Consider the following 254186-nt stretch of genomic DNA (forward strand, 5'->3'; position numbering starts at 1 on the left):
TTCCCAGGAGGCACCAGGCACCTCCCCAGGCAAAGCAATTCTGGCTCCATGTGCACTCATGATTCAGGGCGTTCTTTGCCAGCTGACAACTTGATGCAGATTAAAATTGAAATGCTATTTGACAATCACGTCTTTCTTCACCATTGCTTACTACTGTGTAGAGAATTATTTTAAAGATTTTAAGCTTTTTCCCTTTTAAAGAAGAAAAAGTACAGGTAGTTCGATCAGTGCATGGGGAGATGAAGTTTCCTCAGATTTCCCAAACTTCAAGTTACTGCCTTCTGAGATTACAGCAGGCTGTTTCCTACATAGCTAGAGCAAGGGAAAAACAGAACTTAAAATGGGCCCTTGGGTGCTTAATGTTCCCATATTTGCAAACGAAGAACATGAAGCATGTTAAGAACTCATTTTAGGGAGCAACTTGGTGGATCTGCCTGGGCAAATGCCAACATTGCTCCTACAGGGCCAGGCCATGACAAAGGACCACAGAATCTGTAGGGCGAAGAAGGTTTAAGGGAGGAAAACAAAACCAAAACCCATTTCCAGCTGTACTACATGGAAGACAAAAGTGCCAACCGTTTCTCCAAACACTGTAATCTGACCTGAAGGCTTTCTTTAGAAATGGCATTTGTTCTTTGTTAATTGAGTGGATTGCTTTCCTCCTTAGACTGGGGCTGAGCCTTTTAACTGCTGCAGAGCAGAGATGCTGCTAATAAATATTTAAAGACTCAGAGTTTTAAGTGAAAGGAAGGATTTGTTGGATAATACTTCACTTTTCTTAAACTGTTTGTTCGTGATTATAATTGAAAATTTTAGTTTTATGGTGATTGCTCAGATAGCTGATGTTCAGACACTTCCCCAAGAAACCCAAGAGCCAGGAAGGTAGTCTATAAATAGAAACACTGCCTTGGAAATAAACTCCTGTGAATTGGACATAACCCAGATCAGATTTTCAAGCATGTCGCAGATTACCCACAGCCAGAGCATAGGTCAGAAATATTTACTAGTATTGAGCTTCGTTCCTCAGACTTACCTCCCAGGAGTATTTTAAATCTGGAGCAGGCACTACAGAGCCTGAGGTCCGGGTTTGCTTGCCTTCAGCCCCGGGTGGGTGTTTGGTCCTGTGCAGACACAGCAGTATTTCTCCTGTCCTTGCACTAGTGGAAATGTCCATAACAACCAGAAACATCATCTGAATTTTCTATTATATTCATACCGAAAAGACTGCTTGTGATCCAGCTGACTTGAAAACAACTATGATAGCCTTACAGAGATGCAAGAGAGCAGAATTACGTGGGAGAAGGGAGAAAGGGAAAGGGATTGCACCATCATGCTCCCAAAGAGGAAACAGAGAGATCTCCTCCTTAAAATGAGCAGAGTAGTGGCTATGTGGGATAACACATGTTTTGGGTGCCATTTTGCACCGTGGTCATTTAGGTCCAACACAGGCTGTCCCGGTTGGTGGAGGGTGATGAGGCAGCACTGCCAGTGCCTCCTGGGGACGTTGGTTCCAGTCACTTGTGCAAAGCACAAATAGACTCATTGGCTTTGATGAGTTAGTGCCCGAGCTCCCTGTGAAGTTTTGGCTCTACGAGTACATCTCTCCATTTTTTTCAGGCTGCAAGTAATTAAGGTTGTTTATTTATAAAGTCCCACACCTCCCTGATCCGTATCTGCTGTGCCAGTGGTGGACCTCTCTCCTTGGGCACACACAATCCCTTCTCGCATGCCTGGGAAGCTCCCAGTATGCTTCAGACACCACAGAAAACTAACCAGAGAAATTATTAGGAAAAAAAACCCATGTGGAGACCATTCAGAGGTGGTGACCAGGCTAAGCTGCTGAGGGGAGGATAGGTCCTCACAGGTTTGCTGTGCAAACTACCAACGGGTTTGACATGATGATTGTGGGGTCCTGCCAGCTGTTTCCTTACTAGCCTGGTTTTATTCAAGGGCTGAGACAGCCAGTGTTGTCACGGCTCCCGTCACAGAGTTTTGCAGCAAGGTGGCCCATTAAGAGACAGCCAAACCCACAGCCCCCTTACAGTCAATCAAACTGTGCTGGCATGAAGGAGCGACAGAATGTGGCCCTAAATTTACAAGAATATCACAAGAAGGTCAGTACTTGGACAGCTTGAGAGAGATTAATTGTGTTCCTGTCCTGCATTTCTTGCATGGTGCAACCTCAACTGGAAAGCTCAAAACCTTGAAGAGAAACACTCAGGCCCATATTCCCTTGTAGGAAGAGCATATGTAACATTCACCTGTCAAACCAGGATTCATAGCTGGAAACTGGGATGCTTTTTAGAAGGAGCATACATCAGAAACTCTTCATGTTTCCATGAGTTTGACACAGCTTTCAAGAAAAAAAGCTGATGTGAAGAAGCACCTATCAAAAACCCTTGGGAGATGCTTTTTATGATTTCTGAGATAATCCTCTGCAGTTTCAAATTATGATCTAAGCCTGAGCTGTGTGCATTTTTCCAAAGAGAGGAGCCTAATTTAGAAAGAGCGTGTCATATGTTAGACATCGCATCTTTTAACTGCTTGTATTTCCATGCATGTGGGATGTTTCACTTGATTTAAGAAGTTTACAATATGCTTCAGCTCAAACAGTATGTTCATAATTGGTCATGCTACCTTAACTGCAAAGAGTGCTAGCTAGAACGAGGCAGAGAATTTTCCTAAGGTAGGATAGGGATGCTGCTTTTTTAAGATTACTTTGCACTAGTTTAGATGCAAAACTTTCAGGACATTCACAGTGGCATTTAAATTAGCAACTTCAACTAAAAGTTCAACCACTGCAAATCTGATGGAACAACACTGGACCCTGTACAATCACTTCAGGTTCCAGCCCTCATCCACCCCTTTGCATCGTACTTTCCAGGCTCTCAACATCTGAACAAAGCACAGGCCTGGCACAGCAGCTCTACAGGCTCCAAACACGTATGGACACTGAGGTGTCATTTTCTCCTTGTGCTTGGAGTGTGTGTACACTCCCTGTGTGGTGAACACAAGGAGGAAGGTATGTCAAAGCTCAGCCATATCCCCAGTGTTTAATCTTTTGGGTCTCTGACCCTCTAGAAGTGTGTCTTTCCTGCAGCTATAAAGCCTGTGGTCCTGGATTTGGCAATTCAAGTTAGGAAATTAAATTCAGAAAGATGAACCTAAGCTTCTCTGCCTGCTTTGCACCAGAGACTGGAAAAGCCACCTGTAGTCACGGCAGATCTTTATGTCAACAGGTTCCTTCCTCCATCAGGGAGGTGACTCCACTGTACACCAGTGAAAATCGCCGCTCTGAAGCAAACACTGGGTACCCAACTACCAACCTTCCTGAATTTTCAGAACAATGCCCAGGTAGTGCAGACGAGCTTGCCTAGCTCTTGGTGAATCTGGCTACAAATGGACCTTCACAGCAGAGCACTGTTGGCTTTGTTAGAACTGGTAAGTCAGAGCATCCAGCCATCCTGTAGTGAAGACTTTTAGTGAGAAAAGTACTCCAGGACACCAGGGCAGGGAGACAGAAGAGAAAACCCACGTAGGTCAGACTCACCAGAAAGGCCAATTCAGTCTTAACTGTTCATCACACCATACACCTTCTGATGGGCCTGGGACTTCAGGAGAAAAATTGTGGTGTCTCCCACTGGAACCAGAGTAGTGGTTTCTTCCATCGTATGTGTTGGCGCGAGCAGAGAATGAAGACCATGAGGTCCCTTTCTCCAAATGTCGACTAGTGACTGCCTCTTGCAGCAGGTCTGAGCGTTACAGAGGGCTCTCAGCTCTTCCAGTTCCTCCCAAGTCAGCCAGCTAGAACGTGTGTTCTAAGACCACATTTATTTAGCAGAGGACAAGCTTCAGGTGCCACCGCTTCAAGTACCTATGACTCACAGAGCTGGCTGGTGGTATCAATTAGGGATACACAGATTAGAGTTACCCTTATCTCTTCTCTGCATATCCTCCCCTTAGACTGTAATGTTAATACCACAGACAGTTTTGTCCCTAAAGGGCAATAAGGCAAATTATTAAGACAGTAGAAAGAAAGGGAGATGGAAAAGATGAATAGGGCACAAAGATGCCCTGGTACAATGAGAAAATAGAAACTCCAGGTAGAATATGGTTAAGGCAAAGAAAACGAACAAGGTCATAGTCAAACATTGGTGTAGAAAATGGGCAGAGTGGGAACACTGAATGTTATTGCTTTAAGCTCAGTGTGGAGTTAAGTGCAAGGGTTTTGACTATGGTGGGTTTGGATGTGCTGGTTGAGACTCATTTCACCTTGGTTTTAACTATCCAAAAATAAAGTTTGACATATAGCGTAAACTGTCAGTCAAGGCTCCTTTTCTAGTCAACAGAAAGGGAGAGAAAGAGAGAGACTCTCCATCAACAGGCATCACAGCAAGGCAAGGTGAATCCTTTCCCAAGAGCAAAGAAGGGAACAAGCTCCCTCTGCTCAGCTGGATGCTGCTGGCTGGAGTTAACTCATCTCTGTTCGAGCCCTGGTCCAGGAGCACTTCTCTAGGTCACCATGCTACTGATACCACCAGCAGATGGGAGCAATGGGTTTTCTGGAGGAGAGAGAAACATCTTTCAGAGATCTGTTTCAAAGCAACCTCCAGAACTCACATTCACGTCAGCAAGCCTGGGGCAGGACACACGTGCCTGGCCTGCAAGAGGGGTTGTGTCATCTTGTGCCAAACACAGCGGCAAGCCAACTTTGGAGCTTATATTTAATTTAGTTCTTGTTCTGTATGATGATGTTTGAGCTTGCTGATCTACCTGACCCATCAAAACCTGCTGGAGCTGCTGTGTCCTCTGAGCTTTGTTTCATTGCTTTATCCAGAGTCTGAAGTTGAGATGGCGAAGCCTAAATTTAGACTAACTTCAGCCACGTGTTGCATCTGTGTTTGCACTCCACTTTCTGAAAAGATGATGACCAAACCAAATCCAGATTTCCTTTTAATCTGGCCTATTTAAAATCAAACTGCAAAAAAAGATATTAAAGCTGCTTCTGTGAAACATGCTGCTCCATGAATTAGTAATTGTGTTTACCTTCTACATAGGGAATTTTTTGCCTGTGTTGCTGTTTCTTACTGCCACTCAACGTGAGGAACTTCTATTCAAATGAGACTATTTCAAAGTGCTTTTACACTCACGTAAAGTCAGGGTCTGATTTACTTTCTGACAGTTATTTACTTCCCTTAAATATTTCACAGCCACAGGATCTCCCAGATGAAAGCAGAGTTTGCTCTGTGCTCCTGTTCAGGAGTCTAATTAAAAACTGAATAAAATGGGAGGGACGGAGCTTAAGTGCTAACCGCAATGGATGTGTCTGGAGGGAATTCAGCAGGAGAAGCCCGTTTCTTGGCACAAGTATTGAAGCCTCTGCACAAAAGCAGAAGAAAAATGCCCAACACATGAACCGAAAGCCCTGAGAGGGATGCGGGGAGTAGGGGAGAGGCTTTTAGGGATGGGAGAGCTATGAGCCAGCACTGCTCCTGCACAAACTGTATGCTGCTGTCACTGAGGAGTTGGTCCTGGTCACTATTCCACATTACCAAAGCCTGAATACCCCTCCCACAGCACAGGACCAAAGTCACCAGCAGCATCTCCTGCCCCTGCCATCCCACCAGCCCAGAACCACCACCCCGGGGACAAGGCTTCCACATCCACCTGTGAAAGCTGAGGGCATATCCTCACCTGGGGTAGGTCACTAATGCCACTGATGTCCAAATACACCCTAGTATCTCTAGAGGCTATGGGTCTTTTAACAGAATTGGTACTTTCTCCAGTATGTTAATCATTACAACAGAATGATAGGCACTGCAAAGGACTCCATAGCTGTGCTGTCTCTATATTTGGATAACTTCCCACAATCACTGCTCTAGAAAAAGCCAGGGACTTCAAAGTAATCAAATAAAGAAGAAAAGAAAAAAAAGGGAAAAAAACCCCAACCAAAACATCAAGCATTACTTTCCCTGGATTTGAGGTTTTGCTTTGGGTTTGTTTTTTTTTTTATGGCTTCCCTCAACCCCCCTCCCCCAAACAGCTTGTTTGCTCTTGGTTAAGGAAAGATTACTTGCCGTAACTGTCTAGAGGGCAAGGGCAAATTGCAATTTGGTTAAGGTTTTGAGTGAGGATTTTTTGCTTAAAAGAGTGCATTTGGAGACAAGGGAGATTATGAACAATCCTTTAAAAAGATCCGCAAGCCATCAGGCTCTTTAACATTATTGATCTGTGCAGCCAGAGCACATTTAAAAAAAATCTATCAGATTAAAATGGAAATAGCTTTCTTGTTCTGACTTCTCATAAACTTTATTTCATTTTGCAGCAGAAAGCTTCTCCGAAAGACGGGCAGTTGCCAAGCCTGAGGTGGTGGCCCTGCCGGGAACATGCTGTCCTGCACCCCTGCCAGCACCTTCTGCCTTTGACACAAACACATGTCCAGCAGCCACATGTGTGTGACAGTTCCATTCCAACAAAAAAAGGGATATTTCAACAAAAAAAACCCCTCCAAACCTAACACCTCAAACTGAAAGAAGCATCTTCTAGCAGCTTGTTGCTGCAAAAAACCTGTTTAATAGGAAGGAACATGGCTTGGGTATGTATTTTAAATAGCCTTCTTTTGAGAATGTAGTCAAAGTATATCAAGATCTGATTTATGTCATCCACCTGAACAGCAAAGCTTTCATCCTCAAAGTGTCCATGGTAGGGGTTGCAATTCTGGGTATTTTGTTTGCAAAATAAATAAAAAGAAACACTTGGCTTCCAATTTAGTGCTCCCGAAGTTGACAGCACTAGTAGTAAACAATAGAAATTATTTGTATTAATAGCCTTGTTTATTCTAATGATGTTGGCATTTTGTGACGATTAATTAGCAATAATGTTGCAAATACTATTACAAGTGAAATATGCACCATAAACCAAAAATAATTTGACTGACCTATGTTCTAAAGAAAAATATTTACAGTAATGAGATTCTAATTATCCTTTGTTATGTCAGGCCATTCTCTGTACTCCTCTATTGATAGGAGACGTATTGTTTCAGCATTTTAGCTCAATTTATTTTCTCACATTTGCATTTTCTTATGCACAGAAAATGAAGGATGATCACTACCTTCTTTACTTTGCATTCAATTTACATCAACAGCACATTACCTCATCCTAACTCATTTATCTGCCACAGAAATTTGATAACAAAAGCTACTGTCAGTCATGAATAAAGATAATTTCAAGTGGAGCAAGAAGAAACAAGATGAATTATAGGTTTCAGGACCTTTTGTTTGCTCAAGAAAAGGAAGATAAAGGAATTTTTCCACCTAGGCAACACAGATCTCGCAAGGCTGTAACTCACATTCAGCATCTTGTGTTTACCTGCAGCTGATCGGTTCTTTCTGCATACAAAAGTAACTCTAAACACCAATACAACCATCAACGTCTCTCCCATTTGCTGCGCGAAGGAACATTTTTAATTTTTCAGATGGAGTGCACAGAATTTATGGTTCATAAGCTCAAGCAAACACTTGAACAACTACCCGAGGGTTACTGTAGCCTCATAGCACCTAATAGCTCTCCAGCCTGGGAGACGCAGGCACATCCAGCACCAAACGTACCCTGCGTCTCACCCGGCAGCCTTAGCCTGCTTGTGAGCCTCATGGTGCTGTGAAAAACACTATGGGATTCCCTTGCATTGACAATAGCAGAATATCCATCTCACTTTGCTGGAAACTTGTGAAACCTGCCAGCTTTCCTCTTCTAGCTCTTCTGCTTTAACAAGCCATCAGAGCCTGCCAGCCTCTTGCCGCTCTTCTGAAGTACAGTAGTAGAACTAAGCCAGTACCAAACAGCACCAGCAGCACACTCAGAAATGGAGTTCTACTTTAAAATGCCTCTGACGGGACCTTTTTGTAGTCAGGCAGAGCACTGCAAGCCCCAGTTTGCACGGTGCAATGGTGGGTTTCAGTTCTGCCCTGTGCCCGGGGAGTGGGGACAGAAGCAGGTGTTGAGGAACGGGTCATCGGCAGAAAGCCCACAAGCCCCCCGCAGGGTGGGATAAATGATTTTGGCCCACTTTCCCTACAGCTCCTCAAGGAAGGAGGTAGGGGGGAGATTTTTGACATTTCCAGAAGTGAATGTTTCATTTATATTTTCACAATATTCAGTATTTTCCCAAAAGCAATTACTCACCTTGAAATGGCTCTTCGTATTAAGGGGAAGTCAGAAGAAGTGAAGAAATGGGTTTTAAAAGTTGTAAGTACCCTATGGTTTCACATGAAAACTTACTCTTTCCTGTGTGAAAACCTGCTTTTTTCCCCTATTTCCCCCATCTTCCCTCTCCTTCAATCCACTCTGTGTCCAGTGTGGATGAGGAGCAGCCAGTGACCCTGCCTGGGCAGAGGCTGCCCTGCTCCACGGGTGCCTGCTCCCCTAAAGGAACCATCAGCCCCAGGGCCACCTTCAAGGGAATTGTGCTGGCTCTTTTGGATTAAATGTGGACTGTGCTGAAGCCTGTGCAAATGCTGCTGTGTACTTTCATACGGCCAACAATATCACCTGGGTAGGTATGGTAAATGCAGTGCTTCAAAGAAGTTCATGACGCTGAATTCATTTATTCTTGTGCCATGCTCAGCCCCCAAAAGTGGCAGTAATATCCTACAGGGGAGGAGATGAGCCCAAGGACTGCAGCTACCTAGCAGGTTTCTTGTACGTGGCCGTGCCCCCTCCAATAAGACCCGCGTTGCCATTTCAAGCTTCAGCAATGGCACATCTGGGGAGCTTAAATTAAAGGGTTACCCAGAGTAAATAAACAAGCACTTGCACTTTGGAACTATTGACTGAGCTCCGCCACCCGAACAATTTGTTAGCAAGAGGTTTGGGCAGTGGGAGGAAGATGGCAAACATCCTCCTTGTACTCTCCATTTGTCTTCTGGGAGCTTGTCTGGGTGCCGAAAGAACAGGTGGGTTCATTTAAAACCTGGCAAGAAGTTCACTTTTGGGTGCAGGGGGTTACTGACACAGGTGAAGTGACACGGTCTGTCACTTGACGGTGGACAGCTTGTGCAGTCTCATAGAGGTGAGAGCTCAGAGGGATTGCTGCGTTTCGTAGCTCCTCTTTTTGAAGCTCCGGTTCTTTTCTCGGGAATGAAATAATAGTTTTTATGCTGATTTTACACAGAATGTGTCACAGGGATTAATTTTTAGAATGGATTTAAAAAAAATATTTTTTGCAGCTTTTAAGCCTTCAGCGCTTGATTCAGCCATTTTAGAATGCAGGCACCCACACACAGAAGGAAAAAAAGGGGAGAGCATTGCTGGTGGAATAACATCCACACCGCTGCATGTGCCATCACTTTGTCCTGGAGTACAAACAAGTACTCACATCCATAAATCAGTCATTGGATTCAGTACTGCAAGAACAATTCAAAGCCAAAACCAGCATGAATTTAAGACTAAGATGCAGCCAAAATTGTAGACAAGATAGAACAGCTGATGGATGTGGGCAATCACACATAGTAATGCAGGCTGTTGCTTGATTTATTTGTAGCAGCAACAGTTCCAGCAGAGGTTGGTTCATGTCCAGTGCGAGTACTTGTTTGGTGCAAGGCTGGACTTTCTTCTTTCATTAAAACATTGCAAGTAACATGTTCAAAAAAAAAAAAAAAAAAAAAGCCTCTCTCCAAAATGTTTGCTTAGCAAGGAAAAGTGAGCAGAACTTTGTGTTGGGATCACCGCCCACCCAGGGGTACCTCCTAGAAAATACTATACTCAGCTGGCAAGCCAGGTCTGTCCCACAGCCCCTTGGCCCAGAGACCCACCTCACTCCCTCCGATACTGGTTCAGAAGTTGGCAAGTCGCATGTGAGCACATTCGTGGTGTGAGGATGGTTTCCAGCCAGGGTGAGTACCATGCCTGTGACCCCACGGAGCCTGCAACCTTCAGTTCAAACCAAGTATCGCTTGTAAAGCAGCATGTGGGATCAGTAAGCAACGGAGAAAGCCTAGAGGGATCTGAGGGAGGCAAAGCTGCATTCATTAAACTGAGTTCTCTCCCATTACACGGGTTAATTACAGCAGGTGCCTGGCACATCCCACTGGGAAGAGATGGAGGAGTGGGTCTAATGCGGCTGCTTTGCTTCATGCAGGGCAATGTGTGGCTGCCCCACATCGGGTTCCCCGGGCACGAAGCACATGGAGACCCCAACAGCCTTACAAAACCAAGGAAGGCTGCTCCACCGTTCCCACCTGAAACTCTTCTGCCCAGCCTGGGGACAAGCTGGAGGCTGCAGCCCGTGCCATGGGGAGAAGGGGACAGGTCTCCAGCGAGGCTGTGCACCCCCGCAGTGCCACCATGCTCTCAGCACCTGGCTCAGCAGAGCAGGCTCGCTGGGGGATGTACATTCGTGTCCCACACATAAACCACCCTGAGCTGGGAGGGGACCAGCCACCCCACAGGGGCTGCAGCATTTGAAACAAGCCTGGCTTCTTCAGAGGCCAGTGCTTTACCCATCAACATCTACTGCCAAACAGACTAAGGTCAGGATTTTAATGCACTCCTCCTTTTTAACCAAAAACACACCAGCATGAGGAAGGCGGAGGTGCAAGCTTGCTGTACATTGCAAAAACTGTTAGTTCAGTCTGCTGCAGAGAGATCTTTAGGTGCAGGGGCTGGTTACACCATCAGCGGCATGGTGTAAATCAGAACAATCTACCTGGGGCTCATGAGAGTTCAACAAACCTGATACTCTGCGGCTTGGGAGGGGCTGGGATCTGCTCTGGATCAAGAGCAGCAGGTAGCCATGAGAAGGAGCGAGTGGCTGGTACTTGCACCTCACTCTCCTCTGCCCACCTGGCTGAGCCTGTGCTCTCCTTAACCAGCAGAGGGGCCAGAGCCACGGGTGCTGGAACCCCTTCCAGCACAGAGACCCTAGATAAGGGTCCATGTCCAGGATGGCCACCAGCAGCTCCGAGAGCTGCTCTACCGTGCCATCTGGTGACAACAGGGAATGTGGCTGCAAGTGCCAGGAGGTGGCTGGGGCTTGAGGCTGGGGAGGCAAAAAAGCAGGAAGTTCCTCTGGAGGAACAATTTCTTTTTTAGAGTGGTGGGATGGGGGAAGAGTGCTCAGCAGAGGCGGGGGTCTCCGAGGGGTGGGTCAGGAGCAAACACTGGTAGGTGGCTGCCGCAGGAGGGCTGCTGCTGCTGCCCCTGCCGATGGGACACGTGGCCCTGCTGGGAGAGCATTCACGGTACCACCATGATGGGACTGCACGTCCTTCTGTCCCTCACCAGGCAGCCACCATGGGAAGGCTGGTGGCCACTGCAGACATCCCAGCTAGACTGGGGGTCCCTGCAGCACCAGCAGCTCTCTGCTGGTGGTGCCTGCCCAGGCACTTGGTCAGCAAGGTGAAGGAGGATGCACACCACCTCGTTGACATGATGTGGTCCAGGAGGTGAGGAGGGCTCATGTCACCCCTCCTGCCAGCAGGAACTGGTGGTACCCCCGGCACATCGGCAAGGCTGAGGAGCAGGGAGAGAAGCAAATGGCCTGTGGCTTCCAAGGGCCTTGGCTGCTTGCAGAGGCAAATGGCTTTTCACAGCCAGAACAGGCAGAGGCAGCTAAAACACGATAATTTCTGTGTCCAGCAAGACCTCACCAAGCAGCAGCATGAAAAAAACGTATTATTTCCTCCTCTCAAATAGCTTATTCTGGTCTGTGCATCTATGACAGGAGACAGTCATACCATCCACTTTAGGGTATTTTAAGCATCAAACTTCAGTGCTCCTAATCACCCCCTCACCATCAGCCATGTCTGTCTATTGACTGCTTTGACCCTTGGCTCTCCAGATTTGATCCTCTGAATTGCATGTAAGTTAGACACCAAAGAAACCTCAAGTAGACGATAACACTCCTGAAATGTCCCTGGCCATGGGGCAATGGGGGCGGGGGGGATAAGGGGGTGAATGCAAGAATGGGGATTGCTTTCTAGAACAGAGCCGGGACAGCCCATCCCAGCTGCACCACATGATGGCACATGCTCCTCTCTAGCTCCTATTTCTTTTCAAATTGCAGTCTTCCTCGAGAGCAAAGAGGCGAGCTCGGTTCTGCACAGGCAAAGGCGAGCCAATTCAAACAGGCTGGAAGAGGTTATTCCTGGGAACCTCGAGAGAGAATGCATAGAAGAAAAATGCAGCTTTGAAGAAGCCCGAGAAGTGTTTGAAAACACAGAGAAAACAGTGAGTATCACTGCTGCAAAACGGCAACACCTCGTTCCCCCCAGTCTGCACCTCCAGGAGCCTTTCAGGCCAGGCAGAGGGGGAAGGAGAAGCGAACAGCAAGGGCAAACCTGCAGGGGCCAAAGGCAGCAGCTACCGTGCTTTATGATATCGTTATTTTGTGATCCATCAGATGGGCTGGGGAACTGCTTTAAAGGTTTGTTCGTGACCATTGGGATGACGGAGGTGGTTGTTTCCCTGCAAGTTTTTTGCTTTAGCTTTTGAGTCATCCCTTTACTGCTTCAGTCAGGCAGTGCCCAGAAATTAGAAATCGAAAGAAAATATATTTTTTTTTTCCTTTGCAGATGGAGTTCTGGAAAACATATATTGGTAAGAGCTGCTTTTTTCATGTTCAAATGTATAATATTCACCTCTCAGTGCATAAGTAGCATGATGTTTATTGAAGCAAATTTATTCCAGCATTCAGAAACTGTGTTATGACAGAGCTAGTCAGAGTCACGCACCCTAAATCCTGCAGCCACCCAGCCTGGGCCTCTCCCATTTGTAAACAAATTGCAACCAACAACAACAACATTTCCTTTGTTCAAGCAGGTTTTTTGAATAAACTTCAAAAACCTCACAGAACAAAACCAGTTCACGCAGACCACTGGATCCATTCAGCCCAGGTCCAGCTCTGGGCTTCTAGTTTCACCCATGGTACAGAGTAAAACCAGACAGCAAGAATTAACACCCCTCCAGCAAACAGCAAATGTTCTGTTCTCAAGCAGAGATCTCCAGCTAAGGCACAGCCTCGTGCAAGCACAGCGTGGATCCCTAGAAATGCCATATTAAAGTGGAGCTTCAACGTGCTCATAGCAAATGGCTGTTTCCAATTCACACCAGTGGCCCCAAACCCTTGCTTCTCCACCATCTGCTTTCCACCATCCATTTTCTCCTTTTCAGCCTCCACCCCCAGCGACTCCTCAGCCCCTTACCGAAAAGATTTCAATGCCCACCAAAACAATCTGAAACTAATTTTAAGGGCCTTTCAATAAATGAACTGCTTTGTAGATTGGCAAAGCACCCAGAGCATCTCACTAAAAAGCCTTAAATAATTCAGATTATTCAGTCCAGACTATAAAATAAAAAAAAGTTACATTTTCACTGTAGGACTGTCCTCCGAAAACCCAGCTGCTGAAACTCAGCACTGCATTTGTTTCCCTGCCACTCTTCAAAAATAACGAGCACCATATATTTCCCTATCACCCAAAGTGCCTGCTCTACTGTTCCGCTTACAAGCTGCCATTCCCAACGTGTGCAGCCTGCAGGAGATCACCCCTCGCACAGCACCCAAGTGGTACCAAGCCCCGATTGCCCTCACCGGGCAGCAATAACCCCGCAGCCCCCCCCTTACATGCAAACCCCAGCACCACCCCTTAGGCAAGACACCACCGTTTTGTCCCTGTTTGCAATCTGCCTGTTGTATTCCAGCCCGTTCCTGAAAGCACCGTTAGCAGCCACACTTACTGGTGGGACACAAACAACATTCCCCTTCCTCCGTGCCTTTGCAGAACCATTTCAAAGCGCATTTCCCTGTAATTTAACGTCACTGAGTCACTCCTCCAAGGTGTTAGATCACCAGTTTTGCAATGCTGGGTATTTTTATTAAAGCCTTAACTTCTGAGCTGTAGGCAACTGTGAAAATAAAAGCCCTGACATATGAAGAAAAATCTAGGCCAATTCATAGTAGCACAAGATGTAGAAAGAACGAGCGACTGAGGCTCTCAATCTAATACACGGAGAGGTCTCCGAACCCTAGTGGACAAGCCCAAACCTTCAGAGGACAAAGACAGTAGCGCTAGAATGATTCAGATTAGGAAATCCTAACTGTTCTTGAGGAAGCAAACTTTCTATCTTTGTCTAACTTTTCTAACGAGGGAGACTGAAGAGGAGTTCTGCTGAAACGGGTGGAATTAACACACAGGGGACAGGGCACCTAATCAGGACTCGGTACGAAGCACCGCTGCTGACGCTACCCCGGTGCTGAGGTCGGCTGTTGTGCACTTGGGAGCCAGGATCTGACTCTATTTTCCATCACAAAGAAGGAAGGTGTGCAGTCTCTTGCTCGTCTTTGACAGGAGGCTTGCACAAAACAAGGCTCCAGTGCTTAGTCGGCACCAGCCGTGGTGGATGCTCATGTTTGTTCGTTCTCCTGTCTTCTCTCCAAGATGGAGACCAGTGTGACCCCAATCCATGCAAAAATGGAGCCGTTTGCAAGGACGCAGTAAGTTCCTATGTGTGCTGGTGCCCAGCTGGGTACGAAGGCAGAAACTGTGAGATAGGTACGTACCGGGGGCTCATCCTGTGGGTGTTCTGCCCTACTTGAAACCACATCAGATCCAAGTGGGTGCAGAGTTCCACCCCACTAGGGGACAGTTTCAGACATGTTTTGCCTTGCTGTTAGGCACTACCTAAACGTGCAAATTCAGCCTGTTGGCAACAGGATTACAGGGGGACATGCCTGGGGATACAGGAGCGGATGTCTCTGTCCTCTCCTGTCCTTGGTGGAGCCCCAGCTCCACCTCTGCTGAGCACCGAGGTGCCCGCTCTTACGCAGGGTTCAAGAGAGACACAGGCTCAAGGTCTTTTGTTTGGGCACGCTGGGGCTGCCAGTGCAAATGTTGACACAGAGACCTTCCTTTATCTCCCCAGCACAAGCCTTTCCGGGGCTGCTTGTCAATCAGGGGTGACATGCTCACCTGCTGAAAACGACAGTTTTCCACCGACCCCGATGGGGCCCCTGTGCTCTCAACCCCTCCCGTCCTTTCCCCACTCCAGGCTGGGCAGCAGGTGCTGAGCAGGGCAGGATTATCACAACCTCCTCTCAATGGCACTCTGCTAAATTCATAATTATAATTATCACTAGCAACCTTGATTCAGAAGGCAAACAAAAGGCAAATATTTTCCTGATGGGTTGAGGAGTTTATGAAAACCAAACAGCTGATAATTTAAGCAAGTGGGATATTCAGCTCTTATATTTATGATATAATCAGGGGCTGTGCGGCTCACATAATGTGCTAGACTCACTGCACTAATAAAAGATTCTCTTTCTAGTTGTGCTTCTGCTCTGGCAAGAGAGGAGTGTACGTTAAAAAGAGCATTTCAAAGCTGCATCAAATTTAAATAGTCTCATTGCAGATTTCTCGTGGAAGTGAGACAGGAACAAAAATAGAGCTAGAAGTGAGGCGTGAAAAAGAGCTCTGTAAAAATAGTAAATGATGGTATTAAAATGGCTACAGGAAGGGAGGTGTCCTTGAGGAAGTAGGAGTGGAGTTAATCTGCTGTGAAGTTATTTGAAAACTCACTGAGAATTAAAAGGGCGTCTGCGGATTAGCGGTTTCCCACCTCCAAGAGACGGGGTTCCCACCGCAGATGAGTGTGAGGTGGCGTGGGAGAAGACACACACAAGTCACGTGAATCTTGCTGTGCCTCAGGTTGGGACGCGTTTCATCAAACATCCTGCTGAAACGGGTCTTCCACGTCAGGCTGCAATGATTTATTGGTATGTCAGGAAGAGCATATGGCTTTGCTTGAGGTTTTAAATCCAGAGCCCGGCAACAATCCCGGGACAAAGCCCTTCTGGAGTTCAGAGTTTGTTCCCACTTGACACAAGATGTTCTCTGCCAGCATCCACAGCAGGGCTGGATTGCTGTAAGCGCAGGGCAGGAGGAGAGCAGCACGACGGCGGGGAAATCACGTGGCTTGTAACCAAATATTTGCAGGAGTCCTTTACGGTCAGGCTGCCAGATTTCAGGCAACATGCAGCTGTTGGAGGCAGGACGCTGTGCCAGGGCCAGGCAGGACCTCTCACAGGGCCATTCTTCAACCTGCCTTCTCAAAGAGGTGCCCCGTGCTCCTTCGTTATGAGCGGAGACGTGATGCGGAAGGAGAACACTCCTTGCAAACAATCATCCATTTTCCATAGTCTGGGACAACCAGAGTGGGTTATAGGCTGAGCCCAAAGGCCCGAGTCCCAACAAATCTCTGACCAGTTGTATTTCAAAAGAGTTTTCACAGTTTCATTTTCATTTCTTTCAGACTTCACCTGTGCTATTAAAAACGGAGGCTGCAAGCACTTCTGCAGGCATGACCCACCGCAGAAAGTTGTGTGTTCCTGCGCTGCTGGCTATAGGCTTCATGAAGATGGAAAATCCTGTGAACCTACAGGTTGACTTTAACGTGTTTTTAAGAGATTTGGGTGAAAGTTTCCAAGGTCTTGTCCTGGATTTAGCTACATGAACCTCACAGAAATGCAATCTCCTGTTGGAAACCAGCCCTGTTTTCCTGGTTAGCAAACGTAAAGAGCCTGACCCTGCACTTTCCCAAGGGCAGGTGTGGGGTCAGGCTTGAAGGATGCATTTTGAACACACTTTTTTTAGCCTAGTTGGGTGGAGAAGGAGGGGAGTCGTCCAGGAATTTGTTCACAAGGCAAATGCTCATTTCAGATGGCTGCTCGCACAGGCACCTCTCCCACCTGCAGCTGCCTTATATTTCTAGATACGGATCAGTAGTTTTCTGGAGGCAGAAACGTGATATTCACCTACACCAGCATACACACTGGTGTCCAGCCAGCCAGAGCTCACTCCTGTGTTCTTCCAATAGGAGCCACTATTTAGTTACTGATCCTACATAGAGGATGCTCAGGGCTTTTTCAGAAAAAGACAATCTTTCTTATTGTAGATACTCCTGATTGTCGGTTTGATGGCTGGCCCTTACTCACTGTCTTATAATTACCTGAGCTGGATGGCAACAAGTGAAGCTTTGTGGTGATGCAGTCCTCCCAACAGTGTGCATCTGCACACAAAGACCCTCAGCAGGAACTAGGCTGTGTGGTTTAGCTGTGGTATTGAGTGGGGTGGAAGGGAAATGTATTGCTTGAGGCTGCAACTTCATAAAGGGCTAAAAAATAGATGGTTCCTGTTACATTCCCCAACTTCACCTCACTCCTGGGCTATTACAACACCTCTAACTACACCAACACGTGCAATCCCAACCCACTGCAGCACGGCAAGTTAATTGGGCATCAACATCTCAGAAGCACATCTGGCAGAGGAAAGAGGAGATCGAGTCGAGAAATATTTTGCCATCTAAGGTCAATTTAACATTTGATGCTATCACAGTTCGAACACCTGAGAGTAACAGATTTGCACACCTAAGCTAGCATGCAGGCACCTGCACAGGTGAGTTAGTTTCTGAAGGTCTGATAACTACAGCCAAGGATAATTCCAGCTCCTGAAAGTGCTGACTTCCAGCAATCAGTGTAGGAAGTATCTTAGGCTGGGAGTCCTGTTAATGGAGATCATTAAGAGCTCAAGCCTGTGTTGCCCAACATGCTGTATCACTTTCACTGGACCAGAAAGTTTTACTGTTAGAAATAAGATCATCTTTCAGGTTGGGTAATTGTCCTTCCTGCAAAAGCTTAGCTTTTGTTGGCTCTGAAACATTCATTTCCTAGCCTAACCTCACACCTCAAGGATAGCACTTTCCATCGCTCAACACTTATTTAAGCCCTATTCCTAAAGTGGACTGTATTAAAAAGGAAAAAAATATCTCAGCAGGCCACACTTACATCTGATTTTACACTGATGTTTGTTTGCACAGTGCTGTCAAAAGCTTTTCAGATGAAAGACAATGCCTGATGCTATTTACTATTTCAACTACCACTATCAGCAGGCATTCAGCGCACACTGCGTAGGAGACAAATGGGAAGAGCTCATCTGAAATGAGCCTACAGATGAGATCTTCATTAACAGAGAAAATCTACAACTCTAGAGTTTATTAATGTTTTCCTCACCTTGGTGCCAAGCAGGATTATCTGTACAATTGGCAGATATTACTTCCTGCCCTCTCCCAGCTGGACTTTTATTGTTCTGGAGTTCCTTGCTGTAGAAATGTCAGCCAAAGGCCCGGCTGTCCTCCACAGCAAGCCTCCCAGGTATGCAGCTCCGCATCCCGTGAGATAAAGGCACAGCTGCACTGTCCTGTCGGACGTGCACTCTCGCACAAGCTTTATTCTTTTTAAAAGCTGTTCAGATGTCATTTCTAAAGCCCAGAAACAATTCCTGCTTTTGCTGCTCTTACACATTACCTGCACTGCAGCTCAAAGGCACAGACATCTGCTTGCATCAGACACACAGTCGGCGCATGGCCCTGCGTGTTCCGTACCGGTCCCAAAATAGGCAGCTGAGACGAGGCAACGTTTGCCTCCTCACTGCTCCTTTGATTGCTGTAACCCTCAGCATGATACGCAGCCAGTCGTAACCGTGACTGTTTCTCCCCCAGTGCCGTATCCCTGTGGAAAGATCACAGCTCCTGAAGCGAAGAGCAAGCTCACCCGAGCCATAAACACCTTTGAGCACTGGAACATCACCACCGATAATGACGACGATGCTCATGACGAGGTGCTCGATAACGTCACAGAAACCAGCACCGCCGCCACCACGAAAATCACACCGATAATTAAGACGGGCACCAGAGTTGTTGGTGGCTCAGACAGCATGAGAGGCGAGGTGCCTTGGCAGGTACTGGCCATTTCTGCAGCTCCCCTGTCACCCCAGCAATCGCGCTCTCTATTCATTTCCTTCTGAGTGCAAGACCATGTTACTTCTACACACCCACAGCCCATCTCTAAGGTTAGTTTAGCAATTGTTCTCAAGTCTAACAGCAGCACCGCTTCATCCAGTTCACAGTTTTATGCCACAGCAACAAAACCTGCCTCGCTGGGGGTCTATGTGGCAAAAAAGCCAGCAGTCAGACCACAGCAGCTTTAGCTGGTGGGGCACAAAGGACCCAGTTTTGAGCTATAGCAACAGATCACCCAGTAGTCCATGAATTTACCATGATTAAGCTGAAGGCTGAAGGGGTCGAGCTTTGCAAGGAGCAATGCAGATCATTTTTTAGCTCCATCAGTTGCAACAGATCCATGATAATTTATACCAACAAAGGATCTGTCCTTGTATGACTTCTACCGAATCCAGCCGCTCTTTCTTTATCCAACTTGCAACATCCTAGTCATCTCTGCCTCACCAAGAATGACATCAGAGGCGAGGGGGGGCTGCAAAGAAACCTCCTCCAGCCCACCACGCTGCAAGTACTTTAAAATTATTGTCAAAAGAAAAGTTAGCTCCTAGCTTGGATCTTTTTCAAAGTCATCTACTGCCCTTAAATTCTACTCTGACTTCAGCAGGCACAGAAATCTCAGTGGCTGAGAGTGTGAAGTAATAAATCCAGATGAGGTTTTAGAAATGGCAAATATCTTTCAGTTGCAAGCTCTGGCACAGACCGGCACTGGTGATGTCAACGAAAAGCTGCCCGCACAGGGACGTAAATGCCCATTCACGCAGATCAGCCAATCCTTCTGCATCTGCTGAGGGAGAGAAACAGTGAGCAGGGTGTATGTAGAAAGGTCAGGAGCAGGCATCTGCCCTCCATTTCGGAGCTAAAAAAGCCAGCAATGTGCTGGGGACATACACGGCCACCAGAAGCAGCAGCAGGAGGTTTGTTGGAAGGCTGTGTTTTGTGTCTGAAAGGAAGAGGCCGTACCACTGCCCTAGCCGCGCAGAGCTTTCTGGCACAGCCTTTTGTGGGACAAACCATAAGCGATGCTGGCACCCACCATGCATTCACAGAGAGTCAAGAGGAGAACCAGAAAATTAAATAAGAGAAATTGGTATCCATAAAAAAAAGTAAATTCACACGTTACAAGTTCGGCTAGTTGGCTGTGCTCACAGAGACCTTTACCTCCCTAGGCACCCTCCAAAAAAGATGTGGTTGCCCTTTTGCCAGCTGGCAAATGAAGATGCTCAACATGCTGGGATCCAGGCAACAGCCAGGAGGGGTGCTCCCTTCCCCACGGGGTTCAAGGTGGTTGTGGAGCTCAGATCCCAGTGATGGGTCTTATGAACCATGTCTCTGGTGGCTCCGCAGGCAGCCTCGCACCTGCAGGCACGTGTGGCCACTGGGCTCTGTGGCGCAGCAGCCCCTGGCAGCCTGCGCTGCCCTCCCGGGGATGGTGGCATGGGCTGGGGCAGAGCCCATGTGGGACTCCATGGAGGGGGGTGGCTGCAGGCACAGAGGCACTTTGGTTTATTGCCATGGGGGAGCTTCATCCTCTGCGTTATGGATGCTGACCTCCTTAAAGTGCAGCCGGCTCTGCCCAACGAGGCATCAAACGAGTAAATACGTGAGAAGTATAAGGCAGATAGACGGTGATGAGCCACATCACGTGAAAGGAACAAAATGGGTGAATTATAAAGAAAACCTTCTTTGAAACACAATCCTCCGAGCCAGCTGATCAATTTAATTAGAAGTTTTAGCATAAGGGATGTCCTGGGTTGTGCTCTGTAAGTGCTGAGGCAGTTAGATGGCCAAATGAAATGGGTAGTTGAGATTTTGTCCCTAGCTAACTAGTTAAGATTAGTCACCAGCAAAACAGTTTTAGGATGCATGGGCAGAAGTGGTTATATTTCAGACGCTTTGAGTTTTATGTGGAGGTTTATGCCTTCCCAGCCTGGCAGCAAAGGGAGAAGCTCAGCGGGGCAATAATACACGTGCGGGGCAGTGCTGGCCACCCTCTGTGGCAGGTGGAGAGGCAGGCACTCCCTGAGGAGCAGCATCTCAGGCAGCACTGGGTCTGTACGGCCTAAAAGTAGCCTTGTCCTACAGCCAAACAAAACCCCTGCATCTCACTTCTCTTCCCTGCCTATTTAACAAACCCACAGGTATGATTTCCTTCTGCTCCCACAGGTTTATCTGGTGGACAGCCAGGGCGTGGGCTTCTGCGGCGCATCCATCATCAACGAGAAATGGGTACTGACGGCGGCGCACTGCCTGCAGCCAGGCGACGACGTCACCGCTGTGGCAGGTGAGACCCTCGGGCAGCGCGGGTGAGGGATGCGGGCAGGGCTAGCACTGGCCAGGCACAGGGCACTGCACAGAGCCCTGGAACCCATGCCACCATGATGGGCAGCAACGTGGCATGAGTTGCTTTGAGGCACCGAGGCCCCAGTTGCAGATGGCAGCATTTCAGCAGCCTGGTCCCCTGCAGGTACCACCACCTCTGGTGGGAGCGGTGAGCTGGGTCTGTCCTTGCTCCCAAAACCACGGAGCTGCCGGACCACGTTGCAGACAGAGCTCAACCTGACCACAGGCAAGCACACCTGAGCCAGAGAAGACCCCAGGCTGCTTAAAAAATCTGTTGAGTTCAGCTGAGATGCTGCTTCATGAGCTTGTGTGATGGATTTTTATCTCTGCTGGCCATGCAGGATTTCTGCTCTTCTTGGGGGTCACGCTAAGTTTTCACACAACTCTCTGAGAATGAATTTGTGTGGCTGGCGCAAGAGGGGCACCAGTAACCTGACTAGCTCCTTGCAAGGAGAAGATGACTACTTTTGGTTCTAACTTCTTTAGAAGTAAAAAGAATTTATGGACTGAAGTAGACAAATGGGGCTGGCATGCAGGAAAGCATGCTTTTACAGTAGGGTCTCTGGGGACTTAGGCAGGGGCAGTGTGGCCAGACTGCACAGCAAGTGTTACTGCTACTTTACAATACAAATGTTAACTCTGCTTGAAAAACGGGTTTTCCCCCCTGACTCGTGGAACCCAGCTGTTCCAGACTGCCCACTAGGCAGCCTGCTGATAACAGCATGGCACCTTGGCAAGCATCGTGGTGCCACATTTCACAGCTGTGGCAGAATCAGCTTCTCCAAGTTATTTGTTTCCCCTTGTATGAGTATCGAGTGTAGGAGGGTTACACCGGTGGCTACAGGAGGGGAACACTGACATGGTTAGTAATTGCCACAAGCAGCGCCGAGAGGAGGCATGGAGGAATCATGCTTTCTGTTTAAATGCTATGAAATGTATTAGTGGCAAAAATGACATTCTACCTGAACCTCCAAGCGCTGAGTTCATGTCTACAGAAACAAGCTCATCAGGAGGGCTCCAGCTGCGTCTTCATCTTCCACGTTACTGCAGCTGAGCTCCTGGGTGTGCCTGGCCAGACCCTGGGGACCCAGTGCCATGGGGCTGGGCACCACCTGCCCCATGCTGGCAGGACAACGCTCACAGCTTGCACACAGCATTTTTTGCTATCTACTTTCAGGTGGTTTTGCTGGAAAGCCCAGCACAAAGCCCAGCCTTGCACCTGCTAACATGAGAAAGTACATGCCCAGCGCAAAAAGAATCTCCCTCCAGGAAACCACATTTCCACCTGGCAGAGGTTTTGCATTTGCTGCACCTGCATGCAAACTGTCCCTCCTTTCAGGCTCTCTCCTGCTTGTCACCCACCCTCTCCATTTAGGATGCGTTACCAGCCAAGTCCCCTTGCACTACCTTCCCACTGCTCTGCAGCACTGCTGGGCTTCCAGGGCAGGACTTTGGACAGGCAGCAAGTCAAGAAAGCAAAACACATTTTTTCAGGGCTTCAGGGACTATTGAATTTGTGCCTGTGCTATGTACAACATCCAAGTCCTTTACGTCCATTCACGCTCAATGTTCAGCTTTGTACATAGAACCCTGGGAGGCCCAGAAACTGATAGCAGGGGGTGGAAGAAGCATTCCCCTTCCCTGTCCTTCTTTGCCTCTCCACTTCAACCCCTGAAGCATATTTTCAGATCCCCAGCAATAGTAAGCAGCCGTAGCATAAGAAAAACCTTCTGAAAGTCTCCCCCACATCTGTCTCGCACTTACACTGGAGAAGCACAGCCTGCGAGGCAGCTGACGTTCACACTCCGCTGCAAAGAAACCCTCACAGAGCACATCAGCCACCAAAGCTGCCTCCGCCAGGCACCAGCATTAACGTGAACACAGAAAGCTGCCTCACCTCTCTCGCTGGGCTCCGTGCTGCTCCTCGCAGGCAGACGCAGCAGACACAGGACACTGCCAGGGCCAGGAACGCTGCAGATATTGTTTAGAGGAGATCGTATATTCTGGAGATTACAGCAAAGCATGTAGAAATACCGCAGCAGGGGTTAAACGCGCCCTGTGTCTCTTGGGCTGCAAGAAAGCGAGGAGGGAAAGTCATCCTGCTCTTGAGCCTTCAGCACAACCAGTTCACAGGCAGGAGAGGGAATTCGGCTACAGGCAGAGCCAGGCGCTGCCCATTTGCCAACCCAAGAGCAGAGAACATTTTCCCTTCCCTCTACCTGTTACACAAGCTGGAGGGGAGGTAATAGGCTGCCAGCAACTCAATCACAGGAGCCTGAGGCTGCCGGCAGCACCCTGCATCATGAGCAGCTGAGCCTCCCGCGTGCGACAGGCACCCAGGGGCACCTGGGAGCACTGGGGGGGGGGGGGGCATTTGTAGCCCTCTGCACTGCATTCTGCATTCTGCCCCATGGTTGTGTGGTTTTATAATAGAGAAGTTGGGTTTCTTTCCACCAATAAAGGACTTATTTTAAACAAAGATTTTCAGTTTGAGAGGCTTTCCCTCCTTTGATGCAAGGGCAACATCCCCTTACATCTCTTTGAGGGTGCTCAATCCCAAAACAGCCACGCTGTTCCTAAGCTTGGCTAAACCATCTGGACCTTTGGCACTTGACTGGCCGGTGTGTGCCTGGTGTCACACTTTGGGGTTCAGGTTCTGCCAGCTGCAGGGACCCAGCAGATGCTGCTGTGGGGGAACCTCTGACACCTCTTGACAAGGAGCAAGCAGCCTTGCCAGCACCAGGCTCAGAGCAGCCTGCAGGCTGGGGCACACAGTGCTCATCCCTTTGCAATCACCTGGTGCGGCTGGTATCGCATCAGGGTGGCATCCTCAGGGCACGGCCGCTGGTCTGGCCACAGAGGGGTCCAGCCCAAGCCACGTGTGTCTCCGCAGGTGAATACAACACCAACGAGGAAGACAACACGGAGCAGCGGCGTAAAGTGGTGAAAATCCTTCCCCACCCCACGTACAACGCCACCATCAACAAGCACCACAACGACATTGCCCTCCTGGAGCTGGACCAGCCACTCAGCTTCAACAGCTATGTCACCCCCATCTGCCTCGGCAGCCGGGAGTTCACCAACACCCTGCTGAAGCATGGGATGGGGACGGTGAGCGGCTGGGGCAGCACGCTCTTCCGTGGCCGGCCGGCCACCATCCTCCAGATCCTCAAGGTGCCCTTTGTTGACCGGCCAACCTGCCTCAAGAGCACCTCCACCACCATCCTGCAGAACATGTTCTGTGCAGGCTTCCCAGCCGGCGGCAGTGACACCTGCGGGGGTGACAGTGGAGGTCCCTACACCACCGAGATTGAGGGCACCTGGTTTCTCACGGGGATCACCAGCTGGGGCGAGGAATGTGCCAAGCCAGGTAAATACGGCATCTACACCAGGGTCTCCAAGTACCTGAAGTGGATAAAGGAAATCACGAGGCTTACCTAACCCGCGGGAGGTTACGCCACGCTGGGGTTCGGACTGATTCATTGAAGAGAGACCACAGCAATCTATGTGGTTTTTCTCAGAAATCATTGCAATTTAATAAACATTTCTAAACGAACCAATTTCTGCTCTTGGGAGGCAAAAGTTGAGAGAATACCGTGGAAATGTAGTAATAAGGAAATAAAAAGCCCTTTTAATTACCCGTGACTACATTCCTGAACACACCGGCACTGCGGAGATGGTGTGAGTCCCCAAATCCCAAAGGCAGGGGCTGCTGCGGATGAGCTGGGGCATGGTTCACACATGGCCTGGGCCAGCGTGCCACCAGCATTGCCCACGGCTGCTGCACAGCACCACAGGCGAGGGGAGCCCAGCAGGCGCTGGGTGCCTTGGGCACCGGCATCCAGCTGCAGCCTCTGCAGCAGAAGCGCAGGAGGGAGGTGAGCACGCCGAGCATTGCACCCCCAGTGCTCTCATCCAGGCGTCTTCACGTGAGCCGGGCTGGGATGGATCATGGGCAGCAGGAAATGCTCCTCTGCTTAAGGATGGCACAAAATTGGCTGTATAAATGACCTAAAATCTGTATAAAACTCACCTAAAGGTAGTAGCAGGCTTTACACTAATGATTTCTGCTGATCCCTGTTTGGATTATAAAGAGAACTGCTTAGTGCTCATTACCTGCCCTGGTCTCTGTATTAACCGTGTTATATTAGAGGCTGCAGCCACAGACGTGGCTGGTGGTGATGGAGGCAGCGCATCGCCCTTCCCAGACGACCTTGTGGGCTGTCCCCGGACTACAGACAGCATGGGACACCCCAGTCCGAGCAGGTGGCACAAATCTTGTTGGGGGTGCCTGCCCCGTGCCCAGGGTGGGCACTGGCACCAAAGCACAGGGACAGGGGGGTGGCATCTTGGGGATCTTGGGCATCTTGGGGCAGAGGTCCTCTGTCGGGCTGATTCAAGTGGGCTTAATTTAGTTCCCAATTTCAAAGGAAGGGAAAAATTCCAAAGGACAGGAGGTTTACCTCTGATCAGTGCTGGTTCGCCTCGTATCTCCTTCCACAGAAAACTCCAGGGGTGCATGGGGAAACAGCGTGTCCTTTGGGAACCACGCCGTGGTGCCTGGCACAGGCAGCTTGGGCACAGGCTGCAGGCACCACGCACAGGACCACAGCACACCCCCAGAGGCAGAACCCCACTGACAGGGGTTCTCCTCCTCCCGCCTGGTGGGATATGCCCCCAAGACCACCTCTCCCCCCACGCCACCTGCACAAGGGCTGTTGTTCCCAGCACAGACCCCGTGCACCCACCCATGAGTACGGCCCCATGGCCCCCAGCCCAGAGGTGCCTCCGGCCCCATGCTGGGATGCAGGGGAGGCTGGTGATGGAGACACCCCCAGCCGGGGCAGGGTTTCAATAGCTGCTATTTCAGACATTGGTATGAGTGCTACGGTGCCTCTCCCAATTTCATTGCCGCTGTGATTAGCAAGAAGCTAACTGGATCATCTGCCGCTGCTTATTTTAAAATCAAAATGCATGTAAGAAGGTTATATTTGTTCTAAAGAAATAAAATAAAACGAACACTGTGAGAATTATATTTTTCTCTAGTTAAAGCAGAGGTGTCTTTGGACAGAATTGCGTATTCCCATATGAATTTATTTAACAAGTTTTTAATCTTTAAATATAGATTTAACACTTTTTTTACAGGTACATATACAATATAATTCATTTAAACTTGCAGTCAGAGAAAATTCTCTACCGTAATTTATACATATACATTAAGAGCCTAGTTCAACAGCATACTTAAGGTAACATACCATGTCGTGTGCAAAGTTTCAAATGTTAAAAATCTCAGACTGTACATTCAGATTTGCAGAACTTATCAACCTCATAAATTAATAAAAGCTTAGATTTAAAACTATGGAAGACAAAAAAGATTAAAACCATTTAATATGCAATGTGTGCTATGTTTGAGACAAATATTTACAGTTGTACCTCAAAACGTGTACTGTTACCACAATAATTGTTACCACTATAAACAGCCCCGACAGTAACTTAAGACACTCCTATTCTTCCACCTGGCAAATGCACTGTGGCCAATTTTGAATTAGACTGAAATAATCTTCAGTGACTTAAAACCCCTCTGCTGTGATTGCTGGTGGCTGAAGAATACTGGGATCCTTCTAGGTCTTGCAGTGTTGCTCAGTTCAGACGCAGCTGGTCACGCTTTTGAGGATGTACGGAGGGGGGTTACCCACAATACCGGCCACCTGAACTGGAGAAGTGCCCATCACTGCGTGCCAGCATGCTGGGGAACCCCCCCAGGCAACCACAGCCACCAAGCAGGTTCGACAACCCCTCCATACAAAAATGGCCACCAAAAAACATCCCCCAAACCCCGGTATGTTTTAACTGAACAACTTGGGACTGTGTCTAAGAATCCACGGTTCACAAATCGAAGTCAGATCATCAAGGTCCCCCTTTAGTCCACAGTATAAAACATTTCATTTTGACGGGACAGAGCAAATTCATTACCGCATGCATAACACTAGTAACCCTGCTCTCAACACAGTCAGATGCTCTTTGCACACATCTTCTTAAAAGTCAAACCACCTGTACCTATGCTCTACAAAAGCAAAACTAGACAAAGAAACACAAAATTAAATTATGAGTGTTCAGTGTTCTCTTTTCTTTCTCAAAAATTCAATAGATACATTATTGTTAAAGATGCTGAAAAGTACAGTCTTATCACAAGAACATCCTTAGTGCAAACATGGACATTTAACTTTGATTTATGGCACATGTTCCAAAAGTACATACATTTAATGTAAACTTCAACACTTGCTAGATACAGGTTTCAGCCTCGGGACGCTTTGGGACCCTAAGTGATGAGCGACAACCCTGAGTTGTCAGTTTGACCTGATCCAAACCTCACTGAAATCAACGGGACTGACCGCCACGGGCTGCAGTCAGACCCTAAGTGCAAAAAGAGGATCTTTAACGTTATTGCATCTCCGCATGTGAGTCAGCCAGGTAATGCTCTTACAGAACATTACATTCACATAGCTGAAGTAGGTATTTAAGACAAATCCATCCATAAAATCAATTAAGCAGGACATACAGCTTCTTTGTTTTTTTGTTTGATTTTTTTTTTTTTGGTTGGATTGTGGTTTTGGTTTGGGTTTTTTTGGTTTACCAAAACTCAACTCTTTTATTTGCAACTTCAACAGTTGTCAGCTAATAAGTAGGTAAAGCCTTCAACCTGGAGAGGAATTTTCAAGCATCTAAACAAAGTGTCAGGAAACTGCAGTGTACTTCTCTGATGAAACGTGATGGATGTCATGGAAAAACAGCAGGTGAAATTAATAAAATACTGTACTTTCCATAGGAGAAACAAAAGAAAGAGCAGAGAATGGCTTCCTTTATGACTATGAGAAGCTGCTTAGGACCCCAGTCCTGTTCAGCGCAGATGAAGCTGTGGAGGTCTGTGAATGTGATGAATAGTACAGGACAACTCCAACTATTGTGCTATTTCTCTGTAACACTTAGTTGAAAGCTTCCAAAGAGCATCGAAAATAGGATGCTACCAGTTCACCCTTAATTCAAGGGGAACTAAACTTTCTCGTGTTACACAGGCCAGCATCTATAAAGTAATGAAGAATGATGTTAATATTAAAGCATCTTATACCAAGAAATACATTGTTCCCTGTAATCATGTAACATTTTGTATAACATAAAAAAGTAAGTGCGCTCCTGCAGTTCTCCCTAAAAGTTGAACTCCCACTAGCTCCAGTGAGAGCCTTGCCTAAGGCAGGACCACAGGGTTTGACTCATTTCCATCACCTACCACTTGATTATCACAGCGTGGCCAGCTGATACCTTCTCTAGACTCCTTATTTTGTCAGGTTCAAAATGGTTTTCTACAGCACTACAAAATAGCTGTTCCGTGAAGCTGGCTGGCATCACAGGTTGTGCAAGGAGACCCTGCTTTACGTTTCAAAGGCCAAAAAGAGATCAGCGTTACCTTTAATGGACCCTGCGTAAATACAAAAGCCTGTGGCTGCAATCATTAAAGTGCATAAGTAATAGTGCAAACAGCTGTGCTGCATCTGCAAAACTACAAGTGGCATTTTAAACAGAATTTAAGACAAAACTTGCACATTTCAGCTAACATGCTTATGCCAGCCTGCAAGAGCTCAAGAGTTTGGCCACATATGTTACTCTCATCGGGCAGGTTCAAACCACGTGGCCTGGGGAGCCAGGTAAGGGGTTGCCTCAAGCTCAGCACAGTCGAGAGGACGATCCCCACCGCCCTGGCCAGCAGGAGCAGAGGGCATGCAAGCTCGGTCCTTCAGGCACTACCAGCAGGGGAAACCTTTACTCAGCTTTATTGCATGAAGAGCACACATAGGGGATCCCCTTAAGGCTTAGAAGAGATAATTTGGCAAGTGGGGTGTTAAAACAAACTAGGAGAGGGTCTGGGTGTAGAACAGGAGCCTGCATCCTCCTTAAACCAAGCCGGTATGCGTGCCTGCCCTGGCACAGAGCATCCTTCCATGCCTGCTCTGAACGCTCCTTGCCTTTGGGCTCCAGGCAAATTCTGCCGTACAACTGTTCTGCTGTTTAAGAGAATTCGGAAGTTGTAGCAACGTTTCTTAAATATATATATTTATATAAAGGCATTTATCACCGCTTCCGTTTTTCATTTTAATCCCTCTTTTTATTCAGGCTACTCGCTCTAAAAGCAGTCTCATGCAGCCTTCACACAGCGAGTGAGAAATGGACACTCGCCCTTCTCTCTGCCCAGCCTGTAAAGGTCGGGTGAAAAACACTGTGGCCCCATTTTGCTCTGATGTGAAAACTTGGGAGCCAACAACATGTTTCCTTTTGCCTGCATCTGTTTACCACTGCTGAGAGAAAAGCAGAGCAGGGACAGAGCTCAGCCTCGGCGAGAGGGGCGGCTGCAAGTGCTGCTGGACACCAACACTGTCACCGAAGCGAAAACGAGTTACGCAGCAGCTCTGGGGGATGGCAAGGGCCTCATTTCTGCTCTCCCCGCTCTCCCTTTGCCATGCAGTGGGTGCTGCAGCGCAGCCAAGAAGCAAGATGCCTTTTCCTTCACTGACACAGATGCTGTCAGTGCTGTAAATCATGATCTTTGGCACGTTAGCAACCAGGGGACTTGCAGAAATGTTTTGTCTCCTGCCCCACCGTGGAATAAGAGTTGGGATTGTAACGCTGCAGCCCTCACCTTCCCCAAATGTGTGTCTTGCACAAGGGAAATGAAGAGATAATCTTGACTTTTATATGAATTAGCAAGGAGATGCAAGTCAGTTGACCAGGCAATACCTGGCTGCTTTAGCAAGGCAGCTTAAACTAGCAACACATGGGTAAACCTCAGCAGTAGCTTTTTCCTGAATATTGCTTTTTTCTGAGCAGAGCCCTCCCCTATTTGAGATTTGCACGTTATCACCTGTGACACAAAACTATTCCTACAGCACACATAAAAGCATCCACCATGGATTTACGCAGGAGACAAAATAAATCTATTCAGAAAAAAGCAGCAAGGACTAAACTCAGAAGTTATAGCTAGAGGCATAGCAGAAGGAAAACTGGTTTTCAAAGTGACCTCCAAAAGCCAGCTGTCTTCCTCCCCAAAAGCCTCCTGGCTTGTACCCAGGCCAAGATTTACAAAAAGTTTAATAAGGTTTCCCGCACGCACACATTTGCAAAAGAAGAGCTGGACCAAAATACTTGCTCTATCAACAGTTACATGGCATCGCCAATAGTAACCACTCATCTCTAAGGAAAATCACCTATGCAACCATGCAAGGAAAGGATGCAAAACCATCTGTGGTTTTGTTTGGGTGCTGCGAGTTCAGCTTTGCAGGCAGGCTGTGCCTGCGCAGGCGGGGTGCTGGAGGATGGTGGATTTGCAAAGCCAGCAATGGTAGGGAAGGGGGGCATGGACCACACACATCTGATGACTTAAACTGGGCAGCAGAAAGTTCCCTGTAACTTCATTATACAACTTCATTGTACTGGCTCAACACTGGAATAATTAGCAGGAGGGGAGAGGAACAGCTTGTAAGCGTGCAGGCATCAGCCACCCTGTGATGGGAGGTTCTTGTTAGGGCCACATATAAATCTAATAAAAAAAAAGATGTTAAGGTAAGGGAACCATTTAACCTATTCAGCTAAAGGCTTTGCTGAAAAAAACCCCAAATCCCAGATCCGTATGACTTCTGGTTATGAAATTCAGTGACAGGAAATACGTTTTTATTTATTGCGGGGACCTGGAGCTGAGCAGTATCAGAAGCACTACCCCCGCGAGGGGCAGGACTGCCTCCCCCATCCGAGTGGCTGACTCCACCACGCTCCACGCTCCTGGCGACCCCACAACATGTTCATCAAGTTTACCCTGCTTACATGCAAAACAGCATTTCAGCACAAGCAGCTCATCACATGTGAGGGTTACGGTGCTCCCTCCTGCCCCTACTTTGCTCTGCAAGCTTGGCCGCCCAATTCTCCCTCTGCTATACTGGAGCAAGAGCTCCATCTTCTGAAGAAGCAGAAAAGAGCCCAGCCCTGAGCAGTCTGGTACAGTCACCTGCGGTACAAAATGACCGGTCCACAGAGGAAAGGGAATTGCTAAATGTAAAGGTACTGTTTGAAAATCAGGTTTCAGAGTGAAAGTACATTATACACATCACTGAAAAGCTCTAGGAATAGCTCTAGGAAATAGCAAAAAAACATCCCACATCATCCTACAATATTGCCTGGAGTGCACGTACAATTGGAATCATGCCCAGTGACTGCATACATGAACAGCAACAGCAGGAGAGAACAAAGTTAATCGTAACAGGGAGAACAGAGCCTCAGGGCCACCACTAGACCCTGGCAGCAGGACTGCAAAGCACCTGGGCAGCGGCATGAGGCTCACCAGAGGAGCTTTCTGTGGTTTTGCCTTGTGAAATTCCCTTTAGTTTGTGCTCGGCGACTTTGCAAACCAGATGGTTTTGCATCTGGAGATGCGAGTCTGTTAGCTTTGGGGGATATGACCACTTGCAAAGCAAACCAGTGTTCAAAGTTTGCCGGCACTGTATTTTCAAGATGCATTTGTGGTTGGAGAAACCTCCTGCACAGGCTGCGGTGGAGGACCCGGCGACATGCACTAACCAGACTTGCTGAGAAGACAACACATGGTGCTCCAGGGTAGGAGCATGCCAAGGGCAGTCCTCTCGGCTGCACTGCTAGCCCACTGCCAGCGGCCCCTTCGGTAAAGCCACAAAACCTCCAACCTATGAAATTCGCCTGCCCTGCAACAAACGGGATAAAAAAGTATCTTCCTGCATAGGAAGGATTTTACTGAAATACACTGGAAATCCATCAGGAGCTGACTGTTACTATAAGCCTTTCAGAAGGCTTCCTTCATGGTCACCAAAACAATAGATTTTGACAAAAAAAAGGAAGTATTTATAAAGAAATCTACTTGCCAAATTTGTTTCATATGGTTATAACTAGTGTATTTATTTTTTTTCGGATGGACTGCATCTATGTGGGTTTCCTGAGCTGCTCCCATTGCAAACCCTGGTCTCCCATTCCCAGTGACATGGTGATGAGGCAAACACATGGAGTGGTGGATGCTGCGTACATGGCAAGGGCGACAGGCTGCTCTTAAGGCATTTTCTTGTGTTGTCTGTTACGCTTCCCTATCTATTTCTACGTACATTTATGGCTAGAAGACGAGAAATATGTTTTCTGAGACTAGAAGCCTCCTGCCAAAACCTGGTAACCTGTTTATTATAAACTTGGTTCTAACAACGGATTAACAAGGAGGCAGCAATGAGGGCAAGAGGTTGCAGAAATGAAGTATTGCCTTAGAGTGCTGGGGGTCAGGCCACGACGCCTTTTGCAGCAGGAGGAATTTCTGCCTAGGTACCTCCTGTTCACACGGGGTTTGAGCTATAGCAGCGAGGAGGCAACACAGTCCCGGGAATCCCTCTGTCAGACTCAGACTCTTCTCCCCGATCTTCTACCCAGTGCTCTTGCAAAGAAATCTATGTTTTTAAATGCTTGGGTTTAACTTACTAGTGCCTAAAGTCACAGAAATGTCTTAAGGTGTTGACAAACAAAAAAAGCTTAATTTACTACTTTTGCGGGTTTTTGGAGTAGCTGCTTGCTTTTTTTTTTTTCCTGCAGAGGCATATGCAGCCAGATTTAGTACATCAAGTGTAATGCAAATGGCTTAAAAGACCTGATTGGAGTTATGAAATATTTCTGCTAGGCGTGCTATATGATACCTGCGACTTTGGCATTCCGAAATCTGCAGTCACCAACTACTATCTGCAGACTGTGGACAGGAATCCAGCCTTCTTTTCTTCTGTTTAGGTTTTTCACCAACCTTGGAATGACAACGGCATTAGTAAAAGAAACAAACCAACCCAGCAGCAGTTCCATACGGGCAAACTCTACACAACTGTCAGTGCAACCAACAATTTGTTCAAACCAGGGAAGCATTTGAACTGGAGCAGGGCATGCATTGAAAATATTCTTCCCACCTAAATTTAGGTACCTAATTAAAAACCTACATCAGGAGCGCAGCTACCTTGGGCACCCCTCTAGGCAGTGGAAAGGAACAGAATGCTCCAGAGCATGAGTTATCCCACCTGAGACTTCCAGAGATGCCAGTTTTCCTCCATTGACTACCGATGGAGCCAAGGGCAACTACTTTCCTCACTTCTTTGCTATTAAGCTAGACTGGTAAGGTGAATTTAGTCAGGGTACTGTAAGTAAATTCAAGCCAAGACTTAGGCAGCTGGAAATACTCATGCTCATAAACAACATCCCTCTGTCTCACCCATGCAGTGAAGTTTGTGCTAACACAAAAGTTTGGTGTGCAAAATCTTTGCCTGGCACTGACTGAAATCACTGTAAGAGGTGGTAAGCATTCAGCAAAACTGAGATGTTTTACACCTTCCTTTTGCTAACAACAAACCAGATTTTGAAAAAGGCAGTTGGACTAGATGATCATTGTAGGTCCCTTCTTCCAACTGAAATATTCTGTTCTATTCTATTCCAATTGCCCTTGAAGTGCAAGGGCTGTAGGTGCTGGCCAGGAATCCTCCACGGGGCATTTGTGTCTGTGCATTTATGGGCTAGCGCCTGCACAAATCTGATCCAGGTTCCTTGTAACACCACCCTTCCCACATCCCGAACAAGGCATTAGCACGCTACACTCTCTCCTACCGAGACTCTGGGCTGGCTGATGAGAGCTAGTCAGAAATCAGCCTGGAAAGGAAAGGCAGCCAGAAATCTCAGCAAATTGCTGCAAAAATCAGAAAAGAGCGTGCTGCTCTCCGAGGCAAGGGAACTAACGGTTCAGAAGGCAGAGGGCTGGGTATGGTGACTTCCCAGGCAACACTCCCAGCCAGGAGAGAGCCGGCTGCAAAGCATTATCTCGGAGCCACAGTTTTAAACACAACAGAAAGATGGTTTACAGCCATTAACCATTAACACTCAGACAGCTGTCTGAGGGAGGGAAATGTCTTACAGTTACTCAACAGTGCTATTAATAAGCCCAGAGGAACTGAGTCAACAGCTGAGCTGAGGTGGGCAAGGAGCTCTCGCTTGAAGCGCCACCTGAAGCAGGCAGAGCATGGCAAGCAGGGTGGTGAAGATGCTGGCAAAGCACGGCTCACCCAGGCACCCATGGCAAGGCAAGTCCTGCCACGTTGTCCCAGGCCGAGCCAGCACGTATGGCCTCTAGTCATAGCAAGGGAATGAATTCTCCAGCTTTCCGGAATAGTCTAAAACTTAACTGGCACCTGCAATGAGTGTATCACCAGGCAAGCGAGGTCGCACAGGACTGCCTTGCAGGCTCGTAGAGAGAAGGCAAAGAAATCCTAAAATACCTACCACTGTCCCTCACCATCTTCATGCAAAAGCTGAATTTCATCCCCGTTTTTCACCAGCAGGTCCTCTGATCCTCTCCTCTTGCAGTCTGCAAGGGCTTTGTATCTTCCTGGAGACTGTGGTAGTAAGAAAAAAATTATCTTATTCAGCTGCACTTCATATCATGCAGCTGCTACGTCTGACTGCCGCAGGGAACGTGACGGAGCCCTGTCAGCTACCCTAATTCAAATTATTTCAAGAAACTGTGGCTGAGACATATCCTCATTTCCCAAAGTGAGATATGGAAAATTTGAGAGACATAGACAAGATACATCTGTTATCCAGCGAAGCAAAACAAAGCAAGATGACCAAAACCAGCAACACCCAAAGCTTTGGGACTAACCAGCTGGTTCCCGTCCTCCTCTTCAGTGTCCGAGCAGTTGGAGAGGTACTGGTTACCCGACCACTCCTCCAGCCCCTCGCAGATTTCCAGGGACTGTGACATTCCCGGCCAGCCTGCAAGACAGCGTGCAGCTCAGGCTGGGGGTACCCCAGCACCCGCAGAGCATGCCCCGAGGGAAGGGGAAGGGTCCATACTTCTGTGGGGCTTGTTCTGGGGGGACGGGAGCCCACTGTCCAGCATCACTGGGCTGGTGCGCTCCGAGTCATTCTCTTCTGAGCTTACGGAGGCTCTCTGCTGCTTTCTGATTGATTGAAAAAAAAAAAACAACAAACAGACAGACATCAGTCTTAGTTTTACTTTATGAATGAACACAACTTCACAAGGTTTTGTAAAAGAGGGTGAGAAATAACAGTGGTACTTCCTAACGTATGTTTCTATAAAGGTTAAGGACTTCAGTGCCTAGTTTTAGTTTTTTGGGAGGGGAAATACAGTGGCTATGGTCTGTCTCCTGAATTTGAGCACAGTCTTTGATCTTTGTCTCCATGTGCAGAGGATGAGCAGCTCAGGCTGCGCTGCCAGGCGAGTTCTCCAGGGTGCCCCTCACAGACCCTGTCCCCAGACCACCACCACCAAAGGATGAACGGCACCACATCCCTCCTGACCCCGATGCCAGAGGTCTCAGACAGAAACAGGGAGGGGGGAACAGCACAGAGCCAGGATACAGACAGAGGACAGCGGGTGCCCAGTGATGGGGGGGTACTGGAGGGAGCCCCCGATCTGGCTCCTGGGACTCACCCATCACTCAGCTGGGAGGAGAGCGGGAGCTGGTCTGTGCATGAGCCAGGCTGCTGCTTCTCCACTGTGGGGAGGTCAAACACCATCTTAAAATCCATATTTTTATTAGTAACCGTCACACTTGAAGCATCATTTTTAAAAATTAGACCTTTTGTACAGCTCTAATGATTTCCATCTAGAGAAAAACAGGCTCGGACTCTTGCAAAGCACAGACTTAGTTATGATTAAGATGGTATATGTTAGCACAAATCCAATAGTCAGCATGCCACTGAAGACTATAATAAGCTTAAAACTAGGCATCTGCTACGTATCTTGTTGAATTAAGCCTATGATAACAAATGTGAAATAATCCCCAAGGTAAGAAAAAAAAAAAAAAAAGTACTTCTGTAATTCATTTTCACGTAAGCATCTGGCCTTTATTGCTGTAAGTTATGTTCTTTCCCTGTAAGACCTTGCTCCAGTATTTTGCTACTAGGCTTCTAAAAATCAATTCTGTGGTGAGAATTAGTGGATTTGAAGATTAGCAATGTGAAAATAGGAAAGGTTCTGCTGCAGAGTGAACGCCACAGAGAAATTGGTCAAATGTACCTTTTATAAGCTCCTGCTGCTTGAACAAAATTTTTCTTATTTCATTCAACCATGCCATCTTCAGATCGACCGTTTGGGCCTACAAGTAGAGAAAATTGTCCTAATTTTGCATTGAGAAACATCCCTTATAATGTGTGAATGAAATTTCATACTTTTCTATGCTGAAATTATCCAAAATCCCCTTTTATCCAGAGCCACCACTAAATTTTAAACATACATGATCTTCTAAAATTGACGATCCTCACTACGCCCAGGCAAAACACTGGAAATTCTTGAGCCATCTCTTACGACACAAGAAGTGCAGGCAAAAGGACACGTGTGCGTGCATCTCATCTCTTTTACAAAATACCTGAAGGGCCAAGTCTGCCTTTTGCATATATGTATACTTGGATACATACATCTGCTTTAGGAATTTAAGTCAGCTACTCTGTTGCAACATGGAGAAAAAAAAGCTAGGCAGAAGACTAATTAAAAAAAGCATCAATCGACAGTATTTTCACAACAGGGTTGTGAACACCCCATTAGGCAAACAGTTCATCATCATCAATTTCTATTCAAAACGCTACAAAGCAGCGGGGGGGGGGGGGCGCGGGGAACCAGGAAGAACTGAAGAACTCGGGTCAGTTGGGCATTTTGTAGATGAATCCAAAGACTCCTGGGAACAGCCCCACGGGGGCTAAGCCTTTGCTCTGGGAGCAGTTCTGACATCTCACTGCACAGCAGCACGTGCCTGTGTCCATTGAAGCGCGAGGCTCGTTTCCCACCTCAATTCACACAAGCTATTAAGCACAGTAAAATCTTTTTTCCCAACTATCGGTCTATTTGAGATATTTATCTGGAATAAAAAGGGTCTATTTCCAAGGGGCAATTCAGTCTTCACTTTAAGATGACTTTTACAGTTCTAGACTGGACACCAAGGAGCAGCCACTGGGACAGCTCTGTGAACACTGATGTGGGCAAACAGGAGGACAAAACACAAGTTAAATGTCTAATAATCCTATAAAGACCAACGGGAGACATCGCCTCAACACTGTTATGAGTATGTACAAATATCAGCATTTTTGAAGATACAAACCTGCACGACATAGACCTCTTCTCGCCCACTATACCAGATTTCAAATTTCCGATGATCTCCTTTCACATTCTCAGTTATTCCAACTGCATTCATCTGCAAATCCAAAAGAACCAGAAAGTGAAACATATTACAAATTTCTCCCTTTTCCCTATGTAACCAGACTTTCTGCAGCATGTTAAATAAACCTATTTTCACCCAATTTAACACAATTCATCAATATTAATTTCAGTAGCAATGACTTATCCCCCCTGACCTTCTGCCAGCTTGCTGTATTTACAAAAGCTTTCTGAAACCAATCAACGGACCTTAGGGGACTTTTCATTTGGGCATCAGTGGAACTAACTGAAAAGTCATCTCATACCTCTTTCACCATGAAATTTCTCAGATGAGGCATATGAAGCTTTATAAATGCATGGTACGTTATTTTTCTACATACATTATTTCTGCTGTATTATTCTTTATTTACTCACTTAATTTGGTGTTTCATTCTTTCAGCGATCTTTAAAACCCTTTTGTGAAGCCCTTAGCTCCTTTAGAAATTTCAGTTCAACATCTTCTGGTCCCTAACCACCCCTGTAGTTGAGACGCCATCCCAAGGTTTCCAAAAGAAGGCTGAACTTCTGGATATAGAGCCTGAGCTGCCGTCAGCCTGGCTTTCACGAAGCACGCAGACTTAAGGCTGGATGTGGCTGAACGCGGCTCTACCTGTTGTCACAGACCACTTTTGATCATTTGGATGGAAATGTCAAAAGCCCAAATAATTCAGGACCTGCACAACGTGACCCACCTGAACAAGTAGCTCAAACTATGGTTAGAGACCGAGACGTTCCTCAGCAACAGGAGACCTCTGACCCACCTGCTGAACACGCCACGAAGCTTAAACGTGCTTTAACACCTGACCTCGCATAAACCATCTCCTCACTCAAAGCAGAATTTGTTAGCAATTTATTGCTGATTAACAGATGGTCAAAAATAGCTAAAGTATCCCACTCACGTGTTTTGAAATGGATCTAATAATAATGGTATCATCCATCAGAAATTATTCACGCAGACTGGATTAGATAAACCCAATATAACTGCAAATAAAGCCTTAGAAAGAAGATCTGTTTAACACTGCTGCTCCTCTTCGTTAGTACGTGCGTCCTCAGAGCTTTCGGTCTGAAAGGCTATGACGATGTACAGATCGGGTCATCTGGGCAAACCTTCTGTTCCCAGTTACTTTTCCAAACGGTGGCACCCATTTTCAACGACTATGAACAACCTCAGGAAATAGGAAGCAAGTTGCTCATTAGCTTTTCTCCTTTCTTCACTGGCACAAACAGCAGAGCTCTTCTGAACTGACAAAGCGCTTGCCTCCAGATGCAGAAAGGCCACTGCCGAGCAGCCGTCAGCACTGTCCAGTCTCTCTTTGCTCGCATCCCTCTCTCCACCTGGTCCTCTACAGTCACATTTGACAAAAGACTGGAGATCTGCACTGAACAGGACTGAGCTTGCAAGAAGGTGATCAAAGCCAGTGACCATTTGCACATGCACAGTTTCACACACGTCCATTGGTATTTAAAAACGCACAGGTTAAAATGTGCAGCATAGTCCTGAACATTTGGAAAAACTTTATCCTGTGCAGCATAGTGCCACGATGCCTTAGAAAGCTGGATCAGGCTCCATTCTGATTTTGTGAAAACATAAAAAACTAAAAAAAAAAACCAACCAAAAAAACCCCCCAAACTAAAAAAAAAATAAAAATTAAAGATGTCTAAAGGACAGCCTAGAGAGCACATCATCCAGCCGCTGCAATTTCCAGTTCTGGGCATCTTGTTTAGCATGACAGTTTATTATACAGGGGCTCCTACAAAACTGCTCAGGCATCAAGATATTAGTAATTTTAGATGATCCACTATGAGGATGTGAAGAAAAGTGCCAGGAATAGAGATCTTTAAGGTCTGTTCATTCATGTTAGTGGATTTAGAAATTCTATGTCCTTCCCCTGACCAGGATTTACTGTCCTCCACTGTCACTGCAATGCAGACCAAGGTGGGTTTGCACAAAGCTCTGGGATGGCGTTCGCCTGCACTGCCTTCCACAGCAGCATGAGGCAGACTGATTCACTCAGCATCGCAGGGAGTTACGAGCCTGCACCCTCCAAGTTACTGAATCTCAGCTGAGGACGCATTTGCCACTAGATGTTCTACACAGCATGTAAAATATGATCCCGAGGGGCTCTCGTTTGTTTTACAGACGTCCAGTTACACAGCTTCTACCCAACAGCTTGCTTGAATTCTGCATCCCCAGAAAACATTATGGCAAAGAAAAATGATTTCCTCATACTATCATGAATCAAACAAATGTCAAGCTCCAGAAACATGATTTTGCCCTCAGCACAGCAATTCTGAAGATGGATGTGTGCGGATGTAATCCTGCAGCATCCATGGATTTTCTAACCTCAACCTCCCAGTGTGGCAACAAAAACAACTGGAAAACAAGCCCGCACAAGGCAAAGAAAAACCCTGGCCACACTGCCTGGGCTCCTGAGCGCAGGATTTTCTCCTCCGAGCAGGCTTTCCCCACGCCACCCTCTTCAGTTGTTTCAAAAGCACGTATGGTGAAACAAGTACTACAGGGAAAACAAGCTCTCCAGAAAGAAAATGATGCTGCTCAGGGAAAACATTTAAAGTGCCTAGACATATGGCCTGGGATTTGCTTTTAATACACAATTTGTAACACACACTGGAGCTGAACAGGCTTATCTACTATTACACAGCTTTCTGACTACTTGTGGCTTCTCCCTCCCCAGACCCTGCTGAGATCAGGGACCTGCAGCATCTGGACCTGAAGGCTCTGCCCCCAAGTGCCCATTTTTTTCCATTCTAAGATATACTCACATCGAGGTTTTACTTATCAAGAAGCACAAGGCAGAGTACTGAGACAAAATGCGATGTTAGAAGTGCTCATCACACGCAGTACGGCAGAAGGTCTCCTTTAGGAGAGCACTTTTGGATTTTTATTGATAATAGTTAGCATTTATGGGCTTGGGACAGTTGTTTATGTCCCTCATATTTTGCCATAGGCCACTCTTTTCATCTGATAATTGTACTTTTAGCTGCCGTTAAAGCATGCCAAAGGAGAAGGGCAATGAGAGAGGAAGAGGAATTATCTCTGCATCCTCCGGGCTGGGAAATGGGGCTCAGCAGCAGCCAGGCAGACCCCAGCCCAAGGGAACTCCCTGAGGACCAGGGGTGTGAGGAGCCCCTTGCTCTCCCAGGTCAGCTGGGGAAGATGCAAAGGGACACCCCAGCTTCATGCCCTCACCCCCACTCCTGGAAAGTGGACTAGTGGAGGGGGGAAGACACATTCCCATCCCTGGGACTCGCCTGTAGCTCCATTTCCCTGGCAGGTGCCACCCTATATGTGACTCCGAGTCCATGGGCTCTCCCAGCTGCTGCTCCAGCTGTGGCGGTCCTCACAGCTTATTGCAACCAACCACCTTTCACTGGCATGGCACTTCCATAGGGAGCATCACAGCCCTTAACGGCAGCAAACAAGCCACTGTGTCAGGGCAAAAACACTCTCTGGGTCTGCAGAGTTACTGGTTTACAATGTACATGGCAATGGCCCCAACTAAAAAATCCTTACTTTCAAAAAATGCTTAAAACTGTAGGATGAGGTTTTGTCATATCCGTCTCCGTGCTCCTCTCGTTTCTTGCAGAAGACCAAGGCTTTCTCGTACAGGAACAGATGCCTCTGCATTGGCTTGAACCTGGCAAGATCCTTCATTTTTGTCGGACCTTTTCGGTGTCCTGTCCAAACACTGAAAGATCCTTGCATCAATACCTTCCCCAGTTCGCTCAGGTCACCCTGGTGAGAATATGACAAACAAAAAAAAGAAAGAAAAAGATGTCAATTAAAATGTAAGAGGGCTGTCCAAACAATGACAGGCGCCGAAGCCAGCTCTGTTCCAAGGCACGGCACTCTAAGAATAGGTCTTCCTGGAAGGATCAGATGATCCTTTGGGAGTGACGGCATGGTGCCAGGAGGGAAGCAGAGGTCTCTGGCGCAGGCCTGCAGCTAGTCTGTGTGAAGGGGTACAAGTCAGTAACTGGAAGAACTAGGAAGATAGGAAAACTCGCCAGCTCCTATGGAAGACCAGGTCAAGGGCTCCGGCTACTTCAGTGGGAGAGAGAGCAGATGAGATCTGAGCCTGAACGGAGGTCTTGGAGGATGGACTTCTCAAGGACTGGGACCAGCAGCTTAGGAAGCCAGCCTCTCACCCTTCCACAAAGCCCTAGGAAAGACAACCACTTCCTTGGGCAAGGATCAAAACCAGACTCAACAGAGTATTTAGTTAAATGTTGAATGAGAAATGCTATGAAGACACCCCGGGCGCATCCTAAGGTCAGCCAGCAGAGAACTAAGGTGTATGCTGGAAAAATACTCTCAAAAACCACAAGGTGGCAAGTGTGGGCACTATGCAACTTCTGATATGTCCTTTGCATGCAGATATTTTCCAAAATCCTGAAAACAGATGGAACACTATCACCTGTAAGAGCTTCCTGATCCCATTAACTTTGCAGCTGCCCTAGTGTAGTTTGTAGCTCATACGTTCTGGGACACTATCCATTCCCAATGCCCCACCTGGCCTTGCGCAAGGTCTCTCATTACCCAAAACTACTCACATCATATCCTGTTATTGAAATCTGATGCATAGAGTCATTGACTGACTTTAGCAAATCCAACATCGCAACCAGAGCTTCCTGAAGTTCCTGAACTCCATCACAGCTCGTGCTGTACTTTAGCAGCTCCTGAAAATAGAAATGGAAGAGCATGTGTTTGCACTTGAACAAAGCAGATCTTTCCATCTCGCCCAGAGTTTCCAATACCCAAAAGCAACCTACACCTCCTGAGTTTCTTTTTTCATATGTCACTGGAAAAAAACATTGACTCTAAACCACAGACAGTATGAGGTGGAGAACAGATCACTGAAGCATGGCCCATTTTTTTCTGGGTTTCCTTAAGAACATTGTCAGGTTATAGAGCAGCATCACGCTCATCTAAGTTCTGTGTGTTGTGTTTCCTGCTGGGTAAGAAATAAGGAACTAAGGCTCAGGTTTCCCATTAGCTGCCAATACGCCATATTTGCCTTCAGATGAGGTGGGCAGCAGATGATTGTCTTCAGCCTGGCAGACAGAAGGAACAGAATTTACAAAATCTAGAGCCTTCAAGTCAATAAATGGAAGGCAGATTAGGGAATTATACCATTGTTATAAAATTACTTTCATTTCAGATCTCCTGTGCCCACCTACACACTTCACGTGTACTCATCTCTCATTCCAGAGGCTAGGAGGTAGGGTACAGAAGCCACCACCCCAGTGTTATTCCACTTTACAGAGTGGCAGTAACAGCACTGCCCTGCCTCAGACAGGGGACACAAAAATAAATGCATTCAAGATTACAGGCACTATAACAGCCTGAGGAGAAGAAGAGGTGCATCAACATATTTCATTCATCGTACTGGTCGTGACCATCACGATCATCTCTCGTTCAGTTTTCTTAGAAGTGCTTCTGTCATTTTGCATCTCTGAACAGATTCAAACAGTCTTTCTCCCCTCAAAAAACGGCTCATTAAAAGCCCCTGTTCCTTTTTCAGGTACGCAAATCATCTTCACCGAAAGACACTATGGAGGGCCAAGATAAGCAATATGTAATCTAAAGCTCTGTGCTGATTTACAGGTAACCCTTAATTGAAAAATAAAACAAACTGGAAAAACAAATCCATCTCCTGATGTCCTTTCAAAGCAGAATATGAAATACCTTCAGAAGTAACTGGTATTTTGTCAGGCGCTGCACTGGTTTGAGCAAATAGGAATCCAGCCCGAGTTTGTGCTCTAATTTTCTTTGGCATTCCTGGAACAAAGAATTCAGATTAAATAAGTTCTGCACCAACTATAGGTCGTTATTCCAACAGCATGACTAGTATGGTTTAATGACTTCAAAGGTTTCATGTAAAAACATCATATGGCGCCTATAACTAAAGAAATTTCATAAAAACACATAAAATAATATCATGAATTTTTTCATGATGCTGAAACTCCTTGTGTACAAGAAACTCCAGCTGCTATTTTTGTGAAGCTTCCATGCGATGGTGAACAGAATATGCTGCAAAATTGTGGGGTACTGAGGAAGGTGTTTAGGACAAGTGAGTGTCCCAGGACGACGCCAGCCTTGGCAGGAACAAACAGCTCACCTGGAAGAAGGTGCTTTCAGAGCACTGCCTCCACAGGGACTCCGACCGGGGCTTGTTCTGGCAGTATTTCTCATACATCTGGAAATCCTCTCGCTGCAAGGGAAGCCGAAAGGCAAGTCACATGCATGCAGCCAAATCAGGTGAACACCCAAATTATAAATTTGCTTTTATCTCTGTTGCCAGCTTTAATATCTAAAAGTCACAGAGTGTGGGTAAAAAAAGCACTGCTGGGAATCACAGCAGCCTGCAGTGTAGTCACGACTGTTGCTCTCCCCCATCTGCTGCTGGCCACGCACCTACGCTCCTGCCTGGCTGTTGGTGTTGCGTGTCAGAAGCGTCTTACTCAACTGACATAACTGAGATGTTGCACAGTGCGACAAATCAGAAGAAACATTGGCCTTCAAGTCTGCTTTATATGTGAAAATGAGTCACCCACCCTGTCTAGGAAACAAAATCCCACTCTCTCGGGTGCTCCCAGGCAGCTTTCCAAACTGTGCAGGAAAATTCTGCAAGAGATGGGAGAAGAGACAAAACGCAGTGGCACACAAGGTATGGTTTGGGTATTTAATCATTATAGGAAATCAATCTGATAAAAAGGGGAACAGAGCCAGCATCGTACTTGTTGTGGAAGTCGTATATCTCGGGCATGTTTCCGAAGAGGACGTCCTTCCTGTTCCTCAGCACGGGAGGCATGAGGATGAGCATGGCAGGGTTATCCATCTCAGCTCTGTAGCCCTGCAGGATGCAAAAGGGGCTCATCACTCAGTTGGTAAGGCCTTGGCTTGGCATCTCCTCGAAGGCAGATGAAAAGGGGACATGAACAGATTTTCAACACAATCTGCTTTGCTTCAAAGCGCAACATCCCCTTTAACTCCTTATCTGCATCTCTAAACCCCTGTCCTTCAGCCCCTGGGGCACGTGGGGTTGTGGTCCAGCAGGGGATGGCTTGGGATGGCCCCTGTAGGGCTGGCCGGCGCCACAAGATGCTCCCTATTCACCAAAGGCAAACAGCAGCCACTTGCTCCTCACTATGGCCTGACTGCACGAGAGGTCCCTGAGGAATATTTGTCTGGGTTGACCATATCTGCTGCTATGACTGTGGGACACAGGAGTGACAATGTGTTTGTACGGGGTACGCAGTTACACACAACCTCACGGGACCCAGCGCAGCGAGGTGACTTGTTACAAAGCAGAGACAGCTTGAGGTCAGAATCAATGGGCTTTCTGCTCTTGTACAACGCCTGCTGAGCACTGGGGTCTCGCTCTCCTCCATACTTCAGGATTTCTGTCCTCTGTGGCTCCACCTGCCTCTTGAAATCACAGCCTCCCAAACCAGGGAGGAGCTGGAAGGGACAGCACTGCACTACAAACTGCGTGGTGGAACTAAGAAATAACGCACAGCTCCCCTCAGTAACACCACATCACCGCACCAAGGCAAAAACATTCACCGGGTATGGTGAATACCCTAACTGCAGAAGGCACGGGCAGAGCTCAGGACCGCCGCGGCAAAGAGGACATCAAGGTGGCTGCTAGCCACAGCTCAAGCTGACCATGTTAGTCACCGAGATGGCACAGCACTGAGGCCCTTCCAACCTGAGTAGCAAAAATCTTTGCAAAAATGTCTGCAGTATGCACAGCATGTCTTCTTTGGCTTGCCAAATTAATCTCTCACACTCATTATGGTAGGAATCAGTATTCCTCATACGAAGCAGGCATTTTGCAGTTGAGTAAAGATGCAGTAGAAGATAAGTACCTGTAAAATTAGTCATTTGTATTTAACCACTGCAAGCAGGCTTCCCTCTTCAAAGGAAATACTATTTTCAGAAAATCTGAGTCTATCTGTCCATTTTTCTCTATCTAGACTTGATATGCATGGTAATAAATCTATGTACCTGCCAACTGCTTTATCATACAGAGTATGGTTTAACAACAAAAAACAATCAGTGCAGGGCAATTACATGTAACTACCTGCAGTCCAACAGATTTATATCCTGCTTGCTCCTGGGTGAGAGAAATGCAAGGGGGGAGAGCTATTTAACAGCCAACTTGTTTTGGCCATCAGCAAGAGTTATTTTGGAATAAAGCAGAAATGTCTAAAATGGCAGTATGAGAAATTATTACCTGGTTTCTAAAGAAACGTGCTTTACACAATCACAAATTTCACAGCATTGAAACAGAATCCTCCCAAGGATAAAACACAAGCTTCTTTCTTTTGTTTCCAAAAGGTAAAAGAAATGGAGGAACAGTTAAAAATAACAGCTTTTTGTACACTTCTCCAGGCACTGATAAAACTAATTACCAGTGCTTTTGCGTACAAACAGAAGGCTTCTCCCTCATTCTAGATGAAAAGCTCATCCTGACACCAACTGTTCCTGCAGATGCCCCCAACAAAGGAAAACTGGGGAGATGACTTGAGCATTTACGACTAGCTTGGGATCTGACAGTCTGGTGGAAACCTGCCCCATCACATTTTTGCTCAGTTTGACAGAGCGGCAGGTGCCCTTTTGTACAAGTTGCTGGGGAACAGCAATGAACAACCTGAAAAAGTCACTCACCGTCAAAACAGTGAAGAGTTCCTCTACGTACACTCTCTCAGTTTCTATAAGCTCATTGATGACATGGCTAAAATAAAGAAAAAAATAGAAGTATATTATTTTTATGCCTGTAAAAACCCCACAGGCAACCAGTGCAGTTCAACAAGCCCAAAACACAGTGCGACCTCATTAACAGCCCACATAGGGACGATAAAACGGGTAAAAGCACAAGAGATGAAACCCAGGTCAGGTTGGAGGAACACATGCGCTGGGCAAGGACCAGCTAGAAATAAACTCACTTATTTTGAGTGATGTAAACAGGGTGAAAACTTACCCTTTTAGTATATCTAAGTTGTCATCACTGTCTGAAATAAAATACTGCAAGGAATTCCGTTTTTCCTGATAGTCATGCATTACTTCAATCTGGAAAAGAAATGGGAGGCACTGGGAAGAAGAGCTGCAGGGAGGTTACTGCAGAGGCAGGACAAGCCCAGCCCCTGATACCGGCACAGGAACTCTGTGGGGAAGGATAAATTACGTTTCCTTTTAAGAAATCTTTTGTGACACAAAATTTTGAAAGGGAATAGTGTATAATAGGTAGCCAAATATTCCCAGAAATTACTCTGCTACATAAAATCTGAAAATACTGGTAACGTAATTCATTAATGCAGAGACCAGAGAACAGTTTCCACTGGGGAAATATCTGCAGATGGGCATTTTCTTAATAGACATCACTGTTATGCAAAGAACAAGCTCAGGGAATTAACACGCAGGAAATCGATATCTGTGACTCAGGAAAACAATCCGAGATAGATCTCAGGTGCTGGACTAATCCAGCTAAGTCATATGGATATGAAAGGTTTGTTGTTTCAGGTTTTTTTAAAGGAGGGGAAAAGAAACCACCAAAGAACATCTTCAAATCAAAAGCACAAATACAATCAATATTTAGAAGGGTTTCTGTTTTTCAGTCTATAAAACTCATTCTGATTTCATGACTAATTTTTACCTTGCGAGAACTTGGAGTTTTTCTTGACGTTTTCTTCCCAGGAAGAGAGAGATCAAATGAAAATTTCAAACTGGAATTAAAATCCACACCTTGGGTAGAAAAAACCCCATAATTACATTATGCACATCTGTAGTGAAGGACAGGGTTCAGACAGAAATAATAAGTCATGAAGAAAAATGGGATATGTCTTAAGAATAAATAATTAGTTATCTAATACCACAAACAAACTGACAAAATAAAGGCTCTCTCAAACAACAGTACTAATAGCAAGTAGCACAAGTCACATGGACAGTCGCGAAGGCCATAAAGTAAAAAGTAATCAGAAAAAAAAAAAATGTCCATTAAGTGAATACTGTAATCAAAACCTAACAGTCTGTGAAGCCTGTGCAAATGACGGAAAACAATAGAATCAAATAACCTACCAAAAGGAGTATCACCTACTGGGATATTGTTTTAAAGTCCTTTTATGAACGTAGGGCAAGACGCTCAGCTGGTATAATTTGTTTCTCCACCTTGGAAGAATTTATTGATATTGTCAGTAAATAATTACAAGTTGTAATACTGTGGAATACAGAAGTAAACTGGAAGCTTAAAAATAAAACATCAATCTCCCTATTGAGTTGTACAGCATCTCCCAAATACTTCCTAGTCCTGAATAGCCAACAAGGTAATTCCTCAGCAAAACACGCCTTCTCCCCCAACATGAATGGCAATCATGAATTTCTCAAGAATCTCACTGGCCTCAGTGACAGCTCCACGTGCCAGACTGCAGCCACAGCAGCTACACCAAATTCTTAGATGGACCAAAAATTAACACATTCTGATATGTAATATCCACCTTATTCACAAATAGAAGAAAGAGGCTGGCGATGTTTAAAAAAATAATTTAAAAATAACCTGGACTAATAGGCTATCTTTCCATTGGGTCAAAAAAGGTATCACAGCACACATGAATGCAAGAGCAGCTGTGCCTAGGTTTGAGGTTTGAGCAGTGCTGACACCAAAGAGCCACCTTTGTGAAGCAGAAGATGTAGCGAGAAAAATGGATGCAGAGGGATATGCAGAGAGCCGGCAGCCCACCTTCACCTGGGGCTGCTGCCAGAGAGCTACCACCGGCAGGGGCCCACGCCTCCACCTGCACATGCACCAAGCAATCAAGGAGAGCGCTCTGGATGCTGCAGAGCACATCAAAGGCACATGTGGGGTGCACCCCGTCACGGACAGGAGGACCCAGAAGAAGGGAGGACTCGCCAGTGGTCCCCTGGGGAGCACACGGACCGGAGTTCAGCGGGGGGTGGTCACCGGCTGTGGTTCTGCTGCAAGGGTGGCTTTGCTCCAGCACGCGGGCTCGCGCCGCGCCGCTGCTGTGCATCTCGCTACGCTTTACAGCTCAAGACAGGACAGGTTTACTCTTTTTTTTCTCCCCAAAAAGTGGTTTCAAAATTAGAACCGCATTTATCAGACGGGCTTCAAACCCAGGGCAAAGATGAAAGAGGAAGCGTCTGTCCTCAGACAGAAGAGGAAGGGGGAGGAAAACAAAAGAAAGAAAGAGAGGACAAAAGTAATGTGCTCAGGGGTGGCTTGGTTTCAATCCACACCATAAAACCCATCCGTCTCAAAGCACTCCCGGCGGAGCCCAGCATGCGTCTTTGACACTGCACGTCACGCCAGCAGGCCTGCAGCATTTTGATGTTTTGTATCAAACACAGGCCTTATTAAAAAGCTCTCTTGGCGTGATCTATCCAAAGAGGAGCCTTTTGTCTTTCCCTGCTTGCTGGCTCCGCTCATTTCAACACACTTGATCATCTCTTTCAAGGAGAGGATTAATGGAGGATACCTGCGCTTGGCAGGCGACCGAGTGCCTTTGCTGGAAAAACGTGCACCCCACAAAGGCATGAAATAAGTCCAGCAATTGATGATGGTCTCACGACATCCCACGGAGGTGGCCACCCATTCACCCCTACTCTTCCAGTCAATAAATCCTCCTTAACACTTTCCTGTTTCTAGGAAGCTGGAAAAGTTACATTAGGCAAAATGGGCAATGCTCTACTTTGCAGATTCAGAGTTTTTCTCCTGATCGAGGAAAGGGGTTCACAGAGCAGTGTGGTGTAGTGAAGGTGGCAGCAGCCTGGAAAGAGGAAATCTGGGATTTACTGGCTGCACTGGCCTGCATCTTGAGTAGCTTAATTCCCCTCACTGCATCTAGCTTCATTCCCCTCCCTCCACTAGCCTGACTATTTACACTGCTGCTGCTGTATGACACCTGCTGCAATTCACCATTACCAATATTCATCAATTCACGATAAAGATTTTGTACTAAAACACAGATGTTTAATTGCTTTATGCAGTCAGATCACTGAATTTAATATTCCCACACAACTTAGCATGTCCCTGGTTTAAAATACAAGGATGTTACCTTGGAATACTTTTTAAGTCTGATACATACAGGACTGCCAAGGATGAAAGTTTTAATGTTATCATTTAAAGCTAATATTGAGCCACATCCCATTACCAAAATCAGGGCAGAACATTCAGTGACCTCAGTTCAACCAGAATTTGTACCTTTATGGACAGTAATTATTGTCCAGCAGGATTTAAGGAAGACATCCTCAAGGAATCAAAGGGAGTTAAGCATCCACCTCATTTCTGTTCATAAGATGAGCCCCTCATTTCTCCAAGCTCCTTTGCAAACATCAGTCCGACTTGATGCCAGCTCCAGCTCAAGACAGTCGCAGACAATAGGTATGCTAATAAATTTAAAAACATTGCCCTTTTTCCCTGTAGCACTAATTTACCAGGTTTCAGCCCAGTAGGATGCTAGTAAAGCAGAACTGGAAGCATGTGCTTTTTACGGCTCTCTTTTTTCATTGAGTAGGAAGTGAAAACAAATACCAAGCAACCAGCCCCATTCTTCACACAGGTTTGAGAAGCTAGACACAAAAATTGGAAAGGTAATAAATCATCTCATATACATTTAGCATTATACAACAACTCTGTACCAGCCAGCAAGCTTTAGCTGGTTTCTCAAAGCTGCCCTTAGTCTTACTCATCCTGCCTCAAAGGAAAATTATCATCTGAAAATAGCATAAACTTAAAAGATTTTACCATGTTTAGGAGAGAACAATGGCGATTTTGATCTCGGTGGATTTTCTGGCCGAGGGGCTACTAACTGGACAGGTCGCACGTGTTTATCCAACAGCTTCTTGAAGCAAGATTGCCGATTCTCAAACATGCTTCGAACGTTTTCAAGCTTGACCTGCACTGACTGTATCTGGCACTGTAGAGAGTGAAAAGGACTCCTGTGATCAAATAACCACCATAATTTTCCACTTTGACCCAAACCAGAGGACTACAAGGGTGATGACACTGCAACACAGTCCGACCCTGCCCTTCACCTGTGCAGCAAGGAACTGGAAGGGCTGCTTACCTTCAGGTCAGGTGTTAAGACTGACTCAAAATCATAGCGTAGGGCTTGGGGATCATAGTTTAAGTAGGCTGAAGAGCTTTCAAGAAATCTTTCTATGTCCTGGAGAGCTTTCTGAGCGCCTTCTTTAGACTGGCACTTATCCATCTGCTGGTTGGCGAGCAGGTAGGCACCTTCGTCACAGCACTGCAGAGCCTGGTAACAGCACAGGGCAAACACAGGGAGCAAGACTGTCAGCAGCACCCCTATGAAATCAAGGTTCCCATGAGGAATACCTTTTACTGGATCTGTATTTTCAACTTGGAGCTAATTAGTACTCCTAAAGACCTCAGCAGCTATTGCATTTTGATTAGAAAGTAGAAAGGCCACATTTTTTCTGGAGGGCGACTGCAGTCCTCAACATACCCAGCCAAGTTGCGCTCCCACTTGTACCTGGCTAAAACCAACGGTAAAACTGACACCGAAGCACTATTCAGTGCATAGTTGAACCAAATGATAAGCAGATCTTTATTTATCCAATTTAGAAAGCTGAAGGGGGCAGTACAGAGTTTACAGTGAGACACGCAGGTTTCTTGAAATAAATGCCTGCCTCTGAGCAGACCTGAATCACAAGGAATGACCACAGTAACTGCATTCCTGTTCCGAAAAAAATAAGGATTTTAAATTGCAGTTGAAAGGTCAGCATTTAACATGCACAGGTAACAGGTGAACGCCAGGCTGGGGTTTGGCTGGCACTCACACGCTGTGGTGTGCACAGGCGTAAGAAGATGCTGCAGCCAAGAACGACAGAGGACCTCCAGTGCTGCGAGCGGAAAGCGGGGTGGTGGAGAGCAGGACCACGGTGTGCGGCAGCACAGCCCATGGGCTACACCACCGCACCGGCCAGGAACGTGGGAGGCCTGAGAGAGGACACTGCCCTGCAGCTGAGGGGCTGCTGAGGGACCATGTGCCCCCACAGATTAGTGCAACATTGCAGACACAGAGAGAAAGAACAAGCTCCCAAGTCCCCCCAAACAGTGAAATGGAACAGGGTCAAACTTCGCTGCTTCTCTTAATGGCCTCAAGCATGTTACAGCAGTGTGCCTTCTGGCCTAATTAGCGTGAATTTCCCTAAATGAATATCTGACTCTGATTAAGATATCAAAGAGCATTGGAGCCACACGACTCCACTTCCATGCTAGCACACAGCAGCTGTGCCTATCTACCAATCTGTCACCGTATTTTACAGTCAGCTATGTTCATTCTTAATAAATTGCTAAGGAAAAAGGGCTGGCGTTTATCTGCAAGCATTACCTCTTTTGCACTGGGTATGAAAACCTCAAAACTCAATTAAAATGTGGATGCAACATGAAAGCATGACCAACAGCAGCAGCTGAACTTGGGCATTCTGAACTGCCCTCTGGAGATGCCCACCTCTTTCTGCTGACTATTCACAGCACCAGTAGAGAACGCTTTGCTAACTTAACCAGCTAACCAAGGGGTGAATCACTCCTCCAGCCGCTGGTGAACACTTCCCTACCATGACCTGCTGAAGCAAAGCTGCACATTTCGCACACTTCCAGCTAAGATGTGGAGAGGCTAACCCCATGGGGAAGCAAAGGGTCTACTTCTCAGGTCACTGCATCTCTGAACTGTACCTGCTGAAGGCGGGTATGAAGATCCAAGGTCTTCTGCAGTCGCAACTGCTTCCTTTTGATCTCGTCAGACAAGACATCAGAATGGTGCCGCAGCTCGTTGCATTGCTGGCAGATTAAGTTGAGTGCATAGTGATGGTTTGCTGCTAGCTGGTGTCCGTGTAGTATCACCACCTGAGCCTTCCCTATCAGATCCTTCAGTGAAAGGAAGAGAATGGATTGGACACTTACTGAAATAATGCCAAAATATCTACATGTGACAACATGCATTTTCACGTCTTACCAGATTTCAGGTACACATGGCGATGACTGCCATTAGGAGTAGGCAGATGGGTGGCTTACGCAGGATAAAATAGCACCCATCGTCTGGGAAAAAAAAACCTTTTGCTATCCAAAAAGAGGATGAAGTAAACTGTATTTCACCAAACTAGCAATGCCGTGAATGGCTGTTGGCAATGTGCTGCTGCTGTCTCCAGGAACTAGACTGGAAAAACAAACGCAGCTGATACCCGATTTAGGCACACTACGCTCCTAAGCATGAAAGGGAACTTGGGCAGTGAAGGTTTGTGGCGAAAAAAAAACAGGCACTTTGCAGCAAAGCTTGATGCAAAGACCAAGCTATCTCATCTGCACGTCTTGGCCAGTGTAACATCTTCTCCAGGGCTGGCTTTCTGCTGGGACTGCTTCCCTGTTGCACCCTCTCTGCCTGGCCTTGCATTCCTCCTCCCTCCCCCCACAAACATTTCTTCCAAAGGACCAAAAAGCCTCAGGCCTTTCCCCTAGGACTCCAATTTTCAAAGAACCCTCTGAGGGTTGTGTCCAGATCCCTCAGGACTTCTCCGCTGACCCTGTCCCGCTTGCCAAGCGCACCCTTTTACAGAAGTCCCATCTTCAGTCGGGCTCCTGTGAATCACCTCTCTTCACTCTTCTTTCCCCTACATCTCTTCGTCTTCATGCATATGTTATGTTCAATTCACAGGCACATCAAGATAACAACTTTTTTGCCTCTCCATGTGCCTCGCAACAAGTCTGCCTATTAACACTGCTAAAGCACTTAACATATAAATAATTCTTCTATCTCATTAAATCCCACGCCTCCCCTATGTTCAGACATTTATCTGTTCTGGATTTTCACGGTGGCTCAGCGATTTATTTTAACTATGATAAGTAAAAACCCTGTTCCTGGCTTTCGAAGTGATCACAGCGTTGCTGTGCAGAGGAGAGACATGAAATCAATCCTTTCATGGAGCCACTTACCAACGAATTAATCCAGAACCAGGTAATTTCAGAAAACGCTTCCTACCACAAATAGAGAATGTACCTCTTGTGTTTCACTTGTGCTTCTTTCCGTGAAAGAGTATCTCACCTGAGCCATACCATCGAAATGACCCAGGTCCTTGAGCCTCTGTTTTACTTGGGGGACACTGTCGCCAGTGTCGGGCAGCTCCGCTTGCTGACCCTTTAAAAATTCAATGGCATTCTTGACCTAGACACAAAGAAGAAGACTGCTGCAAAAGGATACAAAGCACAGGCAGAAAATCATTCTCAGACCAGAATTAATCGCACTTCAGCTAATCCAATAATAAAACTAGCGTCCAAGGACTAATATCTATGTTCAGAGATGCTTCCAACAGCAAAACCTATGCAACGGCACGGAAGCAACACCTAAATTAGCTCGGAGTAAGGAAGCAGAGTGGTCTCCCCCAGCTAGCTAGCCCTGCCAGAGTCAAGAACTGCAGCATAAATCAAATGCTCTCATAATAAAATCCACTAAAAACTTATCTCCTCTCCCCTCCTTTCCATCTCCAACTCTTCCTTCTGCCAACGGAAGTGCATCTGATCATACCTCTTGAAAACTTTGCTCAAACTTCCACAGCTGTAAATATTGCTCCATTTTTAACTGATGTTTCTCCCAGAAGCCATCAAAAGCAGTCTCCATCTCATGCAGCTGGCCAAGTAACCTTGAGCAGAGAAAAAGGACAGGATTGGAACAGTTTGCATCTAGAGGACAAGCAGAGATGGACAAGCCCTACATTCAGCTCTTCAGGTCTTCTGCACTCAAGCTCTCAGAAGTCAATGGAGTCAATGTATGACTTGTGAAGATTTCAGAGAGAATTTTAATGAAATAATCACTAGAGGTGACAGCGCCTGCGTGACGCAGTTGTTGCTACCTCCATTTATCTGAACAATACCTGGGAGCCTGGCATGGGAGCACCCTGCATCTGCTCCACAGCCTCATCGAAGCAGCGGGGGGGGAAAAAATCACAGCAGGTCAAAGTCGTTTGACAGAAGTCACCCAGCAATGTGATGGCTCTGGAGCAAAATTCCAGTATCTTTGTCTCTGTTTGATAGGTGGCCTAAACAACACATCTACGCTTAAATAACTTGAGTATTTTCACTCAAAAATCAGGCAAATTAGGAACACGGTGCACTCACCGGTGGACAGTCTCCCAGTCCCCAGGCCTCTCGTGGTGCTGGTCCTGACTGCATTCCCCAGGGTCAGGCTCTTCAAAACTGCTCAGAAGCAAGTTTCCCTCTTTTGTGACTGCTGTAATATCTTCCTGCGTAATGCAAAACATTTCTGATTCAGGATACTTCTTTTGAGGTAAGGATAAGTCATTTCATGTTTCTCCCATTTCGTTTCCCTGTGCAAAACAAAGCACCAGCATCCCTTGGACCAAAGGGCTCCCAGCAGATGTTTTAGCCCCTTTCCACGGGGCTCACCCCTGGAGCTGGAGAAGGCTGAGCTACGGACTCCTGCCAGGCTGGGTGGAAACGGGCACACAGGAAAACATCAGGCCATAAAATGATTCAAGGGCAGGAAGACAGCACCACCACAGGCCTCCTGGTGAGCAGGTGGGTTTGTATTAGGCATCTATCCACAAGCTCATGTCTTCAAGCAGGCATTCCTGCAGCTTGAAGGCTGTGCTTCTCCATCAAGGTCATCACAGGAGGTTGTAGGAAGAGCATCCCATAGCGGGACAAAGCTGGGACTGAGACCACGCAGCACCACTTACTACAGCCTCTACATAGAGAGGCAAGTCAGTGCTTTAGTGTTATCTCCACTTAGGGAAAATTTAAACCCTTGGTGTGTTCATTAGCATCAGCTGAGGTGCTTTGTGCTGTGCTGGGCTCAGCCCCGAAGCAGACAGGTGCATTTGGTCAATTATTTTCAAGGAAAAAAAGAGACCAAACACAGAGGTGAGAAGGAAGGAGAAAACAGATGTGGCTGATTAACCGATTTGGAAGAAGCTCTGAAGGAGAGACCTATGCATGGCTCCATGAGAGAGCCAACCCCTGGAGTCGTTAAGACCCCGTCCTAGGAGGTGGCCAGACTCCTACTGCAAGAGAAACAATAGCAAAACCGCTTTAGGGAGAAGATTCAGAAAGCACAGACTTGCTTAAGCATCTGCCTGCCCCAGATAGCTCACAGCAACCTAAACATAACAGCATCTTCAGGGCAGGAGCCCGGGAGCCGAAGGATACGGCCACAGGAGCTTCACCTCCTCCATATGCAGTGTATGCTGCAGGTTTGCAACCCTATCACTAAAACGTCATGGAAGATGACCACAAGGCAAAAACCCCATCTCCTTTTGACATTACCACGTCCAGGAGACTTGAAAGGGAACAGGAATCACGCAGCACGCTTTAGACCACAGGTGGCTGGTACTTCATCCTCTTACATCTCACCCTCCAGAGCCCAGCGTTCCCCTCTTGATTCAAAGCTTTTCATTATACATACAGCAAAGTAGCGTGGCTGTCAAACAGGTGTTAACTTGATTTCTTCCCCATTCAGTATATCAAAAAGGTTAATTTCTTAGTTACTCTGTTTAATTAATTTCTGTCCTTTTTTTCATTGTGTTTGCAACTAGCTTCCGTTCAGTATCACAGCTACATAAATTATTCTGATCAATTCATTATTTGAATTCAGGAATCAGCTGTACCAAGCTTGGGGTTGTCATGAGAGAGACAAGCATCCCATGTCTCGCTGTCACCACAATCTGTGCACAGTTTCTCATCGGCTTTCATCTTTCATGGTCTTAGAAGGAACAAAAGATAAAGGCAATGGACTTCATTTCAGTCAAAAGCCAACGAGCGCTTTTGATATTTGAAATTAATAGATGAGGTACTGAAAGCAACAGATGCCTAGCACTGAGGCTGCTGTGCTTTATATGCAAATGAAAACACAACATGTTTTATTTCTCCACAGAAGAAAGTGTGTATTACAGGCTGGTTTATATTCAGGGCTACGTTGTATAGCTTCTATTTTCCCCCTACACTCTGGCCACAGTCCTAAGCATGAGGTTTAAGTCAGTAAGTCATATTGTAGTGTATGTAGCTGCTGCTTTATACTAGAGCTCTCTTCACTTTCAAGGAAGAAAAAGACTATTGGCAGTATCTATAATGATGCTTTCTATACATAAGCACGCACATTTATGCCTACACATAGCACACTTTGGATGTCATTTTGCATATTTCTTACAGGCAGCCTTCTGGGAACTCACTGTCACGTGAACGGCAAATGGTAATAAATGATAGTTACGCTTCTTGGACTTATGTAAGCGAATCCGGTCAATAAAGCAAAGGAGCTCATTCTTCAGCCACACAGCACGGCTGTTAACACAGGAATTGTTCCTGAAGTGAGGGTTTGGGGACAGGCTTGTGCTGTCCCCAGAAAGATGCAGGAGCAGCAAAGACAACAGCCGGCTGCACTGATTCTTCTAATAATAGGAACGCCTCTAATATATTCCTATTCCTATAATAATAATTCCTACCATAACATTAATCATAATCACAATCAGCTGGGAAAATCTTAAAATCTTAAAGAAAAAGAAGTTGTTTAAGGTGAAACATGCAGCCTCACATGAAGACAGGGATCACATTGTAAGTCCTCTGTACCATGCGCTCATACAAATCCTGCACCTTGGATGCTCTCCAGCACAGTTCCCTTAAGTTCCCCCGGGGAAGCTGCATCAGGCGGAGGGACCTGGGGACAAACCATCCCTGCAGACCTGCCGATGATCTTTGCAGGCAGCTCCCCCCAGCCGTGGGGGGCGCGGCGGCAGCGTGCTTCCCCCCCCCCATCCTGACCTAACAACAACGGGCTGCATTCGGCTCACAGCTGAGTCGAGAGTTGGACTGGCTGTCCCACAGAACAGGTAACAGATGTGGTCTAACAAGCAAACCGAGCGACGCCCGGGGTGAGGCAGGGGCCTCGCAGCCTGGTGTTGCTTCGGTGAAGGCCAGGACGACCCCCACACATCTGTAACCACAAACCCGTACCCATGCCAAGCCCTCCCCGCTCCACGCTGAACCACAGAGCCCAAGCGACAACTTGTTAAGGGCCAGTCGGCCACAGTAATTGACTTAGTCCCGCCACACCATGAGCATAAAATCTGGCATTTTAAAATATTTTTTTTCAGAGGACGGGTCAATGTGTCTTTCTCCTCCCCAAGCAGGGACACCTCCGTGGCCAGATTTGTGCCTCCGGATACATCAGACGTTACCCAGGACAATATTACTAACAAAAGCGCTGTACTCTTGACTTGAGCTCAATTTTTGCAGTAAGTATATTTATCAACAGCAATTCCAAACTTGTTATACCTGTCGCCTTAATGAATAATCTTTTTTTTTTTTTTTAATTTTGCAAATCTGTTTCAGTGAAAGTCCTTAGCTGGGCTCTGACAGCCAAACGGTGACGCTGATGGGTGGCTGTCCATACAGTCCCTTAGATTTAAAAGTGCTGACCAGGTCCGAGACTAGGACTGGATCTAGCCATGCCGGGACTCCTCTCTGAGAAGGAGTTCAGACAGCGAGGGGATCCTCTCTGAACCTCGTGACTCAACGGGAGGGCTCCCTCCCACCACTCATCAGACCCAACATGACAGGCTGAAGGGACTCCTGCTGGAGACACAAACGCAGGGATGGCAAAGCCACCCACCCACCCACCCTCCAGCCAGCCAGACGGGCAAAGCCCACGGGGGGAACACACTGTGGACACCAACGTCTGCAGCCAGCAAGGAGGCGGCAGCTGAGACAGTTTGCTGGATGCTGGCAGGGTAATTTGCTGGAGCGGATGGCAAACATTAGGGTATAACATAGATATAGCCGTGCTGTGTTTTTTGTCTGACAACATGCACAGGAGGGAAGGAGGAGCGGGCACCAAACAAACAGGCAGTCAAACCCCAGAAATCCCATCTTGCTGTGTAAACAGGGGTTGGAAACAGGCCGTGGAGCTGCTGCTGAAACATACCTTGAGCTGGTAGTACTTTTCCGTGCGCAGGGCCAGGATGCGCTCAATTGAATACATGTCGTCCGGTAGCTCGGTCTCTGCCAGCTCCGTGCCAAAGGACTGTAACATCTGTGCAATTTCCTTCACGGTTAGTGCAAAACTCTCTATCGCCTGGTGGGAGATGATAATTGCAATCAGCTTGGGATCCAGGACATTCCTACAGCTCATTAAGAGCGCACAAAGAGCCGAGGCTGAGACCTGCAGGGGAGCCCAACCGCTTGCTCTGAGAGAGGCGGGTGGGATGTCCGCTGCCGACGGAGCCGATGTGTGCTGCGGTGCATTAGCTGGTGGCCACCCACACGTGGCGAGGTGGCTTTTAGTGTGGACTGAATCCACAACAGGACCATACGAGGCAGAGCCACCTCACGCTTTGTTTTCTGCTGCCTGTTCTTGTGCACTCCGAGACTTTTCCTACCACATACTGGAGGCTTACAGCAGAAGCCACCATAGGATCCATCTCACATATTCCTGTAATTCCTCTTCTATTATTCTTCTCCTCTGGTTAACTCACACTGGGAACCACCTCCAGGCAGTAGGGCTTTGGAGATGTATTTGGCTTCTTGGCAAGGGATGTTTCCAGCTTTGCCAGCCTGAATGGCAGGTTTCAAGGCAGCCTGGCACCAGGCCACCTCATCCGCATCTTCACCAAGACAACAAGGAAGGGAACTAAGCAGCATGCCAGAGACAAACTGGAGACAGTGGGATGGAGATGAGTGCTGTGGTACCTCCCCAGCACATCCCAGCCAGCCAGCAGGAGCTCTGGACACCAGGCAGCTCTCACACCAGGGGATGAGGTGGGGCTCTCCCACCCCACTCACAGCTCCACCTCTGCTTTTGAGAACAGGGTAAGAAATTCAAATTTAGCTGATTATATTTATATTTTCTTCAAAGAACGTGTATTTTCCATGGCAATTTCAGGAAACTTTTATGAGCACACTACAAGGGAATTTTGAGAGAGGTTTTTCATATGGACACTTAGCTACTGTATGCAGCTACGGTCTAGAAACTATCCTTTTCTTAGATTCACATTTTCTGTCATTTTTATCTCCAAGTGTGAGAGCTATGCCATTACCACTTTAACATGTCATGCAAAAGAACAAAACTAAGAGCCAAAAATTTAAACAGTTCATTAATTTGGGAGTGCATCAGTGTAAACTGTCACAAAGTTAATAGCACCAGCAATAGCTTGAGTTACTCCAGCTGCAACGTGTTGTGCTTTGACTTTATACTGAGCGCCACATCTGCGGGTGTGGATGATGTTGCAGGACAAGGGGCACTAGGATGTCAGGTACATTTTTCAATAGTGCTTTGATTTGTTGGGAAGGTAACTGAGAATCCAGCCTGCCATTAATCTGGGAGACAAAGTCCCAGTGAAAACTAAGAGTGTACAGGAAGCATAGAAACACACAGCAAGGCACAAGGTCAGGGAGTGAAATTCCTGATTCCTGGCAATACTAAAGGAAAAGTCTTGCAAAAGGAAAAAATAAAATTCTAAAGTCTCTGCATTTGGTCAGTATGCAGAAGGCACTCTGATTGCCATGGTTCCCGAACAAATTTGTAATTCACACATGAAGTAACCATTATGGAAAAAAAAAAAAAAAAAAAAGAGTCTAACTTGTATCTACCATTAAAAGAATTTTAAAAAAGACTTAAGACGACAGATCTTTTGGGAGCAATTTCAAAAGGAGCCTGAGGGAGTTAATCATCCAGTTCCCTTCTAACCCATCAAGTGCCTAATGCCACTTGACTCCTTTGCAAATCTGATCACAGAAACGTGGTTGGCTTCAGGGGTAACTTCCAGCTACCCATTGCTCACTGCCTTACGTAAACCTTCCTCAATCGATCCCAAACACCCAAGAGCCCAGTGCTCAGCCCCAGTACGTACAGTCCTGAAGATGACCCACTCGCTGTGGCAGTACTCCAGGGTGCCTCCAAACTCCGGGGTTAATTGTTGTTCATCAATGTATGTCAGCAGGTCGCTAACCGAGCTCAGCATAACAACCTGCGAACAAGGCAGCACCGTTAGTCGGTTGATCGTCGCTTCTACCCAAGGCAGACGTGGATCAAGCCTACAAATCCTTCTGGATCTAAAAACTGGGTTTTCTCTAAATAATGTTCTACAGCATGGCCTTCTTCTTATGCTTATGGCTTAACAGGGCTTTTATTTGATGTATTTGACCATTTCTGTAAGCCAGCCCTGATCTCCCAGATGCTTTCTTCCTTAAATGCAAAGCACAGTGAGATGCTGCAGTATCTGACTGCAGAACAGAGCTGGAAGCAAAAGTAATGCAGGTTTTTGCAAGGGATGACCAGTAATCTGGAAAAAATATAAACATTTTAATAAGTTATGAAGCCTTGGCCAATTCCACATAAATACATACTCATGAGGTTTTGTGTGTCTTGATTTGCCCTTGGGATAAGTAATGAGTTTTCAAAATTCTGCAAAAGGTAATCATTTTAGAGTGAAAAATGTGAAGTTCGTGGAAAATCATATTATTTCCTAAAGGAAAACGTTGGCTTGTTTTGTCTATTTGTAATTGCATCAACCTTAGATTCCATAAATGTACTTTTCTTCCCTTAATTACTCTCATTCTGTACCATAATCAAGGTGACTTTAGAAATCTTGGAAACTTTGACTTGAGAATATAAAACCATTTCAGCTGATATTTTAGAAACAAATACCAACATGATGCTGGTAAGGAGTTTACACTCAGATGAAAATGTCAATTATGGGTGGAATTCATAGCAAAAGCTTCACTAGATATGTCTTTTGACTTTTCAGACATTAGAAAAATTCCTGAGCATGTTTTCATCCTTCACAGAAGCATGCAGCCTGCATGGGGATGAGGAAAGGCCAAGAAGCCCATCACCTACTGCCATGCAGATGCTCTGTGGGCAGCAAAATGTGCACAAGGGGCCCAAAAAATGATACGGGAGAGATGTGGTGGGGAGAGATTTCGTGGAAATGGGGCATTTCTGGCAGAGACACTCCTGTTACTCTTCACATAGGTGCCACAGTGTGGGACGCTGTCACCCCTCACACCCCTCAGCCTCCGGTCACACGCAGGCACAACTCTGCATGCTCGTACCGGTAACTTGAGCAGAAAATCCTCCTGACTGAACCGAAATCCAATGTCAGTGAAGGTGCGCTGGAAAAACCCCGTGGGACGAAGAACCATCACTAAGTGCAGGTTCCCTGGGAAAGACGCCTGCAAGGAAACAGAGACAACGTTTAAGCTGGGGACATGGCAAGTCCAACCAAATGCCTTGAAAAGAGGGGAAGTCATTTAGATCTTAGCATTTTTTTTTTGATTGCCCCTGATAGCCTTTTCTTATTTTCAAAGCAGGAGGGAGATGCTGTAAGTGGTTTAGCGATACGGGACGTAACTGCAGGAGGATTGACCAGTCCCGCTTCCCTTTGGAGCAGACAGGAGTTCAGCCATGCACCTTGGAAGGCCACTTATTATAAACTTTAATATTCTGTCTTGTGTTCAGCATTATAAATCGCAGAGCGAAATTACCGTTTACCAGGGAACAGAGGGCTGGAACATCGAGAGGAATGACAGACATATTGAGGAAGCAAAATTTATTGCCAAACTCACTAATCACCCCATAACTGCACCGAGCATGCTCTTCTTGTCCCTGGTAATTACCAGGCACCATTTAATTTGTGGCAAGAATTTGAAATTTCCTGTCTATGCTGCTGGAGCCTTTTTTCAAGCATATGGTTGGCAGGTGCATTTAAATAGATCTGTGAAAAGGGTGCTTGAGAATGAAAAAGAATTTTTAAGAAAGCAGGAGTCATATCATTAAATTATGGATAAATGCATGATGCAAAGCATTGAGTTAATTAAACATATGATTTACTCCGAGATCCTGCCAGGCCAGGTTATGTTTCTCCATATATTCCTCCTTATATTATAATCCTTCATGAAACACAGTAGTAGTATCTATACCAAGGGTGAGAGTAATGAACGTGTTTAGGTATTTTGCACTGCAGGGCACTTAATCTATGCCTTCGAAACTAAGATTGCTCCCATAAACCTGCATCAAAAAAGCCACGATTTACAGTTGAGATCCGACATCCATGAACTGCATTGCAACTTATTTGCTGTGCGCTTTTTCTTTTTGTGTGTGTAGGAAAGGTCAGGTTGTGGCTTCCGTTGCCCACAGTCCCACTTAAAAATGGACAGTGAGTTTTATGATCGAATAAGCCATGTAAATTCAATATATTGATCCACTGTTATTTTTAGTAGGAGCAGATTAAAAAAAAATTAACGTGAATAAAGTGCCAAACTCATACCCTTTGGAAGTCAACAAGAATGGTGCCAGGGACAAGGATTTGGTGTTAGGAACAAGAGCAAACCATCAAATAATGGAGACGTCTGTGCTGGCTGCAGTCCCTGGGCGCTACACCGCTGCCACACAGCACCCGGTGAGCACCCAGCGCCCCCGGAGCGGCTGCCAGCCCCCGGCACACAGCGATGGCTACAGCCACGGGAGACCCCAGGAGCCAACACCCAAGCCCATCAAACTTGCAGATGGGCCAAAGATCTGAACCTGGCCATGGAGTCACCAGACCTTTGCAGCTCTAAACAGGTCTTGACCAAGAAAGCATGGGCAAGAGGCTGGAGGAGATCCAGATTCAGCTCCCTGCTTCCATGCCTGTTTAATTAGTTCTACAAGGAAGATCTGCTCTCCTGCAAGACAACCCCAGGCAGGCCCTCCAACGCCCAGCTACTAGACACAGCTCTAAAGAGGAAATCTGTCTTGGAGACCCTGCTCAGATCAGGATTCTTAACGGGAATTTCTCATATTACTAGAGAGAAAACCATCCACAGGCTACTGGATATCTCCGAGGAGTTGGAGTGGTTCCTCGCTTTGAGGAGAATCTCTGCCTGGGATGCAGAAAACCTTCGCTGAGGAAAGCACCACCAGAACTGGCACAGGTTTGTAGACATCTTGAATGAACTGAAAATTTATGGCATTAATATTTCACTGGAAAGTCTCTGGCAAGCTCAACACTCATCCTCCAGCGTGTCCCTGAGAAGCTGGCTGCCTCTTCCACCACACCGGCTCTCCGCTGGACCCAGCAAATGCTGCTATTGCTCTGTCCAGGCCTGTTGGCTGACCTGGCTAGTCCTTGACACTCTTCATGCTCCAGCACGTCCCACGGCACTAGGACGTCCCAGGAAGAGACAAGGCAGCCTGCATTCACGGCAATGTCCTGCCTGCCCCTGCAGAGCTGAGTCCATCATCTGTCACTCCCTCACGCTCTCCTTTATGTCCATGTTTGCCTCATTCAACATCCTGGTCATTTCCCAAGGGACATTTCTGTGCAGACAGGACAACAACAGCATCCCCCAACAAAGTTTCAAAGATATCACCAAAGAGCCACCATGAGCTGCAAATCTCAAAGGACAGGATGCTTTTGCTCCGAACAGGCCCTGCATCCCTGGCATTAATGGCTCACGTTGACTCGAACCAAAGCCTTGCGAGGCCAGTGGTCTTACAAGGCTTTAAAGGAGCTCAGAAGATGCAATTTTAGGTCCTTCTGCATGCTTATGAGTCCACTGGACATGAATCCAATATCCAATGGTGAAGTCCCACAGACTCTGGGGAAAGTCACTGTTTCCAGCTCAGAAGCACAACAGTATGTTCAGGCCGCTGAACTTTAGGCTCCTACCTTGACCTCCTCTGAAAAATGCATCAGGAATATCTTTGAGAAGATGCATCCTCCCTTGGTCCTACCTCATCATCCCCCTCCATCCCCTGTCCCTTTAATCCTGTTCGGCACTTCCAGCAGAGATGAGCTTGCTTTATCCCCTCCTACTCCTTCCAGTCCTTTTGACGTGCACTTTTCGTGCGCAGAGCAGGCTCCCTGGAGGAGAGGCCTGGGTCTCCAAACCACCCCACCCCATGGGATCCTGCAGGCTTTGACCATCTTGTTCTATGAGCCCTTGGCAGGAAACCCATAGCTCTAGCAACATGGACCAGTAATCAGGAGGCAAGCGGAGCCGCCTGCCCAAACTCCATGCAACAGCAATAAGGTGTGCGACACCTCTCTGAGGGCAAAGGTGCCTTTGACCACCTTGGGTTTTGTGGATGCAGGGTACCAACATGTTCCACACAACATACAAGAAGAGACCATAAGCTGGCATTCATGTCCTTCTGCCACAACCACAACAGAGGCAAACTCTTCTTTGATACAACTTTATGCCCCCCACACAGACAACTGTACCCCTTTTGCTCCTTGATACGTTTCACCTCAGAAGTAGCTGGGTTTCCAGGACAGGTTTCCATTCAGTTTAGAAAGCATTTGAGGATTTTTCAGCTGATCTTAGACACATAGGATCAAGGTCAGCACTTATAAGCAGCTACAGAACAAGAACTACAGCTTTGCAAATGATACCTAATGCATTTCAAGCATGGAAAAAACCAAACAAGCCCAAAAGTAAGTTTGCAGAAAGACAGCCACCAACCAAACCATGTCCCGTGCCCTTTTACAGACTTAAGAGAAAAGATGAAATATTAAATATATATATATATATAAACAAAGACAGACCAGTAATTCCTCAGAAATAGCATCCCTGAAGGAACTGTATCTTTCGTAGTCACTGTTAGAATTCTAATTTTTCTAAGGGCTGAAGGGTAGATAAGTTACCTGCAAACTGAACTCTAACAATACTGAAGGTACTGCTGGGAAAAAACCCTTCCTCGCAATATATTCAAGAAAGCAAGGACAACAGGGTCCTCAATCTTGCCTTATGTTTTATCTTATTATTTATAACGCTACAAAGAGCCTCGTGTGTTTGACAGACTCGGGTTTATGTAACAGAAGACCTGAAAGAACCCTCTGCTATTCCCCTGCAGCACACCAGGGAAGGCAGGAAACTATGGGCGCAATTCCACTAAATCAGGCAGTTGGCAACATTTCCCTACGAGTAACTACCTCGCCGGCCAAAGCCCATGCTCAGAGCATCCTTCCCCTTCAGAGGACATGAAGGCACCTGCCCTAAGGCCTCGGTTCAGCAACTTGTTTAACCGCACGCTCAGCTGTAACTGCGCACAGAGCCCCCACAAAACCAGCACAGACAACCCGGGCTAATAAAGCACAAGGAAGGGCACGCGTGGAGAGCATCCCCGTCATTACCTCCTTAGCGAGCATCTCACCCCGAGACATTTAATGTCGGTTTTTTCCTAATTTTGGGAATTCCGTTTTCAGGGAGCGTTCTTCCCTGCTGGTCGCTGGGGCATTCGTGAAGCTGGATATCAATAAGCATAATGGAAACGCAGGATCTGCCCCAAGTTTGTTGGTGAGCCCGAGGCCAGCGGTCCCCGTGGAGTTACCGCCTCCCTGCCGTCCCCCGCAGGGAGAGCCGGGGACCCCCACCTCGGCATCCCTGCCCCAGACCCCGCCCGCACCGCCGCGGCGCCGCGACCCTTCCCCGGCGGCTGCACCGCTCCCGGCCCCCGGCAGCGCGCCCGGCCCCGCACCGCGCCCGCCACCCCCGCGCCCCGCCGCCCCCCCGCCCGCGGCCGCCGCAGCGCGCCGGGCCCGGCCTTACCGCAGCGCCGCCGGCCCGCCGCCCGCCCCGCCGCGGGCTCGCCTCCGCCATCGCCCGCCCCCCGCTCCCCGCTCCGGCGGGCGGCACGGCGCGCAGCCCCGGCGGCCGGCTCCCGGCGGGCAGCCCCGCTCGCCGCCCCGGCGCCGGGCCGCTGTTTAAGGTGGAACGCCCCGCTCAGCCCGCAGCCGGGCCGGCGCCTTCCCGCGGGGAGCGGATCTCCCGCGCCCCCCCCGCCGCCAGCTCGAGGGTGCGGGGCGGCGCCGTGCGGGGCCGGGGCGGGGGCGGCGGGCGGGGAGGATGCTCCTGCCAAAACCGAGCCCGGGCCCCGGCTGCAGGGCTCGGCCCCCCCAGGGCAGCGCTGCCCGGCTCAGCCCTGCTCGGCCCTGCCGGCGGAGGCCGCACAAAGGGTTAAACAAAAACCCGTGCGGCCCGGTACCGAACTGCTCCGGATCAGACGCACAACCGCAGAGCTGCGATGGCATCTACATGGGCCGAAAAAAATAGGACGCTCTGTTTTTCACATTCAGCTTTATTTGCGCTTCCTTATGCCAGAATTACACACAGATAGAAGAAAAAAGATTATTTTTTTTTAATTGCAGCACGGGTGTATGATTGGAAGGAAATCAAGGTTTAACCTTTAGTGTCAGCTGCGCAAAGGCAAGTCCTGTCAAACGCCTCCTGAACACAGGCAGCCCTCCAGGGCCAGACCCTTTCTGAAGGCAATGCCCGAGCCTCCAGCTGCAATGGACACAGGTCTCCTGCTGCTCACCCCTCTGCACACAGAGCACCCCCACCGCATCTGCACACACAGCCCTGGCACCGCAGGCAAAGCCACTTCTCTACAGGGACACGCAGCGCATACAGGGACACAAACATAATACATGCTCAAAGGTCACACAATAATTGCATTTTTCTTATTAAACACAAAATGAGTGACACTTCAGTAGAAGCTACAAATTAGGGCGGGATTTTTTCACAGCTGCCACTTCCAAACTACGCAAAGAAACTACATCATCCTTAAAGGATGCTCTTCGTACTAGCACCTGTTCAAAAAGTGGCAGCAGAATGGAATTTTGATGAACACTTTAAAGAACTACTTCTTAAATGCTGCTTTGCCTCTAATGGTATGGTAACCATACTTGGAAATTCAGGTTATCACATTTCAGAAAGTCAGAACCCAAAATATCGACAGCAGTATGTGGTGCACACTGCAAAAAGGTAACCCTCTCTTCCCAGGGCACCTGTTAGCAAAACACCATCAAAGTCAGACATTCTTAACACCAAGTTCAGCTGTACTAGTATTAACTACTTAAAACAGTGTTAAGATCTAACTTTATCAAATCTAACCAGAATCAGGTGAGAGCTTTCCTTCTCAGTACATACCTCATCAAGTTTACTTCATCCTCTATCAGACGGATCAGTGTCCTTAACCGTTCAGTAATTGTAAGCAGAAACAAAGGCAATAATAATACACCCAGAATATCTTCATTGACTTACCCACATGGCATGGTCTGGTTTGGAAAGCATTTACCAATTAGCTCCTACCTATCCATGCATCTATAAACATGACTTTTCTGCACCTGCATGCACTACCATAATGCCATGCTCTCATAAGACACGATGCATTGCTGAGTTGCAGAAAGATTACTTTTGAGGTATGTTCAGATGGGTTATATGCTAATGGTGCGTAGCACATAAACATGTATAATAGATATTTAAAATACATGAAGGCATACATACACATTTAAAATAGATTTTCCACCCATGCCCACATACAAACGCTTGTGAAGTTTGCTTTAAGAACCTAACACTTTCAGTCACTGACAATTAGGTAAAATACAGTCTCACTAATAACAAGTGTCTAGAAAGAACATGAAGCCAAATTTCCACCCGTCAAAAGCACAGAACATGGCACAAAACACATCTGAACCACTATGAAAAAGCACAGAAAACAAGCAAATGAATGAGCTAATACTCAAACAGTTCATTTACGCACTCAAATGGGGCATGGAGCTATGTCTGAATTAATTATAGGGCCATAAAACAAAATACTACCTAGAGAGAAAGCACTAGCATCTGGTTCCCAGCGCTTTCTGAAAGTGGTAATAATGGGCACGATGACTTATGACATTAGAAGAAATGAACATTAAAGAGGACTTACTGCTATTTTTTGGAGAGTCAGTTTGACCGACGCCCATGTGTCCAATCTTCTATCCAGGATTAGGATAAATTTGGTGTCGGACTCATGTCGACTACGAAATAAGAAAATACCAATAACCAGACAACTTTTGAGGGAATGTGACTCCGCTCTCCCCCAAAAAAAACCAAACCCAAGAACACGGAATGCAAACCACATTTTGACATTTCCACAATTGCTGAAATGCCCTATGAAAAAAATTCCCTGAGCAGACTCCAGCAAGAAATTTGGGAAGCCCACCTGACAGTAAGCTGAGGGTGAAGCATCACCTTTGAACTGCATGGGAGGTGGAGACAACAGGTTGCCCTTGAAACCCTCACTGGTCTTCAGAAGGACTTTGTGGAGGTCAGAGGCAGCTGTGCTCCTGCTGAGCAGCTCGGGGGTGGCCAGCAACCAAGCGATGACTGGTTTTGGCGCAAGGCAAGTGAGGTGACACTGAGCCAGGGAAGGGTTATGCCAGCTTGGCAGGGGGAGAGGGGGAGCTGGTGCTGAAATAGGCTGTCGGGGCTTCCCCAGCACCTCCCGGGCCTGCTGGAAAGGAAGCAATTGCTAGGAGGCACTTTCCAACACACTCGGGTTTGCTTGGCAAGCACAGGCTTCCTGACATCCCTTTTGACACCCAGACCCTTCAAGTTTCTTTGAAATCCCCAGTCTCACCCGGCGAGCCAGCAGTACCAGGGATGCCCAGTCTGGCAGGTGACCTAACGTGCAGATGAGCTCCTGTCTGTAATTCACACGCTGCCTGCCCAGGCTAGCTGGGCAGAGCTCCGCCAGGCACAAGGCGTGACAGCACACACTCCAGGGCAGTCTGCATTACAAACTGGAATCACGTTTGCACATAAGTAAGGGTATGCCAGCTTGGAACCAAGTCCTCTGATGTGAGTGTATTTACAGGATACTCAGGTCATATTTACAATATTTATTTTGCAGATGCTGAAACAGGATAGCCGTGTCCCACACCACCCTACCCAGGCGTCTCAGTGCCGTGGAGAGGCTCCCAGTACACGTGCTGGCTCTTGAGAGCTGGGTCAGGTATCTGCGCTGGGCATGGCCCCATGCAAGCAGCGTCTTCAGTAATTCTTGTGTTTGGCAAGCAAAACCACATGGTGGATTACTCAGAACTATTACATGGCAGACAATACTTGGCAACTTCGCTACAGAAAAAAAAAAAAAAAAAAAAAAAAAGGCACCCAAAGCCAGTGCAGGAGCTTTCATACAATGCACATCTTGCTGCTTTGGTCTGTTATAACCACACTTTTGACCAATACGTTTAAAAGCAATTATCAGCTAGCCTGAGGGGAAAAAAAACCAAACCAACCACTAAAATTCCTTTTGGCTCATAAAAACAATTGACTGAAGATAGGTAGAGGTGCCCAACTCCTAAACTATCCTACAAATACATCTTATGGATCTCCAGTGCCACACCCAAAGAGCAAAGGTTCCATGCAAAGGTATACATGGCCATTGAGGTGCAGCAAAAAAGAGCAGAGCAAACAAATGTCCTGTCGCGCCCAGGGGTCGAACACAGAACTTCTGCAGGTAATAAAGCCTGAGGTTACACATTATGAGCTGGATCAGGCATGGCTTTTCTGCCAAAACCTTTTCTAGCTAAAATAGTTTTAGCAACATGAGATGGTTCTGCAGGTTACTGCCAGCTCTGCTCAGCCCCACCAAGAGTTAAATGACCCAGGCAGTGGGAGCGTGGGGCAAAAGGATTCTTTTCTTCAAGGTAAAAATAAAACCCTTTGGTTTTTCAGCACACCCCAAAACTCTAAAAGGTAGGTCTCTGTCCTTTGAGAAACAATTCCCCAACTGCCCATGGTATTTCCCCAACAGGCTGCAACTGGGGAAAAGAAAAATAATAAAAAAATTAATAGCATTTACACAGCACTGCTCTCATCATAATAAAACCTGAAGAAAAAAACCCAGAATCCAAGTAATTTAGAAAAGGCAGCCAGACTGTAGTGCATTGTCAGTTAATAGAAGTATGCCAAAGTATGCCATTTACTCAGGACAAGGTTATATTCAGACAGTAGCCTCCAAGCATGCTAATTTACTTTTATCAGCTCCCTTACAGACACAAAGAAGAAAGTTCCCAGCTGTCCAAAAGCCTTGAAACCTACTGTGGGAAATTTTTAACTTATTCTGGGGCTAGTGGAGCAAGTCTGTGCCTATTTGCAACCCAGGCCTTGCAGGTTTATCAGATTTCCAGTCCTGCAACGTACCTTGCAGGCCGACAATAAAAATAAATCAATGCTTTCTCACCGAGGCTGCAAGGGGTGTTCATTTGCATCCAGCAGCAGAAGGATGAAGACAGTTAGCCAGATTGAGGATTCTTTCTCTCTGGGTGCTTGTTGTCACTTTGGCGGGTTTTTTTCTTAACCTTAATTTTGTATGTGTTGCAGAACGCACCAGACTAAAAATAAAGACTTGGGATGTTTTGCAGGAGGACCTGAAATCAGATCCCAGAGTCTGAAGTTGTGAGATTTATCACAGGAGTGAGACACTCCTTGTGGGATCAGGGCATGCTGTCAGGACCTGCTGCCTGATACTTAAATTCAGAGATACTTCTAGTCCACAGCACCCTTCGCTGCGTTACTACTGCATGTTATCAGCCATGGCTCTAAACTTGGTACTTCATGTCCCCATCTAAGTGAAACATGGCAGAGCTTGTCTGAATACCGAAAAGCTGGAGGGTTAAAGAAGACTACACCAGACTGGACTGTTTGAGTCAGGAGGGACCTACAACAATCACTTGGTCCAACTGCTGGACCAGTTCAGGGCTGACCAAATGTTAAAGCATGTCGGTAAGGGCATGGTCCGAATGCCTCTTAAACACCGGTGGGCTTGGGGCATCAACCGCCTCTCTAGGAAGCCTGATCCAGTGACTGACCACCCCCTCGGTGAAAAAACACTTCCTCATGTCCAGTGCAAACCTCCTCTGGAGCAGCTTTGAACTGTTCCCACTTGTCCTATCGCTGGATCCCCGCGAGAGGAGCTCAACACCTCCCCCTCCACGTCCCCTCCCCAGGAAGCCGTGGGGAGCACTGCGGTTGCCCCTCAGCCTCCTTTCCTCCAAACCAGCCCAGCGCGAAGCCCTTGGCTGCTCTTCCCAGGACATCCCCTCCAGCCCTTTCACCACCTTAGCTGTCCCCCTCTGGACACGCTCAAGGACCCTCACACCCTTCTTACAGTGGTGGGGCCCAGAGCTGCACACAGTGCTCAAGGTGAGGCTGCACCAATGCTGTGCACAGCAGGAATTTTTCATTTTTCAAAGACAGCATTATTTTTCTTTTACTTTAATTGGGACAGTTTTTTTCTAATAACAATCTTACATGGACCATAACTGACCTCAATTGTTTGGTTTGGTGTGTTTTTTTCTTAAAGCTTCTACTGAAGTTCTGACTTGCATGGAAGAAATTAATTATTCTAGGGTACACAAAAGATCAGTATTTGCTGCAAAGTCTACACTGTCTTTAATGCAAGCCTGGCTCAAGTGCTGCTTTATCACTCTTACGGCCTCCTTTCTGCAAGTCACCAGGATCTGTCACACTTACCTGTGCCCTCCTTCAAGCACACCATCACACAGGGCTGTTGCAGGCAGGTAGCCCACCATGCACATTTTCAGTTGGATATGCAGACCATGGAAGGTGGAGACCTGCTCCTTATTTTCCTGTACAGCTCTTCCACAGGCACTTCCCACAGCTGCCTCCTGCCTGCAGCATGGTTCCCAGGAATCCTAAAGTAAAATGAACTTGCCTACAAGACTCACCTTCCTCCTAGGTCTGTTATTAACGCACTCACCCTGCAAAGCCAAGAGTAGCTTACAGCATCCATCTCCTTTATCTAACAATTATTTCCAGGAGAAAAATGCTTCATGAAATTCAGCTTCCCAAAATACTACAAACCTGACGCCCCATGAGGTTTCCTCAGACCAGCGTCAGTAGGACAGCACGCAGTCCTTGCTACCGACTGCGTAGGAAAGGCACTGCATGTGGGGTCTGACCTGCCCGTACCCATCCACAGGTACGTGGGAGGGAAGTGTCGGTGCACCCACAGCTAACTCTGACACGCAGGTCAAATACTGACCTCTTTTAGGGACTTTCTGGCTGATCCTGAGCTCTGATCCTGTGATGTGATGCCACTGAGGGACATGTACCCAGGGGTACCAGAGCTGACACACGTCTTCTGCCCTCACCTATATGATGCTTTTTCTTGCTCCCCAACACCACAGCCTTTTCCACTCCAAAATGTTAAAAAGCACATGTTTTTAAGATGGTCAGGTGTTGAGGCAGGCTGTTACGGTGGCAGGAGGAGCAAAGAAGCATGATTAAAGTGGTTTTACTAAAAACATGCTGAACATGTTTGAATCACCAGCAAGCTCGCAGCTCTCATTAGCTTCTTGATTGAGTTTGACCTATTACAGGGACAGCAAGACTGCTCATCACGCTAATGCTAGGGTGTTCACAGCCATATGAAATAAGAAGCCCTGGAGAAACTGGGCAGAGCTGGGAAGTGCAGATGCACTGAAGAGGCTGCCTGCACAGCGTGGAGGAGAAACCCCTCTGGCCAGCACACACCATGGCGCGCTCCTGTCCATGCTGGGACAGTGCTCTGCGGGCCAGGAGCCCACACACCTTCAGAGTCCATCCAAAAAGAGGACAGCGGAATTAAAGGCGCTTTTTTTTTTCCTGCAGAGGTGGCTAAGCACACGGTATTTCTTCCCAGGCAGCTGTCGATGGAAAGCTCCCATGTAGCTGCTGTCAACCTGCTCTCCCTGCAGGAAGAAATTTGCCAAAATGGGCATTATTCAAGGAAATTAAGCATTCCAGGTAACTGAGTCACCAGGCTCAGCAGCAAGAAATATGAGGGCCATTAATCTAAGCATACAGCCCTGTATGTGGCACGGGCAGGCTGTCAGCTGCTTAACCCCGAGCCAGAGGTGGGTAATGGGAGCTGTGGCACGCTGCTGAGCCATCGCGGGTAATGGGGACCCCAAACGGTTTGTGCCTGTAATTAGTCTCTTCCTCCTGTTACATTTCTCTCTTTCCACAGTAATGACGCTCTATTTGTACGTGTCACAATATTATTCTGCAGTGGCATGGCATATTTCAGTGGTGACGCATGTCAAAGCTTCAGGAAAGCTTGCTGTTAATTAGAAACTTAATAAACTAAATTTATGATACATGCAGGTCGACAAGTCATAAGGGGTGATGTCCACTTTTTACTCTGCAGTTAGTGGCACATAAACACCACGCCTGGACACCGTAAGGGCTTGCATCATTCATCTTCTCCCTCCTACTTGGTCTGAGGGCTGAAGATGCCCCTCACCTCCATGCGTGGCACCGTCCTGAAGATCCCCTGCTTGACCCAGGCAGGACCAACACCTCTGCCCATCACAGGCAAGAGCTAGAAGGGAGCCACATACCTCGGGACTGATGTTAGGTATGTTAAGACTTTAGATACGATCTCCTCGGGCACCTCGTTGAAGCGAGCGTTATCAGGAAGGGTGATAATCCAAGCCTTGTCTTTCCCTCGGCCACCTGGAACAAAGACAAGGATGCTTCCCTGGGCGTGCTTTCGAGGAGAGCAGCAGCCAAGTCCAGGTCCACCAGTCAGGTCAGAAAACATGCTGCCATCATCACAGAGGCTTTTTTACATTACCAGAGAGCAAAATCAGGCCAAATCCTGCCTCTGATTTCAAGTCCAACACACACACATAGGTGGTAGAAACAAACATATTGGGTACCAGATATTTCCTTTTATTTACTGAGCATACTTTACATGGGACAGCAAATGAAGTCAGAAATACAAGGATAAATCATCACACTGGTCTGGAGCCTACAGAAATACATTTCAAAGCAAAACGCTTGTTAATGTGTTGAGCGTTTGAAGGTAAGAATATTTTACAGTATGGCTTGAGACAGAAACCTAATATGCTCTTTCAAACTGCCTCAATGTTTTATTAACAACATTTCTAGTGGCACTGGAGACTACCTGATGGATAATATCCCGTGCGGAGTATCATTTAGCCAAATAGCATGGAAGTTCATCTGGAGTATTTAATTACCACATGGACAGACCCTGGAGAAGTTCACTGTACTCACCAGAAAGAAAAGCAAACTCTTTCATCAGGTCATCACTGATGTCCTTTGCACAGATGGGTATTGCGGTTTCTGGAAAAAAGCAAAAGCAGCCGTCAAAAAGGAAGGAAAAATCCACAGCAAACACGTTTATCAATGTTTTAACCCATAGGTGGGACTTGAACCAAACGCAGCTTCCCTAAATCATACATGAAATTTCCAAACAAAAGATATATGGATCTTCTAGAAACCAATGGTTTTAATGACTCTTAACAGGGCAAATGCCCTAAGTCAGCAGCAAGTTATTCTAGCAAACGTACTAAGGGATGCCTGGGAGTTTGAGTGCTCTCCCTTCAACAGGGTGTATCCAATGTTAATTTTTATATTTTGGAGTTACTGATGTCACCCCCCTATTCTACAAACTCCCCCAGTGCTTCCCAGCCTTGGCAACATAATGGTCTGAGGTTTCTGCTGAGAACAGCAGTGTCCAAGGCTGCCACGCTGGGAACAAGGTTGGGTTTTCAGACTGTAACAGTCTTTAATTTTGAGCAAATAAGCTTCTGAAATCATGTTTTCATCAGGCGTGGGGACATATGCATTGGAAACGTTGTTCTTGCGTTCGGTTATTGGCTTTCTTTTTAATTAAATAATGGGATAGGCTGTCTTAATACCATATGTAGCACGCTGACCATTTCAGTGGCAATGAAGCACATCGGAACAATATACATAATTTTACCTTTCCCCGGGAGAAGGAAACAAAAAACAGATTGACACAGGAGGAGCTTATAGCTGGCAGACATATTTCTGGATTATCTATAAATGAAATGATAGCTAAATATTAAGCATCCTTGTTCCTGCAAATAAATGCTTTAAAGCACATCCATACAGATTAAAGTCCTTGTGCTTGCTGATAATCAAATTTTAAACACTGATTATTTTACAGAGTTGGTCCTAGGGAGTAATCTTTTAGCTGTTTTAAATCACACAGGCTGCATACTTCAGCACACTCCAGCGTCATCGATATTTATTCTATTTCCCTTTTTCCAAAAGCTTTCTGGTGACTCCTACTTTACCTAGGGATTTTGCAGGCTGTGCAGCCCCGAGGTGTGGAGCTGGGGGTGCCCTGCCTCCTACAGCCCCTGCCGGCTCCCTGCTTTTCTGTGCACCCGCTGCTGCTTTCCCCTCTTGTAGATAAAAATGTTATTTTTGTTTGTTAAGGGTCGAGCCTCAGCCCCACTGGCATCTACAGAAACATTCTTGATTTTAACAGGCCCCAGAATTGGTCTTGGTAAGAAAGAAGTTTGTCTTGCAATGGTATTTCAAATATTTCTCTCTCATTCAACTGCTTCACCTCACTTGAGGACAAGCAGTGGCCACAGATTTCTTTTCTATTAGTTGATTATTATTTTTTCCCCAGGTCAACCGTTTCATACTGATAAAATTCACATTTAAGAACTCCACGAGCTCCCACACATGAAGTAGACGACATTAAATGTGCGGGTCTTTGAAAGTACAAAAGCTCACGGCTGTGCATGGGTATTTCCCACAGAACGGTGTGGGACCGTTCAACAGCTCACCTGCATTTGCAGCAGGGTGAAACGTGTCCCCAAAGCCAGCACACCTTGCCCACCCCGGCTGTCCCCAGGGATGCAGCCTCGCACAAGCTGGGCAGAGTTCTGCCCTGTGCCACAACAGCCACGCGTGACTCCAGTGGCCAGCAGCAAAAGCAAACACAGCTGCAGGTTTACAGTAAATGCAGCTTTTGTTTCTGGTTCTGCAGTGATACGGGAGGGACATGCTGGTTTATTGACAGCTGTCCAGGAAACAGGCTGGGGAAAGGGGGTTAACTTCTACATGGTTAAAAAAAAAAAAAACCCACACACACCACATTTTAAAATCACTTAATTAAAAAACTTCGCAAGGCATATTCTTCCTGAGAACACCCTCACAAACTGCAGCCTTAAACTAAGCTGGAGACAACTATGGTGGGGGAAAAAGTAGCATTTTCCCACTGATATTTTCAAACTTTGCTTTCTAGAAAAGAAATATAATCTCAAAAATGCATGCTTAACCTCTGAGCATGGCATTTATTCTCTCACGTCTCCATTACCTGCAATTTCCCAATTATCATTATGGAAACTGCAAAAACCAACTGCTGTTTCACTCCTCCCTGTGCTGGGGGGCTGCGGCAGGACCCCTGTGCCGTGCCCTCTGCAAACATGGGCACAGGCGACCCCCACCCCACACAGCCTGCCAGCCAAGCACGTACCGCCAGGCCACGCCGGCAAGCAGACCGGGCATTTGGGGGTTTGAGGTGCAAAGCACCATAGGACAGGGGGTCCCACCGTGCTTGGGAGTCATGGTTTCCAGCAAGGACCATGCTCCCCAACTTTTTATTCTACTGAAAATTTCATCCTTGACTTTGGCACAGAGGTGGAGACCCAGATTCCTACAGCACCCTTACCACTTTTTGCTTCTCGCTTCCCAAGGGATGACATTTTTGGAAGAGGGTACTCAGCACCTCCAGAAAATCAGGCCCTTCACAGCAGTCCCTAGTTGAGCACCCAAAATAACTCATTCAAGGGAAAACTAGGCAGGCGTACTTTACTTCAGGCAAGGAAGGCTCAGGGAGCAATTCCCTTACAAACCCTCCCCATCTCCTGTGGGGTAGGAGAATCCAAGAAGTGACGGAGGAGCAGGATGGATGCCCTTTGGTAAGGTCAAGGCACAACAACAGGCTGATTGTGGTCCCACTACAGCCGCTCCTTGGCCAGCTCACCCCTGGCACTGGCTCTGCACTGGCCATCAAACTCCAGCTCCTGGGCAAATGTTAGGGAAAATCAAGCACTGGCATCAAACTCGCAAGCGTGTGGCTGCGCCGGAGGCACATCGGTTGGATGTTGCTATAAATCTTGTACAGAAGCGCGACCTTTGTCCTCAAATATTAATCTGTGGAAAAAAAGAGCAGTAAAAGGCAGTGCGGCACCAAAGATATCCGCCTCTCAAACAAGGCTTCAGTTGATGTTCACCAGCAAACTGGGGATTTCTTATTTGAAGGACACTTGGGACAGTACGGAAAAGACCCTGGGGTCTTTAAAGACCCAGGCTGCACCTCACTTGGCACAAGGCAGTGGAAGTTGAAGGTTTCAAGCAAGTCCACTCTCTTCTCTTAAAAAGAGGCTTTGTGATCATCAGCTGCCACAGAATAGAGCTGTGCTGTACAAAACCAAGCCTGGACCCTCCACGTTGCAGCATTCCAGAGCACTTCACAGACTCCGCTGCTATCCCCACGCTGTTGGTATGAGCTCAGGCTTTAGGGTCTTACTGAAAACAAGCAGCATCTGGAAGATGAATTCTCATAAGTGTAGTTATATTTTTTTATATAGGTTCTAAACTGGGTATTTATAAAACGCTGCTGCAGTTACTGCATTCAGAGCCTCCTCTATGGAGGAGATCGTTGCCATGACACAGGTTTGGAGGATGCATGAAGCCAAGCAGGCAAAAGACAAAGGGGAAATACAGAGCACTCTACCCTGCTGAGAAAAAGTAATGTGGCCCAGCAGGGAACCCTGCTGAATCTGTCCTGTCCCCATCATTTGGTTTACACAGTCCAGAACCTTTGCTCCCCACAGGACCGTATCTCCAGGCAGTTGTGCAGACAGCAGTTGTGAGAATGATGCTTATTGTCAGCGATCTTCCCTTCCGAGGAGACTCGAGCACGGAGGGACTTGCACATACAGCAGAGGTCTGCAGTGACATTCAGAGAGGGGACAGCTACAGCTTGAGTCCAAATGCCTCTCAATTAAACTCCAAAGTGCTTTACTTTTTGGTAACTATTGTTTTCTTTTCCAAATTTTGCAGGCACACATCTGCAGGCAGCAGCTGTGTAACGCATCTGCCAAGCTGATGTAGTAGCACCTTACACTTCACAACACTGACCAAATATTGTTTGCAGCTATAAATCCATCTGGAAGATGCTTTTGTTATGAATGAAGAACAGCGGCTTTTCATGTGAAGGTTGCTGCTGTAGTCTAGGAAACAAAACTGAAGTAAATCAAATGAAAAGGGTAAAGGAGCACGCTGAGCTTCTCCGTGATCTGCTTATTCTCAACTGCTTGTCCATTTGGACATCTACACCCAACAAAGCAGCATTTATTTGGTGTCAAGGGAGCCTACAAATCACCACATTTGTAGCCTATTTGCACTTCCCTCCGTGACTTTCTGAGCTAACTGGGATCATCAGCCAGTGTCTGCCTCAAGTTGTCCCGCTGCAAGAAAGCTCACCTGCCTCCAGAAGTTTCTTTGAGGCTGGCAATGCCCATAAAACTAGCTACGTAACCCAAGAGCATTTGGGTTGCTTGGTGCTCGGAGAGTTTCAGTGAGCAGGGTTTCTTCCAGCTCCCCCAGGCACTCCTGTCTGAGGCCAGCATCCGTGCGAGCCTGCTGGGACAGCCCATGAAGCTTCAGCAAGGCTGGGCGTGGGGACTAGAGCATCCCTGCGCCACCCACTCTGCGCAGAAGTGGGAACAGAAATCCCTTAGAGCACAGTGCCCCAACCACGAACCCCGTGCAACGCAGAGAGCAGCCCTTTCAGCTTCTTCTGCTGAAGTTGTTCCACTTTGCAAAATGAAATATTCACTGGGGCAAAGAACAGAAACACAGCCCTGTACCTGAGGAGTGCACTGCCCGGCAATCTGTCCCTCGAACTCAGCCCGGATTGCTATACCTACTCAGAAAACTCAAGCGGAGTGACCCCACAGCCCATCGCTCCAGGAACTCACTGTGGGTAAGGGGAACAGTTTCACTTGAAATTTAATTATCTGAAAAAGCCAAAGAGCTCCTCCAGGAGAAATGGCAGAAATCCATCCTACGGCAGCAGTCGGGGCCCCAGCTCACTGCAGGGAGCCCAAGTCTCCGTCATCCCAGTGCGCGTCTGTGCTGGTTTTGGCTGGGGTAGAGTTAATTTTCTTCACAGTAGTTAATACAAGGCTTGGGTTTGGATTTTGCTGGAACCAGTGTTGATAATGCAGAGATGTTTTAGCCACTGCTGGGCAGCGCTTACACTGAGCCAAGGGCTGCTCTGCCCCTCACCCCACCCCACCAGTGAGCAGGGGGGCACAGGGAGCTGGGAGGGGACACAGCCCGGACAGCTGACCCCACCTGACCCAAGGGATGTCCCACACCATAATGACATCATGCTCAGCATACAAAGCCGGGGGAAAGAGGAAAGGGGGGGCGTTCAGAGTGATGGCGTTTGTCTTCCCAAGTCACTGTTACTTGTGATGGGGCCCTGCTCTCCTGGGGATGGCTGAACTCCTGCCTGCCCATGGGATGTGGTGAATGAATCCCTTGTTCTGCTTTGCTTGCATGCACAGCTTTTGCTTTACCTATTAAACTGTCTTTGTGTCAACCCACGAGTCTTCTCACTTTTACTCTTCCAATTCTCTCCCCATCCCTCCACGGGGGGAGTGAGCGGGTGGCTGCGTGGGGCTGAGCAGCCGGCTGGGGTTGAACCACAGCAGCATCCCAGCCAGCGAGCAGCTGAGCCTCACCCTGCCTTCTCACTGAGCAATTCCAAAAGACTTTGGATTCTACCCAATACACAACCAGAAACATTGCCATTCTCCTTATCAGCACACCACATCCAGAAAGCAAGGCAGAGGGAGTTATTAGAGAAAAACTGATACTATTTCATACCATCTGCAGGCTGCCCTGCCGGGAACAGCACGCTTGCAGATCTGCACCAAGCCTGTCCAACAGCACGGTGCTGAGCGAGAAGGTGCCTGCCTGTCCCTGGCTGCAGAGAAGGAGCGGGGCAGAGCACGGTGACACAGGGGCAGCTGCCATTACTGCCCGCGCCCCACTGCAGCGCTACCTTCCCGGGGATCCTGCCCCACCTGCCCAGTCTCCAAGCGGTGGCTTCCACGAGGAGCTTACAGCTGGAGCAGGATCCTAATTCCCACATCACCAGATCTACCCTCCCATCTCTCCCTCCTGCTCCCTGCCTGCCCAGGAACAGGATCCGAAGCTGTGTACAGGCAAAGCAGGTGTTTACACAGCATCTGTGGGAAGCGGAGCCAGGAGGGGCTGGCGGCCGGCCAGGCAGCACGAAGCTAATGGAGACACCATGCTGAACTGCACGTTCATCAGAGAACACGTAGCAGAGAATAGGACATTGTCAGCCAGACCTGCTGTGTTCACCAAAAGCTTATTTACAGGACCTGGTCTGAGCAGAACACTGACGGCCAAGGTCCTGACGCTGCTTCCCAGCTTTGGGACCAAACTCTTTGCTAGCCAGGAGCAAATCGTGTCTCCTGTTCCTTCAGTCCCTCATTTGCAAACAGGAACAGGCACAAGTGCCAGCAGGACATGGCACTAGCAAAGGGCCACGAGCATGCCTAATGGTAAGAGCCGAAAAGAAACCTGTAGCCCCCATCCATCAGGCCAATGTAGGTGTCCACATCACTACAGGTTGTGCAAGAGCTGGCCTCAAGGCGCAGGTGTTAGAAACCCTGATGAACTAACCATCGGATGGTGTTGGTCTAACCTGGACAGCTGGGCAACAAAAAGTCTCCACAACCCACAGGACTGGTTTCCAGATGCACCAAAGAACCGAAGATCCCACGATCAGCCGTGAAGCCCACCAGCCAGGACTTGGTGGCTTCCTCCCTGGGGACCTGGGTCCAAAGGATTTTTCCCTACAAGTGAGTATGCGGCACGCTGGCTCTCAGGTCCCACACCAAGGGCTTCCAAAGATTCACAGGGCAGAAAAGCAGAGGAGTCTGCTAATAAGAGACATTTCCACTTGGTTCCACCAAAGTCATCCAGAGGTGCAGAGCACATGGGCCTTAACAGCCTTATGTTGCAATTGCAGCTTAATAGCTGAGGGAACAGCCTGGCCACAGATTTAGAGCTGTGGGGAAACTCTCCCCATGTGAGGAACACCCCACAGTAAAGCACACCCTGCATCAAACAAATTTCCTTCTCTCCACACCCAAGAAGTTCAGCTGCAAAGTGCAAAGAGTGCTGTGGTCCTCTTCTGCATTTGCAAGTGATCTAAGGTATGTTGCAGAAGCCATACGTGAAATCATTAGTCATTTCCAACAGCAGCTCTGAGCTGCATTCACCCTTGTATGCACCAAACCCATGTTCAGCTGCTCAGTCACCCTGCCCTGACACAGCAGTCACCAGCGGTACCTGTTGCAAAGATGAGGTACCGTTGCTGTCCAGGGGAGCCACACACAGCAAATTCACCTTTAACTATCTCAGCGTAAAAACGGTTTCTGGTGCTGCAATAAAACCTGGCACGTGCAATAGTTTGTAATTCCAGGTGGCACAGCTGTTCCCCATGCCAAGCAAGTGAAACAGAAGACCCATTAAAATATTTATGGCAGAAAGGTTCAATACCCTCGGCTGCTGCAAGCCCCTTTGTGCCCCCCTGCCCGCAGGGTCAGCACGCACCTCGCTGCAGCTGGGGGCTGCACGGAGCATCTGCATCCCCCCAAGCCCTGGGCTCAGCCTACAGGCACCTGCTCCGTAACCACTGCCAGCTGAAACCAGGGTTTTCATTTGAAGGGAAAGATTAGTGATTAGATTAGGTTTATTAATGTCTATTTTTCCGGAAGATGTGATGTATTGATCCTGAGGAAGATAATGGGGTTCCTTGCCCAGTTTTGCCCACAGCCCGATGGCAAACCTCCCCCTGCCCCATGTGAATCTCTTGGTAAATCCTTGACTTGGCAAAGGCACTTGCAAACCCCGCTTCTAAAGGTGGCTGAGCTGCCATCTCAATCATTTCCTGGGAAGAGCATCAGCACAACACAGGGAACAAGGGATGGCAGAGCCGCGGGAAGAGCTGCACCCCAGGGATGTGGTGGGAGCCGTGGGGACAGGCTGTCTTGAGGAGGAGCTGGTGGTTCAGGTGCTGGCAGCCAGGCATGGGTGGCCTTCAGAGAGCTCGTTATGGAGGCAGGTCAGCAGCAAAACACCTCCTTCAGAACCAGATGGGACAGACACACAGCAGCAGCCGCCACGCCACCATTTCAAAGGGACCTGGCCCCTGCAAAGCCTTGCCCTGGGCAGGACAGCCACCAGGACCGGCTCCAGCTCCCCAGTACAGCTACCACCCCCCATGGCCACATGAGCATGAACGTAGACCCCTCTTCCCAACCTGCCGCAGGAACTGTCTGCATGTGAGCACACCTCAGCAAAAATCATGATTTAAACTTCACCGGGAGCATCGTCTCGTGTCACAGACAGGACACCAAGGCAGCCACATCAGGCAGAAACACATCAAAAACACCCAGGGATTCAAAAAGGTCATGGAAAGCCCCAGGAGGGTTAGTCCATCACTAGGCGTGATGGGTTGGTCACCGCAACAGGTTCAAAGACTCCTTACATTATCCTTCATCAGACTGGGGAGGATATTTTAAGGAAAGGCTCACTCTGTTTGCAAGCTCTTCCTTTTACTTCTCCCCAAGCACCTGCTCCGGCACAGCGTAGGAGGCAGGATACGGCACCAGATGGTCCTCGCTTCTGACCTAGCGGCTGTGCTTCCCTGTGGATGCCTTCCGGGGCTTCTCTGCAGCCCATGCTTCAGCGCAGGCGCATCCCCATCACCCCAACCTGGGAGTGTGCTCAGCTAAGAAACCATACAGCAAAAAAATAAGCGAAGCGTCTGAAAAACTAGAATGACCTTTTCAAAAGGTTTAAATTAATATACACTGAGGGTAAGAGCAAAAACGCAAAAGAAAATGCTGTGAAAGAAAAGAAAAAAAAAAAGAGAAGAAACGGGGGGAAATGTTAATTCAGCACAGTCCAGGCTTGTGGAACACCATCCGGGCAGCATGGCTGTCCCAGAGAGGAACGCCCTCACGGGACCAGCTGAATCATCACCTTACAATAGGAGCTGACTGGCATGGCCAAAGGGGGACAGGATGGCACTGCGTCCAGGCGTGCGCAGAGCAACCCTGGATCATGCCCCACGGCCAAGCCTGTGAGCCCCAGGGCAGGAGCCTCTCACTCCCGGGCATCCCTCCAGCAGCTGCCAGCAGGAAAATGCCTCTGCAAAAGAGTAGCAGTGCCCGGGGCACCAGCACAGCACAGCTGCGGTCACTCACTGACACACAAAACCCACAAAACTTCATTCCTGCTGACCACGGGCCATCGCTGGCAGCAGCACAAGGTGCAGCCAGCTAAGGATCCCAGACAAGGTGCAGCCAGCTAAGAACCCACATTCATGGGAACATCATCCTCCAGTACAATTCTGGGAAGCTGGAGTGAGCCAAAGGGTCCCCAGGAGCCGGGGCTGAGCCGTGCTGCCAGCGAGGAGGATACTCAGGGGAGGTTAAAAGGTCCAGGCTGTCCCTGTGTGCTGGGGACCATGGAATTTTGTGTGGAGGAATCTCTTCCAATTTAGATTTAACAGCTGACAAACTGTGGAAGCTTTGCTCAGAAAAGGCAAAGCAACAGTAAACTAAATGGGAACAAGGCTTACATCTCCTGTATTGCTCTGGCTAATCTGCTAATGTGAGGGAACAAAATCCGGGATGCTCTGATGTTTTCTGGTCCAATCAGAAAAACTATCTTCTCATATCACTCCAAACTAAGTAAAAATTGTGAAAGATAAAAGCCAGTTCGACTATACATGAATTTACATCAATTGCAAGAAACGTAATAAAAGTTTCTCAACACCCACACTGGTGGATTAAAACACAGTGTGGGAGTTGAGAAAAATCCAGTTTCTTGCATTTCTAATACTTAGGAGCTTCAAACTACTTTTAATTTTCTCCCATTCCCAATTTCAGTCACTCCTCCCCTACGAGAGACTCAGGAAAGCATCCGCAGGTGTCTGCACATCAGCACCGGAGCATGTTTGCCAGCTGCCAGGGGAAGGTGTGTTCAGCATCTGCCACCAGTACACACCTTCCCAGTCAACATCATCAGCCTTCAAACCAGAGCCCATTCAGTACAAAAGGCTTTCAAAGCCAAATAAAAACATACACACATCAATAACTTTCTCATCCTCATTCAATACCATGCAAGCGTGGTTTTTTCCAAGCTGAATTCCGGCTTTGTGCACAAAGTCACTCCTGGGAGATGGAACCCTTGGGCCCCATTACCTTCCTAGGAACCTGGAATTAAGTTCCTTGAAGTCACTGGAACAATTTATTTGCTTTCATAGCCCATACAGCCAGGAAACTAAATGATACAGCCAGGTTCCCACAACGGCATCACCTGGAAACTGCTGCAAAGTGAAGGAAACTAAGAACGCTTTTTCCTGAATTAAATGGAAATACTCAGTTCTGGCGCTCCCCTGTTGAGCAAAAGCACGTCTCCAAATCCAGCTCACCGTTTTCCTGCGGGAGAAGGTCAGTGGCACAGAAAGCAGGGGGCGGGGGGGGCAGGGCACGCTGACACTCGCTGCCTGTCTCACACTGGGCAGCCCCTGGACAGACACCCACGGAGCAGCAGACGGACAACTGCACCGTGCAGCCGCTTCCCGGGAACAGCTCTGCCCCGGCAACTCCTGGCTCAGCCCCCATCTAAAACCAAGTCCAGCATCCCCTGGGAGGAAAAGGGATTTGGAAGACAAGGCAGCTCCACCCAGCCACTTCCACAACAGCTCCTCACACTCTTGCTCCTCTGCCCCCAGTTTTGCAATGGCCTTCTGGTTTACTGCATTAGGGAAGCTGGCAGAAGGGAGAGCTTGCTTCTTGCTTCAGCAGCGGAGCAAGTTGAGGAGCTCAGGACCCGAGCTGTGCTCATCACATGTACCGAAATGACCACCGTCACAGTGACATGCATCAGTCAGCATGAAGTTACCCATCTGCAGGACAAGGCCGAGGGCACTCGCCTGGTCTGCATCTCTGGGATTTCCTCGCAAGCCCTACCTGCTAAAACCGGCTTTAACAAAAGGCTCCTACCACAAACGCGACCAGCAGCGATACCCGAGATCTGAACTCCCCGTCTCCAGGCACACGGGGGGAGCTCTGTGTCTCTGAGCATCCTCCGGCGTGGTGGCATAGACGGTGCTTTGGAAGACTCCTTTCCCCTGCCCTATCTTACACTTCAGTTGCTTCCCTCCCACACGGCCCTGCTGTCACTTCACTTTTGTCCTGGTAAATGAATGATAAACCATTAAACTGCAGTTGTAGCATATGTGATGCAGGGAGAGGAAGCACATCCCACGTACTACTGACTGCTCCCAGACTACTACTCCTCCGTGGTCCACCCAAAGGGGCCTGGACGGACAGCAGCACAGAGCTTTCAGAGGCTGCTGGCCCCATACTCCTGCAGCTCTCTGAGCGAGCCCAAGCCATTTTAGAGATGAGGATGGCTGCAAGAGGCTCGGGATCATATGGGCTTATATCCCACTGTAAGGCAGATCCGGGGGAAGCATCAACTTCTACTAGAAACAACTAAAAAAAGTTTCCTGTACTGACGCCTGAAGGGAAATGGTTAAAACACGGTCCCAGATCGGGCTGAATGTTCAGAAATCAGCAAAAAGGGAAAAACCTGCCTATTTATTTTTAATCTCATGATTTGGGGAACTTTACTCAACTTCGTATCTTTTTCAATATTTGATTTTAAGAACGCATATAGATGCCAAATCACATGTCCAGATCCTGCAGCTATAACCACACAAGTGTGCCTTTGTAGAGATATTTGATTTCATACGAGCATTATATAAAGGTCATCTGCCAAGAGCTGGTTAGACGACAGGGCTCATGCTCACGAGAAACCCGCAGCCTGCTTTCACCCGGTTTCCATTACATCGCTCATAGAAAACGTTCTCCATCTGCATCGCCATCCCTGTCTCACCCAGCTCCTGTGCAAGCAGCGTGGGTGTTTCGTTGCCAACACCAGCACAAGGAGGATCAGACTTTTTTTTGATCACACCCGTTCAAGCAGCATCCTTTGATAACTGACCGCAGCCACCCCCACCTACACTTTCCTACCCCAGTCGCAGGGTGCAGGCAAACGACCGTGTCAGCACGGGTCCGGCGGGCAGGACAGCCCACAGCAGAGTGGAAGGCACTGTCTGGGCATCATCCCAGGAGAGCACGGACACAAGGCGCTCCTGAGAAGCAGGTGAGACATTGGTAGTCTTCACCTGTGACTTTGCCCCAATAAATCCCTCCTGCACCCCAAACTGTGCTTTGCCAAGAGGTCAAGGAAACTGGAATTAAAGACTAGCAGCTTTTTTTTTGGGTCACTGTGTCTTTTTTGTGCCTCGCACAGCTCCAGGTGCTCTGCCAGCTGTGAGAAAATAAGGAACGAAGAGAGTGCCTGCACCTCCTGACAAGGTACGTACGCATCCTCTGGCAAGGCTGGAGCCACCCAAGGTGCAGCTACCCTTCCTGGATTATGGAAGACCCTGCTGCTAAAAAAAACTGTTCTCCCCACCAGAAATCAAAATAACAAAAAAGTCAGGGCTCGGCAGGGCTTCTGAGCGGATCACTGTCCATCAAAGGGACATCGCCGGGGCAGCCCGAGGGTAAGGGAGCAGACACCACCCGCTTCTCACACGAGGGGTCTGCGGCCACAGAACCACAGCAACACGCCCACCCCCCACCCGCCGTGCGCTCCGGCCCGGCCCGGAGCGGTGCTCCGAGACCCGGGAGCAGGGGGGGCAGCCGGGTGTCCCCCAGAGGCACACGCGTTACGCGCGTCTGCTGCTCCTCTGCTCCACGAACCGGGAACGGGCACGTCCCAGGCACCGGGGGCAGATGCGACTTCCCCGGGAAGGCTTCCTTAGCTTGGGCCGGGGGAAGCCGGGGCGAGGCCGGGCACCGGCCAGCACCTCTGCCCGCCCGCCGCCCCCCTCCTCCCCAGCGCACCGGGGGCAGCGCGCCCGGGCCCGACGCCCGCCAGCAGCACACGGGGCGCCGCCGCCCCCGCCCGAGCCACCGGCCCCGCCGAGCCGGCACCTGCGGGCTCCCCGCGCCCCGGGACACCCGCACCCCGGCACTCACCGGCGGCGGCGGCCTCCAGCAGCGCGGCGGCCCGCAGCAGGCAGTAGTAGCGCTCCATCTCCCCCGCCGAGGTGCCCCCAGGCGGGGGGCCGCCCGGGGCCGGGGCCAGGGCCATGCCCCGCGGCACCGCTCCGCCGCCGGCAGCGCTCCGCCGCCGCCGCCGCCCCGGGCCCGCGCGGCCGCCGAGGCGGGGCCGGGGGAAGCGGGAGGCCGCCCCCGCCCGCACCGCCCGCCCCCCGCACCGCCCCGCCGCCCGCCCGCCGCTCCCGGGCCCCGCCGCCCCCCGGCCCCGCCGCCCGCCCGCCCGCCGCTCCCGGGCCCCGCCGCCCCCCGGGCCCCGCCGCTCCCGGGCCCCGCCGCCCCCCGGGCCCCGCCGCCGTGCCGCCAGTGGCGCTCCCACCCTTTCCCCCCCTTTCTTCCCTTTTCTCCTTTATTTTTTCCAATCCCCCCCCCCCCCCCCAGTGCCCCCCCAGCCCACTGCAGGAGCCCGAACCGCTCCCTGCCTCCAGCACTTCTCCAAGGGAAAAACCCCACAAACCAAGTGTTTTCACTCTGCCAGCAGCACTTTGGCAACTTCCCTGCACAATACATGAGAACTACATTAAGCCATACCATAGCCACAGCTGGCCGGGGCAACAAGCACCGCACTGGCCTGACCCACCGGCCTCAGTTTCCCCCATGCTGAGGTTCAGACGGTGCCAGCTCATTCTCGACAGGAGCCTCAGCTGCCCGCGGAGGCAGCACAAAGAGGTGGATGTTCCTGTTTTTCCAAAACAACCTTTTAATTATGCTCCTTGCTATAATAGCAGCCTTTTCCCAACACTTCAGCAGTCAGGGCTATTAATTTAGGACCCGAGGTTTGACAGTGGTAGTATGAAAAACTCTGTCTTTTGGTAGACTGTGTCCCTTCTTCCACCGCTAAAAGAATTTTTCCAGGAAAACCCACCCGCTCAGTCAGTGCTCCTTGTTTGTAACACAGCAGATCCTCACTAACTCAACAGCCTGACCAATTTTCTGACTGGTCATAAAGCACATCTTGTGCGACAGGGAGAGCTCATGTGCAGTTACTCATCAAAAAATCCAGCTTGGGTGCACAGCAGTAAAATGCAGTTATAAAATAGCCGTACGCAAGGCTACAAGCATGGAAGAAGGACAACCACACCACATTCCTTCTGTATTCTTATCGCAGGAATGCTATTTTCCCTAAACTGCAACAGCTCATGCAGAAATGAGGCCCATCCGAGCACAGAAAGGCTTTTTTTGTTCTATCCCCGTGCAGGGGATGCCCTGCTGTAGCCGGGACTCCCCACCACTGCTGATACACCCTCACCTTTGGCACCGGCTGGGGGAAAAATAAAGGCAGCCCAGCAGAAGGTACAGCGTTATCCCTAAGGTTGGGCAATCAATCCATTTCTTGCTCTCTGAGGAGAAGACCTAACGGTTCAGACTGGGTCTGGATCTGGAGCAGGTCGCTGCAGCCAGCACACCCTACCCGAGCCCCGGGCGGCCGAGGCTGGACCACGGCGGCGGATGCTGGCAAGAAACCTGCACATCCCAAAGCTGCACCTCCTCCAGCCAACTCAGCCGGTGCAAGACAACATCAGCCGGCTCTCAGCACGGAAAAGCTGTGTTTGCTCAAACTGAAGGATAACTGGTCACGGCTTTTCCTTACCATTATTCCCTTACAAGTCTGTATGGCCACAAAGATGCTTCTTTTGGAAACCTGGCTGCTTACAGTCCCTCCTTTCGGGCATTTCAGGGTAAATGCCCAGCTATTCCAGCAATGCATTCAGCAGGGGCACCATCCAGCTTCTCACGTTTTACACTGGCAGACACTACTTGGCATATCTGTCTCCTCCAGAGACGAGTGTTACTCTCTGCCTGCCCGAGAAACAATAAGCTGAGATAAAAGGAATAAGGAGATGGATAAAAAGCAAACGACAGCCAGAAACACGGGTATTTCTTTTCCAGGGATATCCCACCCAGGCCCCATAACAATGTTCACGCTCTGAGCATGGCACATAGACATCTGTGTGCCGGGGGAAAGAGCCCTTTCACAGAGCTGGGGAAAATCTGGCTGGCACCCACAGCACCTCTGTTTGCAGAGTTTTATTTCATGTGCGTGCAATTCCTTATCCTTAAATCTTAGGGAGAAGGTATAGGGAGAATTCCTACTAATTTCATTAATTCCAGATCAGAGGTTGGAAAAAAAACCCACCACCTCAAACAGAATTCAAAACCCTCTTTTTTTTTTTTTTTCTTTTTTTTTTCTTTTCTTCTTTTTATTCCTTTCCCCCCTCAGATTAAGGCTAGGTTTTGTTGGGACTGGTGCCATTATGTGTATTTGAGAAGTCACCCTTCAATGACATCTGTTTAGTCCAGCAGGAATGCTCGATTTTAGGCAGCCACGGACACCTGAGGCCTCAGAGTGATGCGATCACCTTTTGAGACTCATCTGAATAATCATGTCAGCTATTTCTCCCCAGTATATATTTTTATTAAAATTTGGAGAAGACATAGGTTTCACTTCGGCAGCTTCCAAAGGCGGCTGCATCCCCGCTCCACCGTGGGACTGTGCAGGCAGCAAGGGCCAGCGGTGAGTCCAGCTGTGGCTGCTCCAGCCCCACCGCATCGCTGGAGATATGCTCGGTGAGAGGCTTCAGAAAGTGTCCAGAGAAATGCCCATCTGTTACCATCAGCTCAGTCCATCCCACCTCCTAGTCTCTCCTTCAGAAACACTCCTCTTCTGCTAGTTGCCAGGGAGAAGCTTCTGGTTAAATAGGGCCATTTGACTTGTCATCCTCAATTCAGCCCCCGGTCCCAGCCCTCACACACAGTCCTGCAGGTGCCAGATCATTTCTCCAGGATTCAGCCCTGGTCTCATCACTTCAGGGCTTGACCACTGCAATGTTTTTCCCTGGCTTGCCAACATCCTATTTTTCTGCTACACCACCTGGAAGGCTGCTGCAAGCATTTTTGCCCCACTATCACATTAGCCCCATCAGCTCTTACAGGCAATTCCTCCACTGATCCTCTCCTCAGCCACACATCTGCTCCGTGCCCCCTGCTCAGCCCTGAGCCCCAGCTGCGGTGGGCAGCAGCCGCCTGGTCTTCCATACACGGGAAAAACGGGACAGAAGGGCTTTTATTTTTGTTAGGGTGGTGCTGAGAACTGGAAAAACAAAGCTGGCTGAACATTGTTTGGAGTCAAACTGATGCTGAAGGGAATTGCTCACCTCTGGAATAAGCAGAGTGACATCAAAGTAATTGTGCAGAAGAGTAATTCAGCTCTGGCTGGTTTTCATAAACAGGGATTTTAGGAGGATTTCACGTGCACAAGGCAGCACCAGCCCCGACCCAGGGGGTTGTCCAGCGTGGGCTCGTTCCCAGCTGGCCCAGGAGGAGCAGAGCCTCCTCGCCCGGCAGAAATCCCAGCCCCACTGAAGCCAGTTAAGCCTGCACCGATTTCATCAGGACCAGGGTTTTATGTCACCCGCTATGTCAATTTGAAAAAGAGAAAGGACTCCACGCTGCTCTCCCACTCTCACTTTTTCCCTGCTTCAGTCAGACCTGCCTTGGTTGTTGTTAGCGCCCGGCTTTGGAAGGGAACGCAGAGGTGCACACACACCCTCTCTGCAGGCCACGGTGCGTTTTCCAGCCGAGCAGGTTATCCCCAGACATGGAGATCTAGGAAGCAAAACCCGATCCCAGCTACCAGGACTCCGCGGCTACATCCCCTCCCACAGCAGCTGCGGGGGAGCAGGGTGGGACGGGGACACCGCAGCCCCTCCAGTGTGCCTAGAGCCCTCACAAGCCAACAGCCTGACCTTTAAAAAAACTGCTGTCCTTGTTAAAAAGCACCTTATAAAATGACATGGCTTCACCCTTCTAACATGAAGGGCCATGTGGGTGCTTTGGTGCTAATTCGGTGCTCTCAGAAATACCGGGTGACCACGGCTGACTCCCATCGCTTACATTGACTTCTTCTGTCCCGTCAGCCTGGGTAGCCAGCTCAGAGTAAAACCCTTTCCAGCTCTTCAGATGATTTTCACTATCACTCACTCAGGCTATTAAGATTCTCAACGCGTGTATCTGGTTTCCAATAGTACAAGCCGCTTCTTAAAGGTTATAGTTTGTTTTAAATAGCACAGCCATCTGTCCTCCGGTGGCTGATGGGAGCTGAAGAGATCGAAGCAGCCAAAACAGAATTTTTCAAAGTGTCAGTTTTTCATTACAAACACTTCAGTCTGAATCAGATCCATGCCCTAAAAATAAAAAAAAATTAAGTCTATTTTTCTGGTGTATTATACAAACACTGTGACTCTTGCTTTAAGTTTCATTGCATTGCTGGAATTTCATCAATGCAATATCTGGCCTGAACTTCACCAGCACCAAGCACTTTACAAACCACGGAATAATCCTCATTTGTGTACCTCTAGACTTTGAATTAAAAAAAAAATACTCATTTATTACAGCTAGCCACAACACACAGAACCAATGCACAGCATCAGGAACATATGGATGTCGGGTATGCGGACCTGCGGTTTTTTATAGCCAGTTCCGAAAAGTCAGCTAAAGCTCTGAGGTCAGCTCTTCTATGAAGTTAAATCAATTTATTCACTTAATTCACAGGACTCACTCCTTAACGTGACATTATTTTTGAGGAAAATGGGTTTAGAACACGTAGGCCAGCTACATGCAGGAGCTGTTACCAGCAGAATTGCTAATACCTTGCTGGAAAACTAAAAATCCATGAGAGGCAACCAGTACTTCCTTAGGCAAATGCTGCTCCATGTCAGTAAGGCCAGCACGCCCTTGCTGGCATCATCTACTCCCCAGCAAAAATGCCAATGGACAGAGAACCAAGTGCAGCCTTGGAAAAGCCCACGTTATAATCTGTTTCCTCAGATCATCCAAGGAGACGCAACAGACAATATGTATTAATCAGAACAACATACCAAAGTTTATTGATTACTTCAAACAAAAGTTTCTGTAATGAAAAAAGAGCAAGTTGCATTCATAAAAGGTAACATTCACATTCAATTTCCTTTATATAAAGCAACAGAAATGTATAAAATTGCATTTAAGTGAAAAAAATGTAAGGTTGCAGTCTTTTTTTTTTTTTTTTTTTTTTTTTTGCAAGAAGCTGAAAATGTATCTTGTCATTGCCTGTATATAATTTACACTTTCTAAATACTATATGTTTTTTTAAAAAAATCCATAGCTGGGAAATTGGATAAATGGTGCAGTATTAGGTAAGTTTTTCAACTGTGTGTATACAAATTCAATTTTACGCTTTTATGCAATTCCAAGTCATTTGTAATATTCTCATAATGATTAGGATTAGTTTTTCAGAAGTAGCTATGACTACACCAAGTTCCTCTGTTACCACATACCAGTTTTAGAGGGAATCTTAATCACTTTTCTTATCTTTCAGTGTCACTAGCCAGTGATTAAACTTCAACAAGTTATTATGAAAAAAACCCAGCCTTTTTTCCTTCAAGTTTTTCCACCGAGAAGCCTGTACTGACCTTTTAGCTCACTAACGAGCACTGTAACAGTGCAGTGTAGACTACGGTACATGGACAACCCAAGCATCACTGTCGGATTACTGCCACTGCAGCAGCCTCTAGGCTTACACCTTACGGTTACTAACACCGCTTTTTCCTCCTTTTTCTTCCCTTTTCCATCCCCAAAAGGGATCTCCTGTTTCCTGTGATTTCACAAGTCATCCACAGCAACAGGAATTTCACTTCTGCCATTGCTGAACGATGAGGATCAGCACCACTGCTGCAGGTGCAGGGCAGCTTGCTGTCCTGGCATCCCCAGCACTACACCAGTGTACTAGCTGAAGAGCCAAGCCCCCCAAAAAAAACCCTGCACCTTCCCCAAAGAGCTCCTATTCAAGCCATTTCACGTTAATTCCAACCCATCGGTCAGCACACATGCCTTGGGTTTGAACATATAGCTATTGCAATGGCTTGCTCCATCCCGAGACAGGACACTTGGAAACGGGAAGAGAAAGACTCCGGTTCTCAGAAGGCTCCACCTTAAAACAGGCTGCAGAAATCAGCCTGTTTAAGTGGCTTTATTCAGACAGTTCACACACACATGGCAAGCTTTGCCCTGTTCCCACTAACATCACCAGCAAAACCTCCAGCGGAATTTCACGGGAACAGACTTTGACCCCAGGGGTAGAGTACAACACAAAACAAACGGAGAAGCAAGGTGTCAGGCTTGGACCATTCAGGCTTGGAATGGTTTTGAATCACAGGAATTAGGCATTTCAGCGCCCACATTTTAAAGGTTATGTAAACATAAGTCAGCAACTGTATATTTAAGGAGAAAGGTTAGATTTGGCATATAGTGTATCGTCGCTGTATTCATTGTATACTTCATCTGTAGGCACCACATCTTAGCAAGAAAAGTTGAGAACGGGACAAGGTCTGCAAGTTGAATTCTAGGTCCGTGAAATGAGGGAAAGGGGGGGCGGGGGGGGGGGGGGGAGGGGAATGAAAAAGCTTTGCCCATGGGACACATGCTGGAAGTGCAGCTCCTTACTTGCATGCAGCAAGGAGTTGAGCCGCGGTTGCTAACATGGTGCTGACAAACACCATTTGCGTTGAGGCCAGTGCAGCGTGTATAATACAGTGGTCCTGTCCATACGTCCGCTCCCATGCTGGGTGATCGAAGAGCAGCCACCGGCCATCGGGACTGTGCACACCCCTTTCCCGCTCGGCTAAGGCCCATTGCAAAGTCCTTACAATGCATGCCAGCATCTGCCTGCAGCTGATCCGCATCCTGCATCCACCAAAGACGGACCTCAGGGATGGCAGCCAGAGCGCAAGACTCAATTCTTCCAAAAATTAATAGTCCACGGTTCAGCAAAATTTGATGAAGGGAATGTTCCATCTAGTCCCGAATTGTTGTTTCTTTGCACGTGAGTGACACAAAGCCTGAGTGAGCGGCAGCCAAACCCCAGCCGCAGCGTGGAGCTTGTTACTTCTGAAATGAGACCCGAACGCTTCTCACAGCGGTTCCTCTTCACTGTCCTGCAGGGTGCCGGGGCCAGGGGATTCCAGCACAAGGGGGCACCTTCACACCAGCCGGAGGTGGCACACAGGGTGCTCCATCACTGCTTACGACTTCACGCAACAAAAAAGCTGCTTTTTCCACATATGAAGCATCAGAGAAAAAAAAAATATCAAAAGTCAGGCATCTCACCTCTGCTGTGCACAACCTAAAGAGAAAAGTTCCCACGACCATGGTACAGGTAGATTTGAAAAGAACATGCCAATTTAAAAACCAAATAAAGTGTAACGTGAAATCAGGTTCATGTTATTCCTTTTATTTTTAAACTGGCTTCTTTTTTTCTTAGTGCAAATAACTCAAGATGCAGTTTTATATGCCTGCAGGTTTACAGGCACAGGTCCCTGGGATCATCCAAGGACTGCACAGTCACTCAGGCCTTTAAAGTGTTGAAGCAACTGCACAGCGCAGTAACGTAAGCACAACCACAGGGAGCCTGGGCAAAGCGGCGGCAAGTCTGGCACAGCCCAGCTTTTGAGATTCCTTTCTTCCCCCCCGAAAGCTTTCTTCCATCACAAGCAGCCACAATACAAGGGAAAAAACGACCTTTTCTTCACCCTCCATCAGGAATAAACCATCAGCAAACTGGTGGCGGGAGGATGTTCAGGTGCTTCCCAGCACTGTGGGTCTCTGCACGGGCACCAGCGCTGCAGACGGACCACAGACCGCTTCCAGCTGTACCCAGAGGAGGGACACGCAACCGAATGCTTCGTACTGTCAGCAAAGACTTCTCCCAAATTTTCAAGTATTTCTGCAGCGTGCACCTGGCGACCCATTGCTGGGAGGGGGCAGCCCCAGCACCAGGCAAGATGCTCGCAGGGCTGCATCCAGCTTCTGCGTCTTTTCGGGGAGCCGGAGGGGGCTGTTACTGGGTTTAAAGTCTGTGCTACTTCTTTGGTCAGGCACAGCAAGAGACTTCAGCAGCTCTCTGCTGCTCTTGGACAGATCTGCAGGGGGCAGAGGAAGCCCCCTCGTGAAACGGGGCTGGCATTGCTCTCCTGCACTTCAATTCATGCTGTCTGGGATGAACTCCTAAAGATGCTTTTGCAGCCTCCCATGACATCGAATTTGGCATTTTATTTTTTTTTCCTGGGGGGTGGGGAAGCCACAAGACCAAAGACAAACGGGCACCGTGGGTTTGGTGCCCTGGCTACTGCTTTATCAGCATGGCTGCTCACTGTACTTGGTAATACTAAAGAGAATGTTAGGTTAAACCCACAGTTTTTTTCCTAGAGCATGACAATATGCAGTGTTTCTATGGAGCACTTTAAAGTATCCTGAGAGGATATTTTTCTGACAAATTAGTAACAGCATCTTCAGTCTTCACATAACCATTCTCTATACGTTTGTATGAGACTAGCATAGGCAGATCAAAGGGGCCAGTCTGCAAAAATCAGAAGGAGAACACACATGTATTGCAATTATTACATTCCCAAATTCATAACCTTTTCCTGTGTTATTTTTAGAAAAAAATACTTAAAATTTTATAGGAGAAGAATCATCATTAGCCCATGATAAAAGTGCCAAACGTCATTCACAACCACGTAACAGCACGGTAAATCAATTTGCGCAATCTGCAAAATACTGCATGAAGTCTAAAAATAGCATCTGCCTGGCTGGCCCCATCATCTTCCATTCTGCCCCAGCCCAGCCACCTCCCGCACCAGTATATGGTAGCGGAGAGCACCACCTAACGTCTGTGGGGAAGGAACGGCTGCTCAGGGTTTACACCAGATGCACTGGAGGTCTGGCAAGCCTGGCTGTTGGACCTGCCGCTTTCTTTACAGGCAGGTGTGGGTACAAAGGTAGGAGAGGTCTGCGGAAAATTTGCGGGTTTAAGTTTGCAGCGGACACCACACAGCTACGTGACATCTCACCAAAAAGCAAAACTGTGAATTCAGTTAGGCACTTTTACTTTTTTATTCTGCTATCGGCTTACTACGATGTTTAAAATCAAGTAAACTTGTACTAGGATGCTCTCTGTGTGCGTATATACATACAGACACTGAGACATACCTGCCGTACCATATGTTGACATACGTAAACAAGTACATGTGTTTAGTTTCAACCTATGCAGATGAATTAAACTGTACTTGTTTCTACCTGACAGAACTGCATGCACCCTAGAAAAAGGGATTTTGGTACAAATCAGATGCAATACTGGAATCATTTTAATAGCTGAAATTTGAATACTTTGCTGTAAATACATCAGCATTAGGTTTTACAACTGCTCTTAGCACGAGTCGCCGACTGCATTCTCGGATTACGATTTCTGTTAATATTAAAGTATCAGTTCTATTGAAAGATTTGTTTAAATACTGCAAAACATTTCTGTTTGAGAAGATCCATACACACACAGGATTCCGAGGAGGTTGGATAGCACAACATCCCCAAATTAAAATGCATCCCAAGCATTGCATCTCCATTCCACAAGGACAGGTGCCCCACACCGATAGTCAAGAGGATTACAAGAACCATAATTTAATTGATTTGAGGGGGGGTTACATTTGGTTAATTTTTAACACCATCCCAACTCTTTCGGACAGGGTACCTGTTACAACACATTAGACTCATCTGAGAACGTTCTTAAAAGAAGTGGTCTGACAGAAGGTCTGGCCGACAATGAATCAGGTGCCTTCCTGCTGCTCTGCAACAGCGAGGCAAAGAGACTTATAGCACACGCGACGTTCGCCCCTGCCTAACGGTTGAACAACATAAGACATACACACACCTTTTTACAGCTATGTCATGTCATAAAAAGGATGGAGTAATACACGGTCCCTAAACACCACGGTGATTAATACTGGCTGGGTTTTGCAGTGCAGAAGGCACAGTAGGTATTCAGAAACTAGCCCTGCTTCCCGAAATGGTTAACTTCGGGCTTGGAGGTTTATGCTACAGGTGTTTCTGAGGGAGGAGGAAACCATCCTCGACTTCCCCGTAACTGGTGTTTTGTGGTGGAATCGCCATCCCTGGAGGTGCTTAATAAACGCACAGATGTGGGGCTTAGGGACATGGTTTAGTGGTGGGCTTGGCGGTGCTGGGGTAACGGTTGGACTCTATCTTAAAGGTCTTTGCCAACCTAAATAATTCTATGATTCCAATACTGGAAATCTGCAGTGAAACCAAGTGCTAGGGACACGTATTCCAGGCACTTTGCTGTGGGGTAGCCCCACCACCCCCACAGCCAGCAAGTCCCACACCATCCCTCACCATGGGGGTTGAGTGTAGTGGCTTATTCACTTGTACAAAGAACAACATAGCACTAACATGTGGGACGGACTGGGCAAGATGGGCACTTGGGGAGCTCCTTCTGGATCAAACAAGCCTGAGCTGTTTGACACGGCATCCAGAGGACAATCTGCATCGAGTCCGCCCTGTCCCACACTTCGGAGAAGCCTGTACCTAGCCCACTGACACACAAAGCTACAGCGAGGACAGCGTAACCAGCATCGGTCACACCCACCTCGCATGGGCATCCCCAGCACGACCAGCTCACCCACCTGAGGTGCATCTGGAGACCAAAGGGGAAGAGGCAGGCGAAATACTTAAGCAAAAGACTTAAATAAAAGCAAAAGCTGGGGGGCAAGCAAGGTTTTGCTGGGTGAGCAATTCTAAACTTGGGGTTTCAGGCATTAGAAGGAAGAAAAAAGCAGTAGAGCAAGCAACACATAGTGACTCAGAAAGGGAATCACCTTATTCACTCCAAGAAAAGCTGTGATTGCTGGAAGTTTGAGAAAGCATGAAGATAGTGGATGTTCCTGAGGAAGGAAGGCGCTTCGTTACCTAGTTCACAACAGCACAAAAGACAGAAAATTGCAGTACAAGAAAGAGAAAGGCAGAAACCAAGGAAAACACAAATGCGCCTTGCAGTAAAAAAAATTAAAAAATAAAAAAATGCATTTCCACACAGAAAATTTAATCAAGACTGAGCAGAGGCAATGCGAAGTGTTATATAGAGAATTCGGGGTGAAACCTGGTCCCATTGAGGTCAAGGGCAAACACCCACTGACCTGGCCTCAGTCCATCCTCCCCTTCCAGATGGGAGCCTCAGCTGCCAAGCCGGGGGTTCAGGCGCCTACATACCATCCCTAACCTTGTTTTTCATTTCATGCTCCCCTTGGGAAACTGATGATTGGGGGTTATTTTTCCAATATTAAGGTCAGAGTTCTCAAAAAAGGTCTTGATTTGAAATCATCTACCTGGTCTCAGATGCCTTTGCAAATTAGGTGACTGACTTTGGTGTCTGACTGCCGACGCAGACATCCAGACCTCTTACTCAAAATGTACATTTAAATATGGCTCAGCCTGTATTTAGTTTGGTATGCACATACAAAGCGCCTTTTCTAGTTGACACTTACTTTGCCTTGCTAAATGATTTCACAAGAGCCTTTTTTTAATGCACATAAAGTGCTCTTGGAAGAAGGTATTGCACGGGGGAATGGATCTTCTGGCCAACAGCTGAAGGCAAGAATGGGTCATCTCTCAGGTGAGCTGAGCTGGAGCTCAGAAACCCCCAGGGCATCATCCTCAAACTGTCCTACGCCCACAGCTCAGAGCGGCTTGCTCCCAGCCTATTCAACAGGGGCATCAAGCTAGAAACTACGAAATCATATTTAACTGGAAGAAATTACGTGGAGCTTCAAAGAATTCAACTATACTTCTTTTACCATCTCTATTGTTTTCAACTTTAACGGTTTGGTGGGATTTTTTTGTCTTGCAGATACATGTTTTACTTCACTGATACTGGGGTCAAGCTTGTATGTCAAATGTTATGGGAGAGGAAAATTTCTACTACTTCATTGAAGATATATATTTTTTTTTAATTAAGACAATCACCAATTTTAAATAAGAACCAAAGACAACAAGTTTTCCCAGACAAGGGGAGGGCACTGAAACCTCGCAGGATAGAAGAGCTTCGAGGAGAGAAGCTCGTTTTGAACCTCAGCATTTGGGATGTCATCCCGTGGTTTGCTGGGACATGGCCAGACCGGCTGGGCATTGCCAGTACACGGTGCTGGCCCGGGGCACAGCTGGCAGGGCAGAAGCCACCTCTGTGTCGGTCAAACCCTGCAGCCGTGCTGCCGGGCAGAGCGATGGCTAGCTCGGGCCACCTGCTGGGGAGCCACCCTGGCCAAAGGCATGGCACCAGCACCTGCTGGGTGCTGGCAGTGCTGCCCGTGTCCCTAGGGCTGTGCCTGACCGCTGCCTAAGGACACGTAAACCTGACGGCAAGAGGGCAGGGCTGGCTGGCAACACGAGGCAGGGCTCACCGACATCGCGGGGGCAGAGAGGGGCTGCGGGGGGCGGCACGGCTGGGGTGAGCAGGGGCTGCCCGGGGGGACAGTGCTGCAGGGATGCTGGGTGCCTCTGGGCGAGAAGAGAGCAAGGGGCAGGGGTCTCAGCACAGCGTGCGTCATGACCTGGCAGTGCTGGCGTTCACCACTCGCAGGAGTGACAAAAACTTGTAGGAGACTGTTTGCACTTCTAAAACGAGCCCTCCTCCTCAGCCGTGGAGGAAAGCTGCTAAGGAACCCAACTGCTCTCCAGGAGAGCTGGACACCGAGGCGAACACCACAGCGTGAGACCCAGGTACTATGGGGGGGGTGGGAAAACGTGACAAGACCTGACCCTGTTGCCTGTGCACCTGAGGACATGCCTAAGGGGAACATCATGGGTGCGTTGTTTGATGTAAAAACATTTTTTCAGGACACAGTATGGTGGGTTTGACGATCAGTGCAGGTTGGAAAAGGGATAAGGTGCTTTTATAAGAGATGGCAGGTTTCCATCCACTGAAGGCAACTAAGGAAAGGCACGGGCTGAGTCTCTCCTGGCTACAGATCTAGGCGGTATTTTTAGAGGAGCTGCTTGGTATTTCTGGCATGTGAAAGAGCACGACAAGACTCTAGAAAGCCTTCCTTGGAGATGCAAGTGGTATATGGTACTCTTACATGTTCATCTGGTGCTTAAGAATAAGAGAGGTCTTCCTAAAAATACCGTGCGATACATCATCTTGTTCCTTACCTGATGATTTTTCTCTTTTATATTTTTTAAAACTATCAGAAGAATTTCTGGGAAAAGGCTGATAAAGATCAGGAGAATTATTGCCAGCCACGTGGAAACTGAAGTCAGCATATGGGCAAATACAAAATACATTCTTTGCTGCTTCAAGAAAGGCCTGAAAAAGAAAGGATACAAAGAAATTCTTGTTAACGCAGATTTCTCAAGATGGTCAGAATCACAGGTAGATTCAGATCAAACTATTAGCAGTAACGCCTCCTTTTCAGAAGGAGATGGATACAGTCTGCACAGAAACACATCTATTCTTTCAACTGCCCATCCTTCTCCCAACGCATCTGTTGCCTCCAGCTGTGCTTGCTCTGGAGGACTGTACTTTCACTGTACACAATGTATTTTGCACCTTCAGCACCCCTTTCATTTCGGGTTGGGAAGGGGGGGTTTGAATTTTGCTGCTATGACTGAAAGATGAACTATTCACCTTATCAAAAATCAAATCATTTTATTTCAACGCTGGACTTTGCTCCAGCTTCCGATTTGCTTTTGATGGTGGAGATCTTGGTCCCAGCAGATTATTTGCCTCTTCCTCCCTCAATGATGGAGGGGAACAGGCAGATGCAGCTGAAAAATGACTCATAAATAACTGATGACAAGGATCCCAAGGCAGTTGTTGCTTAGCATTAGCTCAAAAATATTGGGCAAGTTAAACACACCAGCAGAAAACTCACACATTTCAACACAGAGACCTGGCTAGATCACAGATCTAAATCTGCTGGTCGGGAACAATGAAGAGTTAAAGCCCACAACCACCAATTAAAATATTTAAATCAGGTCCGCATCTTTATTAGCAGGCTGCTGGGTCAAGGATCAAGCCAATACCCCTCGGCACTAGCCCATGGGAAAGCAAAGGTGCAAAATGGGAGATGCTGCCTGCCGTAAATGTCGACATGAATGTCTACTCCAGCATGGGAAAAACTAGTATTTGTGATGTACTATCACTTGCCTGCTCTTGCAAGACATCAAGCCTAAAATCCTGGTCATGTTCAAATCAATGAGAATTTCTTCTCCTCAGATCCAGGATTTCAGCAGCAGGATCTGCACTTTCTCCTGCTTATTTCTCCCTCTTAAGCTGCCCCATAGTGCTGGTCCCCTTGCTCTGAACCTGCTTCATCTGTTCCTTCCTTCTGTATCACCGAGATTCTTTCCACCATCAATTTTTCCGTTCTTTCCCATCCACATGCACAAAGAGATCCTGAGATATTTGCCCCAGCAGCTCCCAGTGAATAGGAGGGCCTCAGCACCAGAAACGACCCCACGGGCAGAAAAGCAAACCACCTCTTGCCAAAGCCGAGCACCTGGATGGCGACCAGGGCACGATCTGCTTTCAGGCTATGCCTTCGGCAGGCTGACAGACTTCCTCGAACACATCTCATCATGCAACAGCCCTCTTCCAGCACCAGCTTTTATGGGCATTGGATGGAAATACCATGCCTTCCCTCCCTGGCAGAGAAAGGAGCATGGCTGCACACACCCGTAGATCTTTGGGTAGCCCAAACAAGGGGATGCTGCGGCCACAACCCCAGCAAAGCCAGTGCTGGGCATTCCCCTAAGGAAGCACCATGGAAAGAAGAAAAAGACACTTACCAAATGACTCCTCCCCAAAAGAATGAGAAAAACACATAGAAGGCAAGGGAGCCCCAAATCACAAAGTGGTTCATCCACGTCCAGAATCGGGTATCTAATGCCAGCTGCGTGAACAAAAAAGAAATTATAAAAAAAATAAAGGCAGAACATACATTAGATGCAGGGTATATTTGATTGTATTTATACAAAATTTCAGACTGGTTTCACATTAAGGTTGAAGGTTCTCCAAACAGCTACCTCTCTGTGTATGTGTACCAGATTCAATAGCTACAGATTGACACAATATCAACAGGGAAACAGCAAGTTCCTAATTGTAACTGACACTTTTTAATAGATTGAATTTGATGCAACCTCTGATGCTACAGGAAGAAAATGTCTAAGGGTTACAGGGACTGTAATTGCCTCCTGCCACCACCTGCTGTCCCGAACCAAACACAAAAGGCCTTTTGTAAGGTCCTACACAAACTGTTTGTTCTAGAAAGCTCTGCGAAACAAAGCAGATGTGCTATTATTATTTGACAGATGTGCGTTTGGGGTCCCTCCAGTGCTTAACCATGCCTAAAACAAGGTGGACAAACCCAGGTTCTCCATTGCTCCTCTCCTCTTGCTGCAGCTGAATGCCAAGGAGTGAAAGTGTGGGGAAAAAACAACCATAACCAACTAGAGTTCTCAAAAGAGCGCAAAAAATAGGAATTTAACCAAACCATAAATACTTCTAGACCAGCACAGCCCAAGAATACAGACCACAGGCTACAAGAACGACAGTGGTCGACAAGCAAATTTTGCCTCTGTGGAAGAACAGAAGATTTAAGTGTGCTGGGAAACAGAGTCATAGAAACTTCATCTTCCAACACATTTACTGCATGATTTTACAGCACATATCGCAGTCATTTTCCAATGCATGTGTAAGTGACTGAAAAAAGGAAGGAAGATCCTAACCTTCAGAGTGACGGTGAACACCAGCACGGTGAAAACAATCGTCCCAAAGGTCCAATTCCCAAAAACCTGAAAAATAGGTTACATTGCCACAAGTGCCTCAGTCCATCTCCTTGGAGAGGCACAGAAACGACAATGAGGACAGGGGTGCAAGCAGGGCGCGGAAGGGAAGGACGGGATGGAGCGACTGCTACAGGGGATTGATGCTCAGAGAGGCGCCAGGCACCCCGCAAGACTCGCCTCCCGCTACACTACCCTGTGCCATGCAGTGCCACACAGACGGGTGACCCAGAGTTGGGACGGTGACAGGTACAACCTCCTACTAACAGCAATGTCGATCGAGGATACAAGTCATTGGACCACCTGTATTTCATGATTTCTTGGTAATTTACTCAGTTTCTGCTTTCTTGCAACACCTCTGCTCATCATCTCGTTTTAGTCCCATTTGCAGAATGCACCAATGGGTATTTTTCCATCGGGTTTGGTTTGCAGATACTAGTGACTATGCACAACAAAGAAAAGCAGATACTGTATATAAGTCCAAATGATGGCAATGAATGGGAGGGATGCTTACCAAAGGCTGTCAAGATCTGAATGCATACATTAAAACAGAAAGTGAAATGTAAAAGTTTTCAAAAAATGCAAAAAAATTAAAGTCAATAAGAGCGAAAAAGGAGTCAATCAAACACACATGGATATTATGAACAATTGCTGGTAGCAGTTCTTACAGGCATAAGTGTTTACAAAACAGGACATAACCACAGATCTTATTTTAGTGCCACATAGACTTGACCTCCGAAGGCATTTGCAGAATGTATCAGTGCTTCATGTTTTATTCAAATACACCCAGAACGGCTATAAATACAAAAAAGCACTGAATCTACAATACACGGGCTTGACTGCATCTATCTGGGGCCATAAATGTTGGCATTGATGCAACGTTTGCATACACATACATTAAGTGTCATCAGCTTTTTTCCAAGTGTTAGCCACTAAAAAAAGCTAAGGTATTTTCAAGGTTCACAAGTGATGGTGTAATGAAGTTTTCCACCAGCTGAGATCTGATAACACACTGCACACACCCGTGCAGAAGGGGTCCTGAGACAGCCCAGTCCACCACGCACTGCACTAATGCTTTGCTCTGTACTCAAGTTAACCAGCAAAATGAAAAAAGGAAAAGTAAAAAAAACGGGGGAAAAAATTAATCTTGCCCCCCCCACCCCCTTTCTATGTAAGATCACCCGGAGTAGCACCCACACCTTGCCCACGTGGCGATGCAAGCACTTGTCCCAACACAAGGCACGAGAGAGCGGGCAGCAGGGGAAGATCAGCCTGCTCGTTCCGACAGCGGTGCGAACTTACGCCGGCCAAGAAAGAGCAGCAAAACCCCAGCACCAGCGTCCCCCCCTTGCAAAGGGAGGCAGAAATCACACCCTGGAGCAGGCACAGCACACAAGCAGCCCTGCATCTGTCTGTGCTAAGCAGCAGCATCTTATAAAGGTGGGCTATTTCAGTTGCTTGTAACCAGCCAAACGTGTGCTGAATTTCACGTGGCACACTGGAGGGAAGGATGGACACCGCTCCCACCCTGGGCCAATGCCTGAGACCATGCAGAGGAGTGGAAGAGCACTGTGCAAAGCTCATTGGGTTGTAATAAAGCTGTGTGTAAGACTAGTTATTTTACCTAGTGAGTATAACCAGCCCTGCCCTGTCTCCATGGCGATTTTGAAAAATGTTTTATTTCAAGCGTTTGCTGCAGAATCACACCATAAGCAAGGCTACACCATCGGACAAGACTTGAGACACATTGCACAGATTAAGCGTGCAGATATTTCCTGCAGGCATATAAAAGAGGCAATGCACAGAAGAAACACTCATTATTATTTTTTTTGGTGGTGTTACCTTTCCATTATCTTCCAACGATGAATTTTGAAAAAGAAAATAAACCCCAAAGAAAAACACAAGTCCTTCAAAGGCGCCCAGAAAGGTCCAGTACAGGAATGGCCTCCACTGCAGCATTGCATTATCTGAAACCTTCCTGCCAAGAGACAGAGTAACAAGAACATCACTGTCATGATTAGGACGTGCTACAAAGCCCCCTGCACCAGGTGATCAGTGGGCTCTGGAGCAAGCCCTCGCTGTAGGAGACAAGGAGGTGAAAGACAAATATCTGGCAGCGTACAGGACACACACAACATATGCCGTATGCAGCTGCCAGTCACGAGAAATTGTAAGAGGTTCAGCACATTCATGTCTTTTGTCCTTCTCCTCTAGGTAACTTGGATTAGAATCCAAGGCAGCCCAAGGCGAAGAGCTGTAACGCTGTCCTGAGCCTCTCCCGCAGCCCCTGCACCGCCCACGGTATCTGACATCGCCCGCTGAATTTTAAAAGTGGGGCAATGCTAAAGAGCTGTACCAGATGCAGCTAATCCATGGTGTGTTTCCCTCTTTTTGCTGAATGCACAAACTCTGTCTTTGAGAAAAGCTCTGCGAGTCCCATTCCTGGAAGCCGTGGGGGTTTTTGCACAGGCTGAAAATAACCTCCTGAATTGTATGGTGGGTGTTTTTAACATGGGGGTTGTAGCAGGAGGCTCTTGCCTGAATATAGGATGAGATCTGGCACAGAGGCAGCAGCAGCAAACTGATGCACTAAGGGCAGAGCTCTGCAGGGACCACACACAAAGCCTGGGGGGTGCAGGGCAGCCATCAGGGCAGGAGGGAGTTAAAGTTTCCTGCATCATTAACTTTTCAGATTACTTTTTTTGAAATTTGAAACTCAAGGGGGGATAAAAGCATGTTTTTGGCAAAACAAAAAACACCCATTCTTTTCTCATTTTTCTTCCTAACTGCTAAAGCAATACATCCATTTTCAGCAAGATGCACCTTGCAAACCAGTGTGATGCTGTGCTCCTGTAAGGGCAGTTTCTAAAACAAAACCCTATTGAATCCTATGCACGATGATGCAGCAACGATGCTCTAACTCACCGCAATTTGGGTATGAGTAGGGAGCACAGAGAAACCAGACTGTAAGTGGGTTTTATAGCAAGGAGAGAAAACACAGCCAATTTCCTCACCGCGAGCTCTGTTTTGCATTCATATTTATGTCCTGCAGCGCTCATCGTAAACAGGCTTTTTACAGCGCCTCAGACTAGAGATCTGCACTGCAGCAACTCAGCACTCCGTAAAGCAGAGGCACAGCAGTCACTCTGCACTCAGCAGCACATGCAGTCATGAATATTCAAGCTGAAGCTATCTGCCTGCACATTTAATCTGTTTTCCCTCAATGGACAGACCCCAGAGATCAGACAGCCCACCACGCACAATGCACAGGGGCCGGCTGTTATTGGTCTATGTTGCACAATATTACATTACCAATTTATTTAAAAATACACATGGCGGCATTTTGCCATACCAACGGAGGAGCACAGAGGTCTATCAATCGTAGATCTGAGTGCTTACTTCAGAAGCACCCAAGCCCCTTCCTAGCCTTGCAGCTCTTGCTGCACCTGCTGATTTTTCTATACCTAAAGCAACTTTCACATGGTATCTTTAGGCACCTGCTAATTCCCTTTGCTGTCCCTGCAAAGGCATCGCTCTTGGCTCGAGCACAGCTGTGCCACACACAGCTCCTCCACGGCTGAGGAGCATCACGTGGTGGTGACATGACTTGTATGGGGCACTGGCTAAAGCAGCCCCAACCTGGGCTCTCTCCGCAGGGGTGAACTCTGTGCTGAGCTTACGGCCAGGCAAGGGAATTAGCAACAGCGACACGTGAACAGGGGCTTCCCCCAAAAAGCATCTTCCTTGTCCTTGCTGAAGGGCTGCACCCAAGCGCATGTGTATGGGCACGGGTGGGAGGAAGATGGGAAGAGTCTCGGTTTCCACAGGAGGTTGCAGCCTCTCCACATTGCAACCAAGGAAGGAGAGAAAGCAACCAGAAAATCAGAGAGAGACAGTCTCCTCTTAAACTGTCCTTTCCCTGGGCAACACGGCGGAAAATTCCACGGAGTGCACGGATCAAACAGCAGAGTTCCCTGGTAACTGGCTCTGGCATGGGGATTTGGCCTGTGGAGGGGAAGCCTAGGGGAGGACATCCATCTAGACAAGGTAAGAAACTACCTGCCTAAGCTGGGCTTCAGAAACATTAATCTTTCTGAAAGTAAATGGATCTTTCTTCCTCCTGAAAGCTAGATCTCCCCTCCATCCATTACACCCTCTATCCTGTGCTTGGCTCATGCTGCCCGGCTCAGAGCTAACACGAATGAATGGTCTTGGCCACACCTGCAGCTTGATTTTTCCTACAGATGAAGAATTCCACCTACAGTTTATTTTTCTATAGTGACACAGCAGTGCAATTTGCTAGGCCAGATACTGTTAGGAATCATAAATACGTAGAAACAGGCAGTACATAGGACGTTGCTCAGCTCTAACACAGAAGCAGTGGGGACAGAAACAGCCTTTTCTGCAGTTCATGGCGACCCCACCACCCACAGGGGACAGGGACACCTGCCTACACTCCTGCACCAACCAAAAAAACCCATGGTGAACCAAGTTGTGTGGAGGCTGACCCAGTCCAGTGCTACTTACATATACAGCTGAGGATCTGAGGTCAGTGTGTCGATGTTGATATGCTGCTCCAGGAGGCTGTAAGCCAGGATAGGTAGTGATGTGAAGCAGATGTTGTACATGGTAAGATAAGCAGCATCGTACAGTGGCTTTAAAAAAGGAAGAAAGAGTAAAGTGAGACAGAAATTCCACTTTAAAAGCCTCCCCACAAAGAAAGTAAAAGTTTCCAGCCCTTGCCTCCGTACATACCCTACAGACTCATCCCTTTGTCACAGCCACATAAGACAGTGTCATTTGACAGGGGTCACGCTCCATGTGATGCCGGGGAGGCCAAGGCACCTACAGGCTGCTTGGCCAGGACCCCACTCCCACCACTGGGAAGTTTTGTGACTCGGCTGGTCTCATCTCCAGCTCATTCTCCAGAAAAATGTGATTAAACAGCTCTTATCACAGCTTTTCTGTAGCTGCTTTTGTGCTGCTGCTGCTTCTATTAATACACTTGATGTCTCCTGTGACTCTTCAAAGACTACACTGTTTAGAGGAACTATAGCTTCTTCTTTTTAGAAAAGAAAAAAAAGCACCAGTGGTTCTGCCAAGACGAGGGAGAATTATCTCCTATCCTTTACTCCCCTCACCGTTATTTTTGAGCCCAAATAGACACAAAAGTCCCTAAGCTGACACAAAAGCTAAAGCTCTGATCTCCAAGCACGTGAACCCACTCACCACATGGATCTGTCCCTCTGATGCTTGCCCGGACTAAGCAAGGCTCTGAAGACACTCATCGCGTGTCTTTTTTTAAAGGCTGCATAAAAGAATGAAATGTTCTTTCTTTTGAGAGACACCTTTAATGCAGGGAAATGCAGCAGAGGAGGAAAGATCAGGAAGTCCTTGAAAAATTTTTCTCTTAAGGCAGGCAGAAGTAGCAAAATCTGGTCAGACAAACCAGATAACCCCCCCTCATTACTTCAGGAACATGTCCGTCTGTTTATGGGTGGTGGATACGAAAGGAATGAAAGCAGATTTCTTGCTTTCCAGTTACAGGTCTCAGAAATATGCTCCAGATATGGTGCTGATCAATGAGATCGGCTCCTACCATCCTCTAAAGCAAGCTGGGGAAGAGGCAGGAAGGCAAAAGCCAAGTTTCTGCTAGGAAGCCTCATTGTGCCACTTGCTTTTTATCTTGGCTTTACAGGCACGTTACTGGAAGTTACCTGCTGTGAGAATCCACAGAAGAACTGGTATAAAAACTGCGGTAAAATGAAGCAAAGGTTCTAGGGAAACAAAACACAAACTGTTAGCAGGGAAGCGCTTGACGACTTGGTCTAAAGCCAAATAACTTTTCCTGTTATCAGTCATTGGTGTCTGACATTACAGCATCAGACAAGTTAGGGTAGGCGTTTTCTACCCAACACAAAACTAATACAGTGTGTAGTTGGTATCTGCGGAAGGCACTGGAAGAAGTCATGTTCACATTCCCCTGTAAGCGCTGTTTTCAAGTGACAGGCACAGGGCAGACACAGCCTGTTGTAGGGAAGGAAAACAGAGCTACAGAATAGCCTATACATTTTTCCCTGGTTTTTTTCTATTGTCAAACAAATCCGTGGTATAAACAAAGAAATAAGCTGCACACGCATCCTTACCTTATAGAAGAAATACTGTACAAGGTGTGCTATTCTCACGTAATACAAATGCCCGTGTGCTAGTAGCAATTTTCTTAAATGTTTAAACTTTGGCACAGCATAGTCACTGTTTCTGGAAGCCTGCCGTCCTTCTTTGCCTTTTATACCTGGAGACAGAAGCGTGGCGAGGGGTTAATCCCTATGGGACTGGAATCTAGACTGATGCTACCCACTAGGCTTGTTCACATCCCTCAGCATCCCAAGGCATGACAAAAGGACATATTTCCTTCTCAAGTGCCCCAGGAGAGCAAAACATTAACGTGCTGCAAGACTCGGTGTGGTTTTGGCTCCACACCACTCGGACCTGCCTCTGGAGTTTTTAAGCTATATTTAGGTTGCTGTCTGAGTTCCTGTGTAAGAGTGTGGTGAGAAGTATCTAAGCAAACCTGATAAGCGATAAGGAACTGGCTTCCCCACGAGCTTGCCCGCACCTCACGCAGCCCTGTTATTTCACTGCAGACGCTCAGCCCCCCCGAGACATCCCCGCAGGGCTGAGCTCCAGAAAGACAGTTTTGTTCCCTCAAAATTTTGTTTCCTCAAAAGCCACAGCCAAACGAGCTGCACCACAACCCCGTGCGTTAGAGGGCACTGCAGCATCTCCAACAGCCCCAGATAAAGAGGCTGCCCTTTCTCTTCCATTGACCCTTCTTTAGCTGCATTGCAAAAATCTCCAGTAATTCTCAGATGTCTGACACCAATCTGCAGAAAGCAGGATAGTTTCCAGCCTGATGTCAGTCACACAGGACTGACACGACATAACTGAGCATCAGCCCCTGGGAAACATGCGCAGGTCGCCAGTGTTGAGTTACTAGCAGCTGTAGCCCAGTCAGCCCTAAATAAATTCTGATCCTTTCATTGCGCTGCCTTTGCAACAACTGCTGGTAATCACCCATCAATTTGCTACTTTTGCCTTTTTTTTTTTTCTGACCAGTGAGTAAACTTTACCACTTTGAATTCGGCCACCGAGTTCTGGAACACAATCTGCAGTTTATCACCGGTAAAGAGAGCGGTACTATCAAAGGTGGGCAGGACATGACGATCCCAAGCGTTTACCTGGAGTCAAACCCTGGCTCCATAGGAAGCAACAGCAGGCTTCCTGCATTTTTCAGCAGGATCAGTTCATCCATGTACAATCAGAAATACTGACTGCACCTCAACAGTGAAACCCAGCAACAGCAGACAGGTCTTAGGTGTCAGACGGATGTTATCAGGGTTCTCACCTATTCCAACATGTGCTTCCAAAATCATACTGACATCATTTGCACCGTCCCCTATGGAAAGGGTTATTGGGCTCCCTTTTGTGTTCTTCACCATTCGCACAATCTAAAAGATTTAAAAAAAGGAGAGCAACAGAAACCACAAATTCAGTTAAAAAGCCTCCAGAGACCTCCCACTGCCCCACTTGCAAGAGACCCCCCAGGACAAGCAACCAGGCTTCTACGGCAGCAAAACCACCCCCGGAGAGTTCAGATTAGTAAAACTGCTCCTTCCTTCCTTCGCACTCACCGAGCAGAAGCCAAGATCCAGCTGCACAGGGCTGAAGAACAATATTTAAAAACAAATCCCAGGCAGCAAGCATCCCACCCTTCCCTTCTGCCAGACCCTGCTCTGCCAGAGGTGGGACGTCCCATGTGTTTCAGGGGGAAACCCTCCCGTGGAAGAGGGGCAGAAACACGCCGCTTATCAGGCTCGGATACCACCAGCAGGCGTGAGGAAGTCACAGACTCCACTTGACAAATTTGGAAAGGGAAAAAAGAACAAGCAGGGGGGTTTGTTTATTTCTAATTGGCTTGGGTTTGTGGCTTCCTGCAAGCATATTAAACAAAGGTTTTACATTCAGATTTCAAAGACTGGTGTGTTTCATGTGTTTCCACCACACTGTGAAGCTCAGATGAGACTTACACACAGCCTGGAGTAGTCCTAGCTGATTAAGAAGATCAGGTCAAGTCCCAGCCAAAGGATTAAAAAGAATCACATCACCTAATGACATACTTCAGTCAGTTAAAAGTAGAGTAAATACCTGTGCTTTCTGCAAAGGAGCCATCCGGCAGCAGAGGACTGCAGTACACTTCAAGCAGATTTGTAGAAATATGTTTTTGTAATTGCTAGAACTGGAGTCCTGAGAAGGGTTGAGTATCAGCGACAGCGTCGAGCCATCTATAATCAGGCCATATTCTTGAGTCAACGTCCAGCTTCTGGGACACAAAGAACACGTTTGAAATAAAATCAGATTTTAAGTCAATGTAGCTGCTGGTATCATCTTAGGGAAAAAGAAATTACTTTTGTATTAATCTTCTTCCCATCCCTTTCGGGGGGTATAGCAACCTTGGATTTAATCTGCACCCTTTGCTAAGGGAACTGTGTAATTAACTTCAAAACCCACAAATACCAGGGATGATGAGCAAAGCAAAGGTGCCAGCCACGGTGTCTGCCAGTAGCCGGCCCCCCAGGGCCACCGCGTGGTCCCGTTTTCTCTACAGACTTCGCATCTGAATCCAGAACGTGCACGGGCTGTGCCCTCTCTCTCACTTACCTCTTCAGGCCTCCCCGGTTCTTGGGAATCTCCTGAATCAGCTTTTTATGGTACTCCATCAGCAGCTCATGGAGCCGATCCTCCTTTCTTTCACTCTCACCCACCGTTTTCGCCGTCAGCTCCAGCAGCTCGGTGCTGGTCTGGAAGAGCCTGCAGGCATAGCAGGTGGATTTGGCAGTTTCCATCTTGTCTCCCGTCAGCACCCAAACCTTCATGCCAGCTGCGTGCAGAGCTTCAATCGTCTCTGCCGACTGCTCCTGCAGCCTGCAAGCAGAAGCAAAACATCACTGCTCAGGTTGGCCCATGCTTAACCCATATAACCCTTATTTTGCAGGTAGGAAACACCAGCTTAGTAGAAGTTAATTGATTTGCCCCGTGCTGGAGAGACCACTGCCACAGGAATAAGGATTAGAAGTCAATCAATCCCAAATTTTTATTTGCAGCTAAAAAAACCAAACAAACAAATCACCGCTTTACACTGTGAGACCTAAAAGTCAAGAGTTTAATTTACAGGTGCAGTTACTGTAACTGAATTTGTTTTGATGTACAAATTAACACTGCGTGCCTAATTCGCTCTCTAGAAGCACAAGTAATTCTGTAGTTTCATTAATATATCCTAATTCCTGCTACATCAGCCAATTTTAGCAACTAGGGTACTGCCACAGAGTAATTAATTACTCTGGACACTTGCAGCACCTGCTTGGCTGCTCAGTTCCACCACAGCAAGTCAGGGCCACGATGCAACGTCAGAGAGAAACCGTAGGTACCACAGCATCAGTGGTGGTGGTGGTCACCCCTTTACCTGTCTTCTACAGCAGTAGCCCCTATCAAGTGCATGTCTGCTTCTGTGTCTTCAAAAACTTTTGCCATCTTTTCCTCCCTGTCCTGCAGAGCCATCTTTGCTTCATTAAGTTGCCTGTCAATTTTGTCATACTCCTTCTGAGTTAGTTCTTTGAATGCCACGCAGAGTGTTCGGTAGCCATCCTGGTAGGGAGAGGGAGAGAAAATAAAGTGGACAAGCGCCCTAAAACCAGATTTTCTACAGCTCCTCACTTTAGGGCTAGTGCTTTTCTCCACCATCAGTGCTTTCTGTCGGTACTGACCCTGATGGCAATGACAATTTGTTGGCTCGAGTCAAAAGACTGATTTCTCTGTGTTTACACAGTAACATCTTCCCATCAGAGCAACCGTGGTTACGCCTATTACGTGCACGTAATATGGCGGAGAGATACTAAGGGAAGGACCGGAGCCAAGAGCATGCATCCAACAGGGAGAGCAGGGGCTGGGTGTCCTCATGACCGGGACCAGGCACTACTCCCACCACAGTAAACTGCCTGCTATTATTATTTCTATTTTTAACTTGCTTAGGAGATGCTTGGACACAACTGTGATGGAGACCATATAAGTATATCAAAAGTCAAATAAAGGTGGAAGCCAAAGAAACAGAAAAGGAAAGAAGCCTGGCTTCAAAACAATGTCAAGTGACAGATTTTCAGTACTTCCCTCCAAAGCAAGGTCACATTCCTATTTTTGGAATAAGGCTTTCCTGACCCCAGGAGCCAGCCAAATTCCATCTACAGGCTCACCATAGCATTGCGCTCCACATGGACTTTTGTTTGTTGGATTTCTTCTTGCTGCACCCTTGGAAAAATAGAGGAGTCTGCTCCTTTACAGAAGAGAAGCAACTTTCCTAAAAGCAAATTACAGTTTATAGCATTCACAAATTGTAGAAAGACTGACCAGCTTCAACAGCAAGCAAATGATGCAGAGGAAGGGACTACTAGAAGCCCAGCTGCGTACCAAAAGTGGTCTTACACTAGCCTGCACAAAGCCTTGTTTGACCTCAAGACGGGACGTTGGGCATCCCCACCAGCCCCTGAGCGAGCTTGCTGCAACAGGCTGGACAGAGCCTGTTTAGAAGCCTCGGCAACCTTTTCAGGGTGGGTAAAATCAGCAACCCATACCTTACAGGACTGACATTTGAGAAGGATGGTGACCTCTGAATTTTTGACTGCTACTCCCATGAAAACCCATCCTACTCAGGGGAAAGTCTCACAACTCCCCTCTCCCTGTACCTGGACCTCCAGGCTGGAACAAGGCAAGCAGGGAACTCTCCACAGGTCACTGTCCCCATCCCTGTCCCCTACTCTTATCTGGTGCTGTTCCCTGACAAATGCTATGGAGAAAATTAACTCTATCCCAACCAGACCCAGTACAGAATTTAATCAGACCAGCTCAGAAGAGCTAACAGCTTTGCCCCTCTGGGTTACAGGAATAAAGAGGATGTGTTTCGTACTTGTGTGCACGTGCACACATGTATGGGAACCCAGAAATGCATTTTAACTATACCTGTGGTGGTTCTCACAATGACGCTCATACGGCGACGGACAGGATCAAAGTTCAACACGTGAAGAAGCTGGTACCTTATGGGAAAAAAACCAAAGGAGCTTAGACTCAGTAAAAGACAAATACTGAAGACTGAAAATCACTAACAACGACCTGCAGAAATCAGTACACCCTACAAGTGGCAGCACCCACTGGGCAATGTACTTTCTACAGTTACTGCACAAGAAGAGAGAGTAAAAACACCCACTGCAGTGCTGCTTTGAGCATGGGGCTGGGGGTGTGGGTGCCCACCAGTGCACTGAGCCCCCAGGCTGGGCAGCAGCTCAGCAGGCAGCGGGGACCGTGTGCCACAGGCAGTGACATCGTCTCTGGCATTTAAATGAAGTTTCACCATAAGGGGAGTAAGAAGTGAAACTTGCTTGTGGAGGCAAGTTCTCGGGGAGCGCTGGGATTAGGTCAGTGATTCTCAGATGTCAGAGCTGTGAGCGCAGGGTGAGACCTAATTATTTTCAGCTCAGGAGGGGGAAAAAAGTTACAGGGAAGGGAGCCATATCATGTGGTTTAGGCTTGCAGCATCCTGCTGCGAGGCCCAGCCACCGTCTGCAAGGTCAGCAATCGCCCCATGAATCCCGGGAGCCATCTGCACAGCCAGGCACAGATGAAGGATCCATACAAGGGACTGCGGGCACTTAAAGGGAGCTGAATTTAGATGTCACTGAAATTGCCAGCAGATCTTTGCAAGCCAGCCTTTCAGCCTGCACCTTGCTGACAGCCCTCTGCAGAACAGCCTTGACCTTGCCAGGTGGGCCACATTGACCAGACCCAACTAAGCCGGGTGGGAGCCAGCACAGCACTAGCAGCCCCGCTCCTCAGCGGCCCCGGAGGCACTTACATTTCAGTTTCATTCTTTTGGTTTCGTATTTTCATGAAATTGTTTTCAAGTCCTAGAAAAGTGAAACCATACCTGTCAATAAACAAAAGGACAGAACAACATTGAAAACACCCATGGGCACGCATTATACACTAACAATGTTCTCTTTTCACCTCCTGTACTGCAGAGAAGAGCAAAGAAGTTAGCAAGCCTGAGCTAAAAAAGCTGGGCTGAACGTTTGCTTGCTCCACGCAGAGCCTGCTGTGGTGTCCTGGCACTGCTCCCATGACCTTGAGGTCTGGGCACTGCAGCGCACAAACACCAAGAGCCTCTGGATGTGGTCCCCTGGGTCTCCTGCAGATTTACATTGCCATGAGCAAGTATATACAGCTGCAACAGCCGCTGCCTAAAACCTAGGGGCTGGCAATAGCATAGAATGGTTGGAGTTGGACAAGATCTTAAAGATCATCTAGTCCCAAACCCTCTATTGTGGGCAGGGACACCTTCCACTAGCCCAGGTTGCTCAAAGCCCTGTCCAACCTGGCCTTGAGCATCTTTGCCAGGGTTCGAACGTGCATTTGATAAAAGTAACCCATCCCATTATTTTACTGCTACATGCCAAGGAAGCAACTGGGCTGCAATATGCACGTGGTAACTGGCCTCCATTTCTCGGCGATAAAAGCACGTGGCCATGGGGGCTCCAGCAAAGGAGCCTCGGCCCAGCCAGGCACTGCAGCAGCTCGGGGCTGCTCTCAGCGGCGAAGGCAAACCACAACCTCCAAAGAAGTTGCGCAGGGAAGACCCTTTGCAGAGCATCCCTTTTACAGAGAGCTCATTTAAACCCACAGACACACATGGCATCACAGGGCTACAGGTCAGGCCCAGGGTTAGTGTCACAACGAGACACTGCAGAGGGAGCTGCAGTCTTGACCGGGGAAAAGGGGTCTATCGCCTTCAGATAACCCTCACCTCCTTCCCACCAGAGAGAGGGAATTAAAAAACCCAACGATCTTTTAGTCTTACTTTTCTGCGCCTTTCACCAAAGCAATTTCATCTGGGGAAGAGGAGATATAGGAGTATTTGCGTTCTGGATGTCCTATCAGCCCGTCCATCTGGTCTGCTTCCTTGATCTGAACAGTGTGGCACAGGCAGAGGGCTCGCAGGAACAGCTCCTCACGGCTCTGGGCAGGAGGGAGGGAGGGCTCATTGCCAGCTCAATGCCATGCACCGAGCCCACCTCGCAGCGCTTGGTTGTGATTTTTGTGGATGCATCTTAAAACAAAAAAATGAACACCCCCTCCCCGCCTTCTGCTGTACGTACCCAGCCAGGAGCTGACCACAAAACCCTAAGTCATCAACATGCAGATTTCTCACCTTTTCTGCTTTGCCATAATATTTTAGGGGTCCATCAGTCTGAGAGAAGCCATCCATCTCTGAAATGCAGTCTTTGTAGTTATGCCCATCTATGCAGCACTCTATGAACTCCATGCTGTTTTCTGTCAGGGTCCCAGTTTTGTCTGTGAAGACGTACTCCACCTAGAAGCAAACAGGCAGGCTGCCTCGCTGCACCCCAGCCCCATGTGCCTGGGAAGGAGCCCCCCAGAAACAACGAGGCTGGGGTGGTTTAGTGCATCTGTGCCAATGCTGAAGAGTACGTTGCTGCTATCCTAAACTGGCGCCCCAAAGATGCGAATGCCCCACAGGAGTTACACCACTACGTAGTTCTACTACTTTGCTCCTCAGAGTAGCTCCTTTGTTTTCAGCCCATTGCACAGGTGGCAGGAGGCAGCTCCTGAAGACTTAAAAATCTGTTTCCAGGCTCTGTGTGTTCCCCTCACCCTCTTTATTGGGTCCTTTGCTATAGCTCCTAGCACTCATATAGCTGCTGCTGCAGGTTTGCTGCCTCCTTTGGGGGATTTCCATCTTGGTGCTGTATTTGAATTAGGTAATTGCTACTCTAAGTATTTATATATTTATGTTAAAGCAAAATAAAAAGCAGGAGGCACTACACCTCTCTCCCGGTGCAGATAAGAAAGGGAAGCCTGAGCTGTCTAATTGCCCCAGCAAAGCCAGCAGCAGCGTGGCTGCACGTGCATTGCGTGCCCAGAGAGATGGCTGGGCAGACATTTTCATTAATCCTCGAAAAGACAGGATTTTTAATTTTCAATTGAAGCAGCGAAAGTAAACCACCCTGACATGCAGAGAGCTGTGCCTGATATTCCCCAATATGGAAACAATTGGCGTGACCCAATTCCTGCTCTTTCATGCACTATTTATAACCTTATCCGTTTCGCAGAGCGAGTAGAATCACATTAAATGGAAAGTGCCACCAAACCGGCTGAAGCTCTGCCCTGAGGGGACCGCAAGGGACTGCCACAACAAGGGTTCCTATCAGAGAGGATGTTTTTGTTCACAGTTTCATCCAAGCAGATTCAAACAGAGCGTGTTCTGACCTGCCCAAGCTCTTCGTTCAGGTCTGAGGTGTTCACCAATGCTCCCTCCTTTATTTCTTCGTCATACATCTCCTTGTCCCAAGAGATGAAGAAGGAGCCCAAGAACTTCTGCATCTCTACTGTAACATACATGGAGACTGGGATGATGAAATTGAAGAGGACCATGAACGACAAGAAGTCTGTGAACATCCGCAAGACCTGCCATAGAAAGAGGAGAAGACGATGCAGTCTGTGCCTATCAGGTGTAACTCAGGAGCAGTTTACAGCAACACCTCTGGGGTTTTAGGCAGCTTTTCTTCCAAGGTTAAATAGAAAAAAAAAACCCAACGAAATCTGAAAACGAATACAGCTAAGATACAGGGCCAAATTCCACCTTCCTTTCATGCAGATAAATCTCACTGTCTTCTGCAGATCGACAAGGGTATAATACAAGGGTACATCTCACCGCTTCACAGTGACCAAAATTATGTTTTATTCAAGTATATTCCTCTTAAGCATATACTACTACATTCTGCTCATTCTGATCTCGGGTAACTAGAAACAAGGAGCAAGTGGCTTGAGACCTGTCAAGCTATGGTGAGGGTACAACTCATGCAGCGACACTCCCGTAAGTCCTACTCAATGATCCATCAAATAACTGATTTCTACACACTCACATTCACTCTTTCAGACTTGACTGCCCATGTCTTGACAAGTTTAAGAAGCTGGTTGACATGGCCTCAGTTTGAGTTTACCTACTCAAAGCTGAAAGATAGCTCGAGTTCAGATAAGGATCCACATCAAATCAGCTGCTGCATTTCTAAAAAATACAGTATTTATTTATGCTTCGTCCCGCTCCACGCAAGCATCGCCTTGCACAAGCACGAGAGGCAGGAAAGAAAGGCAAACAGCACTCGAGACAAAGGAAACGACAGCACTTCCAGTGAGCAAACAGGGCTCTCAGGGCTAGCAGCAGACACTGTAGATTAAATAAAACCCTCAGAATAACAAAGCCGGAGGAGGCACTGAAATACAAATCCACTCACCTTGAATGTGTCTCTCTCTTTTTTAGTCTTTTCATTGTACCAAGGCTCATCATTAAATGGATTACTCTGCCAGACGTATTTCAGAGTTGTGCACACAGTAGCCTTGCTCAACAGGATGCACAAATACACTATCAGGAAAGCATTGATAGATCTGAAAGACAGGTTTCTCTTTAAAATTCTTGCAGCTATTATTATATAGAAAATGACACAAATAAGCAGGAACAAGACTTCCTTACTTTAAGAAGGGAATGTTTTTCTGTTAATACAGAACAAGTGCTTTTGACACTGTAGATATTCAGGGTCAGTTCATACATTTTAACAATTCTTAACTTTGTTTTTAAATAAAAAAAAGCTACTAAATGATACAGCTTCTTGAAAGATATGCTTAATCAAATACACAGATTTTCTATGCAATCAGAGAGCATCTGAAACAAAAGGCAGCAGATTAGGGGATTATTTCTGTACATGTCATCCATTAAAAAAAAACAAAAAAACAACAGCTTTTACCATTTTTTTGCTGACTATAAATACTCACTTTTCTACAGCAGACCGTTTCTGAGATTTCCCTTGGTAGTTCAAAGCCATTTTCGTTTCCATTCCAGTATAGACTGCAACTCCTACAGGGTATTAAAGCAGGGCTCATAAGGGACTCGCAGCCCCGGAGGGACCCAGCTCGCACTTAGCCATGAGGGGCATTGGTGGTTACATGAAACTCGAATCCCAGCTGAAGAAAAAGGCATTACCCAAGGACTGTTCAACTACAGAAACCTCCGAGGCTGCTAAGTAATGTAATTGCACATATCCCAGAGCACTGAGCAGGAGCCTACGGATCACATACAGTCAGAAAAAACATCAGTCTTCTGTAACAGCCGTCACCCTCGATCACTAGTGTCTGGGACAGTGATCCTAGCGCATGTTTTCAGCAAAGGATTTGGGAACAGCTGCCTGCTCTTTGTATCTCAGGTAAAAGGAAAAGCTTGCTCAGGTGTATTAACACGCCCTGCACTCGGCCACACCGCAGGTATCGCCAGTATCTCCTAATGTCACCCTGTCAACTTTGCAATCAGCTTGCATACCAAATCTAACTGTGGAGCCCAGGCAGGCAAGCTGTAAGGAAGTATTTTCCCTCGACAGGTTGAGTGATGAACATCTACATTTGTCATTATTTATCAGAACTATTTAAATAAATAAAATAATAACAATAATAACTGTTCACCATAAATCTTCTTGGTATTTTTGAGAGTAGCACCTTTCAGCAACAGGTTTTCAGGACCCAAAGACCTAAACATAAAAGAAATTATTGTATCACTTAAAGAAAATTCAATCTGCCTTATAATTTAGACCCAGAGATAGATTATAAAGCTAAACAGATGGTTTTTAGATCTGATTACTTGTTTTGTATGTTAAATTGGGCATTGCTTAAATTTAGTTTTCTATTTATATACTTTTGTATCTATTCCATTTTACACAGACTACCCTTGGTGCTCAAAGTTTCAAATTTAATGGGGGATTACCAGTAAGGCTCTTGAGGAATAAGTACAAAATGTTCAGATCTAATATGTTCCAGCGCTTACATAAAAAACTGATTTTAAAAGCACTGAAAACCTGTCCATTCCAGCACAGTCGATTAACGCCACCAAAGCCAATGGGTTATTTTGCTCCCGGCTGTACTTTTGTTTCTCTTCAAAACCCCACTCATGACTCTGTTGCTTCTAGAGTCCAGGTAGAACCAGCACAGCATGAAACACAGCCAGCACTGCTCTGGTGACAGCCATCTGGTTTTGATGACTTATAAATGTTATTTATTTTTTTTCCCCTGAAACACTAATTGATGTTTAAGTTTCTAGTTTCCTTCACAGAATGACAGAATGGTCAGGATTGGAAGGGACCTCTGGAGATCACCTAGTCCAGCCCCTGCTAAAGCAGGGTCACCTGGGGCAGGCTGCACAGAGTCACGTCCAGGCGGGTGTGAATGTCCCCAGAGAAGGAGCCTGCACAGCCTCTCTGGGCAGCCTGTCCCGGGGCTCTGCCACCCTCACGGTAAGGAAGTTCCTCCTCGTCTTCAGAAGGAACTTCTTGTGCTGCAGTTTGTGCCCTTTGCCCCTTGTCCTGTCGCTGGGCACCACTGACAGGAGCCTGGCCCCGTCCTCCTGGCACTGGCCCTTAAGATACTTGCAGACACGATGGGATCCCCCCTCAGCCGCCTCCTCTCCAGGCTGGACAGGCCCAGCTCTCCCAGCCCTCCCACACCAGGGAGATGCTCCAGTCCCCACATCATCTTCATAGCCCCGTGCTGGCCCCTCCCAGCAGCTCCCTGTCTCTTTTGAACTGGGGAGCCCAGCACTGGACCCAGCACCCCAGATGTGCCTCACCAGGGCAGAGCAGAGGGCAGAGTCACCTCCCTCGACCTGCTGGCCACGCTCCTCCCGATGCACCCAGGGTCCCACTGGCCGCCTTGGCCACCCGGGCACACTGCTGGCCCATGGGCAACTTGCTGCCCACCAGAGCTCCCAGGCCCCTCTCCGCAGAGGTGCCCCCCAGCAGCGCAGCCCCAACTCCATTGGGTTCCTCCCTGCCCAACCCTCCAGCCTGCCCAGGTCTCGCTGAATGGCAGCGCAGCCTCTGGGGTATCAGCCGCTCCTCCCAGCTCTGTACCATCAGCAAACCTGCCCAGGGTGCTCTCTGTCCCTCATCCAGGTCACTGATGAATACCAGTATTTTGCAATTGCTTTGTAAATTTGTTTCCCATCAGCAGGGGAGGACATTACTGGCAGTTCCCGCATTGCTTCCCCAAGAGGGGCACTAACATATCACCGGACAGCAGAAGGGAGTAAGTGGAGATGTTAACTATAAGCCTCCCTCAACAATGAAATATTTGGAATGGTTAAAGAAAGACATTTCCTAATGATGGCAGCACAAGTTCAGGTTCCTGAAATTCAATGCAGATACCCAACCTCCCTCTCCGAGGAGGGTCAGCAAGATTGCTGCAAGACCAACCTGGCTACGGGCTCCTGGTTACTTCTGTAGATGATAATTCTTCCAACAAATCTGCAATAGAGGTATGAAAAACTTGCATTACAAACACATTATAAAGAGCTACTACAAGCATACTAAAAGAAGTCATTGGCAGGAGATGGAAGCAAACATGTAAGCAAGTGCATTTGAGAGTTTAATGCTTCAGAAAGGTGGCTGTGCTCAGGACAGGGAGAAGCCACACACCCCCCCAAAGCCAAGGGTGTCCCCCAGGTGCCACCTACCACAGGGCAGCAGCAGCACCTGACCGTGCCTGCGGACTCCAGCACATCCCCATTACAGCATGCAACACACCCCAACGAACCTCCTTCAAGGGATGCTAACAACAAAGACCGCTTACTCCTGGAAATCATTTGGCCCAATGCATTTTAGCTGGGAGGTAGAGTGCCCTAAGAACAGGCACATGGACTGTTGCTACAGCTGAGCTGACAAAAAATAGCTCATTACACCATGATGAGTGTTACATGGGGGAGGTTTTGCTGCAAAGAAACCGAGCCCTGAAGAAATGTGGTGTCAACTTTGCCATCCTCATATTCAAGAAGCCCGGCAGCTTCTTGCTGCCTGGAGAAACCTTTTGGGCTCTGACAAAAAGAGAAAGCCCTTCGCTTTGCTGAACTGTAAATGATTAGATCCCCTAACTGATGGTGCTCAGGTGTCTGCAGGGAGATGACACCGGGCAGGGGCAGCAGACTCACTTGTAGAGGTCAGGCTGTGGCTGTTCGCACTCGATTGTGGCTGTGAGGGAGTCAATGGCTTCATCCGTACAGAGCACAGTGGTATCCCGCACTGCGTAGTGAGTCTGGACAGAGAAGCACAGGCAGAATCACCACGAGCCCGCAGCACCACCACCCATCCAAGTTTTTTACCCCATTACTTTAAACACCACTGTGCAAAGGCTTGTCAGCACCAGCAGCTCACCCAAGCCCTCGCCCTGCTCCCACACAGCAGCTGAAGCATCTCTCAGCGAAAGACTGAAGTCAATAAGCTTAAGAGAAACCAGAGCAGGAAGGAGCTGCTGTATGTTTGTTCAGTAAGGTGTGCACCAAAAGCAGAGCATCTTTGGCTTCTCTGCAGGGACTTGCTGCCACCCCGGCTGGGGTGGGGTGGGGGGGTGCTGCAGGTGCCTCCAGGGCAAAGGGGCTCCCGGGGACCACCTGCCTGCCCGCTCCTGAAGGTAATTAGACACCAGCTCCAGCGCCCAGGGATCAGTCGGAGTGCTGGCAGACTCCAAACTATTTTTAGCAGCTGCTGCTGCAAAGGTTCATCTCTCACAATTAACTGGAAACCGTGAAGGATCTGCTCGCTGCCTTCCAGGCTCTATTTATAGGAGCTGCTCAGAGCTCCAAGTCACGGCAGGCTGCTCAGCAAGCTGCCTCAATCCATCTTCATAAACAAATTCATTAAAAAGCTTCCTCCACTCCTTACATTTGCATTCCCCTCCTTGCACATCCCGGGAGGAACTGTTACGTTACACATGCTGCAGTCACGACATTATAAATACCCACCTTCATGTCATTTTGGTAGCCTGCCTGGCTTTTCGTATTGAAAGCAGACACACAAACACATACACACCTCTGGTATAAATCACAGCTTTTGTGAAACAACTCAAAACTTCCTGCAGTGCCCAGTACCAAACCCAACCCTTGCGCGGGGTTTTGCATCCACTGCTCCTGTCACCATGGACACTGTGCAATTACTGAGTGACCCTTCAAAGCTGCCTCCTAATCAGTTCCACGATCTTTACATCCTCAGTCCTTTAGCACACTTAGAAAACACATGTTCTTTTAGATACCTATGACCGAAGATGCATACTTCAAAGACAGAGCCCTGACAAAATCGCCTTCGTGGTTCTGCTCCACTTTCACTTAACCAGGCATCTTTCCCATACCTTGACCTGACATGCCCCAAATACCAGAAGTGCAGATGAGGTTCTGTGGGTACCTGAATGTGCTCCCCTCGCCCTCCTTTTGCAGCAAACCCTGGTTCCTAATGTCAGACCCATATCCCCAATCACCACTTGCTTTTCTACTCCTTCTCCCCCTTTCAAACTCATCTTCATCTCATCAAGAAACAGGAGACGGCTCCCAGTCACCTACAGGAACCCAGAAAACAAGAAAAACACACCACAGTGCTCAATATAGAAATTCAGCATTGCACTTACAGACTTCAAAAGTTAGTAAGAGCCAAGACTCTGCAAAAGTTATGTGAACTCATGCATATAATACACCTGACACAAAGAAGCAATTGCCTGTTTAACATGGTTATCTATTTTTAGCCTCAAGCCACTTCAAAGCTCCACTCCTCCTCACTAGTGGAACCAGTACGGTGTACCAGCACTGCATCAGCTCCTACACAAGATTTCCAGTACCGATTAACAGCCACCCGTAAAAAGACGAGCCACAGAGCCCATACAATACAGACCAGATTGCCAATGGCATCCCACTGACTTCAGAGTGTGCTGGAATGAATCATGTCATCTGAAAGGACCTTCCAGTCTTACTATTGCAGTTGCTGCTATTTGTATAAATATTTATCAAACACAAGTGCAAACAAATGTTTATGTCTTCTGATGCATATAAGTTTTCCTGTTGTTGTTGCTGTTTCTTTCCCTAGTTTGGGGTGTGTGAATGAAGAAAAAAAATAAACTGGAGATTCATCTTGAGCAAGACTAGTATTAAATTTCACTGCTTGATTCAGGGAAAAGGTGAAAAAAACCCAAAAAACAGAAGCAATGTTTTTCTCATGCAAGTGAAAAAATCCCCAAATTAATGTAGACATACTGCCTCAAAAAGTCCCCAGTCTCACTGGAAAAACTCAGTTTAGTAACAGACACGTCAGCAGGTACTGGAAAGGGAGCCAAAGCAGCTGCAGGCACTGTTTTACTAATGCACCAGACCTCGCAATGTGCAGCTGGAGCAGGAAAGCACTACCACTTTCCCACAATGGGCAATAAAACAGCAAAGCCGTATCAATAAACATCGATACAATGTGGGGCAGCGCCAGTAGAAATGGCTGTTGGGAGACAAAGTGGAAACAAACAATCCCCAGAGGGCTTCCATGCCCCCTGCACCCATGCACTGGGAGCAGACAGAGGGAAGAGCTGTTAAATACAGCCACGGGGATCGGCTCTGCAGGAGCATCCTCCAGTTAAGCACATCCCACCCCGTTCAAGCACTGGCTTTAGTGGTAGCTCCAGGCATCCAAGTACCCCTGAGCACTGCCCCATCCATCCCCGTCACCTTGAAATTGGACTCGCCATCGAGACTCGCTGTAGTGACGTAACAGGTCCCATCAGTGCTGCTGGAGGCCAAAAATATCAAGTCACAGGGGAAGGTCTCATCCGCTTTCACTTCTACTATGTCTCCAACCTGGAAGAAAGGAAACATCTACATGAAAAGCCCTCTCAGTTGTTATTAGATAGTCACAGATTTAGCTTCTCTCAAAGCCTAGCAGATAGCGTCTTGGCTAAAAGGGAAAGCAGGCTTCAGGAGGTGCACAGGTCCCTGAGCATCACTCCACAGCCCAAAGGGTTGATCCAGCCCAGCACCAACTCCCAGTGCCCACATGGCATGGTTAGTATTTATGTCTCTGCTAAATCTCGATGGAGCAAGAGACTGTACTTGTCTGAAGTGCAGTGTGATAAATTAACGTCAAAGCTAAGCGTACTTTCCTGGTGTCCTTGGGAGATTTGGAAATAGAAGAGGACTGCCTGTCCTGGAGAACTGCAAAATGCTGACAGATCTGTCAGTTGTCAGCCCTGGTATGGCTTTTGCAAGACAGCTTTTCAAAAGCAATAAAAAAAAAAAAAGCAGCAGCATCACTCCTTAACCAGGAACGACTCTCAGAGCATCTCATCTGAAAGCGAGCTCACTGGGGCAGCTCTAACCGCAGTACATCGCTCCTCCCCTGCTCTTGTCTCCTTACCACATACCCCGTGTTCCCATCGGCTTCAGCGATAACCACACGCAAGTTCTCTGTTAACAGTTACCTTGATTTTCTCACTCTCCTTCTGCACTTGCTTTGCGTTTTCGACAATGAAGACATTGCTTTTGTTCACTTCGTTGTCAGCTCTGTGCCTCAGCCAGTCCTCATATCCCTGAGCACACAAATACAGGCAACACAAACTCGTAACGCAGTAAATTACCGAAAGAGAAAGAGTAGGGACAGAGATAGGGACAGGTTTAAAAAATGAATAAATTAAGCAGTCCTTAGAACTCCTTCATGCCTGACAAAACATCAACCAGAGTAGCTCAGGATGAATCAATTTATTTTAAAAACTTCATATGCATATTTGACAGATTCATAACCGATTAAAATAACACACAAAAATAATCTATATGCAGCGCATGCAACAAGCAGCTGAACTACTGTAACATGTTTCTATTATTCTCAGCGTTGGCAAGAAGTGGCTGATAATATGACTAATACCCTTAGCACCCCGCAACTCTTTCCTATGGTAACGCAGGATGAGACTCTTCCTCTTCAGTCTTTACTGAAAGAATAAAACATTCAGATTTGAAGCAGATGGCTTTTACTCTAGCACTCCCTTTCTGGCCCCTGAAGAAGAAACTTCTTTTATTATTCAATCCTTCTGTAGAGGAAATTTTAAATGGCACATGTGCGTACGATGGGAGGAAGGGCTTTTAACACCGCAAGAAGATGAGAAGTGCATATTTTCACGGCTAGCTGAGTGGTTGAACAGAACCTGTCCTTTCCATTTACCAACACCAGAGCAGAGTGTGAGCTATATTTGGAGCACATCTCTGCGAAGACTCAGACAGCATTTCTAAAAAGAGAAGAAAAATTCAAGTAAAGCCAGAACTACAGTAGTAACCTTTACTGACCCTCGTGGCTTGCTTACAACGGTACATATAGAGATGCTTTACATTGTCAAAAAAAGAGAGAGCAATAAATAACCACACTCAACATGCAGCCTCTCTTGAAAAGCACCAGTACACGTCTCACCTTCTGAGAGGGCTTCACCAAACCTACCAGCCCATTTTGGTGACTTTTGAGTATATTCAGATACACGCTCATCATTTTCTCTACTGCATGTCTTAAAGAGCATCTTCCTCCCCCCACGCTGACACCTGTACCTGTTTGATAGCTGTGACAGTGATGACAAAGAAGAGCGGGAGGCCACTTGTCACCGGGCTGGTTGGGGTGTCCACTATCACCTGCAGAGAGAAAAAATGCACTGCTGACAACTGGCTTCCAGGCAGCAGAAGAATCAAAAACTCTGGTAACGGGGGCAAAAGGGTGCTCATCCCACTGGGGGTAAGGCACAGGCCAGCAGGGGAGGAAGGGGCACACGAGAATGACCAGCACAGGCATCCCCCGGAGTGCTCTCCTCCATCATGAGGGGACTACACCACCTCCTCCCGAGTACCATGGGATGTCCTCAGGTGGGAAAATCCCTATCAGAAGTAGCTCACAGCCTAAGTCTGACCTTGCTCTAGTGGGAAACAAAAGCCTGGATGAATGGGCTGCTGGGGACAGGCTGTATAAACGCAACTACTCACGGTGCGGGTGCCAGCAAGCCTGCTCCCACCACGGGGTGTGCTGGAGAGGACCGAGGCAGGGGAGGGGAGTGGGGCAGAGGCAGCAGCACAGAATCACAGAACAGTTGGCATTGGAAGGGACCCCTGGAGATCACCTAGTCCAGCCCCTGCTAAAGCAGGGTCACCTGGGGCAGGTTGCACAGAGTCACGTCCAGGCGGGTGTGAATGTCCCCAGAGAAGGAGCCTGCACAGCCTCTCTGGGCAGCCTGTCCTGGGGATGTCTCCCTCACGGTAAAGAAGTTCTTCCTCGTCTTGAGATGGAGTTCGCTTCATGCATTTCTGAAGCACAGGAAAATCCACCCTCGTCTCCCACTAAGCCACAGGAGGGGTGCTTCTCCTCCTTGGCATGAAGACTGGGCACATCTGAACCCTAAAACGCGGCCGGTTGTAAGAGGGAGACCAGTACCAGTCGCCCTGAGCCACTGACACTCCGAGGTTAAAAGTAACAGGCATCAGCCCAAATTACCTATAAAATACATTGCATAACGGAACAGGAATATTTAAATAGAACAGAAATCCATACTTTGTCTTTAAACTCTCAGATCTGGAGCTCAGAGCACGACTCGAGCACAGCGACCGACTGAGGGCCTCAGGGGGACGGCTGGATCCTTCCCAAGCTCAGTGCGGTGCTCCAGTCAGCACCGCGGCAAAGACCAAGCCCCTTCCATCGTTCATCAACTGTGCCATGGCTTGGCCCGAGGGGCAAGAACGGCAGGACAGGTTCGTAACCGGGACGGAATAACGTAAGAGGAGGACAAGCTACAGCCCTGCCCCACCTTCCGAACCACGGCACACACCACCGGCAGCTTTTCCTGCTGTGCCCAGAGCAGGAGAGGCAGATGGTGAAGCTTGTGACAAAAGGGACAGGGAAGCTCAGCAGAAAGGCTTTGTGTCCCCACAAAGGGACTCTGTTTCCCTCCGCTTGTTTGCGCTTCCCTGGCACGCTCACCAGCAGCATCTGTATATTTATTGTTTCAGGCTGCCCGTAAAATGCTGCATTAAGGACAGGACTGCTCTTACCGGCTGGAAGCTACGTGGAAATTTTTAACTCTGAAATATTACCCTGCAGTACCAGACCCAGAGAGAGAAGAGCCAGAAGGTATCCAAGTGGAAGAGATATGCCGCAAGCAGCAGCCAGGTAAGTGGTGTACGAGTTAAGGGGCATGAGGGTAAACCAAGATAAACACAACAAATATTTCCAGGGACACAAAGCCCCGGCTCAATCAAATGGGTGTAAAATGTTTACAAGCAGAAAGCCTGGCAGAAATCAGACCTTGGAGGAACAACCTTGAGTGATGGTGGTGCCAAGCGTCACAAGGACATGCAGCACGTGGGACGGCCATGCACTGGGGTGGCATCATTGCACTTTAGGCTGGTCAGCCAACAGTTCTCTTGCAAAAACCTGACAGATCCTGGGAATACAAGAGGAACTTTGGCTTTTAGCTGAGAAGGGCAAGGGAGAGGACCTCCTGCTGCCCAGCAGCAGTTTTCTGCAGTGGGCAAGATGTAGTTGCATTGAGTTTGTTTAAACAAATCATACGATTTCTGTCCACACAAATGCTGTACTATAGATGTATGAATGCAAATATTAGATGAAGTCCCCGGGATAACTCATTTATGTATTTGGAGAAGGCACTCCCCGCACATCCCATGGCTGGATACTGCTCTTCCCATTCATGGCTGGTGGAAAGCTGAAGGACACACGAGCAACGAGCCAGAACATCAAAGGCAGATTCCTTTGAAGCTATTTTTGAGCTGGTTTAGGACTTAAACAGTTTAATTTGGATCCACTTAAAGAGTGACAAAATCCTCCTGTTACTTAATGGCTTCTTCCTAACTCATTGTTTAGGAGACTGAAGACCACAGTACAGAAGTCACCTCCATCAATCAAAAGGGACATTTTTCATTCCTGGAACCTCCTAAATTAACTTACATCCATCAGCTTGGCCTGTCTACAAACACACTTGGACTATGTTTACCCTGGGCCAGTCCTTTCCATCAGGAGTTTACTCAGTTTCCTTTGAATGTTGCAACAGACGACCCAAAGAAACAGCTATTTGTATCCTGTTAGTGTTCTAATATGTGTGCTACATTTAATACAGGTATTTTCTCTCTCCAAAACAAGAGCGGAATTTGGAGGAACAGACATTTTGATAAAGGGTTTCAGCAGCAGGTAGAGCAGGGGCACCAGGCAATTCCCCAAGCGCCGGGATGCTTCACTCCTCATGCAGCACATAGGGCAATTCCATTAATTTGAAGTAATGTAAAGATAAGCACCAACATTTAAGCTATAGATGCCACTTATCAAGGTATAACCCTTGGGATTTTAAATGAATGGAGTAGCCCTGAATGCTTTTTTAAGGCAAGTGACATCTCCAGAACAACAAGTGCCCGGGGGCAGTCGGTTACTCTATACAGCAGCAAGTATATTAGCGCTGTCAGGTCGGGTTTTGTTCAGTTGGGTTTGTTCTTCCTCTAATAAAAAGAGCACGAGTGTTGCTCCCTTATTTCAGAGGTGCTAACAGAATAAAACCAAGGAGAAACAGCCAGTCTGTTCCCTCACCTGCATACACCTGTGCCTAAAATGTGTAAAGTAGCTAAACTGCAATGTTTTTTTTTAAGTATAATCAAGAATATCCCATGTTCTCCATAGCCAGGGGTTCAATAGATAAAAATGTAATACCGCATCACTAAGTGGCCAACTACACAAAAAGGACATCCCGACTCCAGGGCATCACTTCAGTTCAAGGCAAATTACAAATTCAGTCTGACAAAATGGAGCAACGCCAGCGAAATCAAGAGATGGAGGCGAGCCAGCTGATGCCGGGGTAAATTGGCCTTTCATGTAACACTGCCAGGAGGAGCCATCAACTGCCGTTATCTTGGGATCCCCCATTTCTGCAGCAGCCACCAAAATGACTACAAATCGTAACTTTTACTGTAAGGATAAAACATTTCAGGCACTCGTCTTTTAAACACGCAGCCTAAAAAGAGTGATACCCCAGACCTGAACCACCAAAACCCCGGAGAAGTCATCTAACAGCAGGCTGTTTGCCGTAGCTGCACAGCAACATTTAATGTGCGGGGGCAGAGTTTTGATGCCTATTTTCAGCCCTAGGGCAGGCTGTCTGCCGAGCCCCAGGCTGAGGATTTATAAGGCGAATAAATGCACTGCAGCGATTCTCCCAAACTCCCTTTGCCCCAATGCATTTTGACAGCCTGCTTTTCTTGGTTGACAGAATAGAAAATGAGTATTCAGATCTGCTCCTTAACCAAAGCCACAAAGCAGAGCAGAAAAAGTTTGCCCATGTATAAAATTTGCTATTTTGTCTGTGCAGAGCAGCTTCCTGAAGCTTCATGTTCCCAAAGCCTATGTGGTGCATCCTCTGAATATTCCTCAGTCCGGCCTCTCTTATCCTGCTTGCCTTGAAACTCGCTAAAACTAAGATATACAAGTATCTTATAACTTGGGAAAATTCAGCTATGTAACAGCAGAAGGAAAGGTGACAAAAAACTAGATCTCAGTTCTGTAGCACCAAACATATTTTCACCAGTTGACTGATGTTAATGGTTAAAGAGTTAAAATGCTTTTTTAATTGTTTCAGCAGTCATTCACATGCCACAGGCCCAAATATTTTAATTGTTCTTATGCCCTGGGTGGTGTACCAGAATTATAACACAGCTTCCAACAACAAACCACTTATAAGCAGCAACAGAACCAGTTCTGAACCTCAGTTCTTGTTCAAGCTGTGTCTACCATCAGTACGTAAATAAAACCCACCCTCCGCATCAAAGCTCTTACCTGCACGAGGAAGATGATGAGGAAGTAGAAGTTGGCAATTCTTCTAAACTGCTCAAAAAGGTTCTTCGGGAGGAAGTTCCAGAGGGTGTACTGCGGGGAGAGAGGGAGGCTCACCGACAGACCGAGGCACCACGCTGACTGGGGACTAGAGCTACAACATGGGAAGCATGTGCACCAAATAAGAAAGGCATTTTCCCTCTAACGCAGCAAGGAGCACCCCAGCGAGCTGCCTGAGCAGCCCTGGCGTGCTCCCAGCAGAGATCCAGGTCCCTGCTTTAAAACCAGGGGCACAGTGCAGCTGGACGCTGAGATGCCACTGAGCTCCTGCTTCACCTCCGAGCTCCGTCTCTCTCCACTCGTTCATTGAACACCTGCAAGTGTCTCACAGCTACATGGGAGGGTTTGTTTCTTTGCTTTAAAATCGGCGACTATTTCTCTTTGGTCAAGATAACCCACCTACATGGCTGAAGACGGTAAAAGGGTAAAATAAGATAAAAACAACAGGCTCTGTTTCAGCAGACAACTTCTAGACAGGCATTTGCAGAGACGTGATTTCATGAAAACATAATGCACAGTGCAGCGATTTATATTTTTTTCCAAACAAATTACAATAACCAGCTTCTTCTGTTAAAAAAAAAGCCATGTTCCCAATACAAGTTTGTTATTAGGTTGTGCTTCATTACCATTTTAAAAAGGCTGCCAAATCATTTACTTTGGAAAACATGTAGAATTTAAGAACAACATGGAAAATAAAGGGTCTAATATCTGATCTTTCAGTCTGCCTTGAATAAAAAAAGAATAATAAAGCAGCCAAGTCCAATGTCCACTTAATTACAAAAACAGACTAGTCAGGTAAAAAGACTCCCTGTCTAGCAAATATAAATGGGAAAAGAGAGCAAGGACACAATATTCGAAAATAAATCAGGGTAGATTTAAAATTAGTGCTAAAACAAACCATTTGTCGGAGAGGAAAAGGAACAGAAATGAGGAAGGTGTCCTCTCTGAAGGACCCTCTTGCATGCCAGGGAAACGTCAACGGGAATGCCACACAAATCAAGCACGGCTAGACTTAAAACTTTTCCCCAATATAAAGTCAGACAGCACAGGCATATAAAATCATATAAGACCCAAACTGTATAAAAAAAAAAAAAAAAAAGAGGGGAAAAACCCCCTTACAGCTCAAGTGAAGTAAGACCAAAGCCTAACTATGCTGAGCATCATGAATCCTAACCAATGTGTTATGTATCCAGCTGTGCTGACAATATGGGATGCCACTTGTTTGATATTTTACTGGAATCTGCTTCAATTCTTTCGGAACAACTTCATAAATGCCACGGAAAAAAGCTAAGCAGAAGGCAGATGGGTGTCATGCAGTTTTCCACCATAAACAAAAGCTGCATTAATACAGTATGAATGTTTCCCCTTTCATCCAAAGGGATAAACAGAGCATGGTTATTTTTGTCCTATCTCAAGAGAGAAAAATCCCATGGAACAAGAACAAAACAAAAAAAAAATTAAAAATAGGGGAATAGTATTTTTCTCTCCATTTATAAAATAATCCCCGCTCCCGTTTGCAAATCCGAGTTGCTGTTGCCTCACGCCATATTACGCTTAACCTGTCCTTTCTTCCCAAAGGGAATGCCAGAAAACAAAGCAAACCGAATCCAAAAAACTACAAACACCCCCCCCCCTCAACAATGACACATCCATGTGCTTTGCTCACATCCAGCCTAGAAGAAAGGAACTTGTACGCACCCCCACTGGACTGATAGGAAGAAAGAGAGCCTAACAGTGAGACTGGAGCTGGGGCGTGAGGTATGGACCTCCGCATGCAAAGGGACCTTTACATCCATCCTTGAGGAATTCAGAGGTTCTCACTTTCAAGAACAACCATCAAATAAAGCCAGGGTGAACGTACGAGCAGGGAATACTTGTGCACGATGCACCTGGACAAGCGGAGCAAGCTCACCTTGGAGGAGACAATCCTGTTGTCACAGAACTTCTGTGCCACGTATGCATCTGTTTCCGAAACTGGACGGTGCCCCACCACCACAGTGCGTGTACCGACCCGCTTCTCTTCCCCAGCACACTGTTGGGGCAACCAGGAAAGGGCAAAATTAGCTTTTAGCTCAAAAGAAGTCAAATATTTATATTAATAGCTTCCAGCTTCTGAAAGCACAGTGCTGTTCATTGGAAATAAAGCAGCTGGAACTTCAAAAATTCACTTCTTTGCCCCAGCAAAAGCACAGAGAACGAAGAGGCACATGTAAGGTCATTTAGCAAACCCAAAGCAGTGCCGAGCCTGCAACCTGGGGTCCTCAGTGCTGCTCAGCCACTGGCCCACCAGGACCACAGCCCATCCCACACTCCACCAGGACAGGTCACCGCTCACGTCCCCCACACTCCTGCCCTAAGCAGGATGGCTGCTGCCCATGCCTGGCAGATGGGCGCAGGCTGCAGGTAATTTTTCCTTCTTGAAGGATACACCTTTATCAAACACTTCAGTTCATTAGGAATATAATTGATTTTCCACACATCTCTTCCTAGTCCCAACCTGGAGAATCCTTCCGTCTTGGGTTTGTACAGTGGCTCCAGGCTCTACCCAGGACACCACAGAGGATGATGGAATCCGCACCCTCCCTTACACTTGCTCTCCTGTCAAACCCTCAAGTCCACCTGACACATCTCACGATCACACTGGTGCCTGCAGACTTGGGATTTAGCTTTAAAAAAAAGCATACTTTTGCTATTTTAAAGTCTCCAATAAAACCAGAAACAATGAAGCAGACAGTTGCACATCGCAAACTCCTCAAAAAGACATGCAGGGTGTTGGGGATGCCACCTTGTCCTGTTGGGGTTGTATTTTAAAGCAGAATGAGATGTCACAAGTGAATGCTAACCTGGCATAACGGGGGCTCAGCGACTGCCCCGCAGCAGCCCGGGGAAGGATGAGGGGAACTGCAGCAGAACCAACTCAGACAGGGGAAGCAGAGCAGCTCCACGGGAGGAGAGCATCCCTTACACAAAGTCATGAGAGATGCTTGTGACTGGCAACACGGGGCTCTAGCAGAGACCCCCATCCCCACAGCCCTTGCAGGCTTCCCAGGGGAGGTCCTGGTGCCCGGCAAATTAAAGACAGATCCTTCCAATCCAACAGACAGCTTTTAAAATAGTGCCTAGAAAAAAAGGTAGTCAAATACACTGAAAGTAACAGTGCTCTTAAACGTAACTCTTAAATATGAAATTTCCAACTTTCTGTCACTTTGTTTGAAAACATCTGTGAACTGGTGACAAGGCAGCAGCAACACAGGTCCCCACAGCCCTGGGGAAGGCTCTTGGGTGGAGGGGACAACACCACAGCCTCTGTTCCCACCAGCTTCCAGCTCCAGGCTGCTCCACACGCACGAGATTCTCAGTGGATGAGAAAAGTTTATTTTTAAAAGATATGCAAATGTGCAATAGTTTAAAAATCAGCTTTTCAACCTGTCCAGGTTCCACCTTGCAGGTAACAAAGTGTGCCTGCCACAGCTGCTGGTGGCCAAGCCCAGACACTGGGATGGCACTGGGAAGCGTTTTGCAAGGTCAAACTTAAAATTATAAAGTGAATTTGAAATGCCCACTAAGAGTGGATGCGGTGGAGGGGGGGGGGGGGGGGGGGGGGAAGTGGTCTTAGGCTAGGCTAAGGTTTTTTTAGAGTTAAAGTTCTGGATTTTGAAACATGACCAGAGAAGACATTCGTCACTGTTCACGGTTCAAGGGCATTAGCAGGCAACAGGGCTGCTAAAACACCAGCCGATACTGCTCCTACTCCACTCAGTCTCATTAAACCTCAACCTTACAGCTTACTTGCCTTCAAATCCCACCAGGGCAAGTGACGGTGCAAAAATGCCCAATTGCTATCCTGTGTCTGCTGCCCAGCGTGGGCTCAGCCCGCCGCCAGCGGACACTCCTGGCGTGCCCAGGACCCAGGCTCAGCACCCCAGCTGTCTGAAGGGCTGGCTGCAGGCAGCTCATCAAGCTGCAAGCAAAACCCAGCTAGAGAAGAGGTGCTCTGAAAACAACCACACTGTGACAGCAAGGCCCGCGACTAACTACTGCTTGGGAAAAGTGTGAAAACAACACATGCACACCCCCAAAACAACATTAAAACATAAAAATCTGAGCCAGCCCTATTCATGTACCTGGACCAGCAGCAACTGTATGGATGTTGCACCAGGAGTGGGATCTACCTGAAGAAAGCAGAAGCTCTTCCTTCCCCCGTTCCTCACCCGTATCCGCAGCATCTTTAATTAAAGAAGTGCTTTCACACCATGCCTAAACCCAGTTTGGTGTGCTGACCACTCTCGCTACAGCCATCCTCAAACCTCCAGCGGCTGACGTAGAGCAGAAGCAAGCTTCTCACACCACTGCAGGTGTCCCTGCACCCCCGGCTGCAGAGCCAGCAGCACCCACCCACCCACCCGCCCCCCCGGCACTGTGCACACCCCCACGGGGCACGGCTGGCTCCCCAAGCTGAATGCCACCACCCCAGCGCCCTCCCAGCCTCACCGCCACCGCCTGCAGCAGCGATCAGCACATCTCAGCTGGAAACCAGACCCAGGAAAGGCTCCCCGCTGTAATCTGCCATGCTACAGGGGTGGCAGCCAGCCTGCACCCCAGAAGCGAGAGGCAGAACCGTCATCCACACCAGCGCCGGGGAGCAGAGGCAGACTGTCCCCAAGGCTGAAGCCTCCACCGTGTCCCCAGGCAGGGGCTGGAGCCAGGCGTGTCTGGTGAGCATCCGTCCAGCACCGGGAGGAAAGCAGAGCTTCCCCCCACGCTGCCGGCAGGGCGGTGGGAAAGGGACAGGGTGAGGGTTTGCCGAACACACACATCGGGCATGGAAGCAACAAAAGCTCTGGTTAAAACATTCCTGGAAAAATATACGCAAGTCTTTACTCTGCAAGACTATCTGTAGTTAGCCATGGGAAACCTGGAGGACGTGAAGCCCCAGAGCAGAAGACAACCCAAGTCCCAGGTGTGGGGTGCTAGCTGACCAAGCCCCACTGAGTTATCCCCACCAAGCCCTAGGCGGGCTGTCACCCCTCAGCTCCTCCTCAGTTCTTTCTGTGAAGCATCCCCTACAAAGGTGACAGCAACCCCGCAGCAGGGCCCTCCACAGGGGCAGCAGAGGGAGAAGTCCTCGCTCTCTGGTCTAACTGGACTCCCACCACTCCCAGCATTTCATTTCCCATTCCCTTGACCACCCCACGGTGTCACACCATCATGCAGCTACACAAGCAGCTGGAAGGCCTCATACCACGTCTCTCTCTTTTTTCACCTCCCAGAAAGCAAGCGCACACTACGACAATGCCCACAGTGAGAGGCATTGGCTCAGCTCGGCAATTAAAAGCTCTTATTTTGACACGCTCACCTTCAATGGCTCGCTGGGCTGCTAATAGATTGCCAAGTCTTAATAACGGCTCTCAACGGAGACTTAAGAGGAGATTTAGGGAGTAACTGCCAGGCTTTTGGGAAAATTATAAAATATGCAGATTAGCAGAGAGAGGATTTAGATGACTTTTCCCAGCCGCCTTTCATCAAAAATTTTAATTCTGATGGAAAAAAAAAAAAAAAAAAGAAAATATTACTTGGAAACAATTCAAACAGCTGCCTCGCTGCCTGGTGGGGTTTTGTAAAGCCCATGGTCCACAGCGCAGGCGTCAGCTGGTGTAAGCAAAAGCCAGAGTTCTTGCTGCTGTTTAGAGCCAAGCCTGACAAAAGGATTATTTAAGAACATAAACAATTGCATTCCCCCCATATGCACTGTATCACCTCCCTCTGCCTGAGGCGCGATGCTCGCAGGAGCGCTGGGAGAGCCAGAGCTATCGGTAGGGATCAGCGGTGTCAGGCTGGCCTCGGGACCGCACCGTGGGAAGCTGCGCTGCATCCCCCCACCAAACCATGAGGATCTGGGGATGCTGGCAGGCCACCCCAGTCCCCTCTCTGCCATCCCCTGCCCCAGCAACCCAGAAGAGCTCCCAGAAGCTGGCAGACACGGCACCCTGGGGCACACCGCACACCCCAGGAATCGAGAGGAGGGAGGGAAGGAGGTATTTTTGAGAAGAGCCACTATCCTGTTTGCATTATTTGAACACCAGCACCAGAAATGCAGGTCTGTCCTGCAGCATTCCAAGCTTCACTCAAGGCTCCTGTTCCTCTCCTCCAGCACCTAACCAAGCCCATCAGCGAGTTAATCTTTCAGCAAAGCATCCAAACCAGATTGCTCCTGAAGGAGCTCAGCTGGAAGACAACAGCCAGACAAACACAAATCATAGGAGATAAAGATGAGGCTAGCGAAGCTGTTCTGCCAGGAGCATCTTTCCAAGCTGGCAGCTCACTATCTATCCCCGCTTCCCACCTCGGGCAGGAGCAGGTGCCCAGGCTGCAGTAATAAATAACCACACTGTCGCCACCGATGCGGACACGCACGCTCTGCTGCACGCACGGCGGGGCACGGTGCTGCTGCAGTACAGCCTTCCTCGTACCACAGTGAAATTCAGATACAGAACATATTTCTGTTAAATATTTTGATGCAACCCAACCTTCCCATACTTTCAGCTTTGTATAAAGCCCACTTACTGCCAGACAGAGCAGTTCTGAAAAGAAGGCATTAGGAATAATGGCTATTTTCTTATGCTGTCCAAATTCAAAAAGACCATCTACACATATCAATATGCCCACGGAAGGTCACCTGAGGCTTGGTATTTTGCTATAAACTCTTCTTTGAGGAGTTAGGAACAGGCATGATGTGAAGGCATCAGACCAGGGCTAAACATACCCATGGATGCAACTAACGACCCAACTTCATTGATGACTTGAAGCTGCTGAAGCATTACACAGAGATGGTGGAATTATGTTCGCAGCCCACAGCGCTCCCCAGATCCTTCACCCTGGTTTGGGTGAGCCTCCCTTTGTGCCTCTTTCCCCTTCCCATCTGTGCCCTTCTCCCACAGGGATGCCCTGGCCCAGCACAACAGCCACGCCACCCCGCCCCCTGGAGAGCATCATCTCCACCCACCCTCCCAAATATCTGGCTGTCCATCACAGCACCATGTACAGGACCTGGCCGGCACTTGATAAAAGTTGCAAACCTGGGTAAAAATTAGCAAGCCTGGGTAAAAATTAATGGAGTTAGGAGTTCAACAGGAGAGGTGAACCTGTACTCTGCAGCCGCTGTTGACAAGGAGCCACTCTAAGTGGGCTATTTCTAGGGCAGCTGCAAAACACAGTGTTTAATTATATCACCCATATGGAAAACAAATGTCTGCGCTACCTGCTGGCCCCATTTCCAGAAAAAAAACAAAAAACAAAAAAGCCCACCATTTTATTTACTAGTTTCAGAAAGCACCTAAACCAAAACTAACTAATCAAAAAAACCTCCTTTCATGTTTGCTGAAGATATCATCAAGCCACAAAGTAAACACAAATAAGTCTTAGAAAAAAGATCTAATAAAAAACCACAGGCATTTAAAAAAGAAAGAAGTCATCTGCTAAAACCGGAGATAATTATACAGTACAAGTACAAGGCTCAAACATTTGAATGAAATCACAGCTTATATTAAATATATGCAGAAGAAAGATTAAATCACGTTACTTGGCTTAGATCTCATGAATAGTTTAAACTCTGATCACTTCCATATTGTTCCATTTATCATAAAAGCAGTAGAGAAGTCGACCTGATTTACAAAAAAAGCCTGCAAAAATAACACCACCTCCCAAAACAGCCTGTTCTACCTCCCATTGCACTTAGCCCCAGAATAACCAAGAAAAACACATCCACAGTTTTTAAAAGCCTCCGTAAATTTACCATAACCTCCCCAAATTGCCCAGCAGCCTCAGAAAGCTGCTCGGTACACCAGCCTCATTGCCCAACCGATATATTTTTAATTAAAGTTTTTCCTGCCAATTTTTCTATTATTCTTTATCCTTAGTCGTTTCTATGCAAGCACAGGTGATGCTTTGAGAAAAGCCTTAATAATTTAGCAGCTTGGCTATGCTTACCCTCACCGACCACATTTTTCGGCAGCTCTCCTGATTTACAGACAGAATTCCATCGATCGGGATCAACCCCTCCACTCTCCCATACGCCTGTGGGAATGGGTCAATAACATGCACAGTCCTCAGAAAAAAAACCAACATCGCATTTAAAATACTGAAAGGCCACAGGTCCAAAAGGAAGGGCTACGAGCACCGCTCCAAACTCACTTCCCACCGGAGAGGACTTCTGCTGCTCATCCCTAAGCAAAGAGGGAAGGCCGGTACCTCAAGAAAGCAAAAGGTTGAAATTTAAACCATTATCCCTTCTCCTCTGTTGAGACTGAAGATCCTACTGGTAATTCAACCAGACAGAAGACAGCACCATGAAGGAGTGCCCTGGGGGGCAAGCTGGCTCTAGCCGAAGTGAGGTAGACATGCGAGCCCCCAGACCAAGCAGAATAACAAGCAAAAGAGGAGCCATGGGAAAAGGATCAATACTTTTTTAAAAAAAGAAAACCCATGGTCAACACTTGATAGGGCTCAACACCCAGACCTCATCCCTGGTCCCTGCTGGGGATGACAAAGCATTGGATGATGTGCTCCAGCAAAGCATCATTGACACCAGCCTTAACACAAGTCAAAGTACGTCCAGCAACATGAAAGGGCCCTGGCCAAAGCCCATCCTCGTGTCCCCTCTGTCCCCAAAATGTGCTGTCTCACCATATGGGCATGCAGGAAGGTCACCTTCACCATGGACAGTGGGCTGGAGAACAGCAGAGCCCGGGCTGAGTTTCCTGGAAAGGCTGATTTTGCCAACAAAGCCACCGATAAAAGCAGAGAGACCCGGCAGGGCGGGGAGAACAGGGGAAAAGGCTACTTGAGACTTAAGAAGGGTGGAGAGAGGAAATACAACAGTTTTTTTTCCCCCAGATAATAAATTTACAGGAGAGCCCAGCCCTCTCCCGGACTCGGGGAGCACCGTGCACAGGGGTGACAGCCCAGCTTCTTTTGCTATGGGCTTTGGCTTTGTCGCTTGTGTTTTTCCATCTGGAGACAGCCTACCCCAAATCATGCAGCACTGCATCTTCCCAGCAAACACGCCACACCATCCGTAACCACAGCTTCAGCCCCGCAGTGCTCTGCAGAGAGTCAGGTTCACGTACGACGCAGAAAGCCAACGCCAGAGCAAAGCTAGCAGACATCAATTGGGACTGCATTACTTCAGCGCTGCTGTTTTGTGGAAAATCTGTTGCTCCTGTTCAAACATAAACACCAACTTTTGGAAGTTTTCAGGATCTCAACTCTACTTCCCTGCCCTGCTGGCAGCCAGGGCGATGAAACCGTCACTCAATTTGAAATACAGGCAGCATATTTTTATTTTTGGCAGTCCAAAAGAAAAGTTTGACCAGCATGCTGCTAGCATATAAAATTCAAGCTCACAGGAATACTTCAGACTAGAGAACAGAAAAAAGGACTCTGAGTAAGAGCCAAATGTTTTGCAGAGGTCACAAAGCAAATACAATGAGGTCTTCCTGCCTTCAAACCTCTTACTCCCTCCTTCCCCCGGCTCAAGCTGTGCACATATGTCCGCTCATCGGCAGCTATTTTAGCAGGGCAGCAAGCAGTGATTTGCCCTGGCAAAAATTAAAGTAAACGCAAACTGGAAAAAACCTCTAAGTTTGCAATTGTCAGTGCTTGCATCAGCCAGCAGAGCTATAATTTTTGGTTTTCCCGTTGCTTTCTGGTCCTCTGAAAGCCTGAGCTCTTCAGTTATAGAAACAAAACAAAACAAAAAAACCCTAAATACTATGTTATGCATCCCAGCTCGGCCAGACATCACTCTGACCTCTTCCACCTACAGACACTTTGCCCCCTTTTAAGTTTTCCTAGCATTTCAGAGCCAGGCTGCCAACTGCCAGGCAAGAAGCCCGTTTCCCAGAGCAGCTCCTTCCCTTTCCCCTGGGAAGCGAGCCTGCCCGGCTGCCCACCCTCCAGGACAGAGGCTGCAGACCCCCCCTGCCAGGGCATACATCACGGCAGCAACCCAGAAGCAAGGGCTGGTACCCAGGCCTGCCCAGCCCGCATCCCCCCAGGGCAAGCTTCTCCCCAGGCAGGCTCTCACACTCCCACAGAAGAGCCAGCAGGAGGGATGAGGGGGCAGGTCCAGGCTGCACAGGGTGACCAAGCCCCGCACTCACATCACAGGGCGCCCTCACCCCCTGCAATGGGTACCCAAGGTCCCAGCACCCCCATACTGCTTGCTCACACTGGTTCAAATTAATTTTTTTTTTAGTCCAAAAAAGCAAAAGCTGTGTAAAAGTAACAGAAAAAAAAAGTAACTAACAAAATGTAACCAACAGATTTATCCTTGGGGCTGCAGGCAAAGTTAACACTAGGATCCTGGATCAGTGCAATCCACCCTGTCAGGAGAGAAATCCTCAACATGTGGCCTAGAACTGTTTATCTTCAGGAAATCCTTTTGGCTCATGTTCCTGCCGGGCTGGGTGAAGTAGCTGCAGAGCAGCTCCAGCAAAGCACATGCTGCTCAGGGCTGACCCAGCACCTGCGCTGAGCAACGCCGGTGTCCAGAGGCTGCAGCAGGAGGGAAATCCGCTTATCCACAGGGACATGGAGCAGAGGTCTGAGCTAGCCCTGGGATGCTGGAGCTGGTGCTAGAGGGGTTTTGGTGCAGTCCATGCCGGCATGGTCAGCTGCAGAAGTGAGCCCATCCCACGTGGGAGAACAGGGCAGCACCCCAGGAGATAACGCATGGCGTCCCCATCCCACCAGCCACTTTCTGTAGATGGGCACTGAGATAAGGCTTTCCTGCTCTCAGTTACCAAGCCAAGCTCCTTTACCCAAGGTTTCCTCTTTCTGCATGTCTGATCATCCCACCCTGCACTTACCGGAATGGTCAAGTGGAAAGTCCCACTTCCATCCATTCAACTGCACTGGAAGAAGCCGCCCCACAGAAATTATGTACTCCACACATTAATCTGGCTGATACAAGGATGACAGCCTTCTGGGTATCGCAGCTAATTTTACTGCGCTGCCTCCCTCAGCAAACATTTATAAGGAACAGTGAGCTGCAAGGAAGTTAAAAAAAAAAACCTTCCACAACTCGGAACAAAACTGGCATGCAACCACCACCCTGTGAGCCACAAAAAAAAAATAAAAAAATTTGCATTTTAAGCTTGGCTTTGCAGTGCCTGTAAGAGCAGGGCTGCTGTGCTGCTGAGCGGGTGCCCCCAGTGCAGCCTGAACCCCCCCAGCCCCGAGGCAGTGCTCAGGACCTCACATCACCCCTGGTCCCTACAGCCCTACAGGCAGCAGCTGCTTGACTTTGTGCAAATGCTGGGGAGGAATTACAAGAAATCATAATAAAAGATGGCAGGGCTGCTCACAAAGTGGAATTTTTTTCCCCTACATTTAATCTCCCAGCAGTGACATTTTTGATTTTTTTTTTTTTCTCCTCTTAAGCCAATTGAGACTCAGGTGGCCGAGCACAGCAGTGCTGCCGTCTAGCAGTACTTAATTTTTATTACTGCTGAAAAGATCTTGGATTGCAACACCAAAGAAACACTTCAAATTGTCTAGTCTTGCCTGTTGCACATCTTGTTCAGCCTTTCCAGATCCTTTACTGTACAAAAAAAATAGGTTCCCTTCATTTTGCAAATTAGTGCATTCGTTGCAAACAAATTACATCTACCAAGTGAGCGCTGCTTCTGTTACCCACTTTAATAGTCTTATAAAATCTTATTAAGGTGTACAGCACACTTTAAGAGAGGCCAGACAAAGACTGCTTGCTGACCCTTTGAAAATACACAGCACTCAAGCCCTCAGCACACCGCCCTGCAAAAGCGAGGCTGGGGCCAGACCACGGGCCCTTCCACCTATAGATCCTGCAGAATTCCGGTGAAATCACACAGCAAAAAGCCCGCAGAGAAGCACTGCACATCTAAGGCCACAAAGGAGGTCAACAGGAATCTTGTTTGAGTCGTGAACAAAAATAACGAGCCCGATTTGCTCTCAAAATACCTGGCTATGACAGCCTTGCAGGTGCCTAGACCTCCCTTCTGCTGCAGGAGGAAAACAAAAAGCCCTTTACAAACAGCCAGATCAAAAATAAGTGCATTAAGCTTTCATTAAGGAGAGCAGGACAAATGTTTCTGAACTACAAACGCTATCAATTATGGCTGGATGTCAAGAGCAGGCATGCTTTTAGACTAAATTGGCTTCGGTTGGAATTACATCTCAAACAAAATGACTAAAGTTTTGGGAAATAAAAAATGACTGGAGTCAGCAAGATGCAACAGGTGTCTGCAAGAGACATGAACATCCTGCAAATGCGCAGAAGGGACTGCAGAAGGAACTACAAGGGGTTTTTACAGAGCACTTGTTCTGAGCAGCATCCACAGCAGCAAGCGTCCCTATGAGAGCATGAAAAATGATGGAGGGGAAGAAAAGCACAACCCAGGACTGCTTCACTTCCACCAGTGAGCCCTTCACTAGGGCATCACCCGGTTCCTCTCCCCAGCCAGCCCCAATGCCCCACCTGGGGGCAAGCAGCTTGATCAAAGTGGCACCTCGTGCCAACTGCTGGCCGGCAGCTCCCTGGATTTTGGCTAAACCTGGGAAAGAGCTCATAAAAAATATATATATATTTAATGCATCTATATATATTGCATACATGCATATTTAATGCATATATATTGCACACATTTATATTTAATACTTCTATAAAAATATGTAGTGAAGTCACTGCAGCCTCTGGGCAGAACAGGTTTTTCCTGACCCAACAGCCACTCTGCTGCCAGGCAGGAGCTGGGCAAGGGCAGGGGCCAGAGGAGACCTTTTAAAATAGGGAAGTTTCATCATTTCCCCAGGCTGCAAGTTAGTAAACTAAAGCTTTAAAACCGTCTGCCACTTACTGCCCATCCCCTGCGGCACACAGGCAGTACCGGCATCGCTCTCCTACCACGAAAGGGTGACGGCAACCCACATAGCAGCTCCATGCACCACTCTTGGAGACAAGCTCACTGCAAAAAGCAAAATACTAAGTGCCTAAGTCACATGTCAACCAATTCAGGCAAACCCTGGGTGAAACTTGGAGGTCAGGTGTTGGATAATTCCAAGCAATTCATTAAACTGCGGTGCAATGATTACACCGAAAGCAGCCAGGGCTGCCTTGTGGTGGCAGAGCCAGCGGGTGGAAAGGGTGCAGGGGGTCACAGGAGAGCAAAACTACAAGAAGAAAATTATTATCTAATAATTAGGAAAAAATAATAGAAATGGCTTACAATCACCAGCAACATGAGCAGCAGTGTCCTTATTATCCATTTCCAATGAGCAGGACATGCTTTCTGACTGGCATGGTGTCCCTAAAGGCAAGGCACTGTCCGAGCACAGCACGCCTCACCGATGTGTCCTTCACACAGCGCTCGCTGCCAGCTCCCCGTAAATTAGGGAAAGCTGAAAATCTCCAGGAAAACAAGGGTAAACACTAAAAAAAAAACCAAAACACCACCGAACCTCAATATTGCTTGGTAACTAAAATAGGGGGGAAAAAAACCCACCTGTCTACTTGCAAGAGGTGAGGGAGCCAGGGCAGGAGATGAGTATCAGGGCTCTGCTGGCTCCCCTGCAGCAGCATGCAGCATCTACAGATGGTCTGGATGCAGGTCTGCTGGCTGGGAGAGCACAGGAGGTGAAGTCCATGACACCTTGTGTATAGCGCTGGTAAATGGCACTGGTAAAACCTGCTCGGCAAAAACCAGCCCATCCCTCCCAACATAAGACCTCAGCAAGCACAGAAATATTTCTGAGATGAGCAACAAGAAGCAGACTGCAGTCTAACCCCACCGGTAAGGTACTTCCTGAGATCACCTCGGGATAGCCTGTCAGCACACAGGACCAGAGCTGCTGCCCAGTCCCCCTGGCACAGCTCGGCGGGGGACCTGGGGGACACTTTTGGGCAGAAGGCCACTGAAGCCTGGGCCAAGCCAGGGGAGGTGCGCAGTAAAACCTCCGTGTTGCCCTCCAGCCTCTGCACCCGCCTCCTACACACAACTAAATACAGGAAACTCCCTTGAAAAATCCCCCAGCTAACGTTTTCAGGGAAAGGCAAGCAGGTTAATAGTGCACTCAGTCACCCCATGTCCATGTTTCTTGGAGAACTCACCCTTCCCAGACACCCCAGCCATGCCAAGCAGCTCGGTGACTCCCTTCCCCTGCCGTGGCAATGCCAGCTCCTCCTGTGGGCACATCTCGGCCACATGTGTCACAGGGGACATCCCCTCACTTGGCCACCCCTGCATTTTCTCAGCAAGGACAGTAAGTTAAAGTCCCCCACAGAGCCCCATGCCCTGAGGAATCAGCAGCCTAAGTCTGTTTTTCTGTTGCATATCTCTGCAGGTAAGAGATGCAAGCTTGGGTACGGCGGGAGGAAGATGCCCACAGGGACCCAACCTACACTGCTAAACCGCGGTCACTGGCAGAACAACTGATTTTGGTGTGAAGGCTTCTTCTGCCATACAGACTTCATTAACACACTCGACCAGCATTGCTTTTAACTAACATCAAGAAAAACCCAACCAAAAACCCCACCTCTTCACTAGAGAGCACATCAGCGGTTACAGTCAGAAAGCAACAGTTTTAATTGGAAAGGAAGTGCCTAAACCAAAGGCAACAGGATGAAATTAAAGGCAAGTCTGAAAAGCTTGCTATTAATAGATGGTCTGTTTGCTTTTACAATTTTTATTGTTACAAAGCAAATTGCCGTGCCTTCAGCTGCAACTCAAGTCAGCTTAGCTCTGAAGCTTCCCCACACAGCCCAGACAATCGTTATTATTCTTAGCAAAATACCAACTGAAGACAAAAACCATTTCGACCGAAGAATAAAATCCAGCCTCGAGACACGTGTTATCTTCCACAGAAAAGTTTTTGCAAACCGCAGGTTTAACCGGCGGCACCATTTATCATGAATGTTTGACCAGTGCTTTCCACTCCCTCCTTGGCAATTTCAAACCTCTCCAAACTTTAACTGCACATATGAACATTTCCATGCAGCTGCTTCTCCAAGGCTGGTTTGTTTGATTTCTATTTCTTTTTAACCAAACGGTTGAGCTATTTCTGGGAATAAGGCTGTTATTTCTGGGAATAAGACTACCGTTCGGAGAGTGCTTTGCAACGTTAAAGAGAAACAGTTACAGCAATTTCAGAAACTCCTGTGTGGCCATTTTCCAGGGTAAGGGCATCCATGAGGGATTGCAGCCCCAGGGAAGAGCCTTTGCAGCTCCAGGTTCACAGTTTGAGCTTCCGTTGTCTGCTCTGTGGTCAAGCACGGGCTTCCCTGTGGCTGCTCTAGGGGAACTGGCCCTGAGCACACGAAATGCTGTTATCATGTTAAACACACATTACAAAATAAATTCTAGCAACATTCATGAAAAATTCAAGTAACTTCATTAAAAAATCCACACTCTTTTGAAGTGTGGGATTTCTCCAAGCAGAGCTGCCATCCAGTGTCACAGTGACACCCCAGCCCGAAGCTTTGCTGCTTATAGGTTTTTGTCACATTAATGAAAGTAAAGCGCTTCTTGCAGTCAGATACAAGGTATTTGACACGCAGCCTCACTCTCAAGGTGTTAACATGGCTGGGTTGAGGTAAAAGCAAAAAAAGCAATCCTCAAGGCTTCCAACTCCTACCTATGCTCTTCTTTCTTATTAGAACAGAAGCTGCAATCACACACTGTAATGTTTGGTTCACACTCTCTAAGGAAAAAAAAAAAAAGCAAGCGTGAAAGAAAATCGCAGATGTGCTCCGTGTCCTGAAATAGACTTTATTACACATTTACTGCAAAAACTACAGGCGGGAGTGTAAATCTGTATCCTCCACCCCAGACTCTGACATCTCCCGCAGAACGCATTCCAGCATCCCCACGAGTGGGGCAGGGTCCGGGCGGACAGCAGCCAGCAGTGGCCAGCCCCGCACTGCCTGGTGTGCCCCAGGGGCTCTCCCCATCCACCCCTGCCCCTTCTCACCTACTCCCCACTGCCAACGGGGAATGTATTTCCCTTCTAAAAAGTGACTTTGGGCCGTTTCTCATTTTCTGCCATTTGAATAGGTCTCAGTGGGGGTATTTTCCCCGCAGTGCCAGGCAGAACCTGCCCTACAGGGCTCAGCATCCCCGCCTGTCCCGCTCCTTCCCAGGCTTGAACCATCTCTCCAGCTGCCAGCACATGCCCCTTGAGCCCACACATGCCTTCTCCGAGGCCGCCCTCCTGCCTCTGCTCCTCCCCAAAGGGGCCAGGCAGGGCTTCAGGGACAGGAGGGGACAAACCACCACACACTGATCTTGCTGATGGCTCTGCCTGTGGTGGGGCATGCCACCCAGACCCCCATCCCTGGCAGCACCAGCCTCTCCCCCCAGGGTGTGGGGGTGCTGGGGCATGCTTGGGACGAGACAACCTTCAAAACATCCAAAAGGGCTTTGCAAAACTGCAGCAAAGCCCAAACGGAGCCCCAAACCCTACATGAGGCACCACTCCTGTGCTCATGAGCCCCCACCTGCAGGGACAGGATTATTCCCCCCAATGTTTTGGGAACAGCAAGGATTTGGAAAGGGAATTTGTGACACTTGCAAGCACTTTAATGAGAGAAACCATTCCCTAGTGTTGGCAGAACACCAGTGGCACGGCAGGCACAGCCAGGGGATGCAAAGTGGCAAAGCAGTGCCCAGAGAGCCTGGCTGGGGCAGCCCCCACAGAGGTGACAAGCCACAGGTGACATTAAAGCTCGGCCTCAAGTGCCTGTCACCTGCAAGCCTGCCTCGTGGCAGTTTGCATACGATTTTTTTTTAATTAGATAAAATGAGCCCCAGATGGAAAAGCTCCACATGAAAGCGGCACCAAGCACACAAACGGAGAATAACGGACCATTAAAGGCAGCTCCCTGGTTTTAGGGCAGCACAAAGCAAGCCCTAAGTGGGCACACCCGAGGCATTCCAGCAGGGACACCAAGGGACAGGTCCTGGCCCAGGGGAGCTGACAAGTCCCCGGGAAAGGCAGATGGTGGAGGGCACGGGACCTCACACAGTCCCATCACCAACCTGGGGGTACCCCCACTGCTGGCAGCCACGCAGCAGAGATGGATGGAGACCCCAGGAGAAGACCAGCAAGGGAACAGCATCACCAGACCACAACAAGGCAAAGGCACCAACTCACAACACAGGTCCAGCCCAGGGACTAGCACCACATGCCCATCTGAGGCATCTTCCCCCCAACCTCAAGCAAACATTCTTGAAAGTCAGGAGCTCACAACCAGCCCAACATTAGCTAAACACCAGGGATTTATCAGGGCACGGGCTACAAAGAGGATCAAGCCCTAAGGTATTTAATTAAAAGGGAATAACACGACTAAGGTCCTGTTGTCAGACACTGCACAAACACACACAACAAAAAATTTTGCTCCTAATTACAGACTGATTGTTATTTTCTTATTTATCCTGGGGTTTAAACATCAGAAAAATACTAAATACTAGAGTGAAGAGCCACGCTAACTGCGGAGGCAAGAGACCCAGGTGGGAACACCGTGATGGGCAAGCATCGGCCCATGGGCTCAGCCAGCACCAGGCACCCTGCAGGGAGGGAGAGCATTCCCCTGGCTCAGAGCTCCTCTGCTATGAGCGGGGTGGCAGCTCCCAGGGCTTGCTTCCAAACCAGCCTTAAGTAAAAGCAAACAGGGAGAAAAAACTGAAAACAGGGGCATCAGTAACTTTTCTTTCTGCATTTCGTATTTAGTTCTTAAACCAGACCGAACGGCACTGGCCCTGGCCCCGCAGCACTGGCAGAGCTGTGGTGCATAGCCATGGCCCGGAGGTACAGCTGCCTGCATGCTTCAAAAGAACCAGGAAAAGTAATTAAGGAAATAAGCTGCATTGTCTGTGATGCACGACACAGGGACCAGCACTTCCCATGTATCTGCCAAGCGAGTCTGGAAGTGGGCAGTACTCATCCCAATCCTGTGAAGAGCCCTGCACAAGGAGACAGACCCACACCCTGCCCTGGTCACCAACGCACTTCCCCACTCCACTCCGGCATCCTCCCCACAATAGCCGTACAAGTAGCATGAGACTAAAAATAAGACTCCAATGCCAGATTCCGTTTCCAAAACAGAATTAAAGTTATATTTCAAGTTGACAGTATCTCCTTAAAGTGGATTAACCATGGCAATTCAATCCTGCCTCCCTGCAGTGATCCTGGCCCCACTTTCCTTTCAGCAGGGATGACTTCAGCGGTGTAAAGTGAAGTTCAGAATCCAATTTGTTCCTGCAGAGAACATCAGTCTGCGCCCCAGGGTAGCAAATCAGACCCCACATACACCACTCTGCCCTTCTTGCTCTTTTTACCATCGCGTTTTGTACCCTATGCAAGATCAAAAGGTTTATGGGAGGGAGAAATGGAGCCACATAACAGTCATGTTGATAAGCCAAGGCACACGCGTCATGCCTATGCTGTGAAATACATCTGAAAACAGGATTTTTAGTATCTGTTGGTATTTATGAGCCTCTGGCAAAGACCACACAGTGGAGAGGTGACAACATTTGTCTGAGTAGCCCTGTGGGATCTTAAGTGTCAGATAACCTGCAGCATTTAATAACTGCAGTGAATTTTCTGCAATGCCACTGCCACGCGATGAGCATCGCTTGAAGCCCTGTGCTACCTATACAGGACCAAGGGCAAGACCACAGCTTGGGGGTACCTCCAGGGAGATTGCAGTGGGCTGTGCCCTCCTCCCACAGAGCAGGAGAGGGGACCAACCCAAACCTCCTGGGAGATCCAACAGGGCTGGGGACAGGGCAGAGCCACCGCAGAATGTTGGGTGGCAGGAGCTGCTATCTGCCCAGGGCTGGGGGTATGTGTGCACTGAGCCAGTCTGATAACAAACAGCTTGTTGCTGCTCAAACAGCCCTTACAAAGCCAATAGATAGAAAAAACGCTAAAAACCCTCAACAACAAAGCCGCTGCCCTGCTCCCTGAGCAGTTGCTCCTGTAACCTTCCAAACATGTGCTGCAATAGGTTAGCCCTGAACAAAGCTGTTAGAAATACCTGGGTTCGGTGCTCAGGGTTGTTTCATTCCCACTCTGGTGGATATCACGCCCCAGCAGTGGTGCACATCCCCTCCCCATGCCAAGGGACTGCGAGAGGTGGCACAGAGCTGATGCGGGACCACCGGGCCGGTGTGGGGTCATGCTTCACGCATCAGGAAGATGCTAGAGCCGGAGCCCAGCCAGGACCTCCATGGGTAGCAGCTCACAGAAGGCACCCACCTAAAAACTCCTTTAGCTAATCGCTGAGGAGATGCTTCACATCCCAAACCAACTCAGAAAAAAGCCTCCTGCAAGGGTGGGGTAGGAAGCACGAAACACAAAGCAGGGTTAAATTGAAAGTCATCAAAGTCAGAAACCAGGCGCTGAGATTAGAACCGATAGGTTTGTCCCTGAGGCTGCAAAACAATAGCTGCAGGAGGTGTGTTCTCTACAGGGCTAACCCAAAGCCTGCAACAGAAACACAACCTACAAACAAGAAAATTCACCATTTCCACACATGCCCATCCCGCCAGAATTGCTGCAGAGCTACTTCCAGACTTAACAAGGAGATTAGAGTCCCTGGTGCTGAGAGCATGGAAATGTGTCACAAACCTCACTCAAAACCAAAAAGTGAAGACGAAAACGCACCTGCCGGCAGCTGCGGCCTGTGGCGGCCGCCGGCAGCGCCCATCACCCTGGCGGGCAGCCGGGTGCCAGGCGGTGCAGCGCCCCGGGAAGCAGCTCCGGCCGCACATCGTGGTCCTCCCGCACACCGTGCTCCGGCCGCACGCCTGCCGCCTCAACTCCCGCAACTTTGCTAACTACGCACTGCGCAATAAATGACACTGCTAAATAAGCAGAAGCTCCTGAAATGATGTCAAAGCACTGGTTTTACCGCACTCGCTGTGGGAAGAGGAAAAGATGAATAATTACAGAGTTCAGGCCAAGCAATGAGGTCACGGTGAAATCTATGAGGAGCTTATGTGGCCCTGGGAGGGTCGGTAACGGACCCGGGGGCACGAAGCGGGTGGGAAGGGCGGGCAGTACCCTGCCCCTCGGCCGGCCTGGGACCACGGGTGCATGCTTCCAGGGGCCGGGGAGGCCCCCAGGGTTCGAGGGGTTTGGGGGAGAAAAAAAAAAAAAAAACCAAAATGTTTGGAAGGTTTGGGCTCTCACAGCAAAAGCAACTTCTAGCCAAGAGCCCCAGGGCCCGACCCCAACGGTATCGTAAGGGAGCGAGCAGCCGCTGCGCCGCCCGAGCGCCGCCGCCACCCCCCGGGGTACGCCCCGGCCCTCCGCGGGCCGCACCCCCCCCTCCCCCGGGAAAACGCAAATCCAAGAAAAGCTGAGAAATCACACCGGCGCGCTGCCCCCCGCCCCAGCCCCGCACTCACCAGGCGGCTGAGGCTGCGGCGGAGCATCACGGCGGCGCCCGGCCCCGCCGCCCTCACCGCCGCATCGCCCGGCACGGCACGGCTCGGCTCGGTCCCTAGGCCGCCCGCGGGCCGCGCCGCCGGCCGCGCACCATGCCCGCCGCCCGGCCCGGCTCGGCTCAGCCCGGCCGCGCTCGGCTGGCGGCACTTCCCCCGCGCCCCCGCTTTTGTCCCGCCGCCGCCGGCGGGAGGCGGTGCCGCCGCCCCGCAGCAGCCTGGGAGCTGTAGTGCCGGGCGGGGCCGCCGCGCCGCCCGCCGCCGCCCGGGGGCGAAGCCTGCGGGGCCGGGGCCGAGGGCTTGGGGGAGGCCTCACCGCGGCGACCCGCGGGGCCCGGAGCCCTGGGGTCAGAGCCCTTCTGCCCGGCTCCCCGCCGGGGCGGCCAGGGCTGGGCACCGGGCGCGGTGCTGCCCTTAACGCAGGTCCCCTCTCCCCGCTGGCGCAGGCCTCGGAAAATCCTCTGGGACAACAGCCCCGTCCCTGCCGCCATCCTCAAGCAGAGACCACAGACGCACCCGGGAGCACTGTCCCCGAGCAGTGGCTGGCCACAGACAGTGTCTGGAGTGCCTCCGTGGTTTTCCCACTGAAAACTTACCGGGGGGCCGGTGCCCATCCCCCGGGGGGCCAGTGCCCCTCTGGCACCACCCGGGCGGCCAAGTCAACCCAGCCTGGGCCAGAGCCGCCCAGCTTTCCCAGTGCCTCCAGCCTCCCAGCAGCACACAGGCCCTGGCTGCATCCCCTTCCCTCTGGCCTGGGACAATACAGGAGTGGAAACACCACTCACCCGAAACAGCTTCCTCCAGGGAGCACCTCCCAGTCTGGAGGGCGCAGCGCATGAGAATATTTGGTTCCACCAAAATGGAGAAAGACGAGATGTAACCCAACAAAATCGACATTTTTCTGTTACGTTTTTGACATTGTTATTACCTGGTAATAAACCAGCCTTTTCTGGAGCAACATCCCCTGCAAGAGCACAGGGCAGGGAGTTTGCCGGGTGCTGTCCCCTGCCAGCAGCCCCCAGGAGCAGCTGGGCTGTCCCACCCCAGTGCCTGGCACCCATCGTAATTCTAGCAGCCTGTGTTGCTCCTATTTTAAAGCAGGCTTCTCCCTGGAAACTGAGTAAAAAAAAACCCTTGTTGCACCACGGCTGGGCCTAGAGAGCAGCTGTGGGCTTCCAGAGACCTGGAAAACACAGAGATTTTTTTTGACTTGGCATTTTAAAAGCAAGAATAGTACTGTATTGATTTTACTGATGCTAAACCCGGTCACGTTTGCTCTACTTAAGCACCAAGTGTCTGGAAGTTTTACACAGTATGATATATCCAAGCTCACCCAGAAAGCCTGCCCCGGGCAGCAGCAAAACAGCAGTTAGGTGTGGGACAGGCAGGATCTCACTGGATTTTCCTTAATCCCACTTATCCCAGGGCAGCAGTACGTGGGGCAGCAAAGGCTCCTGCATCCCCGCTGAGCCAGGCAGTGCTCCCGAGGGGACAGCCAACACTGAATCCCAAGTGCAACCTTTCCACTATTCCCTGTGCAGCTGTGCTGTTACTTACCTTTCCACACAGAAGCCTAACCACATCAGAGGAAACCAGGAAACAATGCAAGGCAGTTTTAAACACATTTTAAAATAATGAATGGAAATTGTTAAACATTTAATATAATGCCTGACCAGTTTAGCTCTAGACTTCCCTCCCCCCCAAAACAATGACAGAGAGCTAAACTTGGATCAACACTGTACTGCAGCTTTTGCACTGCTTTTTTGATACTTTTCTGATGTTTTTCTAGCCTGTTTGTGTCGGCTAGAAGAGGGGGGAGCTGTGCTCAGACATTTTTGCTGTTGTAGGACTCTATGGTGGATGCTGCACAGACCAGCGATGCCTAGTGAACCACCAGCCTTTGGGGCCAGGCACGTAAGTGTTTCCAAAGGCCAAGGCGGCCTGGCTTACCCTACCCATAGGAAAAAAAAAAAACCAACTATATTCTACCCTTCAGTATACTCCTACAGCTGCAGTCACTCCTCATCTTTCACTTGCATTAGCTGGTAAGAAGAGAAGTTGGTCTTACCAGCAGACGAGAGGATCCATGCAGCTACACTGGTCTGTACGATTCCCACGCCGTACAAGTTGCAGCCCCTATCCAGCTTACTTTGAAATGCTGCTGTCTCTGTTTTAAAAAGGTTTGCTGGAGTTAGAGCTCAAATGCAAAAGTTGGACTGTGACATGGAATTAAGCACGAGATAGGTAATTATCTTTAATGTACTGCCCACAGTGGCTGTGGGTAAGGTACTGGGGAGAGACCCTCTTCCAGGGAGTTCCCAGATGGAGCAAGTCCAAGCAAGTTGGCACAGCTGGGATGATGGTGCAGACGAGCGTTTGGTCTCCCACACTGGGCTTAGAGCAGAACCGTAGAGCAAAGCCTCCTGCCATGGATCAGAATGCTGAAATCCACCTGCATCCCTACTTACCCTGCACAGCCAAAGCCATGATTTCACTGGAGAAATCGAGGCAGCTGTCATCCCCCCTTTTGCTGCTGACACAGTGGCCTCAGGGCAGCGAAACCCCTACCTCAGCAGAAACCATCCCCACAGAGAGGAAGCAAAACAACCCTGACTGGGCTTTTTCACACCCTGAAACAGCCCACACCATTCAACGGCTGATTCAGCTCACAGGTCTTTTACAAGGGAATCTGGTTTTAATGCACCTTTTAATGCCACAAACAGCCAGTCCCCATGCGGGTAACACACATGGCAAGGGCAGGACCAAAGGGGCCTCCTGCACAGAGCCGACAGGGACTCCATCCTGCATCCCGGCACGCCCAGCCCACAGCCAGGGGATTGCAAAGGGCAGGTCCCAGGGAGAACTGTGCACAATACAGCTCAGGTGGGACCCATCGCCACTCCAGCTAGCATTTAAAACTGGTGATCCAGTACATCTGCCAAGCTCTCAGCAGGCTGCCAACCAGGGTGTGAGCAGAGTGACCCAAAGGATTGCTGTGAACCACTCGCAGCTTGGGAGAGTCCATTAAATCCTTTCACAGAAGAGTTTTCACGTCCTGTAACCTTCGTTTTTCACGCTCACAGCGACGGAGGCGTTTGAACCCCAGTCCCTGGCAGGCAGCTTGGCAGGAGGTGGGAACCAGCCTCCCTAGTGACCTTGGGACACAAGCTAGCCCTCACTGCCTTTTTTTTTTTTTAACAAAAAAAAAAAACACACTTATTTTTGCACTGGTCTTTGCTGCTTCTGCCATCGTGTGGACAGTCAGAGGATGAGAGCTGTTGGTCGAAGGTGCAATCGGCTTTGTCAAGCCTTAAAACAGTTTGATGGATTTTTATAATATCCAGTGGAGTATGAAGTCAGCGGAGATGTAAGATTTCTCTTCAAGGTGCACCCCACCTCCTGACGAGTATTACAGGTTCATCTTTAATGTTGTCGTGGCTTGAAGTAAATCTTGTTAATCCAACAGTTTAGACAGCTAATTTTTTTGTAAGGGTGTGACCTCCCTGCTGTCTTGCTGCTTGTGGAGCTCGTCCTCACATTGGGCAAGACGACTGGGGAAAGGGCACCCACTGCTGACCACCACCCCAGCCACCCGCTTTCAAAACACTTTGTTTTGTTTTGGTTTTTTTTTCCCCTGAGAACCATCCCAGGGCCGTCTCCATCTGGGGAAGCATGAGCTCATGCTCAGGGGTGCCGCAGTCATGATGCTCTGCAGACTGGCAGGGCTCTGTGCTTGCCTGTGGGTGCACCGACATGTGCCAGGAGCTCTTCCCTGGGAGGATGCCCAGGAAGAGCTGACAACATCATTTTTTACCCCCTCCCCTTCTCCTGAATGGGGCAGATCCTTCACTGATTTGGTGACAAATTTTGTTTCATAAGAAAGGAGAGCATTTTTGCCAGCAGATCCTAAGGCAGAATTGCTGCCTGCTCACACCAGAGATTTTCAAATCCACCTTGCAATGGCCTTTGCCTGCCCTGCCAGCTCAGGGCTGACCAACACGCACAGGACCAGGACCTCGCCTTCTGACAGTGGCCAAAGCCACCCAAACACTGTACCTGCTGGAGTCCCACATACAGCCTTTAGCTGCTGACATCTCTGGGTGTTTCTCATTGCCCCTCACCAGGGCAGGGTGCAGGCTTCACCCTCCGCTCATGCCCATCCACCTGCAAAAAACAGGTCTTGGCTGGGATGGCCAGCAAGCACTCAGCATGCTGGTGTGCTGGCGAGGGTGTTACAAGGAGGGATTGTGTCATACTTGCAAAACACCCATGAAGGAAGGAAGCCAGTAACTCTGCAGAGGGCTTTGCACGGAGGCATGGCTCAGTGCTCCCCTCAGCACCTGCACATCCCAGCACCCGGCCAGCTCAGCGGGGCCAGACCAGCATCAGTGGAGAGCATCGCCAGTACCAGTTTCGAAGTCCTGCCTTGCAGCCTGTGCCAAAAACATCTGCTTCGGACTTATGACTTCCTCTGGGAAGTCACAACCTGCAGCAGAGACCTCCCAAGGAGTGCTTCTGGGCTTTCCCCAGCGTTCCTGGAAAAAGGAAGGAAGAGGCAAATTCAGAGCCTGCACTGAGCACTACAGAATTGACTCAGCAGCAGCACCCACGCTGCGGTGTCCAACGAGCAAGGGGATTTGCATATCATTTTCTCCACCCCCAAGCCCATTTTAAATCAATTTATTACTCCACCAGCAGCTTTCATTGCTGGAACAGGACACAGAGCTCAGATGCTGGTAGCTGCAAGCTGTTGTACCTATGCCACATATGTACCTGTTGCAACCTATGAACACAAGCCTAGCAAAAAAAACAAAACAAAACACAGAAGACCTACAATATTACCCCCCAAATCTCTTCCTACAGCTGCACTATACATGGAAGATGAGTTGTAAAGTCTAATGCAGAGCACAGCTTGCGTATCAAGAAAAAGATTTATGCGACCAGGTCAGGTATTTGGGCTAGAGTCTTGCTAAACCCAGCTGCACTGAAATATAAATGCAGTTTAACAAGGTGAAAGTTCTCTCACAGACAAGGCCTGAGCTCTGATTGCTGCAGAAGACTTTAAAATGAAAAGTTTTGGTTAATAAAATGGCTCTTGATCCCATATCCAGTGATACTGTGTAGCAAAAGCCCTTCTAATTAATACACTGATAGTCTTTCTCAAGAGGCACTTCCCCCTTATAGTCTGAAATCACCTATTCAAATATGCAGTGACTAAGAGTGATAATTTATGAAAGAAAAAGACAACCAATTTTAGTCAACCGAATTTCCCTTTTTAAAAACAGGCTTTTTACAAGAGGGGGAAAAAGCCAACAAATATATTTGGTACATGATATGACAAATTTATATACCTCAGACTCTAGCACATCCCCTTGTAGCCCGAGACAAATACATCCATTAAATAAATTGGATTATATCCTTTCTCTTCTTGCCAGCAATAATGTCTTCAACAAGCCTCATTTAACCTAGAAAGGGAAAGTTTCATATTTTCTTAATTTCCAGTCCTCGTTATCTTCTCTTTCCCTGCAAAGTCTTAATAGCCTCTTTCATAACAATCAACAGAAGCTTAGGGAGTTACTCTCACCTAATTAAGCCCTGTTTTTTCTAGCAGTTCTGCAGAATACATGACAGTGACCACTCCAGCTCTCATTTTCAATGTAATACAACAGATGATCTACAAATGATAACAAAAACCCAAAAGCAACCCTGTGTATGGTTATTCATTATTCAATGCACGCGGCTTCTGAGAGCTGGAGGGGGGGAAAGCTGCCCAATACCACATGCCAGCATTTTTCAACTCAGTCTTTTGAATGATCTCATGGAAATCAGCTGTGCCCTAGTGAGCTTACCCAGAAAAAAAAAAAGTATTTCCCAACACTTCTTTTTTCTGACTCTGGTAAGAAACTGCCACCAGAACATGCTGGCACCCAGTCCACCTGAGTCAGAGGGTAGGGACTGCAAGCATGAGAAAGTGTACATAACTATCAACTTCTTGAGCTAAAAAAAAAACAACCAGAAAACAAACCAAAAAACTCCACCCCAGGCTTTTATCAACACAAACACCCATTTCAAGGTTTAAAATCCACTAGCCTTGCTGATGTTTATTTAAAGTGTATACATACTTAACCAGTTTCAGCAAGCAGGTAACCTGAGAAAGAGGCACGCCTCAGCGCCACCCCATCAGCAGTTTGGATTCCTCCAGCCCTATCCCAAGGGATAGCAAAGCCAGAGAGCAAAGGCTGCTCACCTCCCCACTGGCCACTGCTGCTGTGGGCCAAGAAATGTTTCTAACTTTGATCTGGAACAGAAAGGGGAGAGCTGCATGGGAAAGACCTTCCCCAGCCCAAGTCCCAGGCTCTGTCCCCAGGAAAGCTCTGGGCTTGCCCTGGCTGTATATATGCCCTGCAAACCATGATGGGATTTACAGGGAGGCTGATGGGGAATGAGGAGCACCTACAGACACCCCTCAGGATGTGGCCTGTGGCATTTGCCTTGCAAAACACCCAACAGCAAGCATCGCTCTGCTTGCACTTAGTTACCCTTACAGCCCTAAATCAATGTTCAAATCCCAGTGTCTGGGATGCTCTCTTAAAACCTGCTGCCTGGCTCCTTTTCTGTAATTTGGGGTTAGTGAAGGAGCAGACAAAGAACCATCATGTTTTTCACACAATCACAAATCTCTGTCTCTTCTTAAAGTTGTTTTTCCCTGTCAGACCTGGCTGCTGCTGGGTCATGCCACCCCACGGCTCCCCAGAACCAGCTCACCTTACCCATCCTGCCCCTTGGAGTGTGAGGCTTCCTCACTGCAGGTGCCAGGAAGGCTGACTCCCGAAGGATCTCCGCATCCCAAAGCTGGAAATGATGGTGAGACCCACAATGGTTCACACTCCCCTGGAAAGGCTCACATAGGGGGGAAAAAATACACAACTGAGGTTTTGTGAATAAAACACAACAGTGGATGTATAGCAGAAGAAACACCTGTGCATCTTAGCAGCTTGCCATGTGGGGATCTCCTGCCCTGTCCACATCTGTGGGACAAGGTAAGGGCTCTCAGAGGAGATTTCAGGGTCAACATCACCTTCCCCATCCTCTCCTAGGGATAGAAAGGAGAAAGGAGGAGTTTAAAAAAAAGTGTAATTATTAGCTAAGCCCAGCCAGTGGGCAGAAAGCAAAGCATAAAGAAGTGGGGGAAAGCACAGCAGGGCCATGGGTGCAGCTGGAGTGGTCAGCAGCCTTGCCACATTGTCCAATCTACCAGGCTCTCCTCCAGGTCTTCCTGCTGCCTGGAAAACTTGATGATGAGCCAGAGAGGGCTCAGCAGTGTTTTTAGCACTGACCAAGAAATGCTCTTCACATCCCTCTTCTTGAAAAGAGCAGTAGTCTCTCCCCTACCCCCTGAATTTCAGCCCACACAGTTACATTTTGATAGTGATAACAGGCATCAGGAAAAAATCTGACTGTGCAAAGCAACGTCAGTATGAGGAGATGGGACCAGCTGTGCCACAGTGTAGGTGTATGCCCACAGGCACTCGCTGAAACATTTCTTCATCTCTTCCTGGCACCATACAAACCATCACCAACTTTTGCAAAGCTCTGACAAGCACACCCGCCCTCCCTCCATCCTTCAAGCTTAGAAGGACACATGCCATGGAGAGAACTGCTGGTGGCCACACTGGCAGCTTCAGGTTCCCTAAACAAGCACCATCACAGGGAAGTGGGCTGCAGACAAGCAAAACTCACACATGCTTCTGCATCATCAGTTTGCAAGAAATGCAGTCGCAGCCTAGGCTGAGGCACCACGAAAACACTCGTGGAAGCAGGAACCAGGTTTTGCCTAACCTGGCCGTCCCGAGACAGCTCCTCTGGAAACCTGAGAAGGATGTGCTTAAATGCAAAGCCTGGCTGTATCACCCAGTTGGCTCCAGCCCTTCCTGCAGGAAATTATACTGATACCATTGACTTTCTGCGTCAACGGACAGAAGACATCTCCCCAGGGCAGCTGTTGTTGCATCACTTTGTGCTTCTTGGTGCGTTTGGAGCTCCAGCGTTTTCCAAAAAACTCAATTTGTGGGAGGGTGCCACTCACCACCATCTCACTTTTGAGGACATCTCCTCAAGGCAAGCACCACGGCTGCGCACCTGCCAGCAGTTCAGAGATGCCAGGACCAGCCTGGGCAGAGCTGCACCTCGCCCTGCTGACAGCAGGCAGTGCCACCAAGGGCCATACCTCCCAGAGACCTCCTTCCCTTGCTGGTTATCCAGCTATTGGGCTGTAGACAAAACAGCAGGAGGAGAACGATGGAAAAAGGACCTTTGTCCACCCGGCCCACCCCCGGTATGCACCCCCTGCTACTGCCACTACTTTTCACGTGTGGCAGGAGCAGCCCAGCCCATCACTCCATGGCACAGAGTAGCCATTAATTAATATATTTTGGTTTGTCTTTGATCCCATAGATCTCAAGATCCCATTTCTGAGATGTTTCTAGCTTTGAGATAGACCATTTTTAACACTGAGTAGTTGCTGCTCACCTTCTAAAGAAGATAAAAGTCGTATTCCTGGTTGGTGCAGACCGGGATTATATATTGGTTGTTGTAGGAATTAGCTGCTTTACAGTCATGAACACACTAGGATCAGGGGACTTGATTTCGAAATATATTTGAATTGCCTGTAGCACTCTCTCTGGAGATCACTGTATTAGGGGAAAGTGCATTAGATCAACCAAACCAGTTTCTTGCAGCTTGCTCCCAGGGAAAGTTTCATTCAGCTGCCCAGCAGCACCAGCCAGGCCAGTTCTGCCTTTGGACTTGTCTCGCCGGCTGTCTTCTCCGGCTGTGGGTGTCACACGGGACACGCTGTGTCCCTGCAGGACATGCTGGTGCCCATGCCGAGGAGCCGCATGGCCCAGCCGCAGGGAGCACCAGAGGGAGCTGGCTGTTGGCCATGCCAGACGCCCCCAGACCCACTCAGTTCCCACTCCCCACGCGATTTCAGAGCTGTGGCAATCGAGGCTTAGCCCCAGCACAGCCATGGACTGGGATGCTAGCTGTTTGGGAGGGCTTGGCCTCCCCCAAGACCCGGTGGGCATGCGAAAAGCAGCCATTAGAGGGGATAAACTTTTGATGTTTCTCTCCCCATGGTCCTGTGGACATCTGTGACCTGGTGGCAGGAGCTTGGCTGGCAGCCCGGCCACCACAGGGGCACGCATGGCCCCGACCCACCCCAGGAGAAGGGGCTCCACTGCAGGCATGGGTCCTCCCGCACTGCCCACAGCATCTGCACTGCAGGCATCTCCACCAGAGACAAGGGTTTACGAAAAGTGCTGCATTTACAGACCAGTATTGATTTGTGCTCTTGTCATTTACAATTTATTTACGATTAATTCCTAATCACTGACATTTGAATGTGGCAGAGTTAGAACTTCACAACAGACTGGCAAAGCAGAGTAGCCAGAGTTTCTCTGCTTTTCCCTTTTCAGCCCTGCCAAGGAAACGCCTTTAATGTTTTTTCTTCCCCTGGATTACAAAGGCATCGCCTGTTAATCAGTAATCATGGGAGCAGAGACGACACATGCTTTGCTGCTGAGCTCAGTTCACGTCCTAACGCTGTTGCAGCTGTGAAAGGAAAATTGCTGCACTCCTGATTTCATGCGAAGTGTTTCCAGGGCTGACGGGTGGCTTCCCTACACGTGCACCCAGCTGGAGCCGGGCAGCATGAGCCCTTCGGCACAGCCCAGCCCCCACAACAGCATGGCTCTGTGGTGGTGTGGGCCACAGGCAGGTTGTGTTGGGATGTGGGTGCTGCTCCTTCTCCCATCTCAGAGCTGAGCTGAGCACAGGTCAGGGACTGCCCGGGGCTGCAGGGGACCAGGCTGTCAGTGACACAGGAGGATTCTGCATCACCTGCAGGGCACTGCTGTCCCTCCTGGAAGGATGGCAGGCTCAGGAGGAACAGTCCTGGGGAAGGAACGTCCAGCAGCCTCTACCACCAGCTGCCGTTGAGCTAAGCCTTCACCAAGGGCTGCAAGGATGCCTAGACAACACAGGCATCACCCTCCTCCACCACGTGAGAGGGCCCCCGACAGCCCTGCTAGATGTGGCTGGCAGCTGGGTAAAGCTCTTGTGCAGACCATCCATGACTACCCTCCCACCTTCACCAGCAGGAAGGGAGACTTGTCCAGGCAGCAGCCAGGGACTGACCTGCAAAGACAGCTTTGTCTGGGCATAGGTCAATTCAAGAGACAGGCTTTTCCCCTGGGATATTTGCTCTGATCTTCCTCTCTTCCGCAGACGTGGTCAGGTTCAGACTGAGTCTTCCACAGAATATTAACACGGGGTCGGCAAGTGGCCGACTGTTCCCTTTTCAGATGGGTTTGCAGCCCGGCTGCCACAGAGGCATCTTACAAAGGGACTTTTGGCTTGCTCCAGTGGATCCCCGGTTTTCAAGCCATGCAGAGGACAATGATGCTGTTTATGCCTCAGGACCCGTGGCTGAGGATTGCCAACCCTGGCCAAGCACACCAGAAGCTCTGCACGCACATGGGTCCCACTGCCACTGCAGTCTGGGCTCCCCTGGAACCACACATCCCCTGGGATGTACCTTCCCTGCTCAGGGGGCAATGGCAGATGACTGCTTCCTCTGCTCCTGCCTCATCTTCAGAGCCAGCATCGCCCGGCGGTACAAGTCTGGGAGGAAGGGAAGCGGTCAGGCATTAACACAGGGGCCAGCTCCAGGGCTCACCTGGCAGCCTGCACTAAGTGAGGGCTGCAAGGACACCCCAGCCTCCAGCACAGTGCGCTCACATGGCCACCCTGCATCCCACCTGAAGGCAGAGGCAGCAGCATCCACCTCCCCAACAGCCCCCACCTCGCCCTGCAGTGGCACTTGCTTGTGCCCGTGTCCCCACATCAAGCACCCCACGGCCAAGGGCTCCTGCACAGCTCACACCCGGATGCCAGCAGGCCAGACCTGCCGGTGCTTTTCAGCAAAATCTGTCCTGGGAAATACCAACCAAAGGTGCTTGAGACCTCCTCACGCTGCTGCTCTGCAGCAGGTTCCTGTGACTTGATTTTATTCTTGATTTTCTTCTTCTTTTTCTTTTTCATGCCCTGCACTGGATGGAGAAATGCAAAATTTCAGGCACCACATCTAGGCAAGGATGCTTTTGTCACCAAACCAGCTGAGAGGCCTGCTGCTGGCGGATCCGCAGTCCTCCATCACCTCCGTGCATCAGCCCCTGTGGCGATGCTCAGAGGTGTCTCTCCTCTTCCCCAGTCGGACGCCTGCGGTCCCACTCCGCACCCAGCCGGTCTGCAAGCAAAGCTAGTGGAGGTGGCGGGGACCACCGGTCCAGCCTGCTGCCGGGTCCCAAACCCACCCTGTAGGGTGGCTCTGGGGGTCCTGATGTGTGGTGTGCTGGCCACCCCCTCTCACCTGGGTGGGGGGCAGCCATCCTGGTGGCTGTGGGCTCCTCCTGCCCAACACTGTTGTGGGGCAGCAGCCCTCTGGCAGCACTTGCTTGGCTGTCGCCCCCTCCTCTGGGTCCCTCCGGCCCCTCATCTGGGCTTGGCTGCCCCAAGCCCTTCTTCTTCACCTTCACCTTCCTCTTCCTCCTGCCGGGGCCCTTGGTGCTCTCCTCCTGGGCAGGGTGAGGGGGGTGAGGGGAAGGTGCCGGACCCCCGCTCCCAAACCGCCCCATCCCGGGGGCGCTCACTCACCGGGGGCGGGAGGCGGCGGCCGGGCCGCAGCGGCCGGTCCTCCTCCGTCTTCCCCGCGCCGCCTCGGGCATCCTCCGCGGGGAGCGGCGGGTCCCTGCCGGGGCGAGAGCGCGGCGGGGGGTCGGGGCGAGCGCGGCAGGACGGGGACGGGGAGGGGGAAGGGGACAGGCCCCCAGGGAGACCCGCACCCACCTGCGGGCGGGCGGGCGGCCGCGGGCGGCCCTGGGGCCGGGGCCGGGCGGCGTGGCGGCGGCGGGGGCGGCGGGGGCGGCGCGGAGCAGCCAGCGCAGCCCCTGCAGGGTGGCGCGGCCCGGGCCGGCGGGGGGGCCGCGCTTGGCGGCGCAGGGCTCCTGCGGGAGGGGGCAGCGTCAGCCCCGGCGGCGAGCGGAGGGCAGCGGGGCGGGGGCGGGGGGCAGCCCCGCACTCACGATGCGGCAGGGCGAGCGGTTCTCGTTGACCAGCCGCTCCAGGGACAGGCGCTCGATCAGCTCGCAGGGCAGCAGCGCGGCCGCCGCGTCCTGCTTGTTGGCCAGCCTGGGGCACGGCGGAGCGGAGGGCGGCCGTCACCCCGGCCTCTGGGTGCCTCGCCGCACCACGGCGGCGGAGGCTGGATGCTTTCTCCCACCTTGGCTGGGATCAGAGGAAGCATTGCCCCGAACCCCCTCCCCAGCCTCTCCCCAGGGATGCTCCCAGCTCCCGAGCACCGCTTGGGTCCCCTTGTCCCAGCACCCCTGGGCACCACGTCCCCACAGCAGCATGGCCGCGCACCCCACAGTAACGGGATCCCACTGCCCCTCACCCCAAACCCTACAGGTCGCATCCTGGGGACTTGGCCTTACAGTAAGAGGGGCTTCCCGGAGACATCGGGATGGCTCAGGACGCGGCTCAGGACCTTGCGGGCCTCCTCTATCCGCGCCAGGTCACTGGAGTCCAGGACGAAGAGGAGCCCGTGTGCTGTGCTGTAGTGGCTGCGCCAGGCGCTGCGGGAGCGCTGGCCCCCGGGCAGATCCACCAGTGTCACCTCGAACCTGTCCACCCGCAGGCAGGTCTGGCCGGGCTGCGCCGCGGGCAGCACTTCACCGGCCAGCGCTGCGTGCGGGGAGAGAGCAGAGCTGGCACACAGAGCCCGGGAGCATCCCTGTGGCATGTGCCCCGCCACCTCCAGCCACAGCCCTGCTCCCACTGCCAGGGCCGCCCGCACACTTCTTCCAGCACAGCAGCTGTATTCCAAGGGTCTCGGTCCATCAAGGCTCGGGCACTTGGTTGCAAAGGACTGTAAAGCTGCTGCTTCCAGCCAAGGCTGGCTGCAGGGCCATGCTGCTCCTCACCTCTCTCTAAGTCCATGATGACAGAGGTTTTCCCCGCATTGTCCAGCCCCAAGACAAGTAAGGTCACCTTCCTGGGGAGTGACAACAGCAGATGAGCATCCCAGAGGAAGGCTGTGCTCCCTGGGGAGTGGTGACCGCTGCTGGCCCCAGGGCCCCTGGGCAAGGGACCCTGCCCATGGCAGCTGTATTTCAGCCAGGAGAGGGGCAGGATGGTGACACAGGCTCTGGCTGAGCTGAGGGTGAGGGCAGGGACAGTCACTGCTTTCTGGGGAGGGCAAGCACGGGCACCAGGAGCCACCCTGGCTCTGGTGCCTTCAAGCCACACTGCAGAGCCTTCAACGTGCTTCCTATGGCAAGGATCTCTTTTCACATCTTAAAGGATTAAGCAATGATATGCACAGGGCAATATGATTGTTCCTTACATGCAGTTAATGATTACTCTTGGCGTCCTTCCTTGTCAGTGAGCTGTGGGTATACACAGCTAGGGAGAGGCAGCAAGGACATTTTATGAGCTTCTATCTGGACTCAGGAGGTTATTCCTGTTGCTAAACAGTACTATTTGGTCTCCAGTGATGTGCTCCACCTGAGCCATGTGCAGAACGCTTTCCCTGTGGTTGACAAGCCACAGTAGTAATTGCAGTGTTGTTTTCTTCCTCAAAAATGCAGACCACACGTGGGTGGCATGGCTCCACCTCCAGCGGTACAGCAAAGTGTCCTCGCTGGTGGGAGAGGACCATAAACCCCCTCACTGCCCATAGTGCCTGCCCGGGCTGGTGCAGGGCCATCCCCAGGGACTTAACCCAGATCTCCTGACACATGCAAACATGGCAAGTGTTTCAGTTCATCCTCCCCAGCTTTTTTGGGGAACCGCTGACTTCGCACAGGGGGAGCATTCCCCACATGGGCACCCCTGCCCACCGTGCTGCCCTGCCTGCCCAGCTGCTGCCTGCTGGGGGGACAGCAAGGACACACATGTGCATTACTCTGCAGTTTGGGGACGGTTCCTGCGATGGGCACCACTCTTGCAGTGTTACTGCAATGGGGCCCTCGCTGATAAACGCACAGGTAAATGTTGTGCCTCCCAGGGAGCCCTGAGGAGCCGGCACAGGGACCTACCTGATGGGTTCTTGTATGGCCTTCAGCCACGACCAGCAGTGAGAGAAGAGGTGGAACATGCTCGGCAGCCGGGTGCGGAGGGATGGCCTCTCTTCGACACCTACGAAGCAAACACCCCGACGTGTCCCCGTGCTTTGTCCTCCTACCTGTGCTTTCTCCCCATGGTGGGGAGCATCTCACCACAGTGTGCCCCTTCCCATGGCCCAGCACTGCTACCTCCAGCCTGGTACGCACAAACCAAGCCTGGGAATAAATCCCAGCCCCCTGGACAATATTCCACGGGCACAGACCCCACAGCCAGACCCTGCCCTGGCAGCCCCTTCTTGCATCTCAGAAGTGCCAGTCAGCCTCTCACCCGCTTGTCCCCACTGTGCGGCCCCTGCTTACATCCCTTTTGCATAGCAGCTACTTAAATCTAATCTGGATTTAAATTACTTACTCCTCACAGTCTCCCTAATCCTGGTGGGTCGGCCCAGGCCGGTGGCTGCTGGGACTTGGAGTGCCACGGGGCTGCCCACCACACTGGGCGGCATGGCACTGCGCTGCCTTACCCGCATGGCGCTAGGCAGCCTCGCACCTCCAGCACTGGTTTAAATGGCTTGTGGTGGGGACATTGCCTGACAGCCCACGTGGGGTTTCCAGCTGAATTAGTGTCTCCTCTAACGAACATGTCCCTGGCTCCTTGCTGCCTAATCCCTGCATGGATGTTTCTCTGCAGCCCCTGCAAGGAGCAGCCTCTGCAGGGAGCAGCCCCTGCACGGCTCCACTGCCTGCCCGGGGTCCCCTCTGTGCTGGCCTGGGGGACATCACTGCTCCCTACTTGCATTTCACGCCCTAAGGAGGCACCCCCTGAGCAGCAGCAGGTGATGTGCTGCTTGGAATAGAGATACCAACCAGCCCGAGCAGGCGCCTGGCTGGGAGCAGGGAGGTGGTGGGGACCCTCGGACAATGGGGCAGGCAGTGAAGCCAAAAAAGACCCAACTCCTTGATCTGCAAGCACAAAGCTCTTATCTTGCTCCTCAGGTTTCCTGCCGCTCTCCCCAGCCAGGGCAGCCCTCCCTGGCACGCTGCCGCTGTTGTGTGCAGAGGGGAGGCCTCATGGGGGTGTCTGAGCTGTGGGAGCTTTGGCGGGGGCGGGGGTGGGGTGGCATGGGGTGCAGAGGGACGAGGACATGAGACACTCCAAAAGCCACACTGGGGAGCAAACAGGGATCCCACTGGCTCACCTCAGTCCATGCTAAACCAGCCAACACCAGCAGCACTACATTGACCAGCTAAGCCTCAGCCATAAGCCAAGGATGCTGAGACGCTGCCAGGTGTCCCCCAGCTCTGGGGTGGCCTCAGGGGTGTAAGCCCAGGCTGGGCATGGCCCCCTGCCCCAGCCCTGCATGCTGCCAGGAAGCTCAGTTCCCACCCCTGGGCGAGGGAGCCACCCCAGAGCCGCATTGTGGGCAGGGAGCCGCGCGGGGTTAATGACTGATGAAGTATCCGTACTGGTGTCACGGCTATGTGCAACAATATTTGGGATGACTGTTCATGCCCGTGCTGCTGATGGCGGGGCAGTGGCTGCACCTCAGCTGCCTTAGCCTGGCCGAGGGATGGAGCCCTGTCCTCAGCCTGATGGCCTTTCCCCGTTGCCCCCGTGCTGGCAGTATGCTGGGACCAGCGACAGCACCAGGTTTGCAGGCAGCATGGGGCTGGGAAGCCTTTTGCAGAATGAGCCATACCAGGGTTGAAATGACTTGCTGGAAGTGCCAGCACCTGCCCCTGTGCCTAGGGGTGGCACTGCCAGCGGACGCAAGGCTGGGACAGGGAGATGCACGACCACCGGTGCTATAAATAGGGAAGCACCGTGTGGCAGGCAGCCCTGGAGGCATTGGCACGGCCTCCCCTGCCACTGATGGATTTCCAGAGGTCTCTGAGCACTTGAGGCTCTGCTGCTTTTAACACAAGTGTCCAAAATCCCTGGCCAAACTGGCGCTAGGGACTGGGAAACCCGCCAGAAGCCTGAGGCAGCTCCATGTCACCCCTCCCGATGCACACACACACGGCTCAATGGCTGGGAAAACCGCAAAATCCACCCCAGATCTGGGGAAACACACACTCGACTCTGGAGAGGCAGTGTGAGGGCCAAGCCCTGACTGACAGATATTTTGCTGGGCCTGGGCTCGGAGTGCAGAGCAGATGAGTGGCCCCTCGCTCGTGCAGCCAGCCGGGGTGCAGCTGGAGCCCCTCTGCCAGCGCTGTGGGTACCCCCCCAGGTAGTGCCAGTGGGGACCCGCAGCCGCCGTCCGGGTTTCCTTGGTGACTGTTGCCAGGTGAGAAACTCTAAGGCAGAATTTATTATCTTGGCGGATAACCAGAGATGTTCCTCACCGGAGCTGTTACCGGACCGTGCCCCGGCACCGTGCAGGGCTGGACCCTCTGGTGCCACCGGTGCCAGTGGGAGTCCCTGAGGGAGGGCTGAGCCCAGGGCACCAGGGCTGCTCAGCCCCTGGCATCGCTTCTTGGAAGGCAGCACGTGTTTTGGGGCTATTTCTGCCCACCGGAGTGTCGCAGGCGAAGGAAGAAGGCGAAACCACAGGGACCGTGGAGAAGTGCAGATGGATGCAGGCTGGCGGGCTGCCCTGCCTTGGCTGCCCTAGACCCCGTGAGTATGCGCCTGAGCCAGCATCAGGCACACTGGGAACCCTGCCTTGGACCCCCCAGGGTGAAGAGCAGAGTTGGGGGGGCAGCAGTGGCAGGGCTGGGGCGCTTGCACATGGGGAGTGACAGCTTGCAAGGGAAAGCAGTGGGCAATGCAGAGCTATAGGGGCTGCCTATAGCATTTACCGAGAGCCTTGACCTGGGATAGCACCAAAACCAAAGTGACGACAAGGAACAAAAAATCCAGGTGGAAATATTTGCAAGCTCTTCTGCTTTGCTTGGGACTGTGTCGACTCTGCCCAGAAAGGCATCCATGGCGGGGGAAGACATGCACGGGCTTTGGGGAGGGACTCATCTTTCTATTTAATGCATTGGCTGGCAGCAGCACACCAAGGCAGTAGATGTGCAAATAGCTGCATCGTCCCTTTAAATCTCAGCACGGCTCTGGCAGCTAACGATAACCCGGGATCATGCGAGCTCCTAAATCCCAAGAGCTAATTACAGGCGAACACCCTGCGGTCAGGCTGGAAATGCAAGATAATTACAGCCTGTGCCACAGCGACCTGTTGGTGATGAATTGGGGCACCACGGATGTTTGCTGGTAGGCTGGTGTGGCAGCAGGGGGTGAGGCCAGTTTGTAGCACGACACTTTGTGCCAGCACGGAGGCCGTGGTGCAGACCAGCCGCATTCCCCTCCACCAGGCCAGCGACCATTTTGCAAAGCTATTTTAGGCAAGGGAGGTTGTTTTTCTGGAGAATTCTTCACTCCCCTGCCGTCAGTACCACCACCCTGCGGTGGATGCAGAGGCAGCGGAGGAAGCGTGCGGAGAGCTGGTTGCTTTTCACCCAATTTCTGGCCCGGTGTTTTCCAGCCAGAGCACACAGGAATTCCCAGGAGGGGCTTGGATTTGAGTGCAAGCTCGTCTGCTGGGGTTTGCTCCGCTGCCTGCTGCGTGGGGAAGCTGCCAGCTTGCTCCTGCAGCGTGCACGCAGCTCGGTGATGCCCCTGTGATGGCTACGAGCCTTACCTGGGCTCCTACAGTGGTTTTGCTGAGAGCATTACAGTACTCTTGCTGCTTTCCCGCAGCAAAGCATGGGGGAAAGGAGACTGTAAACCATGCCAGGGCGCCTGGGCATGCGCAGTCGCAGCGTGGCTGGGTTAGCACGCTGCCAGGGCTGTATACTGTTACAGCAGGTGGGACTGGGGGAATCAGTTAATTAAAAGTAATTTTAACCCTTCCTGCCTGGTTTAGTGTTACAGCATCACCCGCTGCCTGAGCTGGGACTGTAGCCAGAGAGGCATGACTTCAAAATGTGTAATTATCGCAAAGACCTATAAATGCACCTGAGGAAGGTAACTCTGTTTTCTTGTTAATGAATTTAGGCCGTGAGGCAGCAGCAGCGGGGGCCGTGCTGGAGGAGCACAGCCATGCCCGCTCAGCAGGCAGCACCCCGGCTCTGGTAGCACCGAGCTTGCTGGCGGTCTCAGCACGGCCTCCAGCCGGCAGTGAAATTTAGAGGGATGAGGTCCTCAGGACAGACATGAGTTTTTCTCCCAGCAGGATAAGAGAATGAAGCTGGACGAGGAACTGGAGCGGTAAGAGCAGTCGCATGATGAAGCGAATGGAAAAAATATTTCCCCAAGCAAAAACTATTCCACAGACTGCTGGGGCAGGAAAAAATACAGCTGAGTTACTGAGAAAACAATGTTAAGTCCAAACAGTTCAGGCTGTGAAAACCAGTCATTTGCAAAGCTATTTCCAAACTAAGTAAAAAGTTCCCGGCTCACAGATGCCTGGGAACCCCCCAGCACTGCCTGCCAGGCTGAGGAACTTTTCGTGATTTCCACTTCATCCAGCACACGGGGTATTTTGGGGATCAACGCATCCCCACCATCGCTCCATGTGGCACCAGCTGAATAAATATTTAATCCCCAGCACAGTGCGTGTTCCTGAGGAGGTTTCAGATCTGAAAGGGCAGTGGGGGGGCAGCATGGCTGTCCCTGCACCCCAGCAGCTGCCATCACCTCTGTGTGCAGGGCTATATTTGGGAAGCCGGCGGTGTGTGCTTGGCTGTCCCAGCAAGTGCACTGGGAGCGATGTCTGCTCCGGGTCCTAGTGTGGTGGCAGTGCCCCGGCGAGAGGAAAGGAGAGCTTGCAGGAGCCTGCCAGCAGCTCTCCCAAGCTGGGCTCTTTAAGGGCTCTGGCAAGCAGCTCCCTGCCATTTCTAAACAAACAGCTTTTCTCTTTTCCTTTTACAGGAGCTGAGCCACCAGGCAGGCATGTGTAAAGCAGACATGGCTATTTTCAGAGTGAGAGCCGGTGAGGGAGCCGGTTCCCACCCCACGTACAGCCCAGGCTCTCACACACAAATGCCCTCATGCATCTGCAGGCGTGCAAGAGGCTGGAAAAACTGCCCAGCAAACCCTGAGTTTCACACAGCAGGCAGCCACCGCTGCCACAGCCCTGTGTTCAAAGTACATGGTGTGAACACAGGGATGAAACACCTAATGAAAGCTGGGATTAAGAAAATAACGAAGTTAGAATGCTCTCCAGGACAGGGCAGGCATTTGTGGGAGCCAGGGAACTGACATCTGTACACGGTGGCAGGACTCAGGCTGGTGCCTTGGGCATCCCTGGGTGGAGGGAGACTCCTGGACGCTGGTGCCTGCAGCAAGGCATGGGGCAGGGACTTGGGCAGCACTGTGCCACCCTGGGGCAGGGAAAAAAGGTGCTTTCTCTTTCCCTTTGCCTTTCTTTCCTGTTCCAGCTCCTCACAGTGAGGTCTGCAAAACATATGAGCTGCTAGGTGCTGCTGTAACAGAACTACGTAACATCGATGCAACTTGTCTAAACCCCACCACTTTCCTGAGTGGTCCTAGAAATGCCAGCACTGTCCCCCTCTGTTTAGCACCTCCGGTTATATCTGGATGGGCACTTCCATGGTGCTTTGCCATCATATTGGAGGTCACTTCACCCCGCCCAGCCTAGAGGTTGCTCTGCTCCCAGCAGCACTGACAGAGAGGGCTGACCAGCACCTGCCCGCTCTGCTGGCCCAGGATCTGGCCACTGCACATGGGAATGCCTGAGGAGGATGTCCCCAGTGCCTGGGCAGCCCCTCCTGGCTCACCGCGGCTCTGGATCAGCTGGCAGCGCTGTGACGGCAGTGTCACAGGGTGTCTGGCAGCCCAAGCCGTGCTGGGTTTGCAGGCAGCGGCGCAGGCGTCGAGCCGGCAGGTACAGGGCGTGGCGGAGGCAGCGGGGGCAGGATCGCTCGCTGATGCTATCTGTGGCACAGATTGCTTTTATGGTCTGCTGTTTACAGCTCTGAGCTGTAGACTGGTGGGGTTAGGCTTGAGGGGTGACTCACAGCACGAACCAGAAAACAGCCCACTGCCCCTCCATGCTTGGGTCAGAAAATGGGGTAATAACTGATGTGGGAAACACTGTGAAGCTTCATCCCTCCATTCCCTGACAGCTGCCAGCACTCTGGGATGCAGGACTGGAATTCTTGACTGCTTAAACAATTGCTCTTAAGTATTTCATCACGAAGCAGAGGAAGATGAAATTAAAAATACGATGAGTCGAAGCCCAGGCATTGCTCAGCCGAGGGCTTGGTGACCTGCCAGACTCCTGAGGGATGCTTTTAATTTGGATAAGTGGAAGTTGCATAAATAGTATAAATTGCACGTTGCTCTTGCTGCTAATACAGAGGTGTGGGCGCAGTTGGCAGTGCCGAACGATGCGCTGTTGCTGGCTGAGCACCCAGCCAGGCACAGCTGTTGCCTGCGTGCAGCTCCCACCCTGAGCGTCCACAGGAGCCACTCGTCTGGCCGTCAGGCTCCTTCGCTTGGACACTGCTCCCTTCGCCCTCTGCCCTGCTGGGTTTTTTTTGGAGCGGCTGTTTTCCAAAATCAGCTTGAAAATATGTAACTATCATACCAGAGCTGAGTGGTCACATGTAGGTCTCCTGTCCCTGCCGGTCAGGCCAGTCCCTATGAGCTCATGGCGTTTGCGGTTTCCTAAAGCAGCTGTTCAGCGTTGGAAGGAAAAGCGCTGAGCAGCTGCAGGGACTGGGATTGCTTCTGTGCGGGAGCTGCTGTCAGGAGGGACGTGGCCTCCAAGGTCTCAGGCGGTTTTATTCCCAGCTCTGCTGCTGATAAGCCCAATAGCCCTGGTAACGCTTCCAGCCGGTAAAATGGGGGAAACTCATGTGTGGGCTTTGGGAGGTTTCATGCTTTTGTCTTGCACGGGGCTGGGCAAGCGATGGACACAGCATCCCTGCCGTTAGCGTGGGCATCTCCTTGTGAGTTGGCCTGGCTGCCGAGGGGTGAACACTGAGCGCCTTTGAAAAGTTACCTAAGACTTCCCTGTCTGCCTAAACCTCAGACACTCCTTGCCTTGTCCCATCCCTCCCAGCCAGCCAGCGTGTGCCCAGGCTGGACTGAGTAACTGGCAGGCAGCATGCGCTCAGGCAGGGCAGCGTGTGCATCGCTGCGCTGCAGCTGCATGGGCTCACACCACCGCTCATGGGGGAAAGGCCGGTGGGGCTGGTGGTGGGGTCCACCATGCCTGCCAGGCAGAGCGGGGACCCTCACGGCCATCGGTGTGGGGAGCAGCCCAGCCAGCCCTGTGTTCCCGCTGCTGCGATGGTGGCCGAGGTGTGGAGCTCAGCTGGCCTCTCCGGGCCCAGACCATGGGTGGGACAGACAGGAGGGGATGTGGGGCTGAGCAGCGGGTTCAGTGGTGGGATGTTTGGCTCTGTCAGCGAGTCCATATACCCCACCACCTTGAAGGTGGGGCCTTGAAGGCAATGGGAAAAGCACCTTGTTGCTCAGCTGTAGGTCGAGGTGGTCTGCACTACCTCCCACCTGGAGGCAAAAGCATCCAGGATGCAGGAACCACATCTGCCCCACAACATCCCACCCAGATCTCGAGGCCAGCCCAGCAGACACACACCAGACACCCACCAGACCTGAAGGGGTGCCTGTGCCAGAGCTTGGCTTTCAAAATACCAAATGCCCCCTGCTTGGCAGCAGCCTTCCTCCCACTTGCTGCCCCGCGGGGCCACGGGCTGGTGGGTGCCCTGGGCCAGCCCCACGCACCCATCCCTGGGGCTGGAGCTGGGCCCCCTGGCACTGGGGTGGTAGCGGGGACAGGCAGCTCTGGCAGATGGCCAGTGAAAGCCACAGGGCTGGCTGCGGGCAGGGCTGGCACCCTCACTGGCACCCCTTCCTGCCCCACGGTGGGACCCCGCTCTCCCTGGGGCTGCTTGGCAGCTCTTCCCTAGGGGGACCCCCCGATGTTGCTGCACCTTGGTGGGCTGGTAGCTGTCAGGACACGGGACTTGGCAGGGGGGTCCTAGGGGGGACCGCCGAGGCCTGGGGGACACCCAAAGTGTTCCATGGGGGCTGGCATGGCTATGGCTGGGGAAGGGGGGGTCCCACGGTGGGTGCTGCAGGGGGGTCCTGAGCTGGCCGGAGGTCCTGAGGCGTGGGTGCTGGCACTCTGGGGGTGTCCTGGGGTGGGGGCTCCCGGCAGAAACAGGGCTGGAAGATCCCAGGCAAAGATGGGGGCACCGGGGCAGGGGGCTCCGCGCCTGGCGGGAGTCTGGGTGCAGCCGCGCGGGGCGGCCCCGGGCAGGGGGGTGGCGGGCACGGCGGGGGGGCCTGGCCGGGGCCCCGGGACGGAGGGGTCGGGGCCCGGCGGGGTATCCCGCCCCCCTGTGCCCGTCGGGGCGGGCCCGGAGCGCCGCCGGGGTGCCCGCCCCCCCCGCCGGGGCTCGGCACGGCTGGGCACGGCTCGGCGGGGCCGGGCCGGCGCTGCCCGTCGGGGCGCCGTGCGGCGGGGGAGCCCCGCTCCGCCCCGCGCCGCCCGCCCCGCCCCGCAGCCGGCTCTTCTCTCCGCTGCAGCCGGGATGGAGCCGCGGCGGGGCTGAGCGGCCGGGCCGGGCCGCGCCGGGCCGGGCCGGGGCCGGGATGGACGGGCCGAGCGGGGGCTGCCCGCTGGCCGCCCCCGCCGCCCCGTCGCGGGCGAAGCTGCCGCTCGGCATCGTCTTCTCGACGGCGCTCTTCTGCGGGGAGGGGGCGGCGGCCGCCGTCCTCTGCCTCTCCTACGACCACTCCGACGACCGCTTCTGGCTGGCGCTCACCATCTTCTTCGTGCTCTGCCCCTCCGTCCTGGTGCAGCTCACGCTCATCTTCGTGCACCGCGACCTCAGCCGCGACCGCCCCCTCGTCCTGCTCATGCACCTGCTCCAGCTCGGGCCCCTCATCAGGTGAGCGCGGCAGGGACGCGGCGACCCCCAGCAGGAGAACGATAGGGGACGCAGGGACCCCTGGCAGGGACACAGGGACCCCCGGCAGGGACATGGCAACCCCCCGGCATGGCATGGTAGGGGACGCAGAGACCCCCGGCAGGGACACGGGGACCCCCAGCGGTACACGTGGACCCCCGGCATGGTGCAATAGGGGACACTGGGGACCCCTGGAAGGGACGTGGGGACCCCTGGCACATGGTGCGGGCCCCAGGTGAGAGCAGTGACCGTGGTCCGGGCAGGGCGCCCCAGGCACTGGCTGTCAGCAGAAATCTGCCCCTGTATCACTCCGGCGTGCCCAGAGCTGCTCCTGACGGCTCCCTGTCCCCCTCCTCCCCTGGGACACCACTGCTACCAGGTGACCACGGGGGTCTTGTGCTCAGCTGCCCCTCTCCAGCCATGCCAGGGTCGTGCCGGGGTGCTGCCTGCTCGCCTGCCTGCTGGATCCCGGCTCCGGGCAGGGCTCGGCCCTGCCAGCCTGTTGCACTCAGCTGCTGGGCAGGTTCTGTGCGCGGGCACTGCCTGCAGCCGGCGTTTCCCTCGGCCTGTGGGGTTTGCCAGGGTCACGCTTAGGCTGGGGGCACAGATGCAAATCCTGGCAGGGGTGCTTGAGGGTGAATAGAAACAAGGGTCCTGTCCCCCAGCAAAAGTCCCCAGTCCTGGGGCGGGGAGGGGGCTTATGGGACATGGAGGAGAGGAGATGAGTGCAGGAGCAGGAGTGGCATGGGAGCCGGGAGGCCACCGGACCATGGTGGGGAGGGGAGGGCAAAGGAGTGGGTGTTGCACAAGGCAGAGAGGTGCTGATCGCTCACTCCTTGGGAATGCTGCAGTGCTCCCCGGGCTGCTGTCACCCTGGCCACCATGCTCAGAGAGAACGCACAGGGGTTGCAGTGGGCAGCGTGGCAGAGCCGTCATCTCCATGGGGCTCCTTCCACCAGGGCACGCCGGCAGCCACACTTTGGGGCACGCCATACCTGCAGAGCTGCAAAAACACCGCGGCCTGCACCACGCTTCCTCCATCACCGGAAACAAGCAGGGTGCCAGAGGCACCCTCGTCACCACGTTTCATCTCCAGAGGTGGCCGGGGAGTCTCACCTCAGGGCCACCAGCTGTGGAAGGGCTGCAGGTCCACGTCAGCCTGTACTGGCCCGCGGTGGTGTTGCAGCTCAACAGCTGTGGCTGTCTGAGGTGGTTACGATGGTGTTTGGGCACTTGCAAAAGCTAGGCAGAGCTGCTCACGAGCGGCTGCTTCGGTTGGCTCCTTGGGCAGGAGATGGAGCCCAGCCTGCTAAGGTCTGGCAGGGCACCGGGAGCCAGCTGGGACTGCCCTTGAAGCCAGGCATTTTGATGAAACTGTTTTCCCGTTAAGAGTTTGCAACGAGCCATGAGTGCTGGCCTGATCTAGCAAGAGGATTTATCCAAAACCCTCATTCCATTTGGGTATGAAACACAGCAGTTACTGCTGTCCTAATGAGCACTCATAAATAATTGTGTCTGTTGGTCCCAGAGCCAGCCCGTCCCCGGAGCGGGAGCCAAGCCTGTCAGATGGGTCCTCCTCTGCTGATGGCCTCTGGCCCTCACACACCCGCTTCACGGCTGTGTGCGGAGGGGCTGGGGGTCGCGCTGCCTGCTGGCCGTGCAGTGGGGAGCAGTGTGGGAGAAACCCACCTCCCCTGCCCGCACGTGAGGGTGCCAGGAACTGCGGAAGCGCTGTCTTATCTGCCCATGTCACACTCTGCTTCACCCTGCGCTCCCCTTCCTGCCGTCCCCACCAAGAAGGAAATGTAGAAGCCTTCTGCTCAAGAAGAGATCAAAGACAGTATCAGAAAGTTTCCCTTGCCTCTGCTTAGAGGAAGAGATAGGTTTGGTGCTGGTGGGGAAAACAGAGCCCAAGGGAGATTAACCCCTTCCTGTAGCTCTGCTGCAAGCTATTCTGTACCCTGGATGCTGCACCCCTTGCAGCGGTTGTTGCACCCCTTGTCCCCTGGGCCCACACGCTTCACCCTGTGTGCTGGAGCAGAGGAGTGGCCACCAGGCATCGCCATGGTCCTGCTGTGACCCTGCCCTCATCCTGACATCCTGGGATCCTGCCCTCATCCTGACGTCCCAGGGCCAGGGACTGCCGGCAGCGCTGCTGAACGGTTGCCTGAATCAGTTGGGCTGAACTCTGCAGGAGCAGGGTCCGGCCAGCACCGAGCGAGGGGGGCTGGAAGGGCCGGGAGCGGGGCTGGAGGGCAGCGGGGATGCTGGCGGGGTGACAGGGGTCTCGTCTCCGCAGGTGCGTGGAGGCCCTGGTGGTGTACTGCCGGTCGGGGATGGAGGAGGAACCCTATGTGACCATCACCCGTAAGCGGCGGCTGCGGAAAGGCTACGAGGTGGAGATGGAGCAGGAGGTGGGCCACTCGGTGCGCCGGCTGGCCACACACCGCAACGCCTTCAAGCGCATGGCGGTCATCCAGGCTTTCCTGGGCTCCACCCCGCAGCTTACCCTCCAGCTCTACATCAGCGTCTTGGAGAAGTATGTCCCTGTCACCCGAGGTAAGGGTGCCTGGCACAGGGCTCCCCAGGGCCGTGCAGGCGGGACCCTACGGGGGCACGGCGGCAGCTCCTTAACTGTGTGTGCCGGTGTGGCAGCGGAACAAAGCTCTGGGGGGCATTGCTGGGGGCATGGCTGATGAAGGACTGGACTCCCCCAAACATGGAGCACAAGCTGTGGAATTTGGGCGCTTGTCCATCCACTGGTTTGCTTTTCTGATGCTCAGCTCCCTGCTTTGCAGCTTGCAGTGAAGCTGGGGAGAATGGGAAGAGCTGGCTGTGACCAGGCTCTGCTCCCAGCCCTGGTCCTTGCAGGTGTCTGCCCACTGAGCCGTGCCATCCACCCTGTGCCCTGTCCCATAAAGATGTCATGTCCCTGCCGCAGGTGGTCCAGTCTGCATTAGTTACTGTTTTTTTTCTGGCTAGCTCCAGGCTCTGGCTTCCCCACGGTCCCTCTGTCAGATCTATTTCTGTGCCTTTCCCAACAGCCAAAGCTCCCACTCCCAGGCTCCCTTGCCTGCTCCCAGGATGTTTATGTGCTTGGGGGCTGGATGTGCCAGAGCAAACTTTTAACTCCTGCTGCAGCATGTTACCGAGCCAGGCATGCAGGAGGCTCTTGCACCGTTCCAATTGCAGCACTGTGTGAAGGAGCTGCCCTCACCGACCCACTCTCCCGGCCACGCTGGGAGCCCAGACCTTGCCCTCTGTGCCCACGGCAGGCGCACGGGAAGGGGAACATGGGAGATGCCCCACAGAAACCCTCTCCATGGCCACAGCCCCCTGTGAGGATGTTTTGGGGAGGTGGAGCAGCAGAGGGAGGATGAGCCTCAGCGCTCCTCCAGCAGCAGGTGTGGGAAGTGAATCCCGCTTGATGCATTTTGGATGATTCCATCGCAGCTCGAGTGTCTCAGCTCAGCTCTGCAGCTCGCAGCCACCACCACTGGCATGGCATGACTGGGAGCAGCCGCAAGCTTCCCTTTTTCTCTTGGGGTTTTCCTGGCTGCGCTGGATATGAGCATGAGTTCCCTAGAAATGACCTTGGATTTGAAGCCCCTGGATGAGGCAGGCTCTTGATATGGTCGTGGGGTGAATGGTCAGCTACAGAGGTGCAGCTCTTGGCCCTGGTGAGGGCAGAGGGATGCTCACAGCAGACTGTGCCCCACTCACCCTTGAGCAGTATTTCTTGCACAGGGCAGGGGGGTGGTGCCTAGTTCAAGCACAGGAATGTCCCCAGTTTGGCAAAGGCTTCTGGCTTATTGGTGTGGGGAGAAAATCTGGGAGCAGGGCCTCCTGCTGCCTGCAGCTCCCCCCACAGCCACCTCAAAATGGGGTCTGTTGTCACCAGCCACAAGCTGTCCCAGCAGCGCTCGCACTGAGCCTCCTGCTGCACACACCAGTGCTTGGCACCCTCCACTTCACACCCAGGATTGGTGCCTCGTGCTTTGCACCCAGGGCAGCAGAGCGGCTGGACACACAGCCCGGTCCCCGATGCTGCCTGACTCCCCTTGCCCTCTCTTTCTGCAGCCATCCTCATGGGCATCTGCCTGGTGTCGGTCACCTACGGAGCGCTTGTCTGCAACATCCTGGCCATCCAGGTCAAGTATGATGACTACAAGGTCCAGCTGCGGCCACTGGCCTTCCTTTGCATTGTGGTGTGGCGCAGCCTGGAGATCTCCACCCGCGTGGCTGTTCTCGTGCTCTTCAGCACCGTCTTCAAGCACTGGATCATCCCCATCGCTCTGGCCAACCTGCTGGTGGTCTTCTTCTTGCCCTGGGTGCAGTTCTGGCGAAGCGGCACCCGCCTGCCTGACAACATCGAGAAGAACTTCAGCCGTGTGGGCACGGTGGTCGTGCTTTGCGCCTTCACCCTCCTCTACGCCAGCATCAACATGTTCTGCTGGTCGGCCGTGCAGCTCAAGCTGGCCGACCGGGACCTCATTGACAAGTCGCAGAACTGGGGCCGCCTGGCCACGTACTACATGGTCCGGCTGGCAGAGAACACAGCACTCGTCGTCCTCTGGTACTTCTTCAAGACAGATGTCTATGAGAACATCTGCACACCACTGCTGGTGGTGCAGCTGCTCCTCGGCTACTGCCTGGGAATCTACTTCATGCTCCTTTTCTTCCAGTACCTCCACCCCTGCCGCCAGCTATTCCGGCACAATGTTGCCGACTTCCTGCACTGTGTCTGCTGCCGCCGGCAGCTGCCGGGGACCCCTCTGCGCCTCCAGGCACCCTGTGAGCCCGGCGTGAGGCACAGCATCGTCTGAGGCTTGGTCAGCGCCCGGCTTCTCCAGCTGGCTATGGACAGGGGACAGACAGCCCTGGGCTGCGCTGGCAGCCAGAGGGGACCTGTGGCACAAGCCACGCCAGAGGCAAGCACTGCCTGGCCCTGCAGTGGCAGAGGGTCCCAGTGTGGCCCTGCAGTGGCAGGGGGACAGGAGCATGCCTGCCTGCCTGGGACTATGCACATGGACACAACGGGCTTATGGGGTGCGGAAACTGCCTGCTGCTGCAAGCCAGCTGCCATGCGATGCACATCCCCTGGGGTGCCCCGACCCCCCCAGCCTGCCCGCTATGGTACATACAGGGACCTTGGGGCCACGGGTGCCAGTGGGACTGTTTTAAGCAGTAAAAAAAACTTTGCTGTGGCTGTGAATCCAGGTGCTGGTGGGTGGCTGGTGACTCACGTGGAGGGTGGGGACTGTCCTGCCGGGGCTGGCATCTGCACACACCCGTTGCCCCCGTAGCCCTCGTCTTCATGGGCACCAAGCCGGGGCTGCCCCAGTGGCAAATGGGGATGGTGGGGATTCCCCATGATGGAGCTGATGAGGTACGGGAGCATGGCGGAAGGGGGGCCAGCCTTATCCTGTGCCTCCGTCAGCGCGGCCATGGCTGCAGGCCAGGAGCAACCCAGCATACCAGCAAGGAGCAATCCTGCCCAACCTGTTCCTCCAGGCTGGAGGCCCCAGTGCTGGCTGCTGTTCTCAGCAGGAGCGCCAGGCACGGCAGAGCTTGGGCCCCTGCAGCAGAGGGGAGGCAGGAGACGAAGGACAGCTGGCGTGCTGGCAAGGATGCTGATGGGACCCAGGCGTCCTGCCCCCAAACCAGGAGTGTGACCCTCCCCCCAGCACCCATCTGTGGGGTCAGCTTAGTTTGAAGGGTGCTTGGCGTCGGGCTGAGGGCGCTCAGCACCCTCGGGGGGCCAGTGGTGGTGCTGCACCACTGGTGCTCAGTCTCAATTCACCTGCTTTGGAGTGGGTCCCTGGGCCGGATCCTGACCCCAGCATGGTGCCTTGCTCCCAGGATGCTTCTCCTCCTTTGGTGGTTTTCTTGTAAAACAGAAGCAGCAAAGGCTGGCGTGGGAGGCCAGGCAAGGGCACAATTGCTGAGCTGGGAGCAGGACAGACTCTCCGCTACTTCCTCCCACCAGGAGATTCCTACCTGAAAAAAAGCCCGGGTTTGTCCCCAGATACTGCAAAGAACCGGGCAGAGCAGCCTGATGCCCTGCAGTGCCCAGCCGGGGGGCCACGGGGGCCACCTCAGTGGGAGGCCTTGCCCAGCCGGCACGAAGGGCTGGTTTTGGGGTGCCCGGTAGGGTCAGCCCTGCCTTCCTGGAAGGTGGCCTTTGGAACTACTTGGCATTTCCTCAAAGGCTTCTCAGGGGAAAGTCCCTGCGGTGCTGTTCCCGCCACCGGGGCTGCCGCCTCCATAAAACGGCGGGCAGGCGGCGGCCGCCAGGACATCGCACCATGGGCAACTGGCTGGTCAACCACTGGTTCTCGGCTGCTGTCCTCGTGAGTGTGTGGGGCTGGGGGCTCATCTGCCAGGGCGGGGGGCTAGGGCGATGGGGGGGGTTATGCGGGGCACAGTCTGGATACAGCACCGGGGGCCTTGCTGGGAAAACGGGGGCTGATGGGCTGTCCTGAGGGTGGGCTGCTGGGAGGGACAAGCATCCCCTCTGCTCAGCCAGCCTGCAAAGCCCCGGTGGCCAGGGGAGGGATGGGGTTCAGAAAACTTGTGTTGAGGAAAACAGGACTCAAAGGAAAGGGGGGGTCCCACTGCAGAACTTAAAAATGACGCTGCTTTGCCCAGCTGCTTTGCCTGGGCACTTCCCGTGTGAGAGCAGGAGGGTCCCATGAGAGCCCACACCGGGGTGAGGAGCCTGGACCGTAGGGATGATCTGCTGCTGATTGCCCGGCCAGCACCGTGCCAGCTGCTCGGTGCTGCATGAGGAGCTGCAAATGCGTGGGAAAATGGGGGTGTTCAGAAAGTGGGGTTATTTTCACTTTTAAATGACTTTTTTCAAAAAAAACCAAAACAAATGCAAGGCAGAGTTGGTTTGGGAGCTCTTCAAAAAATCAGTGGCTGAGAGACCAGTGTGGGCTGCAGCAGGGTTAGGCAGGGGACAGCAGCGTGGCGGGGCTGGGTGAGCCAGCGCCCTGCGAAACTTCCCCCTCCCAGAGCCTTCTCCACAAAGCCCTGCTCAGCCCCGACCATCCTCTGGATCTGCCCTCCCGCCGTGCAGGCGCTGCCTGCTCCTGGCCTTTCCTCCTTCCTTGTGTGTGGGTGATGCACAGGGCCGTGGGGGACAAGAGAGTTATTTTTCAAGACTCTCACACTTTTCCCCAGCCTTGGACCCGTGTCCTGGCCCATTGTGTGCTGCCGCAGGTCATGAGGAAGCAGCAGGGGATGTGCTGTCCTGACACCCTCTGGCTGTAACCACAACCAAGTGCTGTGGGGTGAAAGGGGTCCCGGGCTGGGGTCCCTCATGGGGCCATGGATTTCCCCTGCAGGCAGCCTGGCTGGGCATCAACATCTTCCTCTTCACATACTACTTTCTGTTCTTTGACCGGGACGAGCGGTATTTCTACACCAGGGCCATCCTCGGGGTAAGATGTTTCCCTGCAGCACCCTGCCTGCCTGGGCATGCATGTCCCTTGGGGCCTTCCTGCGGTGGGGTGGGGGCTGTAGCACCCCATGCCCCTTCCTTGCCCTGTCCTCTTCCAGCCCTGCATCACTCTGTCCCACTTCCCAGCCTTGCAGTGCTCCATGATGGTCCCTATCTTGGTCCCTGTCTTGTTCCAGCCCAGCATCACCCCCTCACAGTTCCCAGCCCAGTCCAGCATCACTCCCTCCCAACCCCCAGCCGAGAATCGCTCCCTCCCGGTCCCCAGCCCAGCATCACTCACTCCCAGCTTGGGTCCACCCTGTCCCAGTCCCAGCACAGCACCATGCTGGGCAGAGCTGTGGGGGCCAGCATGGGGGCAGGCGGACGTACCCCACCTGCAGTGCGGGACAGCAGCGCTCACCCCCGGTCCTCTCCCCAGTCCGCTTTGGCATGGGCACGAGCATCAGCCAAGTGCCTCAACTTCAACAGCATGCTGATCCTGCTGCCCGTCTGCCGCAACCTCCTCTCCTTCCTCCGCGGGACCTGCTCGGTGAGTGCCCCGCCACAGCACGGCCAGTGTGGCTGTCCCCATCCCTGTCCCCATCCCTGTCCTGATGCCACCGCCTCTCCCTGCAGTGCTGCAGGCGAACTCTGCGGAAACAGCTGGACCACAACCTCACCTTCCACAAGCTGGTGGCGTACACGCTGGCCCTGCTCACAGGTATTGCCCCGTGCTGGGCTGGGGCATGGTGGGGACTGGGAGGTGGCCATGAAGGTGACTGCCTGTCCCCTATCCAGCCGTGCACACCATCGCCCACCTCTTCAACCTGGAGCGCTACAACCACAGCCAGCAAGCCACCGATGGCAGCCTCCCCGCTGTCCTCTCCAAGATGCACCTGCAGGGCAGCAAGTGGCTGAACCCCATCCACTCCAACCAGACGGTGAGGGCAGCCTTGGTGTCCAGCCCCCTGCCACCACCTGTCCCCTGCCTCCCTAACCTCTCCTGCTGCCCCTGCAGACTGTTGAGTATGTGGCCTTCACCACCATCCCGGGACTGACAGGTGTCATCATCACGCTGGCGCTCATCCTCATGGTCACGTCCTCCACTGAGTTTATCCGCAGGAACTATTTTGAGGTCTTCTGGTACACACACCATCTCTTCCTCATCTACTTTGCTGGCCTTGTCATCCATGGCATTGCGTAAGGCTCCTCACTGCTCCCTGAAGGCAGGACAGCAAGGGGCAGCGGCCGCGTACGCCCGGTGGGGCAGCGGTGCAGCCCTGGAGAGGGTCCAGCGGGGCCGTGGGCTCCTCATTCCCAGGGCCGGCTAGCCCAGCTGGCCCCACACAGTGTGGCTCAGCCCCATCCAGGGGGCAGGACCCGGCCCCCAGGCTCATCCCTCACTCCCCTGCAGCGGGCTGGTGCGCGGGCAGACAGAGGAGAGCATGGAGGAGGTGCACCCCCATCGGTGTGCCCGCTGCCTCACGCACAAGGCCGAGAACTGCAGCCACAGCTGCTGGAAAGACCCCGAGTTTGGCAGCATCCCCACCGAGGTAAGGCAGCAGCGGGACGGCTGCGGGGGGAGAAGCCCTTCCTCTGCCCTTGGCATGCTCTGGCCTTGGCCCTCCCCAACCCTTTGCTCTCCTCCATCCCCACAGTCCTGGAAGTGGGTTCTGGCCCCCATTGTCCTCTACGTATTCGAGCGGATCCTCCGGGTCTGGCGCGCACGGCAGAAGGTGGTTGTCACCAAGGTGGGTGGTGCAGGAGCCTGTGCCTGCTGCCAGCTGCTTCCCGCACTGCCGCTGGTGCTGCAGCTCCCTGCCGGGGTGGTAGGCAGGGGCCACTGCCAAAGCCCCTTGCCCAGGGACAGGAGCCAGGTGGGGTGCTGAGCCCCATCCCTGCCCCGCAGGTGGTCATGCACCCTGCCCGTGTGCTGGAGCTGCAGATGCAGAAGAAGGGCTTTCGCATGGAAGTGGGGCAGTACGTCTTCATCAACTGCCCTGCCATCTCCATGCTGGAGTGGCACCCCTTCACCCTCACCTCGGCACCTGAGGAGGACTTCTTCTCTGTCCATATCCGGGTGGCTGGGGACTGGACAGAGCGTCTCGTCCACACCTTCCAGCAGCAGAAGTCAGAGATGCCCAGGTAGGCTGGGGAGCACCAGAACAGACCATCCCAGGGGGCTGGGGAGGCTGTACCTCTTACCCAGGCCCTCTCTCGGCCAGGATCGAGGTGGATGGCCCCTTCGGCACAGCCAGTGAAGACGTGTTCCAGTATGAGGTGGCCATGCTGGTGGGAGCAGGCATTGGAGTCACACCCTTTGCCTCCATCCTGAAGTCCATCTGGTACAAGTTCCAGCAGGCTGACCAGACCCTCAAGACCAAGAAGGTATGGGGTGTCCCATGGGACCAGCCGTGGGTTCCTCCACGTTGGGCTTCCCAGTTCTCGATGTTGCATCCTTCCACGCCTCCTGCTCTGCTCCAGCTTGGGCAACCCCTCTATCCCTGCTTCCCAGATATATTTCTACTGGCTCTGCCGGGACACGGGAGCCTTTGCCTGGTTCAATGACCTGCTTGCCTCACTGGAGCAGAAGATGGCGGAGTCGGGCAAGGCAGACTTTCTCACCTACCGTCTCTTCCTCACCGGCTGGGACACCAGCATTGTGAGTCAACCATGGGCAGGCATGACTACGAGGGGGGACACGGGGTGGCCAGCTCAGGCAGGAGAGGCAGGGCGAGCATGTCAACAGCTTGCAGGCAGAAGGTCCAGGAGTGGCGTTTGGTGGGCATCAGCGAGGGATGCTCCTCTGTGGTGAGGGACTGGAGGTGGGCTCATGGATGGTGGCCAGGATCCTCACCGTCCCTGCTCTGCCCAGGCCAACAACGTGGCGCTCCGCTTTGACACTGCTACAGACACAGTGACGGGCCTCAGGCATAAAACCATCTTTGGGCGGCCCATGTGGAACAGCGAGTTCGCAGCGGTGGCTGCAGCCCACCCCAGGTGAGAGCTGGGCAGGGGGTTCAGGGTGCCGGAGCTGGGAGGCACCCTCTCCTCCCTGGCGTGCAGTGCTGGCTTTGGGAGGGGAGCATTTATCCCCTGCAGGTTGCAGGGACCCCAAAAAGCTCTTAAATCACTTTTCCCTGAGCCGCCTGCCCAGTGCTGATGCCCCTTGTGCCGTGTACAGGTCGGTGGTCGGCGTGTTCCTCTGCGGGCCAGGGGCCTTGGCAAAGAGCCTGCAGAAGTCTTGCCACCAACACTCCAGCCTGGACCCCAGGAAGGTCAAATTCTACTTCAACAAGGAGAACTTTTAAGTGGCAGCCAGGCTGGGACCCCAGCAGGCCGGGGACCCTGCCAGTCTCACCTCCATGCTGGAGCATGGCCCGGGGTAAGCATCTGCTGAAGAGCGCGTACACCAAAGCTGTGCAAAACACGGCAAGGCGCTCCTTCCCCCTGCGAAGCTCCACGTTCAAAGATGCTGCTGCCTTGACCTGGGCTACAAGGGGTCCTTGTGGGGAGAGCGGGCTTGCAGCACCACACGGCCCTCTGTCGAGAAACCGGAGACACATGCTGCCATGATGCTGCTGGTGCAGCAGGAGCACCCAGCGGGCTGGGCACAAGCATGGGACAAGGATGGGGACGGGACACGGGCAAGCCGAGCAGGCACTGGGAGCCAGATGTGCCCCTCCAGGTTTAAACTGTCCTTTGCATAAAAGGGTAACTTAAACTTGCTTTCCCTTATAATAAAAGCCTCCGTGCAGCTACGAAGGAAGCCCACTCTTTGCCCCCTTGTAGGGCTGCAGTAACAAAGCTGGTTCATAGCAAACCTGCTGGGGTGCAGGGTAAGGCACTTCCCCTCCACAGGGGCTAGCTGCCACCCCGGAGCCAGCCTGCACCACCCGTCAGGCACACACCAGCGCAGTCTGGCTTCAAATGCAGCTCGTGTAAAGGCAACAAATTCTCCTCAAGTATATGCAGAGAAGAGGGGAAAACCACCTTCCCCACCCAGGCTGGCACGGTAAGTGATACAGCAATGTGATACGGAGCCCTTCCTGCCCAGCTAGTGGGGACAGAAAGCCGAGCTCCCCATTCTGCCCTTCCCTTACACCCCTGTGAACAGCACAGCACCTAAGAAATCCCATCAGTAGTTCTTGCCCTGCTGCTAGGGAGAAGGGAGGAAGGCAAGTGGTCTGGACTTAGGCTAGCCTGGAGCCGGGCCAGACTGCTCCCACAACCCAGCAGTCCCACTCTGGCCTCCATGAAAGACCAACAAGGCAGCCAGAGACACAGCTTTACTCAAACCCTCCTCCCACTTTATTTCAAACATCATAAAATATACACACAGAAAAAAAGATGAACGGAAGGGGAAAATGTTAGGGTGTGAGGAGAAACCTCTCCCAAAACACAGCATCAGCGCAGACAGCAACGGGAAGTAGCTGCCGTAGAGCGTTGCCTCTGTCCAGGCAGACAGCATCTCCACCACATGCCTGCCAGGGCTGCAAGGAGGAAGGGGAGGACAGTGAGCCCCGGCACAAGCAGGAAAAACAGGACAGAGCCCCATCCTGAGCAGCTCTCTGATTTACTGAAGGGGACAGGCACAGGCTGAGGCCTGGCTAAGGACATCACCTGTCAGGGTGCCCCTGTAGACTTCTGGATTTGCTCCTTTAGAATAAGGATGCTCTGCCGCTGCTCCGGCGGCAGCATGGCGATCTGGTCTGCTGTCAGCTGCAGAACCTGCATGATCAGGGCTGCCTGTGGGGAAAGGGGGGAATGAGAGCCATGCCTGCCAGAGCAGCCACAGGTTACTGGAGCCAGGAAGGGGCTGTCCCTGCCACAGTCAGGTGCATAGGAAGTGCTGCTCCTGCTCTCATCTGCTGCTTTTCATCCTCTTACCTTCTCGTGATCCTGGGGAGTAACCTGGCTCTGTCCGGGGCTAAAGCCTCCAGGCTGACCAGCTCCTTGGACCCCTGCCCCAGGAATGCCTCCTCCCTGCAAGCCTGCCCCTGCCATGTTAGGAACCTGTGGGCGCAAGAGAGAGGGTAAGGACCAAGGGGTCTCTGGGCTCAGCCATGCAGATACAGGAACACAAAGCATGATCAGATGAATGCCCTCACAGACAGCCTGACAATGCCCAAGCATGACGAGAGACAGGCTACCGTGCATTTTATGTGCTCTCCTGTCCCTCCAACTCCCGCACTCCTCCCTGCACCTACATCAGGAAGAGGTGGAGAGAGGCCTGATCCTTGTCCTGTCCCCAGCAGACAGGCAGTGCCTGGGGAGATGGGACAGATGCCCTGACCCCTCAGAAAGCCACTGACCTAGGCTTTGTGCTTCCTGGAGGTGCTGCTCTGCAGGATGCCCTCCCCTCGCTAGCTGCTGCAGGACACGTTCACGCTCCCCACCCATCCCTAACCTACAGGACATCGTCGGCGCCCACCAGCTGAGCAGAGGTGTTGTGTGTACCTGGCGGGGCCCCTGCGGGCCACTGGCTCCCATGTTAAGTGGCCCAGGACCCTGTATCCCACCAGGCATGGGGCCACGTGGGTTGGGACCTGGCCCTCGAGGCTCCAGGCCCCGTGGCTCCATGACCCTGGCCTCCATGGCCCTGGCTTCCAGCACTCGCGGCTCCAGGACCCGTGGCTCCAGGCCTCGTGCCTCCAGGGCTCGCGCTTCCATCACCCGGGGTTCCAACCCTCGTGGCTCCAATCCTCGTGGCTCCAGCCCTCGGGGATCTCTTCCGACTGCAGAGGAAAGACACGGCAAGCTGTTGAAAGGAGCAGTGCCACAGGGAGCATGGGAGCGAGCCTGCTGCCTCCTTTGTCTGGGGGCGAGCAAATGCCCGAAAGGTGCAGGGCTGGGGGCAGAGGGGACATGCCTGGAGGAAGTCCCTTGCCCTGTGGAACTGTCGTTCCTTGCCCTGGAGTCAGTCGTTTCACTGCCCAAACTCCCTTCCTACGTCTCGTGTCAGGGCAGTGGGCTCCACTCTGACTTCTTGTCTGTACGCTTTAAGCCACCCATTATTTCATGCCCCCTCTCTCACCTCGAGCATCCATCAAGGGCCCCCGTGGCTCTCCCATCAGTGGTCGGGGTTCTCCCATGGGTCCCCCCCTCATCTCATGGGGGGGGCCACGGCTGTCATGACCAGGCATATGGTGCATAGGGGCTCCCTGGTGGGGCGGCCCAAGGTAACCTCTGAGGCAGAGAGACGAGGAGAGCAAAGCAGGAGGAGAAGAAAAAGCGAGAGAGTGTGAATCAGACGCTGGCTTGGCACGGTCTGGGCAGAGCGCTGGGATTGCCCCCGAAGCCGGCCACAGGGGAGGAGGGCGAGGCTGGCACAGGGACAGGTGCTGTCGGCCCCATGCCACAGGGCTGCTGCCATCACCCTGGGGATGCCCCGTCCACGCAGAAACGGGCCAGCCCCCATGGTCGGCAGAACAGAGGCCTCCGACCAGGCAGCAGTGACTCCCGAAAGGCTGGGAGTCACTCCCCTGTCCTCAGTGAGAGGTCACCCTTGGGCAGGGGACAGTGCCAAGGGCTCCTCTCCTTCCCTCTCCCCTCACCTGGGCTCCACTTCTCCAGTGACTGAGAGCAGGGTCCCTCCGCGAGGGTCATTCGGGGCATCTCCCAAAAGGCCTCGGGGCGGCGGGCCACTAGCAGGTAGAGGTCCACGCTGCATAGGGGCCCTCGGGTCTGGCATGGGCACTGCCAGGGAGACACACAAGAGCTCGTGAGGATCTGCATGACCAGTGCTGTGCTGAGACTGTCCCCCAGCGCTCTTGGGGCTGGGGTGTGGGGCAGCCTTGCTGCTCACCGGCGCGCAGGCAGGTGAGCCGTGCTGACCGCCGGGGCGCAGCCCCTCACACAAGGCCAGAGTGCACCAAAACCCCTTCCCTAGCTGCCGATTTAATCGCTCTCTTTCCCTCTGGCTCTATCTCAGGCTCCTTATGGCACCAGGTGGTCAAACCAAGCGTGGGTGCCCCCATGGCAATCCCTACAAGCATGGGCATCAACACCCCGCTGACATGGGGCCAGGAGCAAAGCAAGACCTGGAAGGCTCCTGGTAACGAGGTGTCAAAGGGGGCTGGATCCTAGGCAAAGGCCCTCTCCAAGCAGGCTCTCCTTTTCCACTGGTGGCTCTCTGTGCACGGCTCTAGCTTGTTCTCTCCTCCAGCACTGGAGGAAATCCTGCCTCCTCCTCCTCTTTACCCTGCCAGGCTACAGAGTGATATGCCAGTCCCTGGCCCCGAGGGCAGCGGGGTGAAAGCTACTCTGCACACTCCACAACGAGCTCCACGGGAGGAGGCAGCTGGCGGGTGCCGGGATACCTTGAACGCGTTCGATAGACGCAGGCCTGGCAGGTCCCACGGGCGAGAGCTGCAGGTTCCCTGGGCAAGCAGCAGGAAAAGAGGGAGAAGAGCAGACACGTAAATAGTGTATGCACACATGCACTCAGCTTTGGGGACAATGCTGCCTGCAGGATCACCTCCACTCCCTGAAGTCCCCCGGAAGACCTAGGGAGAAGATGCTGGATGCTGCAGGTCTGGCTTTACCAACCTCTTCCATTAACGCCACCTCTGCCACCACAGGCGTGACAGACAGCTTGGCACAGCCCTTCCCTCACTCACTACGTGAATGTGCAGGGCGGGAGGACGTCCTGCTGAGAGAACTGGCATTCTGTGGGGCTGTGCTGTGCCCCGCAACATGCAGCCAGCCAGCTTCTGCCTCTGCCCGCAGCTTCCCGCGGCACTCCCCAGAGCCAGCTGTCTGCTCTCCAAAACCTTCTGGGTGCCAAGAACTACGAGGCTGCTGTCAGGAAGACGGTGCCCACCCCAAAGAAAATGCAAGTCAGCTGCCCCTAAGTACCTAAGACAAGAGGATCTCAGAACAAGTTTGTCACATCCCTGAAACAAGGCCTACGATACGAGCGAAGGCAATAGGGGTGGCTGCCTGTGTGCCTTATTACTGGAAGAACAGGAACGCCTTGGTTGTGGCTTGACACAGTGGCCACGCAACATGTGAACCGTAAAGAATACGGCTCTGGGGCTGGGCCGTACAGACCGTGCCTGCGGAGGGAAAGCCAAGCCATCACTCACCAGGAAATTCCCTGCCAAGCCTCGCACTCACTGTCGCAAGCGAAAGCGAAGGCCCGGCTCCCTCTGCCGGGCACGGCGCGGGGAGTGCTGGCACATGCGGGCAGACGCAATGGCAGCACAAGCTGCTTCGCAGCACCCAGACAGCAAAGGAACAGGACAGGGACCAGAGAAGAGCAAGGTCGGCCTGCCCACACAAGCAAAGGGACAGACACAGGCTCACAGAGAGATGGGAATCACAGGCACGTCCTGCTCAGTGGGGCTCTGCAGGGACTGGCAGCTCTCCCAGCTTCCAGGGCACGTCTGCACAACGTGGCACAGAACAAACTGGGAGCAAACTGGTGCATGGGCTGGGGCCCTGGAAGCAGGAGAGCTGCTACCACAGCCTTGCGCCTAAGCGAACAAACCTGGGTGCAGCTCAGCGCTGTGGGAGCTGCCCCGGAACCAGGGACAGCAAGGCTGCAGGTAACTGGCAGGGGCTCTTGGCACAGCACTGCTCAGCACCCGTGGCCCAGGCCCCCACCAGAGCAATGCTCACATGACGCACAGCACTCATTCACGTCTGTTTTACCTTGTCCACGCTCCAAGGGGACTGGCCCTCCACCCGGCATCCCAACCTGCGGCTGCAGCCCACCTGAGAGGGACAGGCAGAGATCAGATCCCTCCTTGGCCATCCCCGCATCACTAACAGATTCCTCTGGCCCCAACTACCTCCCCTGCGCCCAGCTCCTTGGGGAGCATCCAGCAGTTTATTTTCTTGGTGTTGGCCCCCCACAGAGACAAGCCAACTTTCTGGACCACTGCTGGCAGTAGCCACAACCATGATGTATGGTATGGGCTACATGTGCTCTCACAGGGCCAAGCCCTCCAGTTAGGGGGAAGGTAGAGGGGCGCTGTCTGCAGGACCCGTGCGCCCCAGGCCCCGCTCAGCCAAAACCCATGCACTCACCTCCTGGAGCCATGGGGCCAGGGCCTGGGCCCTGCACAGGGGCTGCCATCTGTCCTGGGGCCGGCACTCCTCCCTGCATGGGCGGCTGCATCAGAGGCGGAGCGCCATTTACGTGCATCCCACCCTACCCAGGAGAGAAAACTGAGTCAGGGAAGCCCCTTCACCCAGGCATGCACATCCAAGCTGGGAGAGCTGGATCTGGCAATGCCCATCTCTCCCACACACAGCACATGCATCGTGTAGACTCTTACTATGGGCTGTGGCTGGGACGAGGGTGTATTCTGTGGGTTCAGCTGGGCGTTAGGCCCTGGCCCAGGCCCTGGTCCTGGTCCCGGCCCCGGCCCCGGCACTGGCTGTTGGTTGCCTGGGATGAGAGGAGGAACACTGGTCTGGCGATGCAGGATTTTCTAGGGGCAGAAAAAGGAGAAGAGAGTTATCTTCCACCCCTCCTCCACAACAGGCTGCACCAATATCCTACTGACCACAAACAAGGCAGCAAGGGACAAACCAGTGCAATCTCCGGGTCGACAATCCTCATGACCACCTGAGCCTGTAGCAGGGCATAAGCCAGCTGGGGGTTCTGGAGCAGCATGTTCCTGGCTTCCTGGGGGCTGTTCTGGACACACAACTGAGAAGACACACGCAGATCAGAGCTCTGGCAAGGTGCGACAGGGGCTGCAAGGGCATGGGCAGCAGTGGTAGAAGCTGTGCTCATGCGGAGAGTGCAGCTCTCCGCTTCACTCACCTTCATCTGCTTCATCAGCTCAAACATCTGCTCGGGTGGCAGGCTGGCTACTGCCCGGCTGATGGACTCGGGGGCATCTTCAGGATTGACCGGGTCACCGTAGGGTGACTCTATGATGGGTGCACCTGTGCCCAAGCCTGCAACAAAGTTTGCAACCTTGTACAGCAACACAAACTGGCTGTTTTTAATGGGCTCATCAGAATGGAAGCACCACGCCATTATGGGGAAAAGGAGGCAGTGAAAACAGGAAGATCATCTGAGACAGAAAACATAGAGCTGAGCCCACACATCCGTCTGCAAAGCTACTTGCTACATAGCTTAGAGCGGGTCAGCTCTGTGAGATCTCCATCTTGCTAGCCTTACAGAAAAGGCATGCTCTGTAACGCTGAGAAGGGCAGGCCCAGCATGGCATCAGTGCGCTCTACATCACAAAATTTAGACTCACTCTTCAGCTCCTCTTTGTTCTTCTCACTGGCCGCGTTGTCGACACGCAGGGCCCTCCCGCTGAACTCTCGCCCATTCAAGTTCCGCATGGCACTGAGGGCCGTCTCCTGGTCTTGGTACTCACAGAAGCCATAGCCCTTCGGCTTTCCCGTCTCCCTGTCATACACCAGCCTGCACAGCGAGGAGAGAACCACCACCGCTGAGGGCAGCACAGGCATCGAGCAGCATGCAGTGCCCACATATCCCCATCGCTCAGAACGGGGCTATTGGGGTACACCACACAGGAGCACTGCGGAGCAGAACGAAGGCACCGGAGTCAGGTCAAAGTGCACAACAGTGGGCCCTAAGCCAAAGCCAAAAGGCCTCCTAGACCCAGGTGTTCCCAAAGTTCTGGCGTCCAGGAAGGCCACCAGCACAAGCACCATCATGCTTCCCATAACGCCACAAAGACAGCTCCTGGGGGCACAGGGCTGGACTGGCTTCTCCTGCTGTTTCCAAGCCCTTGACTGAGAGCTCACTGAAGCCTGATACCAAGCCAGGAAAACACCCCTGCAGAGCCCCGAGGACGGGCGTGCTCTGCGTACAGCCTGGTCGGGACTGCAGGACCCACCTGCCCCGGCTCCAGGCCGCAGCAGGGCAGCAGCCCCCAGCATGGCGCGACGCGGCCGCTTTCGGGCTGCCCTGCTGGGCTGCTGCGTCCGCAGCTCCCGGCGGGCCCCAGCGCCTGCGCCCCCCGCACAGCCGCCGCCTGAGGCAGCCCCTGCCCGCCCCGCGGGGCTCGGGGGAACCGGGGCGGGCAGCCCTCCTCACCTAAAGCTGACCACGGGCCCAACCTCTGAGAAAATGTCCTTCAGCTGCTCCTCTGTAGCTTCGTACGGGATGTTCCCCACTGTAGAAGAGAGACGGTGGCCGCCGGTCAGCACGGAGGCCGAGGGCTCCGCGGATACTGGCCCCGCACGGTGCAGGGGGCTCGGCCGCCCGGCCCGCCCCCCGCCCCGCGGCACCCACCGAAGACGGAGCGCAAGGAACGGTCCACGGCGGGATCCCGCACCGACAACCCCGCCATCCCGCCGCCCAGGCCTGGCCGCCGCTTCCGGTCCCTCGCCCCAAGCAGTCCCCCCCGCTTCCGCTTCCGCCCACGCCCGCGACAGGCACGGCGGCGCGGCACGGCAAGCGCTCCGGAGGGAAACGTGGGGCTGTGCTGCTGCCGCTTCCGCGCCGCGCTCGGTAGGAGCGGGGAGCGGGCCGGGCCACCTGGCCGGGGGGTGCGGGGTCCTTGGGGAGCCCTTCTCCGGGCAGTCCGCCATCAGGGGCTGGCTCTCGGAGCAGCGCCGTGGCCTCAAGGGTGCAGTCCCGGGCACCGGCCCAGAGGCACAGCCCCCCGGGTATCCCGCAGCCGGGCACCCCACTCCCCGGCCACCCCATTCCCTGGGACACCCCACCCCCCACGTATCCCACTACTGGGGTACCCACTCCCCCTATACCTCGAGCACCCCATCCTCTGGGGTACCTCATCGCTGGACATCCCTTTCCGTGGACCACCCCAGTCCGCCCCATCCCAGGGACCTCATCCCCTAGGGCACCCCATCCCAAGGACACCACCCCTAGGGCACGCAATCCCCCAGGGCGCCCCATCCCCGGGCACCCCATGGCAGTGCCAGGGCAGCCAGCCCCCTGCCCCCACGTGCAGCCGGGGCTCCGATGCCCCCAGCATGGCAGTGCCAGGGACTCCTCTGGCCGCAGCTCCCTCCTGTCCCTTGCAAACCTGACACCCAGTGCTCGTGTCTCTGCCAGCCGGTGATGTCCCTCTGTCCTGGGGCTCGGCAGGATGGAGGCCAGGGACACCCCCATCCCTGTCCCTGCACTGGCCACGGAGCCGCGGTTTGCCCAGTGCCTCAGGTGAGCCTGAAAGAGGGAATGGGAGCCCTGTGGCTGCTCCGGCAGGGCTGGCGGGGAGGAGAGCTCAGAGGCCAGCCCCGCACCCAGCGGGGGTCTCTTCCCTGCGATGGGGTGGGCAGCAGGGCTGGGGAGGGTCTGACCATGCCTTAGCCTCGCAGGGAGCAGTTGGAAGAGGAGCAGCTCCTGGACAGGCACTACCAGCTGCAGAAGATGCCAGGGGGCTGTGTGGCCCTGCCTGTGCTGGAGGAGAAGCTCTCCCAGCTGTGGCTGCCCCAGGAGATGCCCTGTGAACTGGTCTGGATCCAGGTTGGGAGAGAGCCCTCGCCCTGAGCCCTGCTGTGGGGTGGTGGGGTCTCAGCCCCATGTGCCACATCCTTCCCCGCAGAACCCCGTCCCCTCCAGGGCAGCCCGCCGGCAGACACCAGCCCAGAAGCTGCGGGATGAGCTGCGGCGACTGCTGGGTGAGAGCTGGTCAGAGGAGCTGGAGCGCGATGTGCCCCACGCCTGGCAGCGACACAAGGACCTGGTCCTGCTGAGTGAGGACAGCTTCAAGGCTGCGGTGTGGGAGAAGCTGGGTAAGGGGCAGCAGGGCCTGCCTGCCCTGATCCTGCCTGAAGAGCTGCCCTGGCCTTTCTTAAAGCTCCCAGGATGGGTGTGTTGCAGGTCCAGTGCTCTGGGAGACGGTCGCCTCGGCTTTGGGTGCCCAGCGGCTGGCCAGGCGAGGACGGGTATTGCCAGACGGGATGCGGTCCCCCCGCGTCACCCTGCTGCTGGGCCAGGATGGCTGGGTGGAGCATGTGGACAACGGGATCAGGTAGGCAGGAGCTGCCTTGCAGGGTGCGGCTGGTACAGGGAAGGGGCTGCCCTCACTGGGTCAGCGGTGTCTCCCAGGTACACCTTTGACGTGACCAAGTGCATGTTCTCACCGGGAAACATCACGGAGAAGCTGCGGGTGGCCTCACTGCCCTGCTCCGGGGAGGTCCTGGTGGATCTCTATGCAGGTAACAGGGACGGTGGAGGGGTTTGGCAGGGCAGGCTTGTGGGGGCAGGCAGGCAGAGAGCAGTCATGCAGGTACTGATGGCATCCAGGTGGATGTGAAACGTCATTTCCAGCCTGCACTGGAAAAACATGCAGACTTAGAGCTCCTACCCCATCTGTGAGCCCTCAGCACTGCTGTCTCTCCTTGTGTCCATGTTGCCTTTGGACACTTAGTATGACCTTGTGCTCAGGCTCTGCAGAACGCTGCTCTGTACCTAGTGCTGCTCATGGGAATCGTTTGGAGCCAGGGGAAATATTTGCCCTCAATGTTATTTCTGAAAAGCTCCCATAGATGTTCTGAGCCTGTGTTTTCATGACAGGCTGGCACTAACTGAAGTGTCCTGTGCTGTGAAAGTAACTGGGGAGATCGAACCAGGCATTTGCATGTCGAGAGAACAGCCGTTTTGTGCTTAGGGAGGTTAATGCTTCCAATTTGTACCACGAGGAAAGGATGTGGCATTCACAAAACTGCTCTGGATTAATTAAAATAAATGGTACTCTGGGCACTTCTGCACAGAGTGGAAGCAGGGCAGGGCAGGTCTTAAGCTAACGGCCAAAGACTGAAGGTAAAATAAGTTCCTCTTTAAACATTTTTCAAGCCAGATTTTGCTTTTGCAGAGGAGGGGGGGATGATTTTCCATTTTCCCAGCATTTGGGTTTGTTCCAGCCCAGAGCAAAGCAGATTCAGAGAGCTGGGATGGCAATCTGCATCCTGGCCTGCTTCTGGGGAGGAGCAGGGACCCCTGGCAGTGCCTGGACCCTGCCTTCAGCCACTGCCACCTCCTGCTTCCAGGCATCGGCTATTTCACGCTGCCATACCTGGTTCACGCAGCGGCTGCCTTTGCCCATGCCTGCGAGTGGAACAGCCATGCTGTGGAGGCCCTTCGGAGGAGCCTGGTGCTGAACGGTGTGCAGGACCGCTGCTGTGTCCACCACGGGGACAATCGGCAGGTGAACGATGCTGCCTGACTTCAGACCCCCCATCCCCATGTGGCATCCCCCTCACCTCCCCTCTTCTTCCAGCTGGAGCTGCGGGATGTAGCAGACCGGGTGAACCTGGGCCTGATTCCCAGCTCGGAGGAAGGCTGGCCAGTGGCCTGCCGCGTCCTGAAGAAGGGCACAGGTGGGATTCTCCACATCCACCACAACGTGGAGACGCTCCCCACAACGGCTCCACTGCAGACCCCAGTCCTGCTGGCTGAGCAGGCATCTCCGGAGGGAAAAGACTGTAATGGAGAGGCATGGCACCCAATGGAGGACAGGGAGAAGGAGACACAGGGGGCCAGGATCAGGCCTGAGTGGCAGAGGTGGGCTGAAGCAACGGCAGCACGGATCCGGGGGCTGCTGGCAGAGCTGCATGGGCAGCCATGGCACACCAGCATCCTGCACATCGAGGCGGTCAAGTCCTATGCGCCCCATGTGCATCACCTTGTGCTGGACCTCGAGTGCCGGCCGACGCTGCCCACCTAGCTGGGCACAGCCCCCAGTGTGGCCCTGGCTCCCACAAAACAGTGGCATTGGATGTGCTCCCACAGGAGACCCCTCCAGGAACCGTATCCCAGCTGAGGATGGAGCAGGCTGTGGCTGAGAGTGCCCTGGATCCTGCCTTGGCTGTGCCTGTCGCCACCCAGGTCTTGGATGTGTGGTGGCCCTTTCAGCCCCATTTTCCCGCAGGAGGGGGCCACAGGGCTGAGGAGACCCCGGGTTCCTGCCAGGCTTCATTTCAGCGAGTCAGGAACAGGCTTGATGCTTGTATTTACCAGTGTGCTTTTTTATTGTACTGGAAACAGGCCTGTTCATTTTGGTTTCTTCTCACCTTTATGCAAAAATAAAGGTGTTTCTTACCTCTCCTGTTGGTGTCCAGTTAAAATGTGAGCACTGGTGCAAGTGTGTGGGGGCCTGGCCTGGGGGGGCCGGGTCCCAGGGTGGTGTGTGGAGGGGCTCGGGGACCAAAGCTTCTGCTGGCATCCCCTGCTCTGGGTTCTGCCTGCGAGCCCCCTTGCCTGAGCATGGTGTGGGTACCCCTGTTGCAGAGAAACCCCTGCCCCAGGAGGGAGCTCCCGCTGGCCTTGGATGTCCTGGGGGGCCACGAGGTTTGGGTTTTCCTCTGTGTAGGTGTCCCATCTCCTCCAGCTCCCCCCGTCCTGTGGCAGGGAACCCCATGGCACAGCCAAAAGTGTGGGCAGAGCTGTGGCCTCACGCTTGTTTTGGGGTGGTCCCTGCTGTCCTGAGTGGCCAGAAACCATGTCCCCACGCATGTGAGCCCTGCGCCTCATCCTGCCACGTGTCGTCATGGCTTCCCTGTTGCCTGTGCTGCTGCGGGCAGAGCACGGGGAGCTCCTCCGGGCCCGTATCTCTGCCACGAAGGACAAGGGCAGAGGCTGGAGCCTTGCAGGGGGGACATGCTCTGCTGCGGCAGCGCTGGGAGGGCACCACGGCCTCGCTCCTCGGGTCCCTGCCCCTCGCCCGCCGCCGTGCTGGGCGCCCGGGGGACCCCGGGAGGACCCCGCAGCAGTTCGGGTGGCTGTAGACTTCATGCCAACGGGTGTGTGTGTGTGCTCTTTGGGAGGAGCCGCATTCCCAGATAGGGCTGCGGGCGGCAGCCGGGGCACAGCGCCCAGCCCCAAGCACCAAGCCGGGCGCTGCCCAGCCGCGCTGGGGACAGAGCAGCGGGGCCGGGGGCTCCGGGCACGGCCGGGGCCGCTTAGCGGGGCGGGTCCCGGGTCCTGGGTCCCGCCTCCCGCCCGGGCCGTCCCGTCGGTGGCGCAGGTGCGGCGCCTTTAAGGAGGCGGCCCCGCCTCCCCGCTACTGCCGGGAGGTGCTGCCGGAGCCGTGGCAGGTACCGGGGTAGGTGCCGTGGTAGGTACTGGGGGTCCCCTTGTGGCGGGTGGGCGCGGGCAGGGGCGCGGGCCGCGGTGTCCCGGGGGCCGCCGGGGCCGCCCAGACGCGGGGCTGCCGGCGTGTTCCTGCCCCGGGGGCCGCGCTGCGAGCGTGGTGCCGGCGGCCCCGGACATCCCCTTCGGCCCGCGGCAGAGGGGAGCCGGGGGTCCGGCCCGTCGGGGCGCGGGGGCCGGTGCGGCTGGGCAGGCAGGTCCCTCCCGCCGGGCTCGGCGGCGACCGCTCCCAGCCGCCACCCGTCCCCCAGCTCGCCGGTGCCGCTGCCCCGGGCAGGGAGCGGGGAGCGAGCGGCGCTGCAGACCCCCCGCGGGGGCTCCGGGAGCGCGGCTCTGTCCCGCTCCGTCGGGGCTGGGGGTGCCGCGGCCGCCCGGGGTCGGGGTCCGGATCCTGCTCCCGCCACCCGGCTGCTCCGCGGGGGGACGAGCCGCGTCCCCGGCCCGGGGCGCGTCTGCGGGCGCAGCGGCCGGCGGCAGCTCCTTCCCCCCGCGGGGACGCTGGGCGTCAGCGCCGGTCCCACGGCGCCGGCTGAGGTCACCGGGCGGCGGGGCTGGCAGGCAGCCCGGCCCGGGGCAGGGCCGCGGGGGCGCTCGGGGCACCGGGTGCCGGGGGAGCCGTGGGGCTGCGCTCAGCGCCTGGCTCGCTCCCAGCACGGACGCGCCCGGCTACTTGTGGCCAGGGCGAACGATGCCGGGCGGAGCGATGTCGGAGGCCGTGGATCTGTCCTTCCTCTCGGACGCGGAGAGGGATCTGATCCTGCAGGTCCTGCAGCGCGACGAGGAGCTCCGCAAAGCAGAGGAGCGGAGGATCAGGTGGGGACGTGGCGGGGGGCGGGCAGGGCGCTGGTTTCCCCGCTTTGCCCTACAAGCGGCTGGAGGGGCCAGGGTGCAGGTGATGGGGTGGGGGCGGCTCAGCCCCAGCCCCAGCCTGGGGGTCCCGCTGCAGCTCTGACGGTGCTGGGGTGTGAGCAGGCGCCTGAAGAACGAGCTGCTGGAGATCCGGCGCAAGGGGGCCAAGCGGGGCAGCCAGCGCTACAGCGAGCGGACCTGTGCCCGCTGCCAGCAGAGCCTGGGCCGCGTCAGCCCCAAGGCCAACACCTGCCGGGGCTGCAACCACTTGGTGTGCCAAGACTGCCGTTCCTACAGCCTCAACAGCTCCTGGCGCTGCAAAGTCTGCACCAAGGAGGCGTGAGTACCCCAGGGGCAAGTGACAGGGACCTTTGGCACACTCCTCCTCTCCCCTTCTTCTTCCCGGTTGCCCTGGCTCGCTATCCCATGGCCAAGCTTTGCTAGCCTAGCTGATGTCCAGTGCAGGGCAGTTGTCTCTGCTGACACTTCCCGTGGCAGGCACCCATGGTTGGGTGATGGAGAGCTGGGTCGTGCCCCACTCTTGGGTCTCCTTTGTGCTGACTCCACTCCTTTTCCCCCCTCACTTGACTCTGGCATCCCCCCCATGCCCTTTGCTCAGCCTGTGTTTCAACCGCACCAGGTTTCCTCCCTCTCAGCCTCCCCGTCCTACAAAACCCTTCCTGCTCCTGTGTTTGCTGCGCACGTAGCTGGGCCAGTGCATCGGCTGTGCCCAGCCAGCTGCTAAACGTGCCCCCCGTGCCCGTGCTGTCCCTGGCTGGTGGCAGCACTGAGGATGGCATTGGGGCACAGGGAGCAGCCCCCACTGCTCCTGACTGCCCCCGCTGCCTCCCTGCTCTGCAGCGAGCTGAAGAAGACGACGGGTGACTGGTTCTATGACCAGAGGGTCAACCGCTTCGCCAACCGGCTGGGCAGTGACATGGTGCGGCTGTCCCTGCGGCACAGGTCGGCAGGTAGGAGTGCTGCAGCTATGCCTTCTCCCGCAGCCCAGCCTTCTGGGATGCTCCAGCTTTCCAAGGTGTGCCTCAGCATGGAGTTGGCTGGGAGCAGCTCCTGCCTCAGGTGCTGGGCTTGGAGCAGTGGTTCTCCTGATGCCTCTCTCTTTCCAGCCAGCAAAAGAGAGACCGTGGGACAAACCCTTCTCCAGAAAGCCCAGCTCAATGAGCCCAAAAGCTCCCCCACAGCCCAGCAGCAAAGCCCCCCGGCACCCCAGAAGGGGCCCAGGTGAGGATCCCTGCCATCTCCCTTGTTCTGGGTGCCAGCCCTCATCTGCTGTAGGGGCGGGACAGATGCTGTCACCCTGCTTAAATCATTGGTGGCGCAGAAGCTCTTTCTCAGCTCAACCTCCTTGCCAAACAGGACATACCTGTGGTTTTATTTGTCTGCAGTTTGTTCCCGGATGCTTCAGACCCTCGGGATGGCAAAAGCGACACAGAATCCATGGAAAACATGAGCCTGGATGGCTACAGACCTAGTCCTGGTGGTGGGGGCAGGTGAGGGGCTCCCTGTGTGGGTTTTCCTTGGCAAGACTGGCCTGGCGAAGGATGAGGACCTTCATCTGAAGTGGTTTTTTTTTTCAGTCTAGTGAGGGGGAGCTGGCTCCTCTGGCTGGGCTGAACCTGTCCTTGGGCAGGCAGCTCCTCTGCTTCCCAGGCTGAGGTGTTCTAGGTAGCTTGTGGGGAGATAGCGCTTCCCGGCCGGCGCTTGCTCTTCCAGCCATGCTTTTGGCCTGCGACAGATGTTTCTGTATCCTCTGCAGAAGTAACTCCTTGGAGAGAGCTGCCCCTCTCAGAGATGGAAAACAGGCGGCTGCACCAGCAGGACCTGCTGCCTCCAGCCTGACCCTCCCTCTCCGCTCCAAAAACGCATTCTCCGACAGACGGGTGCGTGCCGCTGCTCCAGCAGGCTCAGCCCTGTCCTGGGGCGCAGGGCCAGGACCCTGTGGGGTGCCCAGCCTTGCCCTGCTCTGAAGGGATCTCCCCTCCCCAGGGTGCTGCCGTGGGGAGCTGCAGCAGTGCCTTGGTGGACGAGCACGAAACGATATTCAAGAAGAATCCCCGGCGGGTGGTGAGGCCTGCGGGTGAGAGCTGCGTGGTTGTGGGGGGTTTGGATGCTGACGTGGCGGGGGGTGGGTGGCCGCTTCTCCCCGGGCTGCGGTGGGCTTTTGGTGTGGATGGGAGAGGCTGGGGCAGCCCCTTGCTTGAGGGAGCAGCAGGTCTCTGTTAGTCCTGCACAGTGCTGCTGCCTCCTGCCTCACCATCTCTCCTGCAGACTACACCAAGTCGGTGATCGACCTGCGCCCAGAAGATTTTGTGGGGGAAGGCAGCTCTTTGGGGGACCGGAGCAAGTCGGTCCCTGGCCTCAACACAGAGCTGGTGAGACCCTCAGCATGCCGCAGAGCTGGCTGCCTGGCCAGCCGTGCCATGCCACTCCCCATGAAGGTGGCTTGTCTCTCCTTGCAGGAGGAGGAAGAGGAGGATATTGATAATCTGGTGGAGATCCATCGCCAGAGGGTGGCCCGCGGCAGCATGCGCAGTGGCACCTCCTTGGTGAGTCCCTGCAACGTGGTTGTGCTGCAGGAAGAAATGATGGAGAAGGGCAACGCAGACAGGTTGGGTGGGAGGAAGGCAGGGTGGGCAGCTCCACGGGCAAGAGCTTGGGGTGTGGGGGCTTCCTCCCCTTGAAGGGAATCAAAACACAGAGACCCAGCTCTCTTCCAGGGAGTCTGTGTGTAGGTGGAAGGCACTCGGCAGCCATCCCCAGCCACGGAGGGGTGAGAGGGGCAGTGCCGAGGAGGCATGGGGAGTAGCCTTGCTGAGGATGAAGAGGAACCATCAAGTGATGTTGCCTCAGCTCAGCCCTGCTGTGTCTTCCAGAGCACACTGGGGAGCATGGTCAGCATTTACAGCGAGGCTGGTGACTTCGGCAACGTCGCGGTCACCGGGGGAATCTCCTTTTCCCTGAGCTACGAGCAGAAGACACAGACCTTGTTCATTCATGTGAAGGAGTGTCGTCAGCTGGCCTATGGGGACGAGGGCAAGAAGCGCTCCAACCCGTGAGAGCTGGGCGGGGGTGGTGGCTGGTGGTGCTCAGCTGGGTTGTGGGTGCCCACCAGGGATGAGAGCAGTAAGCAGGGGGGTCTTGGCAAGGCAGGAGGTCTGGGGTTGCCCTGGGGGGCTCTGGGGGTGGGCTCTGGCGAGACCTTGGTGAAGTGCTGCTGCTTCTCCCTTCAGGTACGTGAAGACCTACCTCCTGCCTGACAAATCCCGGCAAGGGAAACGCAAGACGACCATCAAACGCAACACCATCAACCCCCTGTACAATGAGCTGCTGAAGGTGAGCGGGGATGGGCTGGAGGGGCAGCTGGGATGGGCACTCTGTGCTGTGGGGCCGGGCAGACAGCCGGCCCTGGGAAAGCTGCTGGAACAAACCAGGGGAGGGATGGGTTCCAAACGCCGAGGTGGGGGCTCTGTAGAGGACTTGTGTCCAGACACTGCACCCTGAAAGCTGGAAAAAAACCCACTCCTGGGCTGGGTTGCTGCTCTGATGTGGCTGCAGTGTCAAGCCCTGGGTGCCGTGGTGGGGTGGAGGCTCAACTGCAGAGGTGCATGTGTGTCACAGGCCATGTTCCTTGCTCCCGTGGCATCTCCCAGAGCTGGGCCCTTTTGCTCACCCTGGACATAGCTTTCATGGAGGAGGCTCCTGGGCCATCGCAGGCAGGCTGCAGTGGTGGGAGGGAGGGCGGCATGGCTGCAGAGGAAGAGCTAAGGCAGTTCTGGGTCCCTGGCAGAAGCACTTGGTGCCGCCCTTCACGGTTCCCTCTGCAGCCACCGTGGGGTGGTGGGACTGGGTGGCTCTGTCCCTGAGCCTGGCAGCGCATCGCTGAGGCCAGGCGCTCTCTGGCAGGAGGGAAGTGGGAACTGCGGTTTTGTTTCCAGGCACCCACAGCCCTGGGTTTGCCAAGGTCTCACACTCTGACCGCCTGAGGCTCAGCGGGCTGGCAGAGCTTCACTTGTGGTGGAGGTGGGGTGGCTGGATGCTCTGAGTCTGGTCCTGGCTCTGAGGACCACTCAGAGCACAGGCTCCTGCACCACTGCCCCAGGACTTTGAGGTTTCAAGCAGGCTTGCAAAGGAAGATGAACGGTCTCCTGCATGCACCCATTGCTCCTCCAAGCTGTCTTCTCTCCTGCTCAAGACCTGTGGCTGATGGTGTCTGTTAAGCCTGTCCCCTGCCCGCCGCTGCCAGCTCACCAGGGGTTTTCCTGTTTCTCTTCCTAGTATGAGATTAACAAGTCCCTCCTGCTTGCGAGGACACTGCAGTTCTCAGTCTGGCACCACGATCGCTTTGGCCGCAACACGTTCCTGGGGGAGGTGGAAGTCCCACTGGACACCTGGAACTTCGAGAACCACCTGGAGGAGTTTCTGCCCCTGCATGGCAAGGTGCTGGCCCTGCTACCCCAGCCCTGCTGCCCGCAGCCACCTTTGCCTGGCCCTGTCCGGAGGGGGTGGCCCTTGGTGGGCAGAGGGGTGCACACACCTTGTCCGAGAACTGCCAAAAGGCTTGTGCCAAATCGAATCTTTGGAGAAGTGAAGACCTCAGAAGTAGACAGCAGTAGTGTCATAGTAAACAAGGGCAGATCTTCTGCCTCAAGCGCAGCTTCCCTCTTCCTCCTTGCTAAGTCCCCTATGTGATACTGCAGAACTTGTCTCTGCCCCATCAGGTATTTTCATTCTGCTTGCTTGGCTGCTCTGAGTGCCGCTCTTCATGGCGCTCTGCTCCAGCTGGGAGGAATTGGAGCCAACTTCAGGGAAACAAATGGGGGAAATTGGCTGGGACATCCTGCTGCAGGCTGGAAAGCCAGGCAGCAAGGATCTTTCTGCTGCTGCCCTTAGGTCTGGTTCTGTAGGCTAACTCGTACTGTGGGCTCAGCCCTTGGTGTTGCTGGGGCTCACACAGCTTGTGGAAACCCCTAAACAGGGTTTTGTGAGGGAGGTGGCTGAGCCAAAGTAGGATCCCAAAGGAGCTGGTCTGAGTTCTGACCTGGTGATGCTGGGGAGGGTCTGTAGGCATTTGCCAGCTAAACCACCTCTAGAAGAAGCCAAGCCCTTTGGCCCAGCGTGGGGAGGTCTGCATGCAGACCAGGCCATCACCGTGTCTGCTTTGACCTCTAAAGTCTTGCCTCTCTGCAGATCGGGGCAGATGCTGCTGGTCTCCACCAGTACAAGGGGGAGCTGGTTGTCTCCATGAAGTACATCCCATCTTCCAAACACCCTGGGGCCGGCAAAGGCAGGAAGGGTGAGTGCTGGAGCTCCAGGATCTCTGTAGCCTGTGGGATCTGCTCATGGCAAGGCAAGGTGGGTCTTGATGGGTTTCTTGGGTGACGCCACTGCAGCCTTCTCCTCCACAATGCCTGCAGGGCTGCTCTGGGTCGGGGCAGACCTGGCTGTCCTCAGGCTGGTCCACTGGTCCTGGGGCTGGACCATCAGGCCCTGCACCAAGCAATTGCCTGCCCTGGCCTCAGCAGGCAGGGCCAGCGAGGGAGGAGGCAAGAGGAGAACCTAGCTGGGGGATCTGTACCTGCCTCTGTGATGAAGGTGTTCAGCAGGACCTTTCCAGAAGTTTGTGATAGTGTAAATTAAGGTCGATTAATTTTTTTGTGTTGGATTTTCCCCAGGCAAAACAGGGGAAGGTGGTGAGCTCCAGGTCTGGATCAAAGAAGCCAAGAACCTCACAGCTGCCAAATCTGGGGGGACCTCAGACAGCTTTGTCAAGGGGTGAGTGTGGGTCCTGGGTAGGGGGGCAACGAAGGCACTGTCGACCTTGGCTGCATCCCAGGGCACTTGCCAGAGCTGCCCGAGGGACCTGGGGAGGGAAGGGTCTCTCCACTAGCTGCCCCGTGGTGCCTGCGTTAGTGCCCTGAAAGTCACCGTCTGCCCAGAGACAAGATACTCCTGGCAGCAAGTGCTCTCCTAGGCTTTGGCTGGTTGAGAGGCTGCAGCCGGGAGGCTGTGTGCAGGGCAGGACTCCAGCTGCCATCAAATCATCTTCCCAGAGGTCGGCAAGCCACCGGGCAGCATGGCTGGGGGCAAGCAGGCTCCAGTCCTTGCCCTCTCCCCTCCTCAGGCTGCTGCAGTCTGCTGAGCAGCTTTTCGGGAGGCAGGGCAGGGACCCAGCCCCTTGCCGACTGTTGTCCTCCTGCCCAAGCCATATCGGGGAAGGTGGGCTCCAAGCCAGGTCCTGGGGTGCTGAGCTGCCCCAGACCCTGAGGCAGAAGGCAGCTGCAGGCAGCTAACCCAAGGGGCTGCTTCCCCCAGCTACCTCCTGCCACACAAAACCAAAGCCTCCAAGAGGAAGACGCCTGTGGTGAAGAAGACCCTGAACCCTCATTACAACCACACCTTTGTCTACAACGGCATCAACCCCGAGGACCTGCAGCACATCTGCCTGGAGCTGACGGTCTGGGACAGGGAGCCACTGTCCAGCAATGACTTTCTCGGGGGTGTCCGTCTGGGGGTGGGCAATGGTGAGGAGCCCTGGGGTCCTATCAAACCCTGGGGACAAGCAGCCTTGCTTGGAGCTGCCTTGCTGCAGGCAGGAGGCTGCTCCAGCCATGACTTCTGCCCACATGTAACCTTTCCCCCAGGCATGAGCAACGGGCAGGCTGTGGACTGGATGGACTCCACGGGTGAAGAGCTGAATCTGTGGCAGAAGATGTGCCAGTACCCAGGCTCGTGGGCAGAGGGGACGCTCCAGCTCCGCTCCACCATGGCCAAGCTGAGGCCATAGGCTGTGGCACTGGGACTTGGCTGGGGGCTGGCACTGCTGCTTCTGGGCCATCCTCGCTGCACGGCCTGGCAGGGCTGCCCTGTGTGGGCTGGCTTTTTGTTGGGTGGTTGTGGTTTTTTTCCTTTAATAAACATGACCCTCTCTAAACAGGCTTGGGCAGAAACTCTTCTTGGCTTAGCTTCGTTTAAAGGGTTTTCCTTTTGTCCTAGGCTTTGCACCAAATTTCAGGCTGAACTGGAGTCCTTGTGGACCCTCCCTTCTTCCCGCCTCCAGGCAAAATACTTTGAAATGTAGTTGGGTTTTCTTTCCATTCTTCTTACTCATACCCCTTCTCTTTCACAGTCTGCTCCCTCCTTGTCTTCCCCACCCTCCTCCCTCAGGATACTGCCAGGACCAGGGCAGCCGTGCACAGCCTGGCCCTGGCTGTGGGCCCAGGATGGAGCTGTGTGGGGTCACCCTGGGGGTAGTGGTCCCCAGGAAGCATCCTTTTCCTGGGACCCTCTGCCACACACCTTCTGCCAGCACTGACTTTTAATACAATTTTATTTATTTCAAGTTAATACTCTATGGCTAAAACGGTTCCCAGGAAGGGTGCCCCATGGCTGGTGGAGGGTGAAGCAAGGGGCGGCGGGGGCGGGGGGGGGGGATGGCGAGCCCGCGGTGGGGGCTGCACGCTGGCTTTGCTGAGCGTGGGGCTGTTTGCTTTTTAATGAAGGCTTTCTGGCAGGAGTGCCTGCCTGTCAGGGCTGACCCCAGGGGGGGAGGGAGTGGGTGCAGGTTGTGCCTGGGGGTGAAGCTACCCCAGGGGAGGGTGAAGCTGTTGCACTGTTTCCCTGCCCGTCCTGCCTGACCTCCCACTCTCTGCTCTGGCAGCTCAGCGCCTGGCAGCCCATCTCCCCTCTGCCCTGGGGTCTGAGCGGAGGCACTCTGGTGGGTCCCACCATGGTCCTGGCTGGGCTGAGCCATCCCACCCTGCAGCCGGCTGCTGGGCACTAGGGATGCTGCCAGCGCATGGTCCCTGGCCCTGCTGGCCTCTGTGCCAGAGCAGCCGAAGAGGGGCTCCCCTTCCCCAGGAGGCCCTTGGCACCCTGGTCCTCCTCTACGGTGGGTGACTAGAAAAGCAAAAAGGAAAGGTGTCCGTCCCTTGAGGCCAGCAGAGCGGGGGTGTCTCCCTGGCACTGTCTCACTCGCAGGGGTCCCCGCTCTGTGCCCGCCGTGCTGCCTCCCGCTCGCTCAGCAGGTACGTGTCAATGAAGACGAAGAGCTCATCAGGGCTGATGGGGGAGATGTAGCGCTCGCGGTCGGCGCCCGCCTTGTCCAGCAGCACCGCATTGAAGTGGGAGCGGGTGAGGTGCAGGAACTGCCTGGGGGTGCAGGGGGGAGCCGACGGTCAGGGTTGGGGGGCTTGTCATGGAGGGCTGAGCCTGCCCACCCCATGAAACAGCGCTCAGGTCCTCCTCAGGTGACTCCCATCCGTTCCTTGGGGCTGTGAGCTCTGGGAGCGTCTGGTGATGCTGTATTCAGGCTTGCTGGGGGTGTCCTCACATTGCACCAGCCCCTCTGGTGCAGCAGAAAAGGTCTGTCCACCAACCCAGCTGCAACCTCATGCTTTGCCATCCCCAGAGATGTCCCCATGCTCAGTTCCCCTGCACAGGCACCTGGCTCTGCAGGACAGCCCCCTCTCCCCCCTACCTGAGCTCCTCAATGATGCCAAGGGACAGCTGGTGCTCCCGGATGCGTCCCACCTCGTGCGGGGGCTGCCCCACCAGCTCCACGGTGGTGACATGACGCAGGTCCAGCCCACAGGCAGCTTGCTGTGGAGGTCGAGGCGGGTGAGAGGGTGCTGGAGGTGGAGAGGGGAAGGTGGGGGTGGCAGGAGGGACTTCTCACCTGCAGCATGGAGATCTGCATCTTGTAGTAGCGGTTAGAAGGGTCAGGGGCTGAGATGACGAGGAGGCGGCGTTTCTCATGGAACTGATCCAGTAGGCTGGCAGCTGAGTTCACGTCCATGTTGATCTGCATGGCTGGGGTGAGAGGCGTGCATGTGGGGAAGTGCCATTTTGCGCCCCCCATCACCCCTTCCCCACCCCTTTGCCTGGCCAGGTGGCATCCTCCCCAAGCGCAGGGCATGGCTGCAGGCAGGTCCCCCCCTGCCCTGCCCCACTTACGCGCACAAAGGGGCTGGGAGCCAGTCCACTGCTGGGTGGACTGGCAGATGCGCAGGGAGGTGCCCTGGCGCTCGTAGCCCCCCTCGCACAGGTACTCGCAGGTGGCTCCGTAGTTGTTGCCATCAGAGGTGCAGGAGAGGTAACCGTTCTGCGGAGGCTTCAGGACAGGGCAGCGCCTCACTGGGAAGAGGGAGGCTGAGTAAGGGCTGGGGGACATGGGGCACGGCCCCAGCCGTGGGGTGCGGAGCCCAGAGCTGGGGGGAGGCAGCCAGCAGCCCCCGGGGAGCCTGCTTCACCTTGGACACGGATGCTGAACTTGCAGCTGGCTCGGTTGTACGCCTGGTCATGGGCAGTGTAGCGGATCACATGCTCTCCTTCGGGGAATTCAGAGCCGGGCTCGGGGCCCCGCAGCATCACCCTGCACCCAGCAGAAGGATTTCTCTGTCAGGACCCCGGGAGGGAGCACCCAGCATGGCCCCCAGCCCTCGCTGGTGGTGCCCCTAGCACCTCCGCCCTCACCTCTTAATGATGCCGTCAGCAGAGTCCTTCACACGGGGGGGGGTCCCAGTAGACAGTGGCGGTCAGCTTGCCTGGCTCAGCTATCCGCTCCCGGGAATCTGGGCAGCGGATCTTGGGAGGCTCCATATCTGCCCACAGGGAGGAGAGGGAGTTGGGGAACCTGAGGGCACTGGGGCTGGGCTGCGAGAGCCAGGCACTGGCCCCAGCGTGTAACCCCAGGGTTAAACCCCAGGATCCCCCAGGGATGCTGCGCACACCCCAGGCACCCCAGAGCCAGCAAGCCCTGCTGTAAAGCCAGCACGGAGTGTCCTGACCCTGAACCAACGTGCCTGCACCAGTGCGTGCTTCAGGACAAACAGCACCTCAGGGAGCAATGGGCACAGCGGTCCCAGGGTCAGGAGGTGCAGAAGCCAGCGCCTGGCAATGCCCGGGTCGGACGTGGGGTGATACCTGTAGGCACTCCAGGGATGTGGGGCGGCCTGCCCTTGTGCGCCCCAGCAGCATGGGGCTGAGAGGACGGTAGGGTGAGAATTTACCTACACAGATTGGCTCGCTCCCACTCCAGCGCCCGTCCTCCATGCAGATGCGGCTTCGGTCACCCTCCAGCTGGTAGCCGGGCAGGCAGGTGTAGTCGCAGCGGGAATCCATCTGCACGCCGGCTGAGCACACGTAGGAGCCCCGCAGCACTGCCGGCAGCACGTGGCACCGGATTTCTGGGATGGAGAGCACAAAGAGGGGAGGGAACCAGCCGGCCTGACTGCTAGTGGGCAGAGCACCCAGGACTGGCTGCCATGGGTGTCTGTGGGGATGCTGGCAAGCTGACGGCTTGGGCACACTCACGTCGGCAGTACGCCATCCCAGACCAGTGGCGGCTGGGCAGGCACTGGACGGCGCTGGGCCCCACCAGGCGGTACCCACGGGCGCAGCTCAGCTCACAGCGTGTCCCCAGGCTGCTGCGGTAGGAGCCCCCCCGGGGAGAGTAGCAGGTGGCCTCTCCGCGGTGGATGTTGAGTGTGGCACACCACTGGGGCACTGGGGGAGAGGAGGGAGGTGAGGGGGCCACCCAACCCTGCCGTGCCTCAGTTTCCCCATGAGGTTTGGGTGCCATTACCTCGGCGATAGTCCAGGGCAGGTTCAGGAGGGGCTTCTTCTGCATACACTTCATTGGTGTGACTCTCGGCTGCGTAGTAGCCAGACCCTAGGGAGGAGGAAGGAGACAAGGGGGCTGCGTGATGGCTCACGGATGCAGCGGCACCCAGGTGATGATGCCTCCCTGGGCAGCTGCACTGTCCTACCCCAAAACATCCTGCAGCACCCAGTAAGAGATCCCATCCCCAGGCATCCCCTGCCCTGCTGTCCTTGGGGCTGCCATCAAGGGTTAAGCCGGGCAGACAGTGAGCCCAGTCCCCAGCGACATGGTTGGTGTGCGTTGGCACCAGCCCGCAGACTAAACAGTGGCAGGAGCAGCCGTGGTTATGGCAGGAAGCGGGTGCTGGCACACAGTGGGCTGGCACCGACCCCCGGCTTTGCGCTGCCGGGAAATCCTTCCACCCACTCCTGTGGCACTGTCCCTGCCACCGGGCATCCCAAGGGAAGGAAGAAAGCTGCCTTCTCCTGCCCATCCCAGCGGAGCCCCTGGCCCAGGCAAGGCAGGAGAGGCACGCTGCCCTGCTGGGGGGCTGGTGGGGATGCAGCCTCTCGCTTGTGTGCCAGAGAAGGATGCTGCTGCTGGGGGACGGTGCTGGAGGGGCTTGGCTGGAGCTGCTGGCCCCATGCCACCCATGCTGTGCAGAGGGTCCATGGCCAGGGGGAAGGACAGCCTTGTGCCATCCTTGCAGGCCACTCTCTGGCCCGCACCGCATCCCCATGGGCAAGGGACCAGCCGGCGAGGAGGGAGCCATGCAGGGGGAGAGGGCTGGCATCCTTCCCCGTGGCCCCTCGGCGCCTCGGCCACGGCATTCCCCAGCACTGAGCTCACGTTTCCGCCGCGTTTCCGCAGGCCCCCGCCAGCGCTGCCCCCTCCTCGCTGCCAGCCCACCCCACCGCACTCCCCGCTCCCACATGGCGGGGATGCTCAGCCTGGGAAGGGACCCCAAGCAAAGCCACAGTCCCACTGCAGCTGCACCCATCTCCCCTTCCCCTTGCTCCGGGTTTTGGGAAGGGGATATCCGCCAAGGCCAATCCGAGGAGCAGCCCTGCCGTCACAGGGAGGAAACTCCATTACAAATCTTTCCAGCATGAACTTTACTACAGAGCGACTCCCCATTGCTTCCCACAAGCTTCATTAAGTCGCCCACACATTTCCACAAGCCTTTTATCCCAACGTCCTTCCCACGCTGCCACGGCTGCCCCAGGGAGTGGAGGGTCCCAGGGTTAGCACAGGGCTGGCATCTGTGGGGGTGGCAGTGGGGTTGTGTCAGTGAGCAGGGCTGCTTCCCGAGGGGGCTGCTGAGCATCCCCCCCCCCCCCAGCTCCGGGGATGGAGTACACTGTGTTCCTGCAGGCAGATGTGCCATTTAATTTTGATGTTCCCTTTTTGTGCAGGCACAGCCTTTTGCTTCTCACCTGGGGCCAGCACGCAGCCCTGGCTGCCCTGGGCAGGAACATCCTCAGCCAGCCGTGCTGGCAGCGTGGCAAAGGGATGAGGATGGGAGCAGGGAAGGCCCTCCCCAAACAGGGCAAGAGCTTTTGATCCTTGGGCTGGCTGCAGTGGGGTTTGGGACTGCACACTCAGTCCAGGCAAACATCTGCTGCCGATGGCCCCCATGGGAGCAGGGAGTCAGCAGGAAGGCTGCGTTCGTGCAGGCAGGGGCGTGATAGAGGCTGGTTTTCTGCTCCTCTCCAGATGCCTCCCAGCACCCCATCCACTCCTCGTCCCCCACAGCATTCCCCTGCAGGCACCCCCTACCCTGTAGGCATCAATGCTCTCGCTGGCATCGCTGTACCAGGGCACCCCTCCCTCCTTCCCTGCCCGTCACCCCTTGATGGGAGCAGGACCCCGCAGGCTGCTGTCCCTGGGGGAGCCCCGCTGCGCCCGCATGCGCCAGCACTCACCTTCGTGCCACGTGGATGACACCAGCCTGGTGAGGACAACCAGCAAGATGGGGGCCGCCTCCTGTGCCATGCTGGGGGGCTGGGGACTGGCCAGCTCACCTGCCGTGCCCGAGCCAGGGGCAGCCGCGGGGATGGCGAGGGGCTGGGAGCGGGATGATGCCCCCCTCCGTCGCCTTGTCACAGCACAGACGCCAGACCCTCCTGCCTGGCCGTGCTGCCTGTGCTCAGCAAACCTACTTCTCCCCTCTGCTGCTCGTCCCAAACATTCAAAAGCCGTGAGTCAGGCCCAAAATGATGAGATTGTCAAAAATAATAAATCCCAGGATCGCCCGTTTTCCAGTGTACCTCCTGCTTCTCCGAGGCTTTAAAAGGCTGTCAGAGTTTTTTCTTTGCAAGCAGAAGAGCCAGGAGCCTGTGTTGACAGAGGAGAGAGCCAAGCCCAGCCTGCCCCAGCCCTGGCGGGCTCTGGGAACAGGGGGTCGGGGGGGAGGCGAGGACAGAACGGCGGGAGCTGAGACCCCTTTTCCAGCTCTTGCCAGGAGGGAGGGAGAGACAGACCTCGCTGCAGACGGCGGGCTGGGAAGCGGGTCCTGAGGCAAGCGCTTCCAGCTAGGGGCTGCTGCCTCCCAGCTGAAGCGCAGCCCCCGCCGGGCAGGGCTCATGGAGCACGTTCGGTGGGACCCGCTGCCCCACGAGGTGGGGGGCGGGCGCCGGAGCCCCCCGGGGTTTAGGCGCTGGAGCACTGGACCGCGTGGGTGAGGGGAGGCGAGGGACGAGCCTGGCACTCACAGGTAGGAGAGCTGGCGTGGGGTGATGGGGGGGGACGTGCTGCCTGAATGCACTAATTATGTGGCGGCCAAACGGTGAGCGCGCTAATTAATAACACAGCTGTCCCGAGCAGGAGAGGGCTGCCAGGAGGCGGCTGTGCAGGGCTGCAGGGCGCGGGGATGCCCGTCGCTTGCCGGCATGGTGGCCGTGCCATGTGCTGGGGGGCAGGATGGCCGGTCCCTGCTCTGGGGGGGGACACCCGGCCAGGCGGCAGGGGCTGCACCGCCAGCCGCTGGGGCAGGAGAGCGGGGACGGGCGGCCCGGTGTGGTCGCGGCCCGGCAGGGGGCGCCCCGCTGGGGAGGAGCGGCCCGCCTTCGGGCGCGCTCGGCCATTTCCGTGAGCGCTCGGCAACCTCCGCCGCCTCTCGGGCGCCGCCGGCGGTGCGGGGCGGGGCGGTGCGGCGGGGCCCGGCCGGCAGGAGAGGGCCCGCGTCGGCCATGGCGTCCCCGTCGCGGCGGCTGCAGACGAAGCCGGTGATCACCTGCCTCAAGAGCGTCCTGCTCACCTACACCTTCGTCTTCTGGGTGAGCGCCGAGCCGCGGCCGCCCCGACCCTTCCTGTCCCCGCGATATATCGCCGCCGCGCTGCCCTGTCGCGACAGTCGCGAGCCACAGCAGCTTTCCCTTCTCCCCAGGTGTCGGGCATCGTGCTGCTGGCCGTGGGCGTGTGGGGCAGGGTGAGCCTGGCCGTCTACTTCTCCTTGCTGGACGAGAAGGCCACCAACGTCCCCTTCGTCTTGGTGGGCGCTGGCACTGTCGTTGTCCTCCTGGGCACCTTTGGCTGCTTTGCCACCTGCCGCGGCAGCACCTGGATGCTCAAGCTGGTGGGTGGTCCCGGACAGGGCAGGATGGGGTCCCATGCACTCCTGACCCATCCCGACCTGTCCTGACCCATCCTGGCACATCCCATCCTTCCCCATGACTCCCTATGCAGTCCCCATCCCGACCCATCCTACCCCATCCCATCCATCCTACCCCATCCCATCCATCCCACCCCATCCTGACCTTCCCCATCTCATCCCATCCTGCCCCATCCCATCCACACTGTCCCATCCCGCCCTTTCTGCCTGCAGTACGCCATGCTCCTGTCCCTCATCTTCCTCATCGTCCTGGTGGCTGCTGTCGTGGGGTTCGTCTTCAGGCACGAGGTGAGCTGGGCACCCACTGCTGCTTCCCCATGCTGCAGGGCGAGTTTGATGCAGGCTTTAATGCAAGAGCAGTTGCAGGTGTCACTGGCGGGGCAGAGGTGCTGCTGGGAGCAGTGTTTAGTTTAGCCAACATAGGGTTAAAACAGCCCAAAGAGCAGCTTGGTCCCTAGAAGGCCCCATAAGATCCCCGTAAGGACCAGGCTGGGTCAGGATCCACCTGACACGGCATGCTGCCCCTCCGTCAGAACAGGCAAAGTAGCCCTGGACTTTTAATTTTGGACTTTGATCTATCTTCTGCAATAATTTCTGTAATTAAAGCTCCTCTGAGGGTTCCTGTGCCACGGAGCAGCCTGCTTAGGGGGGAGTTGGCACCACACGGGTCCTTGTTATTACATGCAGCATCCCTGCCGCCACGGCGCATCCCAGCCTGCCCTTTAATTGCCTGGGTTTAATTGCCTGGGTGGCCGGGGTGATGTCTGCTGGCCGCGGCCAGAGTCATTCCTGCCGACACTGAGAGGTGACTAATGTGGGGCCGCGGGTCCTGAAGCGCGGGAGGGGACAGCACCGCCGCAGAGACCTCTCTCTTGCAGATTAAGACAAACTTCGAGAGTAACCTCAACCTGGCCCTGAGGGACTACAACATGACCGCGGATCGACACAGTGAGGCCGTCGACACCATCCAGAGGACCGTGAGTGCCCCAGGCTGGCGTCTGGCTGGCGGTGGGTGGGTCTGCTCGCCTTGCCCAGGGGCATCCCCTGGGACCCCCGCAGCATCGGCATCCCTGGAGCGGTGCTGGGGGTCCTTTCACACCATGGGCTTTTGAGTTTGGGAGGAGACGCTGGGTGAGATGGGGGCAGTTGCTGGAGAGGCAGGGGAGCCATGGGAGTGATGGTGGGTCTAGGGGGTCAGTACCCTGGTGACTGTGCTCCCCAAATGTGCTTCCCCCTCCAGCTGCACTGCTGCGGGGTGCAGAACTACTCGGACTGGGAAAGGACTGAGTACTTCACCCAGAAGGGTATCCCACGGAGCTGCTGCAAGAGCCAGGATGACTGCTCGGAGGAGGATCTGAAAGACCCAAGTAAAGCCAAGCTGAAAGTGTTTGTGGATGTAAGTTCAGCTTAGAAAAATCTCCCTGCCAGTCCTGGAGGTGGAGAGGGCAGAGCTGGGTGGGTGGAGAAGGGCTTGCCCTTCACTGGAGGCTTGAAAGGAGAACTACTCTCTTTGTGCAGGTGTCCTGTGGCCCAGGGACTCCCCTGGGATGGAGGCAGGGGAAAGGTATGGAGGAACGAGCCCTCCCTCCTGCCTGAGGGCCCCTCCACTCCTTCTTTGGAGGTCCCCAAACGTTTGCGCTAGGAGCTGTGTGTTTTGGAGAACAGGTGAATAAGGAGGTTATTTCCCAGTAAAGTTCATTTCGGCAGTGCTGGTGTCTTCCGACTGTGCAAAGTCCTGACCCGGCAGTGAGCGCGGTGACCTCATCTGGCAGGGAGGGCCTGGTGATGCAAGGGCCATTCCTCTGATGAGTCACCTTGCTCAACCCAATGCTACCACTGGGAACAGCCCAAGGGCAGCACTCCCCTTGATAACGGCTGGGCTGGGAGGCTGGCTGCTGCGGTGCTGATAGGGAAATAACTTCGCCAAGGTCAGGCAAGAGGGTGACAGCCAGAAGCCTTTGGCGGCCTGTGGGAGCATCTTCCCCTGGAGCTGCTGGTGCTCTGGGGAGGTTTGCGCTCCTGGGGGTGAAAAGCACTGGACCCATGTGCTCTCTTTCCCTCCTCTGCAGGGTTGTTTTTTCCTGGTAACGTCAACGATGGAGTCAAAAATGAGCATTGTGGCTGGAATCTCCTTTGGCATTGCATGCTTCCAGGTAAATCTCCTTTGTCTGGTACAGGAGGAGTGCAGAGCAAAGTTAGTGTGCCTCCGGAGGTTATTTAATTTCCGTGCAAAGCCTGGTGTGTGCACAAAAGTCACGTCCTGTTTCAGCCAGGGAGGAGTAGCTATTTTGCAGATTCCGCTTGGGTTTAATCTCACCACCGTGCAGTCTCCAGTCTTTTAAACCCAGGACTGAAGCACCAGCTCTGTTTCTGTGAGCCCAGCTTATCTGAGAATAGCCCCTGTATGAAACAACTGACTTCAAGAAAAACCAAACCGAGCCTGTGCTGTGCTGGGCAAACTCCCTGCATTTGCTGTTGGCAGGGATCAAATCTGCGCCCTTCCTTTTCCTACCCGCTGACCTCCCTTTTCATCTGAGAGGTGTTTTGGCATCAATTCCGCATGGCTGAGTCCCTGTGAGCACCTGTGGGGCATCACCTGTGCTGGCAGCTTACACCCCACACACTGCCTTGCCCTGCAATTGTGTCCTTTCCCTCCTGCTCCCCACCATCTCCTTTACTTTATCCTGTAGGATGCTTCCTGCAGGAGCCGCAGCGGTGTCATGCTCGCCAGCCCTGCTCCGGCAGGCCTTATCCCCGCAGGAAGCGGGAGGCCCCTGCCCCCGGCTCCGCCGCGCAGGGCGCTGGGCATGCTGCCGCTGCCGTGGGGCTTCCCGAAGTGCCGAGGGTTTTCCGGTGCTCCACAGTGGGAGCTGCAGGATGCACAGCCGGCCCTTCTTTAGCTGGTTTGTGGAAGCTTGCTGGGCAATCGGCACTGAGCAGCTGCGGAGTGGGCTCGGCTGGCCTTGACTTTGGAGGGGCTTGAGTTCCCCCTCCCCTTGGCCCGGCGCGCAGAGGCAGTGGCATGAGCTTTGAGGTGCTGCCGCCTGGGACCATTGGGTGACCATGCCAGCATGGGGAGAAGGAACCCTGCCAAGATATTTCTCCCGTAATGAGTGTGTCGTCGTGCGTTTCCCATAATGGATGGACCGAGCTGGGGGAGAGGCGGGAGCCAGCAGCCCCTGCCTGCAGCTTGTGCTACCAAGTGCTTCCGATTGCAGCTGGGAGAGCCCAGGAGCTGCAGTTGCTCTGCTCTGCCCAGCCACTCACCCCACTTTCTTCTTCAGCTGGGCTGTGCTCACTGTGGCGTCACCAAGATGTGACTGACACACAAAGTGTGAGCTGCACACTCCCAGCTGTGAAATTATCTCGGCTGATGCCAGGCTTGGGAATTGTAACTGGCTCCTGGCTTTTATGGCTCTTTCAGCAAGCCTTGCTGTGTTGTGTGGCCGGCAGGGAGCCATCATGCAAATGTGCCTCTAACTTTGCTTGTGGAGGTCAAACTCCTGCAGGATCTGGCCCTAAATGTCTGCGTAGGGGGGCTGGGAGGCCACGTTGTGATGACTGTAGCGTGTCCTTCAGATGGTGATTCGAAACCATTTGTTCCACGGTCCTTGCAACAGGGAGAGGTGACTGCTTGAGAGGTGTTCTTTTGTGTGTGTAATTGGCTGTGACACTCCAGATAATCTGTGTAATCTCCAAAATTACCATAAAGCTGTAGATGCTTCATGAAGCAAAATGTAACAGGATGGGACACAGCACCTCCCGTGAGGAGCTTGTTTGGCTGATGCATGTCAGGATCCTCTGCTTTGGCCTCTCTGTTATTCTGAAGCAGGGCGCAGCAGCCTATGTTGTGGTTTATAAATCCCACTGTACATCCTTGGATTTTATAAAACTGATGCTCTGGAGCAATTTGTCAGGCTTTCCCCCTAAAATGTTGCATCATGTTTTTGGCTACCTCTGATGTATGTGTTTTTATTCTCTTCAGTTGGTTGGCATCATTCTTGCCTGCTGCCTGTCCCAGTACATCACGAACAATCAGTACGAGATGGTGTAGCCGTGTAGCTGGCCCCCAGTGCGCTGTGGCTATGTCTGGGTATGTCCGTCCAGTGATGTAAGCTCGGTGGGCTGCCTCTGCATCCCTGCCTGCTGCCTGGTAGCCCCTGGGGACCTTCAGCGTGGCAGTGGGTACCACGTGTGGGGGCGTGTGGGGATAGAGGGCACCTGCAAGACTGTCTGCTATGTCATTTTAAGCTGTGTATAAATCCAGCCTCGTCTGCTAACGCTTTGTCTTGTGCGTTGCAGGGTATGCTCTCCGTGGCCAGGGAGGATGCCACCACCTCCAGTTTTCCTCTGGCTGCCACTTTGTGAAATCTGGCTTTGAACTGACTGATCTTCTTTTCCACTAGCTTATAGAAACGAGTGCAGCAGCTGTCCTGGTGCGCTCAGGGACTTGTCCTAACACTACTCCGCTGTGCCACCACGTGGGATAATTAGTGTAGCTGCGGTGGTTACAGCGAGCGGGCTCCTCCGGGTGCCGCAGCCCCTGGCTCTTTCCTTGGCGGCGCACTCGAGTGCCATGGCGAGCTGACCATGCAGGCAGCCTCGTGGGACTCCCAGTGCTCATCTTCGGTGCCTCCGTTGGGAAAGCAAGGCTTCCCCTCATCTCTGGCAGCCCCTCGGTGTCCCCTCGCTCTCCAGACGTGGTTGCTCTCGAGATGGGGCTGTTGCCCTGTTAAAACACATCCGTGCCTGCCTGAAGCCCTTGGCTCAGCAAGGTCTCAGTGTGTTGCCAAGCTCTCTCTCATCCCTGCCCTGGGTTTTATATACTTTTTTATAGTTGTACTTTTTTAAGTACAGGCTGTAGTGATTCTTTGTAAGCTGTAGCAAGGTTTGGTGATGTAGCTTCTGGTGCCTTTACCTTGGTAGGTGTCCTTGCACCAAGTCAGCTGTGACTTGATTGTCAGTATTATATGCTGCTTTAACTCGTTTTGTGTATTGAGTAGAACTCTCTTGTCCCAAAACACAATAAATATTAAGATATTTTACTCTATGAAACCACCTTAGCTTTTCTTTTCATCTCCTGGAAATAACTGCTTGAGTTGCTGCAAAGAGCAGCAACCCTCCCTGGGAGGCAATCCACTCGCCCCGGGCCAGCCAGTAACCTCTGGACCATCGCAGCTTGTGTTTTTCCGATGCTCACCAGTGCACTTGCACTTACAAATAACCTCTGTAATTGAATTTTCTTCGTAACAGCGGTTGTGTAACAGTGCTGAAGCAGAAGGCCTGGAGCATCCCAGCCCAGGAGCTGGGTGGGTGAGTTCAGCCCTGTGCAAACGTGTGCATCCTTTGCCAGTCGGCCACTGGTGCGGAGCAAAGGGTAAGGCAGCGCTGCTGGACCTGCCTTCGCCCCCAGCCTCTCCCCAGGGCAAGAAACGTGGGTTTAAGCTGTTGTGTTTGTTCGCTACTGCTCATCTTTGGGCTGTTTTGTCAGCAAGCCGTTGCCTTACTGAGCCTGATGATGCAGTGGTGTGGTGAAGCTCCGTTCCGGTGAGCTTGGGATCTTCAGGTGTCAGGAACAAACCCAGAAGGGCTCTGGCTTGGAGCAGCCAGCCGGCTGCTGGGGCTCTCTGTCCTGCTCCGGGGAAGCAGGCAGGTGTAAAAGGAGCAGTTACGCTGTGCGTAGGAGTGGTGGCCCCTTGTCAGCATCAGCCCTCTGGCAAACACTGCTTCAGTGCTGGGTGAGCTGCCGCAGCCAAACTGCCCCACAGCGAGAAACCCACAGGGGAACAACCAAAATCCTTATGCCGCGCTGAACCCGGGTGAGTAAATCGGACTGTTGTCAGCTCCTGGCTGCCCAAAAGCCTCCTGGGTCAGGACGGTGCGGCAGAGTGCGGCAGAGCACAGAAGCTGGGTTGGAGAGATCAGCCGATGGCAATGGATGGATGGAGACAGGGCAGGAACGTGAGAGGAGCAGGGCCAGGCTTGGCTAAACCCATCCTCACCAGAAAACCTGCACAGAGGGGAGTGACCCGGCGCTGGTCTGTGCGCCTGGTTCTGCATGCAGCTTCATTCCCAGGTGGGGAGGGGATGGCTCTGGCAGAAGGTGGGATGGGCAGCCTGGAGGTTCCCAAGCTGCTGCAGGAAAACTAGCACTGATGGTGCTGACCTGGGGAGCACATAGGCTTGTCCAGTCTGCTGATCCCCACAGCCAGCAACAGGCACTGCGGGCATCAGTGCCCCCTCTCAGAGGCATAAATATCTCGGGGGACTTGTCGGAAACGCTTGGTGTCCCCCAGGCTGGTTGGTGTCCCTTGGGATGCTGTGTGGGGAGCTCTGCTGCACCATGCTTGCAGCATTTTAACCACATTGTCAGCACAGCCGTGAGCAGGGACAGAAGGAGCTGCCCTTAAAAAGTGCTCATGTCCCTGCAGGAGCCACAGGGATGCAGGGAGTGCCTGACAGCCCCGGAGACACCGCGGCTGGCACCCGTCACAGTAGCAGCAAGTGGAGCCTGACCTCTGCTCTCTCCTCTGTATGTACAGCTGGGTAGGCTTGTCTGTCCAGGCGTTTCCCTGGAAAGCACCGGCCGTGGCAGTGCATGCTCCCTCAGTGACACTGAGAGGCTTTCCCTTGGTGACACCCGTGGGATGTCAAAGCTCCTCGGCAGCAGCTGGCTCCCTGGGGTGAAAGCTAGAGCCTGGGGTCTGCTGTGAGCACTGAGGCCGTGAGTGGTGGGGCTGCACAGGGGGTGCACGGGGATTTTGGCTGTTAGCTGTCAGCACTGCTGCAGGCAGTGTCCTGCTCAGGGTGGTTGTGGTATCAAGGACTTGCTTTTTCCCTCCTGGGTTTTGCCCATTTGTTGGTCACAGGGCTGGGGACAGCTGATGTCACTTGAGGTCCTCTGCACCTCCTCTCCCTCTGGCTTTGGCTGCCCACTTCCCTGGGGGACTCCTTGTGCCTGCTCCTGCCTCTGCCTTGCCAGCATGCTGCTGTGCTGCACATTGCTCCTGAGGGGACTGGTGGCACCCCTGAGCTGTCACTAGTAACTACTGAACATATCGGAGCATGCTGGAACAGAGGGTTGGGACAACTACCAGCACTGTCAGGGAGCAAATTAGGGACCTCCACACGTTCCCAGCGAGGTGAGCGCCAGCAGTCCTGGTACCTGAGTTATGGATGCTTGTGACGAGGCAGCCGAGCAATTAGATCACTTCTCAGACCCATTAAGCATCACAGACTGAGACTAAACAACTTTCCATTTTCTTTGCAATCGCTCATACAAGACGTTTATTGTTTGCCTCTTGCTGCTCAGCATGGCAACGATGCATTCGAGCACAGCCTCCCCCAACCCCGTGGGAGCAGCGCAGGGTGCTGGGGGAGGGGGACAGGCTGTGCACACATGGTGAGGGTGCCATCGTCTGCACACTTGCACACTCACCAGCAATCAAGCAGATAACCTGCGTGTCAGCTATGTCGGGACAATCTGGATCGGTGGCAACGCGGCAGGTGGGCACGGGGAAGCACCCAAGCGCTAGGTGCTGCACCGTGGGGGCTACACCCTGCCCAGCATCCGCGCAATCCACCAGTTGCAGGGCATGATGATCCGGCAGATGACCCTCCCGCCCTGGTAGCAGTAGGGGTAGGGGTAGTAGCCCAGGAGGGGCTCGCAGACCCGCCGGCAGTAGCGGTTGGCACGGCGGCACTGGGCACAGCAGTAGCCTCGCTCGTCCCACAAGGGGTGGAACTCCAGCCCGTTCTCTGACTGCTGGGAAGAGACAGTGTCAGCGCAGCAAGAGGCTGCATGGCCAAGGCACCCTGGGAACACAGGGAGGATACCCCAGAAGCGTGGACAGGACACCCTGGGCACCCCAGAAGCATGGGCAGAGCACCCTAGGAACATGGACAGAGTACTCGAGGAGCATGGGCAGGACATCCCAAGGAGCACAGCCAGGGCACCCCAGGAACACAATGAGGACACCCCAGGAACACAATCAGGACACCCTGGGACTGTGGCCAGGACACCCAGAAGCATGACCAGAGTACTCTAGGAACGTGGGCAGGAAACCCCAGGAGTGAGACCAGGACATGTGGGACAATGGGCAGGGCACCCCAGGATGCGATTGCCCGCACTCACGTAGTCATTGACAGGCAGATCCTCCTCGGTCAGCTGCCGTGCCCGACGCTTGGGTCCTGGCTGCACATCCTTCTCTGCCTCGTGTTCGCTCTCCCCATCCAGCCAGCTCTGGTTGTCTAGAAGCAGCTCAGGGTCATCGTCTTCTGTCCCTTCAAGGTTGGCCAGCTCAGGAGCTACACGAAGAGCCCAAACATTGCTGTCAACAGCCAGGGAGTGGGGGGACATAGGCAGCAGCAGGCATTAATGTCTCTACCAAAATTTAGTGCCAATGTACAGGAAAAGCCCAAAAGCCCACCAGCAGACCAGCTGTGCTCCGTTGCCTCCTGCTCTTACCAGGCTTGGAAGTAGGGCTGTAGGAGATAATATGGTGGGAGGAAAGGGCAAAGACATGTCCTACCCCCACCCTGTGCTCAGGGGTGGTGTTGGCATCCCCTCCACGGGGCTGCAGTGCAGGGAAGCACATCCTCGTGGTGGGCTGTACTGCTGGGGGTGGGAAGGGATTTGTACAGCCCCAGCAAAGTGACATGATTTGGGGCAGATTAGACCCAGCTACACCACCCACAGCTTAGGTAAAACCTACGGTGATGTAAATTTCCTTTGCTAAAACTCAACTGCAGATGGGATCTAACAGCGGGGACTGAGGAAGCAAAAGAGGACAGCGGCCGAGGACAGCAGCATCAGGGCTCTCTGATGCCCACTTGCTGCCAGGATCATCAGTGGCCGTGGGCTGACTGGTACCCGTGGGGAACGAGATGTGCCTCTGCGGCTGCAGAGCGGAGGGAGTTTTCTCAGTTGGTTTTTTAAAACTAGCTCATTCGGATAGAAGTGGGTTAGAGACAGCGGGTAATTACACTGGCAGATCTCAGAGGCCGCAACCTCTGTGAGGGCTGTGTAGTGAGCAGCTGGAGGTGGCAACCCCGTTGTGTGATTTAGATGCAGATGTCTGCTCGTGCTCTGATGTTCATGCAGTGACTAGAATTTAGGCGTCCCAGTTTCCAGCAGCGCTGCTTTCTTTGCAGGTACAAAGGGGTGGGTTTTTGCCTTGTTATGAGGAAGGTGGCCACTCTGCAAAGTGCAGGGCAGTGGGGAGCCGACAGAGACAAGTGCTTTGCAGAGAGAAACTTCAGCCCCTGCTGTTACATTTGCCTTGCTCTCTCTTGGTTGTGGCCAACATGTGTTCATGTCTGAGATGTACAAGGCTGTGGAAACGGGTTCCCACCACGTCGCAGTGGGGACGTGGCAGAGGGGGACATGGGTGGTGGCAGGGCTGCTTCTGGTGAGGGGTGTCACAAACACTTCAGGGAGGAGATGGCTCCTTGTACCTGCTATAGGCGTGGGGTGGATCCAGTAGATGGTCACGTTTCTGCAGATGTCAAAGATTTTGGAGCTCTTCAGGAACTCTTTGTTCTGAATGGGCTTTTCCCCAGGAACCCAGACCACAGACTGCTCAAAGTAGGTGGTCGTGATCTCTTCTCCCTGGAGGAAGAACAACGTTTTCACCCCGGTGTGGTGAGACACCCTTTCCCCACTGCTGGCTGCTCCTCCTCCCCTTGGCTTACCCAGAGGCCCCTCTCCCCTCCCAGAGAGCAGCTGGACTTCATCTGCCTTGGTTGGTGGTGCTCGCAGGGTGCCCGTGCAATGCCCTGCTGGTCCTCACGCTGGGACACCCATTGTGAGCCTTGTCTCTCCTGCCTGTTTTCAGCCACTGCCCCCTGCTCTCTCCTCTCTCCACTCATCATGCTTGAAGAGCCTTCTCCTGTGCAGTCCCCACCATCTGGAAGAACCTTCTGGAGCACCCCAGCTCATTTAAAACCCAAGATTAAAACATCTCCTCTCTGCTTTGCTCTTACTATTTAATTTCTCTCTCCTTCTGCTACCGATTTTGTGATCGAACACTTCTAATTTATTCCTCACAGGAATTCTTTGCATGGCTGTATTCTGTAATTTATACCACATGTCTCTGCTGTTGCATTAGTCCATGGTGTGTTTTGGCAGGTGCTTAGGGAGGGCGATATATAAAGATTATTGGATGGGTCTGTGCCGAGCTATCTGCCAAGGCAACGTCATGTATGTTGGTGGTGGTGGCCCACAGAGCAAGCTGGCAAATGGCATTTTTCTCTCCAGAAGGTGTCTGGAGCTGTATTTCTCTTTTACAGAGTTTTTCCTTATGGTTTTGGGAAGTTTTAGGAAAGAGCCAACACAACCCGACCCAGTCTGAGGCTTTTTTGGAGCCTCTGGTGAAAGCTGGGGGGTTGGGGAGGTGCTGCAGGAGGGACCTGGCACTGCGTGGGCTCTGGGAGGAGATGACTAGAGCTTAAATCTACATTTATCTCATTGGGTTTTACATTTTAGCTCTCTACCCGGGGCAATGTTCTGCTAAAGCCTGGGAAGTCATATTCCTTTTACGAAGGTAGCCGAAAAAATATATTAGCTTCTTACAGCATAATCAAAGAATCGGTATCTGGGAATTTGGGTCATGAATCGGGGAAATGTTTCTGCCCACGCTTCGTTTCAAACGCATGTCCTGCTGGTGTTTTATCTGCAACAGCTTCCCTGGGGGGGATTCAGTCTGCTAACACCCCCATCATGAAATGGAGGAGCGGGAAGGCTGTGCTGTGGTGGGCTGTGCCACCGCTGGGGCCTGGGGATGGGGACGGGGACAGGGGACAACTGCTTTCAAGGGACTGAGCCATCACCCCGGGTTACGCTGTCAAGGAGGGGTTAAAATATGGAGTAAACCACTTTTTTTCCATGCAGCAGGCAAAGCGCTTGACTCCTTGCAGCAGGATGTGGTGGGCAAAAACTAGAGGGGTGTAAGAAGCCACCAGGCACATCCGTGGGAGACAGGTCTGGGGGGGACCGGGAGGTGCTGCAGCCTGGTGCTTCCCACCTCCCAGGGCTGTACGCCAAGCGCTTTCTCAAATCGCATTTCTTAAACACGGCTGCTCTTTTAAATTCATTACTTCTGCCTCATTCTGCTTGAGAACGCGAGGCTCAATTCTTGGAGAAAACAATTTGATTGACTTTTTGGTGCCTGCTAATCCTGAGCTGCCTTGCGACCTTTTGACTACAACAGGATTATTGTTCTTGATCTCCGGTATTGTGCTGAGAGGTTTTTGTCTGTTGGCTGTCTAATCCTGTCTCTTTCCACTTGTTTTTAGAAGCAATCCTCTGAAATAAGATCATTTTATGAAGCGATCACAACTCATTATTTCTTTATTGCAGCATCTCTGGGAAGGCTGGAGCAGATGAGAGGGCGGTGGGGCTGGTGGCCACACTCCCAGTGCCAGGGAGAGGAGTGGGCTTCCCGGGGGCAGAGGGGGGGTCCTGTTTGATTCACCTACCTCAAGCTCAGGGATCTTGGCCTCTGTCGTCTCAGGTAGGACTTTAGTCTGAGTTTTGATGAAACATTTTTGAAGTCCCACAAAGAAGATGCCAGTTATTCCCTACAGCATCAGAACAAACAGCAAAAAAGCAATCAGGGCAAAGCAGGAGGATAAATAACCCCATCATATGGAGGGTACAGCTGGAGGAGGCTTTTTCCTGTTGATGTTTTCGTGCAAACTCTGTTCAGTGGTGGTGCTAAGATGTACTAACAGGTTCTCCTAAGGGATATTGCATTTTATGGTTTGGGAGAATCGGGCTTTTTGCAAACATTTTAAGGCAGACAGTCATAAAATTTTACTTTGCTCCCCTTCTCCTTATAACTATCACGAGCTCTCGTTATCATAAATAAAAATATGCAGAGTAGCATCTGACCGTTATGGTTATATGAACATTGAGCCCCCAGTTCCTGCTAGGCTATTAGCTGAAAATTTTGCCATATGCCACTGCACAGGGTATTTCCCTACAAATTTTAATTAGATTTCAGAGAGAGTCTACCACATTGTCATGAGGTTTTAATGCTCTCCAGACAGACAAATGTACTGGGCTTGGATAGATTTATGATGATTGCATTCCTTTGCAAGGGTAAATCCAATAACTAGGTCTTGCTTTTGAGATGTATTTCACTGGAACTGAACCACGGCACTATTAAATACCGGTGGAAGCGTATGTAGATACACATCTCCTTTCCTTTGAGAGCATCCCCAGGGAGTCTGCGTCTGGGCATTGCTCTCCCTGACGCAGAAGCAAATCATCCTGGGGCTTGCTCCAGCGACCCCGTGGTGTCCTGAGGGATCCCGTCGGTCCTGCTGCAAGACCGCAGGCAGGGTCCTGGGGACAAATGCTGCTGCACTCACGTTTTTGAAGTCATGGATCTCCAGGATTTCCTCGCTGCCGTTCCCGCTCCTGAAGGTCTCTGTCCTGGCCAGTGGGTCAATCTCCATCACAATCTTCTTCTTCTGGCCGTGGCTGAAGAATGTGTGTTCCATGTCATAAACCTGTGAGGGCCAAAACCGCATGGGGGTCGGCTCAGCCCCCAGCCGATTTCACACGCCAGCTGCTGGGTGAGCAGGCTGGTGCTGGGTGCCTGACCACTGATGCTGAGTGCTCTGCCACAGGGCTGGCTGCTTCCTTGCACCCCAGCTCTGAGCCAAGACAATCGTCCGGATAGTGCAAGGAGAGGCAGCTCCCAGGCACCAGGGCTGGGAAGAAGGGCAGGATGGGGCCAGGCTGCGGGAGGACAGGTATGTCAAGCCTGGGAGAAGATGCTCATCCCATACTTGCGCCAGGAGCTTTGCCACAGCTCAGCCTTTGCTGGTGCTTTCTGTGGCATGAGTCACAAAGCCCAGGCCCAAGGGACCTCACTTTTACTTCTCCCTGGCTTGCTTGGTCTGTCATCGCATCCCTGACTTCCTTGCTCCATCATTGTGTCCCCAGCTTGCTTTCTCCATCACTGCATCCCTGGCTCACTTACTCCATCACCATGTCCCTGCCTTGCTCGCTCCGTTGTGTCATCCCTGGCTCACTTTCTCCATCTCTGCACCTTCTGTTTTTCCTGGAAAGGCAGAGGTAAGAGCCTCTGTCTCCCTGGAGGAGATCAGGGATTGCCTGTGAATCAAAGACCTCCTCGAGGGCTGCTGAAGAGCTTCAGGGCATAGCAGCCGGCTCCCCAGCGGCACTCATCCCTGCGGGGAGCTGGGGTGAGCATCGCTGTGGGGAGCAGCCCTCTCCTCCTCGCAGGTGCTTGCTGCACTCAGCCAGCCCAGCAGCCCTCCAGTCTCTGCGGATGCCTGACCCTGCAAGCACGAGCAGCGGCAGATGCTGTTTGAAGCACAAAAATGATCCTGCTGGTGCGGTGAGAGCCGCCGAGCCTTGGGGAGCCTTGTTTTCCAAATCCAATGGTGTTCTGCGGAAGCAAAGGGCTTGTGCAAAACCACTCAGGTCCACAGGGCAGGGGGAAGTGGTGGAGGCATGGGGATGGGAAAGCCTCGTTTGTCCCCTGGCATGGCTGTGGAGCCAAGGAGGGAACACCCTGGACCCCAGCAATGTCCTGGCAGGGGGCAGGGGCTCTGCCTGCAGTCCCAGTCTAAACTTCCTTTCACAGACCCCTGGTTCTTGCACATCCCGCCCCATTAGGGGCTTCAAACCCTCTCAGCAATGTTCTCAGCATCAGCATCTACCGTTTTGCAGCTGCTGGAGGAAGCCTGGGCACAGGACAGGCCATGCAGGTGGTAACTGCCGGGTACCTTTACCCTTGCTTAAAAGTCAGAAGAGTGATGTGTGCCTTGGCAGTCATGAGCATCTCCTCTTAGTCAACGGGAGGCTTTTATAAACATATATAGCTGTCAATGTATTTTATGGTATGGTAAAAATAGTCTGAAGCCTAAAACGTCTGGAAGGCCGCCGGTTTTGACTGGCAAAATGCACATGGTGCCATAAATCATTTCCAGGAAGGTAGGATCCCGGGTGGCACCTTACCTTCAAGTGCCTCTCCATTTACAAAGAATTACTTTTGCCAGTGCAGTGGCCAGCTAACCCATTTGGGCTTTGCTGGCTCCGTGCTGCTCAGAGAACTGTGAGATGTTTTATAGGGCTAAAAATGACACTTGCTCACAAATGGTTGAAATATGTCCCCCTGCGAGGCCACGATGAACCCCTCGTTAGCTGACTCATCGCCTTCGCTCCTCGGCTGTGCTGCCTGGCGCGGATGCTGCCATGCAGAGGGCAGCACCGTGTCCAAGGCCACCCCTCAGAGGAACAAATTGTCTTTAAAGATTTTTTTTTCCACTGTCCAATTGCATGAAGGGAGCTTGAAGGGGTTTTTTTGTTCTTTAAAGAGTTTGATTGCCCTTGGTTTATATTTTTGAGCCTTAGGAACTTCCAGCCTCCTGCATCCTGCTTTTTCTGGAGGACTCCAGGGCCAGCTGGAGAAGCTGCTGCCCCACGGCTGCAGAGGACGTGGTGGTGGTGGACGCCGGGAACATCAGCAGGCAGCTCCACTGCAGGAACATCTCCGCTTTCCTGTGACCTCTTTGCCTGCCTGTCAGGCATTGTGAAGGGCTTTCAGAAATTCTGATGGACTCCATCCTGCACCAGAGTCTGCCGGTGAGGATGCTGAGGGCCAGTGCTGTGGTTAACCTTTCCAAGGGTGCAGCAATGGCTCTGTGCTGCTGGCTCGGAGAAAACCTCCCCTCCAGGGGTTAACAGCCTCTTCCCCCCATAGCTGGCACGCACCCTGTTTTTCGAGGAACAGTAGAGACTTTATAATCGACTTGGCAGTAGCCTGGAGGCACATATGGCTTTTATTGCTTTTTCTTTTATTTTTTGGGGTATTTATTTCTCTTTGCTGATAAGCAGACAAAAGTATCTGGTGAGCGGGGTGCTTCCTCTGCCCGGCGGGAGGGCAGCCTGGCTGAGCTGGCATGGCTCCGGCATGGGGCAGGGAGGAGAAGGGAGACGCCACCGTGGGAAAGGGGCTGCCTTGGCTGCACATGGGAATTTTGGAGACGCTCTTGAGAGTCGGCAAAACCCGCTGGCGCCAGGGTGCAAAGCAGGACCTCCTGGGTGAGCATGGAAACTCAAAGGAGAGGAGGATGAGGAGCACCGGCCAGGCTGTTGGCTTCAAGGTTAAGCAATTTGCTTGGGGTATGGGATAAAAAAAAGAGTTTTGGCAGAATTGCCAAGATGCTGGGCAGCAGTGGGCAGAGATGTATGGGAGATGTGCAGCCCCGTCGCCGCCCCGCCACACTCGGCGCTTACAGTAGCGTCTGTCTGGGGAACTGGGAATAAACGAGCCCAATCCAGTTAGCAGGAGCTCCTCCAAAAGCTAATCTGTCTCACCGTCCCCTCACATTGCAGACACATTAAAGTAAGAAATATAATCCATTGCAATCAATCACCACTGCGTCCTGGCTTTCTCTCCTCTTTATGTGGTGGCATAATGACTTTTCCACCAGTTTCTGGCAAGATAATTGAAATGAAATGGAAAATATTTTCTTACTTGTCATAAAATTTGCTGCCGGTGAAAGAAGAGTAACTTTAACTGTTTGTGGCGTAGCTCCCATCCCCTGTAATTGTCAGGGAAAGAATGCGGTGACAGAGAAAAAACCCCAGCTCCTACAAAGTAAAAGCTGGTTATGAATAATACAAAGATTTTTAAAAGTCCCATGAATGCTTGTAGTCTAAGAAAATGCATTTTGTAAAGTTGCCTGGGTTTCGGGGTGTAGTTAAAAGTTTCGATGAGTGGGGTGGGGGGGAATGACAGCTCTGTCTGGGGGAGCGGCACTCTGAAAGGCTGGATCAGAGGGGTTTTACTTACTTTTCTGGGTGTTGGGTTCCAAAGATATTTGACACCAAGAAATATCAGAATAAGAGAAATGAGCAGCACACTGAAGAGCAGCCCGCAGATCTGGTATCTGGTACAGGTCTTCTTTCGCGTCTTGGAAGCTTCTGCCTAATTAATGACAAAACGGTGATAGCCAGAGGTCTGCTGACGATTCAAGGAGGGATGAGTACACATGCATATCAGACATTTATCATACTGACAAACTGCACGGTGGCAAAACAAGCCATGAACTTACGTCCAGAAAGCGGCAGTCCTCCGGGCTCTCCCGAGCCGTCCCTCCCATGGTCTCCTCTCTGTGCGAGGATGCGAGCCCGCTCCGAGGTGGAGTTACAGCAGCTCTGGGCTGCACATGCAGTGGAAGGCTGGGTCACTGCCGCCCCCGTGACGGCGGCTGCCAGCGTCCCCCCACAGCCCGCGGGCCCCGGGGGGTTCCGCAGCGCTTGCTCTTTGCAGGGTGCAAGCGATTCCCTCGCCTTTGGAGACGAGCCCGCACGAAGCTCTGCTGCGTGGTGCCCACCAGCACAGCCAGGGGCCCAGATTCTCATTTAATCTCTGCTCCTGCCCCCCACTTCTGCCCATGCAGTGATGGCTGGAGGTGCCCAGGCTGTGCAAGGGTTCCTGGCACCCCCGGCGCGCTGGGGATGCGGGCACTGCTGCTGGGCGCTGCTCACCTCTGCTCATGGGTGCAGCGGGGCTTCTGCAGCAGGGGCAGGCTGGGAGCTGCTGGCGGGGTGCCTGCAGGGCAGGGGGACACGGGCATGGCAGGGGCAGGTGTGCACGTGGGCACGTGTGTGCATATATATGTATGTGCATGTGCGTGCATATGTGCATGTGCATACGCCTGGGCACGGGTGCGCATGTGTGTATGCGTGCATGCATGGGTGTGCATGTACATGCATGGGTGTGCATGCACGTATGCGTGTGCATGCACTCACTGCCAGCCCTCAGCAATGTGGTGTGAAGGCCAAGTTCTCCCACGGAGGACTCCGGCATCCCGTGCCTGTTGTGTGCAAAGCCTTGCCCCAAAATTGGCCCAGCCAGGAATTTCCTGACTAATTTTTTTTACTGAGTTGAAAAATTTCCATTTGTTGAAATCATATCATTTCATGGAAATGAACCCATCTTAAGAAAGGCTTTCAGAAATCCACTGTGAAGTTTCTAGTCTGAACAGGATGAGGCTCCCTGGTGTAGAGGAGCTGGCATGGACTGTTTTTCCAAGCTGTTTACTCTAATAAAAACCCAGAGTGCATCATGCACTAATTAAAATTGCACTGAAAAAAAGAAAATCCACATTGAGTTTTGCTCAGGGTGAGAAATGGAGAAAGAAATTGCTTTTAGCGGGTCTGGTGCTGGCTTCGTGAGTGTGTTGGGGCAGCGCTGCCTGCAATCTGGGGGTAAATCTGAGTGGGACAGAAGCGGAGCTGCTGAATAGCTTGGGGAAGGCGTTGGGCATGTGTGTGTGCAGGGGCTGCGTGTGCCCTGGTGTGTGCCAGCTCCCTCCAAAGGGGTTTGGGCTCCCCGGGGCAGCAGTCGCTCCTCACCCTGCAGCCCTGCAGCAGCTCTGGGACCAGATCCCTTCCCTTAACGCAGCCGCAGTCACTTGGGGATGTAAAACACACCAGAGGTTTTTAATATTTGAGAGGCTAATAACAGGAGGGAATCGTATTGATGGGTGAAAGACAGCAGGTTATTTGAAGGAGAAAAATCACTTTTTAATGGAAAGCAGTCACAGGTAGCCTTTGAAAACACCTGAAAGGTTTTGGAAATCTAAATGCAGCAAATCTGTACAGACAGGAGGTTTGTCTCTCTTCACTTTTCACCAGAAAGTTTTGCTTCCAAAGCTTTTGTTATTCACTGGAAACTGAAATATCTGAAAACATTTTCTTTTCCTGTCAAAACTGCAGTTTCAAAGGAAAACTTTGGAGCAGCTCTACTGAAAGATGGTTATGATTACAGGAAAGAATTACAGCCGTGCCGTTAAGCAGACATAATTGATCAGCATAGCAGCGATCTTCACAATATCCCCCACTCAAGGCACAGGAAACACTGCAAATACCACTCGTAAACCAAATTAGGCATTATCATTTTATTACTGTTTTAAGGTAAATGTCAAGCTTTTTAATGACAATCACTGTAACTCTGGCAGGAGTCGGGCGTCTGAATTAGCTGGAAGAGGTGAGAACCTCCCAGGGCTGGGAGTTAATAAAACTCAATAAATATCATCGGTCCCTTCCAGGGCTTGGCAAGTGCTGGGGATGGAGCAGCTGGGGTGAGCGGTGGGGGGTACAGGGGATCCTGCCACTGGGCTGGAGACCTTGTTTTGCTGCAGCCTGCAAAAGTGGGCACTGGTGGCCCGGAGGGATGGGGAGCTATGGGAGAGAGCACACGCAATGCATGCATACACATGCATGCACACACATGTCCACACATGCACGCACATGGAGCCCCATAGCCAGATCAGAGCCATGTGCCCAAGCCCCCATACAGGGCAGGGAGCAGGATGAGACCCCTCTACACTGCCGCTCTCCATAGAGACTGTTATAAATATCCAGTCTTGAACCAGAGAGTTTGATGGCAGCAAAACCCTGTGCAACCCAAATTGTCCTTCCCCTCCGCAGCTGTGGGCTGTGCAACAGCTGCTGGATCCCAACAGGGAGGCGGATGCTTGGGATGCAAACAGGGACAGAAACCGCAGGATGATGCTGGTCAGGAATGGTTTTTTTCCCTTCCATTCCCCAGTGTTCTGGCTCAGCATTCAGGGTTTCAGAGAAAGAAAAAAAAAAATGGATTTTCCATGAAAAGACAACAATGTTTTTGGGAAAAAAACCTCAATCTCTTTAAGATGACAATCAGGTTCTCTGTATAAAAAGCAGTTCCGATGGAAATCTCCCATCAGTGCCAATGAGTAGGGAACAATCACTAATTTTCCTTGAAGCTAATGAGCACGAGTATATATGACAGGGGAGAATTTAATCTGATGTGAACTGAAGAAGAGAAGCAATACTGATATTAATGTGTGACTAATTGATACCCAGAAGAACATTTGAAATGATTAAAAGGCATTTGATTTTTATACAGGACAATAAGAGGCTCATTGGCTATGACTGGTGCATCCTTTCAGTTTTCTACTTCTTGCTCTAATTTGCCCAGAAAAATCTATCATATCTGCAGCATAGCTTGACGGCTGCATAAAACCTCTGTGCCTGGAAATGTTATACCAAGAAATTCCTCCTGGACAACATGAAGGTTTGTACACAGTGTGAAAGGGGGCAAGAAGCCCAGCAGAAATAAAATAGGTCCCCGAACCACTAAAAAGCAGCTCCCCAAAGCAGTGGGGCTCAGGCAGCAACATCCAGCCGAAAACCCATCATGATTAATACGGTGCTCTTTGTTATAATGAAAACCCCATTAAGGTCAGTGGCAGCATCTCTGAGCAGCACTAAATTGGAACGATGGAGACAGTAAAGTTAAAAATGAGCCATAATATTAATGTGGATAGTGAATTAATTGGGCAATTCCATAGGTAGTAAGTAAATCATATCATTTACCGCTGGACGCAGCGCCTCACAGCTCTCGCTGCAGGGTGGTGTGGTGGCAGTGGTGGCACCTGCTCCCGGATGGAGCTGAGGGCACAGCACAGAGCCACAGCACCCAGGGACACCACTGTGCCTGCCCCTGCCAGTCCTGGGCCCTTCTCCTTGGCTGCCACTGGGAGGTCTCTCAGTCAGCGTGATGCCTCTCACTTTGCTCTTTTAGGTGCTTCAGCCCCAAAATATGCCCAGAGTGCTGGCTTACAGCTTGTCTGGGGTGCTGCATCCACGGTCCAAGGTGTCTGTCCCCTGGTCCTGCAGCCGTGGTCCAAGGTATCCATCCCCTGGTTCTGAATCCACAGTCCAAGGTGTCCATCCCCTGGTCCTGAAGCTGTGCTCCAAGGTGTCCATCCGCTGGTCCTGCAGCTGTGCTCCAAGGTGTCTGTCCCCTGGTTCTGAATCCACAGTCCAAGGTGTCCGTCCGCTGGTCCTGCAGCTGTGCTCCAAGGTGTCCATCCCCTGGTCCTGCAGCTGTGCTCCAAGGTGTCCATCCGCTGGTCCTGCAGCCGTGGTCCAAGTGTCTGTCCCGCTTTGCTGTTGCACACAGAAAGCTTGGAGCAGGCTGCTGGCGGATTTACAGAACAGCTATTCCCCGGCTGTGGGTCTCTCAGGAAGGGCTGCCTCGCCTTTGGGAGGTATGTGCAGTACCATCACACAGCCCTCAGCCTTCTCCTGCTGCTTTTGTGTCTTGGGCTGGGACCTCCTGTGGGAGCAGCGGGCAGTGATTTATACCAGGGTGAAGCATTTACACGTATGTCGGTTGGGCTGCCGGCTCCCTCCCCACTTCCAACATCCTGGACAACAAATAGAGAAAGGGAAAAATCATATATAAAAGGAAATTGCTCATTAGGCAGTGCCTGATTATACAGAACAGTCTTTGCTTCAAACCATCCCATTTTCTGTAACATTTGCCAGATGAGAGGATGCATACCTCCTCTTATCAACTAGCCACATATGGCCTCAGCTGAAGGGAGGTTTCAGTAATTGGCCTATTCATCATTCATTGTTTATCTTAAGTTCGCATTGTTGTAGGGAACTCCAGAGACATCCTTGATTTAAGTTAAGAAACTTAATCATTATGATAAAACTGCCCGGGGAGTTGGACTTCATGTTGGAGATGCACGTGGCCATGTGGCACGCCGGCAGCCTGTAGCCACAGCAGATTATTCAAAACTGACAAAGCTTTTGGAGAGAATAGAAGAAGATAAATTCATGGTGGCCGTTCTGATGAAGCTGCTCAGAAGGTTATTACTAGAGACACACACTTCTCCTTGCTCACAGCCCGTGAAAAATCCCACTCCTCCAGGCTCTGGGGGACGTCTACCTCATTGCTGCTGTTGCGACTCCCTCGTCAACAGAAGTTATTAACAGCGCCGGAGAATTTTATCCAAATGCTGGTTTCATCTTGATAAATAACAATTTCATGTCTCTGTTCTACTAGATGACTGCACGGTTTTATTTCAAACACTTAACTTCTTCAGAAATGCTTCCCTGTGCACAAAGCTGAGCTCATCTACAGAATATGTGCTGAGCAGTTTTTATTTTCACCAGGCTTTGAATATCTGTAATGCAAAGACCAAACCCATAATCCCGCACTATCATAAGTCACTTCTCCCAATAAAGAGCTGCTTCCTACTGGGAGTGCTAAAATGTAATTGAAAGCTACATGTGTATTGGTGTTACACCAAAAAGCATTTTATTAAAAATAGTTTAAGGGGTGTTCAGATCCGAAAAAATAGTCTACAGCTCCTCTTGGAGGTGCTAGAAAGGAAACCAAGAAGAGGATAACTTGGGGAGCGAGGGGTCAGTGCCTCCCCCTGCCTTGCAGTAACTGCCCCCCTGTTGGGGGGTTCCATACTCATGGCAGCAGACAGATGCTCAGGGTGATGCAGGCGCTCCGTGGGCAGCAGTTAATTGCCAGCCTGCTTAGTTAGAAGCCAGTAATTTTGTGATGACCGTGCCTGAGGTGCAGGGGGAAGGAGGTGGACAAGGCCAGCCTGGTTTCTCGAGGAAGTGCTGATGTCGTGCTGTGAGCGTGTGGGTGCTTTGCAGGAGGGATGGATGCTCTGGGTTTCTCCAGCAGCAGCGATAAGCCCAGCGGGGGGGGAAAGGCACCAGGTTCCCCTTTGAGGGACAGCAGGGTCCGTATCTCACCTTGGTCATGAACTCAGCAGCGGGAAACCCACAGGGAGAAGGACATTTTTGGCAAAAATGGCTGCATCGTACTGGGATTGCGTGAAGAGAATAGGCAGTGTATTACCACTGTTTAGTAAAACTAAAATATTTAATATTAGCATATTGAACATTTCCTACTGCATCAGTTCAGTGTCACGTAGGCTCCTGTGTTCTTTTACACTGTCACCCAATATACGTATTAATGTTGTTTACTTACTAAAGCAAGTAAAGACAGAGTTGAGATTACTCCTGAATGCTACTAATCAAAAAGGAATCCATTAAATTGAAGAATTTGAACACAGTTAATTTTTCTTTGATTGTCATTAAATCTCCCATTGATGTCCTTTGCAATTAATTGAGCTGCGATGCTGCAAGCATCATCTCTCATCCTCTGAGACCACATACTGCCGCAGCATCCCAGCAATGGGAGGATGGATGCCCTGGTCTCCCAAGTGTGCCGAGGTTTCTGGGGAGATCCTGAGGCTCAGGAGAGGGGGTTTGCCTGGTCCGTTCTCAGTGATGTCTCCACATAACCTGACCTGCTTCCCCTGCCTCTTGAGCTCAGCTGTTGCCTTTCTCAGCTCTCAGTCAAGCTGTTCACGGCTCCAGGGTCCTTTTGGAAGAAAAGCAGCTATTTTAAAAATCAATAAAATAAATAAAATGAATCAAAGTCAGCATGATTGCCCATCTCTGCCCCAAATAGAATGAAGCCGTGGAAGGCTCTGCAACTATGAATTTTGGGGTTCATCAGCTGATGCTGCTGTGGGCTGGTTCCCCTCCAGATGTTCACCGGCAGGTGGGTGGGCCCTAGGGGGGCTGGGTTGTGGGGTTACTTCAGCAGATATGCTTCCACCTAGGGCACCAGGTGTTCCCCACGAGCAAAGGTGGTTGGAGCCAATGCTGCTCAGCTGCTCCTGGTTGGGAGGGTATATAGGGGCTGGGATGGCAGCAGAGAGAGTTTGGGCTGTACTGCTGCTGACCCTTGGCTGCCTGAGGAGGGGCTGCGGGGCTCTGAGCATCTTCAGGAGTGCAGGGTGCTGAGGATCAGCAACGGGAAATTGGGACATTTACAGATGAAAAAAGCAGGAGACAGAGCAGGGAAGAGGCTCCTGTGTGTGCGGGTGAGGTGGGAGCTGTGGGGTCACGGCAGTGCTGTGGGCATTACCCAGTCTTGTTGCTGTAGGGGAACAGTACCTGTGCCAGGCTGGGCTGTGTGCCCGCACTGTGCTGGTGGAAGGGGATCTCCTCCCCCCCCCCTCCTCCTCCTCCTCCTCTGCAGCTTCCTCTCCGCCTCAGCCATGTGTGATCGCAGATGGCCTGCAAAGGGGGTGCGGAGGGGAGACAATAAGCATATTGGTGATGATGTACCGTGGCATGTGCTGCTCGCCCGCCTGCGAGAGCAGGCTGGCTGCTGGGGGCCATGGGCACGGTGTTCCTGCCATGCTTCCTCCTGCCCGGCGCTGTGCGGGACCAGCCTTTGGAGGCAGCCATCTCCTGGGGCTGCTGCCTGACTGGTGGCAAGCCGGAGGGTTCCCAGCGCTGCAGAGTGGTACTGGGAGCTGCTGTGGGTTGTCCTATGTCCCAGTAGCTGATGTCCCACTGCTACTGGGGGTCCTGCTGAAACACAGGTGACTTGGCTATTGCCCTTGCCAGAGGTGCCAGAGTCCTGGTGCGCTGACCCCTGGACGGGGCTCTCCTCATGCCCATCCTGGGGTTTGTGGGAGAGCTGGCTCGTACCCTGTGTGGTGCTGGGTCACTGATGCTGTGGCTGGCCCCATTCTGTGCCCTACAAGCTTGCTGCTCCCTTCCCCTGCACCTGGGCTGGCTGCAGCTCAGCTCTTACTGACTTGGTGAGCCTTTGCCTTTGGGGTTGTGACCACACACTTCTGCGGTGTGCCTGCCTTTGCCTTCCACCTGATGTACCCACCTGCAGCAGGCTGAGCCCAGCCCTGTGTGCCTTTGGAGCAGTCTGGCCATGCAGCAAGCATCTGCGTTGCCTCCTCTCAGAGGTGACACCTTGCACTCTCCTTCCCTCCTGTTGAGGCTCTTATCTTTTTTCCTAACATCAAGGCTCGAAGCTCAATCTCGCTCTCTTTCTCTCCTGTTGCTCTGCTCCCCCATTGCTATAGCTGGCAAGTATTTTTTTTTCCCCTCCCACCCTGCCAAGGTGCTTCCCTTCTGCTGGATTTTTCTCTCCACTTTTGCTTTGTTCCTGCTCTCCTGCGTGGTTCCTCCCGCCTCCTCTTTGCTCTTTCCCTCTCTGTGCCACCTGCCACGATCTTCTCCCATCGCACCCCCAGCATCTCCCCCGCTCCCTGGCTGCCTGGGCATTGCAGCAGGAGGGGGCTGCAGCCCTTGGGATGGGGGATGCACCCCCTGCCCCATGCTGGGCTGCCTGGCCCAGGGGTCTGCATCCAGGTCTGTTCCCGGTGAGGTGTTGGCTGGCGTTGGAAATTCCTGGGAGAACCTGCTTAACTTTGCTGTCAGATGTGGTGATTGGTTTCTGCCTTTTTACATATTTTTTTTTTTGTCCTGTGAGAAACTGCTCACTAAAGAAGGCACATTTTTCTTGCTTACTGGGAGTTCCTGTTTGTCATTTTTATAAATCAGTGTTTATTGGCCTAATTATTGTAAATGCAGAGCCCAATAAAGGTGACTGTGATTGCAGTATCTGATAATGAATTTTATAACAAACCTGCTGAGCCTGAAAGCTGCCAGCAGGAAAGATGTTATGTCAGGTTAATGACAGAGAGGAGAAATCCTCCCCACTAAGCCTTTTTCCAAGGCATGAAGGGTCTCTGGTGGAGGCGGCTGGGTGTCCTGCTGGGCTGGGGCACCTCAGGCTGGTGGGGTCTGGCCTTCCAATGCTGCACCCCAAAGCTTTTGGGGCTCCTTCACTGCCTCCCCAGCCTTGCCCTGACTGGGGTGGGGGGGATGCTTTGGGCATGCAGAATGGAGGGCTCTGAGGATTCTGTGCTCCTGCTGGGCTCAGGACCTGCTCTGGGTGTGCAGACACCAGGCAGCAGCACTTAGAGGTGCTGGTGCCTCTGCTCCTGCTTCGCCTCCATCTGACTTAATCCCACCATGCAAATGCTGAACACAAGGCACAGGGAAAGCAGCTTAAATAGCACCTAAAGCTAGCTCAACTCCAACTGCTGTAAATAGATTAATTTAAAGAAAATCAATTGAGCTCTGCAGGGGTAGGTTTTCCAATAGAGATGCTGGCGCCTGCTCTAACCTCATGCCCTTATGTGTGCCCTGGGTGAGGGGCAGGATCCTCTCCCTGCCTCCAGCCCAGCCTGCTGGGGGGTGGGGGGGCGAAGCAGCTCCCCTGCCCACACTCGGCATGTGTGGGGCTGCCCCTCTCACTCCCACCTCGTCTTGCCCATGGTGTCTGCTGGGGTGGTGCAGGTGAAGAGTTATTTTTTGGGGAAAGTGATGCTGCTCCTGCGAGACCCTCCTGCAAGATGTCGGTGGGGGACAGGGGGGATTCAGAGGCTCCTCATGGGGCATCCAGATAGTCCGGTGCAATGCTGTTGATGCATCTGATGCTTGAGTGAGGGTGAGGAACCTGGGGCTCATGCTGATGTATGGTGCCTGCCCTTGCCTCCACACACTGCCTATGGTGCCCCAAGCTCTTGCTTTGTCTTGGTCCTTCTTGATGTTTGTGATGCTCCTGGGCAGAGTCAGTGGCAGCTGCCCATGTGCCTGCTCCCTGGGCATGGCTCTTTCCCAGGGTTTGAGCCCAGGTCTGCAGTTGAAGCCACAAGTGTTGGGCTCTGGGTTTCGGTCAATGTGTGATAGCTGCGGGCTCTGCTGAGCCCGGACTGTGCCGCTCTGCGTCCAGCTGATCGGAGGGCTGGCTCTGTCCTGCTGCAGGAACTGGTGTGGCCGCATCGGACCTAGAGCGTGGCTTCATCCTGCTTCAAAACCGGGGCTCGGAGGGTTTGGTTTAATTCACCCACCAGCAGCAGGAATTGAGTGCAAAAGGCAAAGAAGAAAAACTAGAAGAGAACCTGTTTTCTTTTAAATAATGCAGAGAAACATGGGGGGAGGAGGATGGCGTACAAATGTGATTTAGTCCTTTGCCCCTATGTTATTTGCTGCTGGTTGCCAGTGTACCCCAGCTGTGTCTTGGGGGACTGAGGGAATTGCTTTCTCTCTGTAATGTGCGGATGCCTGTGCTGAGTCTTCCCTCCCAAACAGTCAGCAAGGGGCTGGAGAAGGTGGTGGTTTTTTTTTTTTTTGTATCTTTAATATTTGGTTGGCAGCTGCTGTGTTTGATGCTACTCAGTGTGAGAGCAAATTGGATTAACTGAAACATATTTACCAGGGTAAGCAGGGGAAAAAAACATGTGCAGGGGTTGTTTGCAGAAACTGGTGTCTGCAGAAGGTGGCTGAGCCCCTGAGAGGTTCCCAGACCCTGGCCTTGCTCTGAGGCTGGTGGGGAGAGGGGGACTGGGAGGAGCACAGACCCATCACCCAGTGCCCCCGCAGCCCTTCCCCAGCAGGATCTCCCTAGTGGCAGTGTGACAGTGATTTATTAGTGTTAGCTGCCACACAGGCGAGAACGCTTGTCTTCAGCAGATAAGGCTTTCAGCAGTGTGGTCAATAAGAAGAGGACATGGATACCTTGGGAAAATTTGCAGAGAAATTTGGGAGGCATTTCTGTTTGGATAAATTAGAGTACCAAGCACTATCCTCATCACAGCCTGAAAAAAGCGAGCTGTGGCTTGGTGCTCCTGCGCCAGCCATGACTGAGTAACTTGTCATCTCTGCACCTGGAAATGACCCTCCCTGGCCCAGGAGGGGACAGGGGCACAGGAGAGATGCAGACAGAAGTCCTTGTTGCTGGAGGCAAAGTCAGAGGCAGGAGGCCGGCGTCTGTGGTTTCCCCTGCCTGATGCTCAGCTAGTTGCCAAAAGCATTGCCAGGGCAATATCCTGCCCTGCTCCCTGCTCAGCCCACAGAGCACTATTATTTCATTAATCTCATGTCATCTCCTCCTTGGCTGATCCAGTTGCAATATTGCAGAAATAACTTTACACCGCTCCCCGAGGAGGAGCAGACTTCAGAGGCCATAAGAGCTCTTCCCTCTCCTCCCTGCTCGCAGTGGGCTGCGATCCCTAACGCTGCCAGAAGGTTTGCAAAGTCTTTGATTCCTTCTAACTCTTAAAGTCAGGGATGCATAAAAAGCAGCTCATGCAAAAAAACCAACCAGTTATTATTATCATCAAACCCTTCAAAATCCCAGGGCAACTTAGCAAGGTCTAGATGAAGTCACATCCCCATCCCAGACACCAAAATGTCACATCGCATCGGCCGACACTGGCAGATGCTGTCAAGCAAGTGGTGTTGCAGATCATTCCCCATTCCCTTTGTGTACCCAGCTTCCTCGGATGCTCAGCTTGCTTCTCCCCCGAGTTACTACCCAGACCACATGCTGCTCCCGCTGCTTGTGCCATCCCAGAGTCGTGGTCCCTCCGGCTCTTGCTCGGGCGGGAGCATTCGTGGGATGCTGGTTTGTGGAGCCTCATTAGCTGCAGATAAATGAGGAGTCAGGTGAATTCTTACTCCAATTCCTAAAATACTGTTTTTAATGCATAATATATGTCTGCGGGTAAATCTGTTTCTATTTAAATGTGGGGAAGAGTGTGCTGCTGAATTTTAAGTACATTATCACAGAAAACAATGACTGTGCTGAGTGAATGACATGTCTAATGAATATAGCCTGGCATCTCCACTTCCTCGTGCTGGTGCAGCCTCCATTAACTGCACAGGAGATTTTTTTTTTTTTTTCCCCAAGCACAGTAGTGACAAATTATATGATCAATATGGAGACTGATCTGTGGTCTAATCTTGCTTAGCCCCAGTAAGCCCAGGATTGATCCAGATCTAATCTTGCTTATCCTGGACAAACCCAGGAACAGATTCAGATCCTAAGGTAACGCATCCCATGCAAATCCAGGATCGCTCTATTGATTTGCTGGCATTGTCACTCTGGTTTTGCCTTGCTGCAGAGGGGTTTATCGGCATTATCTGCCCCCTGACATGTAACTGCAATCAAAGCAGTCATCTTGATTAATTGGTGGCAGTGAGTGCCTGGCATCTCTGGCTGCAGGGCTGCGATGGCTGCTCCACCTGCGGGGCAGCGGGGTTTCTGAGGTAAGAGTGGCACGGTAGAGGGAGGAGGTTAAGGTGCTGGGAATCAAGGCACCCTCCGTTCATGTTTCACCTGAGCTGTGAGAGCTTTTCTTTGCTGTCAGAGGTGGTCACAGAGCCATGGGTGCCTACAGAAGGTGCAGTCTGTGTAGGTGAGGATCCTGCTCCCACCTAGAGTGTTCCTTGGTCTCCTGTCAGGCCCTGGAGGTCTCCTGACCCTCCGCCCATGGCTTTAGGGAGCAGAAGGGCCATGACAGCCAATTGTCCCCTTACTTGGTTGCGTGGCCCTGCAAAAAAGCTGGTCTTTGCAGCCCACCAGCCCTGCGTGTAGCCCACAATCAGTGGGCTCCAGCACACACAGGTCTGCTTGCTCCCATGAGGCAAGGGGCTTCTGCTGCCTCCCGGTAACTCTGATAACCTCAGGAAGAAAAGGAAAAAAAAGAAAAAAGCAATTACCTTCTGGGGTGGAATTTCTCCAGCCTTTACTCAGCCCACTGGGGAATTTGTCAGGAACATGGACTGCAGTTTTATTCAGCTATTCCTGAGTTATACCAGCACAGGGAAAATGGCATGTCTCACAGCTTGATGTTTTTCTGATGTCTTTGCTCTCAGGTTTTGAAAAAAACACCAGACCCCAAAAATCTTCATTCAAAACGTAAAACTTGCCCTTAGCTTAATTCAGTGGAGACTCAAGCAGCTGTTTCTGCATCTTAGAGAGAAGAGGCCTCATGCTATTAACATGTCTAAAGAAATAGGATGTAGAAATAGGAAGATCTCCTGTCTTTTAAGAGCTGTACTCTGTGCTGTTCCTGGCATGAGTGGTGCAAATGGGCTGCAAATAGGTTGCAGGTGCTAACCCACTGGGCTTAAAGGGGGCTTGTACTCCAGCATCTCAAGAGGAGGTGCTGGGAGGAGGTGGTGAGGGGCTCTCTCCCATCCTACAGCTTTCACAGCCACATGCAGGTGTATTGTCAGAGGCTGGGCTTCCATGCTGGGGGACCGAATCCTGGAGGCTTGGTGCCAAAGCTGAGCTGCAGCTGTGTCTGTAGCCTGGACCCATATTTTGTAGAGTGTTTTGAGCTGAAAAGTGCTTTAGTGGTGTAAACGTAACCTAGAAGGTTCTCAAATGCTCCAGAAATATTCTCTGGGAAAATGATGCCTTGCCCCCTCCTTTCTCTCAAATGAGAAATAATTCCAAATTCATCTAAATGTGTTTTTCTAATCAAAGGGGCCACTTTGTACTTCTGAATCCGAGGGGAGGGGATGGGAGCACGAGTAAAACAAAACTCCTTAGTGCTGCGTTTGCGAGATAGATCTCCCGTGGCTAAATCCATCTGTGTTTCTCCTTTGGCATGAGCAGAAGGATCTTCCCACTGCAGCTGGGCACTTCACAGGCTTAGCTGGTGCACAGGGAGGAGGAGGAGGGTGAAACGCTGGAGTAGCCCAGGTTTCTATGGCAGTGTGTGCAGCAGCCGCTCTCCTTATCTTTCCAACTTGATCGGGAGAAATTGCTTTTCTCAATTTTAATTTCAGCTGAGCTGAGCAGGATAAACAAAGGGAGGTGCAGGCAAAGCAGATGGTTTGTCACAGAGCACGGAGCAGGCAGGAAGACTGTGCAGCTTTTTATAGCATATAATGGCCTTTCCTTGCATCTAGCTATCCATCACCATATAATTCCCGAAATAAACTGGGCTTGTGCAGTATATGTGAAATACCCAAATGTTACAGCAGGTTTGGAATATTCAGACCGCAGAAGTTTCGGCAGTGGCTGGCAGCATCCACACAAAAGCTTTCTGCCGGTCAGTGTCGGCTCCTTGTTTGGAAAACCCCGTGGTGGCTGCTCGTCCCATAGCTGGGGCAGGGAAGCTCCACCGTGTCTGGGGTGAGACTTTCTTCTGCAGTTTGACAGATGTGGCAGTCACCAGTGCTCCTCCTCGGTGTAACCAGGATTAAACAAGGGATTTGCGTCTTACCCCACAGTTCTCCCTTCTGAGTACACCAGCCAGGGTCACCTCAGGTGTCCTGGCCCAGGTCAGGCAGGTGGCTGGAGAAGCAGGGAAAGGAGCCATCTCATGGCCCTGCTCTGCGTTTCCTTGCCTGCGTGGTGATCTCGCATACATGGAGCTTTGTTATCCATGCAGGCATTGATGGCAGCGTGGAGAAGCTGTGCTGGGTGCCCACGATGACCTCCTGCCACATTGCTTGCCCTGGTATGGGTGCTCCTACGACAGGGTGCATTTTGGTGATGGGCTGTCCTCTTGTGCCCTCCAGCTGCATTCCCCTCCACCCTTCTTCAGCTCCGGCAGCATGGTCCCACCACGGCTGTGTGCTGGGAGGGTGGCCGGAGTGTGTGCCCCATGGTGCAGGCAGGGCTGGCAGGGAGTTGCCTGCAGCCAAGTGGCTCTGACGCTGCTGCTGTGGCACCGTGTCCAGACCAGCTGGGGAGATGTGATCTTTCCTGGAGCTGGTGCTCTCAGAGCACGGCACAGATTGGTGGATATTTGTTTCAATAAGAACCATGCTGGTGTTTGCAAACCCTTTTAAATTGCTCTCAGCAAGCGCTTCTGCATCTGGAGCAAAGTCTGCTTGCAGAAAAGCCTGCAGAAAGAGGAGGTCTGGGGGGTGGCAGTAGGAGCCTGAATCCTTGCCAGGTTTCCATCCTGCAGTGTGTCGAGGCCAGAGCAGGGACATGCTGTGGCTGCTGCCTGCCTGCCTTTGAACATTAGGCAGGCAGACCCTGCTTCGAAACATCCCCATTAAAGCATCCCTGTGCAATTTCAAATAATGAGCAAATATGAAGAAAATCAAAGTATGTTTGAACTTCATTAATGAACAGAAAGAGAGCTAAAAGTTTCCAATAAACTGTTTGCTGCAAATTCACAGGATACTTAAACCAGCTCTGTCCGTTCCAGCTCAGGTTCTGCAGGTGCCCGAAGCCTTGCAGATCTCGGCACCTGAATGGTGGCAGCAGCCAGAGCCTGGCGGGCAGAGCTGCTGGCGGTGGCTGTCATTGCTGGAGATAGGTGACTTACTCAAAATCTGAGCGAGCGTGTTACGTTTCTGCATGTGGGCAGGGATGTCCCTTGGGAGGGCCGTGGGGGACAGCCCGCCTGTGCTGCTGGCCTCCATACCAGTGAGGAAAGGGAAGGGACAGTCCTGGGCTTGTGTTAAAACAGAGTTCAAAGCAGGCTCCCGAGGGGAAACCGGCTTGTGTTAAAGAGGACGGTCTCCGTGGCATTTGTGTGTGTTGCAGGAGACCTGTTTAGTATTTATTTCCCTCTCTTTGCTGTTCACAGGAGGCTGACTGACGGCGCCGCTGGCCGTGCAGGCTTTGCTACCCGGGTGCGGAGCAAGCCCAACCCACCAGCCGCCCGGGCGAGCTGTGCGGGCAGCGCTGGGGCACCCAGCCCGCGGCAGCCGCTGCCTTGGTTTGCGAAGGCAGGCAGAATCTCAATGAGCTGTGCTTTCCTTCAGCATCTCCATCATGGGTGGCTGCTCAGGCCTTCCCCCACAGCCAGGTGGATGCAGGACGGTTGAGCCGGGCTCTGCGGTGCTGAGCCCCCCACCTGCACCCCTCCCAGCATCACACAGGATTAGGGTTGTCCTGTGTGGGGTGCGGAGGGGCTGCATCATGATGGTTCCCACTGGTGGCTTTCTCCATCAGGACCTTTGGCCATCACCCAGTGCCAGCCCTGGCTCCACAGTGCCGTCAGCTGATTAGCTTGCTAATTAAAGTAAATTATGGTGATAGGGCTGAGGTATATGTTAAATCTCTACCAGGAAGGGTGTGTTTTTACATAGCGCAACACGTAACTCTGCCACGTGGTCTAGGCTGTACTTGCTGCTTTTTCCTTTGAGCATGGTACCTGCCTTCACTTTAATGATTATTTATTCCCTGGCTGCAGGAGAGCTCGCTGCCCTGAATCAGAGCCTCAGCTCCGCTGCATGAGGGTCTTGGGCACCGGGTGGAGAACCAGGGAGGGGATATTTCAGGAGGACATGCACGCGGAGCTACTACGGGTGACAGCTTTCTCTAGGATCCTGGTGCATTCCCCACTGGTGCCCAAGCCTGGATCTCTGGTCCCAGCTCTGCCTGACATACATCCCTGGGCTGCTGCTGCCCACTGCATCTCGCTGCTTTTTAACAGAGCTGGGGTGGTGGCAATGGCATGTCTCATCGTTGCAAAAGCTGGCTGGCAGTCTCGCTGCGGCACGCTTTGCTGCTCCTGAGCATGTAACATGTCGGAGCGGGTCTTGCTTAAAAGGCAGCTTCTCTGTCAGGTAGGATGCTGTCCCTCTCCAAGTGCCCCCCCTCAGTTTCAGGGGTCACTCATGATTGAAGAAATACAGGATTTCCAAAAATACCCTCAAATAGAAGACCAGTCCCTCAGTCTTGTTTACATCACCTGTAAACAAGATGAACCCAGAGAACAGATGCACCTTCTACTGTTAATAGATTAAAATTATAGATGATCACAAAATAGCAGTGTACAGAATAAATGCTTAGCTGATGTAAATTACTTTTTCCTCTACTTCCTTCCATTAGCCACTGACCATTTACCCCAGGCAGAGCTCTGTCCCCGGGAAACACCTGAGATGGATGTGGAGCTGCAGGCTGGGTAAGTGCTCGGTAAGACAGCACTCCTGATGGACTGAGATGAGATGTGTGAAAATCAGAGGGACTGTGAGATGGAGGATGCTACTTGTCATATTATCTCCAATTCTTAAAAGAAAAGAAAAAGAAAGAAAAAAATGAAGAAAACTGTCCTACCTTTTGTGGTCTTCTGTGCATCACCTGCTCCAGGGCGGGAGTTGGCCTGCAGACCAGTGAGGAAAGTTTGCAGCATTGGCAACAATACTGTGTGATTCAGGAGTGATCCTTTAAACAAGATTATTATTCATTTTACCAGGCACAGCTATCCATTATGGTTAATAAAACACCGCATAAGTGTTTCTCAGCCTGATCCAAACAATAAATCTTGTGGCCCAGCTGGACTCAGTTTCATCCTTAGCCTCGCACTGGAGGATGTGTTGGCACCAGCAGACACCGTGACTTGCGTGGACAGCCAAGATCTGCCTCTTACTTGCCAAGGTGAAGAGCGATGTGAGCATGGTTGCCACCTCCCCGCTGCATCCTTCTCTGAAGAACAGGGTCTGCGTTGGCCGTAGCTGTGGTGGCACACTGGCCCAGGGTTCTGTGGGGAAGGCAGCTCTCTCACCCTGCACACCTGCTCCATGGTGGGTGGGTGGCCTCTTGAGGGACCACACTTCAGGCTTTTGCACTGCTGGAGCTGTGGCTGCTGTTTCGGCTGCCGAGAGGGTGATGTCTCATTGCCCTGGAGCAAGTGAAGTCTGCAGGCTGGCGAAGGAGAGGGGGACCAACCCAAGCTGCAGGAGGAAGGCTTTGTCCTGGCATTCCTGCTGAAAATGAGGTCCAGGAATTTGTTGTGGGGATGCACCTGATGCGAGGATAATGACAAGGCTGTCTGCATGTGCTTGTGCTGCTCAGCAGCCTGCACTGCGGGAGGATGGGAGCCAGCAATCCTGCCTGCACACTGGCCTTTGCATCCAGCATCATGCCTGTTCTGCAAGGTGCCGGGAATGGCTGGAGCAGTGTCGGGGTCCAGGCAGAGGCAGGAGCTGGTCCCTGCCAGGATGCAGTTACCCCACAAATAAGGAGCAAGCACTGCGTGGCTCGGGGTGACAACCTGCGCCAGCACTGCTGCTGCCAGCACCTGCTCTGCAGTGCAGTGCTGGCGGCTGGCTGGGGGGCTCTGCTCCCGGCCATCCATCTGGCATCTTTTTGAGACACCACACTCATTTTTTTGCCGTGCCAAAACAAATCCTAGCAGACTATTAATCACTGGCTTGGAACAGCATCCACCCTAGGTTCGGTTATGGTAAGCTATGCCAGCCCTTGTCTGACATCATGTAGTCATTTGAAGAAGCCATAATTACAGCAATTGTTAGGCATTTTTCTAGCCTTTTCTGCCTTCTCTTGTAGGTAATGTTATGTGACAAATCTCTCTCCCTGACATTCACATCTCTGAGTGCTCTGCTGAAGCGCCACCGGTCGCCCAGCTGTGTCGCGGTGCAGGAACATCAGGCTCGCCGCAGCCAGTGCAGGTGGAGTGCCATAACGTGCGAATCTCAGTTTGGTGGGTGAAAAGGATTTGCGTGGCGATGCTGGGGAAGAGCTGTGGTTTTGACGGGTGTACTCTATGATTTCCCTACATCTGCCGTTGCAGAAGTGGCAGGGGGTGCCGGGGAGGAGAGAAGTGTGCCAGGACTGGTGCCTGGACTGCTAATTGCTGGGTGTAGTATAAAGGCAGGCAGTGTTTGAAACACCAAGCTGGGGGGTGCTGCTAAGTCAATACCAGCGAGGAACTGAAGCCAGGTTCCCTGATGCAGGCACCGTGGTGGGATGGAGCTGGACCCACGGCTGCTCCTCGGCTGGTGCTACACGTCTCCATTGGCTGCTCCAGAGCCGGGGCAAATCGCACCAGATGAGGAGCGCTGCTGAAGTCTCCCAGCTGGCATTCAGCGCTGTGGCAGGAGGCTGTATATCCTAGGAATGCTTCTCCTGCCTGCTGGCATGCTGGGCAGAAGCCCTGTGGCTCGAGTGTAAAAGCAAGTGAATGTTTGGGAGCTGTCAGCTCCCTGCCAGTGCCAGGTATCTAATTTCTGCTGGAAGAAGGAAGCCTTGGAGTCTCTCTCCCATGCCATGGGGTCAGCAGCAGACTAAGTAGCATGCAGGAATGAAGGGGGCAGAAAAGTGGAAAGAAAAACGTGGAATAAGTGATATAGTTGTATTCGTGACTTTTGAAAGATGGAACGGATGCTGTGGGGGCGGCTGTGCAGAGTTCGCTAAGCTCTGTGCGTTAGCAGCGTAGCTGTTCAGACCAGAGATGCTGCACTGCTCTGCTTCTTTAAATCACTGTCCTTCCCCAGGTGTCTCTATTCTCCCAACCTTTGCAGTCTGTTCGTCCATGCAATGACCTGGAGACTGAATTAAGATGTGCTGTTTGTAAGCAGGGTAGAAAGAGCAGAGATTCTCCCATTACCTAGGATAACCTTCGCCGGCAGGTGGATCTCCTGCAGAGAGAAGTTTGGTTGCCTCTTAATTCATCCATGGCATTGCTGTCTTGTAAACCCTAAGGCCGTCTGTTCTTCACCTGTGTGTGTAACAGCACGCACGGTTTGTAAATCCAGGCAGGCATCCAACGCGCCATCCTGAAGGTCCACCACACGACTGTGCACCGAACTGCATTGCAGCGCTCCCCCAGCCCGGCTCCCGCACACACTGGTGGCACAGATTGCAATCTCCCTGTGCTTTGCTTTCTACCCTCCCTCTTCTCTCCTCACTTTCAATCTTTGCTTAAGTTGTTGTGTAGGCAATTGCATGGCATTTAGTGCATGGTGATGTGTGTTTGGGGCCTGTGCTGGAAATACAGATCATTATCTGGAGTGGATAATATTAAACACTTTTCTCTGTTGGCTATTTGATTGCAAGGTTACTCTGTTTGATGGTTTTATATGCTGGAATTGATTGCAGGGGAAATATTTAGCCAAGCATGGCTGAAAGGTGTGTCCCATGGGCTGCCAGGTGCAGGTGTGCTGCTGTGCCCGAGGAGCCAGGGTTGCATCTCGGAGGGTGACCAGCAGCCCTTTCCAGACCCTCAGGTCAGCTTTTCTTGTATGATACAGGATTAAATCAATCAAGCTGTGCAGTTTCTTGGTGTGATCCTGCAGCAGACAGCAGGTCAGCTGTCAGTCACCTGTGAGGATGCTGTTTGGTGCTCAGTGCTGGTGCAGGACCAGCTTGCTCAGCAGCATGCCTGGCTCTCGCTCCAGGTGCCCTCCCCACCCTGCTTGGTCCTGGTCCCTCAGCTGGCAGAGATGGCAATTCTGGCAGTATATTTCATAATGTGCCTTCTGGGAAGTGGCCTGAGAACCAGTCTGCTCATTTGCCCCAGGCCATCGAGTAGCCGCTGGCTAATGAACAGCAGCAGCAGCCAGTGGGGTGTGGGCCAGCGAGCTGTGGGGAAAGGCTGCATCGTCTATCATGCCCCCCTGCATCAAGCAGCATTTTTTGCTTCACGTCTTCACAGACCATACCAGGAAGAGAGTGGCTGATGGTGCTGGCTGCATTGTGCCTTAATATTGCCCTGTGCGGGCTGCTGAGAGCCAGCCTCTGCCCAGCTCCTCGCTGTGCCCTGGTGCTGCTTTTGTTCACATGGGATGTGCCGGCCTGGCTCCTTAGGTACCCCCAGAAAGCACCATCCTATTACTTCTCCTCTGTCCCCATTTTTTGCTGTCAGGCAGGCTGTGTAAATTGGGAGCAGCTCCAGCAGGCTTCCTCTGGACCAACACCAGTGTGGGAGTGGAGAATTAGCCCTTCACCTGCCACTTTTTTAATATAGGCTTTAAATCTGATTATAACTGCCTGTCTGGCTCTGCATTATGTGCTTCATGATTATTCAGCATTATGTAATCTTCGATAAAAGATGCTGCATCAGTAAAATGAATTAAACTATTGAGTGATAGGAGTTTATCGAATTCCTCACAGTGATGCCGTCCTCTCTTTGGCACTTTAACCTCTCCTGTGGAAAGAGCATGCCAGACACTGCCCTTGCTAACAGCTAGGAAACCCTGCTGACTTGGGTGGAATTGCGGGAGTACAAATAAAGTTAGATTTCAGCTTAGAAAGACAGTTTTTTATAGTCTAAAGACTCAATATTTCACAGCAGCGGTCCCTTATCTGCATTATGTGCAAAGTGCTAGCAGAGCTACATGCACAAATGTCTGCAAGTCCCATGGATGCTGGAGAAAGTTTGGCTCTTGGGGGGCTGATGGGCAGTGCTAGCCAGGCTGTCTTTACTCCAAAACCTCTTGAGAGTAGACATACACTGAATTCCCACATGATGGGTGGTGGTGGTGGTGAAGCGTGTTTAATTTGAAGCTGAATACTTTGTCTCGTCTCCTGAACACCACCCTGCCAAACACAAAATATTGTATTTTCTCCTTTTTAGGTCTTCCTTTTTCCATAACAGCAGTTATCTGATGGCTGAATGGGCTAGGGATTTTGCTCTGAGTTTTCCTATTTCTTCATTTCCTTTTTCTAGACTACAGGGTTTTTGGTTTTTTTTTTCTACTTTGCTGTGCTATTCGAAACATTGCTCAGGAAAAAAACAGTACAAACCTAAACTGTAACTCCCGACACCCAGACACCTTGAGAAGCTTTCAAGTTTTGCAGAACTGGATAAGCAAAGAAAGGAAAAAATAAACTTACATCATTTATTTTACTTCACCTAGTAGCGAAAGGGAAAGGTGCCGGAAAGGGGAAAAACAACACTTCAGAAATGTGAAATTAAAAGAACAGCTTTGAAAAATTAAAAAGATAAAGTTCCTCTTTGATGTTTAAAACAAACTTCAAAATTTCAAACTGTTTTATGCATGTTTTCTCCGGTTCTGCACCACACCAGGAGAAGTGGGGTGCTGGGGGAGCTGGGTCAGGGTGGGCTTCAGTCCCCACCTTGCTGCAGCAGAGGATGCGTGTGGTGGTGCGGGTACCAGCAGCTGGGGCAGGGTACCAGCGGGAAGCCCTCGCTATAGGGGGAGGTTGGCCGTGCCTCGAGCCCCTGAAGCCTTCTGGCCTCTGCAGCAGTGCACCCCGAGGGAGGCAGGGAGGACAGGCAGGGTGCTGGCAGGAGCTGGCTGGGCAAGCGCTGAGGCCGTCACCCTGCCCTGCCTGCGGGCAATGGCTTTGCTGGTCTCATCCTGTGCATGTCCTTTCCCCTCACCCCCTGCATGAGGAATAAAAAACCCAAGGCTTGACAGCCCGCTGACACCATATTTTTAAATATACATGTTTTAGATCCTGAGATTTACTTTTTGACAGGTACAAGAGAGACAGCTATAAATGCTGGGCTGGAAAGGAAAGTCATTCCCATTAGTGCTCAAACAAAGGGCTGCAAGATGCACCACTCGCTTTTAATTAAAAGTTTTCCTTATTTTACAGCATGGGCAGAACCGATATCTTCATTACACGCTGTCCATACCCATCCATGAGCTGGCTGAGCAACAGGCTGTGGTGCTGCCCTGTCACACTGTGTGTCACGCAAGCTGTGAGGGGTCGGGCTGGCCCTGCGCCCCCTCCCCTCAGCCTGATGCTGAGGAGCAGCAAGCCGCCACCAAGGGGGACAGTGCAGCTGCCCAGTGGCAGGATGACCAGAGGTGGGTGCTGTGAAATGAGCTGCTGTCTTGCATGGAGAGTGCTTGCAAGGGGGTTGGCCAAGGGGGACATGGGGGACCACCATGCCACCAGCTCCCTCCCTGCCAGCCAGGTCACCACGCACTGGTACTAGGGCCATCAGCAGGTGCTGATGTTGGGCTTTGGATAAACTAATTGTGTTGCAAGGAGTGAAGTGATGCTTTTAGATTTCAGAGCCAACGTGTGGCATCTTTATTAATGTGCCTACTTGAGTTCCCTGGGACGCGATGTTTTCTCCTCACCCTGGCCATCCATCTGAACTGATAATAGGACTATTAATCCATTTTGCTGACAGCACTCACAGACCTCCAGTGAGGCAGGAGATGGGGGGGAGGGGGGGCTGCAATCGATGCCTGTTTTGCTCGGAAGGGATCCCGTCACAGCCTCTGGCAAACTGAGAATTAGCTGAGGGTGAAAGGATGGAGCGTTAACCAAGGTTACGGGTGCTGTGCAGCCAGCCAGCTGTGGCCTGGCTTCTCCTTGGTCACCTGGAAAGCATCCTGCAGAAAGCCACTGAGATACAGGATGCTCTACAGAAGCCTGCAGGAGACCTGGTGGTCCGGGGCACGTCGCACTGTGCAGGGATACAGACACTGGGGACACCATAGACCTGCTCAGCAACCTTGTACCTGTCACTTAAACTGCATCTATACCTATATGGAGGTGAAGTTTCTCTGATTTCAGGGCCTTTTCAGCCCTGCCTGGCTACAAGGTGCCTGGGACAGCATCCATGATGTCAGTGATTTTCTTTACAGCAGCAGAAATACAGGTATGCAATAAATAAAAAATGCAGGTCTTTTATATATGTGACATATAAGCATTTCAGTAAGAGCTGGAAAATGAGATGCGTCCCTGCCCAGCTCTTGCTCCTTCCACACTTCCCCTGCCGGTAGCTGATCCCAGGTGCCTTTATATTCAGACTGATCCTGTCTAGTTTTAAATATCTCAAGCCACCGAACTTTCTCCCTCCAGGGAACCATGTTGCAGCCTCATAATTTTTGCTGTCAGCAGAGGGGATTTTTTCCCCTGTGACATTCAACCTAAATGCTCCATTTCTTCATTTCCTGTCATCCCTTCTGGTGATGCCCCTTGTACTCTATTAAATAATTCCTTCCCTCCCTATTTACACCAACCAGATCTGTAAGGCTCTTAGTTTGTCTCCCCACGGACAGCTCTTAGCCAAGCAATATATATATTTAAGCCTTTTAATCTTCCTTCAGAAATCAGTCTCTCTGTGCCTTTGATCACTTGCGTGGCTTCCCTCTGAACTGCTGCCAGCGTGTCTGTGCCGAGGCAGCCCAGCTCCGGCCACACCTGAGCATCCCAGAGCTTGGATGTGCACGGCAGCCCCCCATGTCCCCCTCGCTGTCCCCTGGCCCTTGTCCTGGCTCCGGTATGTGGCTCAGCTGCCGTGGCCCGTCCTGCTGTGGGCTGGTGGCCACGTCTCCCTGCCAGCCGCGCTGGCTTGCAGTTGTCTAAGGCACAGATCCTTGCGCTGCTTTCTGCCCATGTTTCTACTCTCACTAGGCCCTTTCTCTGTTAATTTTCTGTGCTTGCTGGAGCTCACAGCACCTCCCCATATAGCATCATCTGCCAAATTCATTAATGTGTAGTTTACTCCCTCTTTCCAGGTCATTAATGAGGGTATTAAACGAGAGTAGACCTAACCTAGATCCCTGCAGTACCCCATAAACACCTCCCCCTGTTTCTAATTACCCTTTGTTTATGATCCTTCAGCCAGGTTTTCAATCCACATGGCACAGTTCAAGGCATCAGAATTAATTTTTCCAAGGAAGCCTTGGCGGACGCGGGACCAAAGGGTTTGCCCACTCGCACTGTCCCCCCCCTGCTCCCCCGTGGGTCACACCGACCCACGCCGCTGCCTCCCGGGGGGGACACACGAAATTCCTGGGAATGGTTCTTCCCTCCGCCGGCTTCTGCTCCCGCTGCTCGGGATCGCGGCAGCCAGGAGCGGGAGGACCCGGCGTTGCTCCCGTGTTCCCCAGAGAGGAGAGGGCATCCCCCTGGGTGTCCCCGGGCACGGTGTCCCCGGAGGGGGCGGTGTCCCTGGAGGGATGCTGTCCCGGGGAACGGTGTCCCCGCACGGGTGGTGTCGCGGGAGGACGGTGTCCCGGGAGGACGGTGTCGATGGAGGGGCGCTGTCCCGGAGGATGGTGTCTCGGGAGGGGGTGGTGTGCCGGCCGCCCGCCGCCTGCCCGTCCTGCCGGCTGGGCGGCCCGTGGCCGCGCCGCAGCGCCCGGAGCCGCGCACCGTGGGGGCCCGCCCAGGGCAGGGCGGGTCCCGGCTCCGCCGTGCGCGGTCCGGGCCGGTCCCGCCGCTCCGCCTCCCCGCGTCGGCCGCTAGATGGCGCCCTTGTGCCTGGGAAGGCGCGGCAGGGCCCGACGGCGCGGCCGGGCCGGGGCCGGCGGGCCGGAGCCGGAGCCGCCGCCGCGGGGGGTGCCCGGGCTGTGCCCGCGGGGCGGCGGCTCCGACGAGACGGCGGCTCCCGCTGCCCGCCCCGCCCCGAGGGGGCCTGTGGCGCGGCAGCTCCGGCCGGGCACCCTGTCCCGCTGCCTTCCCCGCCGCGGCGCCGGCTCGCCGCTATCGACCGGCGGGCTCCCGGGGCGGTTTGCCGCAGGGACGCGCCTGCACCCGGCCCCTCTTTGAGCCGCGGGGCGGGGAGCGGCGTGGCTGCAGGTGTGCGGCCCAAAGGCCCCAGGCCGAGTGCCGGAGCGGAGGGCCCGGCCCCACCGGCCGGGGGCAGCACCGGCCCGTGCCCAGGCACCGTGACACCTGCCCGGGGACCCCGGTAATTAGCCCCCGGGGACTTGCGGGCCACGCGCGGAGCCCTGAGGTAAGGCACCGGCACACGGACAGCGGGAGGTTTATTTCATTTCCAAGGAGGACGGCACCGCCGTGCTTTCCGCAACAACCAGCGGTGAGCGGCGAGCGCCGCCGGGCTGGGGCCGCCGGGGAGAGCCTGGCGGCCCCGGGTCCCACGCCGGCTCCCGG

The 254186-nt window shown here is 52.0% G+C and overlaps 12 protein-coding genes across 38 annotated transcripts; 6 read left to right on the forward strand and 6 right to left on the reverse strand.

Annotated features, from left to right (window-relative positions):
• Positions 1 to 8822: 8822 nt before the first annotated feature.
• F9 (coagulation factor IX) lies at positions 8823 to 24824 on the forward strand. Its single transcript, XM_005232748.3, has 8 exons — positions 8823 to 8951; positions 12062 to 12225; positions 12570 to 12594; positions 14433 to 14546; positions 16303 to 16431; positions 18547 to 18785; positions 21010 to 21127; positions 24080 to 24824. Exons 1-8 carry the CDS (start codon positions 8885 to 8887, stop codon positions 24625 to 24627), a joined length of 1404 nt encoding a protein of 467 aa, XP_005232805.2. The 5' UTR covers positions 8823 to 8884; the 3' UTR covers positions 24628 to 24824.
• Positions 24825 to 24913: 89 nt separating this feature from the next.
• MCF2 (MCF.2 cell line derived transforming sequence) lies at positions 24914 to 87466 on the reverse strand. 2 transcript variants are annotated; one of them, XM_055818174.1, is made up of 30 exons: positions 87333 to 87466; positions 74380 to 74448; positions 73701 to 73815; positions 68237 to 68327; positions 61597 to 61716; positions 60393 to 60509; positions 58469 to 58618; positions 54652 to 54776; positions 54062 to 54176; positions 53582 to 53701; positions 52219 to 52410; positions 50585 to 50776; positions 50263 to 50434; positions 47158 to 47246; positions 46486 to 46574; positions 46173 to 46239; positions 44237 to 44352; positions 44054 to 44123; positions 43618 to 43710; positions 43185 to 43277; positions 42050 to 42175; positions 41010 to 41231; positions 37380 to 37472; positions 36305 to 36383; positions 35717 to 35780; positions 35116 to 35222; positions 34922 to 35034; positions 34543 to 34655; positions 32928 to 33028; positions 24914 to 28267 (listed from the first exon to the last, which is right to left on the reverse strand). In XM_055818174.1, the coding sequence occupies exons 1-30, from the start codon at positions 87445 to 87447 to the stop codon at positions 28227 to 28229; spliced, it is 3369 nt and encodes a 1122-aa protein (XP_055674149.1). In that variant the 5' UTR covers positions 87448 to 87466; the 3' UTR covers positions 24914 to 28226. The 2 variants fall into 2 exon arrangements, with proteins under 2 accessions (XP_055674149.1, XP_055674150.1); XM_055818175.1 differs by lacking the exons at positions 68237 to 68327; positions 73701 to 73815; positions 74380 to 74448; positions 87333 to 87466 and adding an exon at positions 66076 to 66165.
• Positions 87467 to 91121: 3655 nt separating this feature from the next.
• ATP11C (ATPase phospholipid transporting 11C) lies at positions 91122 to 151600 on the reverse strand. 11 transcript variants are annotated; one of them, XM_055817820.1, is made up of 30 exons: positions 150015 to 150172; positions 132858 to 132977; positions 130889 to 131039; positions 126622 to 126702; positions 125514 to 125621; positions 124765 to 124893; positions 122221 to 122324; positions 121490 to 121540; positions 119709 to 119773; positions 119028 to 119109; positions 118493 to 118643; positions 117468 to 117665; positions 116389 to 116550; positions 116038 to 116195; positions 115036 to 115107; positions 114147 to 114220; positions 113384 to 113487; positions 112600 to 112781; positions 111798 to 112061; positions 111285 to 111459; positions 110485 to 110587; positions 109226 to 109371; positions 108797 to 108856; positions 107607 to 107734; positions 104922 to 105057; positions 103023 to 103088; positions 102084 to 102187; positions 100446 to 100599; positions 96973 to 97068; positions 92271 to 95805 (listed from the first exon to the last, which is right to left on the reverse strand). In XM_055817820.1, exons 1-29 carry the CDS (start codon positions 150155 to 150157, stop codon positions 96976 to 96978), a joined length of 3564 nt encoding a protein of 1187 aa, XP_055673795.1. In that variant the 5' UTR covers positions 150158 to 150172; the 3' UTR covers positions 92271 to 95805; positions 96973 to 96975. The 11 variants fall into 11 exon arrangements, with proteins under 11 accessions (XP_055673797.1, XP_055673795.1, XP_027635985.1 ...); XM_027780184.2 differs by lacking the exon at positions 150015 to 150172 and adding an exon at positions 138932 to 139084 and having other exon boundaries at positions 130889 to 130978; XM_055817822.1 differs by lacking the exons at positions 92271 to 95805; positions 96973 to 97068 and adding an exon at positions 91122 to 91597.
• Positions 151601 to 160768: 9168 nt separating this feature from the next.
• On the reverse strand, positions 160769 to 165987 carry ARL13A (ADP ribosylation factor like GTPase 13A). Of its 7 annotated transcripts, XM_055818415.1 has the most exons (10): positions 165585 to 165970; positions 164469 to 164539; positions 163980 to 164229; positions 163569 to 163674; positions 163333 to 163490; positions 163141 to 163234; positions 162857 to 163061; positions 162435 to 162536; positions 162023 to 162108; positions 160769 to 161622 (listed from the first exon to the last, which is right to left on the reverse strand). In XM_055818415.1, exons 1-9 carry the CDS (start codon positions 165641 to 165643, stop codon positions 162032 to 162034), a joined length of 1122 nt encoding a protein of 373 aa, XP_055674390.1. In that variant the 5' UTR covers positions 165644 to 165970; the 3' UTR covers positions 160769 to 161622; positions 162023 to 162031. The 7 variants fall into 7 exon arrangements, 6 of the variants coding, with proteins under 6 accessions (XP_055674390.1, XP_055674388.1, XP_055674387.1 ...); XM_055818413.1 differs by having other exon boundaries at positions 160769 to 162108; XM_055818412.1 differs by lacking the exons at positions 160769 to 161622; positions 162023 to 162108 and having other exon boundaries at positions 162116 to 162536; positions 165585 to 165684; positions 165940 to 165987.
• Positions 165988 to 174016: 8029 nt separating this feature from the next.
• Positions 174017 to 179739, forward strand: XKRX (XK related X-linked). Its single transcript, XM_027780249.2, has 3 exons — positions 174017 to 174506; positions 176824 to 177083; positions 178605 to 179739. The coding sequence occupies exons 1-3, from the start codon at positions 174208 to 174210 to the stop codon at positions 179348 to 179350; spliced, it is 1305 nt and encodes a 434-aa protein (XP_027636050.2). The 5' UTR covers positions 174017 to 174207; the 3' UTR covers positions 179351 to 179739.
• A 124-nt stretch (positions 179740 to 179863) lies between these two features.
• Positions 179864 to 185711, forward strand: NOX1 (NADPH oxidase 1). Its single transcript, XM_027780248.2, has 13 exons — positions 179864 to 180877; positions 181877 to 181972; positions 182411 to 182521; positions 182608 to 182692; positions 182770 to 182912; positions 182990 to 183171; positions 183386 to 183524; positions 183630 to 183722; positions 183881 to 184116; positions 184197 to 184359; positions 184487 to 184633; positions 184847 to 184971; positions 185156 to 185711. Exons 1-13 carry the CDS (start codon positions 180833 to 180835, stop codon positions 185280 to 185282), a joined length of 1692 nt encoding a protein of 563 aa, XP_027636049.1. The 5' UTR covers positions 179864 to 180832; the 3' UTR covers positions 185283 to 185711.
• Positions 185712 to 186259: 548 nt separating this feature from the next.
• Positions 186260 to 193325, reverse strand: CSTF2 (cleavage stimulation factor subunit 2). Of its 5 annotated transcripts, XM_055818124.1 has the most exons (15): positions 193205 to 193325; positions 193007 to 193085; positions 192198 to 192367; positions 191753 to 191889; positions 191516 to 191635; positions 191259 to 191414; positions 191008 to 191131; positions 190630 to 190692; positions 189294 to 189353; positions 188529 to 188670; positions 188009 to 188160; positions 187432 to 187709; positions 186862 to 186987; positions 186595 to 186720; positions 186260 to 186464 (listed from the first exon to the last, which is right to left on the reverse strand). In XM_055818124.1, the coding sequence occupies exons 1-14, from the start codon at positions 193260 to 193262 to the stop codon at positions 186598 to 186600; spliced, it is 1788 nt and encodes a 595-aa protein (XP_055674099.1). In that variant the 5' UTR covers positions 193263 to 193325; the 3' UTR covers positions 186260 to 186464; positions 186595 to 186597. The 5 variants fall into 5 exon arrangements, with proteins under 5 accessions (XP_055674099.1, XP_055674102.1, XP_055674098.1 ...); XM_055818127.1 differs by lacking the exon at positions 189294 to 189353; XM_055818123.1 differs by having other exon boundaries at positions 186260 to 186720.
• A 2-nt stretch (positions 193326 to 193327) lies between these two features.
• TRMT12 (tRNA methyltransferase 12 homolog) lies at positions 193328 to 196970 on the forward strand. 4 transcript variants are annotated; one of them, XM_027780245.2, is made up of 8 exons: positions 193328 to 193423; positions 193991 to 194095; positions 194246 to 194401; positions 194498 to 194670; positions 194759 to 194909; positions 194987 to 195096; positions 195928 to 196085; positions 196158 to 196970. In XM_027780245.2, exons 2-8 carry the CDS (start codon positions 194025 to 194027, stop codon positions 196602 to 196604), a joined length of 1266 nt encoding a protein of 421 aa, XP_027636046.1. In that variant the 5' UTR covers positions 193328 to 193423; positions 193991 to 194024; the 3' UTR covers positions 196605 to 196970. The 4 variants fall into 4 exon arrangements, with proteins under 4 accessions (XP_027636046.1, XP_027636045.1, XP_055674104.1 ...); XM_027780244.2 differs by having other exon boundaries at positions 194254 to 194401; positions 194481 to 194670; XM_027780243.2 differs by having other exon boundaries at positions 193334 to 193423; positions 194481 to 194670.
• An 835-nt stretch (positions 196971 to 197805) lies between these two features.
• On the forward strand, positions 197806 to 205833 carry SYTL4 (synaptotagmin like 4). 2 transcript variants are annotated; one of them, XM_055818122.1, is made up of 17 exons: positions 197806 to 197981; positions 198680 to 198841; positions 199001 to 199216; positions 199739 to 199848; positions 200005 to 200119; positions 200284 to 200388; positions 200655 to 200778; positions 200885 to 200975; positions 201167 to 201270; positions 201358 to 201444; positions 201772 to 201950; positions 202129 to 202231; positions 203174 to 203335; positions 204086 to 204191; positions 204571 to 204670; positions 205211 to 205419; positions 205540 to 205833. In XM_055818122.1, the coding sequence occupies exons 2-17, from the start codon at positions 198717 to 198719 to the stop codon at positions 205680 to 205682; spliced, it is 2079 nt and encodes a 692-aa protein (XP_055674097.1). In that variant the 5' UTR covers positions 197806 to 197981; positions 198680 to 198716; the 3' UTR covers positions 205683 to 205833. The 2 variants fall into 2 exon arrangements, with proteins under 2 accessions (XP_055674097.1, XP_055674096.1); XM_055818121.1 differs by having other exon boundaries at positions 197807 to 197981; positions 198709 to 198841.
• Positions 205834 to 206217: 384 nt separating this feature from the next.
• Positions 206218 to 212525, reverse strand: SRPX2 (sushi repeat containing protein X-linked 2). The gene is given in 11 exon segments (XM_055818273.1): positions 206218 to 207046; positions 207375 to 207496; positions 207573 to 207706; positions 207851 to 208030; positions 208147 to 208268; positions 208370 to 208410; positions 208412 to 208497; positions 208906 to 209082; positions 209210 to 209401; positions 209481 to 209567; positions 211424 to 212525. Coding segments are annotated over 11 exon segments (1392 nt in total). The 5' UTR covers positions 211494 to 212525; the 3' UTR covers positions 206218 to 206865.
• Positions 212526 to 212621: 96 nt separating this feature from the next.
• TSPAN6 (tetraspanin 6) lies at positions 212622 to 218166 on the forward strand. Of its 2 annotated transcripts, XM_013295469.3 has the most exons (8): positions 212622 to 212776; positions 212887 to 213075; positions 213325 to 213399; positions 213990 to 214088; positions 214352 to 214507; positions 215181 to 215264; positions 217097 to 217204; positions 217414 to 218166. In XM_013295469.3, exons 1-7 carry the CDS (start codon positions 212690 to 212692, stop codon positions 217163 to 217165), a joined length of 759 nt encoding a protein of 252 aa, XP_013150923.2. In that variant the 5' UTR covers positions 212622 to 212689; the 3' UTR covers positions 217166 to 217204; positions 217414 to 218166. The 2 variants fall into 2 exon arrangements, with proteins under 2 accessions (XP_013150923.2, XP_055674249.1); XM_055818274.1 differs by lacking the exon at positions 212887 to 213075 and having other exon boundaries at positions 212635 to 212776.
• Positions 218167 to 219982: 1816 nt separating this feature from the next.
• On the reverse strand, positions 219983 to 229337 carry TNMD (tenomodulin). Its single transcript, XM_055818383.1, has 7 exons — positions 229210 to 229337; positions 228948 to 229082; positions 225487 to 225627; positions 224590 to 224691; positions 222568 to 222721; positions 221246 to 221418; positions 219983 to 220873 (listed from the first exon to the last, which is right to left on the reverse strand). The coding sequence occupies exons 1-7, from the start codon at positions 229255 to 229257 to the stop codon at positions 220664 to 220666; spliced, it is 963 nt and encodes a 320-aa protein (XP_055674358.1). The 5' UTR covers positions 229258 to 229337; the 3' UTR covers positions 219983 to 220663.
• Positions 229338 to 254186: the final 24849 nt, after the last annotated feature.

The sequence above is a fragment of the Falco peregrinus genome, chromosome 13 (assembly GCF_023634155.1).
Source record: "Falco peregrinus isolate bFalPer1 chromosome 13, bFalPer1.pri, whole genome shotgun sequence".
NCBI lineage: Eukaryota > Metazoa > Chordata > Aves > Falconiformes > Falconidae > Falco > Falco peregrinus.

Bases quoted from the DNA above. Each gene is read 5' to 3' on its own strand.
- MCF2 (XM_055818174.1), bottom strand. From the start codon at position 87,447: ATGGCCCTGGCCCCGGCCCCGGGCGGCCCCCCGCCTGGGGGCACCTCG. The intron at 73,816-74,379 runs GTGAGTACAGTG...TCTTTGTTCCAG, and splicing joins AGAGTTTGCTTTTCTTTCTG to GTGGCCGAGGGAAAGACAAG. The intron at 47,247-50,262 runs GTAAAATCTTTT...TTTCTACCCAAG, and splicing joins ATTGTTCTCTCCTAAACATG to GTGTGGATTTTAATTCCAGT.
- ATP11C (XM_055817819.1), bottom strand. From the start codon at position 150,157: ATGACCCCACACCGGCCCGGTGGTCCCGCATCAGCTCTGTGCCACCTC. The intron at 119,110-119,708 runs GTGAACAGTTAT...AATACCCTGTAG, and splicing joins AAATACCAAGAAGATTTATG to GAGTTGCAGTCTATACTGGA. The intron at 116,551-117,467 runs GTCAGAACACGC...GTTTGCTTCTAG, and splicing joins TGAACGAAGAGCTTGGGCAG to GTGGAGTACGTCTTCACAGA.
- CSTF2 (XM_055818124.1), bottom strand. From the start codon at position 193,262: ATGGCGGGGTTGTCGGTGCGGGATCCCGCCGTGGACCGTTCCTTGCGC. The intron at 191,132-191,258 runs GTAAGAGTCTAC...TCTCCTGGGTAG, and splicing joins CGTCCCAGCCACAGCCCATA to GGTGGGATGCACGTAAATGG. The intron at 190,693-191,007 runs GTGAGTGCATGG...TGTCCCTCTCAG, and splicing joins TGGCCCCATGGCTCCAGGAG to GTGGGCTGCAGCCGCAGGTT.
- F9 (XM_005232748.3), top strand. From the start codon at position 8,885: ATGGCAAACATCCTCCTTGTACTCTCCATTTGTCTTCTGGGAGCTTGT. The intron at 8,952-12,061 runs GTGGGTTCATTT...TTCAAATTGCAG, and splicing joins TCTGGGTGCCGAAAGAACAG to TCTTCCTCGAGAGCAAAGAG. The intron at 21,128-24,079 runs GTGAGACCCTCG...GTGTCTCCGCAG, and splicing joins CGACGTCACCGCTGTGGCAG to GTGAATACAACACCAACGAG.
- TNMD (XM_055818383.1), bottom strand. From the start codon at position 229,257: ATGGGAGGGACGGCTCGGGAGAGCCCGGAGGACTGCCGCTTTCTGGAC. The intron at 224,692-225,486 runs GTGAGTGCAGCA...CTGATGCTGTAG, and splicing joins AGATCCATGACTTCAAAAAC to GGAATAACTGGCATCTTCTT. The intron at 222,722-224,589 runs GTAGGTGAATCA...TTCTTCCTCCAG, and splicing joins CCAAGATCCCTGAGCTTGAG to GGAGAAGAGATCACGACCAC.
- SYTL4 (XM_055818122.1), top strand. From the start codon at position 198,717: ATGCCGGGCGGAGCGATGTCGGAGGCCGTGGATCTGTCCTTCCTCTCG. The intron at 200,389-200,654 runs GTGAGGGGCTCC...TATCCTCTGCAG, and splicing joins AGTCCTGGTGGTGGGGGCAG to AAGTAACTCCTTGGAGAGAG. The intron at 204,671-205,210 runs GTGAGTGTGGGT...TGCTTCCCCCAG, and splicing joins TCAGACAGCTTTGTCAAGGG to CTACCTCCTGCCACACAAAA.
- XKRX (XM_027780249.2), top strand. From the start codon at position 174,208: ATGGACGGGCCGAGCGGGGGCTGCCCGCTGGCCGCCCCCGCCGCCCCG. The intron at 174,507-176,823 runs GTGAGCGCGGCA...TCGTCTCCGCAG, and splicing joins CAGCTCGGGCCCCTCATCAG to GTGCGTGGAGGCCCTGGTGG. The intron at 177,084-178,604 runs GTAAGGGTGCCT...CTCTTTCTGCAG, and splicing joins GTATGTCCCTGTCACCCGAG to CCATCCTCATGGGCATCTGC.
- NOX1 (XM_027780248.2), top strand. From the start codon at position 180,833: ATGGGCAACTGGCTGGTCAACCACTGGTTCTCGGCTGCTGTCCTC. The intron at 180,878-181,876 runs GTGAGTGTGTGG...TTTCCCCTGCAG, and splicing joins GGTTCTCGGCTGCTGTCCTC to GCAGCCTGGCTGGGCATCAA. The intron at 184,117-184,196 runs GTAGGCTGGGGA...TCTCTCGGCCAG, and splicing joins CAGAAGTCAGAGATGCCCAG to GATCGAGGTGGATGGCCCCT.
- ARL13A (XM_055818412.1), bottom strand. From the start codon at position 165,643: ATGTTCCACCTCTTCTCTCACTGCTGGTCGTGGCTGAAGGCCATACAA. The intron at 164,540-165,584 runs GTAGGTCCCTGT...GTCACTCCCCAG, and splicing joins GCCATACAAGAACCCATCAG to GAAGGTGACCTTACTTGTCT. The intron at 163,062-163,140 runs GTGAGTGAGCGC...CACCCTGCCCAG, and splicing joins GCCGCCGCCTCCCGCCCCCG to GAGGAGAGCACCAAGGGCCC.
- TSPAN6 (XM_013295469.3), top strand. From the start codon at position 212,690: ATGGCGTCCCCGTCGCGGCGGCTGCAGACGAAGCCGGTGATCACCTGC. The intron at 213,400-213,989 runs GTGAGCTGGGCA...TCTCTCTTGCAG, and splicing joins GGTTCGTCTTCAGGCACGAG to ATTAAGACAAACTTCGAGAG. The intron at 214,089-214,351 runs GTGAGTGCCCCA...TTCCCCCTCCAG, and splicing joins TCGACACCATCCAGAGGACC to CTGCACTGCTGCGGGGTGCA.
- TRMT12 (XM_055818129.1), top strand. From the start codon at position 194,025: ATGGAGGCCAGGGACACCCCCATCCCTGTCCCTGCACTGGCCACGGAG. The intron at 194,671-194,758 runs GTAAGGGGCAGC...GGTGTGTTGCAG, and splicing joins TGCGGTGTGGGAGAAGCTGG to GTCCAGTGCTCTGGGAGACG. The intron at 194,910-194,986 runs GTAGGCAGGAGC...GGTGTCTCCCAG, and splicing joins CATGTGGACAACGGGATCAG to GTACACCTTTGACGTGACCA.